Raw genomic sequence first — 243,793 nt, forward strand, 5'->3', positions numbered from 1 at the left:
TCTCCTTTGGGCGTGGTTTCCCATGAATGCTGCCAAATTCCTTGAAGGTGTGTGAAGATACGTTTTCTTTCTTGTTTCAGGTCATTGGTAAGTTGCCGTTGAAGATTTAACAACTGTGTCGGAATTCCCTTCTTTAATCGATGGTAAAGTCCCCTTTTAATCACCTCAAGATAGAGTGGCAAGCATCCAGTAATAGCCTGTAGGGCAGGGGTGCTGACAGTGCGACATGCCCTGCAGATAGATAACATCATGAATCTTTGTATTGAGTCAAGTTTACGCTTGTTCTTTTCCAGGATAGCCTTTGTACACCAAACTGAGGCTCCATAACACACAATTGGGAGAAACGCCGCTTTATAGATGAGTGACAAAGCTCTATGCTTCAAACCCCAGTCCGCTCTGCTGACTCTTCTTATCATAGCCGTATACTTTCGGATTTTTGTGGATAAGTACTTCAGATGAGAGTGAAAGGTAAGACCGGTGTCAATGTAGATTCCCAGGTATTTGACTTCTGTGTAGAGACGTATAGGGATGTTATTTAACTTCATTGTTGGAGGCCTGCGTATTTGTAGCTTTCCTTTGAGGAGAATCGATTTTGTTTTCTCACCAGAAATTGAGAGGTTGTGGAGTGCTGCCCAGTTTTGGAGCTTTTCCAGAGCTGTATTTGCTTTTGCTTCCAGTGCCGCTCTTGTGTCACCTTGCACCACCAGAACAAGATCATCAGCGAAGGCTAAGGGTCTGGCTCCACCCAGGTCAAACCCCAGGAACTCGTCCAGAACAATGGACCAGAGAAATGGCCCAAGGACAGAGCCCTGGGGGCAACCCCGGTGAACGCATCTTGTCATAGTCTGGTATTTGTTTACAACTTGTAATTTTCTATTGCTGAGATAGGATTTTAGACTATTGTATAGGTTTTTGGACGTGTTTGCCTGCCGAAGCCTCCGAAGGACACTGGGCCACCACAGTCGATCGAAGGCACCAGCAAAGTCCACCATGATGGCTAGAGTATACTTTGAAGTTGTATGTGTGGCCTGGGTAATCAAGTTGTGTATAGCGTCTTCAGTGCTGGAGCCTGTCTTGAATCCAAACTGACATGGTGAGGTGAGTTGCTTATCGGTATAGCAGATGGAAATGACTGTATGTGCAATGGAGCTCATAGATTCAAGGAACATGTTGTGGTGCCGAAATGTTTCAGATGTCTGAAGTTTGGCCACACCACCCACACGTGTGCGCAGAAAGCTCCGACCTGCAGACACTGCACGGAAAAGGGGCACGAGTTCAGAAACTGCCCATATAAGAGCAACAACCCTACATGCGCGAACTGCAAAACACAAAAAATGGACGCCGACCATTCAGTAAGAGATTCAAAGTGCCCGTGTTATATGAAAGTTAAAGGAATATACCAAAACAGAACCGATTATGGAGATACGCGCTAAAATATATATATATATAAATGCACAGAGGTTAAGATTTTCCAGCACAATTCGCAGAGCTAAAGCAGTTGCCGACCAGCTGAGACTGAAGGCCGACGAGGAGGGGGGCTGATATCCTTCTAATTCAGGAGCCATACATACAGTCAGGATAAAAAGATAAGAGGATACCCTTTAGCCTACAAGCACATCCAAAAGGATGGCGACACCCCATGGGCAGCACAATAATAGTGCGAAACACCAACATAACAGTGAAAAAGGTCGGACAGTTCTGTTCGTCGTGGACGGTCTGTGCCCACGGGATGAGCACAACACATGACCCACACACTTAAACTCTGGCCTTGGCAGCGTACTGTCCTCGATACAAAGAACGTACGCGGAGATGGGGTAAATACCTGGTGCCGTTAGACCCGAAAATACCCTGTACTCTGTGCCCACGAGATTGTCTGCGCGGTAGCACAGTGGTATCGTCACCGTCCTCCCCACACCGGATGGAAAAGGCCCAGGTTCGAATCCCGTCGATGACGCGAGGCACTTTAGTGGGATGTTATCACTCCGTGGCTGAGTTAGTCGGTCTCAGGCATTGATAGCAAGGTTTTAACCCAGGAATCTGGGGTTTTTCGTCCAGCAAACAGGCAAATCGACCATAGAACACACGCAATTTACAGACATATGATGAATTTAATTATTCGGGTGGCCTAAAAATAATAGTTTGGTTTAGTTTTAGTTGTGCCCACGTATTCTCGCTAATTGGGGACTTCTTTGTGCTGCCGACCGGGACAGGATATCACTCCAGCTACGAACTACCTGCAGAATCTCCTAGATATATTACCAGACAAAAAAAAAATCATTGGATCGGACGTCAACTGCCGATCGCCTACATGGCACAGCACCACGGGGGATAGAAAAGGGACCTACAACGGGAAGCTCCTGGAAGACTTCCTCTCTGGATCACGGCTGACTGTCCTAAACAAACCGAACCAGCTCCCGACTTTTTGCAACATACAGTGGGAGGCGACGATTGATATCTCCCTCGCCACAACCAATTTGGCCTCACATGTTGCAGACTGCAGGGTGGAGAACTCCTGGACGGACCATATCGGACCAAATCACCTTCCAGATCAAAAGAACCTTGCCAGAATTTCAGCAACTAGGCAGCAGCTCAATAGGTTCACCATCAACAAAGCTGATTGGAACCTCTTTGCAGAAACGCTCACTGAAGCAATCCACTCCAGATATCAAGAAATCCAAGCGGAAACTGAGCCGGATGCTCGGCAACAAAAGACTACTGATCTCATAACAAATGTCGCCCAAATTGCAATAAAAAGAAAAAACCCTATGCCCAGAGCAGTCCAATGGTGGTCCCGGGAGCTACAGGAACTGAGGAAGGAGGTAGTAAAAAGAAGAAAGGACTTCCAGCGAGCCCGCAGAACGTGGCCGAGGTGCTAAAAAAAACTATACAGGACAGCAAGAAACCAGTATACAGACAGGATTCAGAGAAGTAAAATAAATGCATGGCAACAACTAGTAAAAACAACGGGAAACAACGACCCATGGGAAGTAGTATACAAGGTCACAACAAAAAAACTCCCTAGAGGCGAGGTACTCACGACAACTAGAACTTCCCAAGGCCAGCTAACCACTACATGGGAACAATCGATAAATAACATCCCGGATACTATCTACAGGGATCAAGTGGCGCCGAGAACTGAACAACAGCGAGAACTCTGCCACCAGAATGATAACTATGATCCAGAAGCACAGGAAACCTCCCCCCCCCCCTTCACCTTAGAACAGCTGCAGAAGGTGGCAGCAAGGACTAGAAACAGAAAGTGCCCGGCACAGACCAGATGCAACCTGAAATCGTCAATCGAGTGGTTGAATTGGCACCCAACCTAGTTCTGCAAATATATAACTGCTGTCTGAAAGCGGGATACTTCCCAAAACAGTGGAGGATGAGGACAGCTAGTCTAAAATTAATCCACAAAAATTCCCAGCAAGAACCCTGAGCAACCAGAATCATACAGGCCAATAGCACTCCTAACTGTGGCAAGTAAACTCTATGAAAGACTCCTACACAAGCGACTACAGCAATACTATACAGCAGCGGACTTAAATGGACCAAACCAAAATGTCTTCAAGCCTGGATTCTCCACAAGAGACGCCATGAGGAATCTCCTCATTTTAGTGGAAGAATGCCAAAGCAAATACTTTCTGGCCATTTCGGTGGACTTTTCCGGGGTGTTCGACTCCCTCTGGTAACCGAGTGTCCTTGGCAAACTCCAACAAACTTCTTTCATGCTATCAGCTCCTACCTCACACACAGAGAGACAATTCATAACCCCTTACCAAAGTTTAGCCAGAGAAGTACACAGAGGATGCCCGCAAGGGTAAGTTTTGGGTCCACTGTTGTGGAATTTCGTTTTCGATTAGTTCCTGCTTATCGACCTGGGGGATGTCAAGTCACATTCGCCTACGACCTCAAATTGACAGTGGCGGCTAATTCCAGGGCTCAGTTGGAAATAGCAGCAAACAGAGCCCTCATCACTCTACAGGAATGGGCAGAAGCGAACTACCTGGTAATATCGCCCACCAAAACATCTATACTCCTCAGGGAAACCCTTGATCCAAGGAGACCCCGTAGATAAAAATAAACGGAGCCCCAATCAGGTTCGCCACCCAAATGAGATACCTTGGCATAATCCTCGACACAAAGCTCACGTTCAAGCCACACCTCATACAACTCAAAGAAAATTAGAAACTATGCTGCCATGGTAGCCCGAGTAGCGCGACGAGACTGGGGAGTAAACAAAAGAACACTGCTCTTTATTACAAATCCACTTTTATCCCCATAATCACATACACAGCTGCCACATTCTACCACAAAATGGCGACCTAACCAACAAAAGGATCCTTAACTCAATACAACGGTCAATATTGTTGAAAATAACGCGTGCTTGTAATACAGTCAGCACAAAGACGCTTCAGGTTCTGGTCGGAGTCTTGCCGCTGGACCTGGAAATCATTAGATGTGGCCTGACATTAATGATTTCCAGGTCCAGCGGCAATTGTGCGAGGTGGACCATCTGGTCTGCCACGTTTGTTTCATACAATACCTGAACACCTGAAACAAACGTGGCAGACCAGATGGTCCACCTCGCACAAGTGTGAGGTAACGAGTAAATTATCCCCCTTGTAGAAAAAACCTACCCGAAGTCGCCTGCGTAGCTCCACCCAGGCTTCTCTACACAATCTTCATGCTGATTGGCCTCGGCCCCTTTAATGACAAACTCGCCACGCTGGGTATACTCCACGAACCAAACTGTCCTTGTGGAGAAAGAAAAAGCTAGGAGCATCTGATGTACCAGTACTCCATATACGAGGACCTGCGGGGAATCTTCATAACCAGACTGAGATTCATACCCCAACGGCAAGAACAACTATTAGATTCAAGGAACGAATACCAAACCCTGTCCAGATTTGTGCGGGTTCTCTTCGTAAGAAGAAGTCGAAATGTGATCAGGAACTAACGAGAATATCCATTGAAGAGAATGTCATAAGCAACCACACAAGGACGAGACATCCCAAAAGACATCGAGTATGACTCTCAACTACAATGATCAATCCTCCTGAGCACTCAATGAACGAGATCAGACCCTGCTCCTATGTGCGACCCAAGCATATGAGGCACGGATGACCAGTCAACTCTACAACCCAGGACGGGAACACACTCCTTATGTGAACTACGACTGAAAACATTCCACAGTTCAATATTACAAAATAGGACCCATGGAAATCACGGCCGGGATACTGTCCCAGATATGGTCATTACTGAACTGATAAAAGGCGCCCTCCTCTGAGCAGACACCCGAGCACCGAGAACTAATGTGACGACTTGCGAAACAACTGATAGGACAACTGACTGAAGACAAATTGAGATAACCTGACCCAGTCCAACAACGATGGTGGACGCAGCGCTTGACTGACTGATTCGCCACCAGCTGAGACAAATAAGGCACCAACCTCCCCAAAGAAAACACCCGAAGCAGGAATAAGAAAATACAGGGACGGGGCTAGCCCCCATAAATGATCCAACTAGAAATGACGAAACAAAGTGCAGCTTAGCTGCCAAATGCCACATGGCGACCTGAAGAGGGCACCCTAGCCCCCTTTATCTTTGAATTACATTTCCCTGGGGAAACGGTTTTTCCCGTCTCCTCCCCTCCTCGTCAACCCCACTTTCCCCCTCTGGTGGGGCATGGACCTGCCCCACTGAATCCTGGGGCCACCTTCTCTACTGGCCCCATACTTCTGCCTTTCTCTTCCCAGTCTTCAGTCTCCCTCCCCTCTCCATCTATATGCTAGCGAAAGCCCCACAACCTAAATTTAACATCCAAATCACCTTTCGCCAATATTTCGGCCTTTTCAAATTCAAGCGACACCACCCTCATGACTTTCAACTACAATGATCAATCCTCCTGAGGACTGATCATTGTAGTTGAGAGTCATTGTAGTTGAAAAATTGATCATAGTTGAAAAATTGATCATTGTAGTTGAAAAAAAAAATTTGTTTTTCTTTCTTGTTTTTTTTTAAGGTCCTAGCCGCCGAAATCTCAGGAAATTACGCGGCAGGACCTGCCAGAGTAACTAAGTCTACTGGGTTCCTGGTGTGCCTCCACGGGACAAAAATAGGGCTACGTTGGGCCTCAGCAGTGGTCCAGCGGCTAAATGACTAGATGAATAATGGTACACGACATCACACAAATACAAAGCCCACACACTTTTAAATCTCTGGCATTCCCAGCGAACTGGTACACCCACAATGAAAGCAACGCGGCGATGGGGGAAACCTCTGGTGCCGCTAGACATCAATACACTTTCATTTTCATGACTTATGGAAGTGAAACTTGGACACTCACCAAAAGAATAGAAGAGAAGCTGAGAACTACACAGCGAAGAATGGAACGAATTATATTGGGAATCAGACTGTTAGATAAGAAGAGAAACACATGGATTAGGCAGTAATCTCAAAGGACATTCTTATCAAAACTAAAGAACTAAAATGGTCTTGGGCAGGACACAAAGCTCGAAGACATGATGACAGCTGGACTAAGAAAATAACAGAATGGTTCCCAAGAAGAGCTAGAAGAAAACCTGGAAGACAACGATGGAGATGGACAGATGAAATTCACGAGTTTGTAGGTAGGAAATGGATGGCCATTGCACAAAACAGAAGGGACTGGAAAGTTGCTGAAGAAGCCTTCATCCTGCAGTGGAGTGAAAATGGCTGCTGATGATGATGAAAGCATTTAAAGCAAAGGATCATGGGAGGAGATCTTGGATGTGCTCAGAGCTGGTATAAACCAGCTGGTTGCGGAAAAACGTTTATGATTCGGCCTTACCACTTAGGTGGCTTTGGGTTAACCATTGCCACCCGTAGCAAAAACCTTTTGGTAACCAGAGAATGGATATCTTAAGGGCAGTGATCTTGGATGCGCTCAGAGCTGGCATAAACCAGCTCTGAGCACATCCAAGATCATTATATTACATAGCTTCATCCTTACCAGTTAAAGCACATGTAATATAGGCGTTACAGTACCCGTCTGTATCACTGAAGCGGTTGTAAATTTCCATCAAGAGGCGAATCATAAACCTTTCTGTGCAACCAGCTGGGCCAGTCAAGAATATTTGAATCGGTTCGCGACTGGGAGATAACAGACTCCAAATTACACGTATGAGTAGAATCTTTTGCTTGTCATTAGTCAATCTCATTAAGTTGCAGAAGTCCTCGTTGGTCATCAAGTTTTCGCGTTTCTCTGCAATTGCGCAGAATCGGTTGAGCGTGGCGAGCTTTAGATCCTCATTCATTTCGCTGTTTGGATGGTTGTAAAAGTTTCGAATGGGATCTTCTTCTCGCAGTCGCGTTACAAGGCTATGCAGGTCATTATTGCATGCTTCGTCAGGGTCAACGTCCAATGTCCAAGTTCGATTCATACGATTTACGATCGAGTATGAGCTCTTCATTGTCGTCGTAGATCTTGATATATTTCATTTCTGACAGTATCTGTTTCCTTATTGCGAAATGGAATGTGCAGCGTTACCATCTCGCGCATGTACCTGTTGAGATCCTGAGCCAAGTCATAGTTTCGAGGGCGTATTATGCGTGGATACTGTCGTTTTGCAGATCTCGTAGGGCTGTATGTGTAATATGCGACAAAGCATGACAGAGTAACATGATCCGACATGATAGCAACAACACAAACACTTGTATTGTTGTAATCATACTATTCAACAAATGGCTACAATCAAATGGGTAATTAAGCTATTGGCCTAACCTCTTCCAAATGTTCATTCGGTAGAGTAAGCAGCGGGCGCGTGTATCCTATTTATCACTAACGTTGATTCGATAGAGTAAGTAGCGGGCGTGAGCATAAATTACATCGTTCATGATTTCCGTTCTAGCTGTTCGAAATTTAGTAGGTGTCGTCAAAGATGTTTATACATAAAACATCCTTCGTGCGTACACGGTACACACGCGATTTTTTTATAACTGTTCATGGTTCTTTAAATACTAAATTGTGACAATTAGGTTTACAAAGTAATAGTGGGTATACATATGGATTGGAGTATACCTGGTATCATGTCTTAATAAAATATCATAATTATAACAATATAAGAATGTAACTGAATAATGTTTTTCCTGTGAGTAACGAAATGCAGTATTATTATTCAGTAGTCCAAATTTCCACATATTACAACAGTTTTGCTTTCAGATATTCACAAAAAGAAAACAGGTTATTTTACAACATGCCGAGACAGCGTTAGGGGGATCGGAAAACTGCTAGCCTGGGGGGGGGGGGGGGGATCACTGACTTAAAAGGTTAATAGTAGCCGCAGGCAGAGTTGAAAGTGATTCTTGCACTGTTTCTATTAGAATGACCAGCGGCCGGGAGGGCGGGTGCTGGGTTTCAGGGACTGGTGGGAGTCATCATGAAACAAATAAATACATAGGCTGTGTTAGGGTAACTAAGAATAAGAATAGGTGCATGTACACCAATGCTACAAGTAGAGTAAATAAAACTGATGAATTTATAGTGCTGGTCAAGACATCAAAAGCAGATATTGTTGGGATATCAGAGACGTGGTGTCACACAGATATAAGCAGTGCAGAATTCGAATTTCGCGAGTATAATGTGTACAGAAAGGATAGACAGAGTAAGAAGGAGGGGTTATGCTGTTAATTAAGAAAAACAAAATCTAAGGAAGTGCATCAAGTTGACATAGATGAACAGTGCAATGTCGAGTCAGTTTGGTGTACTGCGAAAGCAAAAATGAGAGGAGTGTGTTATAGGCCTATTGACTGTAATGAGTACAATGAACAAATGTACAGAGCAAAGGCCGCCGTAGCTTAGTGGTCAGGCGCGCGAATGCATAAGTACACGTGTCTTAAGTGACCGGGGGTTCAAGCCCGTGACTGCTGAATATGGTGCTGTTTCTTGTATTTTGTCTATCTTGTGAGCTTCTCTGACCGTTTGGTCGTCCCGGAGTATAAACAGAATATTTATTAAATAGTGGGCCAGTAAATCAGATTGTGTTATAATGGGGGATTTTAACTTCCCAGATATTGACTGGAACTTGTGGATTGGTCACTCGCACACTAGCAAGACTTTTGTGGATTTATTGGATGATTGTTTTCTGCAGCATGTTCGAGAGGCAACCAGAGAGGGTAATACTCTTGTTCTGGTTATCACCAGTGATTATTCGTATATAAAGAATTTGCAGATAAAGGTACCACTAGGTGGCAGTGATCACAGTGTGCTGATGTGGGATTTACTAAAAGATAATTACTTTCAGGAGTAAAGGGAAGGGCTTTTGCTTCCGTAAAGGTGACTACAGTGGTCTCAGACAGTTTTTAAATTCTGTACAATGGGACCAACTGATGATGTCAACAACAGCAAATTCTAAGTGGGAAGCATTCAAGGAACTAATCATGGAAGTTGCTAGGCTTCCATGATTATTTCATACCGATTAAGAAATATTATACAAGGTTTAGGTCTAAATGGATGCCAGATGAACTAATGAGACTCTAGGCAGAGAAGAAAAATGCATGGAATGCACAAATTATCAGGCGACACAAAAGCCTATGGCAGATATCAGCAAGATACAAAGGAGGTTAAGCAAGCGACGGCAGATTACGAGAAATATTTGGCATAGGTTGCTAAGGAAAACAGCATTGACTTCTTTACTTATCTAAACTCTAGAAGGAAGGAGATGAATCAGATTGGTCCACTTGATATCGATGGTTCGATTGTTGATGATCCTTCTCAGACAGCTGATAATCTGAATGAGTATTTTGCATATACAGTCACACATGAGGAGTTAAGGGAGGAAAATGCCAGATGTTTATCAAACTGTAACAGGGTGCTTAATGATTTTGTAATAACTGAGAGCAAAATGGAGGAGAAATTATTGAAGTTAAACATAAGAAAGGCACCTGGGGTGAATGGGATCTATCCAGTTATACAGGGTGTTTCAAAAATACACGGCATAACTTCAGGAATGAGTTCCTCATTTTTTTTTTTTTTTTTATTGCAGCCATTATCAACCCACTGCAGGATGGAAGCCTCCTCAACAATTCATGCTGAGGGAAATGGACCATAATCTGCCACGCTGGTCCAGTGCGGGTTGATAGATCGACCGTATTCAGCAGTCAGGGGCTTGAACCCCAGTCTACTCAAAGAGCATGTGCTACTGCACTCCCGCTCCTGACCACTCAGTAGACAATAAAAATATTTTATATCAACATAGTTCCGGAAATGCTTGGTTCCCGAGTTATTCACCGCAATGTCTTATCTCCCGCAGGTGATTTCCTTCATCACAAGGTACTGACAGAATCTGGTGGTTTTCCATTCCGACCATGTACTCAAATCAGGCGCAAGCAGATATGCACTTTATGTTCGGCAATGCTCTGGAGGGTCGTAGTTTGTACCACGAAAGGTTCCCAGAACGAAGATGTCCAGACAGGGAAACGTTTAAAAGGTATCCATCGCCGCCTTTGTGAACATGAGACCTTTACACCACGTGCTGCCGACAGAGGACGACCAAGATCTACGACTCCTGAAGTAAAGGAGGAGATATTGGATGTTGTGCATGACACTCTTGGAATCAGCACACGCAGAATAGCAATGCAACTGGCTGTTTCCACATCAGCAACCGGAGTCGATGTGAAAACATCGACTCCGGTAGCTGATGTGGAAGGTTGTGAGACAATACGAAACATGCCAGGAATTTGGAATCGTCATCGCGAGTCCATGAGACGTCGATGTGAGGCCTGTATTCAGGCAGAAGGTGGACATTTTGAACAATTACTATAAGGTGATGTGAACAGTTAAGTGTCATAGACAGACCTTCAAAACTCGTAAACCAAGTATTTCCGGAACTATGTTGATATGAAATATTTTTATTGTCTACGTATGAGGAACTCATTCCTGAAGTTATGCCGTATATTTTTGAGACACCCTGTATTAAAGGAGGCAGCAAACCAAGTAAGCAAACCATTAGCCATAATTATGAAAGTCCCCATGGACTGGAGAAGTGCAAATGTGTCCCCAATTCACAAAGGGAGATCGAAGGGTGACACGACTAATTACAGACCTGTTAGTTTAACATCTGTTCCAGGGAAACTAATGAAGTCATTGGTTAAAGATACATTGCAGGATCAACTAAACAAGACTGCAGTAATAATCCAGACACAGCATGGGTGGAGAGTTGTCTGACAAATTTGACTGGATACTATGATGTGGTTACAAAGGAACTGGATGCAAAAAATAATTTTGATATCATATACTTGGATTTCAGGAAAGCATTTGACATTGTTTGCCATGGAAGACTACTGTACAAATTGGAGCAGTATGGTATTAAGGGTAAATTGCTACAATGGATAAAAGGATGGTTGAGTGAGAGAAGACAGAGTGGGATTCAATGGACGCTGCTCTTCGTGGACTAATGTTATTAGTGGAGTCACCCAGGGTTCGGTGTTGGACTCACTGTTGTTTTGTATATTTATCAGTGATGTTGATGGAAGATATATCAGGCTTAATGTCGAAGATTGCAGATTATACAAAAGTTGGCAGGGTTGCTAACGACAGTAAAGACAGTGTGCTACTGCAACAGCATCTAGAAAAGTAAGGAGATGGGCTGAGAAGTGGCAACTGAAGTTTACCTTTGACAAATGCAAAGTACTGCATATGGGTAGAATAACCTCAAAGAAACGTACTAACTGTGTGGTACTACACTCAGGGTAGAGGAGAATGAAAAAGACCTGGGGGTAATTGTGCAGTCAGATATGAAGTTTTCAGAGCAATGCAGACAGGCTGCCAGAGTAGATCATGGAGTACTGTCAATGATATACAGGAATTTTGCTAGCAGGGAAAAGGAGACGATTATCCCTTTGTATAAGGCAATGGTCAGGACATGCCAGGAGTACTGCGTACAGGTCTGGAGGCCTCATTTTAGGAAGGATGTTGAGTTGCTTGAGCGAGTACAGAGAAGGGCAACAAGATTGGTAAGGGGAACGAATGGGTCTTGTTTCCAAGAAGGGATTAATTTCTGAAAATTGCAACGGCTGGAGACTAGGCACTTGGAAGGTGATTTGATTGAGGTGTAGAAGGCCTTGAATGGGTTGAGCACGCTGAATTCTGATGGGATTCTTCCGCTTGCTCAGATTACGAACCTGAGGGGGCATAAATTCCAATTGAGGAAAGACAGTTGTAGAACAGATGTGCCGAAATTTGCCTTCAGCCAGTGGGTGGTTTAATTTCTGGAACAAACTTCCATTGGTCGTTGTAGAAGTTGATAGCTTAAATAAATGCACTGGACGAACTTTTAGAGGGAACGGATGTGTAAAATTGTTTTTTTTTTTTTGATCCTGCATAAGTTCATAACACTTGCTTTCTTGCATCATATGGCTCCATTACTACTACTACGACTAATCAGTTGTTATTAAGTATACAGTCATTATCGCAAAGGTTCGAAACTTTTATACCCTGGGCTCCCTAAAAAAGTTTCAGAAATTTCACGTCTCACCTCTCTAGAACAAGTGCAAATAAAGAAATCTGACATAAAATTTAACTAAGTATTTGTTCATATGTATAAATACTTAATATATACTACACCGATATTATATAGATAAATATAACTCTTAAAAATATTACGCCCAGCTTAAATTTAGTCTTACTTAAACATTATCCAATACAATCCATATTTTGTTAAAACAGTGCTTCATACAAAAAAAAAACGTGTCCACACAAAAAACCAAGTGCACCCTCATAGGGGGCATCCCGCGTTTTGCGAGCCTCTGCATTATCGTATTTAGAAGTCATGTGGGCTTGAAACACGATCGATTTAAACGACTGTATTACTGCACGCGGCGTTAACCACTCAGCTACATCAAACTTGATTAATCGGATATCCAACGAAAGTCGCAAATATCATTTCGAACGCATTCAAGAATCAGCACGCCTTAGTAAGGTGATTAACAGCCGTCCTCCCACCCCCGTGTAAACAAAAAAAAAAAAAAAGGGCTGGGTTTGAATCCTGTCTCAGTCACAGGTATGTACTTTTATCTTTTTTTTTTTTTTTTTTTTTTTTTTTTGTTCAAATCCTGGCTGAATTAGTTGGTCTCGAGTGATGACTGCATGATTTTATTCCCGGAAATACGGAATTTTCGGCAACAAACCGACTGAAAAACCGCACGCTTTTACAAATACAATATACTAGTGTCTCAAAGCCTTGGCTTTCAACACACACTACCAAGCAGGAACGCTACTCGCTAATTTAGCAAAATGAAATAGGTCATATAACAAAAGGGATCGACATCATCTCTATGATCCCCAGAGGCTCACATCTGGTGACTATGGGGTTGTCACACCCAGGGTCCTGAGCTGGATATCATCATTCTTCTCTTTCTTGGTGATTCCCTTCTACTTCTGACTCTGACTCTCTGACTCTGACTCACTCACTCTCTCTCTCTCTCTCTCTCTCTCTCTCTCTCTCTCTCTCTCTCTCTCTCTCTCTCTCTCTCTCTCTCTCTCTCTCTCTCTCTCTCTCTCTCTCTCTCTCTCTCTCTCTCTCTCTCAGGATAACTTGGAATTTTTTTTTAGCTGGTGCAGCATAAGCCTCAGGCTTCCTTGCACCATATGGCTAGTAATGATAATAATAATAATATTCAGGTTTTAAACACGAATCAAATGAATAGTCAATGTGGAACAGAAATGATGGCACTAGCCTATATGTGTTTATTATCTAATGTTATTTTTTATGTTATTTATTACTACAACAGCAGCAGCAGATACCCGAAGAAGCTCTATGTAGATTTTTTTGTGGATGTAACAAGATTTCAGATATCGCCCCACACACACTTCCTTCTTGTGCATAAAGTAATTAACGTGTAAAAACACGTTACAAGAGAGTGTGCCACTGTTCCAGTTCCTCATACATCAAAAGTGCTTAAAGAATTTTTATATTCTCATTTGTAGTTTAGTTAGTTATAGCTTAGTACTGTACTAGCCTCCGTAGCCGAGTGGGCAGGAGCGGGAGTGCAGTAGCACACGCTCCTTGAGTAGACCGGGGTTCAAGCCCCTGACTGCTGAATACGGTCGATCTGCCAACTCGCACTGAACCAGCGTGGTAGATTATGGTCCATTTCCCTCAGCATGAATTGTTGAGGAGGCTTCCATCGTGCAGTGGGTTGATAATGGCTGCACTTTACTTTTTTTACTGTACTAGCCCCTATAGTTCAGCTGTAAACCTAGTAGTTTAAAAGTCGCCGGTTCGAGGCTATGTAGTATTTTTATTTTAGGCCCGACGTAGCCGAGTAGTCAATATAATTGCAGTAATTACGATTTGACTGGAATTCAAGCCTACATGACTGCCACATACAGTTAACGACTCTATTCATTGTTAATATGATTAGTCATTAAAAGAGTTTCTCTTACCAATGTATTTTATTTGTTTATTTATTATCGCATTACATAAAATTAAGAAACAGTAAGTTACAAAAGGTACCTGGAGTTAAAGCCTTTGTTATGCAATATTGGGAGGAGGTTTAAAAGATATTTTTTAAAGCTATGCTAGATGTGGGAGAGATACACAAAGTTAAAAAAAAAAAAAAAACACACACACGTTAGATAATTTGGGAGAGTAAAGCAAGTTAATTTTTGAATCACCTTATGGTAACGCAATTGGCAAAGCCCATGTTAATACCCAGTGTTTCGTTTATGTTACGGTTCCACTGCCGTCTATGAAATTCTCCAAGTTAATTCCAGCTAGACAGACTGCTGAAATTTGCTCATTACTCACTAACTTGACATAAGGCTAAAATGACCAGATCCTTAGCATTCCAATGCGGGACATCTGTGGGGGGGAATTTCAACCCCCCCCCCTAGAAACAATATACACATATTTATTTTCTTTATATATAAACAATATCACATACAAAATACAAATTAAATACACTGATTTCTTTGAACTAAACTTATAAAACAAAATATCGAACTTCTTTAAAAAAAAAAAAAAAAAAATATATATATATATATATATATATATATATATATATATATATCTCTGATAATTAAAATAAATATGATATTTAAAATACAAACATCAGATAATTAAAATACAAACATTTAAAATACAAACATTAAAATACATAGCCATATTTATTTATTTTTATCACTTTTGCCTAACTTTTACCTCACATAATATATATATATATCTGATAATTAAAATAAATATGATATTTAAAATACAAACATCAGATAATTAAAATACAAACATCAGATAATTAAAATACAAACATTTAAAATACAAACATTAAAATACATAGCCATATTTATTTATTTTTATCACTTTTGCCTAACTTTTACCTCACATAATATATATATATATATATATTATTATTTTTATTTATTTATTTTTTTTTTTTTTTTCACAGAAAGGCTGAAATTCAGTATACGATACCCCTCGTATTACGCTACGTAACGAACAGAAGGTTGAGTGAAAGATATTAACGGAGAAAAATAATTGTAATTAAAAGGGGAAAAAACACTTATTAGAGAGGTCATGTTTTTAATCGATTTTCATTTTTTTTTAGTGAAAAAAGGTTAAGTTTTTTCTGTGAAATAATAATAAAAATACATACTTCTTTTAACAATAAAAACAAGAGAAATTAAATATTATTTTCCGCTGAGTGAATTTTTCTTAAAATTCTTCATTACTTGCTATTTATATGTAAAATTCTTCACAAGAATTAGCAAAATTGCACTTAACTTGTAGTACTGCTTTCTGCGTCAGTTGTGTTTTTGTTGACGTCCACAGCTTATTTACTACCGGAAAAAAAAAAAAATTTCCGTTGTGCCATTGGTTCCCAGCAAACGTAATGCAAATGATTTGCGTTATGTTTGCCATTAAGTATGGAGGCTACATATCCAAACCAGGACATTTTGCAATGCGAGCAAATGACTGAAATCCGGGACGTCTGTTCACTTCATATAAGGCTATTCAATAAATTTGATCTTGATGAAAGGCAATGGTCGCATAACGAAGAATACAGGCAGATTCATTTACGAAAAATGTGTTTATGTAAAACTGTGACCTGTATAAATTCTGTTATTAATTACAGAAACTATTAATTTTAACTTTGTTTTGTTACCTTTCCTGTGTCGAGGCCCTAATGGTTTGTTATGAAGTCTCCCGGTTGATCTAATGTACTGAACTTGGGATTATTATTATTAGCGACGAAGAAATAAATAAAATTCATTACAAAAAAACTGAGTGAATATTACATTGTGAGATATCGCCATGAAGAAAAAGCAATTTTAATATATGTTAATTAATTGGTTAAACGTTCATTAGTTCTTTCCCTTATGTCAATCACCGAAAATGTAAAAATTTAAATAAAAAATGGAATGGATATATGAATATTTATATACCAATATACAATAAATGAATACTGAATGCAATAAATATAAATAAATAAATACATATGTGAATACCGAATTTATTTAAGTACTTACCAAAGCAAATCGTACAGCAAAATCGTATACATAGCAAAGCAAATCGTACAGCAAAATCGTATACATAGCAAAGCAAATCCATTCATTTATAACAGATATTTTGAACCTCTGAGACAAGAAGTGAGAAAAATAAACCTTGTATGCATATAGCTACAGTGTTTCACCTTTTAATTCTGAGAATTTATTTTTAACGTTTGGTACATTTGTGTTACCCTTGTACAGTATATACACTAAATAATTCTCAAGGCATGCATTGCGCTTTGATTAAAAATGTTATTTATTTATTATATATCAATATATACACAAACGCACTCACCTGACGAAAATATACTCCAATAATTGTGAAAACCTTCGGGATCTCTCTAATTCCGAAATTAAATAAGTACAGTATTCTTATAATAACTTGCGACTGATTCACTGATAATCTCACCTTGCTACATTTGCTGACCAAGCGATCTGCGTTGGTATAATCATTACGTCATTTTACCCGACTGGCTTGATTCCCAAATCATAAAATATAAATTTCGTGAGTTAAATTATTTTTTAATGGAAATAAATCGACTTCCAGAGTATTGAATAGTATTAATAAAGGTATTAATTATATTTGTGCCATCTACGTAAAAAGAGTGACAAAACTACTCGAAAAAAAAAATCTAAAGCTACGTCTGCTATAAAAAAACAACTTTTTATTTAGCATTTATTTTTTTTTAATTATTTTTTTTTAATAATTCTCATAACTATAGGAATCATTTAATAATCGTCAAAGGGACATTAAAATCAAGCAAAGTCTAAGTTTGCACTTGTAGTTCTGCTAAAAGTGACCAATTAGGTAGGCAGACAATAGCGAAAATCATGAAACTAATGCTAATGAAATATAGATTAGTGGTAGTCAAGCTTTTATGATGAGAAGTCTTTGGCTAAGAATACACAAAAAAGTAGCAAGGAATTCTTTGTGTGTGTTAATATTAGAAGGAAAGGGCTGAATCATATTGGTCAATAGATACAAATGACATAGCTATTGATGATCCTGTACGGACTGCTGATAAATCAAAAATTTTGCATCATTCGTGAAATTTTTTTTAAGAGACAGGGTTAACAGAAGTCTATCTAATACGGATTGGGATTTAAATAACTTTATAACAACAAAAAGGAAGGTGAAAAAGAAACTTTTAACTTTGTGCAGTTAAAAGTGAACAAAGCACCTGGAGCTGATGGAATATATCAAATTATATTTTAAAAAATCTGCAAAAGGAACAGTTAAACCCTTGGCCAGAATAATGAGAACATCCTAAGGCTTAGAAGCCCTTAGAGACTGAAGGTGTGCAACTGTATCTGCTGTTCACAAGGTGGATCAATGGGTCAAATGGGTAACTATAGACCTTTATGTTTGAACTCTGTGCCAGGGTAAATAATGGAATCAATAGTTAAAGAAGTAATGCAGGGTCATCTTTAAAATTATTTTGATTTTTAAAAGGAAGAGAGCCATAAGGCAATCACGGCATGGATTTATTAAAGGTAGATTATGCCTGACCAATCTGATTAGCTACTAAGAAGCCGTCAAAAAAAAAAAAAAAAGAACTGAATGCAAAAAATAATTTGATATCATATACTTATATTTCAGTAAAGCCTTTGATACTGTACCCCATGTACGATTTTTGTGTAAACTGGAGCAATGTGGAATTATGGAGAAGTTACTACTATGGATAAAGAGATGATTCAGTTGAAGGAGGTAAAGAACGTCCACTGCTCTCCATAGACTAATGTGATGAGCGGGATGCCACAGCAGGTCCCTGTTGGGCCCATTACTGTTTTTAATATTTGTTAATGATATTAATGTAGGTATTTCAAGTTTGATCTCTAAGTTTTCTGATACAAAGGTGGGACCAGTAGTTAGTTAATGAAGTAATCAAGGCAACGGCTTCACGAATATCTAAATAAATTAAGCAAATAGGCTAAAAAAAGAGGCAACTGAGGTTTAACGTTAATAAATGAGTACGTACCATTATACACTGTTAGTCCCAGAATAACATACCATTTGGGGACCACCAAACTCAAGGTGATCAGAAAAAAGACCAGGATAATTGTACAATCTGACATGAAATTCTCTAAACAGTCCAGACAGGTTGTCAGGACAGCTCACAAGGTTCTGTTAATGATATACAGGAACTTTTCCAGCAGGGAAAATGAGGTGATTATCCCATATTATAAGGTAATGGCCAGGCCACAGCTGGGACTGCATATAAGTTTGGAAACCTCATTTTAGAGATCAGTCAGTAAGGATCTTGAGAAGAGTAGCAAGATTAGTTAGGGCACAAAAAATGTATATTACAAAGAAAGGGTAGGGTTCTGTAAATTAATATCTCTAGAAACTAAGAATTTCAGTGACGACCCAATTGAAGCGTATAAGGTTTTAAAAAGTTAAGTATATGTTGGTGGCATCTTTGCTTTTTTTTTTTTTTTATACTTACAAAATTGTCTGCGCGTTTGGTACAGTCGTATCGTCACCGTCCTGCCCACACCGGGTGGAAAAGGCCGGGCTTCAAATTCCGTCCCTGACGCGAGGAACTTTTATGGGCTTTTTTTTTTTTTTTTTTTTTTTTTTTTTACTCCGTGGCTGTTAGTCGGTCTCAGGCGTAGATAGCAAGGTCTTTTTCTCCGGCAACTCAGGTTTTTCGTCCAGCAAAACAGGCAAATCGACCATAGAACACACGCAATTTACGGACATAATACACAATGCACTACAGATGAATAAAAAATATTGGGGTGGCTTAATATATTTTTTTATTTACATAAATTTAAATTGAAAAGAGTACCTTTTCAGAATTGAATTACCGAAATTTGATTCTAGCCAAAGAGTAATTGATTGTTGTTATAAAATCCCCCCTAGTGTTATGGATGTATACACTATCCAGTCAAAACGTTATGCCACCTACCTAACAGTGAGTATTTCCTACTCTTGCCGCCAGTACTAGTGCACGACGTGAAATGGATAATGGACTCTTTAAACCTCTAAACGTGGCAGGATGTACGTTATTACCATGATTGCGCCATGTCTCTAGGATTGCGATAATTCGTAATGGAGGATCCAAAAGCCGCAATAAACCTAGAGATGCGGATGTCAATCCGCATAAACTTAGAGATATTGTATGGGATTCATATGAGAATTCGGCGGCCAAAGTAGCATCTGGAAGTCACTTTCGTGTTTGTAAACTACTTTCGAACGATACCGGCAATGTGACAGGGTGCATTATCGTGCTGGAATACACCTGTGCCATCCAGAAAATAGTCAACATGAAGGGATGTACCTGATCAGCTGCAATGGATAGATAATTTTTAGCATTCAGGGTGCGGTCTAAGGGTATGACAGCTCCAAGAGATTTTCAGAAAAAAAAAATCCCCTAAAAACACTCCGGCCATCTATTTCTCTTGGACCAGTACATCGGAGTAATTCCTTTCCGCAGTTTTTTGCCGTACCCTATACCATCCACATGGCATGGCAGGAAAAGTAATTCATCGGAAAAGGTAACTTTTTTCCAGTCGCCAATGCTTCAATGAAACCGTTCTGATGTAAGCCATAAGCGTCTTTGGCGATGGGTGGCAGTAAACATTGGTACCTTGATCAGGAACCTGCTCCGGAGAGCACATATGGAAAAGAGTTCGTTGGATCGTGTTCTTGGAAACACAGCTGGTCGAAGGGTTCGTTAAAGTCCACAGTCATAGTCATATTAGGACCACCCGAGAATGATTTTATCTACCGATGTGTATTATGTTCATAAATTGCGTGTTCTCTGTTGAATTTGCGTTTTGATGAACGAAAAACCTAATTCTCGGAAGAGGAGCCCTTGCTATGCACGCTTAAGACCTATTATATCAGTAGTTGTGTGAAAAAATAGCGCATAAAAGTTCCTCGCGTCTGAGCTTTTTCCATGGTGTCTTTTCCAGTTTTCTATCTATGGCTTGCACAAGGCAGGGCAGCTTACATTCACAAAGACCATCCATCAGGCATGGGTGCCCATCATTGACCCAATGACTGCTACTGTCCACTATCCATTCACTCTTGGAACGCCTTAACTACAGCATTCTACAAACAGCCCACAAGAGTCAGTTTCCATAATACTGCCACCCTTCAAGTAGTACCCAACAACTGGCTCTTTTTCGAAGTTCGTCAGATCATGTAACTTGCCCATGTCAATCAAGTACTTCATACACTGTGCTGCCACTTTATTAGGTACACCCCTGCTGTGCACACAAATGGTTTGTCCCACAACGTTGCAAGTCACATGACCATAGTTGTAGATATAAATGCAGCAGAACCTTTCTAGTATCAGTTAAGCGTACAAACTGTAGCAAGAATGGGAGAAAGGAGTGATCTAACGGACTTCGAACATGGCATGGTAGTAGGTGTAAGATATGCTGGACAAAGCATCTCTGAAACGGCAGTTCTCTGAATTTTCACGCACCAGTTTCAAGGGTGTATCGAGAATGGTGCAACGAACAGAAAACATCCTCTCAATGGCACTCCTGTGGAAGATCACTTGTTGATGAGAGAGGTCAGAGGATGGCTAGAACTGTGCAAGCAAACAGACGGGCCACAGTGTCGCACATCATGTCAGAATACAACCTTGGTGCACAGGACAAAATATCGCAATGGCCCCCCAGTCGCGAATGGGCTACAACAGCTGGGGGCCACATTGTGTACCTTTGTTATCAATGAAGAACAAGAGAGCACGCCTTCTGTGGCCACAGCAACACCAGCACTGGACTATTGAAGATTGGAAAACAGTTGCTTGGTCTGACGAGTCAAAGTTCCTGGTGCATCATGTTGATAGAAGGCTCAGAATTTGGCAAAAAAAACATGAATCCATGGACCCATCATGTCTGCCGACTACTGCACAAGGTGATGGGAACAGTGTTATGGTGTGGGGAATGTTTTCTTGGCACACATTGGGTCCATTGATACACATAGATTCATGTCTGAATGCCACATCGTACTTAATCATCGTTGCTGACCAAGTGCATCTGTTCATTTTGACAGTTTATCCTCAGTCAGATGGCTACTTCCAGTAGGATAATGCACCAGTGCACAAAGCCCGAATCACTATGGAATGGTTCCAGGAACATGACAATGACTTTTCTTTGTTGCAGTGGCCCACTCAGTGCACAGATCTCAATCCTATTGAACATCTTTGAGATGAGCTGGAAAGGGCTGTTCACTGCAGGCCTACACCTCTGTCGAATCGCAAGGAATTGCGTGACACGCTCATGTCTGCATGGTACTCAATTCCTGCACGTTTTCCATCCGTGCCTAGACAAATTCAGGCTGTTTTGAAGGCTAAAGGAGGCTCAACAAGCTACTAGGTAGGTGTACCTAATAAAGTGGCAGCACAGTGTATATACTGCATGCCATGAACCTGCAGTACAACATTTACCAGTTCTCACCACATGGTCAACTGGGCTAGCTGGGTGGGTAAAGTGCCTGCCTGGCAACCCAAAGGTCGCAGGTTCGAATCCCACCTCGGGCTTGGATTAGAGTACTGCAAAAACCTTGGGAGGTGCATTATGGCCACAGAAGCCGATGCGCCAACAACTAACTATTAAAAAAAAAAAAAAAAAAAAAAAGTTCTCACCACAACTTGTGCACCACCATGTGGGGAAGAACAGCCAACTGCTCATACACAAGGATAATCATAACTTGACTGGACAGTGTATTTGTGCCATCTACCATTTGTCTGTTGAGTGGACTCGTGAAGGGTGACCACAATTTTCTCTTACTCTCCACTTCAACTTGACATAATCTAGGAGTAATTAATCATAATATACTAGATTAGGATGAATGGATGATGATGGTTAGGATGATCACATTACCATCTGGAAGCCAGTGGCCCTACTGTGACTCATGTGTCCTCCTACCTATCCTCTTTTGATTGTTTGCTTATTAGCTGTCATTTAGGACAGGAATTGCTGGCCTCTTCACTATTGTGAAGAGACAGGATTTTCTTTATTTTTTATTGTCATTATTTTTATATATTTTTAACATTAATTTTTATATTTTTTAAAAATATAATTGATATTTTTTAATATTTATTTTTAATATTTTTATTTATTTTATTACTTTTTGATTATTTTTAATTGTATCAAGATTATTCAGTCAATACGTAATTATCCAGTTCATCATATCTATGATAAAAACAATCAAATGATGCAAGAAAGCAAGCTTGTACAGAATCAGCTAATAAAATAAAATAGGAATTCTTGTGATTTCTGAATGGCTTTAGGTAATACAGTATAAATAACTAAAAGAAATTTAACAATAGGGAAATGTTCAGTGAAATTTCATTAATCACTAGAATTTCAAAGGTGCTTACACTCTTCTTCAGAATGACTTATGCGATGTGACAGTTACTATTTTATCTAGTGCAAAACTGTGATTTTCTTGGTCATTCAATGATTCTGTGCTAAAAATGCAAGGAAACTGCATGGGTGAGATAGGCAGGGTAAATAATGAACTCCAAGAATGCAAAAAACGAACCACAGAAATTTGGGTATTTCTTAATCATATTATCCAGCCACATTGAAATGACTAAGTTATTTGGATTGGCTGAGTAATATGACCAAGACCACAGTGTTTTATTATTTTCAGTAATATTTCTCCCTCACTTTTCTCAGAATTTGTTATTCAATCCTGTCATGATCTATTACTCATCACATTGTCAGTGTCTCTGGAGAAGACAGCAAGTAAGCATCTTTGAAACATCAGAGATAATTAAATTTGTTTCTCTAAAGTAGTGTGCACTGTGAAATTGTTTTAATTAATGAGTCTTCATATTCATAGGATATAATCATTCTAAAGTTTGTTTTTGATTTTTTATGACTGTAAACAACAAACTGCCAGAAATAACAGCATAAGGAATTTTAATACCCCAAAATATTAGTTTGTCTTATTTAAAAAAAAATTTCAAAATATCACTATTCTAGTTTAACAAAACAAATTTTCATTTTGTGGCATAGTTTCATTATACAACATTATCATATATGCTGTGTTCATTTTTGGAACATTTTTTATAAATACTTCAAAACAAAAGTTTAAAAGTAGCTATAAAAAAATCTTCAAAAATTATCACAAATGCATATTAGAGTTTTATAAATGGGCAAATAAGAGTTGGAGAATTTTTTTTTTATTTACAATAACTTAGAAGGTTTCACAGAAAACAACAGTTTTAAGACAAGCCAGATACAAGTACAGGGATATGTTCATAATTTCAATTCAGGAGTAATACAGGTAACACTCAAAGTTTCCCCTGAGTTTCGGTATCAGGTACTTTACATTATTTGTGCTGGTTTTGCTCCACCTGTTATTTCAAGCAAAATACATTTATTTTCTATTCCAAAATTATTTAAAATATAATAAATAGCAACTACTGGGTTTTGTTTGCACAAAACGAACAGAGTTTACAAAGATATAACTGCCACACCAAAATCATTTTTTCAAAACTATAACACCTTCAAAGTGCAACATTAATTTTTTGAACACTGTGCATTGTTAAACTGATCCCACAAAAGAAAATTTGGTTCCCACAGTAAACAATTAAAACAAATGTGTTAGAGTAGTAGTAGTAGTATTAGTAGTATACTGTCAAGGCTGAAAATTTTAAACTAGACAGGCCACAGTTACTGTTCAGAACAAATGCAATAATACAAGTATATAATGTTTCACACTAAGATGTGCAAGATCTCATTGGTAACTGTAAATGATGTGACCAACTTATACTCATTCCTCAAAGAATCACAAGCAGAAACACTGAAATGAATACCATTTTTTCCATTTTTCTAAATGAAACTGTGATAACCTGATATAGTTCAATATCTCTGGAATTTGAAATTTCCATCCTTTCAAAGTTGTTATTATTATTATTTGATTATTAACAGTCAGTATATTAATATTCAAATTACTTAGGAACTGTGAGATAAGATCATTACTGAACTATCATAAATGTACATATTGTAAATTATATTCTTCCTAAAAATCAATTGTAATTATTAGCTATGGTGTATTTGCCAATGATACTTGGCATAGTTAGACTGATTAAGCCATTCTCTTGTGACCGCATTCAGACAGTAATCTAAGTCTATATTTTCAAACTCTGTTTCCATCACGTGTCACTTATCAGTTAATCACATAGGTGATTAACTGATAAGTAAGATGTAGTTGCAGTTTCTGTAAACATTTGCTTAATGTTCTTTTTATTATACTTGTGTCAATTTATTTTGATAAGTTAATATATTTATAAGATTATGCTTTCATTTGGTCTGAATGCAGGTATATACCAATGTAGCAAACAGTAATCATTAAGCTATTTGCCAACCATCATATTATTGATGATATGGTATTAATTTCAGCAATAATATTAGTTTGTGATGATAGAGAAAGAATTAGGTAGCCTGCTGCCTTTAATAAGATGGCTACTTTAAAGAAATATAATTAATGTAACTATAAATTTTATACTACTTCTCTAATGATTTCAAATATAAAAAAAATAATTTCAACAAAATATTCATATATCATATTCATCAAATAATTGAATGAAAAGGTAAACAGAGGTATGGAAAGAAGTGTTCAGTTTATGTTAAGTGACATTTCAATTCAAAAAATATGTTATGCCACAAAATGCAAAATGACTGATTTGTTGAAAAGGATAAAGGGTCACTAGAGCATGCCTTAACTCTTTTCTCCTGCTTTTTCTGTAGGATATATCAATAGACTAGACTTATCTAATATACATTAATGAATACATTTCTGTGAATTGTCTCTTACTGTCCAAAAAAATACATATTTTGGGACTGGCTATCATTATGTGGTAATGTGCTTGTTCAAATCTGCACAGAACCACAAAATAGCATAGCTCATTGTTAAGTGAGTGCTTATGTGCGAGGCTGTCAAAAACAGAACTTTTTTTTAAAAATATTTTCTTTAGACAACAGTTGCAAACAGAAAAAGATTTAACTTGAGAGATGCATTCCTTACAGCACATCACTATCATTATGATATAATGAATAAAGTTATTCATGCTATTTTGTTAATTTTATGCTTTAACCTTCTCTTCCTTCTTTATTGATTAGATTAATACTATTTTATGAAATACAAGTAGTTCATAACTATGTTTAATATATTATTAAACATATGTTTATTAACACAAACTGTATTATAAAGACAATTAGTAGTTTATATTTTTACAATTAAGTATAACAAAAATCCAGTAATCTCACAGATCCTAAGTAATTAAATTCTTTTTCTAACACCTATAAAAAGATAAAATAAAGCATTCAAAATATATTTACATTTTTCTCTTTCATTTTATTACTGTAAGACTACACCTTTTGAAGGTGGGTGATAAAATATTGAATGTTTCACCATTTCTCAGAGTTTAAAATATAAACATTTAACGTTGTGCAATTATCCAAAATGAACAAATCTTCACTGTATGTATGTATTTGATACACTGACAAAGAGCAAAGGTCTGCAAACAATGACAAATGTCCACTGCCAAGCATTCACACATGTCCTCACCTGTAGGAGGTACATTCAGTATTAGAATCTTATGTAGCATTACAACTAGTTTTATACTAATATGTATAAGACTAGACATTGTTCAATATCGTAAAACAAATATACTATATATCTATAAACATGAAATTTAAAAGCTAATGACTCTTTAAGAGGAAAGTTATGAGAGGAAGACTATTTCCTGCTGGCCTCTCTATGATATGGTACACTGTAAACATTAAAACAAATAATGGAAACCATGAGAGCTTCAGGTATGCAGATTCTGATAGCTGATGACAAGTATAAAAAAATCAGTCAACAATATACATATGTTAAAAAAACTAGCCATATATCAGACTTTCATTTGTTTAACATTTAACTATTGCAGTAATACAGAATGCCTCAGGAATTTATAAATCTTATAACAAGAATTTAATTTAAAAATTTAATTTTTAGTTTTAAAATAAAAGTGATTTATTTATTATAGATTATAAAAAATATATATAATAGCCTACTGACAAAATGACAATTAGGGATCTAATCCTAAAAAAAACTTGCATAATGTTTCTAATAGCTGGCTTTCTCCTTATGAAAAGAGACCATATGAGGAAGTAATTATTACTGTTCTTTAAAAAAAGCATACTCTTTTTAATAAAAGATAGGAAAGGAGTTAAGTTGAAAACATTTGTATTAATAAACTCATAATTCTGAATGGCTTCTCTCTAAATTATTTTTATGTAAGTGTGCACATGAGACAATTTATTTATAAATGCCATATCTCCTGACTGTCTTTCGTTACTGTAATAAAGATAGGTGCAATATGACAACAGCCTAATAAGGGATTTATTATGTATATATAATGTATATACTCAAACATATATATATATATATATATATTAATGTAATCAGAGTTTGAATATATATGCAGAGAACTTATTTACGAAGTTTCATTCATTTACATTCCCCCCTATCACATACACACAATGTTTATGCATACAGAGAAAAACAGGCCTTTGCCATAATACCAAACCACACACACACACACACACACACACATATATATATATATATATACACATATATAAACCACGCATCTGCAAGGCTAGAAGAGACAGAGTATGCAATTGCAACTTCAAATGCAACAGCTTTAGAAGAAATGTTACATAAATATCTCTCTCTCTCTCTATATATATATATAAAATACCTGTTTCCTATTCGTTCAATTTAGCATGGAAATTATTTAGCCTACCCTAAGCTATACCTAAAATTTAATTTTTCTTTAATTTTTGATCTACAGTATGTGCAAGATGAAAATCCAGCACACTATTTGAATATGTGGCTATAGTTCATTTTTTTGTATAGTAGGTTTGGCTTTCTGGTATGTAATTAAAGATAAATAAGAGAAGATGGAAGATGGATGTTCAATGTATAAGTTATGGGGGGAGATATTTAGACTGGACTGCAGGAAGTTTTATTTTAGCCAGTGAGGTATAAATTACTGGAATAAGTTACCAGAGGCTGACAGTTTGGGGAAATTCAAAGGTAAGCTGGATAATTACCTACAGGAGAAGGGAAATGCATAGGTTGTCTATCTCCTTTTCTCTTATTAATTATTATTATTTTTTATTTTCTTCTTATTATTTTTTTTTTATTTTCTTCTTCTTATTATTATTTTAATTCTTATTTTTTATTTTATTTAATTTATTTTTTTGGCTGGTGCAGCATAAGCCATAGGCTTCCTTGCACCATGTGGTCATTACTAATATATTTTATTCATGATGAAACAGTTTATTTTTATTTTGTCTTCCTAATCTGTCCAAATAACTACTTTTTTCAGTTTTAGCATATGATGAGAAAATTTTCCTAAGTTATTCACAGTTTACATGTGAATAATTTAGTTTTTTTTATTATTACTCTTAAACCAAAATTGCTATGCAAGTAGCAGGTTAGGTTTTTACTGAACAGATACGTTTTCTGATATATGCTTAATTAATCGTTTTGATGCATAATTGCCTTCATTTAAGTTATAATTTTGTGTCACAATTTCTTTCTCCTCTCCTCATATACACAGAAGGGTAGTGTGCATGAGTTGGGGGAGAATAAATAGTTTTTAGGCTATTGGGGAATATGTCAACAATTTTAGGCTACTGGCGAAATCAGTCAACAACATACATATGTTAAAAAACTAGCCATATATCAGACTTTCATTTGTTTAACATTTAACTATTGCAGTAATACAGAATGCCTCAGGAATTCATGTCTCCTAATGCTATATGCTTATCAGTGGCTATGGTTTATTTGTCTGTATAACAGGTTTGGCTTTCTGATATGTAATTTAAGATAAATAAGAGAAGATGGTAGATGGGTGTTCAATGTATAAGATGCCAAATCTTGAAGATGGATTATGAAAGAAAGTAATAAAAAAAAAAGAAGGGAAGTGAGGAAAATTTAAAGCAAGTTAAAATCTAAGTACATTATAATAACCTGCAAAAAAGCAAGATAATATAATAAACTGTAAATAACAGTACATTAAAAGTAAAATAGAGGTAGATTAGAAATGATGGTATTAATGTAGTCATTACAAGATTTTTGAATACAGAAGCCTAAAATGAGACATGGAGAAGTGGGTTGTTATTAGGAACATTAATACCATCCTACCAAAATTTGGATAGATTATCATGGCTAACTTCTTTAGGGGGGTAGAGTCATAATAATCGGTCCTGATCACATAATGCTTTGAAGCTCTATACTAATGTTGAAAAATACCAACATAACCGATAAAACTAAGGATATAAATTTTGTATCATCATTAGTGTGGAGAATAGTCCTAAAGCTATATATTAATGACTAATATGAATAAATAAATTATAGTGATGTACAAAAGGGCAAATCATGGCAAAAGAAGGTTCTTCTTTTTCAATAACTTGGCCTTCTGTAATCCTCCCTATATCCTTCAACGTTGCATATTAACACATTATATTACTTTATATCTTTTATAAATACCCGGCATACACTAATACTTTAATAAATTGATTTAGTTATTTTATTAATCATTCATACATAGTGCCAGGATTATTACTCTCTACACTAATGATGATAAAAAAAAAAAAAAACAATTATATCCCTTGTATTACAAACTATGTTGGTATATATGGTTTCTGCTATTTTGCACATTAATTTGGTTACAAAATGCTATGTTCAGGAAAGATAATTATGATTGTACTTACCCTGAAGAAGTCAGCCATGATACTCTATCCAAATAATTATTCTAGTAGGTTGGTATTAATATTCTTAATAACAACTCACTTCTCCCCATCTGATTTTGGTCTTTTGTGTTTAAAATCTTATAATACATTATAAGATTTTAAACTACATTAACACCATCACTTCTAATATATTTTTTGTATTTATTTTACTTTTAGTTTATTATTATTTACAGAGTATTATTATCTCACTTTCTTACAGGTTATTATAATATGCTTAGATTTTTACTTTCTTTAAACCTTTTTCACTTCTATTTCTTACTTTCCTTCCTCTGGGTCTGGCATCTTATACATTGAAGCCCACCTGCCTCTCTTCTCATATTTGTCTTTAATTACTTAGCATAAACTCAACCTGTTATGCAGACAAATGAGCCATAAAGTGTATGTCTGTGTGCACATACCATTGTATTTTTACCATTGTGACAACAAGAAACCTTCATTACTCTCCTTGAAACAGAATCAAAAATATATTTAAGAAAGTTTAATGTGAACTACTGTGTGTGTGTTTACTAATACACCTTTCTCCATCTTGTGTAAAAACATGTTTGTTTGTACCAAAATATCTTTGGTATTAAAGTCATCTAACATGGCACCATCTAACAGTATTTATATTGCAGATGTAGTAATGAGGGTTTCTTATTGTCAACATAAAGTGCTAAAGATACAATGAGGAGATCTGCTACCCAAATTCTTGGAGTTTATTATTTGAAAGGCTGTACTGGAAGGGTACATTAAAAGAGTAAATAACAGAGAGTTGAACATCGATGGTTGGATTATTAGTCAATTATTTCAACAAACTTTCAATTGTTCTTTCAGTTAAGGATTTTTTACATGGACAAATAAAGAGATGGCTCTAATGTGTTCACAATTTCTTTGTTTTCTATTCTTTGGGGGAAAGAAAAAGAAAGCTAATATATTTTGACATTCTTTAAGAATATAAAGGTCTAAAGTTACTGAATAATAAATTTCTGTTTTAATTTTTTTGTTTAATTTTTTAAAATTTATTTATTTAATTTTTATTGTTGAAATTTTTTTGTTTAAACTTTTGTTGCTAGAATGTCCACCATATTTTTTCAATTTGTATCATAAAAATTACTAGATATATTTTGGTGCTTCTGGGTGCAGTTTTGCTAAAAGCTAGCTTTATTTAGTTTGAATTTACTTAGGGAGAAAACTATTGAAGAAAGCAGTTTTAATTTGAACAAGAACACCATTATACAGATCTTCTGGTATACCAATTAAAATAAAGTAGATATCCTGGTATCATTTTATTTTGTTTTCCTTTGCATATAGCATGAATCAGTAATATAGCAGGAAAAGACAGTAACATGTAAGATGGGAATACACAGTAAGATGGTAAAATGGAGTTGTCTATAAGCAGGCTGGTAACATGTGGAAGGGGAGTTATGTGTACACATATGGACACATGTGCAACCAATCATCCATACGGAATGAATCGAAAAGGTAACAGTACTTTCAGAACATCCATTTATGCACATGACAGAACTTTTCATTTAAATCTTAGACAATTATATAGTTATTCTCTTTTTTCACAGTAATCCCAAATATGAAAAGCTGTATAAATGTGCAATGCACTAGTAGTATGGAAGGGTTGCAGGTAGAGAAGAATAAAAAGAACAGATCAACACTGGATTTGGGTATTTGTAAGCTTGTAATTTTCAAAAACATGTGAAGGAAGGTTGTTTCAAGGAATGGAAATGGATGAATGAAGTAAAAGAAAAGTTACAAGTTACTTTCACAAGTTTATAAGTTGAATCTGCAAATGGAAACCGGCTGGTTGCTGAACATGATCTAACATATTTAGAAAGAAAGTGAATAAATTACAGATCCTAGTTTGAATGAATAGTGTTCATGGAAATATCCACAGAAAAGGCATTTAGCAAAAAAATGTATACCTGTATGACAGGGAGAGGAGTGAGTTAGTAAGAGAGTTTATTAGAAAATCAAGAGTATATTATTTGAGAGATTTAGAGATTAGATGTGTGTGTGCATGCACGAGAGAGGAGGAGTGTATGCACACACACTCATGCACGAGAGAGTAGGAGTGTATGTGTGCGTACAGAGGAGTGTGTGTGTGTGTGTGAGTACTCCTAATGCTATGTGCAAAAATGAAAAGTCTGTCTTTTGAAATGCTGAGGAAGCAATACATGTGTTCATGCAAGAAAGCTTAATGTTATTCTAAGTTTAGTAATCCAGTCCGACGTAGAATACTGGGTACTACTGAAGTAAAGAATTGATTTTTTTAAAAGAAATAAGACAAGGCTATATTTCAGAAACATGAAATTAATTTGATTTTCTACTTGCTTTCCTTTTAAAGATGTGTCTGAAAGTTCGAATTTAAAGAGCTGAAGCATGGATATTCAAAACATTTTGGTTGCTTTCATTGTTTCTGCAGTGAAAAAACTGAAAATCTGGGAGGAATAGCACTCTATCATGAAAAAAAAACTGTTGATAATATTTGCTGTAATTGTGTTTGCTTCTTTCACCTACTCTTTAGTAAACACTGGGGTGCTTCTACATTAGTCAAGAAGTGTAAGAATAAAAAGAGTATATAATAAGGATAGACATTTCAAATAATTATTAATTAATAACAAATAATTAATAATTATACAGAGTATAAATTATATACAATTATCATCTTCATTGAATTCATTGTCATCACATATTAGTATGGCCTCTTTAACTAATCTTACATGAAGATTATGTTCATGTTTCTAGCATGTTGATACTACAAATAATGTAAACCACCACTTAGTAAGTCCATTACAAAAATTTCATTTCTATACAGCTTTGAAAATATTCCTATCTAAATTAAAATTAATCATTAATAGTAAATCGAACTGCTAACAGCAGAAAATTATGTTGATCAACATAACATGATTCATTAAGCATGAATAATTTATATTTGCATAGTTGCAATCTTATTGTTAAGTGTTCATAAAGATTACTGAGACTGGATCAAAAAATGTTTTCCTCATATTTTAAAATTTCTCTAATTTCTCCCAAAGAGAATGCATTGTGGTGGAAAATGAGTTTTCTAAAAATATAAAGTTGGTTTTGTTTTAGGAAAATTTATTGAGGTAATAATTATAAATATTAACTATTGTATTTCTGATTCCATTAAATATGGCTATATAACAGTTTAGTTTTAGCTTTATTGTAGTGTCTTTACTGACTGCTTGACTAAAACAATTCATTGGTCCTCTACAAATGTTTATATCACAGATTATTATAATTGCAGGAACTTTTTCATTTCTTCATCTCCTCTAATTTTATATCACTTTTTTTGGAGAGAATATAAAAATAAATAAGTGGACATATAAAGAAAAGAACTTTTTTTTTGTAAAAACTAAAGCTAATTTTGTAAAAATTAGAGCTAAGGTTATTCATTTACTGGCATGATGGCACCCATTAAAATGAAGTGCAGATAATTTAATGTGATTAAAATATACTAAGAATCAACATTCAACTATCTTTTTATAAAAGAGTTTTTTTTTTAAAGCAGTATTATTATTCTGTTAACTTCTCTGCCATTCAGCTTCTTTTCATGTTATCTGAAGTAGCCAGATGTAGGTGGGACAGCATGTATTAAATAGTATTTTTATAAAATTAATATGGTGGATAATTTTATTGCATTATCAAAAAAATATTCACATCAAAACAATTATCTTAAGTAAAAAAACTTATGCACAAAGAGTTCAACTAACATAAAACTTCCACCATCACTTCTACTCATTACTATAACACTTAAATAAGCAATTATATACAACAAATCACATAAAACAGTATTATTGGTACCAACAACTTTTGTATATGATATATAACAGACTACAACATTTATTGTGCAGAAATTAAAAACAAATATGTTATTTCACTAACATTATCACTTGTGTCATCAAATTGTACGGATACGTATTAAGATAAATTAAAAACAGGTGGAAATAGTGATAAAACTGCCCATTTCAATAGCATTTACAAATGTTCTGCAATGTAATATTTTGATATGTATCACTTTGAGTTCAAACAGTTTAATCACTAAAATGTTGAGGCTAGGTTCAAAAATGTTTCAAAACTTAAAAATCACCAGGTATTACAGAACAATAACAGATTTTGTTTAAACTATAAACATGGTAACGTGTATTACATCTCTCTCTCTCTCTCTCTCTCTCTCTCTCTCTCTAATTTTAACAGACATGCACGAATAGTGACAATAAGTAATCTCAAGGATGCAAAGAATTCTCTAATCCTTTTGTGTACACCCCACATCCCACATAGCAAAAAAAAATGTAAGACCACTTATTAGAGCATCACTCAGCCAGTAATTGAAATATATGTAATGAATTTATAGCTTTATAATTTTAAGATATGAATGTAATAATTAAAATGAGGTAAAAAAATACTCAAGAAGAAAACTTTATGTTTTAAGAAAATATAACTTATACTTTTAAACTTAAAAAAAAAAGCAGATGAAAAATGATTACTTTCAGAAAGGAAATACGTGGACAAAAATACAATTTCATGTAAAAACGGATCTCTCCTAAGATGTTGATAACAGTTAAAAAATTTTGTGAAAAAAGAATGTAACTAGAAAAGTGTAAAATTATCATACCAGAAGCAACTCAAATTCCTCTAGGTTTACACATAAACACAATTTATCAACAAGAGCAAATAGTGATGGTATGTATACTTTGTACTCAGAGTTCCAACAGTTATTCAATGGCCCACTATAACATAGGCACACATAATGGAAGAGACTGATTTATTGGCAGTGATGCAGTGGAACTGGAACTGCTCAATCATTTCACAGAAAAAGACTATTACTCCACTTCTGTACATACAAAGTGAATTTCTTATAACGGCAACAAGTCCTGTACAACATTATGTTAGGAAATCTTGCATATTCATACCAATATATATATATTTATATATATATTTATTATTTATTTATATATTTATTATATTCTTTCTTTATTGTTACTGTTCTAGACAGCTCACACTATATAAAACAGTAATGGTAGTATTCCTGTCTGACCACTCAAAACTAATGTCTTTGCAAAAGTTTGGAAGACAACAAACTATACCAGCCATTCCTTGTGAGGTGGAAGTGGCCGCCTCCTACCTGTTCTGCTACACGTACCAGTTCTCACTTTGCAGGATAGTAGATGCTTTCGTCGTGTACGTTGTATGTGATCCCGACGGTAGGGAGATATGTGTTTCCTGGGTATGGTGGGGGCTTCCCTTCCAACTGGTCTGGTGATGTGGTGAATCTGGGCTCGGCTGTGAGGGGTGGGGCATGAGGGAAGAGAATGAAGCCACCTATTGGCAGGCAGTTATGACTCAAATAACATTAATATTTATTTTCTAATATAAACACAGGGTATTTATTTATCTAAGAGAAATGCTCCTCTATGCCAATTTGATATTACTAAATAAAGAGAATAAAAAAAATCTGCAAATAAATAATTTAGAATTATCAATAAAGATAATTAATAATTATCTTCACATTTTATGAATTATACCTAAACTAAAGTATTTTTCTATGATATACACTAAGTGAAAATTTATCAATACTGCTCCTACAAGGAAATGAAACATATTAGCATTAGTTGAGGCATATGATGCAAGAAAGCAAGCTTATACAGCATCAGCCAAAAAAAAAAAAAAAAAACCCTTCCCATTTCACCCATCCAGTCACTCTAAATGTTTGTCTAGTTCAGCCTTAAATTTATTTAAGCTATCAACTTCCACAACAACAGATGGAAGTCTGTTCCAGCAATCAACTACCCACTGGCTAAAAGCAAACTTCTGCACATCTATTCTACAACTGTTCCCTCAGGTTCTTAATCTGAGGAAGCAGAAGTATCCCGTCAGCATTGAGCCTGCTCAAACCATTCAAGGCCTTATACACCTTGATCAGATCACCTCGCAGGTGCCTAGACTCCAGATGCTGCAACTTGCAGAACTTAAGCCTTTCTTCGTAAGCGAAGAAAAGCTTAAGTTCTGCAAGTTGCAGCATCTGGAGACTAGGCACCTCTTTGTTCCTCTAACCAATCTTGTTGCCCTTCTCTGTACTCGTTCTAGTAACTCTACATCCTTCCTAAAATGAGGCCTCCAGACTTGTATACAGTACTCAAGGTGTTGCCTAACCATTGCCTTATATATATATCTTGTCTTTGCTAGCAGAGACAAGGAGGATAATCACCTCCTTGCCTCTGCCAGCAAAACTCCTATATATCATTTACAAAACTCCACGACCTGCTCTGGTAGCCAGTCTGCACTGCTCAGAAAACTTCATATCTGACTACACAATTACCCCCAGGTCTTTTTCATTCTTCACCTCCCTGAGTGTAGTACCACACAATTGGTACATTTCTCTTGAGTTACTGCTATCCATAGGGGTGCACCGTCCACGTGTGCAATGTGTGCGACACACACAGTCACCAGGAAGCCAAAAGTAAAATTCGTTGAATTTTAGAATATTATTTTCTGATGTTTTTAATTAATGGGGCACCATATAAATTTTTGCACAGGGCAATGCACACTCCTGGCTACCCATATGGAGTACCTTGCATTTGTTAATGTTAAACTTCAGTTGCCACGTCTCAGCCCATCAGCCTAACTTTTCTAGATCTGTTGCAGTAGCATACTGTCTTTATTGTCATTAACAACCCTGCCAACCTTTGCATCATCTGCAAACTTGGACATTAAGCCTGATATACCTTCATCGATATCATTGATAAATACACAAAACAACAATGGGCCCATCCTGGGGGACTCTGCTAATAAAATTAGTCCACGTTGAGCAGTGTCCATATATTACCACTCTCTGCTGTCTCTCATTCAACCATTCCTTTATCCACTGCAGCAACTTGTATCAGGTATCAGTGGCAAAGGCTGGCAGCAATCTTAAGCAGCTGTTTACAGTACATTTTCATTGGCAAAATGGACTAGTGATATGGCTTATCCAATTTTGAAAATTAAATGACAGCAGAAGCAGACCCAACCAGTATCACTGCAACAACAGTTATGATGGCATTCATATATAATAGTATGAAGGGATATATCAGGAATGGCTTATATCCAGAAATGGAAGTTGAAAATGTACAAACACATGGATGTACCTTGCTGACTCAAATAACTTGTACAACTATGGACTTTGGTAAGCTCTTCCAATGCAAAATGTGTGAGACACATCATCCCACCTAGACTACAGCAGCAGAAAATTATATCATATGCACTACTACTGTTTGTGTACAGCTGAAAAGAAATGTCTGCAGTGTGCCAAAAGGCCATCAAAACTGGAAAAGGACCATCTAATCTAATTCAATGATTATCAACCTCAAGTCCATCACTGGCTGGCAGGATCAAAGAAATACACTGACTTTGTTGGAAGACACTGAGATACTTAAATGTGGATAAACACCTAGGTGGTATGGCCTACTTAAACATCACTGGAGAGCAAAGGAGTATCCCTTCTATGGTAATGACCCATTCTAACAGCAGAAAAATACTATATGATATTGGGTTCATGTTACAATAACAATAAAACAGGTCAAAAAGTATTGAACATATAAGTGGCACAATACAGCCTTAAATGCTGATGCACATAAAATCCCTAAATAACCAAAGATATAGGCTCAGTTTCCTCTACTTCCCAGTCTGCATGACTGAAATATAAAATTTCCTTTATCACCACAAACAAAGGTTACAGAGCATAGAATTAAGTAGAGTTTACACAGTGCATACTGAATGTTACCTTCATCCAGCAGCCAGATTTACATATGATGAGGCCCCAAGCCAAATCATGTGTATAGGCCCCAAAACATGCAATTATAGATCGTTTTATCCTCAACAAAATAAAAGACCGACCCCCCCACCTAAGACAGAGAGCAGAGCCGGATTTAAACTTGTTGTGACCCTAAACTATAACATGTATGAAGCCCTTCACCAGTTCACTGTGACAATATTAAAAAAGAATTTTTAAGGTGGAGTGAGGCACCTTATGATATGAGGACCTAAGCTGTAGCTTGTTTAGCTTATGTAAATCAAGCCCTGACAGACAGGCCACAAGCCATGGCTTATTTGGATTATGCCTAAATCCAGCACTGCTTCATTCTTCAATTTTTGCTGCCCTGGAGGAAAATGAAGGTCTGCACAAAATTATCTTTGTTATATTTTTTAATGGAAATATATTTTCATTATTCGACTTTTGTATATAATTTGTTTATAATAAAAGTTAACTTTCCTTTTTTAAAAAAAAATATTTTTTTAAACAAAACACCCTGTGTATATAAAAGAAATTAAGAAATTAAAAAAAATAAAATAAAATTTTTTTTTAATAAATATATATACGTGAATAAAATTCAACTATACATATTGAAAATTGATAAAGAAAATGTTTAAAATAATCATTTAACACCTATCCTTAATAAAAAGTAAACAATCATTTATTTGTACCAGATTTTTCTGCATGTACACCAATTACTATAAGTTATTTTTATATACTTATTAGTTGTAAAAGAATAAGAGGTTTACCTAAATATGATACGTTGAACGCTTCCATATGATACTCTCCAGAAACTAAAATTAATAAAATATTAATGCAAAATTATTAATGTTTTATTTGTTTTAATTTCTGGAGTGTGTCATACGAGTGTTTCTACATATCATAAATGAGGTAAACTTCTCTTATTCTTTTAAAAATATTGAAATCAACATGGAACGTATTCAGCATCATAGCTGTAATTTATACTACCAAATACAACAATAATGTTATGACTCAGCAAATTTTACCAAAATTTATTGGGCCATAACACATTTTATGAAAACATTCAAATCATAAAAATGGATGCTATCAATTAAATATATGAGGAGATAAAATATGAGAACTATATATGTAAACAGACCAAAGGTCATAACTAAATAACATGCCTAATAATTTTATCAATACACTAGCTCCTAATATATACTTTATTTTCTAAAGTATCGTATAATTTGACATATTCTGTCAAATAAAATTTGACATATGTGCTTACCATACAATTTCAAGTGAGTATAGTGTATATGGATGTAATATGTGCGTTCACTCTCCAGTTCTTTTCATAAAACAGAATGTAAATTAACATTTGTTACCTTAATATGATGATATGAAATTGAAATTGATTTGTTACCTTAATATGATGATATGAAATTCCCCCCCCCTGTCATGCACACAGCATTTTAATGGAAACTCTTTAGATTAAACATTAAATAAAAAAGTGTGGAGTTTTTTGCTACAATTTATTGAATTTTGAATAGTAAAGTATCACAGGAAATTGACTGTACCCTGTGATGGTCCTTCACCATAGCAGAGATCTTCAGAACATGTAAGAATGATAACATTATGCACTATCAAATCAATTAGACCACTGGTTCTCAACAAGTGGGCCATGACCTCCCCCAGAAGGTGGTGGGGGAAGTCAGTGAAATGGTTGAAAAATTTGTTCACTCAAAAACACTTTTCATGCCATTTGTCATTATTTGCCAAAACTAATATCAAGGATAAGATAATTAAAAAAAGTAGCACGGATGCAAAATCCACACGCTGTGACAATAATGTACAGCACTGTTGATTATATATAAGTTCATCACAGTGAAAGAGAGCATTTACAGGAAATCATTTTTCAGCAACACAACTGTGGTAGTAAATGGTGGATAACACCAAATAATCCTTTACCATATAATGTATTATAAATGGATTTAATATACCATTAGATTCATATGTAATACATTATCTGTTAAATTAGAACAATGACTATATATTTTCAATGTTGTTGAGTTTCAGGCATATTAGTGACTTGGACTATACTGTGCCACTGTGTGTTATGTCTATACAAGCGTGTGTTCATGGGCAAATTTGCGGGTTGTGTGCACTGAAAAATCCAAAAATCACTCATGGGAGGAACCTTATTCCCTCTGCCTTAAATCAGCTAATTACATTTCTAATGTATACATGTCATTGCAGAATGTTAATTATATTACTGCTCAAAGTTCCCTTTTGATATTTTTAAGGCTACAGTATACCAATGGGTCATTATGCAATACAAATTTTTAACCAAAACAAATTCCCTGTGTCATTGAATGTGAACTGTTAATAAACAGTTCACATTCAATATTCAAGAAATTGAAAAACCATCTTGCCACTTTTTTCCAGCTTGAAAAACTTTACAAAATGTCTTATTTAAAACACTGTGTATAGTATATGCCAGCAGTTCACAAACTTTCTTTGTCGCGGAACCCCTATACGCTGTTTCAAAAATTACGGAACCCTAACTATATATATAGTTATTATATCAAAAATATATATATTTGGATAAAAATGTTTTACAAAATTATGGTAGTGGCATTTATTGAAAACATGTTTGATACAACTTTTAATACAAAAAAAACTGAAATAAATGCAATACATTTTCACAAACTTTTATTTATATAAATGAGACTGAAAAGTAAGTTTTAAAAGTTAACATTCAATTTTATTTCATTTCTAAAAACTAGAAAACATTAAAATGAAAAAAAAAATTCCTGTAATAAGTAAGCTACCTTTTATGATTTGTCTTTGTTTCATACGTATATTTTTCACGTAGTGTGAGAATCTTTGATAAAACTTTAGCTGGGTTTAATGAGAAGTATTCTTTTGCTTTTTGGATTCTAATATCCTTTCAAAATTTGGTTCAATATTGGTTAATCGAATTCGCATATCGGTTAATCGAATCTGCAGCAAACTAAATGGTGCAGCATTTAGTTTGCTGCGGTATTTAGTTTTTGTATCAATGTATTTCGAAAAGGCAGATTCACACATGTATGTAGTTGTAAATGGTAACAAAAACTGAATAGCCCTTTTTGATAAATAAGGATATTCGTCATATATATATATATCAGACCAGAAAGTTGTTATTGGAACTGCTTCGAATTTAGCCTTTAATTTAGAATCTGAGCTAATTTCAATTAAACTTTCATATTCTTCTGGCAGAAATCCTTCTGGTTTTTCTTTTACGCTGAATGGGTTTTGTATCCAACAATTATTCATATCTTCATTCTTAATATCTGGAAAATATTTAATTAGGGATTCAAGTAAGCTGTGAAGATGACTTCTAATGTCATTACGGATTTCATTATCTATGCCTAGTTCAGATTGTTGGAGAAATTCACTTAAAGTTGGAAAACAGTCAAAAGTATTTTGTTCCACAGCAGATATCCAATATTGTAATTTACGTGACAACGATAACAACCTATCTTTGACTTGAAAAATATTAATTTCTTTTTCTTGTAAAGTCGCACATGACCCATTCAATTTTGCAAATATATCAGCTAAATAAGCAGATCTTAATAACCATGATGTGTTTGATAATCTGTCAGATAACTTAAATTTAAATTTATCGTCAGTGAAGTACATTAAGAGTTCTTTCCGCAATTCAAAAAATCTGGCAAGAATTCTACCTCGTGACAACCATCTTTCCGTATGTAGAAGTAAACTGGTGTGAACACTACCCATATCTTCACACAAAGCTTTAAAAATCCGTGATTGCAATGCCCAACTTTTTATAAAATTAATAATATGAACTGCTCCTTCTAAAACTGATTTCAATGTGGCTGGAATTTGTTTTGTAACTAATGCATATCTGTGAAGAATGCAGTGATTAGAGATATAATTTCTTGCAACATTCTTAATTCGTGTAACAACACCAGCTATTGTTCCTACCATTTATTTAGCTCCATCACTACGCACGGCAATACATTTTTCCCAGCTTATTTCATGTGTTTTCATTAAATTATCAATGTGGTTAAATATATTCTCCCCTGTGGTGTTTAGTTCCAGACTTTCACACAACAGCAAATGTTATTCAATTTTTTCCTTAAAGTTGTACCAAACAAACACAAGTAAAATTGCCAACCCCACAACGTCTGTGGACTCATCTAATTGCAAAGCATAAGCGTCACAAAACTTCAATCGTTATGCAAGTTCATTTTCAATATGATTAGCGATATCCTTAATAGGTCATTATGCAGTGATACAGTATTATTAGAAAGAGACACAACATCAACCTTTTTAGCAAACTCTTCGTCGAACATACACGAAACAATATCTTTTACACAACCTTTAATAAGTGACTCACCTATTACATGTGCCTCACCAGCAAGACCAATGAGATAACATACTTTATATGATGCTAATGTTGCATTCTCGTTGTCCATTTTAAATTTTTTTAGCATAAAACTTTTGGAGTTATCATGACTTTCCAACTTTCTTTTAAAAAAAGAAATGTCCTTGTCTTTATAGTTCAGATGATTTGTTTCAAAATGTCTCCTTAGTTTCGCTGGTACTAATGAACTGTTTGCTAATAATTTATTGCAAAATAAACACACGGCATCTGGAGCTTCTTGAGCTTCTTCGTCACCAGCACTAGTAAATCCTAATGACAAATAACTTTTATCGAATTTGTGTTTTTTCACTGATGTTTTCACAAAATTAGATGGTAAAATCTTTTCTTGTAGTTTAACGGAACTGGAAGTTGATGGTTGGGCGAGTTCTGAAATCTCTACATCTGCAGAATCCATGGTTTCTACTGTTTTATTGATAATGGTATCTCCTGTTTCTTTGAATGATCCATATTTTAACCATCGATCCATTGTTAAATTGGAATCCCTATATCCAAATTTTTTTTTAAAGAAAAGATTATAAAAAGTTAATGATAGAGTTTTACCTGATTTATAAAAGCACAAACTGCAATCTTAATGAGTAGAAAATGAATGTAAAATAGAATAAATCTGTTAAAAATACAATAATCATAAATAATAATAAACTGATTCAGCAATCCACAGTGCAACAGTAAATGATTTGTTCTAGTTCTAACGAAATCATAACAAGAAATGAGGTGATGTTTTGTTTTAGGTCTTTTAGGATATTCTGACGATAAGATAATACGTCTTGATTAGCTGGATCGTGTGAGGCCAAGGTCACACTATAATATACAGGCTGTGCTGCTGGTACAGTGACGTCACAGTCAGTAGACGATGGGCTGCCTACAATAATTTTTAATGTATTTACGCACATTTCCTCAGCTGTCTTGTCAATTTTTTCTCCATTACCTCTCAATTGATCTTACTTATTTTGCAGTACATATTTCAGATTCCATAACGAAATGTATTTCATGCATTTAAATAATGAATAACATAATTTTTTTGTATTTTTCTTGAGTAACTTTTTACATAACTTAAATTCTTTTATTTTTTTTAAAATACCTACCCATTTTTACGAAACAAGAAAGATATAAAGGGCACCTTGTCTCGCGGAAACTCTGAATTTTATCACTGAACCCTGGGGTTCCGCGGAACACACTTTGGGAACCGCTGGTATATGCATATAAATATATATAGATATCTTATGTTATCTTATGTATGAGTAGGCACATGTACTCGTATCATTTTATATGATGCTCATGGAAATTAGAATAATACATATATGTTGAAATTTAATACAGGAATGCTGGGTTATTGATTCATGCATTCCTAATATTCTCTCTCTCTCTCTCTCTCTCTCTCTCTCTCTCTCTCTCTCTCTCTCTCTCTCTCTCTCTCTCTCACACACACACACCATTTATAAAATGGTTTCAAGTGAATAAATACTTTGTTAACCCTTTCATGCACGAGTTCCCCCATAGTTAAAGTGACCAGACGTCCCGGATTTCAGTCTTTGTCCTGCATTGCAAACTGTCCAAATTGGACATGTAGCCTCCATACTTAATGGCAAACATAATGCAAATTATTTGCATTATGTTTGATGGGAACCAATAGTACAACGGAAAGAGTTTTTTCAGTAATAAATAAGATGTGGATGTCAACAAAAATACAACTGACTGCAGAAATGCTGAAAGCAATACTACAAGTTAAGTGCAATTTTGCTAATTCTTGTGAAGAATTTTACAAAGAAATAGCAAATAATGAAGAATTATTAAAAAAAATTCACTCAGTGGAAAAATATTTAATTATATTATTTATTTTCTCTTGTTTTTATTGTAAAATAAGTATTTTTATTATTATTTCACAGAAAAAAACCTAACCTTTTTTCACTAAAAAAAAATGAAAATCGATTAAAAACTTGATCCCTCTAATAAGTGTTTTTTTCCTTCTAATTACAATTATTTTTCTCAGTTCACATCCTTCACGCAACCTTCTGTTTGTTACGTAGCATAACACGAGGGGTACCATATACAGAATTTCAGCCTTTCTGTGAAAAAAAAAAAAAAAAACACACACTATATTTGGTTTTTTTAAAGAAGTTTGATATTTTATTTTATAAGTTTAGTTCAAAGAAGTTAATGTATTTAATTTGTATGTGAATATTTTTTTATATATAAAAAATATGTGTATATTGTTTCTGGGGGAGGTTTGAAATTCCTCCCCCTACATGTCCCCGCATTAGAATGCTAAGGATCTGGTCACTTTACCAATAGTGAATTTTTATAGGAGTGGACTCTAACTCCACAGAGGCAGTTTCTTCATGAATTTTGAAGTTTTGTAAAAAAAGCAATACTTCATCATACCAAAATGCTTTTAAATATTATATTTTTTTTATTTCAATCTAATAAGGTCAAAATTTTTACCTTATTTTGGTTGAATTATTTAAAGATTTTAAATCATTAACAGATACCTTATTTGAATCATATATGAAATGAACTTGAAAAAAGTAAATTTATGTAAACACACACAGAACATAAATTTATGTGCAAATTCTTGAAAGGGTTAATTTGTATGGTTTTATAAAACTCATTTCCATGAGTATAATATAAAAATAATACAAGCACACATGCCTACCACACTCCTTATAACATGAGATATCTACATATATTTATATGCATATACACTGCATTTGAAACAGGATGTTTTGCAAAGTTTTTCAAGCTGGAAAAATAAAGCAGCAAGATGATTTTTAAATTTCTTGAATTTGGGAAATGAATGAGAAATTGTCTTAAAAAATATATATATATCTAAATGACCTATCTTTGGTGTTCTGAAATATTACAGATTTGTTCCAACTTATAATTCTGTTATATTTGTGCACTGCTTTTACAGATTATTTTAAGAAAAATAATATACTGTGGTCTTGACCTTCTTGCCTTGATACCCTTTCAAGAAGATTACATATTTATTTATTTTGTATTTTATTACTATTGCTAATTGTAGTCAGTTAGCAAGTAATTAAATTCTTCATTACAGAAAGAAAAATTTTTTAAAAATTATGCATTTGCCACTTTTGTTGCTTCGCACTGTCCATATGGTAATAAAGGGAAATAAACAGAAAAGGTACAACATTGGCATAGTCCTAGTCGACTGTAAAAAATCAGGAGCAGTTTCAAATTTGAAAAAAGATAACAGGACTGTTTTTAGACCACCTATAAAAAAGAAGGGTGAGATGGTCTAGTATCATCCTGCCCTACTCAAGCACCAATATATAATATATTTTATATAAATAAAATATAAATATCAAGAAATAAACAAGTAAATATTTACTATCAGATCAATTTCAATAATTTTCATAAGCTGTATTGTTATTGTTTGTTATTTGGTTTTTAGGAGCATTAGCAACAAAGGCCATATTGCGCCGGGGATATGCGGTGGTCATTCCTTGACCTTTCCGCATCTTCCGTATTTGGTGGTCAAAGGCTCAAACCCCGGTCTAATCAAGAAGCGTGTGCTACACACTGCTGCTCCTGCCCATGGAGGCGCCATAAGCTGTACTAACATGAGCTACAATCTGTGAGTTCAAATGTAGTTTAGCTATATCACTAAACAAATTTTCTTGACATTTTAAAGACTGAAATATGAAATCATAATCAGTGATGTCATATTTATAGAATTTTTAAATTATAAGTCCATTTCAGTTTTTTTTTCACACTCAATTCTAAATGCTTGCATGCTGGTGAATTAGAGCCTTCACCATGCTACTTATAAAAATCTCATAATCATATTTAATACAGACATTATACACTGTGCTGCCACTTTATTAGGTACACCCCTGCTGTGCACACAAATGGTTTATCCCACAACGTTGCAAGTCACATGACCACAGTTGTAGATATAAATGCAGCAGAACAAATTTTCTAGTATCAGTTAAGCATGCAAACTGTAGCAAGAATGCGGAAAAGGAGTGATCTATTGACTTCAAATGTGGCATGGTAGTAGGTGCAAGACATGCTGGACAAAGCATTTCTGAAACGGCAGTTCTCCTGAACTTTTCATGCACCACAGTTTCAATGGGGTATAGAGAATGGTGCAACGAACAGAAAACATTCTCTCAATGGCACTCCTGTGGAAGAAAATCGCTTGTTGATGAGAGAGGTCAGAGGAGGATGGCTAGAATTGTGCAAGCAAACAGATGGGCCACAATGTTGCACATTATGTCAGAATACAACCTTGGTGCGCAGAACAAAATATCGCAACAGACCGCCAGTCGCACTTTGTCACGAACGGGCTACACCAGCCAACGGCCAGATCGTGTACCTTTGTTATCAATGAAGAACAAGAGAGCACACCTCCCATGGGCACAGCAACACCACCATTGGACTATCGAGGATTGGAAAACAGTTGCTTGGTCTGACGAGTCGAAGTTCCTGGTGCATCATGTTGATGGAAGGCTCAGAATTTGGTGAAAACAACATGAATCCGTGGACCCGTCATATCTGACAACTACTGTGCAAGGTGGTGGGGTAGTGTTATGGTGTGGGGAATGTTTTCTTGGCACACGTTGGGTCCATTGATACCCATAGATTCACGTCTGAATGCCACAACCTACCTAATCATTGTTGCTGACCAAGTGAATCCGTTCATGTTGACAGTTTATCCTCAGTTAGATGGTTACTTCCAGCAGAATAAATGTGCTGGTGCACAAAGCCCGAATCACTATGGAATGGTTCCAGGAACATGCCAATGACTTTTCTTTGCTGCAGTGGCCCTCTCAATCCTAATGAACATCCTTGGGATGAGCTGGAAAGGGCTGTTCGCTGCAAGCCTACACCTCCGTCGAACCTCAAGGAACTGCATGACACACTCATATCTGCATGGTACTCCATTCCTGCACAAAGTTTTCAGCATCTTTTTCAACCCATGCCTAGATGAATTCAGGCTGTTTTGAAGGCTAAAGGAGGCTCAACACACTACTAGGTAGGTGCATCTAATAAAGTGGCAGCACAGTGTATATATAAACACTGTATCCTATGAAGAATTTTAAGCATGCAGGTAATACAGATGAATCAAAAATGAAGCTTTTAGTAATGAAAAGTTTTTTACATTCTGAAAGATTTGTCTCAAAGTGAGCTATTAGGAAACTAGCTTAAAGACACGTAACTCAGCTTTATATGTTGGACAGAACCAAAAATTGGATAAAACTTGATGTTTACTTATTTAATATCAAAGCAGGTTCACACAAGAATTTCACGTCATTGAGTACTTCATAAATTCAAGGACAGTGAAAACAAATCACTAAAAAAATTAAAAAAAAAAAAAAAATAGTCACTGAACTTGAAAGAAATTTTGCAAAATATCTGCACACACAGAACCTGTATATTTCTTTAGGAAATAAGAAATAGATTCATAGAACTTGAAAGGAAGAACTGCTTTATTTATTTAGTTAGAAATAAGTAATATATTCTGTAAAAGAAGAAGATAGTCATCAGACATGAAACAATTAAAAACATAATGAATTGAAAAACATGAATATATTATATTAACAAATTCACCATGAAAATAAAAAATATCATGCCATTTAAAACCTGATAGAATGGTCACAACTGTTCCTAAGTGCCTAATTAACCAGTTTTATTACATTTAAAATTATTACAAAATTATTTAAAAACACACACTCTTCATGGTGCAAGAGAATTTTCCTAATTCCTCTTCAAACCTTAAGTAGCTCATTAAATTAATTTAGCCATAGAAGAGTGGTGTGTTATAAGTACCTTTGGCAACCATAGTGTGGTCTATTCATATAAAACTGAACATTTAGTGAAGATATTTTTTTTTTTAGAAATCACCATTGACAACTTCTCAAACAATCTGGTTCTAAGCTGTCTTACTCTAATTAACCTTAGCTGTTCATTACATGGCATCATATGCAGGTAAACTGGAATTATAATTTGAAGAGGTTGAAGCTCTTCTTACCTACATTTGTAGAAGTGCTTCAATTTCTTAAAATAAACAGATTTCTTAAAAAGAGTATTCTGTAATACATTTCTGTAGCACTTCATTGGTGACTGTTTGCTATTTCTGATTTCACTATCACAAAACATACTTTTGACAAATGAAAAAAAAAAAAAAAAAAATAGTATTTTTGAATATACCAACTTGTTATTTTTTTTAGAAATAGGCAGATTTTAACCTAAGATTGGAGAAGTGCTTTGATTTCTTCAATTATAATAGCAAGAGCCTTTTTTTTTTCAAATTCATGAACTGAGAAGCAAAATAATTGGTTGTAATTTTAGTTGTATCTGAGAAACAAACTTTATCCAAATGTATACAATAAAATGGAAGGGGAAAATCTATAATTAAATAGTCATTATAAACACAGATAAATAATAATAACATTTTCAAGCTCCTCCAACTAAAAAATGTAAAATAATAAAAACAAAATGGTTAAATAAACGTAAAATTTAAATTGTAGATCATGAAATGAATGCACAAAATATTCTATGGCAAAAGCAGTGTTATCACAATTACAGCAGGTGCTTGCATGACAGCAAAGTGCACATCATTACATATAGCTATTCATAATATAATGCTATTAGTGTAACCTTTGCAGTGGTCCAGAGAGATGTATGACTTCTTCAAAGTGTTTGCCTAATCTTGTGGAAAGAAAACAAGATGAGAGCTAACTAACAGATCCTACATAAAAATTACCTTATAATAGAGAGGCGAATTAGACCACCGAAATATGTTAAACTGTCCATTCAAGCAACAGTTGTCATGACAACAGTTATAATTACTTTAGGGGGGAAAAAATTGTTGCCTTATATCAAAACATATGTAATATAATAATTTATGATCTATTATGCAAATATAAATAATAATTATAATTTATTAAAAAATTATTAGTTTACTTTTATAATCAAACTTATTTAGGTACATGCACAAGAATATTACGACAAAAGACTGAAGACAGACAAACATATAGATATACAGTAAGTTGGCATTACACGCTTACTAGGGAAAGGTGGATAACCAACAACCAGTGGGTGTGTGGCTGCATGCTGAGGTTGTGTTTGTTGCTGTTCTTCTTGTCGACGCTCCTCTTTGCGGCACAGGCAGATTGCTATGCCCACAATACATATGCAACAAATCAGAAATATGCTCACCACAATGGCTACAAACACACCCACTCGAAGTCCAAGAATCTGGCCAACAGTAGTTTCATCTAATCAGAAAAAGGAAAATTAAGAATATTTAGCAGCAGTATGTATCACAAAAACAAAGTTGTATTGCAGAGATTTACTCATTTCAGAATATTACTAGGAGACGAAACCAAATCTGTAAGATCTGCCCTTTTCTGTAGAAAAAAATTGCTATTAGTTAGTTTGTCACCATTTAAAATGATTAAATCACTATTTAAGATTTCAAATAAAACATGGGGGACAACTTTCACACAGAAGTAAAGCTCCACATTCCTATGCTATATAACACGTATATGTGTGCATTATAAAAATCAGTTAGTCAGGAACCTCTGTATACCATTGGAAAGCACCTGAGATCTGGAGTAGAACTGAAACCCATGTTCTCTAGAAAAACCAAGCAAAAATTCACCCTAATGCTGGAGCAGACAAACTGTCTAGACAGATTTTCCCCTATTCCTACTATTATATTACATAATTTTATATTATATTATTACACTCCAATCCTGTCTTCATGTCTACCCACAACAGGCGAAGATTAACGGACTGATTTTGCCCATACGAATGTTGAAATTCATACAGTTGTTAAATGGAGACCTTCAAAAATTTGTAGTGGACAAAAGATACAGCAAAAACATGCTCCTGAGTCACATTATCAACACCATTTGAGTTTCACATGTGCAGCCTTCCTACGATGTTATGGCCACAATTTTCACCATTCATGACTGCAGGTGTGCTAACACTCAATCAAGGACAATTTGCCTGATAGAAACCTAATTCCATGCTCCTCAACAAAGATGTATCTGGTTTCCATCACTGAGGAAAAGTAACAATGAATCACTGGAAACTTTTTTCTGTGAACCTGATGCATGCTGAATCAATAGGCAGGAGTCCCTTATGAGGACTATTCACTGTGGACTCTGCATGATTTTAGAGTAATTTTAATCCACATTATTTTATCTCTATTAGTGCATTTTAGTTTATCATTGTTTATTTGGTATTTATTCATATTATTTTATTTTAACTTATGTTTATATTATCTTTATCCATATTTTATCTTTTTTTTCCCTAACACAACCCTGACTTGCAGCCGTAATGCGATTTGTATGTTGGCGTGTACTAAAAATTCATGTATACAATAAAGAGTTATTTATTTATAATTTCTTTGATCTTGATCTTTATTGGCTGTTGTGATAATCAGCAGAGGAATGAAAATAATCTGTAAACTTTTTTATTTTTTGTGTTGCATTTATTGTCTTCATATGTTAATTAGCATTTAATAACATCATTTTGTTCAGTTTCTCTCTTCATTTTTTAATGTTTTAATTAAATATGCTTTTAGCCTGATTAAAAATTTGATGTTCTTGGTAGGCTTCTAGCCTCAGCCATATAGGATAGCTTTACATGGAGAATTTGCAATAGTTCTTCAAATAAATGGATATTCATTTATTGACTATTATTATAATTTTTATATTTTATTATTCTAAGGTTTCCTTTCAACAGTTATGATCTTAAGCAAAAATTACATTATTATATATAATGGGAAAGCCAGTATAAGATGACCGTGACTGCTGAATATGGTGCTGTTTCATGTATTCTGTCTATCTTGTGAACTCCTCTGACCGTTTGGTAGCCCTGGAGTATAAACAGAAAATTTATTATTATTATTAGATCTTGCATTTGTTTGTATAATGAGTGCTAAGTTGTGATATATTACAACATATGGGCAATCTACCTAATCCAGGGGCGTATTCAGGGGTGGGCAGAGGGTATTCTCGCTGAATAACGTAAGTATAGTTGCCAACCCGCAAAAAAATTTAAGGTCGGAGTGAAAAAAAAAACACGTATACTGTGTATATATATATATATATATATATATATTAAACCAATTTAATTTTATCACAGTTGAATTTTAGTTATAAAAAACACTTCACGTGTGCACAGAGAAAACAGAACAGATAATTTGAAAAGAATAATATTAAAATCTAACTGACACAAAATATATATTTATTAACCCGGCCTACTTTCTAAAATTAAACTATCTTTCAATATGTATTCGAATATCTCCCCCCGTCCCCTCAGAAGTAATGGCCAATTCCAGAGATAACAAAGCAGTAGAAGGCAACACAGTTAAAAGTAAGATAATAAAGGCATGCACACCTTCAGTAACAAGTAGATGGTGCAGAATAGAAAATGGACAGGACGTGGACAGCGGCATAGCCAGGGTAGGGTCAGCAGGTACTATGTACCTTAAATTTTATCAAACATTTTTTAAACAAGGGACTCCAAAAAGTTAACATGGGGCTCGAACTAGCTCCCTCTAGTACATCCCTGCTTAGATCGCTTCATACTGGTATAATTTAATTTAATATTTAAATTATATTATAATTAAATATTTAATTATAATTTAATTGTATTTAGTATAATTTAAATGTATTATACTGATATAAACTGTATAATACAATTAAATTATTATTTTAACGGCACTGGCACTTCTCGCTCACATCCGTACGTTTGTCTGTAGACGAGTATAATCACGGGCTGAATAACATGTTGTGAGGGCTGAAAAACCTGAAATAAGTTAGGGGGAAAATCACAATTCCCTCTTAAAACGAGACTAACTATAGTATCTTAAGAGCAATTTAAAAATTGCTCCAGTCGAGTGTAATCGAATACATTATTGGTCCACTTGACATCGATGGTTCGACTGTTGATGATCCTGCTCAGATAGCAAACAAACTGAATGAGTATTTTGCATCTACATTCACACGTGAGGAATTATTACAATTTGAAAATGGAAGGTTATCAAATTGTAGCAGTGTGCTTAATGATTTTGTAATAACTGAGAGCAAAGTGGAGGAGAAATTGTTGAAGTTAAACATAAGAAGAGCACCTGGGGTGGATGGGATCTATCCAGTTATATTAAAGGAGGCGGCAAAGCAACTAAGCAATAATTATGAGAGCATCCTTGGACTCAGGGGAGGTTCCCGCGGACTGGAGATGTGCAAATGTATCCCCAATTCACAAAGGGGGATCGAAGGGTGACACGAGTAATTACAGACCAGTTAGTTTAACTTCTGTTCCGGGTAAAATAATGGAGTCACTGGTTAAAGATGCATTGCAGGATCATCTAGACAAGACTGCAGCAATAATTCAGACACAGCATGGGTTTGTTAAGGGAAAGTCTTGTCTGACAAATTTGATAGGTTATTATGATGTGGTTACAAAGGAACTGGATGCAAAAAATAATTTTGATATCATATATTTGGATTTTAGGAAAGCTTTTGACACTGTTGCGCATGGAAGACTATTGTACAAATTGGAGCAGAATGGTATTAAGGGTAAGCTGCTACAATGGATAAAAGGATGGTGGGAGAAGACAGAAGGTGGTAATCAATGGGTGCTGCTCTTTGTGGACTAATGTTATTAGTGGAATCCCACAGGGTTCGGTGTTGGGTCCACAGGCTTCCTTACACCATATGGCTAATAATAATAATAAACCATGCAAACTCACCTGAAATAGATTAACTCAACCACGTTGTGAAAAACGCTCACAGAAATTCCTGGCGTTATTGACTCGATTTTAACTTTTCCACCCGGTGTGGAGGGGATGGAGTGATATCCATTGTGCTACTGCGAGGGCTCAAAATTTATAATTGATTTGGGTAATAGGTGAAGCCAGGGTCAAACTTGCGTCTAAAGAAATAAGTTTTGAGGGTCGTTATTTGCAAATATTTTCACCAATATCTCTCAGTAGGACCCGTATACAGATATTTTTGTCTATAACTCGCAAAATTAGAAACTGCCTGGATTCTAACGCATTTTGTAGTGAATATAACACGCTTTTTAGGATATTACGTTCTGTAAATAGTCGTGCTGTTATGTGTTCGCTGATATATGCGAACACATGACAGGTAAATATAATTTATTATAAATATAACATAAACTGATGTAAAAGAAATAATAATACAGATTAAATAATCAACTTTGTATATTATATTTATAAATATAAAACTAATATACAAAGGTTTATATATATAAATCTAATGATAATGATGCAGATTAAATAATCAGTTTTGTATATTAGATGTGAAACTGAATTAACCTTAAAAACTTTTATTTTCAAAGATAGTTTGGGATGCACTTAAAAGCGAAGGTGGTTTGGTCCAAAGAAAGATTTTGAGTAAATCACAATTGATTTTTTTCATCTTCATTTCTTTTATTGATAATAATCGGATAATTTGCTCAATCCACTAATAAATCGAACAACTGTGCTGCATTTCCCATCTCTGTAAGTACTATAATGTCACTTCCGTTTTCAGCGATTAATTTCCAATAGTGAAATAATACTCCGCTCTCTAATCAAAAGACTGATCACATACTTTGCAATTTTGTTGTTTTAATCCTTGCTTACTGTTTAAGTTTTGTTACTTATCCTGATGATAAGGAAGGCATTACCTTCGAATTGGTAATCATAGTGTAGATCAGGATTTTTATTCTGACAGCGGAACCGTTTTTAAATCTAAATTTTCCGAGTGGCCCAAATATTTTTAAAACAGTCATTATTATCAACAAATTAAAAGCAATATATGTGTCCAAATTAAATTTAAAAATTAATGATAAAAATCAACGAAACGTTTTCAAAACAGCTAGGATCCATTTGCAAAAACCCATCGTTTCGTGGAACACTCTGAAAATTGGACAGTTCTGTATTTTGGATATTTCTTAATTCGTATTAAAATATTGTTAACATATATCTCAAAAACCTCATCCCCAACTTTTGTTTTCTACGTTATCTATTCCATTTTCATCAAAAACAAAAATAAACATAGCAAAGATTGTTATAACACCTTTCTCTTAACAAAAGTAAAACTTTTGGTTAATTCGTATTTGTTTTTTTAATAAGTATTAAAAAAACAAATGTCCCATTTTGCAATATGTAATCAAACTATACACTATAAAATAGATAAAATAGTTCAGTTGCAAATGAAAAAAACGTTTGCTCCTTACCAACACAAAAGGCATGGCTTGTTTCATCACTGTTATCCCCACAATGATTAACACCATCACAGATAAGGTCTTCAGATATGCAGAAATTATTGAGGCAGCGAAAATCACGGCATCCCATACCTAAATGAAACATATAAGTTATATTGAGGACCAGCTTTACCAAGAAATTAAGTCGTTTATACATTTAGTTAAAGAATAAGTGGTCCTAAAGCATTTTTATTCTCATATTATGTATGGGATGGACAAGGTGCATCTTTATTTTGAAAAAACCGGCAACTAATTCAAAAAAGGAAAGAAAGGCAGCTGGCCGTAATAACATGAGATACTGTCTATCTTTAACTGAATACTAAACAAAGGTATAAAAATGCAAAAATAAAGGCCAAATAAAAGGAATGATTCAAACATAAAAACTGTAGTCGAAATTCCACATTAAGGTAATTAATACAAAATAATCTGGAGAGTTTAATTTTATTTTGCGGTTCAAAATGTACCTTGCTAATAGCAAATTATACTATAGTTATAAGTTTACTAATACGACCAAGCACAGGAGCTGCCTGAATATGATGAGATACAGTTAGAAATTCGAGAACCTTTGCAGAGTTCTGTACCTGATTAATATTTAAATGAATGTTAAACATTGACAGTATTCTTAAAACTTTCATTATGATCACTTGCTGAAGAGGCGCCTCCGTAGCCAGGTGGGAAGGAGCAGCAGTGCATAGCACACGCTTCTTGATTAGACCGGGGTTCGAGCCCGTCACCACCAAATACGGAGGATGCGGAAAGGTCAGGGAATGACCACCGCATATCCCGGAGCAATATGGCCTTAGTTGCTAATGCTCCTAAAAACCAAATAACAACAATAACAACAACTTGCTGAAGAAAGAGAAAGAGCTGGGTTTAAGGTAGTTTATTACAACGTAGCGGTGATCAAATTTGAAAAAGAAAAAATGGATTACTCCTGAGATTGTAATTCATGAATTGTAAAATAATCATGGCGAACTTCATTAATATTTTCAGAAGTTTTGGCAATGCAACTGTAATGGGAAAACAATAACTTGAGGAAAGACCACAAGAACGCTTTGGACGATAAGCCTACACTTCTGAATGAAATGTTTGCAGGTCTGTTTATTTCAGTTTTATTACAGAAACTGATGTTTCTGCAATAAAACTGCACCATTTCTCATGATGGAAGAATGGTGATGTCTACATTAGTAAACAGTTCCTTTTTTTTTGTTTTTGAGCCAAAGCTACAAAAGTTATGGAACGTCAATTGCATAGATTCCATGTCTGTATGGTTTGTTTCGATGTATGGAAAAACCCGAGTTTCCGGCAAGAAATGGATTGCACTGCTCGCTCGAGACTGACTAACTCAGCCACGGCGTGAAAAAAAAAAAAAAAAAGAAGAAGCCACTCAAAATTCTTCCCGTTTTGATAGAAAAAATTCGAACACAGATCATTTTTTATATTGAGTGAAAGGAAAGCGATCATAACCATTGTACTGATGGCAAGGGTAAAAAATCTACAAATTATCTGATTCTAGCGACCTGGTAATATTAGATTAAAATTTTGACTTAAGCACGGTCAACACACTTTTGAATAAAATCTACCAGAAAAAAATTTAATATTTTGAAGTAAATACTGTAGAATTCCCATCAAAAATTATGACTACATATGAAACATGGGGTAGTCACTAAAACCCAGAAAAAAAAGAGGCAAGAAAAAACTTAGTGTATCATAAGGGCTTCACTATCTCCGGAAAAAAGAAAATGAGAGTTAAACAATCTTTTTGAATAAGCATGGCCACCGATTTTCGTCTCAAAGGAATTCTTCTTCCAAAATTTATCGCTCACGAAGTCTACCTCGAATGAGATTCACAATATTTGCACGAAGGCTATGTAGTAAAATTGATGAGCAAGATACCTCACGACAGTGTTCCTTTGGTTTTTACTGGGGGGGGGGAACGTGCTTATGTCGCTAAATCTTTATAAACTTTAATGTCTTAACGTTCCTTTCCCTAAAATAATACACACAGTTCAAGCTGAAAAATTACTTTAGAGAAAGTGTCGTTAATGAATAGCTCGAAGACCTAACTTCAGATTTTTATTTAGCAAGGTTGTCTACACTGACTGGACAGAAATCACGGGATACCTACCTAATAACAGGTAGGCCCACCTTTCGCCCGGATAAGGGCAGTCACACGGGAAGGCATTTATTCCACTAGTTCACGAAAGCGTTCCACAGGTATTTCCATTCATGCTTGCTGCACCGCTGTCCATAATTCTGTCCCATTCCTGGGTGGAGGATTCAAAACTCGAACGGAACTCTCCACAACATCCCAAAGATGCTCCACAGGGTTCATGTCGGGTGAACAGGGAGGCCATTCCATGGTGGTAACATCTGTGGAATGCTCCATGGCTCTGTGGGGAGGCGCATTGTCCTGCTGGAAGAGTCCATTGCCCTGTGGGTGCACGATAACTATGAAGGGATGCAGATGGTCTGCAAGGATGGACACGTAACCTGGACGGTTAGAGATGCGTTTAGCCGTACCAGAGGACCCAGCGTGTGCCAGTTGACATACTGGCACACCAACAGACCATTACCGACCGTCCACCTGCCTGAACAGTTCCTTGTTGATATAACGGGTGCATAGCTTCGTGCGGTTTTCGCCAGATACGCACCCGCCAGTCCGCTCGAAATAACTGGATCAGGAGATCTGTCTCCAATCATCCAAGGTCAAATGCCGACGTTCTTTCGCCCAGTTGAAGCGTAGAATCCTGTTCGTGGTGTTAGCAATGGGACTCTGGTGGGTCGACGGCTCCCATAACCTATTGCGGCTAATGATCGCCTGATGGTGTTGGTGGAGACATTTCTGGCACTTCCCTTGTTGAAGTCGGCGGTGATTTGTGCCACTGTCGCTCTCCGGTTGGCTGAAACAATGCGAGACAGACGTCGACGGCCACGTTCATCCACCACCTTTCTCAGCCCAGAGTGCTGTCCACGATGAGATGTTATTTCGGAAATGACGTATTCTCAATACACTCTTGATACTGTCGAACGGGGATAGCGCAATTGCTGTACCACCTCCGCGATACAGTGACCCATGCGTCGGGAAACCACTATCATCCCTCTTTTAAAGTCGTTTAACTCACGAAGTTTATCCATACTGACATCAAATTACCATCTACGTGAATGCAGTGTGCCTATTACCTGCCAAGAGGTGGGTTCGTCCACTAGCGAGAGGGATGACAGCGTCGCATTGCCCAGGAACCAGGTATCCCTTTAATTCTGTCCTTTCAGTGTACAGTTAAATCATTTTGGAATATAGGCATGGCGTTAAGAGAGTATTATACTGAAAAAAAATACTTTTAAAAAATATTCTGTTCAGTTCCGTCTCATTCACATTCAGATAGCCGTCTCATTCACATTCAGGTTCTACTGTACTAAGGCAGATTATGAGAATTCTTTGGTTAAGAATGCCAAGAACTCTTTGTTTATTTTAACACTAGATGGAAAGGGATGAATATTGTTTCACGAGATAAGAATGCCATAACTGTTGATGACTCTGTTCAGATTTCTGACAAACTGAACCAATTTAAAACTGGGAGCTAAATGATTTTGTGGAAACTAATAGGAAGGTGGAAGAGAAACTGTTGAAGCTAAAGGTAAATAATGCACTTGGAGCTGACGGAATTTACTGTATCTAGTTATATTGAAGAAACAGCAAAAGTGGTAAATCCTTTAGCCATAATTATGAAAACATTCTTTAATTTAGGTGAGGTCCTTACAGATTGGAGTTATGAAAATGTCTTCTCAATTCACAAAAAGGATCTGAAGGTGTAGTGGGTAATTACAGACCTCAGACCTGTAAGCTTGGCTTCTGTTCCAGGGAAAATAATAGGGCCAGTAGTTAAGGAAGTAATGTAGGACCATCTTGACAGGAATGCAATAATACGGCAATTATAGCACCGTTTTATTAAGGGGAGTCTGACCAGTCTGATTAGTTACTCAGACAAGCAAGGAACTTGATGCAGAAAACTAATTCTGACATCGTATAATTAGATTTCAGTAAATATTTTGACACTGTTTCACATGAAAGATTGTTTACGAACTGGAATATAGCAATGGGGGTAAGTTATCCCTATGAATAAAAGGATGTTTGAACGGCACTAATGTCTATGGTTTCTGATAACACCGAACAACAAATTTTGGGTCATATCTTGTTATGGGCATGAAAGTAAGTTTACTTTATAGATTTTGGGGTGCTAAAAATGGCAGATTGGCTTTGTTTTCGAAAAAGTAGTTTTTTTATATTTATACAAGGTATTTTTTATTTATATGGCAGTACGATGTAGCTACGAACATACCTGTATCAAACGCCTTTCGCTTGTATTCAGCTTCGACAGCATTCCTTTTCACCAACAAACAATAATCAGCTAACATGGCAGCACTCCATTTGCTTTTGTATCTTTGTTCCATCGCTGCGATGTCTTAATGGAAGCGTTCCCCATGTTCTTCGCTGACGGCACCACAGTTTGGCTGGCAGAAATCCAGGTATGAGTGCAAGAAATGCATCTTCAATGACATGTTGCACCCCAGTTTTTCGTAAGAAGTAATGAGATCTTCCACAAGCTGCCTGTAGTTGCTGGCTTTAACATTTCCTAGAAAACCATTTTGAAAGGCTTTCCACGCTGATTTCTCGCTATCAGTAAGGACACATTCGAATTGTTCGTCTTTGAAAAGTTGCCTTATTTGTGGACCAATGAAAACGCCTGCCTTAATCTTCTCTATACTAAGTCTTGGGAATTTCTTGCAAGTATGCAGGACCGTTTATTATTATTATTATTCAACAAACACCCCTGTACAGAAATTATCTAGGAGGGTGGCTCACCCTCCTAGATAATTTCTGACGTACATACATCCAACTAAACTTATTGGAGTGTAACAAAGGATAAAATATCAGCAAAAATAAGGTATATAAATATAGAGGAAAAATTACACAGATACAGAAATTATACATACATAGAAAAATTACAACGCCATTTACACTATGAATTGGTCCTCATTGTCATTCTCTGAACAAAAGGAATACCCTCAGTCCTATAAGAGTCTTTTGGAAACACAATATATAGTTCATTTAAGATTTTTATGAGTTCGAGGGCACTTGAAGTCTTTCTTGAATTACGTTCTTCATCATATTTGTAGTTTCGTATACAGATCCGCTGCAATGAGCTTCCTGTAAGTTTTCTCATAGCAGTACCTGTCCGGGTCTATTTTGAGGTCTCTAAACTGCTTCCAAAGCCTTCACGAAATTTTTAATGAGACCCAGTTTGATATGGATTGGTGGAAGCAAAACTTTATTTAAATCTACCAGAGGTTCAAATGCTGCGTTCTTCATTTCAGGTGTTAATGATTTTCGTTGAGGCCAACTCCTCTTCTCGTGATGCATATCCTTGGCATATCCACTCGCAGAGAAAGCAACAATACTTAGTGTAACCCTTTTGTAGTCCTAGTAAAATGGTGATTACTTTTAAATCACCACATATCTGCCACTCATACTTCTAATAGTGTATACTTAAGAGAATGTTCTCCATGTTTGCGTATGTTTCTTTTTTGTCGACGGCATACGCAAGAGGTATTGAAGGCAGCATATTTCCATTGTGTAATAAAACAGCCTTAAGACTAACCTTAGAAGCGTCTATAAATAATCGCCATTCTTCGGGAACGTGCCTCGTGTTCATTGCTGCCATTAAACCATCAATAGCCTTAAAAACAGTGAGTTCACCTTCTGTTTGATAGAATTTATCATACTCTTTATTTCGAGTACGAGATGTTGTCATTTTCACAAAATGATCTAGAAGATTCCACTGTTGTAGCCTCGAGGCCAAAAGCTCTGCCTTATTCTTCGGTAATTCGAGATCCCTGATGAGGTCATTAAGCTCACTTTCTGTGATCTTATGTTGTTCAGAAAGATAAAAGGTTTGGACTAAATGGCGGATCTCTTGACGTAGACGGCTGCTGTACTTCGTGAATATTAAGACGATGTTCATCAGTGTCTTCATCTTCATCAGAATGTACAGAAAAACGGTCGGGTGGTTCAGGTTACGTAGTACTTCACCGTGAGACACAGGAATTGTAGATGGTATATTTGGCCCAATTTTTCTTCATTGTCATCCGTTTTCTAATAGGAGATACCATACAGAAGTAACAATCTGTGACGTGATTTGTTGGCTCCCTCCATATCATGGGCACTGAAAAAGGCATAAAATGTCCCTTTCGATTCATCCACGCGTTGAGTTTTGATGAACAAGTAGTGCAGAATATGTGTGGAGCCCAGTTCTTGTCCTGATCTCCTAGTTTACGTCCAAAGTACAAGAAGTAGGCATTTTTATGGCTCGAGTTAGAGAACGTTTTCTTGAAGCTAACGTGACTTCTCCACATACGTCACAGAAGTCATCCGGACTGTTCACATAATCATGGGGCATATTAATCTTACACGACACAAATACTGCATAAAAAGTAGGAATCTCGCAAAGAACAACCGTTAAATGAGAACAAATCATCCAGTATTTATCTGTATTCGAGGATTACTGCAACAGAGTTGAAGGCGCATCTGAGGCGACAATAATTTATGACGTGATACAGAGGGAGGCGAAAGTTGCCGTTCACGTGATTAGAGCGTGTTGGTACTCAAACTGCGGTATTGCCATGCATTTTGCCTGGAGCCGTAGGTGATAATGTAGAGTAACTCGCTAATATGAGACCCCAACTGTACTCCGAAAACAAGAGACAATCGACAATTTTTTTATGTGATTTTCGTGTTCAGCAGCATAAAATTAGTCAAGATTGGGTATTTTCGTTTTCGTAACATTTTACGTGTTCACCAGGGTAATATAAAAGCTGGTAGGGTGGTTAATGACACGAACTAAGTATGTTACTGCAACAAGGCAGATGGGCTGAGAGCAGCAATTGAAGTTTAACATTGATAAGTGCAAGACATTGCACTTATCAATGTTAAACTAATTGGATGTTAGCATACTCTACGTATTGGAGATCGAAAAAGACCTAGATTCACGTTGGGTTGTACAATTATCTAGAGGTAATTGTATAGCTTTCTGAGCAGTGCAGACAGGCTATTAGAACAGCCCATGGGGCTCTATAGATAGATGATATTCAAGGAATTTTCTAGCAGCCACAAGGAAGTGATTAGGTTAGGTTAGGTATCATTTTGAGTATTGCGTACAGGTCTGGAAGTCTAATTTTATGAAGGATGTGAATCTGTTGAAATGGACGCATAGAAGAGCAACACGATTAGTCAGGGGCGCAAAGGTTTGGTCACGGGATAGATATGCGAAAAGATGCTTTCAGCCAGAAAGTAATTAATTGTTGGAACAAATTTTATCTGATCTTGTGGAAGTAGGAAGAATTAGACGAATCATTGGTGGGTATTTAAAACGAGGTGGATAAGTTTTTTTTTTTTTTTTATCGAATAATCTATAAGCTTGCTTCCTTACATCTTATACCATTACTAATACTTGGTATTTGAATGGCTAATATTTTTCTATAAGCATTTTCTAGCATTTACACAGTAATTTAGTACTAAAGTAACAGAAAACAAGGACTCTTACTACTAATGATATTTTTCTTAAAACATTAATTTTTTCTAAAATTGAAGCACTTTATTAATATAAAATTTCTATTAAACTAGGACTTACGTGAATCTTTAATGGCAGTGATTACTAATTTAAATCCATTCCCTGATTGGCTCCACTGATCTGTTTCATATTTAAGGGATACGTAGGTGCTCTGGGTAAAGATGGTCCCAACATCTGTTCTGGTACTGCGGCAGGAAAGATCAGCCTAAACAATACAAATGCCATAGCAAAAGTAGATGTTTATATTCTGTTTCACAATTTTAACAGTTCGCATTTTAAAGCTTTATCCTATCAAGCAAGGGAGTATCCATCATGTGTGCAGAGTGTTCAGTGAACTCGAGCCTATGCGTATAAGTACAGTCCATGAGGTATAAGGGGCAGAGGACGCTCTCTCATGTTCAACTCTTGCCCATGGGTTCACTGAATCCTGGATACACCACTGCTATCAAGAATGTTTGCTTTCTTTCGAAGTGATGAAAATTGATATTGTTTACTACGTTTTTTAATACTCGTATTAAATTCTGAGACGTTATTTTTAAACAAAATAAATGAACTGCAGCAACACTAAATGCGCCCAAGACGCTGAAAGGCTACAGAAGAACTAATTTGACTTCTAAAAACTGAAAATCCCAATACTCTGATGTAATGAAAGGCTGTTCGCATGATTTATTGTGCAATTCCAGATCTAAATATTATCATTGTTTTAAGATCTATTTATTGATTGTATACTCGAAACTGTACAGTCTCTCCTAACAATAGGGAACAGATAGGGAAGGCATAAGTAATTAGATATATTCGAAAATTCTACAAAACAATACAGTGAAATTAAAACTAGTATAAAAGAAACCCCGTTATTTTCAAAATTACGATCATCCTTCCCATCTAAGGCAAATATAATCACACATGCAAATTGCTGAACAATAATTGCTACTGACATCATAGATTTCGCTGTTTGTTCGCTAACATCGGGATCTACATTGGACAGAAACTCTATAGGCGGTTGAAGGTCTCGTCAACTACTGCCTTTCTCTCTCTCTCTCTCTCTCACATTCCATATACCTTTCACCCATAATTCGTGGTATGGACTGCTTACGTAAGCTGTGTGTTTTTCCAGACCAACAGTTTGTTGAAGAGAAGGGATGGAATTGTATCATGAATCATCCTGAGGATTTTGTTCTTGTGGGTCATATCCTCTGTAATTTTTCTTCCGGTCTATATGCAAGGTGTTTACAAGTTTAATTGCAATAAACATGTTTTCCAAAGATTTAATACCAGTGAGATTGTTTCGAAACATAATACACTTTCCTCCCTTTTCTTATTCTTCTTGAATCACTGGAAAAAAATTATGATTGATATCCAATTCCTCTGTAATTAACTTTGCCAATGTGATAATTATATTTCTCACGGTACTACAAAATGAAAGTCCATGCTTTGATATTCATGATTAACGAGGTTTCCCAAATATTCTTGGCACTGATATATACATTATATTCACATTAACATAGTTTAATACGAAAAAAAGTTTAAAACTCGTGCCTTTTAAGAATACAAAATGGTTTTCAAAATTATGTAAATTCCAGGCTGGTCAATATAAAAATGTAATAACTCCTGGTCACGCCCTAGTAGTGGCGATTTCTGTACAATAAATGATGAAGCATCTGATTGAGTAGGGTGTTCACTTTTTTTTTTCATTCATCGATAATTTGATGAAAAAGCAAAATGCCCTATTGCACAGTTTTAATAATCAATGGATTTAATACGAAACTAGATTTTTAAAAAATTTTAGAGTGAGCTCACATCTCTTAGTTATAAATGTTTCTAATACATTTATAACTAATAAGAGTTATAAATTTATAACTAATAATACATTGAAGCAAATAAGGTCATGAGACATAAGCAATCACATCGTTTGTTCATCACTGTATATTGTGTCTGTAAATTGTGTGTGGGCTATGTTCTAGAATAGCCATTCTGAGAGCTGAGTGTGGGTATCTACACACCCACACAGCTTTTCAGTGAACAATGAGGCGTGCATTTTTCATAGCAAAACAGGGATTCGAATGCACAAAATGCAATGGCGTTGCAAAAGGCCTCGAATTTTCTACATCGCGATAGGGGCCCCTTATCTTAAGGGGACTCCAAATATTTTCAATAAATATCGCTGAAAATATATTAAAATATCTTACAATTGTACTAACAAATAAAATAGGGTTAGAATGCGGTGGGCGTTTCGGATTAAACATTTGGAATGTAATTTCCTACAGTTATTAATTTTAAATTTATTCTCTAGATAATAATAATAATAAAATTATTTATTCAAAAAATTTTTCAATGATATGATTCCCGTTACAGGAATCCAGAGGAATCTAACAGTCTAATTGGAGACATTATATTTACTTCCATACAAACTGCAAAAACAGAGAAAAACTGGATAGAATGCATAGAACATCCATAGAATACATACAACATCCACATAATAGGAACAAGAATATAATACATGTTAACATCCATAGAATACATAAATAACAGCGAATATATCGCTTTCTGTAGCATAAGATTAACCTAAATAGCTTTGAGTTATCAATAATTGCATTTGAACTGGATCTTCTGAGATATTGATGATATAGGGCCGTACCGTAGAGTACGATCTGGGTATAACCTGATAGACCGATTGAGCCAGTCTGGACATCTTTCACTAGGAATCAGTTTTTGTTTTAATGACAGTTACAGGAATGGTGACGGCAAGTGAATATGGATTTTCTCTTTTTTTCCCTGTAGGCCGAAAAACTAGACCACAGATCATAATCAATGTCGGCGGAGCTCAGTGCGCCAATGATCCTGTTGGGAGAGTGTTGCTTGAAGGTCGAGCGCTTCTGCAGATTTGAGCAGAGCACTGGAGGGTTTCTGAGAACTGTACCCGGAATTTTCCAGCCCACGAATTCCCAGATGTTGATGAAATCGTAAACTACGGAGCATAGATTGAGTGCCATGTGAGCTTCCGCGCATATGCCAAGTGCTGGGCTGGGGTGTAGAATAGATTTTTACAGAACTGTGATCTTGATGTCATATAGGGAAGGTGAGCCCAATTGTTGGCCCACACGAGGACCTAGAATTCTAGACTCCAAAGCGTCTTCAGGCTGAAAAAAAAAAAAAAAAAAAAAAAAGTTGCGGGCTTCAATACCGTAACCGTTGCTTGAACTGAAGTAGTAAAAGAAAAATTTCCTGACTGTTTCCTGACCCCTAAGAACTTAACTGAATGAACGGCGACAAGATTCCCCACAATTGAGGGCTCCAGAGAGAACGCTGGATTGAGGTCTGCTTGTGCTCTCGGTGAGAAGATGATATACTTTGATTTTTCCGTCACTCCGTGGCTGAGTTAGTCGGTCTCAGGCGTAGATAGCAAGGTCCTCCCCCAAGAAACTGGGGTTTTTTCGTCCAGCAAACAGGCAAATCGACCAGAGAACACGCAATTTACAGACAAAATAAATATATGGGTAGATGTAATCATTTACGGGGGGGACCCTAATACCATCATTTGGCTTTTTTTTTTCTCCGGGTTTAGTTTTAGCCGAAAAAAAAAAGGCGGCGTATTTACAGGAGGACAGATATTTGTTGAGGGTAACAGACTTCGATAGATTCTTTGCCGGGTCTGAGGAGGTTTTAGCAGGGCTTGAAAAATAGCATACGATATTGTCGTCATAGGCCATAAATGCAGGTATCTCATTCATTAGCGGTAGAAATATCGTCGAAAATAGCACTCCCGACAAACATCCGCCTTGGGGTATGCGGACTTCCACCTACTTGGTGATGAAGCGATTCCCTTGCTGAAAGGTGAGCAATCTCTTGGTGAGTAGACTTCTGAGGAGCTTAGCGACATTACCTGTGAAACCGTAGTACTTCTCCAGGAGGCACATGAGAGGACTAATCTGTACTGAGTCAAAGGCAGCTTTCAGGTCCAGGAAGACAGCATGAAGAACAGAGCCTTGTTCCCAGGCCTGAAGGGTTTTCAAGGTTAGAGGCTGTAGACATGTTATTGGTGATCTTTGTGAGAGTAGATCTCTTTTCTCACACTCTGTATAGAATGAAACATGTTTATGACGAGTAGCACAGGTCAATATAACTTTTTCTAACATTTATTGTCAAGTGAGAGACTAATTTAACACGATATTTGACACGAATTAAAAATGATGTAGGACACCTTTTTAAATGTAAGACGACACATTTTAAAAGCAAGAATACACATTTTTAATGTAAAAAGGCAGGATACTTAACCACTTTTTTCCATGTATAATTATGGTTTTATTAGCTATTATCTTTGGATTATATACGTACGCCGTAGCCGAGCGGTCAAGTGCCAATGGACACGTGTTTGAGTAACTGCGGTTCAGGCTCGCGTGATTACTAAATATGGTGACGTTTTGTACTTTCTATGTTTTGTGAACTCCTTTAACCGTGTGGTCGTCCACGAGTATAAACCGAAAAGTTGGTTTGGTATGACTCTTAACGAGCACATCGGAGGGAACAGTCGGGAATCTCGCGATTAGGCCCGGATTTTGTATTTTTGCAACTGATTGGAACGAAGCAGCTCAGGCGACGAAGTGTTAATGTATCGTGTTTGTGAATGCTTATTCAATGGTGATTTTGCCTATTTTTGAGATGAAACTCCAGTTTCCTGGAGACTATATATCATGCAACCCTTCCCGGCAGCAGTAGCCCTCGTAGGTAGCACAGTGGTTATAATCACTGTCCTTCCCACACCTGGTGGAAAAGACCTAAGTTCGAATCCCGTCAATGACGCGAGGCATTTTATGGGTATTTTCATAACGTGGCTGAGTTAGTCGATCTCAGGAGAACGTAGCATGGTTTTATCTCCTGGAAACTCGGGAGATAAAACCTTTCGACAATAAACAGCAAATCGACCAATGAACACACACAATTTATAGACATATTACATACGGTGCAATATTACCTAAGTTGCTAATGTGCCTAAAACCTTATAAGCAACAACCGGCAGCAGTAGATATACAAAAATAACATGAAAAAATGTCCTACCAGACCTAGCATTTTTGCTGCAAGCTTCACGTTGGAGCAAAACACAAATGCTCCTTTACTTGTTATAGAGCCAGAGAAATGAAATAAAATTTTAAAATCATTTCCTGCGTTGTGTAAATGGGAAAGATGCTACAATGTGTGTAATTCCAATTCCATAAATAAGGAGGTAGCTGTTGTTGTAGGATTTTAGGTACATCGGCAATTTAGGCCATATTGCATCCTATATATTGTCTTTAAATTGTGTGTTCATTGATATTTATTACTTAAAGCGGTCCCAGCCAACCAACGGCAACCCCGCTGTCAGTTACACATAATTTAGCAGTACTCTTATATACTCCCTCTCCTGTTTGCCCAAGTACAGGGAGGGAAAAAACCTGCCATGACCAAAAAAATTTTTCAGTAGTTTGTTCGTTTCTGGAAGAAAAACCCGAGTTTCCAGGTGGGGAAACTATGCTACCCTCATCTGAGCCCAACTAATTCAGTCGTGTAGTGAAAAAAACATAAAAATTCCTCAGGTAATTGATGGGATTCGACTCGGGTTTTTTCCAGCTGGTGTTGGGAAGACAGTGATTATACCAACTGCGCTACCCCCAAGAGAGCCGAAGGAAATAGCAATAATCCCAACATTCTGATGGAGAATATAACTGTTTATTATCTGCCCAATTTTTATGTTTTAATTTTCAGCAAATTTAAACCCCGTTAAAGGTGAAATTTCATCAAGTACAGTAAATTTTGCAGCCAATATAATTTTTAGGTCTTAGTAAATACGAGTAAGTGCTCTTTGCCATATTACTGTTTTAATGCAAATATTTAGTTTAAATGCAATTAATTATTGACAACTGCCTCCATAACGTTCACCAACCTCGTGCAGGTGCTTTACTGCCTAACATTTGATGTTCCATTGTACCATTTTTTGTATATTAATGAATATTGTATATTTGTAAATAGTTTAGAATTTTGTAAATATTTCAGTTAAATATTTTAGTCCTGTTCTTTCGGATGCAACAATATTCCTCATGCATTATGGAACCCGAAGCAAAAGGCCTTTGGGTAAAATGTATTTCTTGGGTACCACCTGTCTCTGCGCAGTGGGCGTGGTCGTAGAATGGAATGATTGTACATTCGAGTTCTGTGATTGGATGATTATTGTGAATGCGTTTTGTTTCTTATTGTTTTGTGTCGTCGAGGAGGGAGGGTGCTTAGCTTAAGTAGGATGTTTATCCCTCTCTATCCCGCTGTTTTAAAATCGGAAAACGCGTTCCCGATTTTAAAACAGTGGCAAGTGGGGGGGGGGGATAACAGGCATATCAACTCTAGGCATATCAACCTAGGAGGAAAGGGGGCGGCGCTAATCAGTGAGTGGCACCTGCCAATCGCTGCCTTCTTCCTGACTTTTAATCGAACCCAAGATCTGAATTTTTACCAGGCCTTTTCCTAAGTGGCCTATGTAAACGCAGGTAAATAATTACATAGTGAAATTTATTCGACCTTGAGAATTCCGCGCACTACAAATGCATAGGTAAATAATTACATAGGTCATTTCCTGATTAGTTATCGATCAGTGCGTTTCGACAGTTGTGTCTTTTACGTAGAAAAGATTTGATTTACTCCGTCATACCTCTACATATTACGTAGAGGTATGACGTGCGCGGGGGTTGGCGAGCAAAGCGAGCAGAGGTCGGAGCCCCCTAGTTATTATTATTGTTGCTCTTATATTATTTCTCCCTGACTGGGGGTTCCGCCCCGTGACGAGTAGTGCTACCAAGTACACAGGTTGGTCGTTATGTGTGGTGTTACTGTTAGTCGAAGCTTTGTGACTGTCCTAAAGGTGTTCAGGATTGCGACTTTCTGGAGTTCCTTGTATGTGTTATTTGGGAGACCTATTGCTGCTAGGCTGTTATGTAGGGTCTTTGGTACCCTATCGGTGGTTGACACAATGATCGGGATGGTCGTTACTTGCATATGCCACATCTCTTTGATCTCCTGTCTTAGGTTCGTGTACTTCCTGATCTTTTCCTCGTGGGGTTTCTGGAGGTTGTCTGCATTGGGCACGTCCCGTGGCGCGGTCTCAGTGCAAATTGCGGGTAAGTGTCTCTATGTGAGCCATGCATTGAAAGCCATTTTATCTATGTGAGCCATGCATTGAAAGCCATTTTATCTATGTGAGCCATGCATTGGAAGCCATTTTATCTATGTGATCTTGATGGAAGTCATTGTAGTGTCTACCATGGGGTGTCTTCTTTGCCCATCTCTCTAGCTTCGTTTGTGCGGTCTGGGCGGGAGGGGACTCCTTGCTTAGGTTGAGTCGGGTATGCCGCTTGTCTACCTTCCTTATGGCCTGGTAGAGTGCTGCTGTGTTTTTCTAGACGTAATCCTCCAGGTTAGCTATCGCTGTTTCCTATTGCTTGATGAAGCTATCAGGCCCCTTCCTCCCACTTTCCGAGCTATTCTCAGTCTCTCCACGGCTGACCTCGGATGGTGTTGGCGGCTCTTGGTCATCATTGTCCTTGTCTTTCTCATGATATCCTCCAGCTTGGTGTTAGTCCAATCTGTGATCTCGAAGGAGTATGTTAGCTGGGACTGCATAGGTGTTTATGGTTTTAACTGTGCTCCCTCCGTTCAGCTTTGCTTTGAGCAGACTTCTGATTCGTTGATGGTATTTTTCGGTAAGGCAGGCCTTGATTTCCGTGTGGTCTAATTGCTGAGCTTGCATCATTTCCAAGTATTTGTAGGTCTCTCCTCCTGTCAGGGCTCCGATCTCTTTACCAGTCTGCAGCTGGTAGTTTCGGTCCACTAATTTTTCCTGAAGCAATCCGTGGTCTTGCATTTGCCTAGACCAAATTCCATCCTAATATCATTGCTGAATTCTTCTTATCTATCTTCCTTATGACCTGGTAGAGTGCTGCTGTGTTTTTCTGGAATCCACATTAAATCCATACTTGCTGTTGTTGAGCATGGTGGATAGCAGATTGAGCGTTAGACAGAACAACAGGGGGCTCAAGGCATCTCCCTGAAAGATTCCTCTCCTGATAGGGATCGGTCTTCTCGACTTTGATAGTGGTACTCCATTTCGCTTAGGAACTTTGCCAATGTCAGATTGACTTTGTAAATCTTCAGCTTCTCTGTTATCCAGCTATGAGGAACAAAGTCGAACGACTTACGGTAATCGAAGTAGCCCGTGTACAGGTTGCGGCGCTTCTTGTAGGCTTGCTCTATGGCTGCGGCATTTATGATTAATTGCCCCTTGCATCCTTTGTTCATCCGCTTGCATCCTTTCTGCTGTTCGGCCGTTATGTTCTGGCTCTCCAAGTGGTCTGATATCTTCTTGGTTATGTAACCGGTCAGAATCTTGTACATTGCTGGGAGACAGGTGACTGGCCTGTATTTCGTCGGTTTCTTGTATCTTGGTATTTCTCCTTCAAATATGCGATTCCTTGAATGAGAAACTTTGCGATTGTCTCTGGTTGCTTTATCATTCGGGTGAACTGCTCTGCTAGGTGCTTGTGTGTGTGTGTGTGTGTGCAAGTGAGCTTTTTGTACCAGTAGTTGTGGACGTTATCTATTCCTGGGGTTCGCCAGTTGTTGGAGTTCCTGATCGGCTGTTGTACTTCTTCCTCCCGAATCTTCCACTCTTGTACGTCCTTGGTTTTTTTTCCGTTTGGAAAAATTTGTCTTTCCAGTAACGTGTAGGGCATTGCGATGATTGATCTCTACCTGCGAAAATTTATTTTTATTTTGTTACACAGAGCATTAAAAACTACGATAAATGAATTAGCTTTCGGCTGGGTGGCAGCCTTCATCAGATTAAAATACTTTGAATCAAAGTATTCAAAGTATTTTAATCTGATGAAGGCTGCCACCCAGCCGAAAGCTAATTCATTTATCGTAGTTTTTAATGCTCTGTGTAACAAAATAAAAATAAAATTTTCGCATTATGAATCCAGAGCACGTAGGCCTGTTTTATTATGATCTCTACCTCTCTGAAAAACACCGCATTATTTATCCTAATACAATACAAGTAGCAAGGTATCGGTTTCGGTTATTTTAAAACACCATTCAATCTATAAACAAACTACACGAAGGAAAAATGCCCAAATAGATTGCTCAAAGAAAATAATCCAGAGTAATACAAGTTCATACGACAATGCAAAATAGTGATTCATCTAGTTGAAATGACGACTCAATTAATTATTATGGTTTGATAAAGGGTTATTATTACTCGAAGAATGGTCCAACGTGTGGCTAGGTAATATTCAGAAAGTGTCGGAAATGGTTCCATAAGTAGGACTGCAGCTTTACTAAATAAAAATGTGCAAAATACTCTAGATCTTATGATTGAGAAGGTTAACCTGTAACTTGAATCCTTAAATATTCAAATTAGGCCCATACAGAACCAAATAGAACTTTTTTAATTAATTAGAACTTTTTAAAAGGTTTTAAACAGAACTTTCAAATTAGGCCCATACAGAACTTTTTAATTTTTTAAAAAAATTTAACTTTTGTTTTTTAATTTTGTGATCGAACATTATTTCTTATATTTGATTTGATTAGATTATTTTTAATCAAAAATATTTTATTATTTCTTAATTCAACACAAAGTAAACGTTTTTACCCATTTGGAGCATGCGTTTTGTTGATTTTTTCAAATTACATAAATTTTTATCATATATTATATAATTAATAGGCATCGTATCCTTCTGTTGTAGCATCTTCCCCATATACCTGACGTTTAAAAAAAATTAATCTGACTCCGTATCAGATAAAACATTCACTATATTTATTCATGAAAAAACGGAAATTCATTTTATTATGGCATGAGAACTTCTTTACTTCCAAAGGCAAATGAGCCAAATCAGGCACTCCCTTAAGTGTTGCACCTTTCCCCAATCAATCTAATGCTAATAGAAACTAACTAACGTTATTCTATCCTTCGTATGCAGTTATGAGTTAGTATAAGGCCTATTATTTGCACTTCTTTGTATATAACCCTACTGAGAAATGGGGTAATGATAAAGAAGCACTCAAACGACAACATTGCAATAAGATGCTATAATTCGTTGAGTTTTGTAGGCCTTTCGGTTTGTTTGCTATACGATACATATATGTTCAATTATTTGATACAGTACAATGATGCCTGTTTTTGTATCATTATTTTTTATTAGCATTTATAGCTTGAGTGAGCCACTTCCTTCGTCCCCTTCTTCCTTATAACACGTTCCGCTTAAAGATAATGATGTAGATTTGATTTTTTTTAAATTATGATAATTTTTTTAAAAAATTTAATAGATTTTTTTAAATCGCTCTTTAAGAGTTACTTTTCAGCAGTTTTGAGAAGGGAGGGAATAGGAACCCACTTTTTTTTTCTTTAAGCTACTGGCAACATGCATATATAAATATGCAGACAATTTACCCTGCCGTAAGGACGCAACGAGAGTCGACCGTGGCTCTGTGGTAGCGTTCGTGTTCGTATACAATGATAACTACCCTTAATGTGGAAACAGAGCTGCAATCTCTCTACTTGGCGATGTCCCTAGATGCTCCAATGACAGTGATGAACAACATTTTCCCCATACGACTGCAGTGCCAATTTTATACGAATTTGTCGCAGCAGTGGAAAAAAAGACTGAATGTAATAAGGCTTCTCTAATTTAATTTGGGATATATAAATACAATATCAAATCATACAATACATGATTTATATGCAACGGCGTCTAGTTAGAGTAATATATATGAGTTTTATTTTATTTTATCTTCCCATATATATATATATATATATATATATATATTTTTTATATTTCACTTTTTACTTTCGAACCATAATTTTATACCTCAAGATCTATTAGAGTAATTCGAGTGAAATTGAGGTACTATTACTATACTTATCCTTACCTCCTTTCTCCTTATTAGCATAAGCTTTCTTTTGCACATGGATAAAATAAATAAAAACACCACAACTGAAGCGAAAATTATGGTTAGCACTCGTTTTTTGCATTATTTTCTGTATTATTTGTTTCAAAGCTATCTGTTGGGCTAGCTGTTATCTTGCCTGTTTACTGTTAAATTTAAAGTTTATAATAGATTGCCTTTATGTTCTCAAGCCTGTATCACGTTTACAACACTGGAAAAAGTACGACGACAAACACATCAGCAAGAGAGACGTGTGTGTCTCAACGGATTTATTTTCAATATGAAACTATTACCACCAGTAGTAGGGTCTAAAATAGCTTTAACAACATTCCTATTAATAGTTTGAGTTCCATTGTGAAATACTGTTGTTATTAAAAGTGTTCCTATAAAACTGATTTTTTTTCCTTAGTCACACTATTAATTATGTTCATTTTTTTTTTATTTGGTAGTTGTTGGCGCATCGGCTTCTGTGGCCATATTGCACCTCCCAAGGTTTTTGCAGTACTTTGATCCAAGCCCGAGGCGGGAATCGAACCCGCGACGTTTGGGTTGCCGGGCAGGTACTTTACCCACTCGGCTAGCCCGGTCGGCTTATGTTCATTAATAGTAATTATAACGATAGCAACAAAAATATTCAATTGTGTTTTTTTTTTATAATAATCACCGAGGGGACTAAGGCCATGAAGCACTAGTATATTGTGTGTATTCTGGTGTTTGCGGGATTAAAAAAAAAATAATTTCCTTGAGAAAACATCCCATCCTCACCCGACACTGCAACCTTGGCGACTGCTCAGAATATATATTAAAAACATTTTTCCATCGAAACGGGATATGAACCAAGCCCTTTTCCACAAGGTGTGGAAAAATATACTTAAGCTAGGACATACTTACAAGGTAGCATGGCATTATATCTTGCTGTCATACAATACACAACCAAAAAAAAAAAAAAAAAAAAAAAAAGAAAAAGAAAGAGAAAAGCAGCGGTTGGTTCATGTTTGGCCATCACGAGCGTCTACCGGGCCGAAGTAATCAAAATTGAAGGTCAGATGTTATATAAAATAAAAATTATATACATATCAGTGTAGATAAACTAATGGAAGCTAAAATTTAGTGCGCTTCTTTTCAATGAATAATTAATTTGTTAATACAATTTATGCTGTTCACTACTTGACGCTATTAATCCTTTAGGATTAAAAATTTGATTATAATGATGTAGTAGTAATTTAGCATTTTTTCCATAAACTCCAAGGAAATCTTGTTTATAATCCAATGAAATATTATAAAGAAACCTTGTTTATAATCCAAAAATCAGTTTAAAATTATTTCAGTTACTGAAAGACAAAATCAAATATTATTCACAGCAAAGTTTGTACCCTGTAAATGTAGCTTTCCATCACAACTCTTCTGTAATGTGGGTTATAAAAACGAATAGAACTTAGCCATTGTTTACAAGATATTTTCGATTTGCATAAATTTGTATTAGAGTTGCCCTTCAGTAACTATATATCTGTCACTTCTGTCTAAATTATAATTGTGCGTTTTCTGTATTAAGCACCTCATTCACTGTAAATATATTTATTCATTTAAATCAATTGACATATAATGCTCCAACCTTCAGTTCAATTATTCCTCTCTCAATTTCATAAGATTGTATATACCAGCGATTAAATAATAGATTTTATTAACCGATTATAAATTGTTTGATTATTTTTTTTTATTTTTGTGCAAACAAAGTATTTTACACTTAATTAAAATTCATTAAAATTTTAATTAAGTGTAATTAAAATTTTACACTTAATTAAAATTCATATAAAGAATGATAATTAGATTACACAAGTCCTCAGTTAAGAATTTATTTGTCCATAAAATTTGCTAAAAGGTAATTTATTATAGTAGTTAATAAAATTCCATTCCTTCTTTTACTTCTTTTCATTAACTATAATCACCTGTTTTATTTAGAAATATATTTCGATTATTTAAATTATTAAAAATGTACTTTAAATTAAATTTAATTATTAAATTTATTTATTACTTTAATTTATATTTAATTGTTACATTAAATTTTAATTATTAAATATATACTTCAAAAATAATACAGATCGTAAAGTTTACAGTGTCATCTTCTCGATATTTTTTTATTATTATAATTTTATAAAAACACCCTTGACAATAGAAATTGAATCAAAATCCATCATTATTTACCTTGTAGTTCCCAAAGGCATGTGCTCCATCAAAGATATACAAATGGTCATTACAATCGAGTGCCAAATGTTCAAAACGTAACATGAACCTCTGAAGGATGGAGTCGGTTTGAAAAGTAATGGCACATTCCATATTATCCTCTCCCTCTGAACTCAACACTGCCCCATCAATCTTCTTGTAAAGGGGATGGTATCGGTCGTACAAACAAAGAGTTGAAATGTGGTCTGGAAATACATATGCTTTCGATTATTTGCTTTATAATTAACTTACACAATGATTAATAATATATTGTCTTAATTTTTGTGTTATTCAATCAGTATCTGGTTCGCTTACTGAAAAAGAGTTGTCTGCTTTAATTGAAAGCGAATAAAAATATTTAAGCATTATAATGGAAATTTAAACCAGAAACGTATCGAAAGATCTAAGGATACTGAGTTTGTTGTAATGGAAATTAAGAATCATCGCAAGTCAAGATTTTATAACAGGCTGAGTAGTATTAGTGTGCATTAGCAAATGTTATTAAATCCAGATTCATAACTCAGAACGATCATACAGATAATTCAGGAAACCATAATTCAAATATTCAACAATAGTACCTTGAGCTATGCGAGCTCGATGATTATTCCTATTATTTTAATTCTTTTTAAAACAACACTTTTACCTATCCGAAAAGCCATTTGACTCTGTGAGTAGCATGGTGTTGTACTGTCTTTTAAAAGAGAATTAACTTCTTGTATTTTATTTAGTATTTTATACAGCTGCAAACGTAAATCCCACTTTTTATTTATTTTTTTAATTTTATGAGTTGATTAATTCGAATTATTTCAAAAATAAGAGGGAATTCTTTTAAATTAAGAAAATATTCTTATAAACGAAACAATTTCCATGCTTTTCAATTAGAAATCTCATATTTAAACACCGCTTTTATCTCTCAGATCGTTTCAAAATGCGAAAGTCAGTTATAAAATGAACTATCTGAATGCAAAACAATTTAAGTATCCTTCTAAATTGAACAGTTAAAGATAATAAACTTAACAGATAATCATTATGGCCCTCTCCCACATCCACTTTTGATGTGGAATCCAGACTTGCCTTGTTCATATAAACCTCCAGTGGGAATTGCTAACAGGGTGCTGAAAGCCCAGAATATTTTCTTTAAATCTAAGAATTTAATATTTATATTTAAAGCCGTGTATGCTTGATCATTTTGTACCAGTATTTATACGACCTGAAGGATAATAAATGATTGAATCCAAAAGTGTGAACTATTATACAAATACACCACGAGATTCACTAAACAGGATTATTTGTAAAGCTGCCAATAAGGTTAATTTGTTTAATATCAAAAAATAATGGTAAGGTAATGAATGGGCGTATGCAGTCCTTTCCAGACCTGCCTACTCAGAAGCTTTATCAATATTTACAATCAACATTAATAATTTACAGTTAACTACATTACTTTAGCAACCTAGAATTATGCGAGTGTTTGTTCAGTCTTTTTTCTTAGAGACCGCGTAACATAGTTACAGCGAAAGGAAACGAAAGTTTTTCAAGCAAAATAGGCACACAGTGAACGTAATTTAGCATTTAATTTTGCAATATAATATCCTATTACTTAGGTTTTCTTATTGGAAATGTAACTCTTACAGTTTACATTAAAAGATAATAAAAATTGCTAACGACTTAATTGTAATTGAAATGGATGCTTACAGTACTTATTTCTATCAGCAAACGTGCCATTTCTGCATAGAAGCAAGCTAAGTAGCAAACACTGAAGCCAAACGTATGACCAATGATCTCTTTGAAAGCTCGCCATCTTGCCTTCCCACGCCTAAATTGATCGCAGCGGTACAAGGGAGATGAGCTTAGCAGTGAAGCTTCTGCTACGACACTCCTTGCCTCACTGCCGAAGTCAAAATTTAAAGTAACCATTCGTCTTCAATGGGGTTCATCTTTTAACTAAAAGATTTTCCACAAGAAACTGTATATGCTTAGAAATTATTGAAATAATGGACTATTTGCATTTAGTACTAGCATCGTTAAAAATGAATTTCCAAATTCAAAGGCCTTTCCACTGGCTCACGATCACCACACCCCCTACTATAGCGGTCAATACGGGACGCCTTTCTATTTCCGAACGTTGCCACAGCATGGCGCTCTTTAGGATGAGCGCATAACGTAATTGAATTCGTGTCTCATAAAAATAGAAGAAGCAAAATTCATAATTTATAGATTTTACGGTTACATTTACGTATTTAAAAATATATATCGTAGATATATCTGATCTATGGTCTCTTTTTACATGTAAAAAAATATCAATGGAAACACTTGAAGAGTTCGAAAAATCTTTATTAATCACATTTTTTTCATAGGCGATTTCTACAATATAAGATCCAATTTTTCAAGACAAGAGCGGTGGCTGTTCATAAAACAGAAATGCTAATAGGTCTTCGCTCACCCCTGCACCACCTCACGTTGTAAGTTATAATCCTGTCCTCCACACCGGGTGAAAAGAGCCTAAGTTCAAATCAAGTCCATGACGCGAGGTATTTTTATGAGATTTTTGCGGCTGAGTGTTTTATGTGTCTGAGTTAGTCAATGTCAGGAGAGGGTTATGCGGTTTTTATTCCAGGAAACGGGCGCTTTTTTGTCCATAAACAGAAAACCTACCGAAGAATGCAAGCAATTACAGACAATACCGTTAACGCCTCATAGCCTTGGTTTCTTTGACATTTAACGCGCGCACACTAGACAATAGCTGATGACCATTCGTTCTCTAAAAGACAACATTTACGGCGAAACAGCTGGGCGATGACGCTTTTTAATTAAATAGAAAATACTTATCTTTGGGGAAACATTATTTATTTGAAAGCAGTGCAATTCCAGGAAAACTCATGGAAAACTCTAAGTTAGAGCTGATTATGGGAACTAAGACCATGTTAACACAGAGTTTTGTCTTTATCGCAGAACAGAAATGAAATAAAAGAGAAGTGGTATTTTCTTCTACATATTTATAACATTTTCGCTTGGTCTGCAGCCAAGCTTGCCAACCATTGTAAATTAACGAAACTGTATATGCTTAAAAATGATTGAAATAATGGACTATTTGCATTTAGTACTAGCATCGTTAAAAATGAATTTCCAAATTCAAAGGCCTTTCCACTGGCTCACGATCACCACACCCCCTACTATAGTTCCCAAACTTTCTCGGTTCACGGAGCCCTTACTGTTTCAGTAATTTTTTCACGGTGCCCCTACGCCAAAATAAATACCAAAACAGTTTTATTTATTAAGTAGTTAGGTCCAACCTTAATAAGTAATGATGAAACTGTGATAATGTTGAAACTGTGAACTACTTCGAGCTAGTAGTTCGGGCGGTGTCCGACAGATGTCGAGTATCGCTGTGTTTCCCTTGAAATTTTAAAATATCCCGTGCCGCCCCTGTGAGTTCGTTGCGGCGCACAGTTTGGGAACCGCTGGAATAGTCTATAATAATCAGTGGTTCCCAAACTACTGACATCTACGGACCCTTCCAAAAAATCAAAAAAAAGTTTGCGGGCCACATATATATATATATATACAGGGTGTTTCAAAAAGTGATGGTCAATAATTTTAAGATGAACTGTACAGACTACAATATGCAAAAAAAGCCTAGTAAACATGGGTTCTTAAGTGAATCGTTTTCGAGATATTGCACATTTCTAGTTGGGATCCACCACTGACTTGTTTGTTTAGGTTAGGTTATGCTCATTCTCTCCGTTTCCCCTCTCTCAATGCTCTGAGATGTAGCAGGCATACTAGTACTTGTCAAAGGATAATCAACATGGAAAGAGATTACAGCAACGAAGAGTATGCGGACATGCACTTCATGTACGGTAAAGCCAACGGCAGTGCACTCGAGGCTGCACATTTGTACCAAGAAGCATTTCCCTGCCGAAGGCAGCCCAAAAGGCGCACATTCATCAGGGTACATCAACGCCTTAAAGAACATGGGCGTTTCGCACATGGAGTACGAGCAGGTAGGCCCAGAAGCATAACACCCGATGTTGAGGAAAGGGTGTTAGAAAGAATAAAACCAAATTATGATATTCGGGTTCCCTGTAAATGATTACATCTAGCCATATATTTATTTTGTCTAAATTGCGTGTGTTCTCTGGTCGATTTGCCTGTTTGTGGTACGAAAACATCCCAGTTTCTGGGGGGCGGGAGAGCCTTGCTATCTACGCCCGACTAACTCAGCCACGGAGTGAAAAAAGCCCACTAAAGTTCCTCGCGTCATCGACGGGATTCGAACCCGGGCCTTTTCCACCCGGGTGTGGGGAGGACGGTGACGATACCACTGTGCTACTGCACCGACTGTTAGAAAGAATATTCCAACAGTCTGTTTTATGTTTACTATTACTATATTAGGGTTACCCGTAAATGATTACATTAACCTGTATTCGTGTCTGTAAATTGCGTGTGTTCTCTGGTCGATTTGTCTGTTTTGCTGGACGAAAAAACCTCAGTTTCTGAGGGGAAAAACCTTGCTATCTACGCCTGAGACCGACTAACTCAGCCACGGAGTGAAAAAAGCCCACTAAATTTCCTCGCGTCATCGACGGATTCGAACCCGGGCCTTTTCCACCCGGTGTGGGGAGCACGGTGACGATACCACTGTGATACCCACGCAGACTGTTAGAAAGAATATCAAATTACTATATTAGGGTTACCCGTAAATGATTACATTAACCCGTATTCGTGTCTGTAAATTGCGTGTGTTCTCTGGTCGATTTGCCTGTTTTGCTGGACGAAAAAACCTCAGTTGCTGAGGGAAAAAACCTTGCTATCTACGCCTGAGACCGACTAACTCAGCCACGGAGTGAAAAAAGCCCACTAAAGTTCTTCGCGTCTGTTAGAAAGAATAGAACAAAATCCAGGAATTTCGACAAGGAGGGTTGCTCTGCAAGAGTGTGTACCGAGTCATAGCAGTGTGTGGCAAATTTTACATCGCCAATTACTGTACTCCTACCATATACAGCGTGTACAAGGTCTCAGCAATACAGACTACCCTCCTAGAGTGAACTTCTGCCAGTGGATGCAACAACAGTGTGTTCTGAACCCCCAATTTTTAAACAACATTTTGTTCACTGACGAAGCTAGGTTTACTCGTGATGGTATTTTTTAAGTTTCATAACTGTCAGGTTTGGTCCGACGAAAATCCTAATGCAATTCACGAATCACGACATCAGTAACGTTTCTCGTTGAATGTCTGGGCAGGAGTACTAGGAGACCGTCTAATTGGACCACACTTTCTGCCAAACAGGCTAACAGGAGAGCTCTACCTTCAGTTCCTGCAGAATGTTCTTCCAGACCTCCTTGATGATGATAATGTTCCACTTCAGCAACGCCAAAACATGTGGTTTATGCATGATGATGCACCGGTACATTTTGCTCGAGTTGTCACTCGGTATCTAACTAGAAGGTATGGTCAACGGTGGATAGGTAGAGGTGGGCCTGTAATGTGGCCTCCCAGATCACCAGACTTAAATACTATGGATTTTTGTATCATGTAAAAAGCTTGGTGTACACTTTTGACATTAACACAGCTGAGGAATTGCAGCGTCGGGTTGAAGGAGCCTTTCAGTAAATCAGAAATGACCCAGGAATGCCCGAGAGGATTCGCAATTCAATGCAGAGAAGACTACAAAGCCGCGTGCGGATGCAAGGACAGCATTTTGAACACCTTTTTTAACATCCTGTAACATGTAGCATCTGTAAAATCCTGTGGTGTTGAAACCTCTGAAGTTATTTTATGTTTAATATAACCACCCTTAGCAAAGGATTCACAGCTTTTTGCTAAATTAGTGCTCCCATATTTATGTAAAATTATAATTATTTTTACATAAATATATAATAATAATATTTATTTATCATCAATTTACTATACATAGAACGAATAATTTGACGAGTTCCAGAGGGTCCCTTTCGCAGACCCCCTGGAACTGGTCTACGGACCCCAGTTTGGAAAATGCTGGACTCTATATGAAAAATCCAAAACTGGGCACGTAAATAAAACTCTTAAAACAGATGTCCAGAAAAACATTACGAAGTTTTCAGGAATTTAAAGAATATACCTTTATACATGATGTTTTTAAAGTCGCAGAACAACTGCATATATCTTCGGTTATACTTATGGGAACAATACACAGTTTGGTTTACCTGCTGTATAAGTTCACAATGCATATTAACAGATGTTGGAGATGCCCACTGTTCTGTGCTAAACACTCTCGAAAGAGGTGAATTGTGTTCTGGAAAATGTTGGCAGTTAACTCGGTGAATGTGTCTTTTATTTCTTTGAGTGTGGATTGTAAATGATCACTCTTTAAAACATCCTCACAGAAAAAAAACCACATGTACTGTCTGGATCTTGACGATCAAAGTCTCTTAGCGACTAAGTAATCTTTAAACAAATTTTATTGTTTGTAGTATCATCACAGATGAGTGTGCAAAATTCAGAATCGAATGATTTTAGCTGCGCCGAAGCTATCACTCATATTTGTATGGTGTAGTTACAGAGCCTCTTTCCGAATGGATCTATCCGGCACGTGCCCAGGTAGCATGTACCCCCTGATTATTGGGGGTACTCCAAAAGTAGATATTGAAGTTGACAGTTAAGCAGCTAGCTAGTCTTAATGATCGTCCGAAGGGCAAGTGTTTTGAGGAGATACTTAACTGGAAAATATGTATCTCATTTAATGTTTTCAGTTCTGTAGATGCAATGGCTGCTGGACTTCTGTGTTAATACTGCCCTAATTGCAAGTGTTTTAAGCATCTGCAGTTAGAAAATCAATCGATTCTTTTTTTGGACGAACAGTATTCTAATGAAGAATTAAAATAAAGCACTGCCGAGGTTTTATCACTCACTCACTCACTTTTCTTAGCATCTTAGCAGCACCAAGAATATTGGGAAGTGTCCTTTAAAAAATATACTTTAACCTGTACTTTAAAAATTTAAAAATTGTAAAAAACACCGAAGTAACTCTGAGGTCAATATATTTATAATGAGTTTATTCTTCGTCGGTTTGCTTTTTGCTGGACTTTAAAACCATGTTTCTAGGAGGTAAAAACCATGTTTTCTCCCGAAACTAAATAACTCGACCACGTTATGGGAGTTAAAAAAGCTAATAACACTCTTTATAGACAGAAGGAATCTTACTGACTTTTTCTAAGAGTAGAAACTGATTACGAACAAGTCAGTTAATGTACGCAGTGGGTTACATTTCAAGTGTTGGAAAATACAGTAATATTAATTCGTGATTTATATAAATAACGAACAAAAAGCAACGATTTTTATATACGAACTGAAAACATTTCGTTTCTGAGCATCCACCATATACCCAATATACCCATTAATTCAGTTACAATTTAAGGTATATAACCAACCTGATATTTATTAACAAAAAAATTAAATAGTGATTGTCGGATTTTTATTAATCCGAGCCGTCGTGGGTAGCACAGTTGGTAGGATCGCCATCCTCCCTACACCGGGCGGAAAAGGTTCGAGTCCCGTCGATGATGGGAAGAATTTTTATGGACCTTTTCCACAACATGGATGAGTTAGTCGGTATCAGGCGAGGGTAGCACGGTTTTTTCTCCAGGAAACTCGAGTTTTTCTTCCAGCAAATATCGACCTCATGATCACACACAATTCACAGACAGTATACACGGAGCAATATGGCCTTAGTTGCAGAGGCTACTAAAAAAATTATAACAATTATTAATCCGATTTTAATGAAATTTGGGATTGGCAACAAATCTTTCTGCAAGTTCCAAATGTAAAATTTCATGAAAATTCATCACCTGGGAGTAGAGTAATTACGTGTGGACTGTCTAAAACGAAGAACTACATTAAAACCATGTTTATTCAATGATTTTTTTTTCCCTATACAAATTGGATGAAAAAAAAAAGTAATAATTGCTGCATTTCTGTTTGCTTGATTTTAATGAAATTTAGGATGGCTCAACAAATCTTTCAAGAATTAAATATAAAATTTTATGAAAACCTGTTCACTGGAAGTCAAGTTATGTGTGGATGGATGGAGAGACATGAAGACAATAGGCACTTTTGCATGTAATGTATGTATGTATGTGTGTGTACGTGCATGTGAATACATCTAAAAACAAAACATAAAAATAAGAATTTGCACATGTGCAACTAAAAGACTGTACTGTAAAAAAAAAAAAAAAAATTCTAGACATATTCTAGGTTAGTAAAGTTTTCTTATTTGATGATCAGATATTTTTAACAAACAGTTTTGAGTATTCCATTAACTTCTTTAAATAAATATTGACCAGTCAAAAACTGATGTAAAGCCATGCAATACACTTTTTCTTTATGATAAGACTATTTCAGTGTGGGCACGGAGGGTTCTCCTCTGCTCAGATGGGTTTTGACATTGCCACAAGGGTTTAGTTCTGAAGGTTCTACCTCTTGATATACTTAGTCACTGAGGTTTGTTGTTGAAGTTTTTCTAAATAATGATAGCTAACACAACCACTCGAAAGTCTGATAGAGGAGATATTTGGATTTTAGAGTCAAGTGTGCCAAATTTCAGAAAAATTAGTGCTGTATAATTTAGCTTCATATTTGTTTCAAATACACTTTTCAGCATTAATTTTTACTAATAATTAATGAAATACTGTAATTTTGGATGTGAATGCATTTTACAGCTCTATTACTATTCACTTCATAGAGGTATTTATATATCTTGTCAATATTCTCAACATTTGTTTCTGCTCATTAGTCAACTGGTCTTAACTAGCAGGCTTTTAAATAATAATGTTTACACTCCAGAGCATAGAGAGGTATACAACTAAGAGTCTACAAATACACAAATGCTTGTAAATTGTAAGTATTTACATACTTCTTGGTAGAACTTTGCATGCAGTCTCTTTGGTTGCTTATGACAGGTGCTTTCAATGTATGGGAAGAAGCAGCCATTACTATGGGTCATCTCTGCTCCATCATTGAGAGCTAATGAATTATACACCATCACTGAAGTACCATCACTTTGCTTAATGGAATGGCAAAAACCACATTTGGCTTATAGAACAGAATACACCTCCAGCATCTCCCCATCTCTTTTATCATGCAGCATAAATCTTGTCTTTTGAGGTTATGACAGGCATCATGGAGAGCTGTAATATTCCTTACATCTTGAGGATACAGCTTTAAAACAATTTTAACAGGTCAGCCACGTAGACAGTGCAGAAAATCAAACCCTGGAGACATTCCCATCGAATATATAATTTTGTTGTTTTGACTCTGCCAGCTGCAAATGGAGGGAATTCAAGTAGTGTGTATGTTGGGGAACACTGCAAGGCCACATTATGCTAAAGAACTAATGCATTTCTTGCATTAGTTCTTTTCAGACATGCAAAAGCCTGGAAAGCAGGGGGGGGGGTGATTATAGAGCCTGCTGGGGATCCTTATGAGACAAATAATTATGTGCTATATTAGAGTTACTATGAGTAACTATAGGCATCGTATACTTTCATTATTACAAAAATGCTAGGGGCATAGTAAACAAATTTGATGTATTTGTGAAGTTACTGAATGTAGGCATTATAGAAATATCAAGAACATGGTGCCAACCTGACACAGGGATGCAGAATTTGAGTACAGTAAGTGTACAGACAAGAGAGGAGGGGGGGGGTGATTATATTCTTGGTTGAGAAGCACATGGGCTCTTAAACAGCATGCCAAATTGACATGGGTTGCCAGTGTAATGTTGAGTTAGTCTGGTGTGACATTAAACATTGGGAAAATAAAAAGAGTATGCTGTTTGAGAGTAATTTGAAAGCTAATTGAGAGTAGGTGTAAGAGTGGGCCAGTAAATCAAAATGTCATATCACTGGGGATTTGAACGTTTTGGGCATTAACGCAATGACAAAACATTTCTGGATGACCGTTTTCAATATCAGAAGCACTAGAGAGGTAACAAAAGAAAGCAATACTCTCGATCTGATTTATCAGCAAAGACTTCATGTATTAAGAATCTTCAGGTAAAGGAACCAAAGATTGTGACAGTGATCGTAGTCTACTGGTGTGGGATTTATTTAACCCTCCGGTGGGTGCACAAATTTTCTTCTGACAGATGCACCTAGGAATAAGGTATGCCATTTTATAATCTTAAAATCAGCTTGAAAAAATTTTAAATGATTCATTTTTAGATGCCACCCTTTATTTTAAGGTGGCATCAAAACATTAAGAATGCAGTTGTGAATATTGAAATATAAATACATTTTGTTTATATTAAAAGTATATTATAGGTGGTAGATGGCTTTCATCAACCGGTGAAATACCACCACTTTGCTTATTGGAGGCTTGAAGTGGTGAAACCCATGTTTAGTCTCTAGAGCAAAGTTTCCGGCATCCCCCTCCCCCCCATACTTCTCCTTCAACCCTAACCCAAGCACGGTACTAAGTACTATAGGTTCTAATACCTCTCGTGTTTGGGGTTCACATAAAAAAAGAAATAACAATTGCCGGATTTCTATCGGGTCCGATTTTAATAAAATTTTGGATGACCCAACAAATATTTCAACAACACCCGAATATAAAATTTTGAGTTTCGAAATTAGCAACACCATGGTTTCTTATTCTATGAAGTGTTTTTCTGTGATTATTGGTCCTATTTATCCCAGCTCTATCAACTGCCTTTCGACTAAGTTCACGAAGGATTACAGTACTTTGTAATCAATCCTCGCTGTCTGTTTCAACTGTCAGCATGACTGGAGGATACTAATGGTGGGATACCAGCTTGATATGAATGGCCATTTTAACTTCCATTTTCCATTGGCATATGATATTTCCAAAAGTTCATTCTGTGTGTTTCACTTATTTTGCTATCTGGAAAATAAACATTTCCGCTAATTGAATAAATATACTTTACGCTATGTTGTTGTAGCGTAAAGTATATTCATTTACTTTACGCTACAACATAGGTTTTAGGAGCATTAGCGACTAAGACCATATTGCTCCTTATATACTGTCAGTAAATTGCTTGTATTCTGTGGTCGAGTTTCTGTTTGCTAGACGAAAAAAACAAGTTTCTGGGAGAAAAACCATGCTATCCTCTACTGAGACCAACTAACTGAGCCACATTGTGAAAAAGGCCTACAAAAATTCCTGACGTCATCGACGGGATTCGAACTCAGGTCTTTTCCACCCGGTTTGGGGAGGATGGCAGTTGTACAAACTGTGCTACTCAAGAGGGCCCTTTATGCTATACCCTTTACTAAATATAACTTTATGCGCTTAATTAAATGAATATCCATTAAGGCTGACTGTGGGACCCCTCCAGTGGGCGCAATAAGTTCTCTCCAGTTGAGCGTTCCCTGTACCAACTGTAACTTGCAATGGAATTTTTTTAACATTTTTTTTTTGCTAAAATTTTAGTTTAAAAAAAGCGAGAACACAAGATTTTTGGAGTAGACTAGAGTCACGGCTGAATAAAAAATTTAATAATTGCAAAAAATTATTTATAAAGTAATAGTTTGACACTGCTTAATTGACGTTTCTAGTCATTAATTGATAAACAAATCTTGCGAGAAATATTTACATTTTCACAACAGTCCGATTCACTGGCAATGTAATTTTCAATAAAGAAAACAGCCAAAGTGTTAACTTGTTCTTGAAGCAGCACTGAGTGTATGTACACAGAGTGACCTCTTTCTTGGATACACTACCTAATAGCGAGTAAGTGCCCTTTGGGCCGCAGGCGAGGATTCGTTGGGCATGGACTCTCGAGGTGCAGGAAGCATACCACAGTGATGTTGGTCCATGCTGACTCAATTTCTTCCCACAGTTGTTCAAAATGCATGGTTGCAGATCCCTATTCTGAGAAGCTCGTTCCACTTCATCCCACAGTGCTCAATCGGATTGAAATTTGGTGAGTTGGTGAGCTACTGAAGTGGGCAATGAGAGTGATATCATGATCCTGAAACTAGTTCTGTACAGTATATTCTTGTGACATGGCACATTTTCTTGTTGGAAAGACCCATTCACAGATGGACATATAGCAGCGATGAAGGGATGCAACTGGTAGCAAACAATTTCCAGATGATCTCTTGCATTCAGATGTTGTTTCACTGGTATGACGGGTTTCAATATGCCCCACGAAAATACCCCATACACCACTGCACCGCCACAACCAGCCTGCATTTTTAACACATGGCAGGATAGTCCACGTGTTTATGCTGTTTTCACCACATTCTGGTCAACGTGAAAGAGCAGAAACTAAGATTAATCGGAATAGGCAACATTTTTCAACCCTCTATTATCCAGTGTTGGTGTTCCTGATCCCACTGTAACTGTACCCGTTTATATTGACAGGTCACGGCTCCCTAAAGGCGAAACTAACCTCCTTAGTATGAGGGAAAGAGAGTGAATGGGAATAAGTGGAAGAGCAAATGTAATCGGCCGAAAGAATACAAAGTTAAAAATAACTTATATTACTTATGTATACTAACAAACATTTACTAACACAAACACTATCACTGCATTCTCCCCTGGCCTGCAAAAAACTTGCTGCTTGGCTTGCACCACAACTGAAGAATAACAGTAAGTTGTTGAGGTGCCCAGAGAGGGCAGTGCAGAAAGCAAGAGTTGAATAAATGAAATGAAAGGCAGAAGAATGAATGAAAGTGTAAGAGAAAGAACACAAACCATAAATTTTACAGTTAAGTACACACTAACCCTAGTTTTAATTAGTATTTAAATTTACACTACAGATCATTGCATCCCCCCTGGTGTGTGAAAATGAATGAGTGTGAGTGAGAAAAAATATATATACTGTATATATATGAAACTTGGAAGAAGAAAAAAATATATATAAAATATAAGAAAAAAAGTATAAAAAAAATATAGAATGCAAGTAGAGTGACAATGCAGATTATGAATGAAGTAAATGTATGGTAGGTTCCCCACTGTCAGCTAACATAACCCACCCCTGGAGCGGGATGGGCAGCTTGACCTTCCTACCGGATTCCACACTACTTGGACATGACAACCATCACTGACGAAGACATTCTGCGGCTTTGCTTCCGACACACCATCAGACAGGTCTCTGTTTCCTCTCTTCCCTGCCTCCCCCCATACTTTGCCTGGTGGAGCTTGTCTCCACTGACCTCTTTGGGGATGCCTACTCTATCGTTCCTATCCTTCTATCTGTTTTCCCCCCCCAGTCTTCAGTTCCCCCTCTCACTAATCCGACCGAGTACACCCTTAGCAATGCCGCCAAATTCTAATCAATGTCTAAATTCTACCGCTTTCTTGTAAATCTCTTTCGGCCAAATTCTAGCGGACACCACCCATTTTTTTTTTTTTTTTTTAGGCCTTGCCACTGAAATCCTTGGAAATTAGGTGGTGGAGCCTGCCAGAGTACTTAAATAATCTATTGGGTGCCTGACCTGCCTCCTCGTGGCAAAGTGTGGGCAACGGTGGATCCCAATAGGGGCCCAACGGCTAAATGGTCAGAGAAACAACAGAACATAACGCTACACAACAGACCACTCCCCATATGCTTTTTAAATCTTTGGCCTCCACAGAGTTCTGTGTCACTCACAAAGAATACAATGCGGAGATGGGGGGAACCCCTGTTGCCGTCAGACAACTAACACACTTTGCACTTGTAACTGTATCCGTCTGCGCGTGTAGCACAGTGGTATCGTCACAGTCCTCCCCACACAGGGTGGAAAAGGCCCGGGTTCGAATCCTGTCGATGAAGGAACTTTAGTGGGCTTTTTTCACTCCGAGGCCGAGTTAGTCGGTCTTAGGCGTAGATAGCAAGGTTCCCCCCCCCCTTCCCGGAAATTGGGGTTTTTTCGTCCAGGAAAAAAGGCAAATCGACCAGAGAACACACGCAAGTTACAGATAAAAATAAAATATGTGGGTAGATGTAATCATTTACGGGTGACCCTAATATCATAATTTGGTGTAACTGTACCTAGTCTGTGTATCTAGCACAGTGGTATCGTCACTGTCCTTCCTACACCAGGTGGAAAAGGCCCGGGTTATAATCTCGTCGATGACGCGAGGAACTTTAATGGACTTTTTCACCCTGTGGCTGAGTTAGTCGCTCTCATGTGTAGGTAGCAAGGTTTCCAGAAACTGGGGGTTTTTCGTCCAGCAAAACAGGCAAATCGACCAGAGAACATACGCAATTTACAGACATAATATATATTATGTGGTATGTAAGAAATTACCGGGTGACCCTAATATAATAGTTTGGTGTGATTTGGTTTTGTAACCGTACCTTAAACTATGCATTACTCCTATCTGGACTTTAAAGGGTACCATATTCAACAGAAGAGAGCTGGTCGCGGAGTGCCGCTTGACCTGAAACACTATGTAACTATACCTTGTCATTTTTTACTGCGAGGAGTGGAACCCGGTTTGGTCGTCCGCTGCGATATTCCCATCTGTAGCAAGGTATTGTCATATTAGGGCCATCTAAGAACTATATTATAGGCTCTTGTGCATTATCTGGTCGATTCGCTTGCTTTGCTAAACGAAAACCAACCAGAGTTTCCTGGGGAATGAGACTTGCTGTCCACGCCTGAGACATCCATGGAGTGAAAGCCAAAAGTTGCTAGCACCATTGATGGGATTTGGACGCGAGCCTTTTCCACCCAGTTTTGGGGACAACGGTGATTATAACACCTATGCTACACGTGAATGGCAATGTAAGACGAGTTGCCTTGTCTGAAATGCCTTTTTAATTGTCACTGAATGTGCTGGGTTATTTGAATAACTGCAACCTTTCTGTTACACTGCACAATTTTGTCAGCCTCTGTTGGCCTCTCGCACCTGCGAGCTGTTTCTGACCATAGGAACGCTGTTAGTTTGAGGTTATTTGGGCAGCCGTAGCCGAGTGGTCATGCAAGAGGTTGCTTAAATACACATGACCTGAGTGATCAGGGTTCAAGCCCGTACTGCTAAATATGGTGCTGTTTCTTGTATTATCTCTATCTTGTGAACTCCTCTGACCGTTTGGTCGTCCCCGAGTTAAAGTTAACTGCAGCCATTATCAACCCACTGCAGGATGGAAGTCTCCTCAACAATTCATGCTGAGGGAAATGGACCATAATCTGCCACGCTGGTCCAGTGCAGGTTGGCAGATCGGTATTTAGCAGTCAGGGGCTTGAACCCCAGTCTACTCAAAGAGCGTGTGCTACTGCACTCCCGCCCCTGACCACTCGGCTACGGAAGCCGCTCGCCTGTTTGGTCGTCCCGGAGTATAAACAGAAAATTTATTTATTATTGGACCAATCCGGTACAACTGAGACACAATCCTATGTGAACACTCAAGGAGTATTGCAGTGTCCGAGATGCTCATACGGGCGCCGATTACGATGCTCCTTCAAAGTTATTTAAACCATGCCTCTTTCATTGAATTACTCATATACAGCTTCCCAGGTATTTCTCCATCTACTTTATATTGCATTGTAGAACATTTGATGGTATTACTGAAGGTGCGCTCCATTTCATGAAAAAATTAGGTGTATTTAATATAGTGATCAAGCCGTGTAAGTTTTTATAAATTTGTTTTTAAAAACTTATTTCCCCAGACGTTAGTGTCCACAATAGTCTGAGTAATTTTTAGAACAGTGTAAGTATTGGTAAACATTTCATGAACCACAGCACAGTGATAATGTGTTCCCTTTATGAAACGATACTCAGTGATCACTGAATAATGGCCGACCCGTCCTTAATGGATATGCCGCATAGCTGGCAATATAAAAAGCCGAACAGCTTCGTACGCTAGAACAGTGGGAATTTGCATCTGTTCGTGCAAATCAAAGTGATAAAGTAGCAGTTATGGGAAGTAGTAAAGATGTCGCGGAGTTTCCAAAGAGCATGTTTTGGGAGGTAGTGCATCCGGTGTTTCCATATCGGAAACGGCATGTCTTATCGGTTGCTCACGGCCCAGTGTAGTTAAGGAATATAAGAATGGTATCAAATGAGTCAAACCACCTCTCGCAGAGAGAACTGTAAAGGATTATGTAATGTGGACGTTGTGGTTAATAAGGTTGCAGCGCGTTGTACGAGCTCAACGGCAGGTCACTGTGAGACAGCTGACGTCGCAATACAACATTGGGAATGCAAAAACAATATTCCAAATGATGATGCACCGCACACTCTCAGAAGTATGGAGTTCCACATTAGACGACCCAAGAGACACCCTTTCTTCACCGCTGATCAACAACACGCTGGATGGACACTGGAGAACCGGAAACGAGTGTGCTGGCCAGAGGATTCCAAATACCTAGTGCAATATACCGTTCCGTCTCTAATAAACCCCCTTCTCTGTAGTCTGCTCTTATTTCTAACTACATTCTGACTTACCTTTCTTCGCTATTTTCTTACTCATTCCAATTTTTTTTTTTTTTTTTTTTTTGGTCTCTGACAGGAAGCTCAGGCGACCCGGCGGAAGCCAGCCAGAGTAATAATGGGCAGCTTGGCTCACTTCCCAGCGGTAGTGGCGGGCAACTTAGGGCCGTGCGGCCAGGTAGCCAGAAACACAACAACAGAACAGAAGAATACTCTGACACAAACCAGACATTACACTTTTCTAGCTTTTACAGAGGTTCTGTATTTCTCCACAAAGTATCATAGAGTAGATGTGGGAAACCACAGGTAGTGCCTTCCACAAAACACTATGTCACTATGAAATACGCCTACGGACGCCTTCGTGCGTGGCGCAAGCAACACGAGTCCATGGAACCATCGTGCATGGTGCCCACTTATCAAGGCAGGTGGCGATGGTTGCTTAATATGAGGCGTGTTTTGCGAGCAAGAACTAGGAACCTTGGTGCGTATGGATGAACATTTCACTGGTGAAGTCTACTGGCAGCTCTTAGAAACCATGTGCACTTTGCTATGCTGCATTTCTTCCTGAATAGAAATGGGATCTTTCCAGACGATGATGCGCTGTGTCATCGAGACCTCACTGTGCACGAGGTTCGAAGAACACTGAAGATATCACCCATTTTGGATAGTCTCCAAATTCGCCTGACCTCAGTCCATTTGAACACCTCTAGGACGTTTTGGAACGGTAAGTGAGGCGTATGGACACGCAACCGTCATCTATTCTGGCATTGGAAAGCCTTGCAGGCAGTATGGCTGCAGATGCTTGCGGACATTTTCAGACATCCAAATGGAGTCAATGGCTAGGCGAATAGTGGCTGTCATCCGTGCGAACGGTGGCCCGACACGGTATTAAGTAGGTGGTCATAATTCAGTGATCACTGAGTGTAAAAATATTGTCAATAAACTGGATGTTTTGTTTCGTGATCAATCTAATATTTTGCAAAATGAATAGCCTGGTTTTTTAGGAGGGGATATCGTGGAAATCTCGTTTGATACCGACCAACTCAGCCACAGTGTGAAAAATGTTCATAAAAGTTCTCCTCGCCCAATGGGAAGTATACGAGATGTGGCAATAAAGTTTCCGGTGCTGTTGCGGTCATGTTTGATGAGTTTGAAAATAAATGGAAGTGGTATGTTGTAGTTCAAACTTTCTCCAACAGATAGTACAGAGATTATCCAGTAGGCTGAAAGGTTGCAGGTAACAACCAGTTTCGTAAGTAGCGTTAGTGTTCCGTATTAAGATTTTTTAATGGAGCAACGACCGAATGTTAACTTTTTTTTTAAACTGGGAAAATATGCAACAGAAACGTATGAAATGTTAAAAACTGTTTATGGAAATGAAATGTTAGCCGTACCAGTGTGTTTGAACGGTATAAACAGTTCAAAGGCAGACGTGAGGATGTTCACAATAACCCAAGAAGTAAGCTCCGTCAACCTTTCGAAATGAGGAAAGAATCGGAAGTTCGGGAAATTGTGTGAAGCGATCGTCGTTCGACCTTCAGAATGATTACTAAGGAGCTAGTTATGAATAAGGAGACGATCTGTCAAATTCTGCAAAAGATTTCTGGAAAAGGCAGGTCTGTGCAAAATTTGTGCAGAACAGTCTCACGGATGAACAGAAGCAACGAAGAGTGTCATCATGAGAAGACTTCGTCCATATTTGTGTAGACGGTCCTAATTTTCTCGATTCTATTTTCAGTGGAGACAGTGTTTCAGTACCACCCAGTGGACTTCAAACCACAAAGGCTCAAAAATTTCGTTTGCAGAAGCCCAGGATCAAGATAATGTTGATCGTGCTTTTCGACATACAGGGTGTGATTCACAAGGAATTTGTACCTGATGAAGAGAGAACCAATGCTTCATTCTACGTACACGTGCTTCAAAGACTATTGAAGAGCATTTCTCGGGTGAGGCCACAATTTGGAGAGAAATGCAGCTGGTTGCCACGTGGGGAGTGTTAATAAGATCATTATTATGCTCAATAGTATAACAAGCAACCAGCATACATCAGCTAGTCTAGAGGAGTTTAGAAACAGCTCAGCTTCCATGGTCCACCGTTCATCAAGTGCTACAATAGTGCTCACGTATACCACATTTCTACTAGTACAGGCTCCACATGGTACAGCAAATAAGAGAACCCAAACAGAAACGGGATACCAGTGTGTCCACTGACGGTGGACACACTGCTAAATGCTAAAAGCAACAATTTACAATGCAGCTGTGTGCTTCCGTCTCGCTATAATTCAAGAGTATAGAGTATCACATTGAAAATGGCCACCAGCGTACAACTTAATTATAGCAATTTGTGGGCAACTGGTATACCATGGGATACAGGGTCACAGGTGAGAGTAAGCTATATATTTTTTGAGGAAGCATGTATTTTATGTGGATTTGATAGCCCATGTATACTAATGCAACAGTTTGAGAGAGACCATCTATATTTTAGCAATAACATACTCGTATACCACTCCAGGATCAAAAACCCTTCTAAGTGATGCATTTTAATTAGTCCTGCACACAGTATTGAGGGGTAGTATGTAGTCTTTATGCAGGAAGAATTCTCGGAGGCAGGGCGTTGATGATGCTAATATAAGCGTGATGGGAGCATAACATAAAGGTCCGTGAGCTGTTTTATTGGCTAGATTGCAGCATGCCCAGCATCTCTGTAACTAATAAAACAAGCCAGTTTAAGAATTAGAAAAATCTGAAGCCTGAAGTAGGTGCACTCTAGTACCCACTCACAATTCATCAGTTAATAGGCCATTTGCAGGAATTAATATTATCTGAGATGTGCATATTCAAAGATCCCACGTAGTGTGAACAATTGCCATCTCAGTTGTCAAGACGTTATGAAAGTATATAAAACTTTGGCGCCATATTTGTTAATTCGTAGCAAAATAGCAGTAAAATCCGCGTTTTTATAAAGGTTTTAATTAAAGCTCTATTTTTAATCAGCATTAAGCTTTTTTGATTGCCACATGTGAAGTTTAATCTGCAAAACAGTCTGGAGCAATCAATGATTATATTTAGTCACAAACAGCAAGTCAGATAAGGCCACAAGACATTGGGATGTCTGTAACTTTCATGTGTTCCAAGGCCACATGTAATTTCACTAAAACCAGAATTTAAGTAGGAAAACTATTCAGTTTTTGCCTGAGACTAACTTAGCCACTGTGCAGAAAAACTACTTTGCTACTAAAGCTACTAAAAATTACTATTTTGTTATTTTGGCAATGGAGCCCTTGCAGATAGCATAGCTGGTAAAATAACCATCTTCTCCACACCAGGTGGAAAAGACCAGAGTTCGAATCCCACCAATAACGCCAGGAAATTTTATGGGCTTTTTTCACAATGTGGCTGAGTTAGTTGGTCTAAGGCAAGGGCAGCATGATTCTTCTCCCCGAAACCAGTTTTTCGTCCAGCAAAAAGCAAATCGACCACAGAGCACATGTAATTTACAGACATGATGTGCCTACAACACTACGTTTCCTCCTACATTGACCAAACATTTAAAGAAATGTTGTAAGAAAGTTAGCATTTATCTGCATTTTAATTCGGTGCACTTTAAAATAAACTACAGGATTCCTCTATTAAAATCTTGGAGAAATTGGAATGCAAGGTGAATGAATGAACTTAGTTTATTCATGGCTTGTGAATAAATTAGGAATTGTGCTGGAAACTGCGGGGAGTGAGGTGCCATCTTCCAGCTTTCATGGTCCCCGAAAATGCATGACAGGCATTCCTCTGTACTCTGTTGTGGACTGGTGATACTCCAGTGCATCAGCTTTTCAAGTATGTTACCGGAATATTGTAACCAATCACTGGAAGAACGAATTATACACTGAAAGGACAGAATTTATGGGATACCTGGGCAACACAAAGCTGTCACATCTCTCGCTAGTGGACGAACCCACCTCTTGGCAGGTATATAGGCACATTGCATTCACGTAGATGGTAATTCAATGTATGGATAAACAACATGAGTTAACTGACTTTGAAATAGGGATGATAATGGGTGCCCGACGCATGGGTCACTCTATTGCAGAGGTAGTACAGAAATTGTACTGTCCCTATTCGATAGTATCAAGTGTGTTGGGAATACGCCATTTACGGAATAACATCTCATCATGGACAGCGCTGTGGGCGAAAGGTGATGGATGAACATGGCTGTCGACATATCTCGCATTGTTTCAGCCAACTGGAGAGTGACAGTGGCACAAATCACCACTGCCTTCAACGAGGTGCCAGAAACATCTCCATCAAGACCTGAGGGTTTTGATGGAGAAGCACCTGTCTTGTCAACAAGGAACTGTTCAGGCAAGTGGAGGGCCTGTAATGGTTTGGGGAATGTTCAACTGGCTCATGTTGGGACCTCTGGTATGTCTAGATGCATCTCTGAATGGTCCAAGTTACATGTCCACCCTTGCAGAACATTTGCATCCCGTCATGGTCATCGTGCAGGGCAATGGACTCTTCCAGGAGGACAATGCACCTCCCCACAGAGCCATGGTTTGAAGAGCATTCTGCAGATTTTACCACCATGGAATAGCCTCCCCGTTCACCCAACATGAACCCTGTGGAGTACTTTTGGGATGCTGTGGAATGGTCCACTAGAGCTTTGGATCCTCCACCCAGGAATTCAACGGAATTATGGTCGGCGGTGCAGCTAGAATGGATGGAAAACCTGTGGAATACTTTTGTGAACGATTGGACTTAATGCCTCTCCGTGTGACTGTCCTTATCCGGGCGAAAGGGCCTATCTGTTACTAGGTAGGTATTCCACGATTTCTGTCCACTCAGTGTATAATGAGCAGTAGTATTTTCTTTAGATTAAAGGCTTTAGCATTCTTGAGTAAGATTAGTTTCTTTTAATATCTTCCTGTTTACTTCTGTGCCAATACAGCTAGCAGTTGCTTTTGCTAGGTATACGTTGGACAAGAATTCTATACTGAGTAACAGGCGTTAATCGCAATGGGTATTTTAAAAATGTTGAATATTTATTTGACTAGATGTTTGGGGATTCTTTGTGCTAACAGCTTCAGAGTGCAACTATACACTGGTGTTCAAAGAAAGTGCATCACCCAGGAATTTCACATTTCTAACCGTTCACGATATGTTACATTAATGACTAGCATCACAAATAAAAATATAAACAAAAGATATTTATTAATAGTTAAGGCAAAGCTAAGTAATATTTGACAGGTGCTCTCAAAATATTCCAAAATGAGCATTTGCAGCCTTTATACAACAGTTTTGGTAAACATAACAATTATCGTTGAAATGTTATCAGAAGCCCTCAATTTGCTTCAGTTTATCATTTTAAATGGAAAACAAAATGAAAGGTTCACCAGGTGCAAACTAATATTTAGTTGAACTGCCTGTGGCCCTGATGACAGCAGCACACTGTTGAGGCATTGAAAAGATCAATTTCTGAAAATAATCAACTGATAGTTTGTGGTTCCAAACACGAATTTTGGCTTCCTGAAGTTCATGAAGGGTCTTTGGTTTCTTTATGACAATTGCAGATTCCACATGATACCAACAGTTCTCTATAGGTTCAGGTCTGGCTGTTTCCTGGCCAGCTAAGAGTTGTAATGGACTGTCCTTCCAACCATTTTTTCACCTGTAACAAATGTAAACACATTACTATCGAACCTCTAACGCAGAAATGAAGCTAAATTAACTACAGAAGCGCCTGCTTACACTTTTCGCCCGATGACAAGGAGCAGAGTTGTCCTGAAAAATGCAGTTATTTGGCAGGTTGAAATGGTCTCTAATGGTTGGCAGTAATTTGCCTTCCAATAGTCAGGTATCCATTGGCATTTATGGAACCTTTTATAAACTGCAGGTGCGGTGATACAAAATGCATCCCCCATATCATTTGGCTGATAGGAAATTTCGCTGTAGGCACCATGCAGTCTGGATGGTCTTTTTCACATCTACGGCGAATCATTTCTCTCCCATCAGAGCCAAGAGCCATGCAGGTTGAATTTCTTCTCATCTGAGAAAATAACTGACTTCCACTGCTTGGGGGTACATTTGACACTCCTTACACAAATTAATCAGGCCTTTTTCATTTTTTGAGACGGGCTACAAGTCCATTTTTGGAGAGGCATCTTCTGACTGTTACTGCAGTTGCTACCACTCCTGTATGTTCTTCCCATTCTCTTTTCAGCTCAGATAAAGCTTTATGGTTTTTAAGGTATAAGCACTTCAAAACGTGGTCCTGTTTTGGCATAGAGACTCGTTTTCATCCGGTTCCTTTTTTCCTATAAGCAAAACAAGTATTCTTGAGTTTGGAAAGAAACCTACTCACTGTCGACTGATTACAAGACACTCTATAAGCAATATGACAGGAAGAACATCCTTCCTTACGTAAAGCAACAATAGCACTCTTTCTTTGTGGCGTCAACTGCATGTAACTCACCATCCTGACACAAGCAAGGAATGACTGCAAATCTTGCAGAGCGTGCTTATATAACTGAAAGTAAATTGATGCAATCTGTAAGAAATACTGCCATATACTTATATTATTCAGATGACAATTACAAATATAAGGGGTGATGCACTTTCTTTGAACACCCGTGTAGGTTCCTTAGTTAGTACCCTTATAGCCAATATTGCTATTGGTGTTAGAAGATATATTTCTTAATCTACCAGTATCAGTGAGGCTCAGGAGCAGATATTTAATGACTGGAGTATTTTTTTTTGGTGGATCTCAATTGCTGTTCTTCGAATAACCCACTTCATTGAAACCCTGTATTGTTTGCATTGGAATGGAAGTGGACCACGGACTTTTTTTTTTTTTTTTGATGTCCTTGTTTGGCTTGAAGATACTCGTTTGTTGACATCAGGTACCTCTCAATTTATAGGTCCACCTGTAAAGTGCAGTTTACATAGCACCGTACATGCACTATTTAATAATGCATTGCTGCATTCATCCTGTAGCAGACAGAAATAACAAATTTTCAGGATAACAATGGATTCGCTGAAATGCAGATACTCTCCCAATGTGTTTGACAAAATTTCAATTAGTGATTTATCCTCCAATCAGATCCTATATAAAAAAAAGTCACTGCATTCATTCACTATTCAGGCATCTTACCAGTGCTGCAACACTGTCATATTGATTGCACGCAACTCCCTGCAAAGAGGTTAGCAATTATTTCCAAGGTAAAATTGATTATTCCCTTTTTAAAGGAAGGAGCATCTGTTTATCCGATTACACACAAGGATTGAGGAGCAGGTTTATGTAGGTGAAACTACCCAAAGATTATAAGTTTCAGACCACTAGGAGGATGCTGTTGCAGCCATTACTGGACTGAGAAGCATGCTAATCTTTCTTTTATCAGATTGAGATCGTACAGTACTGTCATCTTCATTCCTGGTATGAAACACCTATTTGCATGTTGCTAGTCCAAATGCAAATCGCAACGGGGAGATCCACAAACACAGTGAAGTTATCCTGCAGCACTACAAGCATTGGCCATCAGCCTATGTAGTTGTAATCCATTTGTTGTCATGTTATATATTTATTTAATATGCTGTTCTTCCAATTGATAATAAAAGAGCATATCTCTCTGAGTTACTGGGTATTATTTTTTATCACTTAATTTATTCTTTGTTTTATTCCTTTTATTCTTCTAACCTTTGTATTTTAACCGAATATATTAAATAATTAAATATTAAACTACCACTATCCATTCAGTTTTGTCAGTTATGGCATGATTTGTTTTGCGTATAATAGCAGTCGTTTGAATACCAAGAGCATCCCCTGGATGCTCTTGATTGTCTGCTAATTTTGGACACTGCAAAGCTTCCACTACTTATGGAGTTATAATGCTTGATCTTTCTCTTCAAGCAAAATATTTCTTAAAATATCATACAATGTTCAAGGGCAGTTTGCAAAAAATATTTCTAAATTTTTACAGCAGGCCCAGGACACCAGTTACCACTACCTCATCAAGCTACTTTGAGATGTTCTAGAAGAGCAATTTTGAGATCAATGACAGATCAGAGTTGCACAGCTCAAGCACCTCTGTATAGCACTGTTCCTGCCTTTGTCGGTAGTGGTGATTATAATCATTTGTTTACCCAAGTCAGATAGAAAAGGCCTGGGTTTGAATCAAGTCAGTGATGCAAAGAATTTATGTGCTTCTTTTTGAAATGTAGCTGAGTTAGTCTTATATAATTATTACCATAGATAAGGGTTGTATGGTTTCTCCTGCGAACTCTGGTTTTTCTTCCAGCAAACTGACCAAAGAACACACAGTTGGGGAAAGCAGTTGCAAACTTATAAGCTTGACTTCTGTTAAAGGAAAAATAACAGAATCACTAGTTACAGAGGCAATGCAGGACCACCTAAACAGAAATGCTGCTGTAAGGGTATGGATTTTAGAAACAGTCCTGCCTGACCAATCTGAATAGTGACACTATAATAAAAGAACCGGATGCAAAAAATAATTTTGACATCACATACTTAGATTTCAGAAAAGCTTTTGATACTGTTCCACATGAAAGTCTGCTATACAGATTGGAGCAGTGTGGCATTCAAGGCAAGGTACTGCTGTGGGTGAAGGGATGGTTGAGTGGGAGAAGACTCTCAAACTAACATTATTAGTAAATCCCCCAGGGCTGGACCCATGGTTATTTTCAATATTTATTAATGATATTGATGAAGCAATAAGCAACACTACTGCAACAAGATCTTGAAAAATTAGGCAGATGGGTTAAGTAGCAATTGAGGTTTAACACTGCATATGGATAAGCAGTAATCACTATGCTAATAAATAATAGTATACCAGCCGAGTGGTACTACACTGAGAGTAGTGGAAAACAAACACCTGGGGATAATTGTACAGTGACATAAAATTCTCTGAACAGCACAGAGAGGCTGCTAGTACAGCTCATGGGGTTTTATCAATGATATACAGAAGTTTTACTAAAAAGGATAAGGAAGTGGTTCCCATGTTATAAGGCAATGGTTGGGCCACATGTTGGGTATGATATACATGTCTGAAAGCCTCAGGATTAATGAGGTGGAAACAAAGCAGCTGCAAGATCTGATTGAGGTGTTTAAGACACTGAATAGATTAAGTCGAATGGTGAGAGCAACTTTCCTCTTCCTCAGACAACACACGTGAGAGGCGTGGTTGCAGGGCAGATGTGCAGAAATTCTTTCATCTAGTGGGTAGTTGATTGTTGGAACAAACTCCCACCTGGTGTTGTGGAAGTGGGTGCTTTGAAGGAAGAACTGGACAAATTAAAATTAGAGTGGTCGGACAGGTGATGTGAGTTTTTTTTTTTTTTTGTCTGCTGATGTTGTATAAGTTTACTTCCTTAGCCACTATTTATACTAATTATAGATAATATACTGATGCCTTAGTTGCTCTGACACTTAAACAACACACCTAACATTATTCCTGGAGAGAAATATCTGCTGCTACATGGCATATATATGGGTGAGCCGATGGATAAAGTTGTCATTAAATCCAAAACAGGAACACTCCATACATGAACCATTATAATTTCAGTAAAGGTACAATCATTCCATTATAAATGGATAGATGAATGCATAACTCAGCAACATAATTCAAGTTAATTTTGTGCCATGTTCTATATCAGATACTAGTAACAACAGCATATTAGTATGATTTTTCGAAGTAAAATTAATCATTAGATGGCTATTTCTGTTCCTTTTGAACTAGGCCATCTAACAATTAATGGCTACAACCCATGTTCAGATGATGCCTTAGTATTTCAATATGATTGGGTTGTGCTGCTTAGAAAAGAGCAGCTCAGGCTATGAGGTATCACTGTAGCATCTGTGAATTGCACATATTACATAGTTAACATGGCTGTTTTTTCAAGATTAAAAGCAGGATTTTCTGGGGGTAAAAATCACATGACACTAAAAGGCCTGAAATTTTGACTGCGTGTTTTGACTAAGTATTAAACTACCACTATTTTGGCATCCCTCATATTGTGGAATTATGTTCACAACTGGGTTGTCAGTCATTATACCACCAAGTATCTAACAATTGATGGCATCCATTGAGAATAATTAACAATAGTCTTCTGTATTGGGAATCATTAATTATTCAAAGTGCAACCAAAATAGGTAACTCATTGTGAAAGCATCCACAATGTTAGATTTGTGGATTTGTAGGGTGGATTAGATTTGTGTTCAGAAATGATGCACTGCTCTAACTTTTGCATCTCATGATGTTAAAGCTAGATCACAGTTTAAAGAAAAAATGATCTTGATAATTGTACAAAATAATCTGTATACCCACAAATTAAAAATGATTTCCTTAATTAAAAATAAAATAAAATAAATAAATAAATAAATAAATTAAAAATAAATAAATTTTTTTTTTTTTAATTCACAACCCCAATTTTTTGGAGCAACTACATTTTTGTAAGGTTTAAGGTTACAGAGTGATATTTAGATTTTTTTTTTTTTTTAAGTTAATTTCTTAAATTTTGTTAAACATGGATGAAAGGCATCAATAATTTTTAAAAAATGTAATGACTAAACCATAAATTCAACACCTAACAATACTGCAACATGCTGATTAATTGAGAGTGCTGCTTGGTATATGTAATAAATCTATCAATTAATATAAGATGGGCTAGTTGAAAGACTCATGTCAGTTGCTGGATCTAACAATATAACAGTTTAAAGACTTTTAAAATAGTTTTCTGGTTTAATCATATGTTTGACCTGGAGAAATGACAAACAACAATCTAAAAAATGCATATTTTAAAAAGCTCCCCACCAATCACCTTTCAGTCAGATATTTTGCAAAGGTGGCAGCTTTACTCTTAATTGGCAGATTTCTAAATGTCAAATGTTGCAATGTTGCTAAATAAATGCTAACTAGTGTTTTGTCTTTTTCAAAAACTTATTTTTTATAAATAATTTATTTATTGGACTAAAAAATTGGATGTCAAGGTGGTGGTTAATGTGAGGAAATATCTTTATTATAAAATATTCTAACTGTTTCAACCAGAAATCAAAGATAACTAGCCACACATACTAACATGCTGCTTATGCCACAGATAATAACATTCCATTCAGATTTTACACTGATTATAAAGGAGCGTTTTTTCTTCACAAAATTACAGTTTAGAACTGTAAATGTGACATCAAGAAATGCTTAACATTGCTATATTTGACAATTCACTTTTATTTTTATCTGATCTTGATAAAAATTTAGTACAAAAACAACATTTTTGGGGAGGGGCAATTTTTTAGTAGGTTGCTAATTCTTATATTTCTTATTAGGCAACTAAGCTGGATAAATAATTTAACTATCAAAGGGTTATTGCATAACCATGGCTAGATTTTCCATCCTAAATATCTGTAAGGGGATCACTGATAGTAATAACATAATGTTTAAATAATTATTATTTTTATATACAATTTTTTGGGAAACTTTTCATTATATCTTCCCCTCTCCCTCCCACAGCAAGGTGCAAGCAGAAATGCTAGCCATATAAGCAACAGCAACCATAAATGGGGTCACATAACCACAGAATATTTCTCACTCAAAGGATGTAATCTTTTTCTACTTATAGCTATAGATAACAACCACTGGCAATTAATTAAGGATGGAAAGAGCTGAACACTACAAACTGAACATAAAAAATCTCTTGCTACAAGAAATTTTCCAAACCATTACATTCAGAAGGATCACATAAGTAAATTATGATGCTGAGTGCTCTGTTAAAAAATGACTATTAGAAGTTGAAATTACCATGAAACTAGCAAGGCACTATGCTGAGAGCTGCTGGCAAAGGCTTCCTCTCATGTCACCAGAAACCAAAATGGAAGTTTCCATCTACTGTGGGTGTTCTTATTAATGAGGTTGCCTAATCAGATGTGATGGGGAATACCTAACAATTGTTGGTTTTCGTGGGACACATGAAATAAGGCATGATGAAGAATCTAGCTCACGCTCATGCTATTTAGCTCATGAATCTAGCTCATGCTACTTAACTCATGAATCTAGCTCATGCAACTGTAAAAACAAATTGACACTATTAATATGTTTTTAAAATTGCACAAATCAAATAAAATTGACACAGTTAAGGACAGCAAAATTATGAACCAGTTTTTATGTTTATTAATCTTGTATAATCCATCAGTTCTAAGAGAATTTGATTCTTTTTATCACAAAATACGAACACCTCAAAATATAAAATGCTGCAGAAATAATGCTTTTTGGAGTGGATAACTGTTGCAGTGGAGGTCAGCAACTTAAATAAGTTCTAGGCAGAACTAGACAAACATTTGGAGTGAATAGATGGGTGAAATGGGAAGGGTGTTTTTTTTTTTTTTGGCTGATGCTATATAAGCTTGCTTTCTTGCATCATATACTCTACTAATGCTATTAACAGCACACACACACGGTATGAAAATATCTATGCACTATGTTACCTAAATACAGTAAAAATAAAGGTATTAATCAACAAATCCAGTTAGTAGCCAAAAACATGGCATTTTTATAGCAAGAATTTATATAAATAATTACATGAGAGTTCCCGTTTAAATTAAAATATGTAAAAATAAATATTACTGCATTACACAGGTCAATACCTGTGTAATGTGATACATAATTAACATTTTTATATCAGTTTGGTTAATTCTGTATTTTAAATATATGTAAGAATAACATGAATAATTAATACAGAAAAAAAAATAAAGTTCCGCAACAGAATATCAAGGGCAGTGAACTTTGCTTTAAATTATGTTGTTTTTATAAAAATGAAAATGTATTTCGCTCTCTTTCATTTTTTCAATTTAAATATTCAATTAGGATGCCTCCAGTTTATTATCTTTTATGACTAAAATATTTTGAAAGCAATGTTAACATTTATAAAAAATACTACCTTAATTTTTTTCCCCTTTTTCTATTAGCAAATATCTACTAAAAATTTGGATATAAAAGACATGCATACTCAATGGCTGGTAGATGGAACAGAATGTGATGAGATAATGACTTAAATCCCTTCACAAAAGGCTGTCTAGCACAGGTTGTTGCAAAGTGCACAATATTGAACTAATGTGGTCATAAAAAAATCAACTATTTTAAAAGTTAATATCTTATTAACACATGATATTGTCTGCTGTAAAATGTTAAACTAATAAAGTCCTCTGAAAACACAAAATGACAAATTTTCTTAGAACTAAAACTTGTGATACATATCCCAATGTTAAAAAATATGTGAAGTTGCATGATCAACACATTAATGAGACAGCACTTGTATCTCATGACAATTTTGTAGCCATGAGAGACAAAATTTATACCACAGTTCACTTTATTGTGAACAGCATGAGTCTAGTGTAGTGGAACAGAAGCATATTCTTTACCATAAAATGAATCTAGATAGTCTGTCAGACCCATGATGATTTTCATTTAAATTTTTTTGGATAGGTCTTGGTATAATTATATTAAAAAAAAAAAAAAAAAAAAAAAAAAAGGAGGGCCCTAGAATTCTTTTTTATTAACATTATGGCAATGAATGTGGAAAGACTTGGAGGTAGAGATTAAAAGCTATGCATACTCAAGACTTGAAGAGTTGCTTCTACAGAATAAAAACCATCTTTCAGCTCTTCAGAAGTTTGCCACCAAGGTCTCTGCTCGCAGGAACAGAATCAACCCTGAAGTGACAAACCAAAATAGACCACCATAATGCATCTGTGTGAGTGGGACAACAGTTTGCCTCTCAGTTATCCTGGATGAAAAAAACATGTACTTTGAAAAGACACTCAAGAGATTTCTGCTCATGAATTAAGCATAATGGTACCAAAATCAGCTTTATTTTCCTCTATGGTTCTGTACACAAAATTATCATTGCACTGATCTTAAAGGACATCAGTACGACTTCTGAATTATCCTGAATGGAAAACAAGTACTTATTGAAAACTACTTTTTTAATTTTTTACCAGCACCAGTTTTTATTTTTTTAAACCAGCATTCCTAGCTTTTATTGTAAACCCCTGGCACCACCATACCATGATAGGACTAATTGTATGTAGCTTCTACTGCAATTAAAGATTCTATTCTATTATTGTAGCAGCCCTTCCAATCCATTGGTTTGGAAACAATATGTACAGCTCCAAGAAGGTGGTTACTGAATAAAATGGCAAGGAACTAAAACTCATAAATTTTCAACAATTCTCTCATGTGGAGAGTAAATGGGTGTTGGGTTTCAAGATTAGCTATTCAGAATTTTTCTGCTAGCACAACATGCAAATCCACCAGTGAACATATGCAAGCAATCTATACACATGTTACTCCATGCCCATGCTTTAGCATGTACTTGATTAGGGAGTTTCAGTATCAGTCAACCATCCCATTTGCAAATATGCTATCTTCCAACATGTATTGGGACAACTCACACTTGGAAAGTAATGATTAATTCCATAGTTCACAAGACAGGTAGATGGCAGTACTAGTTAAATTTTGGATATATAAAAAGCATGCACATTTAATGGCTGACAGATGGAACAGAAAGGATGAGAAAATGACTTAAATCCCTTCACAAGAGGCTGTACAGCACAGGTTTTTACGTGGGCATTTGTCAATAGCAGAAAGAGAGAAACACCAAAAATAAACTGCTGGAAACATCATATGCCAATGGAAGACAAAAGGTAATGTAACCATTCATTCCAAGACAGGCAGACCAACATTAGTGATGAATTACATTACATACTACAAACATCAGATTGATGTTTGTAATATGTAATATGGTGCACATCAAAAGAACAACTTCACACAGATTGCCTTGCACCAACATTGTGTAATACAATGTGGGTGAATCACAGACCTGTTTACATGGTTTGGACTTATCCATTGGTTGTCATCAATGGAATCATGATTGCAGTTGCCTATTGTGACATTCTGAATAATTCTACTTTACCTGGTTTGTAACAATTCTTTGGAGAAGAGGACCACATTTGTATCAGCATGATAATGCGCTGTGTCACAATGTAGAGTCAGTAGAACAGTGGGTTTTACAGATGTGGTGAATATGCAGCCCAAAGACAAATGTGCTAGTGAATCTATAAAAGGTGATGCACAAACTGAGAAACTGAACCACAGAAAAAAAAAAAAAAAAAAAAAACAATTGCAATACTTCTTAAACCGAAAGCAAAAGTATTTTCAAATGTTACATCATTTCCACAATTACAAAGTGTATTTGACAGAGCCAGCCTAATAGCCAAAAAAATGATGCAGCCAATATCAACAAAGACAGTTTTCTGAATGAACTTTTTTTTTCCCCCAGGGATTTATACTCTGAGACAGCTACCTAGGGTCAGAGGACTTGACAAGACAGAGAGCACAAGAAAAATATTTTGTGGTATTATAACTTTGCTGGAATCTATGCAAAATTGCAGGTCACCTAACACTGTACTAAATACCAATTAGGCAACCACTGAACAAAATTTCTTATTTCTCTGGTGTTGTCAGACGCACTTCCACAAAAACTGAAGCACAATACTGGTGTCCCCATAATGTTTCACAGGAATTTCAACCAAACAATACTCTGGTGCAGTAGAACATATATGAATACAATGGAACATCATTAACTATCAAGAAACTCAAGACACTAAAGCTGCCATCATGACTGGCCATACAGCAAGTCAGGACATATACATTCTAATCTCATCCTGTGATTTGCCATTTCCCTGCTCACCTAAGTTTTGCAATGCGTATCAATAAGGCACAGAGACAAACATTTGTTGTTAAGGAAACCAGCAAAGTCTGTGTTTTACTCGTGGCCAGCTCCTTGTTGGATGTTCTAGAGCTGGTAACAGAAAAAAATCTTTTCATCTTCATCCCCGAATGACAAAATATCAATACCTAAAGGGAAGCTCCATTTTGATCAAACATTAGAAACACTAATAAAATGTGGCATAATAAATATTTGTTTGCAGTTTATATTTTAAATACATTAAAATATTTATCTTTTATAACTTTTTAGCTTGATTAATAGCTTAGTATTTCAGATCAAGTTGGCTTATTTTATTTAAGGGTGATTCAGAGTGTTTCAAAACAGTGTCACAGGTTAAATAAGGTAATTAGCATACACCACACAAATTTGATTATTATAGCACATGCAAATTTGAGAACCCTTGCTAGTCATTAACATTATAAAAGAGCATTATGGAAGAGGAAAATTAAAAATAAAGCAGAAATATAAAACTTTTGCTAAATGTAAGGATCAGGGAAGGAGTACAAAACAGCAAATGCTCATTAAACTCACAAAAAAAAAAAAAAAAAAAAAAACAGGCACCTTAAACTGCATTTAGACTTAGTTGACTTTATAAATCATTTAGCTTTTTGGGGATAAAAGGTAAAAAACAATTTTAAGTGGTTCCCTTTTTAATTTTATTTTTATTCTGATATTATACTGGATAAATACAAAGAATAACCTTCAGTAACAACAGTACTGTTGAAAAAAAACCAACAAGCTCACTTCCAATGGTCAGTGATGCAAAATTAAGCTGAAACCAAAGCTCTATGGAAAAACTTATACTAGAGCTGGTGCACTTTATATACAAACAGAACTACAGAGAATTTTTTATGGCTGTACATTTCCAATTTAAAAATAATGATGCAGACTGAAAATACTATACTAAGCTTCTCACTGATGTAATTCTAATAAATATTTAAGATTTTTTTTTTTCTTTTGATATATTCAGGGAACCACTAGGGGTTAAATAATTAAGACGACTGGTATATTAACATTTAAATGGTTAAAATTAATTGAAAGACCACAATCAGTGCATTTTTGTGAAAGTTCTGAATTTCAGTTGTTATTAACTAAAATTTTCAACTTTAAAAATTATTATTGAGTTTAATGGCTCTACAAACAGTTCATAACAAAGTTACTGTATTAGAGGGTTTTGGCACAAATGCCTCCTGGGCCACATTGTGCTATAAAAAAGTTTCCAACGAATTACTGGCATAATATCTTATGTATATTGCATACTTTTCTGAATTGTTTTTTTTTTTTTTTTTTTTTTTTTTTTGCTAATGCTCTCACATTAAAACAAAAAACAGATATTTTATAAATTCACATATTTTCAAACATAGAACATATATATATCCTCCCATTAAACCAACACATTCTCATAAGAAATGTCAACTACAAGTGCCACTTATTGTCAGGAACAGCTAAGCAGTAGAAACGTTCACTGATATGAAATGAGAATGTCAGAAACATTAAGACAGATATGAAAATATATACTATCAAAAAGGAAAATCTATTGGAATTTTGTACCAAGCCATTGTACTCATCATAGCAATATCTTTACCTAAGATAATACATCATTCCCAAATATCAGCATCTTCTTAAATGTATTTCAATAATCTTTACAATGTTTCTTTTTATTCTATAATCACATCCAAGCTAATAAAATTATACGCAGTGCACACAAAATGCATTTATCTTTTTTTTTTTTTTTCTGGTAGATAAATTCATTATTAGTAAATAAACTATGACTGCTTTGTAATGCTTCATCATGTCTGCTTTTTACTAAAATCGTCTTTTTTTTTCTTCAGTAGCATTTTGAGTTGGTCTTTAGAAGGAACAGGTTTAATAAGTCCTCTCTTAGTTAAAAATTTAATAGCAAAGGTAGTACCTCCTAAAGTAACCATATATCGTAAAGGTGTGGCTAGTTTATACATAGCAGATGCCACTGCTACATATCCAAGTCCTGAGCTTCTTAGAGGTTTCAGTATGGTTTCGCCAATTCCTAATGCCTCCAGGTATGGTACTATATCAAACCCACTGCAAGTAATACAAAATATTAATGGTTAAAGATGTTTTAAGAATGACAAAGTCAAAACACATGTTTGGAGGCTATAAAATATTTCTGGAAATGAAAATTTCCTTTGAACATAGTTAGGAAAAGATGTTACATGGTGATTATCCACAGAATTTAGCTCTCTAAATAACCACTATTATACCACGAGTTTTTTTAAGTTAGTTTATTAAGCCTATTGACTAAATACACTATACAATTATTATTATTAGCTATATGGTGCAAGGAAGCCTGAGGCTTATGATGCACCAGCCAAAAAAAAAGTTACTGAGAGAGAGAGAGAGAAGTAGAAGGGAATCACCAAGAAGAGAAGAATGATGATATCCAGCTCAGGACTCTTGGGTGTACCAAGCCCATACTCACCAGATGTGAGGAGCTCCTGGGGTAAATAGGGTAACGTTTTGGGAACCTTGCCAGAATTCAACGATCAGACTTGCTGTACTATTAACAGCCTCCTGCTTGCCAAAGGAGTCTTAGGCATTCGGCTGGCAGGAGGCTCTTAAGAGTACAATTAAGTATGGTCTGATGATGAGTTCCAGCAAAATGTTACGTAATTGTGTAGTAACATAGCAGTTTTCCAACCCACCTAATACTGCCTCGACAGCATCAGCCAATATTCTTGCACCCTTTCTATTTAAGTATATCCCATTCCTGTAGAAGCAGTCTCTCCTGTTAACAAGCACAGACCAGGCTAAGAAAAATTCTACCCCTTGAGCCATGCACAATCTCTCCATGGCCGAACTGATTGACAAGGCTCTCATCATATACTCCCTCCTATTACGTCTGGACAGAATTGGATGCAGACACTTTCAAATCAACCCTAACTTGCAGCTTTTATTCAACATTGACCTGTACTTGTTAAGTAAGTCTGCAGATCTTAATGTCATTAGTGCCAACATATACAACAATATCACCTTTTGTGCCCATAAAAGATGATATCTGCTCTACAAGGAAGAGGATGAATCAGATTGGTCCACTTGATATTGATGGTTTGACTGTTGATGATCCTGCTCAGGTAGCTGACAGACTGAATGAGTATTTTGCATGTACATTCACACCCTCCCCAAGATATTTGGGGAGGGGAACGCCTGAAGTTTATCGAACTCTGGCACAGAGCTAAATGATTTTGTAATTACTGAGAGCAAAGTGGAGGAGAAATTGTTGAAGTGATGGAATCTATCCAGTTATATTAAAGGAAGCAGCAAAGGAAGTATGCAAACCCTTAGCCATAATTATGAGAGCTTCCTTGGACTCACGGGAGGTTCCCAGGCACTGGATGATGTGCAAATGTATCCCCAATTCACAAAGGGGGGGGGATCAAAGGGTGCCACGAGTAATTACAGACCTGTTAGTTTAACTTCTGTTCTGAGGAAATTAATGGAGGCACTGGTTAAAGAAGCTCTGCAGGATCATCTAGACAAGTCTCCAGTTAAAGTTAAAACACAGCATGGGTTTGTTAAGGGGAAGTCTTGCCTGACCAATCTGACTGGATACTAGGATGTGGTCACAAAGGAACTGGAAGCAAAAAATAATTTTGATATCATATACTTGGATTTTAGGAAAGCTTTTAATATTGGCACATGGAAGACTACTGTACAAATTAGAGCAGTGTGGCATTAAGGGCAAATTGCTGGATAAAGGACTGGTTGGAGAAGACAGAGTGGCAATCAATGGACACTACTCTTTGTGGACTAATGTTATTAGTGAAATCCCCAAGGGTTCAGTGTTGGGCCAATGTTGTTTTCTGTATTTATTAATGATATTGATGAAGGTATATCAAGCTTAATGTCCAAGTTGGCAGACAAGAAGAAGGTTGGCAGGGTTGTTAATGACAGTATGTTACTGCAACAGGATCTAGAGAAATTGAGCAGATGGGCTGAGAGGCAGCAATTGAAGTTTAAATTTGACAAATTGAAGGTACTGCATGTGGGTAGTAGTAACCCCAGAGTAACATATTAACTATGTGGAACTACACTCAGCATAGTGGAGAATGAAAAAGACCTGGGGGTAAATGTGCAGTCAGATATGAAGTTTTCTGACAACTACAGACACGCTACAAGATTAGCTCATGATGTCTTGTCAATGATATACATGAATTTTTCTAGAAAGAATGAGGTGATTATCCCTTGTATAAAGCAGTGGTCAGGCCACATTTTAGGAAGGATGTAGAGCTGCTGGAACGAGTACAGAGAAGGGCAATGAGATTGGTGAAGAGAACAAAGGGTTGCTCTTATGAAGAAAGGCTTAAATTCTGCAAATTGCAGCATCTCAAGACTAGGCACCTGCAAGGTGATCTGACTGAGGTGCATAAGGTCCTGAATGGTTTGAGCCAACTCAATGCTGATGGGATTCTTCCTCTTGCCCAGATTAATTGGCTGAGGGGGCATAAATTCAAATTGAGGAAAGACAGTTGTAGAATAGATGTGCGGAAATTTGCCTTTAGCCAGCGGGTGGTTGATTGCTGGAACATACTTCCATCTGTCGTGGAAGTTGAAGTATTGAAATATTGAGATTTTTCCTTTATGTATATTTAAAATTAGGAATTTATCCAGAAACTTAACATCTATTACACCACATGATTTTTTAAGTTAGTGTATTCACCTTTCTTGCATCAGCCATATGATGCAAGAAAGCAAGATTATACAGCATTAGCCAAAAAAAAAAAAAAAACTTCCTATTTATTCATCCAAATGTCTGTCTAGTTTCATATAAATTCTGCCTTGAATTTATTTAAGCTGTCAACTTCCACAACGACAGATGGAAGTGTGTTCCAGCAATCAACCACCCGCTGGCTACAGACAAATTTCTGTACATCTATTCTACAACTGTCTTTGCTCATTTTGAATTTATGTCCCCTCAGGTGATTAATCTGTGCAAGAAGAAGAAGAATCCCATCAGCATTGAGCTTGCTCAAACCATTCAGGACCTTATACACCTCAGTCAGATCAGGTGATCTGACTGAGGTGTATAAACCTTTCACAGAAGTCTTGAGATGCTGCAATTTGCAGAATTTAAGCCTTTCTTCGTAAGAGCAACCATTTGTTCCACTCACCAATCTCGTTGCCCTTCTTTGTACTCATTCCAGCAGCTCCACATCCTTCTTAAATTAAGTTTCCAGAAATCCCACACATATTGTAGTTTATTCCATTCCGATGGATGCTAACTTCTGTTCTTCAAACTATGATTAATTCAAAATTCATATCTAGTATTTTTTTTAAATTCTTTAAAATAAATAAAAGTAATTCCCTGCAACCCTAACAATAAGAACATCAGAGTAGCTGTTTTCTGCATTGAGATTGATGTGGCATTAGGTTCACAATTCATATTTCATAGCATGGTCTTAGTAATACTGCAAAGGACATTAAAAGCACTCTTGAGTTAGAGTTGCTGTGTTCTTTCATATTTTTGTTAGGATACTTACTCAATAATAAATCCAAAAGAGTAATGAGAGAGAGAGAGAGAGAGAGAGAGAGAGAGAGAGAGAGAGAGAGAGAGAGAGAGAGAGAGAGAGAGAGAGAGAGAGAGAGAGAGATTGCATGGGGACCAAGATATGGTAGTAATCTTTCTGATCCTCTCTCCGAATCCATCTGCATAAGAAAACCCTTTCACAGAATTCATAAACTGTTAATGCATAGTAATGAGACATACTATCCTGCTGAAATCATAACTTCTAGTGATTACATCAGTCTTAAAGTGGAATGAATCACTCACCCATTCAATACATTACGGCCCAGACCTGAAAAGAGAAACAGATCCTAATCAATTATTGCACATTAACCACTCTCCCCAAGGGAAATTATTAACTTCTTAATGGAAGTGAGGGTTTTCTTTCTTGCTGCTTTAATTTATATTCCTCACTGAATAAAATATTTATACTTGAAGGTGGTCTGTGGAAGGTTTAAAACAACTAATCACAATAATTCTCCTTAATTTCATGCCATTGTTAGAGAGCTTGTTAACACACATCTGATATTGACGAATATGCAGGTTTTTCTTCATGTCGTTGAAAAATAAAGCTTGATAACATCTTATTCTAAAGAACCATTTCTGTTCTGATTTAAATGGCAACTGCTTTGTGTTTATTATGGTCTCCCTTTGTGGAATATCTATTATTACTCCCTATCTGAAATACTGCCTTCCCCCAAGCAAAGAGCTGTTCTTATCTTGGATTGTGAAACTTTATGGAAACAAAGCAAAATCTGTAAACAGATCATTCAAGAATTTCCCAATACATCAAAAGTTTATATAACTAAACCTTTATTATTAAATGCTCCGCTATTATAAAAAATTCTGGTCACTCTGAAAAATTTTAAATTAGAGGAAAATAACCACATCTCAAATTCGGTTCATGCACTAAGTAGTAAAAAAACTTTACAGGCCACCCTGTATTAGTGATCCTGCTGAAGATTTCACCCGATTCATCTCAGTGGTACATTTCAGCCACTGTTTTGTGTGGAACAGTGTTGCTTTTGTCATATTCACACAATAAAGATCCAGCAATTTTGGGGATAGACTAGTGTAAGTTAACAGGAGCCATGACAGTGGATATTTAAACTATGGGGAAGAAAAATAGTGACTCATTCATACTGGCTAATGAATTAGCAATTTGGTGAATATTCCCACATCTTAAATAGAGAGTTGCCTTCTAGGTTGGTGAATCTTCTTAGACGTTAATGGTGGCACTTGGTCAAGTTGTGAATAGTTCTGTTAATTTTATCAGTAATCTCAGATGGCAGAACATACATTCTGCGACAATTTATGAGCAATGGAGTACGCAAAAGGAACTTTGAACTTTCGCTGGTAGGATGTGCTATTATCAATTTGCAATACAGTAATTTTTCCATTTTTTCCTACCTCCTGCTCTGTTATACCCAGTACGCCCCACTCAATGCCTCCTGTGGTCTCTTCTAAAAAGACAGAAGAATTATGAACTATTCCAATGGCAAGAAAGTTCCAGGTCCTGATGGAATTTCTCTGCTTGTCCTCAAAACATGTACTATTTAGCTCATCACTCCTGTTCTATTTCGCCCTTTATACACTTTCTTATTCCACTAGTGTTTTTCCTTCTGTTTCAAAATATATATATTTCCTTCTGTTCCATATCCACCTAGTCAGTCTCTAAAACGGATAGCAAATCTCTCCCATCCAATTATTGCTCTAATGCATTAACCTCTACTCTTTTCCCAAGTAAAGGAGAAATTCATCAAATGTTCACTCTTAAACTATCTTGAAACCTTTCATCCGATCCATGATTATCAATATGGATTCCATGAGTGATAAAAAGAGTGAAATACCAACCGATACCGCATCTGGTTGTTGTTGTTGTTATGGGGGTTTAATGGCGCATAAGCTACTATGGCTATAATGCGCCTATTCATTTTTTATATAGGGAAATCGGAAAAAATTTTTTTTTTTTTTTTTTTTTTTATAAAAATCATAAAAGATTAAAAAGCCCAATCTGCTTCAGAAAGTTGAAAAATTCGAAAATATTTGCATTGTCACCTATGAGATTCACTAACGTTATTGGTTTATTAAGATTTACCAGTGAAAGCAGGGTTGATGTTCTGTCTTGTCTATAGTAGGGGCAGTCAATAAGTATGTGTTTAACAGTCAGATTTATAGTACAATGTGGACACTGTGGTGGATCGTCTCCTCTAAGTAAATAAAGATGGGTTAGATGGGTATGCCCTATTCTTGCCCTTGACAGGACTACTTCTTCTCGTCTTGATGTACGGATACTGGAGCTCCAAATTTTTGGATCATGTTTAAATTGAAAGAGTTTATTATTTGTTTGAGAGTGCCAGATTGTTGTCCATTCTGACAAGCAGGCAGCTTGAATAGTTAAGGCAAAATCTGACGGCGGAACAGGGATGTTAGTTAAGTCTAAGCTAGATGGATTTTTTGCAGCTTTATCAGCCAGTTCATTGCCCAGAATACCAGAATGTGCTGGAATCCAACAGAAGATGACCTGTTGATGCCGTTCTTCAATTTTTAATAATATACTTTGAAGTTCGTCTATAAAAGGGTGAACTTTATCTGAGAAATTACATAAAGCCATGATTGAACTAAGCGAATCGGTGTAGATAACAGATTTTAAAGATCCATCAGCACAGAGATTTTGTAAGGCCAGTTTAATAGCATATAATTCAGCTGAGAAGATACTGAATTCAGGTGGAAGTGATACTGAAATAACAGTATTCGGAAACACCGCAGCTGCTCCAACGTTTGAATTAGATTTAGATCCATCTGTATAAATTGGGGTAAAATCACTATATCTTTGAGTGTGAGCTGCATGAAGCTGTATGATATTAGATGCTTGTAAAACTCCCTTTCCCCATTGGCAGAGATAAGTGTCACAAGTCACCAGAGGAAGAGAAGCCCATGGTGGTTGACAGCAGGTTGCTACCTGTTGTACGGAATGAACGGAAAGATTCCAAACTTCCATCAGTTCAAGGAGACGAAGACCAGCTGGCTTTACTATGCTAGGTTTATTTCTGAAGAGGTTTTCTAGTGGTGGATTGAACAAGTATGACTGAATCGGATGCGAGGCACAGCTTTGTATCTTAACGGCATACTTTAGTAACAGTGTTTTTCTACGTAACGATAATGGAGGCTCATGAGCATCAATATAGAGACTATGTTTGGGCGACGTTCTAAAAGCACCAAGTGCAATCCTCAAAGCACTGTGTTGAATGGGATCAAGCCAGCGTAATGCGCTCATTCGGGCAGAATCATAGATGGGAGCTCCATAATCAAGGCGGGATCTGATTAATGACCTGTATAGCCGAAGCAGAGAAGTACGATCTGCACCCCATGTTTGGGCGGATAAAGCTTTGAGAATGTTTAACTTTTTTAGACAGGAAGTACGTACATTTTTAATATGGTCTATAAAATTTAACTTGTTGTCAAGGATTAATCCTAGAAATCTGATATTATTAGTGACCGGGATGGAGACATTAGAAATTTGAAGTTCGGGATCTGGATGAAGTTTGCGCTGCCTACAAAAATGAATTGCAACTGTTTTCTGCTGCGAGAGCCGATAGCCATTGATGCTAGCCCACTGTTGTATTTTATTTAGTGATATCTGAAGCTGCCGTTCAATAGATCTCATATTTTGGGAATGGCAGGAGATGGAGAGGTCATCTGCATAAAGATAAGTCTCGATTGAATTTGGAAGCTGTCTTGTAATAGAATCTATTCTAAGAGAAAACAGAGTGGCACTCAGTACTGATCCTTGTGGAACACCCTCTTCCTGCATGAACGTTGTAGAGAGAGCATGTTGGTACTGAACTTGAAACGATCTGGTACATAGGAAGTTTTGAATAAATATAGGAAGGTTGCCCCGCAGACCAAGGGCGTGTAGATCACCAAGTATGCCATGCCGCCAGGTGGTGTCAAAAGCCTTCTCTATGTCTATTGAAACCATTACAAGATGTTCCCGTTTAACGAAGGCATTTCGAATGGCGAATTCAGCCTTGACCATAAGATCTAAGCACGACCTATTTTTACGAAAGCCATATTGACTATGGCTCATTAGATGTTCTGACTCAATGATCCAGACGAGTCTTCTGTGGACAATCTTTTCTAAGATTTTGCTGAGGCAGCTTGAGAGAGATATCGGTCTATAGCTATGGGGGTTGGTTGGATCTTTCCCAGGCTTTAGAAGTGCCAAAACAGTAGAGTGATGCCAGGAAGCTGGAAAAACATTTTCTGAAAATATACGATTGTAAAAAACCAGCAGCAAGCGCAAAGCTTTGTCATCAAGATGTTGTAGCATCACATAATAAATCCCATCTGGCCCTGCAGCACCATTGTGGGCTGTTCTAATAGCATGCAAAAGTTCAGAGTATTTCAGAGGTTTGTTATATGAAAGGAGGCGGGCAGTGTGAAAGTTTATAGAATGCTTTTCTTTGGTGTTTTTAATTCGTTTGAATGATGTAGAAAAGGCTGATGCTGCTGAGATTTCAGCAAACGTACTGCCCAAAGCATTAGCAATATCTAAGGGACTGGATAGATCTTGTCCTTTCCAGGAGAGAATTGGAGAAGGTATAGTAGGAAACTTACCAGATAACTGTCTAATTTTTTTCCATATAGTTTTCTGATCAGTGTTTCTGTTAAAGGTCGATGCGAAACGGGTCCAGGATTCTTTCTTGGCTTGCCTTTGTACAAATCGTGCTTTTGCTCTTAGTTTCTTATAGTTAATGAGATTGGTTGTGGTTGGACATCGCCGAAATAAATTCCAGGCTTTAATTTTTGCTTTCTTTGCTTTTGTACATTCCTCATTCCACCAGTAATTATAATGCTTGCGACCAGGGGGATTTGATAATGGTATTGTCTCCTTGGCCACTTTTAGAAGATGTGACGTGATGTAGTCTGTCACATTATCAATATTTTGGAGCTGGATTTTTTCCTCATCAAGAGAGATTGATGTTCGAAATTTTGCCCAGTCTGCCCGAACAAATTTCCATTTCCTGCGGGGTTTGTTTGAGGGAGTCTTTGATATTAAAAAATTGCATATGATTGGAAAGTGATCACTGCCCATAGGATCATTTGAAACATGCCACTCTATGCTTGGGACCAGGACTGGAGAACAAATTGAGAGATCTATTGCTGAGGTGTGTCCAGTTGGGAGTTGTATATGAGTGTGTGCACCAGTATTGAGTATGGTAAGATTTTGCGACTCTAGAAAGCTTTCAATTAGTCGACCCTGTCTATCTAGTTTAGGATCGCCCCATAAGGGGTGGTGCCCGTTAAAATCTCCTAATATACAGAGGGGTGAAGGTATCTGTATGAAGAGATCTTCAAGGTCTTTTAAGGAGTAAGTATGGTTTGGTGGTAGGTAAATTGAGACAATTGTCATTGAAATACAGTGAGTTATATGAACAGCGACAGCTTCTATTTCAGTTTGAAGTGGAATATGTTTAGTTGGGATATTGGAATTTATTAGGATTGCTACACCACCATGGGCAGCACTTGTTCTATTACGATCTCTTCGATAAAGGCAATAATTCTTTATCGAAGGAGAAATTTGTAAGGTTAGGTAAGTTTCCTGAAGACAAAGAGCAATTGGAGAATACCGGTTAATTAAAGCATGGATGTCATCTGTGTTGCAACGAAAGCCTCTGCAGTTCCATTGTAAAACACAGGCCATTATTTATGTTTAGTTGATGGAGCTGTATCTGACTGCTTTTTGGAGGTGACTGGCTTATTTCGTTCCAATTTTGATTTGTCTTTTTTGAAAACTGGTCGACCAGTATCCATTTCTTCTTCAGCGTAGATTTCTAAAATTGGTTCTTCATGTATAGTTGTCCCATCTGTATCCATGATTATGTCCTGGGTATTTTTCTTTGATTTTGGGTTTGTAATATCAGATGTATTAGCACATATCTGAGGAGGAGATGCGGCTGGTATTGTCAGTGGAGTGTTATTTGCCTGGTCTGAGAGTTTGGGTTGTTGTTTATGCACACTTGGTTGTTGCTCAGAGAGGACAGTTCTAGCCCAATCAGAAATTGACTTGGTAATGGGAACTGTGACATCTGTTTGAGTGGAGACTGTTTGGAATTTTTTTACTACATTAGCATAGGTACTATTTTTGTTTATAATAGGTGAAACTAGTTTTCTTGCTTCTTGGTAGCTGACTTTGTGTTCGATCTTGTATCGTACTATTTTTTTTTCAGTTTTCCATTTTTCACAAATTTTGGAATATGCCGGATGGTCACCTTTGCAGTTCGCGCACGTCATTTTTGCAGCAGAACACTCACTCTGGTTGTGATCTAAGGACCCGCAATTTGGACAGACAGAAACTCCCCTGCATACAGTTTGCGAATGGCCAAATTTTTGGCACTTAAAGCACCGGACTGGGTTCGGGATGTAAGGTCTTACCTGACACCTAAGGTAACCAGCTTTTATAGTGGTAGGCAGGTTCGGTGTTTTAAATGTGAGTATCACTGTCCGAGTAGGGACAGACTCTCCATCTTTTTTGATGACGATTCTTTTTGCGTGTGTCACATTTTGATCTTGTAGTTCCTGGACAAGTTCATCCTCCGATACGTTTAAAAGATCCCACTCTGATATTACCCCTTTTGAGGAGTTTAAGGTGGCATGTGGGGTAACCTTCGTGGGAATTCCACCAAAGGTAGATACTTTTAACAGTCTCTCAGCGTGTCTACGTTCGGTCATTTCAATTAATAAGTCTCCGGATCTCAGTCGCCTAACCATTTTTGGAGGGCCAGCCACATTTTCGAGACATTTTTGTATCAAAAATGGGGAAAGCTTACTCAATGGTTGGTCTGTGGAGGAGTGTAGAATTAAAAAGAGAGGTACGGTATTATCCGTTCCTTCTTTTTTTTGTCGTTTAGCATGGGATGTTGTGTCATCATGATCTCGATCATGTCTATCTAGGTCTGGATCAAAAGATCCATAAGTGGACTGTTTAATTTTGTCCATCTTTGCTCCTTTTTGCCCTGGGAGGGTGGCTTTCTTCTCCCAGGTTTCCAGCCCCGCCACGTGGAGGCAGGAGCGGTGCCACCAGTGACCAAGCGATAAAGGAAGGTTAGTAGTTAGTGCGTTAATAAATAATCCTATGTACAAGAAGAAAGGTGTCTTTCCTTTCTGTTAGGTACGCTAAATTCTTTACTTTAGAACAGCAAAATTAAATAACTGTGAGAAACGAAGGATACTACTATAATTATCAGCCGCTCTTTGAGAAAATCGCTTTAATATCACTTAGAAATCGCTATAGTCACTCGCTTGGCACTCGGGGCCACCGCATCTGGGTGTCATCCCAAAAACCTCTTAAGCTTCTATACTACAATCAAAAGAGTACAATTAGGTTAATTAATAACCATTATTTACAAAGTCTCTGCACTATGTCTCACAGACATTCAGTTTCTGTTGCATGCCTTTTCTATATGTACTTCCATAGGCACTGTTCTTCTTAAATGGCATCTGCAATTCCCCCACATTCTTCCAAACCAGTCCATGCCCATGACACAAGTTGGCATCCATTCGCTGTCCAACTCCAAACTCAGAGAACCAGTTTTCCTCTTCCTTGTTTAATCATTCCACTCTGTTTTTTTGGAACGATGTTCCTTCACATGTATTTCCTGAAAATTAAAATCTACAAAAATTCAGTCTAATGTCAACAAGTATTTATTTATTTTTTTTGTTAGTTGCTGGCGCATCGGCTTCTGTGGCCATAATGCACCTCCCAAGGGTTTTTGCATTTTACTCTGAACCAAGCCAGAGGCAGGATTCGAACCCGCGACTTTTGGGTTGTCAGAAGTATCTTTTGTCTTCTCAACCTACAACCCATACACAGTACTAAGTACTACAGGTTCTGATACCTTTTGTGTTTGCATTTTTGTAAAAAAAAAAAAAAAAAAGTCAGAATAATAATTGCTGTATAATAAAACTTACTAACTGTCATTAATGATTTAGCTTCTAATGTTTAGAAGCTTAGGTAGAAAATACTGGGTTTTCCTGCATATTCAACAATCAAGGAAAATTCAGTAGTATATATTTATATAAGCTGATTTGCCTCATTAGTATTTATCAGTCACTGTTTTGCACGGAATGACTGTTTCTTTCTTAATAAATCATGAACTAAAGAGCCAGCAATTATGGGGACAGATTAGTGCAAGAGTACAGGAGCCCTGACACTGGATATACAGTATAAACCAAAAAGTCTGGATTCTGGTTACAGTAGTAGTTCCAGTCAATATCTGGAAAGTTAAAATCCCCCATTATAACACAATCTGATTTACTGGCCTATTCTATTTCTCTGTACAATTGTTCATTGTACTCATTAGACCTATAACACACTCCTACTCTCAGTTTTGCTTTCCCAGTGCTTATGTAACGCTAAACTGACTCAACATTACACTGTCCATCTATGTCAACTGGATGCATTTCCTCAGATTGTTTTCAATTAACAGCATAACCCCTCTCCCTTCCTATCCTGTCTATCTTTTCTGTACACATTGTACTCCCCAAATTCCAATTCCACACTGCTTATATCTGTGTGACACCATGTCTCTGATATCCCAACAATATCTGCCTTTGATGTCTTGACCAGCACTTCAAATTTATTTACTATACTTGTAGCATTGGTGTACATGCAAGTATACATGCACCTATTCTTATTCGTAGTTACCCTAACACAGCCCATGTATTTATTCGTTTCATGACTTCCGCCAGTCAGTCCCCAAAACCCCCCCACCACCCCACTGCTCATTCTAATAGAAGCAGTGCAAGAATCACTTTACCTCTGCCTGTGGCTAGTATTAACCTTTAGTCTGTGAATCCCCCCCCAAGCTAGCAATTTTCTGACCCACCTAACACTGCCTTGATAGCATCAGTAAACACCGTTGCACCCCTTCTATTTAAGTGTATCCCATCCCTGTAGATGCAGTCTCTTCTGTGAACAAGCACAGACCACGCTGAGAAAAATTCCATATCATGAGCCTTGCACAATCCCTCCATGGCCGAACTGATTGACAAGGCTCTCATCATATACTCCCTCCTATCGTGTCTGGGCAGAATTGCAGACACTTTCAAATTTAACCCTAACTTAACTTTTTTTCAGCACTGACCTGTACTTGCTAACTAAATCTGCAGAGCTCCTACTCTTAATGTCATTGGTGCCAACATGTACAACAATATCACCCTTCGTGCCCTTAATGATAATATCTGTTCGACAACATCATCGACATTATCTGGTTTAGTGACTCAAAACAAGTTTTTGGGAGATAAAGACCTTGAAACCCTCATTCAAGCCTGACTAATTTGACAACAGTGCAAAAAAAGTCTGTAAAAGTTCCTTCTGTCATAGGACTAGACCTTCTATATGTGGTGGAAGAACAACCACCAACACTGGACATGCTCAATGTGTTTTTTTTTTTTTGTACAATAACTATTTAATGCAAGATCACAGCAACCATTTTTGATTTTGTTCTTTATATTTTTACACCACGTAAATTTAAAGAAACTTTTTTATGTTGTCCTGACTTTGTTTTTTTTTTTTTTATTAAAACCCCAAACATGAAAGTTATCAGAACCTATAGTACTTAGTACTGTGCATGGGCTGAAGGAGATAGGGAGGGAGGGAGGGAGGGAATGCCAGAAACTTTGCTCTGGAGACTAAACATGACATAAGTTTCACCACTACATGCCTCCAATAAGCAAAGTGGTGGTATTGCACCAGATGATGTGGTTTGGTACTGCATGTATAAAGAAATAATAAATAAAAATATCCCCATATTATGTTTTGATGTTGATACATGTGTAATTAATAAGCTTAAATTGGAATGCCTACTTATGCACTTTCAAAGCTAAGTAAATTACTATTTGTGATTTCCATAACTGTGTTAATTGGATGAGTTTGCTATGTGTGTTTATATAAACATAACATCTGAAGTTATGTTTATTGACAGTATAATCTCTCTCTCTCTCTCACACACACACAACTGTATTACATTTCAGTGTGTTTCAGCTTCCCAGCTAGTTTGCTATCAGGGTCTTGCAATATTTCACTTTAGCCATTCTCCTCTATTATGGCTTTATATAATATGAATCAGAGCTGTAATACTCAATATGTTATACATTGATATCAATATTTGTAAAATAATAAGAGAAGTTTACCTCAATATAGTACGTAGAACACTTCCGTATGATACTCTCCAGAAATCATCATTCTGGAGAGTATCATACGGAAGTGTTCTATGTGCTATATTGAGGTAAATTTCTCTTATTATTTTACAAATTATGGCTTTATATATTATAATAATAAACTTTTAGATTTTAGCCATTTTTAACTTCTTAAAACTATTTTTCTATGGTTTATATGATGCTCTGTTCTCATCCACCTTGCTTTTACTACTTAATAATTCTTCCTCTTGCTCTGATTACAAACCTGAGGGGGCACAGATTCAAACTGAGGAAAGACAGTCGTAGAATATATGTGCAGAAATTTGTCTTTAGCCAGTGGGTAGTGCTGCAATAAACTTTCATCTGTTTTTGTGGAAGTTGATAGCTTAAATAAATTCAAGGCAGAACTAGACAAATATTTGGAACAAATGGATCAGTGAAATGGGAAGGGGTTTTTTTTGACTGATGCTGTATAAGCTTGCTCATATGCCTCTTGCTCATATGCTTCTTGCATCATGTGTCTCTGCTAATGCTAACTGCCCCCTTTTTTAATTTTTAATTATATATTTCTAACAATGTTAATTTTTCATGTTCTCTTTTAACATTTGTTTATTATAGTGATACTTCACATTTTAGACCTCTGCTTTTTTCTGATGATTTTGTAATCTTGGCAAACTAGCTACTAACAGGGAAATCATATTTTATATCTGGCAAAATCTTTTATTTTATATTAACAAATATTATAACTTCAATGGGCTTCATCATGTTTATTTTGCTAAATTGTTTTTATCTACAGTAATTTATTGTTGTTACTTCACTTTACTGTATTTTTTCGTGTTTCTCAGCTGTGATTTCTCACTTTAGCCATTCTCCCCTATGACTATATTACACTCCTCTATATTATACTATTTAACTTTTAGATTTTAGCAGGAAAATGCAAATGGCCATAACTTAATATTTAATGAACAAATATTGTAAAATAATAAGAGAAGTGAAGTATCAAATTTGTGTATCAAATTTTTAATACACAATTTGCAAAATTATGCTATTTCTGGATCTTTATGGAAGGGCAGTTGTAACCACAGCTAGCTTCATCATTTTTATTTGGTAAATTATTTTTAGCCACAATAGTATACGGTTGTTTCTTCACTTCACTTACTGTGTTTTTTAATGTCTCAGCCACGATTTCTCATACATCTAGATTACTGTTGGATTCTTGTGATATTTCAATTTAGCCATTCTCTTCTATGACTATATTATACTCTGCTATATTTATTATACTATTTGACTTTTAGATTTTAGGCATTTTAAGCTCCTTAAATTTAATTAAACTTTTCTTTCCCATTGTTTACATGCTGTTCCATTCTCACCCACCCTGCTTTTACTGTTTAATATTAGCTACCATCTCTTTCATTTTTAGTTAATATATCAAAGAACATGACATTTGTAAATTTTATAATATATATACACATTTGCACATACATATACGTATATAAAACATGTCAGGAACAGGAGTGGAGAACTTGCTTTTCAGAAGCCAAAGTGGTCATGGATGAGTTCACACATCAATTTTGTTAATGTTTTAGAGATCTCATTCATTCTCTAAACAAATATTTTGTTAATGTTTTAGATATCATTCATTCTCCTCCACCTTAAGTGTGGTATTACCTAATTGGTATGTTATGTTATTCTAGGATTATTGCTGCCCATATTGTAGTACCTTGCATTTATCTATGTTAAACCTGAATAACCAGTTCTCAGCCCAACAGCCTAACTTTTGTTGCTGTAGTACCACTTGATTCCTGTCATTAACCACTCTGCCAACCTTAGTATCACCTTAGTATCAACCTTCATCAATACTCTTAATAAATATTAAAAACAAGTAAGCACCCCAGGACTGAACCATGAGGGACTACACTGATAACATTAGTCCAAGAAAAGGATTCCCATTTATAACTGTCTTCCGCCACTCAACCATCCCTTTACCACAGCAGTAACTTGTTCCAATGCCACATTAATCCAATTTGGACAGCAGTCTTTCATGTGGAACAGTACTGAAATTTAAGTTTATGATGTCAAATTATTTTTTGCATACAGTTTTTTTTATTATTGCATCATAGTAGCTAATCAGATTGGTCAGAAAAGATTTCCTCATAATTAATCTCTGATGTGATTTCTATATAATTCCATTGCTATCAAGATAATTCTGCAATACTTCTTTAACCACTGATTCCACTATTTTCTCCTAAAACAGAGATCAAGATTTAAAGTCTATAATTACTCACTTCACCTTTCATCCCCATTTGTGAATAGGAAAGATATTTGCACATCTGCAATCTATAGAGACCTTCCCAGAATACAAGGATGCCATCATAATTATGGTTAAAGGCTTGCTTACCTCTTTTAGTATAATTGGATATTAGTATTAGCAGAGGCATAAGCCTCTAATACTGCGAGAAAGCAAACTTATGCAGAATCAGCTAAAAAAAAACGCTCCCATTTCACCCTCTGTTTGTTCCAAAATACCTGTCCAGCTCAGCCTTAAATTTATTTAGGCTATCAACTTCCAACAACAAAGGATGGAAGTCTGTTCCACCAACCAACCAACCACCCGTTGGCTAAAGGCAAACTTCTGCACATCTATCCTACATCTGTGTTTCCTCAATTTGAATTTATGCCCTCTCAGGTGATTATTCTGAGCAAGAGGCAGTATCCCATCAGCATTGAGCATGCTCAAACCATTCAAGGCTTTGTACACCTCTATCAGATCACTTCGCCGGTGCCTAGTCTCCAGACACTGTGATTTGCAAAACTTAAGCATTTCTTCGTAACAGCAACCCTTTGTTCCGTTCACTAACCTTGTTGCCCTTCTCTGTACTTGTTCCAGCAGCTCTACATCCTTCTTGAAATAAGGCCTCCAGACCTGTATACAGTACTCAAGGTGCGGCCTGACCATTGCCTTATACAAGGGAATAATCACCTCCCTATCCCTGCTAGAAAAATTCCCGTATATCATTGACAAGACACCATGAGCTACTCTTGCAGACTGTCTGCACTGCTCAGAAAACTTCATATCTGCCTGAACAATTACTCCCAGATCCTTTTTGTTCTCTACCACTGTCAGTGTAGTACCACAGAGTTGATACGTTACTCTGGGGTTATTGCTTCCCATATCTAGTATGTTACATTTGTCAATGTTAAACTTCATTTGCCACCTCTCAGCCCATCTGATCAACTTTTCTAGATCCTGTTGCAGCAACGTACCGCCATTAGTGTCCTTAACAACCCTGCCAACCTTCGTATCGTCTGAAAACTTGGACATTCAGCTTGATATACCATCATCAATATCATTTATAAATACAGAAAACAATAATGGACCCAACACTGAACCCTGAGGGACTCCACTAATAACATTAGTCCACGATGAGCAGTGTCTGTCTTCTCCCACTCAACCATCCCTTTATCCATAGCAGCAATTTGCCTGCAGTACCACACTACTCCAATTTGTTCAGCAGTCTTCCATGTGCAACAGGTTTCAAAAGCCTTTCTAAGATCCAAATATATGATATCAAAGTTATTCCCTGCATCCAGTTCCTTTGTGACCACATCATAGTATCCAATCAAATTGGTCAGGCAAGACTTTCCCTTAAAAAACCATGCTGTGTCAGAGCTATAACTAAAGTCTTGTCTAGATGATCCTGCAGTGCTTCTTTAACCAATGCCTCCATTAATTTTCCTGGAACAGAAGTTAAACTCACAGGTCTATAATTACTTGTGTCAGCCTTTTATCCTCCTTTATGAATTGGGGTCACATTTGCACATCTCCAGTCCATGGGTACCTTCCCTGAGTCCAAGGAAGCTCTCATAATTATGGCTAAGGGTTTGCTTACTTCCTTTGCTGGCTCCTTTAATATAACTGGATAGATCCCATCCACCCCTGTGCTTTTTTTATGTTTATCTTCAACAATTTGTCTCCCACTTTTCTCTCAGTTATTACAAAATCATCTAGCTCACTGCTAGAGTTTAATTCACTTCTGGCATTCCACTCCCTGAATAACTCCTCATGTTGAGATGCAAAATACTCATTTAGTTTGTTAGCCACCTGAGCAGGATCATCAATAGTTGAACCATCAATATCCAGTGGACCAATTTGATTCATCCCTTTCCTTCTAGAGTTTAACTCTTTGCTGTTTTTGTTTGCATCTTTTGCCAAAGATTTCTCATAATCTGCCTCTGCCTGCCTAATCTCCTTTGTGACTGGGTTACAGACCAGCTGCCACATTTCTTCTCTGCCACATTTTATTAGTTCATCTGACATCAATTTAGGCCTAAACCTTGAACAATATTTCTTAATTGGTATGTAAAGCCTAGTAGCTTCCAAGATAAGTTCTTTGAATGGTTCCCGTTTTGAATTTGCTGATGGTAACATTATCAGTTGGTCCCACCGTATAGAATTTAAATACTGTCTCAGACCACCATAGTCGCCTTTATGAAAGCAAAAACCCTTAACTTTACCCCTGATGGTAGTTACCTCTTTGAGTAAATCCCACTTCAGCACACTGTGATCACTGCCACCTAGTGGTTCCTTTATCTGCAGACTCTTGTTGTTATTTGGTTTTTAGGAGCATTAGCAACTAAGGTCATATTGCTCCGGGGATATGCGGTGGTTATTCCCTGACCTTTCCGCATCCTCCATATTTAGTGGCTCACGGGCTCAAACCCCAGTCTAATCAAGAAGCGTGTGCTATGCACTGCTGCTCTTGCCCACCTGGCTACAGAGGCACCGCAGATTCTTAATGCATGAAGAATCACTACTGATAATCAGATCGAGTATTACTCTCTAGCTGCCTCCCGAACATGCTAATGTAGAAAACAATATTCCAATAAATCCACAAAAGCCTTGCTAGTGTGAAAGTCACCAACCCACAAATTCCAGTCAATATCTGGGAAATTAAAATACCCCATTATAAGACTCTGATTTACTGGCCCACTCTATTTATCTGTACAGTTTCTTATTAACTCATCAGAGTCATTAGGCCTATAACACATTCCTACTCTCAATTTTGATCTCCCAATACTTATGTCACACCAAACTAACTCGACACTGCACTGTCCAGCAATGTTGACTGGCTTCACTTCATAACTCCTCCTCCCTTCCTATCCATCCTTCCTGTACACACTACTCCACAAATTGCAGTTCTGCATTCCTTATATCTGTGTGACACCATGTCTCTGATATCTCAACAATATCTGCCTTTGATGTTTTGAGAAATACCTCAAATTCATCAAATTTATTTACCAAACTCCTAGCACTGGTGTATACGCAAGTATACATGCACCTGTTCCTATTCTTAGCTACCCTTACACAATTCATGTGTTTACTTGTACTGCAATGACTCCCAGCAGTCTCTGAAATACCCTGCATCTTGTTTTCCAGGCTGCTGCTCATTCCAATAGAAGCAGTGCAAGAATCACTTTCACCTATGCCACTGGCTACTGTTAATCTATTAGTCCTTGTATCCCCCCAAGCTAGCAGTTTTTCAACACACCTAACACTGCCTCGATAGCATCAGCAAATATTCTTGCACCCTTTCTATTTAAGTATATCCCATCCCTGTAGAAGCAGTCTTTCCTGTTAACAAGTACAGACCAGGCTGAAAAAAATTCTATCCCTTGAGCCTTGCAAAATCTTTCCAGGGCCGAATTGATCGACAAGGCTCATATACTCCCTCCTATCATGTTTGGGCAGAATTGCAGACACTTATAAATTGAACCCTAATTCATGGCTGTTTTTCAACAGTGACCTGTACTTGTTAAGTAATTCCACTGGTTTCCTAGTCTTAATATCATTAGTGCCAACGTGTACAAAATATCATCTTTTGTGCCCTTAAAAGATGATATCCGCCCTACAACGTCATCAACCTTTGCCCCTGGCAGACATACCCTGGTCCTGTTCCACCTATCCTTTTTTACATACCACGTTCCCGTTTCCCTGACAATGGAGTCAACTACTAGTCCCTGTGGGACCAGTGCATTCTGCCTTGGGGGTTGCCACTGTGTTGCGTGATGATCAAGTGCAAGCTCTGGCGTTGATGTGGGCAGCTGAGAGCTTGATGGGCCACTCAATTTAGATCCTTCAAGGGCATCCACCCTGTCCTTCAAGCCTCTCATATAGGCCCATAACAATGCTGAGTTGCCGCCTGATTTCCTTGATAGATCCTATCAGTCCCAGATGACTTGTTTACTTTTAGTTTAAACAATTTATCTTCCACTTTCTTCTCGGTTATCACAAAATCATTTAACTCCCAGTCGTAACTTGGTGTACTTCAGATATTCCTATCCCTAAAAACTTCTTCACAGGTGAATGTAAATGCAAAATATTTATTCAGCTTGTCAGAAATCTGAACAGGATAATCAACAGTTATGTCATTCATATCTAGTAGGCCAATATGGTTCATTCCTGCCCTTCTCGAGTTAACATAAGTAAAGAATTCTTTGACAGTTTTCTTTGCATTCTTAACCAGTGACTTCTCATAATCTGCCTTAGCTTGCCTAATCCCCTTAGTGATTTGACTGCAGACTAGTTTGTGCCTACTATAGCTTTCTGTGTCTCCTTCTAATTTTATAATCATTCCATGCATTTTTCTTCTCTGTCATTAGTCTCAGTGGTTCGCCTGACATCCATTTAGGTCTAAACTTTGAATAATGTTGTTTAGTTGGTATAAAAAGCTTAGGAACGTTTATGATTACTCCCTAAATGCTTCCCATTTAGAATTTGCTGTGGGTAACATCAATTGGTCCTACTTAAAGGAATTTAAAAACTGTCCAAGTCCACTGCAGTTGACTTTATGAAAGCAAAATCCTGTTAGTTACATCTTCAACATTTTTTCTTTTATTGGAAGATTCTTAATGCATAAAAAAAATCATTACTGCTGATAATCGGATGAAGACTATTACTTTCTCTTACCTCTCTAATGTGTTGCTGCAGTCACACAGACAGATCAAATGGGCTGGTGAGTCCCATATTATAGAAATTCTGATTTACTGGTCCACTCGATTTGTCTGTGTAATTTTTAATCATACTGATTACAGTCACTTGGTCTACAGCAGACTCCTACTCTCCTTTTAGTTTTCCCACTGCTTAAGTTACACCAAATTGATTCAATATTGCACTGGCCACCCATAATAATTGGGTACACTGACTCAGATTCTATGTGCTTTTTAACAAAGAGCATAACTCTCCCCCCCCAATCCTTTCAGTATACACAATGCATTCATTGTACTACCATATTAAAATTTCGTATATCTTATGTCTAAGTGGCACCATGCTTTCAACATTCCTACAATGCCTGCATTTGATGACTTAATCAGTACTTCAAATTTATTTATCAAATTTGTTTACTACACTCCTAGTATCAGTGTACAAGCAGGTATATATGCCTGTTTTTGCTCTTAGGGTTACTAAGAGCAAGAATTGCTTTCTCTTTTGTTTGCAGTTGCCTATTAGTCTGTGTACCTACCCAAGTTAGCAGCTTTCTAACCCACCTAACACTGCCTCAATAGCAGTTTGCAGTTGCTGTTAATCTATTAGTCTGTGTACCTACCCAAGTTAGCAGCTTTCTAACTCACCTAACACTGCCTCAATAGCACTGGAAAATATTCTTGCACCCTTTCTATTTAATTCTATCCCATCCCTGTAAAACAGTCTCTCCTGTTAATAAACACAGACCATGCTGAGAACAATTCTACCCCATGAGCTATATACATATATACAATGGGGCAGCCGTTGTATATATGTCCTTGCTCATCACAACAGATGCAGGTGGGCACAGGCATTTGATGTGTGCCCAAACTGGCAATCAAATTCACGTTACATTTGTCTCTATAAAAACATTTATAGAAACAAATGGAGTGAGCCAGTATATCAGAATGCCTTATAATGGATATTTTAACCTTCCAGGTATGGACTGAAACTTGGGAGTTGTTCACTCACACAGTAGCAAAACTTTTCTGGATTTACTAGATGACTGTTTTCTACATCAACACATTAGAAAGAGGCAATAAGAGAAAGCAATATTCTTGATCTGATTATCAGCAATGCACTCCTACAGTCATGGCACCTGTATTTTTTATAAACATGGTGAAGCTACATGCTGAGTTGCGTGCAGTACAAATCACTTTACAGCAACAAAGGGAACACCACAACTATCTACTTTATCATATTCAGAACTTGCTAACTGATCTAGCTAAGGAGATGAAAGAAGTAAAATTTTGTTGATGCCTCTTTTAAAATTCCTTTCAGTGACTACAAAAATCTTGTAATAAGTCAAAGTATAAACCACTGACAAACCATCTGCCAAATTCAGGAAGGCAACAAACATCTTCAAATTAAACTGAATCTCTGATCTTGGCCATCCAGTTTCCATTCAAATCGAAAAGATGTCACGCTTGCAAGGCTAAAGATAGGTCATACTTACCTTACTCACTTTTATCTTCTTTCTGTCTCAGATCTACCTTTCTGTGTGAATTATCATGCTCAACTGACAATCCAACACAGCATAGTTGACTGTTCTCTCTATAATAGAGTATGGCAAACCACAATATTAAGGCATGCAGTAAATCACTCCTACTTTGAAAAGAATTTTAGACAACAGGTATCAATGAAGTTTCACTTTCCTAAGAAAGATTCAATGTTCTGACAGAATTTTATGTTAAGTCCTATATAATGCACATTAGCATTAGTAGAGGCATAAGATGCAAGAAAGAAAGCTTATACAGCATCAGCCAAAAAAAAAAAAAAATCCTCCCATTTCACCCACTCATTCATTCCAAAAGTTTGTCTAGAATTCTGCCTTGAATTTATTAAACTTTCTGGACTTCTATTCTACAACTGTCTTTCCTCAATTTGAATTTATGCCAACTCAGGTGTGTGTAATCTGAGCAAGAGGAAGGATCTCATCAGAATTGAGCTTGTTCAGCCATCCAAGGCCTTATCAGATCGCCTTGCAGGTGCCTAGTCTCCGGACACTGGAATTTGTAGAACTTAAGCCTTTCTTGGTAAGAGAAACCCTTTTTTCCACTCAATCATCTCATTGGCCTCCTCCGTACTCATTCCAGCAGCTCTACATCCTTCCTAAGATGAGGCCTGCAGACCAATATGCAGTACTCAGGTGTGGCCTGACCATTGCCTTATACAAGGGAATAATCACCTCCTTATCCCTGCTAGCAAAATTCCTCTATATCATTGACTACTATGAGCTACTCTTGCAGCCTGTCTGCACTGTTCAGAAAACTTCATATCTGACTTAGTAACATGTCTTACTTTTAATGGCACCTATTATTTTCTACCACTGTTTGGTGCATAATGGTCTTTAGCTACTGCTGGTGTGTTTTTAGTTTTTAATAGAAAAATTAATATTTAAAAAATGCTATGTTTTTTAAGGAAATACTGATATTTATTCCACTTTTTTTTTTAAAAATCAAAAAATATATTAATTCTGTTGAAAATTAAAAAACATTATAGGCATAAAATATAAAGCTATTAGCCTCTTCAATGCACATGCATGTATATTTCTGCTAATTATATGTATAAATATAATAAACGTGTAAAATATATAATATAATAAACATAAGCAGAAAGATTATTTAGGTAGAAGGATATACTAAGCAGAAAAATAATGTCATGCACATTGTAATTCTATCCCAAGTGATTATTGCTTTCCGTGTTTATTATTCAAAAATAATAATAAATATTTCAAACGAATCTTTCAAGTAATTGTAAAAGCTACTATGTTTTTTATACCATCTGAGAAATGTTGTTCAAGATTTGCACCTAAATAGATGTCAAATAAACTGATGATAATAATGGCATAGAAGAAAAATTCATGGAATGATTATAAATTATCAGGACACAGAAATCTATTACGGGTATAAGCTAGTCTGCAATAAACTATTGGAATCTCCTTTGTGCGAAATGGTGAGAATTATTCAAATGGATTGTAACTTCATTTTATGTTAACAAAGCAATTAATGGTTAGCTCTTTACTTCTTTCTAGTCTGGTATAAAATATTATTTCCTGACTATGTCACTTCAAACACACAGTGGCATGAAAGGAGAAAATCAATCTTAAACCAGAACTCTAAAGAAAATCAACACAGGAGCAAGCATATGGTATATTTTGTACAACATGGTCATAAAATGTTTTTTTATAATAATCAAAACTGAAAAAATGAATGCACTAAAGGAACAAATGTTTAGAATTTAGGAATCCAGAACTTAATTTAAAATAATTAAAATGCTAAATTACTAAATGGTGAAATGATTAGTTAATAATTAAAAAAAAAAAAAAAAATTTTTTAAAACTTACCTTAATGCAATATAGTAAAAAGACCCAAACCAAACCAAAGAGGTAGAAATGTGTACTGGTATTAAAACATACCAGTATTCCTTCAGCATCTTTTTATATCGCTGTATTAATGAGAGTTTCTTTTCAGGTTCAGTCTGAGAAGATGAAGGGGCAACATTTTCACTTGGATTATCCTTTGGGATTTCATGCTGTGAAAGTACTTTTGAACTATGTGAAAAATAACTTAGAGAAACTTTTGGTTGTGAAAGAGCTTGCACTTCAAAAGCAGGATATTTACATTGCAATAATTTGTTTCTTCCAAACATTCCTAAGGGTCCTATGCTGAAAGTTCCTATATCAAATAAAAAAATATATAAACTTTGAATTTCATTATTACTATCAGCTGTAAGGTGCGTACAAAGCATTAAAAATATCATTCACTGAAATAAAGACTAAACTCTATCCAGACAAATTTAACTTAAAAACACATTCAGAAAATTCAATTATTTATTACTAAATAGCATTTGGTGGATCTTGCTGCATAATGTCACTAAATATGGCATAATGAATGTGATTTTTGTGGTTGAGATTTGCTGGAAAAGGTGAGAAATAAATCTCATCCTTTAATACTGCTCCACAAGATAATGCCATTAGAAGTAAGGTCATAAGCTCCGAACTCCACGGTTTTGAGAAATTCATAATTACACACTGGTGGCTATTAATAGTGAGCATATCTCAAAAAATTTTCAATACAGCTTAGCAATCGGTTGGAAGAAACTGAATGTGTAAAAGTTTCCCAAAATGTGCATTTTAATATCCTATAAGGTTGCATTACTTATATCAACAGAGAAATTTTTTAAAAATATGAAATATATATGACTTAATTTCTAGTACTTGCTGGCATTTTTACGGTTGATAAAATTAAATCCATGTCAGGAAACTGATTAATATCATTGCAGCTTATCCATACACTATTTGTGTGGATAAGCTTCAGTTGGAAGTGCTAGGGATTTTGCCATAAGGTCATAGAGATGTGAACTGCAGAGTCTAGATTAGCATTATATGTCTTTGCATTATATTTCTTGCATCAGCCAAAAGAAAAAAAAAAAAAAAAAAAAAAAACCCTTCCCACTTCACCCATCTGGTCACTCCAAATGTTTGTCTAGTTCAGCCTTAAACTTATTTAAGGCTATCAACTTCCACAACAACAGATGGAAGTCTGTTCCAGCAATCAATTACCCGCTGGCTAAACGAAAACTTCCGCACAGCTATTCTACAACCGTCTTTCCTCAATTCAAATCTATGCTCCCTCAGGTTCTTAATCTGAGCAAGTGGAAGTATCCCATCAGCATTGAGCCTACTCAAACCATTCAAAGCCTTGTACACCTCAATCAGATCCTTGTACACCAGCAAACTTGCAGAATTTAAGCCTCTCTTAGTAAAAGAACCCCTTTGTTCCTCTCACAAACCTTGTTGCCCTTCTCTGTACTTCTTCTAGCAACTCTACATCCTTCCTAAAATGAGGCCTTCAGATCTGTATCCAGTACACAAGGTGTGGCCTGACCATTGCCTTATACAAAGGTATAATCACTTCCTTGTCTCTGCTAGCAAAATTCCTATATATCATTGACAAAACTCCATGACTTGCTCTGGCAGCCCATCTGCACTGCTCAGAGAACTTCATATCTGACTGCACAATTACCCCCAGGTCTTTTTCATTCTCCACCTCCCTGAGTGTAGTACCACACAGTTGGTACATTTCTCTTGGGTTGTACTTTTCACCTAATTGCTGCTATTGAAGGTAGCAAGGCACAAACTGTTATAGAAATTTGGAAGAGATTTTACATCAAAGTTGCCGCTGATATGATTGTGGAAGCCTGGAATGATGTAACAAAAGACTGCTTGAATTGAATGTGGCAGAAACTTATCCCTCATTTAATTTGCGATTTTGAAGGCTCTGAACCTTCAGAGCAACTAAAACAAATCAAAGCAGGTTGTGTTACTCTTGCAAAAGAAGTTGGTTTTGAGGGAGTAGAAAATGAAGATGTAGAACTTCTAGAGTCTCACAGTGAGTATCTATCTACTTCAGACTTGCAACAACTTGTTGCAGCCAGTCAAGTGGAAAGTGAAGATGAGGATGGTGACGAGGTCCAGCAGGCTGCCCCACAGAACTTAAAACAGCAGTTATCAGCTGCCTGCTTTAAGTGGAATCAAAAAGCATCTGCAGTGGATTGAAAATAATGATTATAATGCTGAATATAGTAGGATAGTGCTTGGTGCATTTGGACCCATTTGGAACCATACAGGCAGCTCCCATATGAAAGAAGGAAGCAGGAAAAGCAACGAAAGCTAGATAGCTATTTTAAACCAGTGCAGAAGAAAGAAAAGCAGGACGGTGAATCACACTCTTCCACATCCTTCCTTGACAAATGCAAAGTACTGCATATGGGTAGAAGTAACCCCAGAGAAACGTACCAACTGTGTGGTACTACACTTAAGGTGGTAGAAAATGAAAAAGACCTGGGAGTAATTGTGCAGGCAGATATGAAGTTTTCTGAGCAATGCAGACAGGCTGCCAGGGCAGGTCATGGGATTTTGTCAATGATATATAGGAATTTTGCTAGCAGGGAAAAGGAGGTGATTGTCCCTCTGTATAAGGCAATGGTCAAGCCTCGCCTTGAGTACTGTGTACAGGTCTGGAGGCCTCATTTTAGGAAGGATGTAGAATTGCTTGTGCATGTACAGAGAAGGGCAACAAGATTGGTGAGGGGAATGAAGGGATCCTCTTACCAAGAGAGGCTTAAGTTCTGCAAATTGCAGTGGCTGAAGACTAGGCACCTGTGTGGTGATCTGATTGAGGTGTATAAGGCCTTGAATGGGTTGAGCACGCTGAATTCTGATGGGATCCTTCCACTTGTTCAGATTACGAACCTAAGGGGGCATAAATTCAAATTAAGAAAGGACAGATGTAGAATAGATGTGCGGAAATTTGCCTTTAGCCAGCGGGTGGTTAATTGCTGGAACAAACCTCCATCTGTCATTGTGGAAGTTGATAGGTTGAATAAATTTAAGGAGGAACTGGACAGGCATTTGGAGGGAATGGTGTGATTTTTTTTTTTTTTGGTTGATGCTGCATAAGCTCATACACATGCTTTCTTGCATCACATGCCACTACTACTACTACAATAAGGAAAGATTTTATGAAACACCTAATAAGTTTAAGAAGGCTATACACCAATACAGCTCTATTTTAAAAGAAAGGCTCTAATAAGACACTAAATCACGACACCATATAATGTAAAGTCCATACACTGCCTATATAACTGAGATTAAAACTGCAGACCAAGGGCGGAGAGTTTAAGGCTATATACCAGTATGGCTCTATTTTAAAAGAAAGGCTCTAATAGGACACCATATCACATGACACCATGTGATGTAAAGTCCGTACACTGCCTATATAACTCAGATGAAAACTGTAGACCTAGGATGGAGAGTTTTGCTTCATCCTGCATATAAAACTTAGCTCCTGATTTTTTTCTATTTGTACATATGAAAAAATTTTTTCATATGTAAAAATAGAAAATTTTATGCAAAGCACTTTTTGAATGATGGGGGAGCAGAAAACAAGAGTGATAGAGTGGCTACAACAACAGAGTCCATCCTTTCCTTGGTGCATATGTGAGTTGGAAAGAAAAATAGCAAAAATGCATTGATATATAAGGTGGATATAGAGAATAATACACGATTTCCAGTGTTTGTTTAATAAATAATATAAATTTCAACTTTGTATCTGCTGTCATCTTTATACGTTTATAGCCAAAGAAGCACTACTTAAGTTTCTGATTGGTTGGCAGAATTTTTTTTAATTAAACATGAGCAACTTTTCTTCATCTTTCATCACTAATCAGCCATTCTTTATCTTTTTTCTTAACTCTCTCATGAATTTATCTTTAAAGTTTGGCTTCCAGATCTAAATGCATTAAAAGTGCAATCTCACAATTGTTCTTTACCGTAGATTTACAATTATCCAATGTGGTTTGGCAATAAATTTTCCCAAATAATCAAGACCCAGGCAAATCAGCAAAATGGAAGAATAAGCCATAAATACGAAAAAGGAATGTTTCTTTATATATATATATATATTCACATCTATAAAAAGTATACTACATCACAGAAACATCTTACATAAAAATTTTTGTGTATATACATGTTTATATTTTTTTGAAAAAGGAAATTGGTAAAGTTCAGTCTTTCCCTTTCTCTGACCTTCCTGAGAATGGTACTACATAAATTTCAAACCATCATCCCTTCAGCAAGTATGTCTCCTTGTTCTTCAATACCAGTCAAGTAAGAACTCCACATAAGAAAAAGTGGGGTTAACCAGAGCCATAAATATCCAATTAACCCATCCTGGGATAATCAGGAGTCTACCATATAATGAAATAATAACTTCCTTTCTCTTAATTGCAAAGGTCTGATAAATCACCAATATGACACCACATGCCTTTATCATATGAAAAATTACAGTATTGTAACTTCTGAATATTTTTCATCCTGCACCCCTCCCCCCAAAAAATTAGGCCCAATTCAGTACAAAAGGGAGATAAAACTTTTTATATGTTTATGAGAGGCTGATACAACACAGATTTCTGCCCTGGAGCTAAGCTCTGTCTGACAATCCATTCTTGAAAAATGCAATGTCCATCTTTTGCTCATCCATTTCACTCACACATAAAATAGCAATATATCATGTAGCCTAGTTACATACAAAGCAGAGAAGGGCTTTGATTTTTAGGTCACCACACAAATTTTCCTCAAGTATTTTCATAGTCCATACTTTTTAAAAGTGCCTGCATATTTTCATTAGTGTTTGATCCTGAATTACAACCCTGCATATAAGAATGGTGTTTGAGCCTAATTTAATCTAATAAAATATAATGCATATGCCTTCTTAATGATTAGAGTACACCCTTGTTTTTGGGATTTCACAGATGTCTGGATTTCCAGTTCCCCAAATACACACATAAATTGAATTAGAATTATTAATGTACTTTAAAGACATTATAAACAACATTAAATAGCTGACTATTTCTGTAGCCCACTAGATAGCAACTGAAAGATCAAAACTACCTAAGTAAGAAAAGGCAGTAAAAAAGCTATAAGATGGCAGTCACATATGATGTAGTGGTTTTGAAAACTCAATCAGTGCCCAGTGTGGCAATTTCTTGGCCAATAGTCATGTTCAACCACATGCCTGAAACTCTTCAAGCTGAATCTTCGTGAGGTGTGACATTTTCATCCCCCCTCCCAAATAAATCAAAGAAATTGCAAACTTTTGGGGAAGGAGAAAGGTGGAAAATGTAAAGATGGAACATTTTCACAATTAGGCCATAAAAAAATACACTAAAATAACTCAACTTTACATTAAAAAGAAAATTAGAAAATTGTTAAATGCTTTTTATTTTGTACTGATCATAAATTGCTCCTATTTTCCCATAACTTTCAATTATGCATATATTGATTTTACTTCTAAACTATCTTTGCATGATCAATATTTTAAAGTGAAAATTTCCCTTTTCACAAAAGAAACAAATCACATCTCTTAATGTATACAAACTAAGTTTGCTTCCTCATGTCAATATACTGAAATACTTTCTGTATATTGACATGAAGAAGTTCATTAAAAGTTTGATAGCTAATTTTTGATATTGATACCCACTTTTTTGGGTATCAATATCAGAATTGCTGAAAATATTCAGAAATTATTAATATGTTAAAGAATAAACACTAATATTAGAGATAACTGACATTTCTCCTTTAAAAAAAAAAAAAAATATATATATATATATATATTGCAGCTGTCTTAATTTTAACTGCAAAAAAAGAGAAAAATCATGCACTAATAAGTAATAATAATAATTCTTGCCTACAGAAACAACATGAACTCTGATTTTCAAATAAGATTATAGTTATTCTATTCAATGAAATAATCACTTGTGGCTTACACTTTCTTATGACAACACAGTTTTCATAAAATTATCAAAAACTGCTGATAAGGAATATCCAGAGTCCATTTATTTACTGGCCAATAGTATTACATTGTAAATATTTTAGTCACGCTGTGATAACATTACACATTTTAACAAGGTTTGTGTATGAAAATAATTCAGTCAATTAACAACATCTTTTTTATCATACCCAAAAGCAGGGGGGAACTTCCCATTTGATATATTATCTCTAATGCTCAATTTATACCAGTACTCTTGTCAAGAAACAGGGCACACAGTGATACACATGATACTAGATCAACCATCCATCAAGATAGATACCATCAATGTCAGAAGATTAAATGGAAAAAAAAAAAAAAAAAAAAAAGGAATAAGTAATAGGTAGTGAAAGTAAGGAAAGGAAAGGAAAGTAAAGCTAAATAATAATTATAAATTAATTTATTCCAGGAGTAAAATATTGCCGACCGGGCTAGCTGGGTGGGTATGGTGCCTGCTTGGCAACCCAAAGGTTGCGGGTTCGAATCCCGCCTCGGGCTTGGGTCAGAGTAGTGCGAAAACCTTGGGAGGTGCATTATGGCCACAGAAGCCGATGCGCCAACAACTAACAAAAACAAAAAAAAAAAAAAAGTAAAATATTGTACAAGAAAGGTGTATAATAGCATTTAGAGAGTTTCAAAGAAGGTTTAATTGAATGGGAAGCATTATCCAGGTGGAAAGTTGGGTAATGAAATTTGTCAGCGCACATAATCCAATTGAAGTCATCTTTAATATATTGAAAAGAGGAGTAGAAGCTAATGACAAAATTAAAAATAGCATTGATTAGAGATTTAAACAGCAAGGGGAAAAAAATAACAGTTACCTCTGGAGAAATATTTTAGAAAACCTTTTAAAGGTAAAGCTAACAATAATGGTAAAAGGTTGCAAGAATTTCAGCACAAAGATAGTCACAGGTCTAAGGAAGGAACATAATCGAAACCACAAGGGCATAATTCACCATATCATTATAGAAAAAGATCTTCAACAACCACTTGAAGATATATGTGTATACAGAAGATTTGAGCTAGAAGTGACCTCATCTTAATATTGAGCAAATTAAAAATGGTAAGTAGTGCCAAAACAGTTACAAAAGGTGCTAAAATGAAATAAAATTGAAAAAACCCTCAGATTTTCCAGTGACCATTGTATACAGAACCTGCTTTATTGTAAGTTTAATGGCATTTTTGATGGTAATGTAACTAGATAAAGAAAGGTAAAAATTTAAGATAATTTTAAAGGAAGCTACAAAGCAGGTATGTTGCAGAGAAGGTACATAAAAGCAGGAAATTCAGAACACTACAATGGGGCTCAAGAAATTAAAAAGGCAGTTTCTTGATATTCCACTAAATCCCTTACTGGAATATCAAGAAAAGTGAAAAAATACTAAGCCATATGAAAGAGGTTAAACAAAACTTGCAAAGATTTTGGGAAGGATATGAAAAACAAGTATCAGGAAGGTGGAAAATGTTTTGTTATTTAGTTAAAAAATTTAAAAGGATACTTTAGAAATAGAGTAAATACTTTTGATGCACTGATAAAAAAGGAATGGAAGGCTTTACAGAAGAGGAGAAAAAGATTGAAATGGTGGAAGTTTGGGATACTACCTCTATTAGTGAGATAGAAAAAGAAGTCATGGAAAGTATAAAGAAGGGAAAGGAAGCAGGCATAGATGAAATCAGATGTTAAATGCTGAAAAATGGAGGAATAACAACATTACAGTGGTTACATCACATTATCTATTGGTTTTTTCCAATGAAAAATTACAGAAAATTCGAGCAAAACATTAATGCTACAATATATAAAAACAGGAAATAAAGCTAAATATGAAATTACATGATAATATCACTCCTTAGAGTACCAAATAAAATCTATGCAAGTATTTTAGAAGATGGATAGAATGTTATTGTTGTTGAATTTATTATTGAATGTTATTATCTTAGAAGAGAGTTAATATTGAATGTAATTCATAATTTCCACCAAGACAAATTATAGAAACTTCTAGGGAAAATAAGAAGAAACTCTATTTACTATTAAATAAGAATTTTTGCCGTGCTTTGTACCTAATGATTTAAATCTTGTAAAACTCTTTTTTTTTGCCGATTCATTACTTTTTTATTTCTATTATATACAAACTGTCTGAAGGTATTAGAGTAAATTCAATTCAATCTAACAATCATGTGTTATATGATTTCAATTCAATTGCATCCAATGCAGAGAAATGTTATAAAAAAAAAAAAAAAAATTTGCTTTTCAAACAGTAGTTAGAAATAAAATATAATAAAAAAAAAACTTTGGAAACAGTCCTTGGACATCAGGAAGCATAACACAGAAAGTGTCAGGTAACATAAAAGCTACAAGTTGTCAAAATTTATCCCACTTTGAAACTTATTTTATCAATGAATTGGTGAAACACATTAAGTTTGTGATGCTCGCTCTAGCAGTGTTCAGCAATAACAGAATGATCAAAATTAGCAATGTAAATAGCCCCCTCCATGTTTTGAAACATGATCCCTCACGCTGACAGTACTGCCAATCAGTGGTGGGATTCAAATAATTTAACAACTGGTTCGCTGCCCTAATGACCGTTCTAAGTATAAAAAAACTATATATCGAAAGGTAGTTTATTATTTGATGCAGTTAATACTTAAATAAGAACAATAAAAGAGGTCCACAAAACTAGATTATGTTATAAGAAAGAGTTTTAAAATATTAATGACAAAATATGAAATAATACCTGACAAAAACAATAAAACTGTTATTTAAGATATTTCCATATTGCTTCTTGATTGGCGTCCTTACTTGCAATTTTCTTCGCTTTTATCCGAGCATCATCGGCTGAATGATTTATCCTTAACCATCTTTTCACTGGAGGAACAGGATCCCATTCCTTTAGAGGTAGGCTGATTAGACTATTAGTCATTGTGTTTAATATATTAGAAACAGTTAGGCGACTTCTCTTCTCTGAACATTATGTTCATCTTTGAAAAAAACCCCTTTCCGCTTCTGCTGAACTTACAGCAATTGTTCTGACAATATTTTTAGCTCTTTGAACACTTTCAGGAATTGCATAATTCTGGGAATTTTTTAAAACATTTTCCACGAAATCTCGATAATCATTAATATCAATTTGTTAATTAAGAATGTCATTAAATACGAGCAATTGTTCTTCAGCTGCTTTCCATGGAACTAGTACTTCTTCAATATTCCAGTAACCTGGCTCCAAAAAATTGAGACATTGTAATTTATTCCTATCTTGAAATTGGCTACAACTTGCTTTTAAATGTTCACAATCCATTAGTCTTTTTTTCAAATTTGTTACGATGGATTCTAAAAATCTTTCCCGAGGAAGCCCGACAAATCGATGATTTTCTACAAATTTTATATTTTTGAAAGTTTCTGAAGTAATTAATTCATCAACTTTTTTTCGTATACACCCTTTTCTTTTCTAAGCATTTGAAATGCTTTAATAGATCTTATCAAGAGGTTTTCAGCCTTTATTATGTCTATATTTCTTGCTTGCAGTGCATCTGAAAGAAGAGAAATTTAGTTTAAAATATCAATCATCAATGCCAAATCAGTTATAAAATATATATTTTCAAGACGGGCAGCCATACTTAAGTACTTTTTATTTGAATAAAAATAGTGATGTGGCGCTGGATAAGCACGCCACACAAGTAGGGTTGACCTTAACTACAGGCAGCCCATCTTGGTCCCAAAACTCTTCCAATCTTTATAATTTCCATTCCAAGTTGTTCAGATATTTTGGAAAGTTCAATTTGCTTTTTATTGGATTGATGAAAAATAGTATATATCTTATCAATAAATATTTTAAAATGATTTACTTGCTTTATTTCCTTTATCGAATCATCTAAAACAAGATGGAGGCGATGATTTAAACAGTGCCATATTATTATGTTTGGAAACTTTTTTGCAATCCTAGTGCTCACTCCAGATTTTCTCCCAAGCATAACGCTGGCACCATCGGAGCAAAATCTTATTAAATTTTTTTCTAGGTAATTCTTAGTAAGCCCAACATTATTTAAACTTTCCATAACTGAAGAACATATTGTCTCTGCATCTTGTTTTTCCAATTCAACTAGTTCAATGAAAATTGGTGATGTAATTGAATCCTCAACTTTTAAGGAAAGTATAATAACTGGTTTGCAGGATATCGCTGAAGCTTCGTGAATAATCAAACATATTTTCAGATTATTTTCAATAATTTTATTAAATGTTTCTTTTTTAATTTCCTTTGCAATGAAATCAACTACTTTCACAGCAGTTTTACGAGAATGTAATCCTATTCCCATATCTAATCCATTTTTAATTTGCCCTTATGTCATCTTCTATGTCTGAAAACGGTTTACATCTTTTTGCCAGGCTGTAAACTGTATTAAAATTGTTATATTGTTGCACTGTCCAGCATTCAGGAAGATTATTTTCAATTTTGGAGTTGTTATCGTTTTTTATTTTAATAATTGACGTGCTGCTTTCTTCAAGTTGGAGTGGTTGTGCTTGTGACTGTTTTGTACCATCTAAGGCCAATTCTGATACAACAAAATCTGATTTGAAAAAAATCAGTCAAACTCTGTTGCCTTTTCATCCTTTTAAGGGCTACTGCAAAAAATTTTAAAAATGTTTTATTTTAATATACAGTATTATAAAGCAGGAGCGGATATGTGCCTATATATTTGAATATTTTTACTGGTTCTGTCCACGTGTGGTCATATCATAAACAAAGCATTGTGCTTATACCATTGATAAACACCAGTCAGAACATTCATTTTATCGATACTAAACAAAAATTTCTTGCTGAATTAATAACCTTTTTTAACAACCGGTTCGCCGAACTCAACAAAAAATTAGGTATCGTTCTGCCGAACTGGTGCGAACCGGCTGAATCCCACCACTGTTGCCAATGTAACATACTCCACAATCCAAATATTTGATAATAAACACCTTGCAAAAAGAAAGGAATGGGCAAACTCAAGAGGAAAGTCACATTTTTTTTTTCATGATCAACCCAGTCATTCCTGTCCATAATAATCATGTATCATATGAATTCTGTTTATTCCCCAGCATGCAGAGCATTCTTGGCACCTTGCCTCAAAACCAACTGTATTTTAGTTACTATAGTTTAATGAGTTTATCAGTTTTACTAAATTCGTATTTTAATTATTCATTCCATTTTAGTACTTATTTTGTTTATATAACTACACATTTATATTAACTCTGGTGTGCATCAGTTGTTAAAAGAAACTTTCTATGTTACAAAATAAAACTCAAATATTTATGGTTGTTTAATTCTTATGACAAGATGAAATTATATTCTCAGTAATACTAAAATGAAGAAAACAATGTGCAAACTTACTGAACTGTCCATCAGTAAATCCTTCAGGATGCTTGGTTTTCACATAAATTTCATCAGAATGAAAATATGCTGAATGGTTATTTCCTAGTCTTTGCCATATGCAACAGTGGCGATTAAAAACTTTTTTATGCCAATAAAATAACATTTCTTTTGAGATAAATACTTCTCTTGGAGGCAAATAATGAAGGGGTACTTTGAAAAATTTCCAGGTTCTATGCATCTTATTTGTGTTCAAGGAAAATTGATGTATAAGATTAAATAAAAACCAGGAAATAAATTACAAAATTTGCTGATCCTTTAAAAGCCTATAAAGAAAAATTAATAAAATAAAAACATTTTCAAAATAATTCCAGAGCAATTTTGAAACAGAATTTCTTAATGCTATAAAATTTTCCAACTACAGCTAATAGATGTTCCTAGAATATAGTTTGCTCTTTCTCAATTAGAATAATACACTCTTCACTACTCAGAGTTTAAATTTAAGATACACATAAAAAAATTCACCTACTAAGCTGATTTTTAAAATGTTTTAGATATAATTAAAAATTTTAGTTAAATTGTTACTGCAAAAAAAAATAATAAATAAAAATATTAAAATATTCCTGGGATTGCAGACTTAGAGCTTTACATGCTTACACAAGTTATTTAACTCTAAACTGCTGAAATATAATTCATTCCTGGATATAAATTTAAGCCACCTTTCATTACTTCATTATACTTCATTACATAAAGTATAATAAAGTTTATGCTCAAAATTACGAATTCTTGATGGGGTCACATTCTAGATCTGCAATTAACCTGAAAATTGTAGTAATGTGTTGACACTTCAGTATAGCTTTGGACTGTGTTGGAGTATAACTACAGTTATCAATGGGCTGTGCAGTTTTTTGTGAAGCATATCAGCTCAGCTCAATAACAGATACACAGTGTGCACATTTGCACCTCTGTAAATTTTCCAGGGGCTGCAGCCAGTTCCAAAGAAAAGAATATGGAAAAGTGAACAAAAACACTTTTACAATTTTACATCCATTCATTCTTTTGTGTGGTGCTTAACCTGCTGGGAAGGTCCATGAATTCTACTGATATTCTGATAAATGTAATAAAAACGAACACTCTGCAGCTGTAGCATTCACTCACACCCTTATTTGCAATAAGGGCCCAAGGCCACTAATGTGACATTTTATTTTAATTATAAAAATTAAATTTTTAACATTTTTACTGAATTCAAAATGGTGAATTATTAATTATGATTTGCTAAACCCAATTAAAAAATATCAACCAAAAATGAGAGAAGACAATAATAAAGTTTTCATTTTTCTTTTTTAGAATTCAAGGTCACTGATTCCCCAGATTGAAACTTGAATGCTGCATGGTATATATCACCTTTTTTGGTGGTGGTGAAAGAGAAAAAAAAAAGGGGGGGGGGGGCACAGGGACACAATCTGGAAACCCTAATTTTATAGCAAATTTATAGGTATTTTGAATAAATTTCAGTTCCACTTTATGCAAAGCTTAAAACATATATACAAGACCTCACTCTTAATAAATTAATGATTATGGCATCTGCAGCTATAGCAAACAAGTTTTGAGAAACTTTGCATGTTAACCCTTTCCTGCTCATCATCACAGGTAACTAATAAACAATTTTTTTACAGCACATGAAAAATTACAATGCCCCATAGAGGGAAAGAACTTTATGCAGTTACTGAATACCCATGTGGGAAAAAAAAAAGGAAAAATAAAACTGAAATTTTGTTTAATTACACACACATAAGGTCTCAAAGCACAGTTTTCTGTAATCTTATATGTAGAACAGTAGTACTAGCCGTAATTGCAAATAATGCAAGAAAGCAAGCTTATACAGCATCGGACAATAAAAAACCTACACAGTCCACCCATCTGTATCATCCAAGAATTTGTCTAGTTCTTCCTTGAATTTATTCAATCCATCCCACTTCCACAACAGATGGAAGCCTGTTCCAGAATCAACCGCCTGCTGGCTGAAGACAAACTTCCACACATCTATCCTGCAACCATCCTTCCTCAACTTGAATTGAGAAAGGATGTGCAATTTAGCCAGCTGGTAGTTGATTGATGGAACAGACTTCCATCTTTTGTTTGATGGAAGTTGTGGAAGCTGATAGCCTAAATAAATTTAAGGCTGAGCTGGACAGGCATTTGGAATGAATGGAGGGGTGAAATGGGAGGTTTTTTTTTTTTTTTTTTTTCTTTTGGCTGATGCTGCATAAGCTTGCTTTCTTGCATCGTATGCCAATGCTAATGCTAACATGATCTCCATCAGAAGGTGAAAGATCATAAAAGGAGCAAGAATGCCATTAACAATCAGCTTACTCAATCCATTCAAGGCTTTAAGCAACTCAATTAGATCTCCTTGCAGGTATCTAGTCTTGAAACACAGCAATTTACTGAAGCCTTTCTAGGTAACAACACCCTTTTGTTCCCTTCACCAGTCTGGTTGTCCTCTGTATCTGTTCCAGCACATCTACATCCTTCCTAAAGTGAGTCCTCCAGGCCTGTATACAGTATTCAAGACGCGGGGGCCTAACCATAGCCTTATACAATGGGATAATCACCTCCTTATTCTTGCTAGCAAAGTTTCTGTATATCATTGACAAAACCCCTTGAGCTGTCCTGGCAGCATATCTGCACTGCTCAGAGAATTCCATGTCCGACTGCACAATTATCCCCAGATCTTTTTCATTTTCTACTAGCCTGAGTGTAGTATCACACAGTTGAAAGTTACTGGTACCAATATGCAGTACCTTGCATTTGTCAATGTTAAACTTAAAATTCAATTTATTAGCCCACTGACCTAATTTTTCTACAACTTGCTACAGTAGCATACAGTCATTAGTGTCTTTAATCACCCTGCCAAACTTTGTATCATCTGCAAACTTCAACATTAAGCCTGATATACCTTCATCTATATCACTGATAAATAGTGAAAACAATTGGCCTAGCAATGAACCCTGGGGAACTCCACTAATAACATTAGTTCACAAAGAGCAGTGCCCATTAATAACCACTCTGTCTTCTTCCAATTAACCATCTCTTTATCCATAGCAATAACTTGCCCTTAATGCCATATTGCTCCAGTTTGTACAGCAGTCTTTAATGTGCATATCAAAAGCTTTTCTGAAATCTAAGTATGTGATGTCAAAATTATTTTTTGCATCCAGTTCCTTTGTCACTGTATCATACTAACCGATCAGATTGGTTAGACAAGACTGCTCCTCAACAAATCCATGCTGTGATTGCAGTATAATTGCATGCCTGTCCTGATGGTCCTGCATTACTTATTTAACCAGTGATTCCATTATTTTCCCTGCAACAGATATTAAACTAACAGGTGTGTAATTATTCATGTTGCCTTTTGATCCCCCCCCTCTGAATTATTATACATTTGCAAATCTCCAATCCACGGGAACTTCCCCTGAATCTAAGAATGTTCTCGTAATTGCAGCTAAGGGTTTGTTTAGCTCCTCTGCTGCTTCCCTTAATATAACTGGATAGATTCCATTCACCCCAGGTGCCACTTTTATGTCCATTTTCAACAAATTCCCCTCCACTTTTCTTTCAGTTATCACAGTCATTTATCTCCTCGTTAGACTTTGATAAACTTCTGGCATCCCCTTTCCTAAAAAAACTCTAGTGTAGATGCAAAATACTTATTCAATTTGACAGCAACCTGAGCATGGTTCATCAACAGTTAACCCATAGTCATCAAGTGGCCCAATATAATTCAACTCCTTCCTTCTACTGTTAATATAAGCATAGATGTCTTTGCTGTTTTACTCTGCATTCTTTGTCAGAGACTTTCCATAATTTGCCTTAGCTTGTCTAACCTACTTTGTGGCTTGATTACAGACCAATTCATATCTACCATAGGCTTCTGTATCACTTAATAATTTATATGCATCCCATGTACTTTTCTTCTCTGTCACATTTCTCAATAGTTCATCTGACATCCATTTAGGTCTAAGCCTTGAACAGTATTTCTTCGTTGGTATGAAAAGCTAGCAGCTGCTACAATTACTTCCCTGAATGCTCCTTAATTAGAATTTACTGTTGGTAACATCATCAGTTGGTCCCACTGAACAGAATTTGAAAACTGTCTGAGACCACTGTAGTCACCCTTATGAAAACAAAAGCCTTTCCCTTTACCCTCTACAGTAGTTCTTTTTAATTAAGTACTAACATTAGTACACTGTGATAGCTGCCACCCAGTGGGTTTTTTACCTGCAGATCCTTGTTGTGTATAACTACATTCCTCTTAAGATGATCTTGCATACATATGTGAAAAATCTGAAATTTTGGTTTGAACTGTTTTCCAAGTGCTACTTCTGAATAAAATTTCTGAACCTAAGTTCTATGTTTGCAGGAGCATTAGAGGGGAGAAAAAATATTTTTTCCGCAATACTTTTTTTTTTTTTTTTTTCATGTAAACCCCAAACACGGGAGGTATTGGAACCTGTAGTACTTAGTACCGTGCTTGGGCTGGAGGTTGAGAAGATGAAAGGAGATATTTGTTGACATTAGACTTGAACTTCTGTAGACTAATTTTCAGGAAATATGTACGAAGGAAGGTTTTCCAGAAAACGGCAATTGAATGAATAAACAAGGAAGATGAAAAGTTGGTTCTGTGAGTTTGAAGTTGGACAGTAAATGGATGTTGGCTGGTGGCGGCACGGGTTTGGACTTTTTTTGAAAGAGAGAGAGTGGGAATTATAGAAGCCAATTCAGAAAAACAGTACCCATGGAGGTATCTGTAGAAGATGCATGCAGCAGAAACAGTACATCTATGAGACAGCGAGTGAAGAGATTCTGTTAGAGATGGATCATTAATTAACCTAACTGCCCTCTTCTGAATGGAATCACAAGAAGCCTGAGAGAGGTTTTGGGGGCACCACTCCAGATGTGGGAACAATATTCCATGGTAGGGTGGATTTGCGATTTGTACAGAGTGAACAGCTGTTTGGAAGAAAAGTAACACTGAGAGCGAAAGATAAAACCAAGTTTTTTAGATGCAGAGGAAGCAATATTTGTAATGAGCTTGTGCCAAGAGAGATTAAAAGTCAGGGTGATCCCCAAAAGATTTGCCTAGAAATTGGAGTGTCACCAAAGGTAAGCATAGGAGAAGAATCCTGTTTGCCAAATATAAGACAAGACTGAGTTTTAGAAGGATTGAAATCAACTAAATTGTCTTTGCCCCACTGGAGAATTACTTGGAGATAAGCATTTAAGGAATTGGTAGCAGATTTTTGAGAATTTGAAGCTGATTGAGAAGAACAAGGTTTCTTAAAATGGAAAGTGAAATGCAATGTGCTATCATCGGCAAAACTATGGATAGGATTTCCAGTCAATGGAAGAAGGTCATTAATATACAAGAGGAAAAGAGTGGGGGGGAAAGAACTGAACCTTGGGAGACACCGGCTTTAGTGGAGAAGTTAGAAGACAGAGAGCCATCTACCATCACTCTCAGTGAGCGATCAGAGAGAAAACTGGATAACCAATTACAAAACACAGTTGACAAACCATAAGATGGAAGCTTTTTAGAAGACCTTTATGCCAAACACGATCGAAAGCCTTTGAGATGTCAAGAGCAACTGCTTGTGTTTCACCGAACTATTCCATTGAATTACTCCGTAAATGGGTAACATAAGCCAGAATATCACCAGTGGATCGACACTGACGGAATCCATATTGGCGATCATTGATCAGACGGAAGGTTTCTAGGTAGTTTAAGAGTTGGTGGTTATTTGATTTCTACATTACTTTAGAAAGAGTAGAAGTAATTGCAATGGGATTTTCACCCATTTTAGGAACTGGCTGGATATGCTTTTCCAGGCAGAAGGAAAAACACCTTTGGAATAAGAAAGTGAAAAAAGGTGGCAAAGAATAGGAGTAAATTCAGGAGAAGAGATTTTGAGAACAAGTGGAGAAATACCATCGGCACCTGGAGCTTTCTTAGCATCAAGATTCGTCAAAATCCTTCTGACATCCTTTTGACGAAAGACCACAGGAGGCATTGAATGGAGCGTGTTGAGAATGGTGGGAGGTGTTTTACCAAGATCATTAATACGTGAGTTGAAGAAAAATGGGATGCTAGCAGGTCAGCTTTATCCTTGGACGAAGTGACAACAGAACCATCTGGTTTGGACAGAGGTGGGAGCAGAGATAGGCAAAAGTTGTGGCCAATAGCTTTGGCAAGAGATCAGAATGCTCGGCTACCATTAGGGCAAGAAGCAAGTTTTCTACTCTTAGCCTGTTCAAACTCTAGTTTAGACTGATTAGTAACTGCTTTACAATTGTTGTGAGGTTTGGTGTAGGCAGAAAATGAAACTGAAGAATTAGAAACAAGCCAATTACGGTATGCAACATTCTTCTCTTGAACAGCCTTAGCACATTTATTGGAAAACCAAGGTTTAGATAAAGGATTCCATTCCTACAAGAATAATTTGTCTGACACGATCTGAGCAAACACTGACATCAGAAGTTTTGAAACAGTAATCTGACCAAGGAAAAGAAATCTCGCACGTCATCTCATTTTGCATTCTTGTATGCCAAACAATACGAGGTTGGGAATAGCCATGAGATAAAGGCTCCCTTGGAGAAGAGACAATCACCAAGTTGTGATATGAGGTGCCTAAAGGACCTCTTAATTCGACCGTGTACTTAGAAGGGTTGTTTGTGAGAAAAAGATCAAGTATGTTGGCTGTATGGTTAGGATTGTCTGGTATTCTTGTAGGTAAATGAACAATCTGTGCAAAGTCATTAGTAATTGCAAAAGCCTCGGCATCTCGACCAGCTGGGTCGGTGTGACTAGAAAACGGAAGCCAGCTGGAGTTGTGAACATTAAAATCACCACGGAAAATTACCTCACTGTTAGGAAAGTTGTACTGGAGAAAGTCAAGTTGCAAAGAGAGGAAGTCAAAGCGCTCCAAGTGATTACTGGAATTGGGAGAACGGTAGAGACATCAGATGAATTTGACACAATGAGGTAGAGAGATTTTAAGCCAGAGGAGATTCCAAATTACCAAGTCTATGACAGAGTATATCAGAACGGACATATGCACAAGTACCACCTTTAAGGCAAAAGGAATCATAGAGTGAATAATTTCGGCAACTGAGATGAGCAGTAGTTGAATCAACTGATAACTGAGATTCTGTCAGAAAAAGTACATGGGGTTTGGCAGACTGCAAGTGGAAATGGACATCGTTGAGATTAGAAATGAGACCACGTATATTTGTGAAATGAATTAGGAAGTGTTGACATGAGTCAAAACTTGAACTGATGACATGAGTATGCCTCATTGCAAAAGTATATTGTCATCGTATTTCTTTGCTCTCATGTTTTCCATTCATCTTCAGTATTACATAGCTTATCCTATTTATGCTCATAATTTTACATCTACTGAATAATCATCAGTTTGAAGAGTTTTATCTAATGCAGTGCTTCAACCAGGCTTACAAAAAAAAAAAAAAAAAAAGGATAAACCATGCAGAAAAATAAGGAGTAGGATGAACATTCCAATTTGTTTTGGAATGATCATCCTGCCCCAACAAGCCAGTACAGAAAGTCTGTTATATGGCTGCTCATGGTTGTGTAATCAAAAATATTACTACAGAGACTTGAGAGTTTCGGTAGGTTATCAATTATGATAAAATTTGGGATAATAAGTGACTATTTATTGTCTCTATCAAACTGGATTAGTTGCAGCATGGATTTGTTATGGTGCAATCTTGTCTGTTAACTTGATTGGATACTAAGTTGCAGTAATAAAGAATCTGGATGCAAAATATAATTACGACATCATACACTTAGGTTTCAGAAAAGCTTTTGATACTGTTTCCCATGAAAGACTTCAATACAAAATGGCAGTGTGGAATTAGGGAAAACTACTGCCAAGGTTAAACAGAGGTTGGTTATCTATGGACACTGCAATTCTTGGACTAATGTTATTAGTGAAGTAACCAGGGCTCAGTTGCTGGTGTTGTTGGGATTTAGGAGCATTAGTGACTAAAGCCATATTGCTCCATATCTACCGTCTGTAAATTGCTCGTGTTCTGTGGTTGATTTGCAGTTTGCCGGATGAAAAATCTGAGTTTCCTGGAGAAAAAACCATGCTACCCTCACTTGAGATAAACTAACTCCAGGGGCTCACATCTGGTGAGTATGGGCTTGGCACACCTAGGGTCCTGAGCTGGATATCATCATTCTTCTCTTTCTTGGTGATTCCTTTCTACTTCTGACTCTCTCTCTCTCAGGGTAATTCAGAAATTCTTTTTTGGCTGGTGCAGCATAAGCCTCAGGCTTCCTTGCACTGTGTGGCTAATAATAATAACTCAGCCACATTGTGAAAAAGGCCCACAAAAATTCCTCACATCATTGGCAGGACTTTAACTCAGGTCTTTCTCACACGGTGTGGGGAAGATGGCGATTCCATCAACTGTGCTACCCATGAGGGCCCACGGTTCAGTGCTGGACCCACTGTTCTTTCCTGCTCTCTCATAATCTCTCAATCAAGTGGACCAATCAGATTGATCCACTTGATTGAGAGATTGTGCAAGGCTAAAGGGGTAGAATTTTTCTCAGCCCGGTCTGTGCTTGTTAACAGGAGAGAATGCTTCTACGGGGATGGGATACACTGATGCTATCGAGGCAGTGTTAGGTGGGTCGGAAAACTTCTAGCTTGGGTACACAGACTAAAAGATTAACAGTACCCGCTGGCAGAGGTGAAAGTGATTCTTGCACTGCTTCTATTGGAACAAGCAGCAACCTGGAAAACAAGGTGCAGGGTGTTTCAGAGACAGCTCAGAGTCATTGCGGAACTAGTAAATACATGGGCAGTATTAGGGTAGCTAAGAATAGGAACAGATGCATGTATACTTGCGTGTACACCAATGCTAGGAGTTTGGTAAATAAATTTGATGAATTTGAGGTGTTGGTCAAAACATCAAAGGCAGATATTGTTGGGATATTAGAGACATGGTATCACACAGATATAAAGAATGCATAAATGGAATTTGGGAAGTACAATGTGTACAGAAAGAATAGGAAGGGAGGAGAGGTTATGCTATTAGTTAGGAAACATAAAATTAAAGGAAGTACAGCCAGTAGACATGGCTGCACAGAGCAGTGACGAATCAGTTTGGTGTGACATAAGCACTGGGAAAGCAAAATAGAGCAAGAGTGCAATAGGCCTAATGACTCTGATGAGTATAATACTGTACAGAGAAATAGTGGGCCAGTAAATCAGTCTTATAATGGGGATTTTAATTTCCCAGATACTGACTGGAATATGTGGGTTCAGAGGTGCATTTAACGGCGGGGGCACCAGGCACGCCCTCGGCCCCGACTTCTGAAGGGCCCACACAAAACCCCAACAAATTAGTTGAACTAATATGTTCAACTATTAGTTCAAAACTTTGTGATTATTATTATGCTATTATTAATTATATTATACATATATTATATTCAAATTTTATTGGAAATAAAACATTAATATTACATAATATTTTTTATTTATTTAAAAAAAATGGTTAACATGTATTTTTATTTTCCCTGTCTCTCTCTTTTTTTTAAGGGGCACAATATTTTCTTCTGCGCCCAGGCCTCAACCGACCTTAATCCGCTACTGTGTGGGTTGGTCACTCACACACTAGCAAGGCTTTTGTGGATTTACTGAATGATTGTTTTCTACATCAGCATGTTCGGGAGGCAACTAGAGGGAGTAATACTCGATTTGATTATAAGTAGTGATTCTTCATGCATCAAGGATCTGCAGATAAAGGAACCACTATGTGGCAGTAATCACAGTGTGCTGAAGTAAGATTTACTCAAAGAGGTAACTACCATCAGCGGTAAAGGGAAGGGTTATTGCTTTTGTAAAGATGACTACAGTGGTCCGAGACAGTATTTAAATTCTATACTGTGGGACCCAACTGATGATGTTACCAACAGCAAATTCAAAATGGGAAGCATTCAAAGAATTAATCTTGTAAGCTACTAGGCTTTTCATACCAACTAAGAAATATTGTTTAAGGTTTAGGCCTAAATGGATGTCAGATGAACTAATGAAACGTGACAGAGAAGAAAATGCATGGGATACATATAAATTAACAGGTGACACAAAAGCTTAACCAAGTCACAAAGGAGGTTAGGCAGGCAAAGGCAGATTATGAGAAATCTTTGGCAAAGGATTCAAAGAAAAACAGCAAAGAGCTCTTTACTTATGTAAACTCTAGAAGGAATCAGATTGGTCCACTTGATATCGATGGTTCAACTATTGATGATCCTGCTCAGGTAGCTAACAAACTAAATGAGTATTTTGCATCTACATTCACACATTAGGAGTTATTCAGGGAGGAGAATGCCAGAGGTGAATTAAACTCTGGCAGTGAGCTAGATGATTTTGTAATAACTGAGAGCAAAGTGGAGGTTGTTGTTATTTGGTTTTTAGGAGCATTAGCAACTAAGGCCATATTGCTCCGGGGATATGCGGTGGTCATTCCCTGACCTTTCTGCATCCTCCGTATTTGGTGCTCACGGGCTCGAACCCCGGTCTAATCAAGAAGCGTGTGCTATGCACTGCTGCTCCTGCCTACCTGGCTACGGAGGCACTGCAAAGTGGAGGAGAAATTGTTGAAGATAAACATAAGAAAGGCACCTGGGATGGAAGTTATATTAAAGGAAGCAACGAAGGAAGTAGGCAAGCCCTTAGCCATAATTATGAGAACTCCCTTGGACTCAGGGGACATACCGATAGACTGGAGATATGCATATATGACCCCAATTCACAGAGGAGGCTCAAAGGGCGACAAGTAATTACAGACATGTTAGTTTAACTTCTGTTCCAAGGAAATTAATGGAGGCAGCGGTTAAAGAAGCACTGCAGGATCATCTACACAAGACTTCAGTCATAGCTCGGACATAGCATGTGTTTGTTAAGGGGAAGTCCTGTCTGACCAATTTGATTGGATACTATGATGTGGTCACAAAGGAACTGGATGCAAAGAATAATTTTGATATCATATATCTGGATCTTAGAAAAGCTTTTGATACTGTTGCACATGGAAGACTGCTGCACAAATTGGAGCAGTGTGCCATTGGAGGCAAACTGCTGCTATAGATAAAGGGATGGTTGAGTGGGAGAAGACAGAGTGGTAATCAATGGACACTGCTCTTCGTGGACTAATATTATTAGTGGAGTCCCCCACAGTTCAGTGTTTGGTCCATTGTTGTTTTCTGTATTTATTAATGATATTGATGATGTTATATAAGGCTTAATGTCCCTAATGACAGTATGCTGCTGCAACAGGATCTAGAAAAGTTGAGCAGATGGGCTGAGAGGTCGAAACTGAAGTATAACATTGACAAACGTAAAGTACTGCATATGAGAAGTAGTAACCCCAGAGTAACGTATCAACTGTGTGGTACTACACTGACAGTGGTAGAGAATGAAAAGGACCCGGAGGTAATTGTGCAGGCAGATATGAAGTTTTCTGAGCAGTGCAGATGGTCTGGAAGAGTAGCTCATGGTGTATTGTCAATGATATACAGGAATTTTTCTAGTAGGGATAAGGACATGATTATCCCCTTGTATAAGGCAATGGTGAGGCCACACCTTGAGTACTGTATACAGGTCTGGAGATCTCATTTTAAGAAGGATGTAGAGCCATTGAAACGAGTACAGATAAAGGCAACAATATCAGTGAATGGAACAAACGGTTATTCTTACAAAGAAAGACTTAACTTTTGCAAATTACAGTGTCTGGAGACAAGGCATCTGCAAGGGGTTTTTTTTTTTTATTTTGGTAGTTGTTGGCGCATCGGCTTCTGTGGCCATAATGCGCCTCCCAAAGTTTTTGCAGTACTTTGATCCAAGTCCGATGCGGGATTCGAACCTGCACCCTTTGGGTTGCCAGGCAGGCACTTTACCCATCCGGCTAGCCCGGTCAGCATCTGCAAGGTGATTGAAGTGTATAAGGTCTTGAATGCTTTGAGCATGCTCAATGCTGATGGGATTCTTCTCTTGCTCAGAATAATCGCGTGAGAGGGCATAAATTCAAATTGAGGAAAGACAGTTGTAGGATAGATGTGCGGAAGTTTGCCTTTAGCCAGCGGGTGATTAATTGCTGGAACAAATTTCCATCTGTCATTGTGGAAGTCCATAGCTTAAATAGATTCAACTCAGAACTACACTAACATTTCAAGCAAGTGAATGGGTGAAATGAGGAGGATTTTTTTTTTTTTTTTTTTTTTGGCTGATACTATATAAGCTTGCTTTATTGCATCATGTTCCTTTACTAATGCTATTCATAAAAGAATATCAGGCTTAATGACTAAGTTAGTATGCCAATAATCAGGGTAAGCTACTGCAACAAGGTATAGAAAATATTAAATGGGATGAAACGTGGCAATTGAAATTTAACTTTAACAAATTCAAGGTACTGCATATGGTATCAGTAATCAGAATAACATACCAACTATGTGATACTAAACTCGGGGTAGTAGAAAATGAGAAAACACCAGGTAGTAATTGTGCAGTCAGATATGAAGTTCACTGTACAGTGCAAATGGGCTAGGATAGCTCATGGGAGCTCTGCTGTATAAAGTATTTGTTAAGACACATCTTGAGTATTGCACACAGGTCCCAAAGTCCCACTTTAGAATGGATGTACATCTATTGGAACAAGTACAGAGAAGAGCAACAAGGTTAGTTAGGGGAACGAAATGGTACTCTAATCTAGAAAGAATTCAATTCTAAAAAATTGCACACTTCCAAGTACTGGAAAGTACTTGTAAACTAAACAGCTGCAAAATCTGATTCAGGTATTGAAGGTAAGGCTCTGAATGAATTGAGTAAGCTAAATGTTGATGGCATCCTTATGTTTGCTCAGAAAGTATTCATAAGGGAGCACAAATTTAAACTGAAAAGGATGATCACAGGATAAATGTATAGAAATTATCTTTGCCCAAAGGGTAGTTGATTGTTGGAAAAAATTCCAACTGGTGCTGTTGAAGTTTGAATAAATTTAAGGAAGAATTGTTCAGATTATTAGAATGTATGGACAGGTGATGTAAAAGTGTTTTTTTTTTTTTTTTGTATTTACTTATTTTTTTTGGCTGATGCTTTATAAGCTTGTAGTTGATCTGGTTTTTGTATTTACCTGTATCATTCCCCTTTCCACCAGGATAAAACTTCATTAAAACAATGTATTACCTTGGCACAGCTAAGAACTGGTTCATCTAGAAAATTTATTTTCCCCCCCCACCTGCATACTGCAAAAATGCATGTGAAATTTATATTTCCTTCAGGTGTTTTACAAACACATACGAGGGAGTTTTCTTTAGTACACTATGCATAAACTTATGTAGAATTACTAATTGTCTTTATGTTTATTGAACCTTTGAGTTAATAATGCCTTTGTTTTAGAAACATTTTTCTGTACATATGCCTGACCATGTGACACTTAGAGTTGCCATCTTTCAAAAATTTCTAATCTACAGATGATTTTGAAGGGTGGGGGGCAAAAGCAATCCTGACAGTTTTTCATTTAAAAAGAAATATTTTTTAGATTACTTTCTAACTAAAAAATTACTAAAAGTCTTTTGTTATAACTGTTTACTTGTACAGCTTTCTAATTTCCAATATTGGAAAATATCAATGCCATAGTTTAAAATAGGAAGGAATTAATCATAGAAGTGAGTAGCTTCTATGATTAATTCTTTGAATGTTTTTTGGCCTAAGCCACAAAAAATGTTAGATTTCCCTCTGTTGAGTTATATATTATTATGAATTTGAAAGCATATAAACTTCCCTAAAATAATGGGGAAGATACAGATTGAAAATAAAAACAAATTCACACATAATATAAAGCAACTGCCCCCTCCCCCTCCTCATTATTATTCAAAGTAATTTTTTTATGCATCTTTTCTTTCATTTTTTACTTTCTGTACTAAAAATTGGCCAAATCCTTTTCGGTGGAAGACATTCAGAAAAAGCTGCAGACAAATCTTGTTACATCCAGGTCGTTTGAAACTCTAGGGGTTCACATCTGGTGAGTATGGGCTTGGAACACCCAGGGTCCTAAGATGGATATCATCATCATTCTCATTTTTGATGATTCCCTCCTAGACTCTCTCTCTCAGGGTACTCAATCTTTTTTTTTTTTTTTTTTTTTTTTGGCTGATGCAGCATAAGCCTCAGGCTTCCTTGCACCATATGGCTAATGATAATAACTCACCCTCCGGACTGGGGTTAGAATAACACACCAGTACGCCGTTCCGGGTCGTGATAAGTTTCGCCAATGCCACGTACATTAACCGTCTTCTTTTCATTACCTCTCGAGAGTTCCATTTTGCACAATTTGCCACTTGGAGCTCTGCTTGGGCATATCTAGGGCTCCGAATCAGTTCATAATACGCATCAGTAATATCATGCACATACTTGATTATTAAAAATAAGACATTAAGACCGTTTATTAAAATTTTCTATGTTGATCCTTGGGCAGGTCCTAGAAATCACTGAGAGGTCAAGATTCAACCATAACAAAATAATAATAATGATTACGGAGACCTAATTTTCATAAACATGCACACATACGCGCACGTGTAATCGTTGTTGGATAAAACTCGAGAGTGCATGTATGAGGAAGCTCTGCATCAATAGCATCACATCTTTCACTATAGTAGTACGTTACATATATTCATTAATGAGAACTCCTAAAAGGATAAAATATAACTAACCATGATGTAACCTCTTGTACGATACCTTATCTTTTATGCAATTACAAAGCCAAAAAATGTTCCGTCCTCTGGTCTCACTTCCAACCATACATTACAATACGAAATAAGAAATATATATTTAAAAATATTTTAAAATCTTATTTCTTCCTAGTTTCACTCACCACGAGAATAATAAAGTCACAAGGAACTTTAGCGCCCCCACTACTGCATATTAATTTTCTTTTCTCAGTACGCAAACTGTTTTTTTTTTTTTTTGGCAACACCCAGAAAAGTTAGTTCATTACAAGACTGACAACATTATTTTTACCTACATTAATACATCAGCTGTTTGCAGTAAATTTTTATGCGCAGAATTCAAAGTAATTCTTAAAATTTCACATCTTATCGCAATTTCTACATACACAGGTTTTTGTGTTTACCCATAAAGCATATCTTACAATTTAGTGATACAGTATATCTTTTGTATTACCTACAAATAATGCTTGTATGTGTTCATAGATGGCAGTAATGTTGGGGAAAATTAACACGTTCAACCTTCCCTATTCAACCCCCCCCCCCCCCTTCTCCACTTGTCTAGTATGAGGCAAAGAGACAAGCACCGAAGACGCTTACCTTGTTCCCCTCTCAATGCTGCTGGCTAGAAGTCCAGAAGGATGGTTGCATCTTAAATTGCATAAGTTTGTTGTTTTGTTCTTGCTGTAGTACACGAAGTACGTGATCGACACGGGCAAAGGACGTGATCTAATGAACGTCCAAAATTGTACGAATGTCGGAAGCCGGTTGAATTGTGGCAGAATTATGGAAACTACTAATATTATCGGCTGTTCGAGGAATGCTGTAGTTGAGATGTAGTAGTTGTTGTTGTTGTTATTGAAGGTTTTGGAACAAGGGCTGCAGTGACCATATTAAACCTTTCACTTTAATACACTGGTGTGCAAAACTTAAGGACCAGTCAGGTTTTCACCTGTAGCTTCTCATAGGAATGGCCTGGATATGAGAAAATCATACCAAAGGAACCTCGTGAGGTACAGAAATGATGAAGGAAACAACAACGGAAACAAAACGGTACAGAGGGACTTTATTGAAAAATGGCAACATAGCACTGGCTGCCATGATACAGATGCATCACTGCCAAAGCTGGAACAAAGGGTGGTCTTCAGTAGGAGATATGGCCACAGGCTGTTTAGTTTGATTTTGTGGTTTTAACCTTTAGAAATAGTGCTGGTACTTAAGTTTTGCACACCAGTGTATAATAGTTTCAAGTTTGTAAGTTTTTAGAAATGAGAGAACATTCTTATCTTCTTTAGAAAGGAGAAAAATATATTTTTACTTCACTCTCGAAGATCTGCTTCTTTGTTGTAGTTTCCCGTAACCTTTTGAGAGATAGGAATGATTCTAACCTTTCCTGCTGATAATAAGAGCAATCAAGAAAAATATGTTTTACTGAGACCAGACTATGGCAGTGAATACACCGTATAAGCCTTTGCTTCTGAGAAGGTAAAGATGCTTTATATGAGAGTGTCCAATGCTTGCTCTTCCAAGAATCACTTCTTCTTTTCTTACTTTTCTGGTGCCGGAGGTCTAGAAGGATGGCTGGGTCTTAATTTCTATAAGTTTGTTGTTGCTACGTTCTTTCCATATATTATTAGTAGTAGTACTAGCAGTGGCAAAGGATGCAAGAAAGCAAGCTTATATAGCATCAGCCAAAAAAAAAAAAAAAAAAAAAAAACACAAACACACATACAAAAACTTCATCCAACCTTACCCTCCTAGAATTTGTCTAGTTCTTCAATCAACCACTTGTTGGCTGAAGACAAACTTCTGCATATCCGTTCTGTAACTATCCTTCCTCAACTAAAATCAATGCAATCCCCATGGTTGTGTTCTCAGCAAAAGGAAGAATGCCATTCACATTCAGATTACTCAATCCATTCAAGGCCTTAAACACCTCAATCGGGTCACACCACAGGTTTCTAGTCTTCAGACACTACAATTTGCAGAACTGAATCCTTTCTAGGTAACAGCACCCTTTTCTTCCCTTCACCAATTTGGCTGCCCTGTCTCTACACCCGTTCCAGCAGCTGTATATGCTTCTTAAAGTGAGAGCTGCAGACCAGTATAGGATTCTCAAGATGCAGCGTAGCCATGGCCTTCCACTTAATCACCTCTTCATCCCTACTAGCGACGTTTCTGTATATCATTGACAAAACCCCATGAGCTGTCTTGGCAGCATGTCTTCACTGCTCAGAGAATTTCATATTTGACTGCACAATTACTCCCAGGTCTTTTTCATTTTCTACAACCCTCAGTGTAGACCCAACCCAGATATGCAATACCTTGCATTTGTTAGCGTTAAACTTCAACTGCCATTTATCTGTCCATCAACCTAATTTTTATAAACCTTCTTGCAGTACAATCATCAGCCATTTTCAATCCACTGCAGGACGAAAGCCTCTCCAGCAACTTTCCAGATCCTTCTGTTTTGTGAATGGCCATCCATTTACTACCAATGAACTCGTGAATTTCATCTGTCCATCTCTGTTGTCGTCCTCCAGGTTTTCTTATATCTCCCCTTGGGTTCCATTCTGTTATTATCTTAGACGATCTGTCAATATGTCTTCGAGCTATGTGTCCTGCCCAAGTCCATTTCAGTTCTTTAGTTTTGATAAAAATGTCCTTTAATTGTGTTTGCTGCCTAATCCATGTGTTTTTATTCTTATTCAACAGTCTGATTCCTAATATAATTGTTCTATTCTTCGCTGTGTAGTTCTCAGCTTCTCTTCCATTCTTTTGGTGAGGGCCCAAGTTTCACTTCCATAAGTCGTGGTGGGGAGTATACATTGGTTCATTATTTTACGTTTCAGAGAAATTGGGACATTGGCCCTCAGTATGTGACTACATTTCCTGAATGCCGTCTATCCGAAATTTATATTTCGCTTGACTTCCAGCCATTTATCATTATTACAGCTAATGACCTGTCTAAGATAATTATATGAATTCACCTTTTCAATTACAGCTCCTTCAATGATTATATCCCTTTCTATCGCATACTTGTTCATCATTACTATTGTTTTAACCATATTCATCTTTAGTCCGAAATCCTTACTAACTCTGCAAAACTGATTAAGATTTTCTTCTAATTCTTCAGTATTATGGCTTATGATCACAATATCATCTGCAAATCGTAAATGGTTTAAGCAACTTTCCCTTCACATTGACTCCTTTCTGCGACCAGTCCAATCTTCTGAAAGCTTCCTCAAGAGCAGCAGTAAACAACTTGGGAGATATTGTGTCTTCTTGTTGAACTCCTTTCTCAATTTTAAATTTGCTGTTTTCTTTGTCTAGTCTAATAAAGGAGCTTGCAGTAGCATACCGTCATTAATGTCGCTATTCACCCTGCCAACCTTTGTATTATATGCAAACTTTGACATTAAGCCTGATATACCTTCATCAATATCATTAATAAATATCGAAAACAACAACTGGCCCAGAACTGAACTCAGGGAAACTCCACTGATAACGTTAGTCCACGTAGATCAGTGCCCATAACCACACTCTGTCTTCTTCCACTTAACCATCTCTTTATTCATAGCATCACTTGCCCTTAATGCCACATTGCTGCAGGTTATACAGCAATCTTTTATGTGCAAAAGTATCAACGGTCGCAAGTGAAGTACCAAAGTTTAACTTCTTTCATCCCTCGAAACTTTGGTTTTCATTCAGCAAAACATGCAAAAGATGCAATTTACTGACGTAATACACGTGGATGGATTAGAATATGAATTAGTTTTTTGGGGGCTTAATGTGACAGTTTTTCGACCATGGACTTTGCTGGATGAATAGCATAATGGTTCATAATCACCGCTCTCCCCCACGGAAAATGCCCGGGTTCGAATCCCTCAAAGACGGGAGAAACGTTTATGGTATTTTTTCACTTCATGGCTGAGTTAGTGAGTCTCAGGCATAGACAGCAAGATTATTAGTCCAGTAAAACAGGCAAACCGACCAGAGAACGTATTCAATTTAGGATATAATATATTTGGACATATAATTTAGTTATCTTCATTGCAGGCAGTGATTGGTTTCATGATTGCCTGATGCAATAATACCCACAACAGCGACAATGCTAGGGGTTAGCATTGTCGCTGTTGTCGGTAGCAAGCTCTTGAGTGACCCTAATATTTTACTATGTACTTTGTGCCTTGGACATAATATTAAAATAAAAAGATTGACGTGACCGTTGTTTCCCGATTATGCACTAAACTTCCGACTTGTGCCCTGAAAACCATTTCATCACTGACATTCTACTTGTTCGCCTCGTACTGTCCACTTTCTGGGACTCTAAACGACCATTAAAACGAGCTAGATCATGCTATTCTTTTTCCCGGAACCTCTAACATCATTGCAACTGATGAAAACTCCAAGTCACACCTGCGGCACAGCAATAAAACAGATATTTGCTGTCACTTGCTGCAAGACTTCCTGTTGGCACACGAATTCTGTGTCAAAAACCTTCCCAGACTTAGAAGGCTTAACTGGGAAATCCAATATAGATGTAATAATAAAATCTTACAATCCCATCAATCAAATCAAGCTCTCGTGAGTAGCACAGTTGATAAGACCCGCCGTTCTCCGTACACCGTGTAGAAATGACCTGAGTTCGAATCCCATCAATCACGGGAGGAGTTTTTGGGGCCTGTTTCACAACGTGGCTAAGTTATTCGGGCTCAGGCGAGGGCACATTGTTTTTTTCCAGAAAACTCAGGTTTTTCATCCAGAAAACAGAAAATCGTCCTCAGAACACAGACAATATACATGGAGCAACATGACTTTAGTTGCCAATGTTCCTAAAACCTAACAACAACAACAATCAAATTTAATTTTTTCACATGTAGAATCATACTGAAACTCGAGTGATCACAGAACAATGTTTTTAACGTCGAAAAATCGACTGAAAACGTCAAAAGTTTATTCTTTCTACGCTGACTATATCCTTTTCTCAACCAGAAGTATAAAGTGAGAAAAGTTTGAACTCAATTCGTAGAGACTTCGTCAACGTTTCCAGTGCAAGGACTAGCATCTGCCATCAGTGGCGAGTTATCCTATAGGCAAAAAAAGACATCTGCCTAGGGCGCCAATCAGAGGGAGCCCAAAATCACTGTTTCAAAAACCCATTGCTGTTTTTTACTAATATTTTTAAGTGATTTTTATTGGAAACTGAACTTTCTATCTGCCAAGGTCAACGAACTTTACTTGAAGATTAATTTGAAAATTACATTTTTTGTAAAAAATTGTTTTACCGATTTTGATAAAATTTTATATTTTGTTCTTGAATCATATAATTGGTTTGATATGTTGTCGCAATAAAATGAAATTTAAAATGTTCTTTATTAGTTTTTTCTTTAGATAGGGCCCCCAAATTCCATTTTACCTTGGGCCTTATCAAGTTATAACTCACAGCTGTCCACATGCAGGATCCTCTCCTAAAAGCATGTTTTATCTCAATCAACAAGAAGAATATTTCTCGGAAAACCTGTAGATGGTGGAACAGTGAGTTGTCCCTCCTCAGTAGACAAGTTTATCAGGTAAGAAAACACTATCAGCGCAATAAACACCACAAAGGTCGAACAACTAAAAACCACCTAGAGAAGCAGCAAAAAGCGGACATATGACATATCGCCTTAGAAAAGAGAGAAATAAAATGTACAACCTAAATGTTTAATACCGTCCGTACGGACACAACGTAAACAAAAGTCTGGTCAGAAACTATGTGTGCCATATTGGATAGACTCTTCCCTACTGACAACATCACTGCTGATGAACCGGTGCACGCCTCTATCAGACAGGATAACCTACTACGCACCTGTTATAACATTGTCACCTTTTGCATGCGAGGAACTCAACTCGGTAATATCGAACGTCAACACCACCAAGTTTTCAAGATTCGATATGCTGGAGAATGTACTCTTTGTGAGGATACACAAAATCGTGCCACATATTCATCTCCTCCTGCTTAACAAATGTTTGTTAAACTGTCATTTGCACATTTTCTGGAAGACGGCCTTACTCAGAATCATATCAAAATCGGACAAATCGATATCTGAAGTCCCATAGACCCATTGCACTGCTTACAAATCTAGGCAAACTACTGGAATGCCTGATTGCCCTTCGGATGCAGGATCTCTTTGAAATTAACCAGCTCTTCTCTAACCGATAATTTGGCTACTCCTGAGGGAGGTCATGTGAAGATGCGGTAGTGGGTCTCCTTTTGTAAGTCGATTCCTCGGCTGCAAAATATGTGTTAATCGTTTTTGTCGATTTTGAGGGCATTTTCGGTTCCCTCTGATGGGAAAGCAGCCTGGAACGCCTCAGAACTGCCGGATTGTGCTTTCACTTCTACCACCTCGTCCGCAGTTATTTCAAAGATCGCACAGAAAAGGGAATAATACAGAAAGTGAACAGGGATAACCCCCTTTAGGATCTATCTTGGTACCCTTCAACTAGATTATCGTCATAGCGTACGCGGATGATCTGACCTTAGTCCTAAGTGGCAGATTTAGAGAAGGTCCTGAAATGTAGGCATCGCTTGTACTCCAAGACCTCCTTTCCTGGCCAAAAAGAAACAAGCTTAAGATAAACTCAAACAAAACAAAAACGGTACTACTAAAAGGAAAATTGAATTATGACAGATCTCTCTAAATTACGATTCAAAATTCGACTACCTCTGATTCCAGAAATAAAATATCTCAGTATCACGCTGGATGGCAAGTTAATTTCAGTGTCCATCAGACCCGATTTCAAAAAAGTTAAATGCTTTATCAGATTTCTCATGAAAATCTCTTTAAAGACTAGGGATTTCTCCAGAAACCAGGCACTATACAAACACAATGGTTTTCATTTCCGTGGTAACTTTTAATTCAGGCGAATTTTTCCACAGAATCAGTATCAAAAAGTGTCAAAGGAAATTCATGTCCTGCAGAGGGGCATACTCCTTACCATCTGCAGTACTTGCAATTCAATTCAATTTATTATATTAGGACCACCCGTAATCTCTTACATATACCCATATATGTATTATGACTGAAAATTGCGTGTGTTCTCTGGTCAATTTTTCTGTTTTGCTGGACGAAAAAACTCGTTTCTGGGGGAAAAACCTTGCTATCTACGCCTGAGACCGACTAACTCAGCCACGGACTAAAAAAAGCCCACTAAAGTTCCTCGCTTCATCGACGGGATTCGAACCCGGGCCTTTTCCACCCGATATGGGGAGGACGGTGACGATACCACTGTGCTACCGCGCAGTACTTGCTGATCCGCTTCTTCAGCAGCGCAAGCGGTTATAGTCGAGACCATGCTGCTGAATCTCCATTTGGTTAGAAAGAATTATACTATCCGTTGAAGAAAAATAAACCATTTGGGACACCACAACTATAAGCCAAGTAAGCAGAATCTTCATTCCACAAGTCACTTCTCTTCTAGAGAAAGAAAGAAAAAAAAATGGTTCTCAACACATCGTATATATTAATAGTCCATGGGCTTAAAATTGACAAATTGCATTCCTTAGGGATCCATTACTCTCACCTCTGCTTACGAATAGATGGTAGGAAAGAAGACTGAGGCTACATATTTTACAGATACAGTCTAAAGAAACCATCTGCTCTCTCCTGTACAAAGGAATGGAAGAACCCAAGACTACAAAATAGCACAAAAGTTATAGTACTCACAATCACAGATGATATCTCCTCCGTGATTAATTTCACTCTCTAACTTTACGTTCTTTTCTATAATTGCTACCTGCCCTTCTTATCTATCTCTTTTTTTTATTTTTCTATACTTTTTTTTGTGATGCCTAACATGCCTAACAGGATGGGATTCCGCAATTTAAGCTTAAGAGCCTGAGTTCTTACATCCTGCAACCTCTGTTACATATCTTTAACTCAGTGCTCTCAAAGCACTGTTTCCCACACCAATGGAAGGAATACCTTGTCAAACCAAGGCCAAAAATTCGAGTTCCATCACTTATGAAACACTGCAGACCGATCTCAAATTCATCCTGTCTGTTGAAACTGCTAGAAAAAATACTGCTCCCGATCCTCACTAAGCAAATCCTGCCAGACAGTCCTCCGCAAATCCACTATGCACTCCCACACAGATCAACTGTGACCAACCTTCTAGCAACAACTAACAGAATCCTCACAGCCTTTGAGAACAGAGGCAAGGTGGCAGCCACCTACGTAGACATTGAATCTGCATTTGATGCCGTGCACATCCCGTCTCTCCTAAAACTACTAGAAAAACACTATTAGATAGGAGGCGATATCTTAGCTTTCCTCACATCTCTGCTGAATAACCGAATAGTCAAATTATCTGTAGATAACTCACGGTACCGCAAAGTAATCTCAGTTGGAATTCCGCAAGGGGCAGTGCTATCTGGCCTCCTCTTCACCGCCCTTATTGCTCCACTGGTAATCCAAAAGTTAAATATCCTGGTATATGCTGACGATCTAAAGGTACTCACGCCAATAAAAGCAAGCCAAAACCCTCACCAAGTCTCAGAAGAGCTAACCTCCACTCTCTATCTCCTCAATATATATCTACCTCAAACAATTTGGTCTGCGTATCAACCCCGAGAAGTCAGAAATCATGGTCTTCTCGTTAAAGAACCAGCCAACAAAAATCTATCCAACCCTCAATGAAGCCTCCATTCCTCTTGTCCAACATCACATTGACCTAGGAATAAGTTTCGATCCGAAGCTTCTTTTCGGCCAGCAAGTAGACATACTCCTCACAAAAGCCGCCACTCTGAGATGGATATGTAAGCAACATTTGTACCATCTAACAGACAAATCCACCATGGTGAGATACTTCTCAACAATACTGTATCCGCCACTTCTCTATGCTGCAGAAATTTGGGCATCTGCATCTCCTTCTACCATCAAACCAGTTTTCTCATCAGAGTACTGGCTTCTCACGTGAGCGTGCCACAAACTTAGCCTGCCTCAACAGCTCGGACCACCGATATGGCCAATGCGCTTAACATCCCAAGGCTCAAGTTGCTCATTAATGAAAGAAGGTTCGTCACAACAGTCAAACTCTTGACGGGTCTCATTTTCTCCCCCTCCTTCTTGCGAAAACTGTGCATGGAGGATCCCACCGGAACGTCAACGAGCAATCCCCCAGTTATGTCCTCTGCAAAGGCGCCTTCATCTGTCGAACCGTTTTCTTCCTCAGCAGATGCTATCTCTAGTCCAGGACCTAGATGTTGACTTCAATAAGTTCTGTCGTGATAGACAATATAGGAAAGGAATACTCAGTAGGATAGCCAAGGCTACTACTATTATAATTTGATTCTTGAGCAATGTATATTCTTAAACCAAAGAACAATGTACATATTTACTGTATGTATTGTGAAGCAAATGATTGTACACTCACTTAATGTTCTATGTATGCAGTATATTAAAGTCATTTCTCCATTTTCCTGTACTTTTTTTTTGCACTTATTTATCATTTCTATTATATATTTATGTATTTTGGTTCCTGAGGCAATAATGTCTCCGTAGTACAATGTTAACCCCTGGCCACTGTGACGTGACTGGCTGTTGCAACTAATATTATGTAAATTATCATTCTAAGCTTTCCAATAAAGATTCTTCTTCTCTTCTTCTTCTTTTTCTTCTTCTTCTTCATAAAGTATTACATGACTGAACTTTGTCTGCGCGGTAGCACAGTGGTTATAATCTCAGTGCTTCTCGCACTGGGTGGAAACGGCACGGGTTCGAATCCTGTCAACGACGCCGGGAACTTTTATGAGCTTTTTCATTCCGCTGCTGTGCTAGTTGGTTTCAGGAATGGATAGCAAGATTTCCCTCCCCCTCCACGGAAACACGAGTTTCTCGCCAGCAAAACAGGCAGATCGACCAGAGAACACATGAAATTTATGAACATAATACACATCGGCAGACAAAAGCTTCCTCGGGTGCCTCTGATGCGACATTTTCCGACCATGGACTTTAACCAGGTCCACAGTCACCAGATATGAATCCCTGAGAATATATGTGGGATTACATGGATCGACAGATCTGGCGTTTATATCATGCACCACGGACTATCGCAATTTACGGGATGCAGTCCTGGCGATATGGTACACCATATCACCTGCAACTTTCAGAGCCCTAATAGTTTCCATTCCTGACTGTGGCGGCAGTACTGGCATCAGGGGGAGGAAATACCCACTATTAGGTAGGTGATGTTTAGACTACATGGTGTATACTTTATCACCGTGAACAGTTAATATTGAAACATTACTTGTTTATAGCGGCATACGCAATTGCCCTCCCAAAAAAGTCCAATATTACGGCCATCCAAAAACTAATTCATCTGCCCATGTGTATTATGTCTACAAATTACATCTATTCTTTGATATATTTGCCTGTTTTGCTGTACTAAAAATTTCTGCTAGCAGGGGGGGGGGCAGTGGTGGGATTCAAATAATTTAACAACCGGTTCGCTGCCCTAAAGCCCATCTTGGTCCCAAAACTCTACCAATCTTTATAATTTCAATTCCAAGTTGTTCAGATATTTTGGAAAGTTCAATTTGGTTCTTATTGGATTGATGAAAAATAGTATATATCTTATCAATAAATATTTTTTAATGATTTACTCGCTTTATTTCCTTTATCAAATAATCTAAAACAAGATGGAGGCGATGAACAGTGCCATATTATTATGTTTGGAAACTCTTTAGAGAGAACCCTGTTCCATTTTAACAACCGGTACGCCGAACTAAACAAAAAATTAGGTATCGGTTCTGCCGAACCGGTGCGAACCGGCTGAATCCCACCACTAGGTGGGGGGGGGCATGCTATCCAATCCTCATTCACTACGGCATCGACGCGATTCGAACTCTGACTTATTCCAATGGATGTTGGGAGGATGTAGATTATAACCACTGTAACACCCGCGCAGACTTGATTGATTTCAGAGAGCACATGTCAAGGATCGCATACTTTCCACCATGAACACAACTTCGAGTCCTAGGAGTCCATCTAAACTTATATTCAATCCTCTATGGTAGCAGTGACTATGATAACCATCCTTCATAAGCCTTTCGAAAAGGACCGGGATCGAATTCCATTTTTTTGTTTTTTTTTTAACTCCGTTGCTGAATTACACTGCTCGACAAAATTAATATAATACGCAAAAAACGTGATGTAAATCGTGCAACTTGCGATGAAAAAGGACAAAATTTGGTACGGTAGCGTACCATTGAATAACGATGAAATCAGGAGACAGCGAGAAGCTTCGGACAGGTATAAGGGACATTTATAAGAGTTACCAAAAAAGGTAACTCATATACAACTATAAAAGTTACCATTAGCAATGGCGAAGGTACACCCGAGGCACACTAATGAGCCAAAACATTATGACCAGCGAGTCGTTATGCAAATCGAAGCAACTACAGGTGAACTAGGGCGCGTGCGCGGGTCAGGACACGGTATAAAAAACACCTGATACTAAGCTCCGTCAATCAGTGTTACTTTTTTTCTTCAGATGGGAAAGGTAGCGGACTTAAGCGAGTTTGACCAAGGTCAATTTGTAATGGCCAGACAACTGGGTCAGAGCTTATCCAAAAAATAAAAACCAAACTATTATTTTTAGGCCACCCAAATAATTAAATTCATCTGTCGTGCTGTGTCTTATGTCTAATGGAATAGTTACGAGGCAATTTATAACCAAAGTGGACTTTACTGCTGCCAAGGAAATAAATCCTTGGTTTGCTCCTTCGATGAATACAACGTACTTATTAACGAACATGGACATGGCTCTCTCACAGCCAAGTTACATGAACGTGGACTTGAGCCAGACGCTTATTGCACTTGTGGGGGTGTGGGAACTTGGTCGCATGTTTTATTTGACTGCCCACAGTATCTTCAGGCACGTTTAGAGTTGTTTAGCAGTGTATCGGATCTGACAGAAGATAACGTAAGTCCCTTGGTCGAAAGCTGTAGGAATTTTAATGCTTTACAGACATTTTCACTGACTGTTTTTAAAAGAAGACTAGAAATAAGATCCCTTCACCCTCGAGGAAATTAGATGTAGGATGTACAGATGAGTTATTAAAGAAACATATACTAAGGTTATTTGTCTAGGTTCTCAGCTGGTTGGAAGTCGCAGATCGGATGCTTCGATAGAACTCTAATGGGAGGATATACAGGGACCCTCAGGTGTTAACGGCCGACCGGGCTAGCCGAGTGGGTAAAGTACCTGCCCGGCAACCCAAAGGTCGCGGGTTCGATTCCCGCCTCGGGCTTGGATCAAAGTACTGCAAAAACCTTGGGAGTGCAATATGGCCACAGACGCCGATGCGCCAACAACTACCAAATCAAATCAAATCAGGTGTTAACAGGATTCTCAAAAGAATGTTGATTGGTTCTGGGACGTGATACCTGAAATTAAGAACTTAGGAACTAGATGGAAACAAAATTTACAACCATAAATTCTTCTGAAACCTATGCAGTTATACATTGTGTGGTCCTTAGTGACATCTAGATCTGTGACCATATAGATATAAACTACCGCATATATACACTTGAAAACTACATAAACTTAATGAAACGTGTTTTTCACAACGAGAACTTTTGTAAGTGAAAATACTCCATTTTCTTACCTATGGACTGTCACTGGAATTCCAAATTATACACGTTAGGGTTCTCGGGAAAAAGAGAATAATTAAAAGTCTTCAGCAACTAGAAGAGAACCACCTGAAGAAGAGTTTTAAGACTTATGCTAGCACAGAACGGAGAAACTACTGGGACTGACTTCTTTCTTGAATGAAATCAAACTGGACAGTTCAACTTGTAACTTCATTTGAAAATAAGAAAATGTACTGAGAATAATTGAACTGTGGTGAAAAAGGCTAAGACTAGGAAATCATGTATATATGTTAATGTAATTGTTACAATTGTTTTACTAGAACATCCTCCTAGCCTTGAAGTGGTTGGTCCTGGTGACTCAGGACCAAAATTACATATCTCCTAAGAACAAGAGTGTTTTGATCCAGATACTCAGACCATAAATGTATATAACTACTAATTTTTTTTTTTTTTTTTTTTTTTTGCTGGCTCTCAAGTAAGGACAACCTGGGAGCGGGATTGCAGGTACTCGCCAGTATTGCACTACATCTGGCGGGTGCGAGATTTTGGGTGGTAATTACACCTGTACAGGATGACTGTTGACCCAGGCCCAATGCTAAGGATGGGCACCAGGCAGCAGCTGCTCATACGTTGGCTGCACCCTGGTGGCATAATAGCCTGACACAAACAAAACAACACACATTAATATTGCACACATACACTGACGCTTTTCAGGCCCATTATGCAGAGTTTCTGCACCATAACAGAGTATAAAGGTGGAGATGGGATAACGCCTAGGAGCCACCCCAATATAAGAACACAGTACCTTGATTACCATTATATAGAATGGATATATAAACCTGTATATAATCTTGTACATAAATTGTTTATATCATGAGAATGTACATAAAATTGTGTGTAAATAAATGGAAAAAAAATTGAAAATGTGTCTTATGTCTGTTAATTGCGTATGTTCTATGGTTGATTTGCCTGTGTTTGCTGGACGAAAACCCCCAGTTTTTGGGTGAGAACCTTGCTATCTACGCTTGAGACCGACTAACTCAGCCACGGAGTGAAAAAAGCCCATTAAAGTTCCTCGCGTCATCGACGGGATTCGAACCCGGGCCGTTTCCACCCGGTGTAGGGAGGACGGTGACGATACCACTGTGCTACCGCGCAGACTGGTCAGAGCATATCCGAAACGGCACGGCTCGTGGGATACTCACGGTCAGCCGTGGTTAGTACCTACCGAAAGTAGTCCGAGGAGTTGGAAGGTGTTGGAAGACCACGGCTCATCGATGCTCGAGGCAAGGAAAGGCTCTCCCGGATGGTATGTGGCAACAGAAGGGCGACTGTCGTGCAACTTGCCGGTAATTGGAATGCTGGAAACGAGAGTAATGTGTCACAACACACAGTACACCGAATCCTACTGAAAATGGGGCTGCGTAGCCGCAGGCCGCTCCGGATGCCCATGCTAACCATGGTTCACCGGCGACAGCGCCTACAATGAGCATTCATTCATTTATTTATTAATTACACACAATATACAGTCTCATGATTATGTACATCAAAGTATATACAATATATATTTACATATAATTAGATGCTCTGTACATATCATTAAACACTCGTGTGTGTGTAATGTTCTTTAATCAGGGTAGCTCCCAGGCATAAAACCAACTCTACCTTGAAAACTTGTGAATATGTAGTCTTTACAAAGCAGGGCTTTAAAAGCATGTTGAATTACCTGGATCTGATTTTACTGTAGCTCAATTCGCACATGAAATCCCGCACCCACTGGAGGTAGTGCAATACCAGTGAGTGCCAGCAATCCTGTTCCCCGGGTTGCCCATACCAGGGAGCCAGCAGGAAAAAAAAAAATCACTAATAATCAATAGTCTGGATGGTACAACTATAAACTTCAAAAATCACAGTTCGACTGAGTATGTCTTCATTTGCTGTTCCACATGCACTGGAACTTCCAAACCCAATAAAGGTACTGTACAGCAAATGTCTAACTATACGCCAAGGATAATAGAACCAATAGAGCACCAGACCCGACGCAGTATATCAGGTACAGCACCCCAGAATCCAGACGGAAGTATTCATTATCACTGCACAAAAGATAACTAACCAGAGCACCAGACCCAACACCATGAATTAGGTACAGCACTCCAGCTGCTAGCCAGAGGTAGAAACCAATAGTTGAACGCAACGTTCTCCAAAATCACAGAACCGACATAAGGAATCGGGTCCAACAAGAAATTCCATGAAGACAATCCAGTCACCAGGTTTGCCTTTCAAAGAAAGGCTCTAAGAACAGTTCTTGCAAAAACAGCAGCTGAAATCTCCTGAAATGAAATGCCTACAATGGGCACGCGAGCATCGAAACTGGACCTTGAGTGATTGGAAGAAGGTCATCTGGTCCAATGAATCATGTTTCCTGTTGCACAATGTGGAAAATGTTGAAAACTAGATTGCGCTGAGCTGGAATAATTTCGATGCTTGATCCACAATGAATGCTATCTTAAAAATAAATTTTCTGTTTATACTCCGGGACGAACAAACGGTCAAAGGAGTTCACAAGATAGACAGAATATAAGAAACAGTACCGTATTTAGCAGTCACAGGCTTGAACCCTGGTCATTCAAGGCATGTGTACTTATGCACTCGCGCACTTGACCACTGGGCTACGGCGGCTTCCGCTGCCACGCATCACAATTCATGCATGCAGGATATCATTACCTTCAGTAGAACAACGGTACACAACATTACACAATTTTAAATCGCTGACGTTTAGAGCGTACTGTATCACATGACAATGAAAACTACGCGGAGATGGGGGAAACCCCTGGTGCCCTTTGACCCTAAACACACTTTACACTTACCTTCAACATTATATCTCTGAACAAGTAGCATTCGTCTCCATATTTCCAACAGTGGCAGAGCGAAATTTATCCCTTCGAGTATTAAGAAATCTTTGTCATTGATTCGCTCTCGTAATTACGGCGAAGCGTGGTCAATAAAATTAAAACCAAAGACATCAATGTTATCTCTTTTGTTTTGAACTTTAAAACGTTTAGCGCGTTCCCTAAAATGTAAAAAAAAATTAAGATTTGCCATTTAAAATGCGGAAAGCATATACCATGAACGGCCGATAGCCATTTTTTGCTGGATCTGTAGAGTAATTATAATTTTTATTACTTCTGGAGAAGTAATAAAAATTCCAAAATGAAATAGTCTCGGATATATGAAGTATATTTTCCCTGAGAATTAACTTCTATTTTAGGACTCCTCTCCCCAACAAAAATTTTAAAATTCCAATTTTAAAAGGTTTGTTGGGGAGGAGGAGGAGTCCTAAAATTTTGTTCTGAAGGCCATATAAATCAGCAGGGGACCACTTTTGGTAGTGAATGGGTATTGCTTTAAAATGATTAATTTAAACACCTCAGGGCCATTCGATTGTATAGTAATGCTTCTCTTACGGACGCTGATATTTGCATACCCTTGCAGGTATAGCATACTTAAGGTTCCAAATTTGTTTTAAAGTTTTGGCAGAAAGCATATTACAGCTCTTATTATGTCCTGTCCTCTCACTCATAAGAAGAAATGGATTAATTTCTTCTTAAAGAAAATGAATCAAAGAGAGGTACCGATAATTTCATAAATATCATAAAAAATAAAAAACTTGAAATGTCATGTGATTATATTGAAATATAAAATGTAGTCGAGCCCACTTAAAGACAAAAATATATATTTTTTCAAAGGGGTTCCCAATAAATTTTGCTGAGGGCCCTCGGTTTTCTGTTAAGTTAATCAAAAGGGGTGGAATGGAACGTGCAGTATGCAAAGGAGCTAAGTTCTGACGAGAAACGGGGACTCCTGAAGTTTATGAATTCTTATAATAATATTATAAGAATGAATTCTTATAATATTATTATAAGAATTATAATAATTCTTATAATAATATTATAACAAATGGCAATGCACCAAAAGCAAACTATGCATCCCGGAACCAAGACGCCATTGCAGGGTCCTGTCAATATAGAATGTAAATGCACAGAAGAAAATTAGCAAATGACTAATGATTAACTAACAACCATGAATCGTTTGGGATGTTTATTTTACTTCCAAGGACACTTTTCCTAACATTTTCGTTACGTCAGCAATGATTTCCTACTAATAGTTACATCAAAGTAGATGATATATTTTCCCCATCAAATGATGAATGCAGTTACAATAGAGGGTTAAACTATAAATTTAAGAAGTTTCAAGAATGTTAATTTACTTAATTGCTTTTTTAAGATACCAGTTTTAAATTGTAATCGATCAACATACATGCTAGTTACCAGGATTTTCTAATGGTCGCAGCTAGACACAAATTTCAAGGGTCTAAAGGTCGAAAAAGGTTTTTTAGAAGAATTTTTTTCTTAAACATTATTTATTCAATCATAAAATCTTAGAGAAATGCAATAATGTTGACTGCTAATGTAATAGCACAATCTCAGATATTGAACAAAAGTATTGGCATAATAACAAATATATTCTTATTTGGGTTTTTTTTAGGAGTATTAGCAACTAAGGCCATATTGCTCCGGTAACATGCGGTGATCATTCCCTGACCTTTCCGCATCTGGTGGTGACGGGCTCGAATCCCGGTCTAATACTTCTGCTCGAACCACCAAGCAGCAGTACGTTGTGTGTGCTACGTACTGCTGCTCCTTCCCACCTGACTATGGAGGCGCCTGATAAATATATAAGCCTATGCAAATAACAAGACTAGAATCTGAATTCACATGTAGCATTCGATTGGAGCCAAATTTTATCGAAGTCGCCAGTAAATTATTATGTATCCACCCACTGAAAAGCCTATAAATATTTTTAAACAGAATTAAGAGCAGTGGGCGACTGGACTAATCTAGAACAATGTTTTCACCAGTTACCATAAATTACTAGACATGGAAGGACATTGATTAATAAGAAATCTAAACTGCTCTTTATTAGTTACACAATGAGCGATGATGTTTTTAAAACGAAGGCCGACGATACTTCTCACACCAAGCAACTTTGCTGTCCATTGATATAGCGCTGTTCTCTGCTTCAATTTTTATATTTTGGCTTTGGATAAGCTCAGATTTTTCTCAAGGGAGGCTCTTCCTTCAACAGAAGACTTCAATCTAAATTAAATATATGGAATTTTGTATTACTGTATCGTACAGTATTATAATTTGTTTAAGTTCTTAGCCGTGAGTAACTTGCATGCCTGTTTATTTTAGCAATATATTATTATTATTGAATCCTGGACAAAATCCGAGATATTTTTTATTTTTCCCTTTACCATTCTTATTTAGAATATTTTGTGGACCTTTGTAAAAAAATATTTTGACAAGTTGACCCTCATTATCATTATTATATTTACACTTAAATTGAATTTTTTTAAACATCGGTTATTACATTCAATACAAATATTTTATATAACGAAATATTTTGAAGTGTTTCTGCATTAATTTAATCTCGTAAAGCTTGTTGCTAAAGTAACATTCTCGTGACTTTTCATAAGGCAGGCGCAGTTCGAAACGACCTTCGAAAAAAGAAGGCAGGTTTGTTTGAGATCTTAGCCTTGCTTTATATCGGTAATACATCAGGAAATAATTTTAAAATTATTATTTATGAATTCTGGCTATACAAGTTGGCTTTTCTGGCTAATTTTTTCACCGTGAAATCAAATATCCTGTTATCAAACTGCGCTTCGTACTATTAGCTTTCCTGTTCGTCGCTTGGACATCAGTTATTTTTTCATGAAAGGTGAGTTTTCGCTCTGTGAGTGTACTAAATACCGAGATGCATTATTTATACTATTTACAGAATTGTTAACTCAAGACAACAGTATTTTCTTGTTTAATATAGGAAAAATATAGTCTGGTTATTATTATTATTTTTTTTTATATGTATGAATTCCAATGCTAAAATAGGAAAGCAATTTGCAATTGGTTAAAAAGGGTTTCATAGCAATTCATACTGCCATTCCTTACAAAGCTGAAATGAATTGCCTTTACTGCCATTAAATTTTCTTGGCCTACTTCATTTCGTTTAGTACTAAACGAAAAAGTTAGTAGAAAAAGAAGTCGAGAAAGAGCTTGGAATGGATGTGATGGCTTGAAGTTTATTACACTGTATTTTCAGATTACTAAAGCCGTTTTCGGAATTGTTTGTCCGTAATTTTATTCTTTCATTATTCATTAATAAATTAATTTTTAATTACGAAATTATATAATATAATAATCGCTTTTGTCGCGAGTTGTGTTATGGCAGTAAATGTAAGAGGTGAGGGTATTATAAACAACTAACGTTCAAATAGAAGAATTACGTTCGTTGACGTCATGTTGTATGTTGATGTCATTTTGTCCCAGGGTTTCAATTAAAAAAAAAAAAAAAAAAAATGGAAGCGATACAAATGAAAACGTTTGTGACCGGGAACAGAGCTTATGAATTTAATATCATTAACTACCGAAAGTTGTACATTTTGATCTGATGACCAACGTTTCTGGCAGATTTCGGCAAGGTTAAAATATTTTTGAAAAAGTTTATTGTAACCAAAGGTATTTTTGAATTAACGTTGCTGAGTGTTAAAAGTTAGCATTGCAAGTTTAGTATTCATTTAATACAATACTCTGCATATTCAAGGCAGCAATTTTATTTTTACCTGGATTTTGTGATCGGCTTATTTGAAATAAGTTTATTTTAGCATGTGATGCACTGTAAATACTATAATCGCATTTTAATTAAATAATTTATAATGTTATAACCAGTATCAGATGTCTCCCTTTCGTATACCAATAAGCAGCCCTTAAATTTAATTCATTAAATTTACGAACTGCTATGGACACTACGACAATTATGAAAGCGAAAAATTACCCTCCATAATCAGGATTGTGCTAAGCTAATTGAGCGCCCTGGGCGAACAGTTCATAATGCTTCCTACACAACTTAAATTTTATTTCATTTTTGTGCTCCTAGTAGGAATACTAGCCTTGTCCGTCCCTGCATTGGCATAGCCTGCTCATAATTGTCCTATACAAAATCAGAGAAAAGAAGCCAATTTACTTGGAAGAAGGGGTCCATGTGATTGTTTATTATTATTTTAATGAATTGATGGACACTACACTATTATATCACATGGTAGATGATTAAGTAATTTATTATCGAAATGATACAATTTAAAGAAATTGAACCACCTCAATGTCAAATACTTAAAACTATTTATGGCTACGTTTTCATAGTAGTACCACTACAAATTGAAAACTTGTAGTACCACCACAAGTTTTCAATTTGATAATGATATTTGATTATTAAAATACAACGTATTCTAATTATACTGTACTCTTTTGCATGTACAATTGTATAATTATTACACCTTTTACAAATTTAATTTATAAGAAATTAAATTATAATAGCTGATTAATTAATTAATAAAGATAGTTTATGAAAAATCCCCAGAGTTACTCTTTAAATTAGTTGGTAAGGGCTTACCTGTTAACGTGATCCAGAGAAGTGGGTGTCTTGGTCCTGTTGGGGATACTTGGGTGGAAATAGAGGACTGACCGTTTATATAGGTTGGAGTTGACGGTGTAGCCAATGGGAGGTTGTTGCGTGGCAAATCTGGAGATTTGAGATATATTGTGGAGGTAGATTAGGATGGTTCTGAGGTTAAGGGGGATAGGGGAGAGTGAGGACCAGTTTGAGCGTATATCTATAGATATTTCTAAACTTTATAATCTAAATTCTAAACTTTTTAATAATTCGTAACAGATTAAAAAGTTTAGAAATATCCATAGATATACTCTCAAGTCAGTCCTCCCCTAGCTGTGTAAACAGGAGGTCAAGAAGGCTCATGGTCTCCTGTAGATGATTTATGGAACAACAGGTTAAAATTTACTTACAGGTGCACCCTGACAAAATGGCGGCGAGGAGAAGAGGAAGAAGGCATTGATTGAAATGGTCCGAAACGGGCAACTGGGCGACCTTACGAGGAAAGACTTCGATTATGTGGGCTACAGAGCTTGGCAATCAGTCACCTTATTGAGGTATATAAGGCTCTGAGAGGGGTTAGTAAAATGAATGAAGGCGACATTTTCACTGTTTTAAAGAATTCCAGAACGAGAATCCATAAATTTAAATTACAGGGAAAGAGGTTATTGCAGGAGATTTTCTTTTAGACAGCCAGTTGTTGACTACTGGAACAAGTTGCCTCCGCAGGTAGTTGTGTCAGCCTCAACTACCTGCCTCCGCAGGTAGTTGAGGCTGACAGCTTGAAGAAATTTAAAGATTAATTGGATAGTCACCAACATGAAGAGGGAAGTGCATAATTTGTGTTTTCTTATCTATTTATTTTTTTTTTTATATATTAATATAGTGCAGCAAAAGCCTGTGGCTTCCTTGCACTATATAGCTATACTTACAATAATGCAAATAAAATTATTTTGCAGCGTCCTGTTTCGTTTCTTCTTTTTTTTTGCTTCACAGAGATTGCTTTCTTTAAATATACAGGGTGTGCACAAACCTTTGCAAAACCAAAACGTTATTCGGTGAATGCAATACATGATGTATGACAGTATGCTACTGCAACAGGATCTAGAAAAGTTAGGTAGATGGGCTAAGAAGTGGCAACTGAAGTTTAACATTGACAAATGAAAAGCACTGCATATGGATAGCAATAACCCAAGAGAAACGTACCGTGTGGTACTACACTCAGGGAAGTGGAAAGTGAAAAAGACCTGGAGGTAATTGTGCAGTCAGATGTGAAGTTCGCTAAGCAGTACAGACGGGTGCCAGGGGAGGTCATGGAGTCTTGTCAAGACTCGATATATAGGAATTTTGCTAGCAGGGACAGGGAGGTGATTATCCCATTGTACAAGGTCAAGCCACACCTAGAGTACTGTGTACAAGTCTAGTGGCCTCATTTTAGGAAGGATATAGATTTGCTTGAGTGTGTACAGAGAAGGGCAACAAGATTGGTGAGGGAAATGACGGGATCCTCTTACCAAGAGAGGCTTAAGTTCTGCAAATTGCAGCGGCTGGAGACTAGGCACCTGCGAGGTGATCTGATTGAATGGGTTGAGCACGCTGAGTTCTGATGGGATTCTTCTACTTGTTCAGATCACGAACCTAAGGGAGTATAAATTCAAATTGAGGAAAGATAGATGTAGAATAGATGTGCGGAAATTTGCTTTAGCCAGAGGGTGGTTAATTGCTGGAACAAACTTCCATCTGTCGTTGTGGAAGTTGATAGGTTGAATAAATTTAAGGAGGAACTGGACAAACATTTAGAGGGAATTGTTTTGTAAATTTATTTATTTATTTTTTGACTGATGCTGCATAAGCTCATACGCTTGCTTTCTTGCATCAAATGCCTTCATTACTACTACTACTACTACAAAGGTCCAGATACTTTTTGGAGCGCAGTGTATCATTTGAATTCTGTTAAGTTGCTGTTCCAGCACGTTTCCAGTGTATTTAGAAGAGTATATCATCATGTCAATATTTAAATAACATATATAAATATTTAAATAACAGCATAAATGATTTTTAGTTCTAAGTGCCAAAGCAACTAAGGCCACGAGGCGTCAGTACAGATGTAGTCGCGTTTAATTCTTTGGTCAGTTTGTTGTTTGCGCGACAAAAAAACGACTTTCCGAAAGAAAACCCATTCAAATCTCGTCTGAGGCCAACTAATTCAGCCACCTTGTGGAAAAAAAAGTCCATAAATGTTTCTCGCGATATTGATATGATTCAGGCGTTTTCCACCCGGTATGAGTGCACAGTGATGATAAACATGAATGATTACGTAAAACAACTTACATTAATAAAATGACTCCTCCCACAAGCTTTATGTTGAAACAGTGACCTAAGGCGCGCATTGACACACCAAAGTTATCAAAAGTCAGGTATATGTTTTTTTTTTAACGATATCTTGTAGATGGAGATAGTTGTGATACGCTTGGTAACGTTGTTCTTAGCATACCGATTCAGTTTTTCTCCAGCATAGGACCTTAAATTTTCGACATAAGAAGGCCCCTGTCATATTCGATAACTGACAGCTTGGATCGGGGAAAATAATAGATCGATTTGGGTTGGACTGTCAGTTCAGTTCCTAAATCCGAACACAGTAGAAAAATTACTGTGAATGAAATGGAAAGATGTATGAGGCTCGTCCATCGATACTAGGGAATGATTGATACCTTTTGAATCGCTTCATAAATTGAGGGGAATATACCACGAAGACAACAACATACATGCTGTTTTACAGGCTCTAAAGCTTGAAACCGTATTAAAAGCTGGTTGTATAAACCGTTATCTTTTCTCTCAGTACCCCAGTACTTTTGATAACATGACGCAATCAGATCTTTCCGTAGAAGTTGTATGATTCAAATAGCTCTGAATGGTTTGGGGTTAAGTAACTGAATGGTTTGGGGTTTCGTTTGGCTGATTAAATGCAGCGTTTCATTATTTAATAGATTTTAATAGATTTTTAAATTTAATCTATTAAAATCTATTAAAATATTTTAATCAAATATTTTAATAGATTCGTAATGTAATATTTTTAAATTGCTATTCAGGACAGTTCGAAAGTAAAATACATTCTCAATTTTATATCTGCGAATCTATCAGAATTGTCGGTATTTATAAGACATACTTAACACCCAAATTATTCGTGTGACCTATAAATTCTGTATACAAATAATAAACCTAACATGTCGTTCAGTTCATAAAAATAGTTTTTTTTTTTTAGATGGCGACTGCTGTTACTAGAGATAAGCCTACGTCACTACCGAAATTTGAAGAAATTTTTGAAAGTTTTTCGAAGTCTGACAGTCCAGATGATGTGGGCCAAGCTATTACGGAACAGGGCATTGAAAAATGGTTGAAACAAGCAAAGATACTTGATAACGAAAGTCTGACATCGGATGAATGCAGGAAGTATTTTAATCGTTGTTGTACAACGTTAGTATAAATATATATTTCTTCGTTTGTGTTCAATTATTTGTAGTTATTTAGCATCATTTATTTAATTCATTCTTCTTTACTGGCTTTACGTAGGTACATGATTAGCATAACACGTAGGTAGAAAACGTGATGGAGCTCGTGCAACTTGCTATTAAGCAGGACAAAATTTGGTATGGTGGCGTACCATAGAATAATGATGAAATTAGTAGATAGCTAGAAACTTGGAACAGATATAAGGGACATGTATAAGAGTTACCAAAAAGATCACATTACAGAAGTCGATACAAGATGCTCGAAAATATAGTCACATGACATCAGTACGGCGTATGATCCCCTCCAAAGGCTAAACAGGCCTAACAGATACGCTTATAAAGATCACGGTGAACCGTGCTCTCTGTAAGGGTGTCTATAAAATTCTGTGGCAACAAATCCCATTCTTCCACCAGCGCAGACCTTAGCTCATCAAGCGACCGAGGAGTTGGCTGTCGGTGTGCAATGCGACGTCCCACACATATTCGATCGGATTTAAGTCTGCTGATCGCGCTGGCCTCGGCAGTCGTTGAATATCTTCAGTTTCAAAATATTCCTCCACCACTTGAGCTCTATATGCAGTGGTGTTGTCGTGCATGAAAAGAAAATCTGAGCCTACCCTTCTTAAAAGTCGTACATACGGTTCGAGGAAATATTATTCGTATCTCTGCGCAGTTACGGTACTCTCATCAAAAACATGAAGTGGGATGCAGCCGTTGATCGTTATTCCCCCCAACACAAGAACACTGCCTCCACCGTAAATGGCCCTTTCTCTGATGTTGGAGGAATGGCACCGCGTTCGTCGTTGTCTCATGATGAAATAACATCTGGAATCTGTTTTTAGGCTAAAACGGTACTCACCAGACAACATAACTGTACCCTATTTGTCAGAGCTCCAAGGCACATGTTCATGGCACCAGTTTCGACGAGCTCTGCGGTGGTTTGGGGTTAATGGATTTACTACTGGCTTCTTTGCTTGAGTCCATTTGAATTGAGCCTTCTTAATACAGTCCGTTTAGAAATGTGGCAGCAGCAATCTCAAGAGGCAGTTGATGACATAACATCTTAGGGTTCCGTCTTGCTGCTAGAGCCAGATAGCGGTCTGTTCTGGTTGCCGTTTTGCGACCTTGGCCAGCTCTTTTTTGTGATGGTTCCTGTCATCTGAAACTGCTTTGTGCATAGTGCCGTGGCGGCATGGTGCGATACAATAAGTCAACGTTCCACCTCCGCCTGCAACTGCCCGGCATCTCCAATGATCATCTAAACGACGATGACTTGCCATCCTGAGTTGCCATCCATTAATTATTAATAGTAAACAGATACCTTTGGTGTCTCAGGTCAAATACTTAGGGATTTTGTTGGGTGATAATTTATTTTTTATACCCCACTTGGAATACTTAAGTGGTAAAGTAAAGAAATACAACAGCCTCTATAGTCCGGATTACCAGGAAAGACTGGGGGCTCAGTAAAAGGGTCCTCAGTCTTTACTATAAAGGCTATTTTTTTACCCCTTGTAACTTACGCTGCCTCTATCTGGTTTAAGCGTGTAAGCAATGTCAAGTTTGAAAATAAGCTGAATTCATTACAGCGTATTATGTTATTAACAACTTTGAGAGTGTGTAAGATAGTATCGACTAAAGCCTTTCAGGTTCTTGCTGGGACACTCCCCTTGGATTTGTATATTGTATATAGAGCTTTTAGTTACTTTTTAAGGAAGGGCAGACAAGTTACAACCATGTGAATTACGCATGATATTTTGATTGATCAGAAGAGAGAGTAAAAAAATATTTTATTGAAGTTAACAGGAATATGGAAAGAATGTTGGAGCACCAGCATGACTGGTGCTGTAACTAGGTTTTTTATTCCTGATGTATGTTTTAATATTGGAAATAAACATAATAAATGGTTCTTTCCCTGCATGGAAGCCTCTTAAATAATCACAGGGCATGGTTCGCTTAAATATAAGTTATGTGTCTTAGGTTTGGAGAGGATCCTTTCTGTATATGTAGATTACCTGAAACATGGGAACATGTTTTTTATGATTGTCCTCTTTATGAGGAATTTAGGCGTAATTTAAGATCAGTTATACCCGATTTTAATCGAGGAGCTGAAGCTCAATGGGTATACGATTCAGAGAATTTTTCATTATTCCAGGAATTTTGTAGAAATGTATTTAAAAAAAGGAAACAGCTATCTGTACTGGTTAATATAGATTAGAATTGTACACTTTTTTTTTTTTTTTTTCTGCAACTTTGCTGGAGGATTTTTTTTTATTAATTTATTTTTTCTTTCTTTATTTATTTATTATTTTTAATTAATTTATTTATTTATGTATTCATTTTATTATTTTTTATTTATTTATTTTATTATTTTTTTTATATTTATTTTTTTATAAATAAAAAAATAAACTATTTAATTATTTTTTTATTTATTTATTTATTTATTTTATTATTTTTTATTTTTTTTATTTATTTATTTATTTTATTTATTTATTTTTTCTCCAATATCAAACTCGTTTGAGTTTTTTTTTTTTTTTTTGTTTGCAGGCATCAGAAAGAAAACTGATGCGGGACTTGCCTTATGGGTTTGGGGCTAGTTTTTTTTTTTTTTTTTTTTGTTTTGGGCTTCCAGGTATGGGCAGCCTGGTAGTGGGATTGTTGGCACCCACCGGTATTGCACTACCTCCGGTGGGTGCGGGGTGTTAGTGCAAACAGCGCAGACAGTGAAGGAGACAGTGATGCCTGCTCCCTGGTGGCAGAGAGGCCTGTTTTGTTTTTTTCTGTCTTATAACATATTACACACATTTTACACTACAGGCCCATTAGTAGAATACTTGAACACAGAATATACTGGTGGAGATGGACGTTAGTCTGGGTGCCACCATAGACCCATAGACAAGTACATATATAATGAAAAAAATACCATCCCGAGTACTGGAGATGGGTCTCAGGCGTAGATAGCAAGGTTTTTTCCCCTTGAAATTAGTAGACATAAGACACACAGCACGGCAGATGAATTTAATTATTCGGGTGGCCTAAAAATAATAGCTTTTTTTCTTGATTACTGGAGATGTGGCTGTCCCATAGAGCAAGTCAAAAAAACAGGAATGAAGTGATGTGGCCGCAACCATGTTTTTATAGGCATGAATAATTTGTATAATATGCGGCTGTGTAAGAGGGTAGTTCGATTTCTATTGGATACGCGGAATTTGCACACCAGGCTGCCTATTATATCAAATATTCGCCTTCGGCGACACTGTTCACAATAAAATATTGATGAAAAACATTTTGTTCTAATTATGTCGAGCAGTGTATTAGTAATCAATCTCTTCATGTCATTGCAGCAAAATTGTCTGCGCGAGTAGCGCAGTGGTATCGTCACCGTCCTCCTCACACCAGGTGGAAAAGGCCCGGGTTCGAATCCCGTCGATGACGCAAGGAACTTTAATGGGCTTTTTTCACTCCGTGGCTGAGTTAGTCGGTCTCAGGCGTAGATAGCAAGGTTCTTCTCCCCATAAACTGGGTTTTTTCATCAAGCAAACAGGCAAATCGACCATAGAACACACGCAATTTACAGACACAATTACAAGTTAATGTATTGAATTACGGACAACCCTAAAATAATAATAATAATAATAATAATTGCAGAAAAACTGCAACACCTCAGATCAGGAATTTTCAAATTTGCGATTCTGCGACCTCCCTAAAATGATAAATGAATTTGTGCCACCTTCCGTAAAAAAATCTAATGACTTTATTTGGATTAGACTTGGCCGAGAAATATACTGAAAGGACAGAATTCATGGGATACCTGGTTCCTGGGCAACGCGACGTTGTCACCCCTCTCGCTAGTGGGCGAATCCACCTCTTGGCAGATGTGTATATAGGTACACTGCATTCACGTAGACGGTAATTCAATATCAGTATGAATAAACTTAGTGAGTTAATCGACTTTGAAAAGAGGGAGGATAGTGGGTGCGCGACGCATGGGTCAGTCTACCGCGGAGATGGTACAGAAATTGCACTATCGGGAATACGCCATTTCCGGAATAACATCTCATCATGGACAGCGCTGTGGGCTGAGAAAGGTGGTAAATGAACGTGGCCATCCACGTCTGTATTGCATTGTTTCAGCCAACCGGAGAGCAACAGTGTCACAAATCACCGTCAACTTCAACGAGGGAGATGCCAGAAACGTCTTCACCAAGACCATCAGGCGATCATTAGCCGCAATAGATAATGGGAGCCGCCGACCCACCAGAGTCCCATTGCTAACACCACGACACAGGACTCTATGCCTCAACTGGGCGAAAGAATGTCGGCATTGGACCTTGGATGATTGGAGACGGATCTCCTGATCCAGTTATTTCGAGCGGACGGGAGGGTGCGTGTTTGGCAAAAACCGCACGAAGCTATGCACCCGTCATGTCAATAAGGAACTGTTCAGGCAAGTGGACGATCGGTAATGGTCTGGGGCGTGTTCAACTGGCACATTTTGAGACCTTTGGTACATCTAGACGCATCACTGAACGGTCCAGGTTACATGTCCATCCGTAGAGACCATCTGCATCCCTTCATGGTCATCCTGCACCCACAGGGCATTGGACTCTTTCAGCAGGACAATGTGACTCATCACAGAGTCGTGGTGACTGGAACATGGTTTGAAGAGCATTCTGCAGATTATATCACCATGGAATTAGCCTCCCACATGAATCCTGTGGAGCATCTTTGGGGCACTGTAGAAAGGTCCATTCGAGCTTTGGATCCTCCACCCAGGAATGCGACGGAATTGTGGACAGCGGTGTAGCAAGCATGGATGGAAATACCTGTGGAACTCTTTCGTGAACTAGTGGACTCAATGCCTCGCCATATGACTGCACTTATCCGGGCGAAAGGTTGACTTATCCTTTATTAGGTAGGTATAACCAGATTTCTGTTCACTCAGTGTACACGGAGTCGCCGATGCTCTTAAAACCCAATAACAACAACAACCTTCTGAAAAGAACCTGGCACATTGACGTAAATATTACCCACTTTAATAGCTTGTCGACCCCCTTTGGTAGCAATGACACATTCCACCTTCCTGGATAGTCATTCAACTCCTGGTTGATGTTTTGCAGGGATGTCTGATGAGATTGGCCTAATAATGCTCGCTCCTTTTCAAGCACTCTCTGGTCACGTGGAGTGCGCCTCCGTGGTCTACCTATGCGTTGCTGGACGGCGGTGGTGCCGTTATGTTTCCATTTCACGATAACATTACCCAGTCGACTTTGGATGGTGTGGTTCGTTAGCATTTGCACAAATCGACAAGCCAGCAGTGTGACATGGAACGGTAACACCCCTCACGAAATCAGTCAGCCAGCTCGGTTCCACAAGGCATGAGCGCAACTAACTTCTGTGGACCATTGGTCTTATACAACAGTCGTCTGAGCCACTTGTTTATCCGGGAAGGTTCAGTGGACGATAAAAACGGGGGGGGGGGGTTATTTTTTGCAGGTTAGTGTATGTGACTGTATGCGTATCCAGAAGCCTTGAATTTTCTTACTTTTTTCGTGTTTTAGGTTTTTCAGGTATGTGACAAAGCTTGCATAGGCACTAAAGGCTTTCACATCACTGTCAGAGGGTCATTATAGCCGAATTAACTTGTCGCAGCCACCGCTCTAACAGAATTTGAATCCCATCTTATTGACACGAACTTATTGAAGTCTTTGCAAGCGGGACGTCAAAAAAAGTCCCGACTTTGCAAGCGGGAATTCAACAGGCAAAGTCATCCTACACTTACTCTTGAAATTCGCTGGGGTGTAGGTTAAAGAAGACAATTTACAGGCATGATACATTGGCATTCTGTGACTCACATCATTGTTGTTAACCAAAACGACATAACACAACTCTGATTTTATGTTATTTCTTGTATTCTAGCTGATCTACTTGAATTATTTTTTTTTCATTTTTATTACAAATGTTATTAAAATATGAAGTTTTGAACATTTTTTGTTATAACTTGAAATACCAGCTAGAAAATTATGGTATATTAAATAGAAAATTGTGGCTTTTAAGTTATGCATGTTTAAATGCTTTGTCTCATTAATTTTGACCGTAGAAAAAAATAATGTAGATAAACTTAGATGATAAACAGCACATTAATAGAATGAATTAACTTATCTGTTTAAAGAAGCAACAAGGGCCTGATGATGAACGAATTTGAAGACTTTATTAGAGTCGTATCTGATCATAAAAAAATGGACGTCGAAGCCGTTAAAAAAGAAATGTTAAAGTGTGGGAAAGCAGAAGCTGAATCAGTAAGTTTTCTTGTTCTTGCTTTATATACAGGGTGATCCAAAAGTCAGTAAACAATTAAAGAATCGGTATTTCAGTGAATTTTCTTTCAGGAATCAGTGGCTCTGGTTTTGAAACTGTCACTGTCACAGGTCAGCGTTATGCCGACCTTTTACGAAACTGCGTTATCCCTAGCCTGGGGGAAAGGCAAGATTTGGATGTTGTGACATTCATGCAGGATGGAGCACCAACCCATATTGTTTCTCCTGTGAAACAATTGTTACTCTCAGCATTTGGAGAGAATCGAGTGATAAGCCGTCACTTTCAGCATGAATGGCCACCAAAGTCTCCAGACCTTGCGATTTTTGGTTATGGGGCTACCTGAAGTCACGGGTTTACAGAGATCACCCAACGTCATTGGCAAATAAATTTTGAATTGACGGCAGGTAACAATGATACCTCCAGAAATGCTGTTTCATGCTGTCCCTAACGTCGTTGCTCGTCTTCAGGCAGTGCTCGACAACGAAAACCGCCACATTGAACATTTACTATAATGAGGTGCTTTGTGGTGTTACAGATCAAGCGCCACGTGGTGGACATATTTGGAAATAATTTTGACATTCTTTCGGAAAAAAACCCACGTAATTCTATGCATTTTTGCGCTAATCTCGTTACCATACGTCAAAAATTCGCTGAAATACGGATTCTTTAATTGTTTATTGACTTTTGGATCACCCTGTAGATAATATTCAATAATGTGCTTTTGAACAAAAAAAAAAAAAAAAAAATGAAATGAGTTTTTTTCTTTGTACAATTGTCCAGTGTGTAAACAAAATAGTAAATAATTTTTTTTTTCGTATTTGCAAAGTTGTTGAGGAAAGCTGCAGACCCGTAGAAATCTGCAAAGTTATAATTGGAAGATTAGAGATAACGTTCAGAGATACATTTCCTGGTTAAACTATTAGAAACTGGACCTCAGTACCTCGCAGATACTCTCCTTTTTAATTCCATTGCGGATCGAATTAAACGTGATATGGATTCAACTAGTGATACGTATCTTGTATAAGCCATCACTGTAGCAAAACATTCTCCATTTCATATAGTGATGAAGGTAGCTGGATTATGTACCAATATACTACACTAGTGTGCAGAATTTAAGGACCAGTCAGATTTTAACCTGTAGCTTCTCATAGGAGTGGCCAGGATATGGGAAAAGCATACCAAAGGAACCTCGTGAGGTATAGAAATGATGAAGGAAACAACAACGGAAACAAAACGGTACAGAGGGACTTTATTGAAAAATGGCAACATAGCACTGGCTGCCATGATACAGATGCATCACTGCCAAAGATGGAACAAAGGGAAGAGGTGGTCCTCAGTAGGAGATATGACCACCGATAATATCGATGCAGGCTTTGCACCGCCTGTCCATACTTAGAACAATGTTGTTGATAACTTCTTGCGGTAACATTGTCCATTCCTTGTCAGCGCCATCTTCAGCTGGTGAACATTTTCTGGTGGGTGTGGATGGACGTGCCACTAGGCATCTCCCCAGAGCGACCCATATATGTTCGATAGGATTTCGATCGGTGGTACGGGCAGGCCAACCCGTACGAAAAATGTCCTCAATTTCCAAAGGCATATCAACAGCGTTTACGTCACTTAATTGGGACGACATGCCGTTTAATCGGGGCAGGAGACCACTTGGTATTGTTGTTATTTTTGGTTTTTAGGAGCATTAGCAACTAAGGCCATATTGCTCCTTGATATGCGGTGGTCATTCCCTGACCTTTCCGCATCCTCGGTATTTGGTGGTGATGGGCTCGAACCCCGGTCTAATCAAGAAGCGTGTGCTACGCACTGCTGCTCCTTCCCACCTGGCTACGGAGGCGCCGCGGGTTGTGGATTGAGTAGAGAAAAAATAGAATTTCCATTCAGTTTTAAGGGGAATGTGATCTTAATGTATGTTATTATATGCATTTTTAAGAATCTATATAATTTACGAAGCTATTTATCGCATGTATCATGTGCAGGAGCCAGTAACCTTTCCGACTATATGAGTTACTTTAAAAATAAACAGGGTCATGAGTTTAGCCTATCACAATTATTTATAAGTGCATTTGCATTTTATTAAAATATGCTAGCTATAGGATTGTAATATTTTATTATAAAGAGCAGGTAGGTAGATAAATCTCTCTCTCTCGAAATTAATTGGTTATATGCACATTAGGATATGATATTTATCGTAACCGAATTTGCATTAGCATTTAGCATTAGCATTAGTAGAGGCATATGATGCAAGAAAGCAAGCTTATGCAGCATCAGCCAAAAAAAAAAAAAAAAAAAAACAACACACACCACTCCCATTTCACCCCTCCGTTCGTTCGAAATACCTGTCCAGTTGAGCTTTAAATTTGTTTAGGCTATCAACTTCAACAACAAGTGATGGAAGTCGGTTCCACCAACCAACCACCCGCTGGCCAAAGGCAAATTTCCGCACATCTATCCGACATCCGTCCTTCCTCAATTTGAATTTATGCCCTCTGAGGTGATTATTCTGAGCAAGATGAAGAATCCCATTGGCATTGAGCATACTCAAACCATTCAAAGCCTTATACACCTCTATCAGATCACCTCGCTGGTGCCTAGTCTCCAGACTGTAATTTTGCTCCGATTGCATATAATCGATTATCAAAATGTAATATACACGTATGTATGTATAATTACAGTATACGATTGATTATGAATATATCGCGATTATATATTCACAATCGATTATATATACTGTGAAATAGCGAATCAATTTAAATTATATTGAATTTAATTAAATTGAATTAATTTTAATTAGTTATAACTTTATTTTATTATTATATTAATTTTATTTAATTTTAGTTATTTTAATTAAATTTAATTTTATGGAATAAATTTAAACTTTAGTTTTTGTTAATTTCCCAAACTGCTTTTCGTTAAATATTTTTATGGAGTTATTTACGATGACCTGAATTGTTATGAGCGAGGCAAAAAATTCGACGAGCGTTGCTGATTTGTAATTGATTCGAACGAAAATTTTCGATCTAACGTTCTCACATTTACTGAATAACTTGTGATTTTAGTGAAACAGATCCATTTTGGAAGTTCTTGGAAAACAGGATTAAGTTGTAATTATTATTATTATTAGCCATATGGTGCGAATCCCGGTAAAAATATCCCCGGTGAATCGATTTTCATGAAGTATTGTATTTGGCTTCTTCTCTCCTCCCCTTTTTTTAAATAAACGTTTATCACGAACTCGTTTACCGATTTTAAAACAGCTGGATAGGGGGAAAACACCTTACCTCAGCTTAGACCCCCCCCCCTCGACGACACAAATTAATCAGAAAGAAAACGCTCTCGCCTTCACCGAATCACAAAATTCGACTGTACAATCAATCCATTTTTACCGGGGATATTTTTTCCGGGGGATATTTCTACCTGTTACCATATGGTGCAAGGAAGCCTGAGGCTTATGCTGCACCAGCCAAAAAAAAGTTTTCAGTTACCCTGAGAGAAAGAGAGAGAGAGAGAGAGAAGAAGAAGAAGAAGGGAATCACCAAGAAAGAGAAGAATGATGATATTCAGCTCAGGACCCTGGGTGTGCCAAGCCCATATTCACCAGATGTGAGCCAATGTTAACCTTTGCTTTCTATTAGCTATAATATTAGAAAGTATTTTAAAATTGTAAATTACGTAATGTTACTAACTTGCGCGCATTTTAAATGCAAGTTGAGCTTTGGCAAGATGCCTGTAGCGTGTGCCTGTACCATACGTTGAAGGAGAAATAGAATAACTAAAAATATAGTGTAGTTGCCCCTAATTAATTCGACTTAACGTGTAAAAATTTGAAAATATCCACGTAATATTTGTAACAATTCAAATTTATCGTTTTTAGTGACAAATTCATAGCCAACAAGTTTTAAAAAATAGTCGGTTTTGATTAATTCTTCTGCATAGTTCAGTTTGTTCAGTTGCTTATTCATAATTAAACATTTTTCTTTTCTTTGAAAATTTATTCTCTTTGTCTTAAATTCCGGACGTCTTCAAATTCTTGCATAGCTATTAGCAGGAGCGGATTAAGATCGGTTGAGGCCCCGGGCGCAGAAGAAAATATTGGGCCCCTTAAAAAAAAGAGAGAGAGAGAGGGAAAATGAAAATACATGTTAACCATTTTTTTAAATAAATAAAAAATATTATGTACTATTAATGTTTTATTTCCAATACTTGCACATACCTTAAGAGTTCTTATCTGTTACCCCAACTATTATCTAGATGTTCTGGGAGCAAAGACGTTTCACGTGAGCGGGTAGCTAATATCAGAGAAGAGAGCTTAAAAAACTTCAAGGGTTGTGTTAGGGTTGTTAAATATACAAGAACAGTAAATCTTAATTGTTTATACAGTAACGTTAGAAGTGTCGTCAATAAAATGAGCGAATTCGAACTGCTGGTTAAAACAAGTAACGCGGACATAATAGGGCTTACAGAGACGTGGTGCCACCGGGAAATTGGGGATGATGAGTTTCAGTACGGCTTGTATAATGTATTTAGGAAGGATAGGTTAGATAGAAGGGGTGGTGGGGTAATGCTTCTTATCAGAAGCAGCCTGAGTGCGACGATAGCTTTCCCGGATTCAGACATTTCACATGCTACTACAGAGTCTGTATGGTGTGAGATAGTTGGAAACAAAGGTATAATGCGAGTAGGAGTAATCTACAGACCAGGTGATTGTGAAGATTATGACAAAAGCCTCTACATGCAAATGGAATGGGCAAGTAAGCGTCAATGCCTTATTATGGGTGATTTCAATTTGCCTCTAATTGATTGGAGTAAATGGGAAGGAAACTCGACATGGGGAACAAAATCTTTAAATCAACTAGATGACTGTTATTTGTATCAACATGTCAGGGAAAGTACTAGAGAAAAGAATATCCTAGACCTCATCATCACACATGAATCAGATGACATAACAGGGCTGACAGTAGAGGAACTAGTAGCAGGAAGTGATCACGGAGTTCTACGGTGGATGATGACGAGAGAGGTAGCAGAAGTAAAAGGCAAAGGAATGGGTTTTAATTTCAGAAAAGGAAATTACGATGCCTTAAGGTACTACATGGCCTCTATTCACTGGGTAGATATCGCGCAGAGAATTAATACAATTGAACTGTGGTACGCTTTTAAAACATTAATCACAGATGCCTTGAATGGGTATATACCATTAAAAAAATACTCCACGAGGAGGGTTCCAAGTTGGATGAATAGTGAAGTTGCCACATTACTTGAGCAGAAAAAGGTGGCATGGAAAGGTTACAGAGCAATAAAAAGTACTGAAGCCTATAACAGCTACAAGGTGATGTGTAATAAAGCCACAGAAAAGGTTCGACAGGCAAAGGCAGTTTATGAGAAATCACTACCAAACAGAGCAAAGAGGGGGGATAAAGAATTCTTCACATATATAAATGCCAAGAAGAGCAGGACAAACCAGATCGGACCTTTACGTAAGGGAAAGGGGACAGTAATAAATACACCAGCTGCCGTTGCAGATGAACTCAACAGTTATTTTGCATCGATATTTACAAATGAAAAGCCTTTTGTGGCAATGGGAAATTGTGGGAGCGAAGTTAAAAAATATGTAATTAATGATATTGAAATTTCGCAAGATTATTTAATGAAAAAACTTTCGAGCCTACAGATCAGTAAGGCTCCTGGAGTTGATAGAATATACCCTATAATCTTAAGAGAGGCGGCAAGCGAGAGCTTGCCGCCTCTCAACCACTGAGGCTAATTATGCGAGCATCACTAGACTCTGGGGAGATTCCCTTGGATTGGAAAAGTGCAAATGTATCTCCCATACATAAGGGTGGCTCTAAAAGTGAAGTTGGAAATTATCGACCTGTCAGTCTGACTTCAGTAGTAGGGAAAATTAAATTAAAAATTAATTTAATTTTTAATTTAATTTAATTTACCAGATTTGTTAAACATGATTTTCCCTTTACGAAACCATGCTGAGTATCCTTGAGAATTTCAATTCGATCCAAATGATCCTGAATTCCACCCTTGATCATTGCCTCCATGAAAAAGGCCGCCGTAGCCTAGTGGTCAGGCGCGCGGGTGCATATGTACACGTGCCTTGAGTGACCGGGGTTCAAGCCCGTGACTGCTGAATACGGTGTTGTTTCTTGTATTCTGTCTATCTTGTGAACTCCTGGACGACCAAATGATCAGAGGAGTTCACAAGATAGACAGAATACAAGAAACAACACCGTATTCAGCAGTCACGGGCTTGAACCCCGGTCACTCAAGGCACGTGTACATATGCACCCGCGCGCCTGACCACTAGGCTACGGCGGCCTTTTTCATGGAGGCAATGATCAAGGGTGGAATTCAGGATCATTTGGATCGAATTGAAATTCTCAAGGATACTCAGCATGGTTTCGTAAAGGGAAAATCATGTTTAACAAATCTGGTTCGCTATTTCGAAAGGGTCACTCACGAGCTGGATTTAGGGAATAATTTCGACATTGTTTATTTAGATTTCAGCAAAGCTTTTGACTCAGTCCCACATGAGCGGTTGCTTTATAAGCTGGAACAGGTTGGAATCACTGGGAAAATCCTTAGATGGATAGAAGGATGGCTTCAGGGCAGGAGGCAGAGGGTTGTGATAAATGGCTATTCCTCAGATTGGGTTGATGTAAGAAGTGGGGTTCCCCAAGGATCAGTATTAGGACCACCGTTGTTTTTAATTTTCATAAACGACATTGATGAAGGGATAGAGGGCGTGATGTCTAAATTTGCAGATGATGTTAAAATTGGTAGAGTAGTTAATGATCACTGTCAAGCTGAGCTTCTTCAGAGAGACCTAGATAGACTTCAGGAATGGTCAGAAAAATGGCAGCTGTGCTTTAATCCAACAAAGTGTAAGGTATTACACCTGGGAAACAGTAATCCCAAAAAAACTTATTCACTTGGTGGAGTTCAACTAAACCCAGTACTGGAGGAAAGGGACTTGGGTGTTACGATACGGTCAGACATGAAATTCTCTGAGCATTGTAAACAGGTTGCAAGGAAGGCCCATGGTGTCCTATCGATGATCTATCGAACTTTTGCAAGTAGAGATAGGGACGTGATAATCCCATTATATAAGGCTTATGTTAGACCACACTTGGAATACTGTGTTCAAGTATGGAGACCGCACCTAAAGAAAGACATCGAGCTTCTTGAAAGGGTGCAAAGAAGGGTAACTCGCCTGGTGAGATCGGCAAAAGGGCGTCCTTATGAAGAAAGACTTCGAATATGTGGGTTGCAGAGTTTGGAAACTAGACACCTTAGAGGAGATTTGATTGAGGTGTTTAAGGCTCTGAGAGGCATCAGTAAAATGAAAGAGGACAAAATTTTCAAGATTATAAATGATGCTAGAACTAGGGGACATAAATTCAAGTTACGGGGGGGGGAAATGTTTAGATTGGACTGCAGGAAGTTTTATTTTAGCCAGCGAGTTATAAATTACTGGAATAAGTTGCCTTCATGGGTGGTAGAGGCCGACAGTTTGGGGAAATTCAAAGGTCATCTGGATAGTACTTTCGAAGGGAAGCGCATAGGATGATAGGTTTAATTTCCTTTTTTTTTTTTTTTTTATTAATTATTATTATTTAGTTATTTATTTTATTTTATTTTTTATTTTTTTTTTTGGTTTTTATCATTGTTTTGTTCGGATTTTTTTTTTTTTTGGCTGGTGCAGCATAAGCCATAGGCTTTCTTGCACCATGCGGCCGTTACTAATACTAATACTAATAAAATTTGAATATAATATATGTATAATATAATTAATAATAGCATAATAATAATCACAAAGTTTGAACTAATATGTTCAACTAATTTGTTGGGGTTTTGTGTGGGCCCTTCAGAAGTTGGGGCCCAGGGCGCGCGCCCGGTGCGCCCGCCGTTAAATCTGCATCTGGCTCTATGTAGAGAGTTTGAAATACATTTGAGCGATATTCGCTAGAAGATAAAAAAAAAGTCGAAATGCTTTAAAACCATGAATGTATGTATACAAGGTTTTTGTAACATTTTATTCATTATAATATTCATCTTATGCAATAATTTTTCATTAATATTACGTAATATCATACGTAATGAAAGTTGGAAAAGTGTTTGGATGTTCTTATACTGACATCGATTCTTATGTCAGTATAATAACATACTTAGATTCTTATTTAAATCTGCAATGGTATTCAGAACTGGTACTAATTTATTTACTCCGCCTATTTGAAACGTACCATTTTCATGCTGTCTATTTTTATGCTCCTGCCATATTCCCTTTATTATACACCAAAGCCCTATAGTGGCTTTGGTGTATAATAAAGGTGCACATTTTTAAATAACTTCTACCTACCAATTTGTTTACAGTTATTTATTTTTCTGAAGACTTCAGAAAATATTCTTCTCGTATACCGAATAAAATTATGAGGGTTCAGTAAAAACACATGCCACGCGTGGAATGTGTTTTTACTGAAGAGAGTGGGAGAAACGGACACAGTACATGATGTTTTCATATGGTCTTTAAAATGGATTAGCATGCATTGATTCAGTTTTTAACTTCTGAAGATCAAGAATCATCGGAAATTCGTTGCAGAAATTCAAAAACTGGAGTATACTCTTTCCAGTATGCAATGGATGCATTCTCTAGAAGACTGAGAATTGAATTGAAAAAAATATCAATCCTAGATTTTTAAAGAAAAAGTTGTCGTCGTAATCCTTTTTTTCGATTACTGTATGTGGGTTTTTTTTTTTTTTTTTCTGTTAGACACTAAACAACTTGCTGAAATTTTAAACCGCCTTCGCCTCAGCATCAAACGGAAGTGTAACTCATGCTTACAATGAAGTTACACTCGTGGCCATGTTTTTGGTTTGTTTAAGGAGTATTATTTCAATTCGACACTGAAATCAAAACAGCTTTGAAGGATGATTCTGTCGGCAGCCGAAAAAAATTTTGTTTTGAAGAGAGAATTGTAAACTAGTGAAGCAGTAGGACACATGTCTGGATGTTAAAAATTACTAAAAATATTTCGAATAGGAAGAATTAAATGCTTGAAACGTGTATTAATCTGAAGAACCCTCGTATATAATGACAAGAACTAACAATTGAATAAATGAACGAGGAAGGAAATATATTTCTATTAACACTTAAATTGGACAAAAATAACTTTATAATATTTATTACGTTGTAACGTGTATATATAAAGTGCTTAAGCATCATAATACACAGCCATTTCTGAATAAACAGAAAATTTTTAAGGCGGCATCGTTTTAGGTTATATCTCATATTGTGAATACCTTCACAACGAGTTGCCACGATATTGCACTACTTCGAATAAGTAACGCTTCACCTAAGGAGAAGACTAATGTTACTTATTCTCAGATAGGTACCACCACCCAGACGGCACCGTTTCAGGGCTATTTATGTATGTATGTGAATATCTACTCGAATATCCACTTGTCCCTATTAGACTTAGAAAACCAAAAAGTAGAGGGAAAGTTATAGTAGGAGTGGAAGAGGAAAAGAAACGGTGTAGAAGAATGAAAGGGACAATAACTCCTTCAACTCACACCACTCAAAAACTCATAAACTCCTCGAATAGGCAACGCTTCCCCAGTGGAGAAGGCTGTTGTTACCTATTCTTGGAAACTCCGGACATCATCAGGCTCCCCCTGGCGGCGCCGTTTCAGGGCTATTTGGCCCTTCTTCGGTGGGTGGGTAGGTACCCGAGTGATGCAATGATGGCAAAAACAGTTATGAAGTATAACTCCACAATATGAGAGATGCCTGATGGTGTATGATGTATTTAGACTAATGCGCATTTAGGGCTAGAGCCTCAAGCTGCGAACAAATTTGGACTATGTATATATAAAGTGCTTAAGCTAGTCTACGTTGTAACGTTTATGATTATTGCTTCCCATTCGTTAATTTTTTACACTGTATTTGTGTTAGAAAAGTAATTTTCTAGATTTACATGATTTCGGACCCAATAAAATCCAGCGGCCCTAATTGTTTTCTCCCACCATATTTGGGCCTCGGGTGGCAGGACTTTAGATTCCACTGGTTTATATTTGATCAGAACCTTTCTCCTTGAATCCGTTTCTTGGATATCTGAGGTATCCGTCCTCCGAAAAAATCCTCTGAAGTCAAGTGAATAAATGATCCATACTATAATATTGAGTGCTCTGAAATAAAATATTCTCTTAAAAGAAGTAAATTATAAATACATCTGGATGAAAACTAAAAAGAACACACATTACTTAAGTGGGTATATGCATTTGATAAATTTTTCATAGTTATTTTGGAGTCTGTTTTAGATACATAATTTATGTTTTCATTTCTGCCTAGTCAGTAGTCCAGAAAGTGTTTTGCCACTAGGGGCCGCTCACCGTACTACCTTTGTTGTCATTGACTTCTTTATACACCGTGTTGAAAATGGGGCGAACTTTCATTGATTTTTTTTTTTTTTTTTTTCATACCGAGGCGAGTTAGTCGGTCTCCGGAGAGGGTTACGTGGGTATCCCCCCCATCCTGGACACTCTGGTTCTTTTTCCTCAAAGTAAGCAGATCGATTACAGAACATGCACAGTTTACGGACAGTTCTCCTGATCTCACCAGAAGAATTATCTTCCTTCTTACTTTTATCCTCTCTTTGTAATTCTTCTCAATTACTTTACAGGGGAAAGAAAAGTGGAAATCCCCTCTCAAGTTCATCGAAGAAGGCGTTTCCTATCTGGTAAGACAATAGAATCATTTTTATAATAACACTTTTTTTAAACATGTGCTCAGAGCCAAAACATTTTGACCACTTACCTAATAGCGTGTTTTGGGCCGTCTATCGCCGTGATAACGACTTGCATCCGGCGTGGCATCGACTTTACGAGACCGCGGAAGGTGTACTCGGGTATCTTGAACTAGTTGGACAGAAGAATGTCTGGGACGTCTTGGAAATGGAGCGAGGCATTGGCGAATGCTGCACTCCACCGCATGCCACAGATGGGATTGATGTCAGGGGAATTTGACTGTCAGGAGAGCACACAATGCTTGAACACTTTCCTGCACAATGCGGGCCTTGTGACATTGGGCTTTGTATTGTTGAAAGAGTTCTATTTGGACACATGGTCACCATGGAGAGCAAAACTTGGTCCGAAACAATGCCGAGTTATGATCTGGCAATGAGGTTGTGTTCAATGAGGATGAAGGGACCCAGTTATGTTAATGAAAACATCCCCCAAACCATGATACCACTGCTTCCGGCCTGTTTTCGCCCAATCGTGCAGCCTGGTTGCAGCTGTTTACCTGCTCGACGTTGAATACGCGCCTTCCATCGGCATGATGGAGCTGAAACCCTGATTCATCAGGCTAGGCGACTCTTTTCCAGTCGTCCCGGAACAGTGCTTCCGTTCCTGGATGACTGGAAAAGAGTTGTGCCCACAGCAGGCGGAAGTGCCGGATAGGCCTGCGGAGTAAGCGACTTATTCATGTGCTCATGTCGACCGACGCACAAAAGCGTCTGCTGGATGGTGTGCTCAGAAACTTTTCTCTATGCACCCTGGTTGTCATGGATAGGCTTCGGCTTAGGGAATGGTTGAACATATGGTATCTTAAATGGAATATCTCCAATTTCTAGACAAGAACCAAAAATATTTAGGCCACAGAATTTCAGAGTTGCATCCGGTGATGTCTATGCTCGGTGTATTAAGCCCCAAGGGGAGTAGGAAGGGAAAATTGAAGCGGATAAGTTGCAAAATTAAATAAGTTAAACAAATCTTTTAAATACATGCTTGTAACTGTAGATATTTTAGCATTAAATCAGTTCACACACCAACCATAAGAATAAGTATTTACTGTAACTAAAATATTTACATATTAAAATAAAATAAATATTTACAAAAACTGCTATTATATTAAATTAAATTATATACATGTAAAAAACATTAAAACTGTGATAAAATCCTTGAGATAAAATACACTAAAATAAACCGGATTAAAAGCGATAAAAAACGATAAAATCTCTGGAGCTTTCGGAAGCATCAGCTTCCTTCCTCAGCAGTAACAAAACTTCCTGCAGCACGTCCATATATAATTTTTAAAAATTTTTTTAATGTTTTTTACATGTATATAATTTAATTTAATATAATAGCAGTTTTTGTAAATATTTATTTTATTTTAATATGTAAATATTTTAGTTACAGAAAATACTTATTCTTATGGTTGGTGTGTGAGCTGATTTAATGCTAAAATATGAATTTGCCCAACCTCAGAGGCCTTTTTCAGGATATTGTAACTGTAGAGCAAAATTGCTCAAGAGTCAAGTATATCAAAATGATCGCAACGTGAATTCCTCACTATCTTTGGAACGAAAGGCAAATGACTTGGAAAATTATTGCACAGCAACTGCTACACTGTTATGAATTTTAAGGGTGTGATATTTTAAAAAAGAATATTGTTATTTGTGAAATATGGAGTCGAGATTTCGAGCAGAACTCGCCCATTCGAAACAGTTGTCATATCCTTCTTCCCAAAAGTGTCGTCGACGACAATCAGAAATGTAAGATTATGATCATCATAAATGCTTATTATACTGATACGTGCCCTGGTTGTAGTCTGTCATTAATTGAGGGATCACGAACCGTCTATTGTCTCGGACAACACGTGCCAACCGCCGTTCATCTTGACTGTCAACCAGCCGTGGTCTCACCCTCCCGGCATGTTAGGTGGTTGTGTGTCCTCTACGGACCGTTCCTGCTTCACCTTAATTACTTCCGCTCTCGAACAGCCGACAGTGCCTGCGGTTGCTGAGATGCTAGCTCCGAAAATCATTCCCCGTTCAAACTCCGTTAGGTCCTTCCATTTTTCCCTTGCACAGGCTTGGTATTGACGAACTTACAGGCTCTACCCTTGCCGTGACTACATATGCTGCGCTGGTCTGACGTCACTGCTAGGTGCTGTGGGATTCATCCACTCGTGGAGACGGATGGTCTCCACGAGTGGGTGAATATGTATCTGTATGTACAATGTGTAACACATAAGGCAGTTTGATATGAGATATCCTAAAATTGTTCCGATACTCGAAAACGATCTTCATTATTGGTTTCAATTTGTCCAGAATTTTGTTAAGTGAGCTTACGTCTTAGTCGGCTATTCTAGTGGTAGCACGTTATTCTCTTCAAACCAGGTCAGCACACGCCTTGTCTTGATAACAGGGAGCACCACTGTGCTGAAACATGTATCACTGTTCGCTTTGAAATTCCACAGATTTAGAAGTGTAGGATTGTTTAGAATATCACGGTAGGACAATGCATTCATTGTACCGTATAAAAAGGGCAACAGTCCAAACGCCAGGTTATAAAAAGCATCTCTAAGTCACATTTTCACCATTGTACTTCACAGTTGGGACTGTGCAGTCCATAGGAAAGCATTGTTGTAGCTTTCTCCAGACTCAGTTTCTTCCATCAAATTGAGGCAGCGTGTACCGTGATTCTTTACTCCACAGAACGCATTTCCTCACCTGCATGTCCAGTTTATTCGAACACATCACTATTGTAACAATCGATGATCACTGATTTTTGTAATCCCAACGTTGTACTCTGCGTTTCGTCTATGAAAACAACCCTATGCACATTCTTCGTGCGTTAATCACGCTGACAATCTTTCCTGTAAATTCTGTAACTTAACGAGAGTATAGGCATAGTTAGTATTTTGCATACCCTATGATTTTCATATCCTATATATCTCTCAATACTTTTAGTAACTTAGTATTTGTAAAAGAATAAGAGAAGTTTACCTCAATATGATATGTAGAACACTTCCGTATGATACTCTCCAGAAAATAAAACGCAAACAATTAAAATTAAAAAAAATTAAAGCTTTATTTCTGTCCCATATGTTGAACAGTGGCACAAAAAACTTAACAGCTTCTTTAAAGATACCGAATTTAAAATTGTAGCCAGACCAATACGGAAATTACACACTATACTGAACAATCGCTCAGTCCTTTCCTCGTTCGCAACACAAATAAATGACCTGGTATACAACATTTCTTGCGGTGATTGCGACTCGTCTTATCAGGGTTCTACGCAGTTTCCTCTGAATTTTCGTGTTAATCAACACGCGGCCTCAGTTCGTGCTTCTCGTTAAGCAGCGTCAGAATTAGCCTTTCATGCCGTTAATGAAAAACGTACTTTTTTATTTAACGAGGCAAGAATACTTAGTGTCCAACGTAATTATACGAGACTATTAATTGCAGAAACCGTCGAAATTAAATTACATGAGAATTCTGTTAATGTTCGCCGGCCATATCTACTCTCTGACTTGTGGTCCTTTACGCGCATGCGCGAAGACAAATAATCCCTATTCGATCATTTTCATTCCTGTTATCACGACACACGGTCGAAAAGCATTGTCAGCTTCAGGAAGGAAAATTGTTTTGCAATTTTTTTCGTTAAATTAATTTTTTACTTAATTTTTAATTGTGTTCATTTAATTTTTAGTAATTGTTAATTATTTCTTACTGTAATGTAAGATTTTCGATTTTTTAATTGTTTGGGTTTTAATTTCTGGAGAGTATCATACGGAAGTGTTCTACGTATCATATTGAGGTAAACTTCTCTTAACATATTTACAGCGTAGAACGTATTTATTGATATCAACGTAGAACGTATATAAATCTCTATTTCTAACTCCAAGGTTTATATGAATACTACATTCATATAAACTGCTAAATTATAACATTTGTTATGTTTAACCATGATTTCTTCTAGACATTCCTATCTCTTAGCAATCAGTGTAAATATTTTATTCCTTCTGCTACATTCGTTTTTATAAATTTGGTTTATTGTGCATTTAGTTGGGCTCTAAATTATAGAATGCTAGTTTCTCTGTTTCTTCTCTCTGTTAATATGTATTATTCAATTTACTTTAATGTCTGGATGTTAATGGATAAAAAAATAACCTGAGAAGGGGACAAGGAGTATCTCTCAAGGAAATGTACTCTCCAGACGCCTACAGTGATTTTGCAACCCTTCCTTCGTAATAGCAAAGCTGTTTTATGTTATACAGATGGCTTAAAGACTGTATGTCCAAATTAACAAGATACTATTAACAACGAACTAAGTCACTGATTTGTTTCGTTCCCTATTACTGACTCATGACTGACTCTGCCAAATCGAATATGCGGGTTTATTCGTTTGTACGGTATCACGCTGTGTAGCTTGGTATCTACTTACTACGAGGTGGATCTAGTTGAGGTTTATAACACTACGAGAGGATAGTAAATTAAGTGAAGGGGAAATTTTCACTGTATTAAATGATGATAGAACCAGGGAAGATCAATTAAAACTAAGGAGGAACAATTATAGACTGAATTGTAGGAAAATTTCCTTTAGCCCAGTGAATTGCTAATCATTGGAACAAATTTCCCCCCTGGATAGTTTTCGAAACTAATCTTGGTATCACTACCATGTCTAACTTACCCACTTAAAGATGTGTTGTTTGTAAGGGCGAATGAATTCACATTCACATTCGTGCTCTTGTCGTCAAAAGAAAGCACATCTACGCGATTGTGTATGTTAGGAGTCCCTATGGGACTGAAATACTGGCCTGCTCAGCTTCCTCTATAAACTGGCCTGCTAGCTGGAAAATATTGAACTTTCTGGTGGGTTTCTTTCAAACTAATATCCGAACTGCCAAACAGGCTCCAAATTACCATAATACGCACTTTGAGAGAAGACTCATTACTACTGTAAAGATGTTGGAAGGAATCATTTTCTCCCTTAACATATGTGAATGGAGAGTACTGCAGAGGTCCTTCGGAGAGAGTCCCATCCAGTTCTTTACCTTCAGAGTTCCTCAACCAGATGCTAGAATTCTCCCAAGACAGGAAAACAAACTACTCCAGATTCACAAAGAATAGAATTTATCAGAGGCAATTCCTGATAGATCTGACCTTTCCTCTGTCACCTTCTTCATATTTGGGGTTTTATACGTCCAAACTGTAGTCATTCTTTCGTCTATGAGTGTGATCTTAGACGAAGGAATAGTACTGTATTATATACATTAATTTTTGTATGATATGTCGCTATCAGTGTTTGTGCAGCTATCTAATTATATGTCCATCATGCTATTAGTTTAACACATACAGTGTAAAGGCTATCATTTATCTTTATAAATTTAGTTTTTATAATAAAATCTCTTCTGTTTGGACGAGATTAGGAAGAACACGAAGTATTCTTCCCAGCAAGAAATTAAGTTACACTGAAGTCCCTAGCTATCAAGCCGAGATATCCCAGGGTAAATAAATAAAAATTATTTATTTATTTACTTCTTGCATTACTGATTGACTGCTTTGCCTTCATTTATATCCGCATAAGGTATTCTTGGTTTCTAGTGAATAAACTGATTTATCTTTCAGTGTATAACTTGATGGCAAGAATACAAAAACACTGCATGGTTAATGAAAGACATTTAACTCAACGGCAATTTAATATACAATTTCATAAGTAAATCACAAAACAGAAATCGATGTTCTTCGCTATGTCTCTCATTAACCGTGTATTGTTGGTGCATTCTTCTTGTTTATATTGTGTACCTACATAATGATTTTCATAAATCACGCGAGCTGATTTATCTTATCAGAAAAGCCAGGTTTCTTGAAAATACATACAGCGCTTAGTAATAAAGTGTTGCTAAAGATCAAGAAAAAAAATTCTTTATACCGTATTAACGAATTGTGGACGTGCTTGAAGTCGACGTGAGTGTCTTAAAAAAAATAAAAGATCACAAAGACTAGCAAAAATTTGAATTATGTTTTTAATTCTTCTAAGAAGCTTTTTCAAACACTCTATTGGCAAATTACTGTGTGAAGCTATTGAATTATAACTTTCTGAATTATTCAGGCAACATGATTGGCCAATATTTTTGGCCAAATTTTAAAAATGTTCGTATGTAAAATTTGGAGTACAGGAACTTGTGATACATTTATTTTTATGATAATTAGGCATTTAAAAAGTCTAATTTGATTTTTATATATGCCACCCTATGCATTGATAAAAAGGAGATATAATTGTCCGTAAAGTTTCATTTTGAAATCCAGCAATGATTTTAAATTTATTGCTTTTCTGAAATTTCCCGGCTCGAGTAATCATCATGTAGTGATATTACCCTATGGTAAAATCACAAAAAAAAAAAAAAAAATTTCAGTTAGATTAATAAGAAAATACGTACCAGTTGCAATGTTAATTTTACAAAAAAAAAAAATAATAATAAATAAATAAATAATAAATAAAATAGTAGTTTACTATACTGTAATGCAGGGGTGGGCAACTTTTTTCGTCAGCGGGCCGAATGAAATTTTCGCATCATGATGCGGGCCGAATGAAATTTTCGCATCATGATGCGGGCCGGAATAGATTGAACGATTTAATAAAAAAAATCAGAACCTAAAAAATGTTATATTACTTGAATTACCAAATTATTAATGTATTTTTAAAAAAAAATATCTGAATGTCCAATTATCATTGAAAATGCGGCATTCGGCATCAATTTTTCTTTTTTTTTTAATTGGCTCATTTGGGCTACAAATCATATGGGCTACAAATTATATTAAATTAAAAATTGTCATAATTAGAAAAGGCATAAAACATAAAATATCTCCCACCAATATTATTTTTTTCAATAAGAAGTCAAACCCAAAGGAACTTCGTTCGATCGATGCTACAATAATAATTAGGAAATAACTCTTTGACGCTGCGTAGAATCACTTGGTTACTGTTGTACTGGCCGCGATTCCCGATTGAACCGAATTAAGCCGAACGTTTACGGCGAGTGTAGTCAGGTATGGATTTTCTATATTTATGCATTTACCGAGGGGGCCGGATTCAACATCGTCGCGGGCCGGCTGTTGCCCACCCCTGCTGTAATGTGTACGTACACTACCGTACCATTAATATTGGCATTTGCGTATCTACAGATAATCTTTATTTACAGGAAATTAATAACGTGTGCTGAAACCTTTAGCGTTTATGATAGCCTCTAGTTCCCGTTGAATATTCTCCACCAATTTTTTGTCAATGTCCTCCGATATATTCCACCATTCGGCCTTCAAAGTTGTGACCAGTTCATCTGTTTTGTGGGCGGGCTCTCCGCATACTTACCGGACGATTCATTTTATCCCAGAGGTTTTTTGTAGGGTTGAAGTCAGGGCTCTGGGTCGACCAGTGCAACCTTTCGACCCTCATGTCCTCAGTCCTGTCCGTCACAACGCGAGCAGTGTGACATGGAGGTTTGTCGTACTGATACAGTTATGAGACTTCCCTGATATGCTGCCAAAACATGGGTAACGCGTTATCCAGTACGTCTAGACATACATCAGCATTCATGATTTTGGTCTACGATCTAAGATCAACGGGCCTTATACTAAGATAAATGGCTCCTGGCATTATTCGGGATGATTAGTGGCTCGTGGACGGCTGCACACGACTCTGGTAACCGATATCATGCAGCGTCCTGCGCATTGTACTGGTTCTCGTATCAAAATCGTCCCGTTTAGGGTCTGTGTGTGTTGCGACAACATCGACCTGCGTTCTAAGAGGACTATTCTTTGAAGTACTCTCCTGTCACATTCCTCAGCTTCGGGGGTTTTCTGAGTGGTTTCGTGACGGTTTCATACCATCTGCAGTTTCCATTTGCAGATCACCCGCCAATCATTGACCGAGGGACCTTCGATGCCATTGAAATGCTATGTTACCTGTCACAGCCACTGCTGGTGATGATGAAATACCATAATTCATACTGAAATGTCTCAGCCCATTCATCATAGACCATCTTCTCTGCATCTATAATAAGCAGCACTTCTTCCCCTCCCCACTATGGCACAGATGCAAGGTCTGCCCTATCCCTAAAAAGCAACTTTCATCTAAAATCGACCAATGCAATCCTATTTCCTGTGCTTCAAGCCCCTTAAAGATTTTGGGGAAAATCCTTACTGCCAATCATAACGAAATCATTCTCCCACAGAAGCCAGCCAATATTTTTTACGAAATCCCTGGAATAAATCAACACAAACTCAGCAGAAACCACTTCGTCCGTCCTACAAGCACTTGAACAAAAAGCAGACTCCATCACTTACCTCGATATCCATGCAACTTTTGATGGAAGTTCCATTCCAGCTTTACTTCACCTATTACAGCATTACTGAATTGTACAGGGAAAAATTCTTTGGTTCCAAGGTGTCTTGCTCCGTGAAAGAACATTGTTCCACAAACCTATAACCATGTCTTCTAAAATCACTGTAGGGGCTCCTCAGGGAGGAATTTTGTCAGGCGTCCTTTTAATAAGGCAGTAACAGCACGACAGCTTATCCAAAGGTAATACACTGATGAGCCAAAACATTATGACCACCTATCTAATATGATGTTGGTTCTCCACGTGCAGCCAAAACAGCTCGTACACGGCAAGGTATGGACGCTACCAGATTTCTAAATGTCTTGTGATATCTGGTACCAACACGTAACCAGCAGATCCTTTAACTCCTGTAAGGCCCATGGTTGAAACGCCGCAGATCGGAGTTGCTGTTCCAACACAAACCATAGATGCTCGATGGGATTGATGTCTGAGGAATTTGAAGGCCAGAGCAAAACCTAGAAGTCGTCCTCATGTTCCGCAAACCAGTCTCGAACAATCCAGGCGGTGTGGCATGGCACATTATCCTGCTGAAAGACTGCACCGCCAGAGGGGAAGACCCTCTGGCAAAGACCATCATTGCTGACTAGTTACACCCATGGAAGGGTGTAACTAGTCAGCAATGATGTTTAGGTGATTTGAATTATTGTATTTGGGCCACCCGTATTTTCTTACTTATACTCGTGTATGTATTATGTCTGTAAATTGCTTGTGTTCTTTGCTCGATTTGCCTGTTTTGCTGGACGCCTGAGACCAACTAACTCAGCGACAGAGTGAAAAAAGGCCATTAAAGTTCTTCGCGTCATCGACGGGATTCGAACCCGAGCCTTTTCCGCCTGGTGTGGGGAGGACGGTGATGATACCACTGTGTTACCCGCGCAGACTGATGTTTAGGTAGGTGGTAGACGTCAGAATGCCTGGCACATGGATGACTGGACCCAGGGTATCCCAGAAGAACATCGCACAAAGCATGACGCCGCCATCGGCTTGTTTTCGTCTCACGGTGCGTCCAGGCGCTATCACTTCCCCAGATAAACGACGCACATGTAACCGGCCGTTCACATGGCGCAACAGGAAACGTGATTCATCGGACCAGACGACCTTCCAATCACTCAAGGTCTAGTTTCGATTCTCGCGTGCCCATTGTAGGCGCTGTCGTCGATGAACCGTGGTTAGCATGGGCACTTGGAACGAGCATGCGGCTATGCAGCCCCATTTTCAGCAGTATTCAATGTACTGTGTTATGACACATTACTCCTGTCACCAGCATTCCGATTACCAGTGAGTTTCGCCACAGTCGCCCTTCTGTTGCCACGTACCATTCGTGTGAGCCTTTGCTCACCTCAAGCATCGATGAACCGTGGTCGTCCAACACCTCGCTGCATATTCATGGGTTTCCCCTTCTCGGACCACTTTTGGTATTTACTAACCACGGCTGACTGTGAGGATCCCACCAGCCGTGCCGTTTCGGATATGCTCTGACCCAGTCGTCTGCCCATTACAGTTTAGCCTTTGTCAAACTCGCTTAAGTCCGCTGCCTTTCCCATCTGAAGAACAAGAGTAACACTGATTAACGGAGCTCAGTATCAGGCAAGCGGAGTAGGCATGCACCGTAGTTCACCTGCAGTTGCTTCGATTTGCACAACGACTCGCTGGTCATAATGTTTTGGCTCATCGGTGTATAGTCCGTTATGCAGACGACCTCAAGGTTTTCATAAAGATCGCCCCTGAAAATAATTTCCTACAGGTTACGAATACCATAAATGCCATCCTCAGGAACATTGAAGCATACCTATCCTATTCTGTTTTAATCTAGAAATAAAGCCAGAAATTTGTGCAACGTCCTGAAGTCCGCACAAATGGTCTTCTCATTAAAACACAACCTTTCACAACTGAATCTCTTTTGTGGAGGATCTGAAATTCCGAATATGCAAGCCTACACCTACATCGGTATGGTCTTTGATGCCAAAATGACGTTCAAGAGCTATATTAACATGGCAACCACTAATCTCTCTCGGCTTAGTGGGAGCAGCAATTGCTCCATGTTCGGGACCGTTCCATCCTCACAAGGTTTCGGTTAACATCGATTTATCAAGCAATCTTGTATGGTTCCGAAATCTGGGCCTCAGCAACTCTCATTGACATGAAGAAAATTAACTCAGGAGAGTACTAGCCTCCGAAGTGGACCAGTGCGAAACTCCATCACAATCCCGGGATCACTATCACTGAACTGACAGCTGCCTTGCCAAGAAGAATTTCCTCCTTTATTAATAAAAGTATGATCCTACCATTTGGGACCTGATGTCTGGATTCAAAACAAGGTGTACAGAAAAAATATTTTAGATTCACTCATACCAAACTTTTTAACTATTGAAGACTTGTTATCTGCAGTTTCGTTGATCTATACATTTTTATTTTATTTTATTCAGCTATTTATATTTTGTTATCATCACTTAAAGTATATAAAACTCCCTCTCTCTTGGCTGTATCGGGATATTGCCCTTACTTTATTTGATGTCAATAAATGATTATATATACGCAATTGAACCAACTAAATGCAGTTGAACCAACTGAAGTTGTGTAGGTGACAACTTCATGACATACACCTCATGGTGTGAAAACCTTCATAATGAGTTTTTCGCTTATACTTCGAAGAAATAACTCTTCCCCAATAGAAATTACTATCATTACTTATTCTGGGCTGGTACGGTGGTACCACCACCCAGATAGCCGTTTCAGTGCTAGTTGGCCCATGATCGATGAATGGGTAGGTACCCGATTGTATAAAAGTTGGTTCAACTGCGTATAGACATGATGCAAATACACTAACTTATATATCAGGTGTCACAATGCTTATCAAAATAATCTACAGTATAAGTATAAACAAACTTAATAAGCTTTATTCATCTCAAAATCAAATTATAAAAACAATTTGCATATTTTTTTTGCTTTTGTTTTCAGGCTGGAGCAGTTACTAAAGCTAAGCCTACAGTACGTATTGCAGATGAGACACCAAAGGCTAATTTCGAGGAGCTGTTTATCGCTTTTGCCAAGTGTGATAACCCAGATAGTTTGGGCCAGTCAATTACTGAGGAGAGTTGTGAAAAGTGGCTGAGAGAAGCGAGAATAATTGATAAGGAAAAGTTTACGAGTGAAGATTGTTCCAAGCTCTTCAACCGTTATTCAAGGTTAGTAGGTTTTTGTCTGTTTTTTTCATTTTTTTTATTATCACTGCATATACACTGAGAGTGATCACTAATTTATGACCACCTACCTAATCACGTATTGGACCACCATCTGCACAAATAACAGCCGCTGCCCGTCGAAGTATTAACTCCTAGATGTCTGAAAACATTCGTAGGGATCTGCAGCCATGCTTACTGCATGGATTTCCACACTGTCGGAATAGATGACGGCTGCGTGTCATACGCCTCACTTCCCATTCCAAAACGTCCCAGTTGTTCAATTGGATTGAAGTCAGACAAATTTGGAGACCAATCAAAATGGGTGATATTTTCATTATGTTCTTCGAACCACTTGTGCACAATGCAGGCCTGATAACAGTGCATTATTGTCTTGGAAGATCCCGTTTGCTGTTTAGGGAAAAAAAATGCAACATGGCAGGGTGCACATGGTCTCCTAAGAGCTGCCGCAATGTCTCTATGTATGTATCTGTGTGTTATTTGTATTTGAGTGACCCCAAGACGGTCCAACTTCACCTCATCTCTCTGTGCTGAGTACAGAAACATTGTATATAAAGCCTGAGTGTGTTGTGTTATGTTTCTTCGTGTAGTGAATGCAGGTTTTTTGTGTTGTTTCAGGCAATTTTTCCACCAGGAGAGCCATCACCTGAGTAGCTGCTGCCTGGTGCCCATCCCTAACCAATGAGTAGGCAGCAGGACAGATTCTACTGTCTGCATTATCTATGTGTTAAAATTTCGCATCCATTGGAAGTAACACAAAACTAGTGAAAGCCACAAAAAAAAAAAAAAAAAAAAAAAAATCCGTACCTAGGCTCAAATCCTTTATAACAAAGACTCAGAGATCACGAGCTTAAAGCCAAAAATGAATAACTTTTGGACACAGTAATTATAGTAACGGTAATTACATATGTACATCCCTGTAAAATTTCAGGATTTCTATACCTTCTACAGCTTTAAGAGACGAAGGTTGACCATCCAAATATACCCTTGTATATTTGGATGGTCAACCTTTCAACCTCCAGAACAAGTCTTTAGGAAATAAGATTTCATCTCTTACCATCTTCATTTATCATTCAGTTTAGACACTATTTCGGCCATTAAATACTATGAAAATGTAGTACTTCAGCAGTGTCCGAGTTATTGAAGTTGTGATTCATTTGAAGGCAATATTCAAATTATCAAAATTTTACTTTTTAATATTTTTCAAGTGTCTACCACATGCTCTGGAAAAATATTTTCAAAAGTGACTAATTTTATTTAATTGCCATAGCAACATGAGTCATACAAAATGGTCCAAACAAAGGCCAGAATCGTTGGCCAAAGGTGAGCCCAAAAGCAGCCCAACAACAATAATTCCAATATGTACAAGTTAAATACATCCCAAAACATACAGTATGAGTCCTAACCAGAGATTGTTATAATAAATAACAGTATTTTATACACTACTCGACAAAAATTAACAGAACAAAATGTTTTTCATTAATATTTTAATATAATATTGGTGTGAATACACCACAAATTACTCTTAAAGGCAAAAAAACTACGTTTGTAGTGTAAAAGGGTATCATTTTATCTGATCTCATATTGACGTAAATCAATCAAACTTGACTTAATTAAAATATTGCATGTATTCGAATATTTGGTGAACAAAAAATTTATTCCCACATGCACTATCTTGTAAAATATCCTGCGGCGCCCATGTCTGGCATGAATAAGACTCAATGGCAATCTTCAGTTCGTGGTCAGCAGTCGCGATCGGTCGTCTCTCGCCGGATTTAAGTTTTTTGAACCATTGTTTGGTCTAGGCCAGTGATGGCGAACCTTTTTGAAGAGTGGGTCAATTATTTTTATTTATTTTTTTTTAAATACTAGCCCGAGTCATAAGTTAGTGGCCTCAATTAGAAAGGGTGGGGGGGGGTAAAAAGGGTGCCAATTATTTGAAAACATCAAACATTTTGTTAGGAGATAAAGTTGAATCTCTTTGGTTCTCACTTTTGAAATAATCCAAAAAAAGTTTTAGTTTCCTTTTTGATTTATAACTTTAACTTTTGCAAGTGAAGAGCTAAAAAAAAAGTAAATATGGAAGCTTGATTTGATACCTTGTGCCCCACCAGGTGACATCATGACCAGTATTACCTCTGCACAAAGTATTTGAATGAGTAAGGAATAAAAGAAAACGCTTTTATTTTGAAATATTCTTCATTAACAATTAACATAATTACAGATACAGTATGTGTAATAAAGTTTATAAAATTATATTTAATGCGAAAAATTGTTGTTGCTTACTTTCAGACAGTTTCTTAATATTAGGTACATACTTCGTGTTCATTACTTTAATACATTTTGCAGTCAATTCATTTCCAAATTTATTCCTGTTGGAAGATTTAACAAAATTCATTGAGGAAAACAATTTTTCACATGAATATGTGGACCCGAACATTGTGAGAAGAGCGTTAGCCAGTTTCCTCATACATGTACCCGGGGGCTCACATCTGGTGAGTATGGGCTTGGCAAACCCAGGGTCCTGAGCTGGATATCATCATTCTTCTCTTTCTTGGTGATTCCTTTATACTTCTCTCTCCCTTTCTCTCACTCTTTCTCTCTCTCTCTCTCTCTCTCTCTCACTCTCAGGGTAACTCGGGATTTTTTTTTGGCTGGTGCAGCATAAGCCTCAGGCTTCCTTGTACCATATGGCTAATAATAATAATAATAATAATAATGTAAAATTGTTCGGTAAAGAATAGCATGCGTTTAATATAATATTTTCAACTTTTAGTGTGGGATCTTCATGAGGCCTATCTGCATTACTTTCTGAAATTTTTCCTTCTACTTCGAAAATCAAGTTTTCAAATTTATTTTTCCACACTATGCTGCTTTGGAATTCAATTAATTCCATTTCTAAGTTAGTGATACCTAGCCACATAAAATCGTTTAGCTGCATTGTATCGTACTCTGCTTTATGTGGGCATAAAATAAAGTGAAATGTATTTTCCAACTTTTAAATTGATTATATCTCTCATGGAAAGCTTGTTTTATTTCTTGCAAAATGGTTAAATATTTTTTAATTGCATTTTCTTGAATGTCAAGAATATTTTCAAAAGCTTTAGTGTTTTGAAAATGTTTTTGTAATTGGGGAAAATATATCATGGTGCTCATTTCCAAATCTTTAGTAAAGATGTCAAGTTTTTTCATAAATATTTTGATATTTTCAAACATTATTAATGCAATTTGTCCATGTCCCTGAAGTTTTTTATTCAGTTCATTGAAACGCTGAGTGATATCACATAAGAACATTAAATCATTTAGCCAATCTATATTTGAAAATTCGTCATAACTGTTGTTTTTTTTCATTCAAAAAGAGCTTTATTTCGTCTAATAAAATGACAAAAAATCGAACATTGTTGTATGTCAAAATCCCAGAATATTGGCACTCAATTTCCTCTAATAATTGTGCAAATTCTCGCTTATTAAGACCTCTTGCATTTATAAAGTTAATAACTTTAATTACAACTGGCATTACATTAGAAAATGTTTTTAAACCTTGCTTCGCGCATAGAACTTGCTGGTGTATTATACAATGAAATTCTATCAGAGACTGTCTAATATTTTGCTTAAGCTGCTGAATAAAACCAATGTTTTTTCCCACCATATTGGGAGCACCGTCTGTTGTTACAGAAACAATTTTTTGTAGGTCAATTTCCATTTTTTTAAAATGCATTATCAAATTCTTTAAAAATATCAAGACCGGTACACCTTCCTTTCAATGTTATTAGTTTTATTAACTCTTCTTTCATTATATTGCCTGCATTATATCGAGCAAAAACTGCTAGTTGTGCATAATCATTTACACCAGTAGTCTCATCTAAAGCAATCGAATACATTTCTACAGACTATGTATATATAAAGTGCTTTAGCATCATAATACACAGCCATTTCTGAATAAACAGAAAATTTTTAAGGCGGCATCGTTTTAGGTGATATTTGTTCGCAGCTTGAGGCTCTAGCCCTAAATGCGCCTTATTTCTACAGACTTTAAGTCGTTATGTACTTGAGAAGAAATATTATTTCTTTCTAATTCTATTACTCGATCTTTAATAGTATTGCGACTTATTGGTAACTCATTTATACGCTTTATAATCAAGTCTTTTTCTTTAAAATCTGAAAACAGAGTAGCATTACATTCTAGAAATGCTTGTTTTACAACCTCTCCTTCTGAAAGAGGTTTCCCATGGCGAGCAATGCAATGGGCCACTTGAAAACTAGCAGCTGTAATGTTATTTTTCGGAGTCAAAAAAGTTTTTAAAACACTTGTTTGTGAATCATTCTGTTTTTTCTTTTGTAAAAAATATTCTCTCCTTTCTTCATCTGTTGAGAAGCCGAGATTTGAATGCAACTTTTCAAAATGTCTTTTTACATTGAATGTACGAGAGGTGACTTTTTCGTTACAAATAACACACACTGTTGTTTTATTCTTTTCAATCACACCATATTTATCAAACCATTCTGTTTGATATGGTCTGGAGCTTGTACCGTTAGTTTTCATTTTTTTAACCACTGACATAGTTCAGGGCTACGCCTGCAAAAATATATATATAATATATATATTTTTATAACCTACATATATATTATATATGTAGGATGCAATAACTTTAGATGAACTTTTATAAACGTAGGCCCACTTAATATACTTACATCGGTTATGTAGATGAGAAAATTTGACAATAGAAAAATAAGTTATAATCAATTTATTATTAACACTTCTAGACGCGTACGTCAATTCTGTCTCTTAGTCCAATACTGCGCGAGTGCGAGCTGGTAACTTTGTACTAGCCCGATACATCTCCGTTCTTCAATGCAACGACAAATCGCACCAAGTTTATGTCACATTGTAATGAGTCACCCACACGCGTAGTTTAATACAATAGAACACTGTTTGCCGACGCGCGACGTCCACATTCCACTTGGATTTTTGGTATTTTTTATTTATATATTTTATTTTTACTTATTATTTTTTTTATAGATCTGACATTACATATTTATATTTTATAATTGTTTAATATTTTCGATTATCTTTTCTCTCTGTTATAATTAAATAAAAGTAGGCCAATATTACAATAAACGTGTGCGCGTGGGTTACTGTACTTACAAAGCCTTCGTGGGTCAGTCTCTGACCCACGTGTCATAGGTTCGCCACCACAGGTCTAGGCGTTTACTTACTGACGTAGCCCAGTGGTCAGGAGCGAGAGTGCATAGCACGCGTTCTTTGAGTGGACCGGGGTTCAAGCCCGTGACTACTAAAATACGATAAATATTTGTATTGACGATTTATTGTAAACTCTACTGACTTGGTTGTCGTGCCGGAGTATAAACAGAAAATTTATTTATTTTATCCTCAATGAATGCTGTGGATATCTAACAAGCTCGTATTGGATAATACTACAATGGCAGCTACTTAATTTTTCGTAAATTATTAACCTCGCAAAAACCGAACTGTTACTCGACAAGAAATAATGATGCTAGTTTTATATTTTTACTTTTCTTTTTTCAAGACGGTTGGCATGTATATAATGACGCCTCAGTGGTTGTAATTCTTCATCTTTGGAGGATGAACTTGATTTTTGAAAACAGTCAAAATTCATTTGTAGCCAAGTCTGGTGAATTAAGCTTAGTAATATCCCTGTTTTTGGCCAAAAACGTAATTTATGATAGCAGAAAGCATACTTAACATTCTTTTTTATTCATCATACGATTTCTTTTCTTTGCAGTACGGAGGCTGCAAAATTTTCATACCAAAGACATCAGTACTCTGTAGAGAAAGATTTAAAGATTTGTTTGGAAACACTGAACAGTACCAGCTGAAGAGAAGTAAATGGTGGCTTACAGCAGTGAGCAAAAAGTGTTCAATAAGGGTGACTACAGAAGTGGGAATTCAATTTTTTCTGCTTAAAGAAGATATTGGGCGTTCTTGATGCCCAACAAACCAAATAGTGTGTTGACATTAACAGATCACTTTGAGAGAGAACAGGTAGTGTTTTAGACGAAAGAAAAGTCGTGCAGACCGTAGCTAGCGTGGTGTTAGCTTCGCTGTTCTCTCCCCCACCCCTAAATCAAGTGAAAAAGGCCGGCCTAGGTACGATTCCCATCACCAATAAAACTTTAAAAATACTTCCTGCCAGAACGAGAGGAACTTTATGAATATAATTCACAGTGTGAGCGAAAGTTGCATGGTTTTCCCTTTTGTAAATTCTGTCTTTTCACTCCACAAAACAGGGAAACATCATAAAATTAACGAAATTTACAAATTGCGCAGGAACACTTCGCGATCTTAGTTGCCTCGGTCCAAGTTTTGAACAATCGAACATAACAGTACTTATGGTTCACGAATATTATAATATAAATTCTTTAAACGCTTTTGTTATTTTGATAATGAGACATTGACTAATAAAATTATTTTTGTTTATGACTCGTATCTTTTTAGATATTCGAATTTTAAGTTTTTGTTCTTTTAATTTGGAAATTACTATATATACCTTCTAGATACCTAAAACGATAAATTAATAGAAGAAATTAACATTTTTTTTTTTATTTAAAGAAACACCAATCTCCTGAATATGGAAGAATATGATGACTTCATGAAAGCTGTCGCCAAACAAATAAAAACAAATGCTGAGGACGTAAAAAATAAACTGATGGCCTGTGAGAAACCAGAGACTAAGTCTCCTGTAAGTTTTTTTTAATTCGCATTATTAATATTATAATTTTTTTTTTTTTTTACAATTATTCAGCAATTATTTGGGCGTTGTTATTTGTATAACGAAAATGAATAAATTTCTGTGTGCTGAGATTATAATCACTAAAACCCTTGCACGAGCGAAATTATCCCTTCCCAAAAAATATTCCAATAGCATATTTTTGCACGTTCTACATAATTTGTAAGCAGAACAATTCCGCTATACTGAGTACCCTGGCGGTAAAATTCGAGGTTTTCAAGCAAAGTAAATCAGTTTGGTCTGCATCTAGGAGCTTTTATGTCTCTTTTAATTCAAGGTACGTAAAAAAGATCCGAATAAACGATAAACGGGTAGAGCTAAATATATTCTGGATTTATTGATGAACATGTACAGTACAAGTAACATTATTGAGATACCTAGTTCGAATCCCTTCGATGACTGAAGGAATTTTTATGGGTATTTTTCACAACATGGCTGAGTTAGTTGGTCTCAGCCGAGGTTAGCATGGTTTCCCTTCTGGAAAGTGGTTTTTCCTCCCGGAAACTACCAAACTATTGTATTTAGGCCACCCGATAATTTAATTCATCTGCCGTGCTGTGTCTTATGTCTGTTAATTGCGTGTGTTCTGTGGTGGATTTGTCTGTTTTACTGGACGAAAACCCAGTTTTCTTGGGGGATAAACTTTGCTATCTACGCCTGAGACCGACTAACTCAGCCACGGAGTGAAAAAGCCCATTAAAGTTCCTCGCTTCATCGACGGAATTCGAACCCCGTCCTTTTCCACCCGGTGTGGGGAGAACGGTGACGATACCACTGTGCTACTCGCGCAGACTCCTCCTGGAAACTGATTTTTCGTCCAGCAAACAGAAAATGGACCTCAGAACACACGTAGTTTACGGACAATATACACCGATCAACATGGCCTTAGTCGCCGATGCCCCTAAAACCAAACAACAATTTCAAACGGAGTGTACACTTTTTAATGAACCATTCCCTCAATAAATATACATCGATTTCAAGGACACGGTATATATTTCGGATAACAGCTGCACTTCATCTTTGTAGGATCCCTTGCCTTTGCGCCTCACTAATGAGTACTGGTTCATGTTTGTTAATTTTGGTTGTTATTATTGGTTTTTTTTTTTTTTTTTTTTTTCGTTTTGCAGTTTCATATATTTTCTTTCTAATTCGTTTATTTTAATTGATTGGTTGAAATTAGCAGTTAGCATTTCCCAAGTGTCACTTGTTTCATTTAACAGTAATCTTCATATATTGCATAAAAAGTGTTTTCATATATCATTAGTCGATTGTATCATGTTTAATTTGTACCTTGATTAAAAACAAGTTAGTTAATGTACGTAGTGAGTTAACACATGAACAGTAATAATTTATATTTAAAAAAAAAAAAGAGATATTTAAAAAAAATAATATTCAGTACTTCAGCTACAATATACGATAAATGTATAGCTTATGTGATATTTATTGGAGGGGAGAAAGAAAGAAAAAGAATTGACGGATTTTTATTGGTCCGATTTTAATGAAATTTTGGTTGGCTCGATAAATCTTTCCAAAAGAGCCATATATAAAATTTTGTGAAAATCCTAGAGTAGAGTTATTGCATGCGGACGGACGGACTTGGTAAAAATAATTGGCACTTGTATGTTAACACGCCTAATAACAGCATCAGTGACAATTCCCTAGTGACGTAAGTGCGGGTCAACATCAATCAACCTGTACTCTCTTTCAACTGGTATTTGTTGAAATGTGCGAAATGTTTGGATAAACAGAGACTCTAAGGTTCGATAATAAAGAGAAAAAGGAAAAGATCTAACAGTAGGAAGGCCTTGCGCGATAAAAGCGTAATATTATATTTTAAACACGGATTATAGCTTTCCGTGTGTAATTCGCCCGTGCAGTTAGCAGAGTTGTTACAATCACTGGCTTGCCCTCACAACCAGGAAAAGAATTTGGATTGAATACGATTGAGGTGGAAGGAATTTTATGGGCATAGTTTCATTGTGGTCGAGTTAGTTGGTTTCGATCGAGAGGTCGTGCAGTTTTCTCTCCCCGGAAAGGCTTATTTTCATCTAATCAAACCGATCATAGAATACATACAGTACTGTATACACAAACAATGATACTTCTACTGGTAGAGATACTTTTTTTCCTTGGGGTACAAGGCAACGGCACTTATGTTTAAAAAAAGCAAGTACTGTACTCTATTCATAGCATTTGAGGCCCCAAATAGAGTCTAAACGGGGCATAAGTTCCTCCATGATAAAAATAATGTGGATTTTTTTTACTGCTACATGATAATTGAAGCTCATTGATTCCCACTGAACCAGGTCCCCCTTCCTCGTTCAGGTTTGGCGCTAGCGTTTCTGGCGGTGTTTCTAGCGTTTCCGTACTGTAATTCATATCGTATCTTAACATGCATGTATATGCAGTAGCACATCTGGGAGCGTCTGGCAAGTGCCTCACTTGCGCCCCATAGCGCCGACCCCCATTTCAGAAAGGTTTGGGACCGCAACTGATTCAGATTAAATGTAAATACATTCCTGCAGCTGCCTTTGCGTTAAACATGGTCTCTGTGCTTAGCGCTAGAAGTCCAGTTGGTCTGGTCTGGTTTTTATATCTGGTCTTTTAAATAAATAAATAAATTTTCTGTTTATACTCCGGGACGACCAAACGGTCAGAGGAGTTTACAAGATACACAGAATACAAGAAACAGCGCCGTATTCAGCAGTCACGGGCTTGAACCCCGGTCACTCAAGGCACGTGTACTTATACACCCGCGCACCTGACCACTAGGCTACGGCGGCGGATTTTATTTAAAAATGGCAACATAACACTGGCTGATTCTTGACGATTCCCTTCTACTGCTTTCTCTCTCTCTCGGGGTAATTCAGAATTTTTTGTTTTTTTTTTTTGCCTGGTGCAGCATAAGCCTCAGACTTCCCTGCATCATACGGCTAATAATAATAACACCGACACAACAACGGAAACAAAACGGTACAGAGGGACTTTATTCAAAAATGGCAACATAGCACGCTGCCATGATACAGATGCATCACTGCCAAAGTTGGAACAAGGAAAAGAGGTGGTCCTCAGTAGGAGATATGGCCACCCCTAATATCGATGCAGGCTTTGCACCGCCTGCCCATACTTAGAACAATGTTGTTGATAAGTTCTTGCGGTAAAATCGCCTGTTCCTCTGTCAGCGCCATTTTCAGCTGGTAAACATTTTCTAGTGGGTGTGAACGTGCTGCTAGGCGTCTCTCTCGAGCGTCCCATATATGTTCGATGAGATTTAGATCGGTGGAGCGGGCAGGCCAAATCAATACAAACAATGTCCTCACTTTCCAAAGGCATATCAACAGCTACAGTGCGATGGGATGTCTCGTTATCATCCATAAACACGAACTCGGGGCCAATGGCACCTCGAAACAGACGCACATGGGGAAGGATTACCTCAGTACAGTAGCGTGCACCGGTTACAGTACTGTACTGCCTTCCAGTATCTGGAGTTGTATACGTCCATCCAAGATAACGCCTCCCCAGACGAGAACACCTCGACCGCCATATTGATCCCTTTCATTGATGTTTGCGGGGTGATACCGTGTGCCAGCCTCTCGCCAGATTAGCTGACGTCGCTGCTGATACTGCATCTACGCTCATCAGTAAAGAGTACCTTAAGTAAAGATTTTGTGGTTGTAACCTTTAGAAATAGTGTTGGGCCTTAAGTTTTGTACACCGGTGTATAATTGAGGAGTTACAATCGGATACTTCCACAGGTTACTAATACGCTACATTTTCTAACTGTTTAAATTCAAAAATTAGAAATGAGTGTATGAATGGGAGTTCTGTTACTTGCAACGACTGTCGTAGTGCGAGAATCGCCACCTCGAGGGGACCAGCTGGCTTGTTTTGTATTGCTATTAAAAAGCACGGAGGGTGGGGGCGACTGGACTTCTGGCATGGGAGAATTCCGGAATTCGCAGTTTCGTTGTTATACGCACTTGGACCCGTACGAAAGTAATGCCTCCTAATTTTTTGCTCGGAAAATGGCGCCGTAGATCTTTTCGCGTGTGATTGAGTGGTGAGTAGTGGTCTCTAGTTTCGCCATACTGAGTGGCGCTATGATCGGTCTCGTGAGTGCAGCACACTGATACTTCAAAATGGTGGATGTTACAGATATACGTATCAAGCAAAGAGTGGTGATTAAATTTCTTGACAAGGAAGAAGTGACACCAATCGAAGGCCATACGCATCTCAAAAATGTTTATGATGACAATATCGTAGATGTGACAGTTAGACGTTGGGTAAGACACTTTAAGAGTAGGGAAAGTGACATTGACAAGCCGAAGTGGCCGGCCCTAACGTCAGTGACAACAGACAAGAGCCGTATCGACGCACCACAATCAACTCAGTCTGATAAGAGGAAACGTTGATAAAGTTGAAAGCCCGCATCCGCAGAATTCGACAGGACAAAAACTTTAATGAGGTTCTTCTTCTCCATGACAATGCATGACCCCACACCGATCTGTGCACAATGGAAGCCATTGCAAAACTGGGGTGCACTGTTCTACCTCATCCCTCTCATAGCTCGTATCTCGCACCTTCCGACTATCACCTCTTCGGCCCGCCGAAGGATGTACTCCGTGGAACCCATTTTGCGGACGATGACCAAAATGGGTTCCACGCCCTCCGGAGAAAGAGTAAGGACATTTACAGATAGATGGCGGAAGTGCATAGAAAATGATGGTGACTTTGTATAAAAATAATAGTGTGTTTATTAATGATTGAAGATTAATTGATGTAAAAAGCATAGTTGTAGGAATTAAATTTTCTGAGGACGAAAATAGAAGGCTTTACTTTCGTACCGCTCCTCATATATGAAATAGTGGTTGTGTAACACTATATAAATTTTGAAATCAGACAAGTTTTGCTTGACAATTTCAAAATTCTGTTACACAAATAAGTAGACCAAATGCTTCGTGTTTTTGTGGTATCAACTAGGATTGATTTCAGCTGTGCTTAAACCGACGGTTTTAAATGAATTAAAATAAAGACTGCAGGTCGCCAAATATTTATATTATTTTAGTTTGTAATCATTTTAAACAGTTTATGAGTATTCTTTTTGTGAATATAAGTATCTATATGCAGTTTTGAGAGGAATAATGTTTTATTCCTTTCGAATATACTGAGTATTCGCATATTTATATTTGTTATTTTATATTTTTTATTTGCATACTTTGAACAAGTAATATAAAAGTAATACTTTTATATTTTGCGTGTATGCGTACAGAGGGAAAGAAGGAGAGAAGAATCTGCAGATAAAGAAACTGATGAAGCAACATTTCGTGAACAGTTTGCACTATATGCCAAGTTTGGTGAAAAAGGTAACGCGGGAGATACGATTAACCTTCGTAACAGCGATCGTTGGTTGAAGCAGGCTGATATACTCGAGGAAAAAAATTTCACAACTGTCGACAGCGCCATCTATTATGGAAAAATATCAAAGTTAGTTAATTTATTTATTTGTTTTACTTATTCGTAAAAGTTTCATATTTTCTGTTTTTTTCTATTTTTGCAGTTTATGTTTGTTATTGTAGAGCGAATATTACTACTGCAAGAAAAAGGTATTCGGATGTTTAAAACATTGCACTGACGTGAGATTGCAGTAATGTGGATCGAAGTTCAAACCGACTGATTGCTAAATACAATTAATGATTGTATTTATTCTCAAAATAATTAATTGCAAGCTCCTCTGACCTAGTGGTCGTGAAAGCTTTGCTTTCAGCTAGCAGGTAGTTGATTGTTAAAACAAACTTCTCTCTGGTGTTATGAAAGTGGCTTGTTTGAATAAATTTAAGAACTAGATAAATTATTACAGAGGTCAGACAGGTGATGTGGGATTTTTTTTCTTTTTTTGGTTAATAAGCTTGCTTTCTTGCATCATTTTCCATTAGAAGAAGAACTCTTTATTATACAGGGTGTTTCAGTTAAACGTTTCAGAACTTCTAAGAGGGGTAGGGTACATCCTGACAACTCGAAATCATATAGCAATGTGGGGTCGGAAATGCTTTCCTGAAGCGGTGTTGTACACAGAAGCACCATAAAGAAAAGAGACCGTAAGTGAGAAATCGTTTTAATAATACACGAAAAGAAGCAAAAGGTACATGGATTAAAGTAAGTGTTCGAAGTTTCTTCCACGGGCTACAATGCACGCCTCACATCTCCGACGCATGGACATCCAAACATTCTGGAATACTCCAGGCGAATTTCGAATTTCTTGAACAAGAACGCCAAGTTAGTAGGATGGATGGATGATTACACGAACGCAGAGTTAGCCGATATGCATTTGGCGTACGGGGCTGCAAATTGTAGTGGGCCAGCCGCACAGCGTTTGTACGCGGAACGATATCCGACGAGGCGTATTCCCAGTCATAATTTCTTTGCAAGACTGCACCAGAGGTTAGCTGAGAGAGGTTCATTTGAAAGAGCTGACAGGGACAGGGTAAGAACAGCACGGACTCCAGCCGTCGAACAGAATGTGCTGCAGCATGTACAGGGGAATCCAATAACGAGTACACGAAGTCTAGCAAACGCAGTCGGGGTTTCCCATTGCAGCGTCTGGAGGATTCTCCGAGAACAAGACATGCATCCGTTTCACGTGCAGCGTGTCCAGACACAGCAACCGGAGGATTATGCACCTCGTATTGCTTTCGCACAGTGGTACCTTGGAAAATGTGCTACAAATCCCCTTTTTCCTGCTGAAGTGTTGTTTTCCGATGAGGCATCCTTCACAAGGGAAGGAATTTTCAACACGCATAACGACCATATCTGGGCGGTCGAGAACCCGCATGCAATACGACGTCGTGCAGCACAGATTCGATTTTCGGTCAATGTATGGGCCGGTATTATGGGAGATCACCTCATCGGCCCTTACCTGTTACCGTGTCGTCTAACCGGACCTATCTACTTGATCTTTCTGCAGCAAGTATTGCCACAACTTTTGAGAGATGAACAGATTTCTGCATCGACGCAACAGACAATGTGGTTCCAACACGATGGAGCCCCTGCCCATTATAGCGGAGATGTTCGTAACTACCTGGATGTCACATTTGGTCAACAGTGGATCGGACGTGGTGGTCCCGTGCGTTGGCCTGCTCGGTCACCCGACCTATCATGTCTTGATTTTTATTTCTGGGGTCATATGAAATCGCTAGTTTATGACACCCCTGTTGACAATGCTGAGGAGCTTGTTGCAAGAATCGCAGTAGTTGCCGAAGAAATTCGAAATTCGCCTGGAGTATTCCAGAATGTTCGGATGTCCATGCGTCGGAGATGTGAGGTGTGCATTGTAGCCCGTGGAAGAAACTTCGAACACTTACTTTAATCCACGTACCTTTTGCTTCTTTCCATGTATTATTAAAACGATTTCTCACTTACGGTCTCTTTTCTTTATGGTGCTTCTGTGTACAACACCGCTTCAGGAAAGCATTTCCGACCCCACATTGCTATATGATTTCGAGTTGTCAGGATGTACCCTACCCCTCTTAGAAGTTCTGAAACGTTTAACTGAAACACCCTGTATACAGAAAGCACATTGCTGTATACAACTCCCTTCACGGCTACAAGCCAGGGGTTTACATAAAAGAAATCACAACACAAAAAAAAAAAAAAAAAAAAAGCATTATGAAAGCAACACTCGGAATTATGGATGGGGAGCTATCAGTTACACTAGTATTTCCCCTCGGGTCGTTATTGATGGTGTGCCGACCGGGCTAGCTGGGTCGGTAAAGTGCCTGCCTGGCAACCCAAAGGTCGCAGGCTTGGATCAAAGTACTGCAAAAACCTTGGGAGGTGCATTATGGCCACAGAAGACTATGCGCCAACAACTACCAAAAAAAAAAAAATAATAATAAAAATATTGATGGTGTTGATAAGACATTGTGTTGAAATAATTTTAAGACAAATGCAGCTGCCCTTTCTACATTCCATCCCAAACCCTGTTTTCCCTCCGGACCTGCCGACATACAGTTTTCATCTTCTAACAGTGGATATGCTTCCTTAGCCATGCACGTTCTTCCCCAGATCTGTTGCCCATCTAACATATTTGAGATATGATAGGATAGGATGCTCACTGACCTTCACTTCTTAGCACCCTATCACTGTTGTGCAACTTACAGCACAAGTGCAAGGAACATTGCCCAGTGTTCATCATGATGACATTCATCACCTTTTTTGAGTCTCTGCCACGAAGCATTTGACTGCTTGTATTGCTGTTCATGGAGACCATACTTCATACTAGTGTACACTGCATTTCGTAACTAAATGTTACAAAATGCGTTACACATTACTGAAATTATACACAATCTTAATTGTGTATTATGTACGTTGATATATCTGTTCCAGTTATGTTGAGATCAAAGCATGCACTCCGTTTCGGTGGAAGCAAAATGATGCAAGGAAGTTGACTTTTATTGCATCAGCCAAATAATAAGATAAAATAAATAAATAATAACATTAATTAAATTAAATATATAAATAAAATAATAATTAAATAAAACAGAATTTCATACTGTTCCCATTCCCACAAGGTAACCATATAACTCCACTTTAAATTTAGTCAGGCTCACTGCCTTCGGCTTTCCAACTTATTCCAGTGTTTGACAATCCACTGCCCTTAGGTGAACTTCATGAGATCCAGTGTTCTGTTATTCCCTGATATTTTATATTTGTACCCCTGGCTCTCCTCCAACCATCAAGGTACAATAGACTTTCCTCATTAATTTACTCAACCCCTTTAGGGCCTATAAATCTCAATCAGATCTCCTCTCAGATTGTTGTCAAACTTTGCAGTTCACATCTTCAAAGCCATTCTTCATATGTGCACCTATTTGTACTAATCATTAACCTTGTAACCCATCTTTGAACTCTTTATATTGTATATTATATTCATGTATGAATTTTATGAATATTGTATTCAGTCCTCCATACCTGAATACAAATTGCAAATGCAGTCTAACGATCGTCTTGCATAACAGAATAATGATGGTCCTCTCCTTAATTGAAAAGATCATCTGCCATAGTCTATTTGGTAACTCCCAGTTTATTTTATTTTTACTGACTAGTTCCCACTATATCTTTAGTTGTCCAACATCTTGATATATATTTATCCACTTGTAATAGTTTCTTCCCCATTATAATCAGATCTGGCTGGTCTGATTCTACAGCCTTTCCCTTTCTGGTATCTACTCCACATCATCATCATCAGCCATTTTCAATCCACTGCAGGATGAAGGCCTCTCCAGCAACTTTCCAGTTCGTTCTGTTTTGTGCAATGGCCATCCATTTATTACCCACAAACTCATGAATTTCATCTATCCATCTCTGCCGTTGTCTTCCAGGTTTTCTTTAGCTCCTCTTGGGGATCATTCTGTTATTTTCTTAGTCCAACTGTCATCATGTCTTCGAGCTATGTGTCCTGCCCAAGACCATTTTAATTCTTTCGTTTTGATAAGAATGTCCTTTCTTGAGTTTGCTGCCTAATCCATGTGTTCCTCTTCTTATCTAACAGTCTGATTCCCAATATAATTCGTTCCATTCTTCGCTATGTAGTTTTCAGCTTCTCTTCCATTCTTTTGGTGAGTGCCCAAGTTTCACTTCGGTAAGTCATGGTGGGGAGTATACATTGGTTCATTATTTTACGTTTCAGACAAACTGGGATATTGCTCTTCAGTATGTGACTATATTTCCTGAATGCTATCCATCCAAAATTTATTCTTCTCTTGACTTCCAGCCATTTATCATTATTACAGCTAAAAACTTTCCCAGATAAGTATATGACTCCACCTTTTCAATTACTGCTCCTTCAATCATTATGTCCCTTTCTGTGGTATACTTGTTCATCATTACTTTTGTTTTAGCCATATTCATTTTTAGTCCAAAATCCTTACTAACTGTGCATAACTGATTAAGATTTTCCACTAATTCTTAGGGGATCGTGGCTTATGACCACAATGTCACTGCAAATCGTAAATGGTTTAGGTACTCTCCATTCATGTTGACTCCTTTCTGCGACCAGTCTAATCTTCTGAAAGCTTCCTCGAGGGCAGCAGTAAACAACTTCGGAGATATTGTGTTTCCTTGTCGAACTTTCTCAATTTTAAATTTGCTACTGTCCTTGTCTAGTCTAATAAAGGAGGTAGCGTTCTCATTTATTTTCTTCAAAATCATAATATATGGGGTATTTATGCCTTGTCTTTCCTGTGCCCGAAACATTGCCTTATGCTGTATGGAGTCAAATGCCTTTTCATAATCCACAAATTCCAGGCATAGTGGTGTTTTATATTCATTTGCTTTCTGCCTTAGCTGTGATATTACGTGAAGGTGATCCATAATTGAGAATCCTGTCCTGATGCTAGCTTGCTCTTTCGGTTGATTCTCATCAAGTATTCTTTCTAATCGGTTAGTAATGACCTTTGTGAACAACTTGTAGATGTGGTATAACAAGTTGATTAGTCTATAATTTCCAATTTCTGATTTCTCTCCTTTCTTATGCAGCAAAACTATGATTGCATTATTTTAATTCTTAGGCGTCACACCTTTTCTAATACATTTTGTGAAGAGCCTTGCCAGTTTTTGTGTTATGTCTCATCCTCCCAATTTTAACAACTCTACAGTAACTTCATCTTCCCCTGGGGCTTTCCGATTCTTCAATGCATGTTCTACCTCATCAGGAAGAATATTGGGTATGTCGTATGTGTTGCTACTTTGCAATCCATCTTCCCCACTGCTGGTATCATTCCCTCGCTCCTTGTATAATTCTCTATAGTAGTCTTCTGCTATTTGAATTATGCCTTCTCTGCTGTTTATAAGTACACCATCGCTATTCTTCAGTTTCAGTATCATTTGGCTTTCTGTATTACTGCTCATGGCTGCTGATTTAAATCCTTTGTTTTCCCTTAATGCTTGTTCTACTTTTCTTGTGTTAAATCTTGTTATGTCCTCTCTGAGTCTCTTTCTAATGGCTTTGCATAACTCAGTATACTCAATTTTCTCCTTGTCAGTGTTTATCTTGCTCTTCATTTGTCCCCTTCGTTTCATCACAACAAGTGTTTCTTGACTAATTTTTTTTTCTTTGGATTTCTTTTTCCCTATAAGTTTCTTGGGCTTTATCACTTTCAGAAAGTTGTAATATTCCTCATCGATATCTTGGCCCTGATCAGTCTGCAGTAGCTCAAACCTGTTCTTAAGTTCCAGTACATACTGCTTTTTCTCCTCTTCTGTTATCTCAAAGACATTCGTATTATTTGCTCGAGTCAGTTTTTTCCTTTCCTTTCCTACATCTATATCAAGTGTACATCTTACCATTCTGTGATCACTTCCAGCATTTACCTTATTCAGGACGGTAACATCATTCATGATATATCTTCTGTTAGTGAGAATGAAGTCGATTTAATTAGTTGTTAATCCATTTGAACTCTTCCATATCCACTTTCTGTTCACTCTTTTCTTGAAAAAAGTGTTCATTACTGACATTCCTCGAGATTCTGCAAATTCCACAAGTGTTTCACCTCTTTTATTTCTTTCACCAATTCCAAAATTTCCTATAGTTCCTCTTTCTGCGATGTTTTGCCTTTTTCCAACCTTAGCATTGAAGTCCCCCATAATAATAGTGTAGTGGGTTTTCTGCTCATCTAGAAGACTCTCGATTTCGATGTACATTTCTTCAACCTCGTCATCATCATGGCTCGATGTTGGTGCATAAATCATTATAACCTTTAGCTTGTACCTCTTAGAAATCTTGAGTATTAGTCTTGACACCCTTGGTGATGTATTTTTGAATTCCAAAATGTTGTTTTTTATATCTTTGTGGACCAGACACCCAACTCCACCTTCGCGCCTTTCACTGTTTCCATTGGTGTACAGCAGATTTACACTTGATAAACTGATAAGTGATTAATTTCTTCTTGTTTCAGCCAAACCGATGATATTCACATTTTCTAGTTCCTTTTCCAGCTCTAATATCCTGTCTTCACCGATGAGCGATCTTACGTTGTAACAGGCCAACCAACTTCCAACCTACAAAATTTGCTAGAACCTGCAAAATCAACACATATTATCTCGAAATGAATGCTTGAAGCAGTTTATCTCTCATCCAAGGACAGGCAAGAATTGAGAAGTCTCAAACAGCGGCACTCTGAAGATTGCAGAAAGGCATGTGACATTAAAGGGGGCTCCATTTCTTATTCAGAATCCTTTTTATCCTTGAAGGACTTTCAGTGAAGCACATTTTATTAAAAATTTTATGGCCATAACTATTAACAAACAGTAAGGAATAAACTGTAATCTGGCCTTTAGTTTATTTCAAAAATATATATTTTTTTAACTTAAAAATAAACATCCTCCCGTTTCAGGAATTGTAACCAAGATAACAACCACAGCAGACAAACAGTAGCGTGAGTGCCACAGAATGATCGCCCCAATCGAAGTGAAATAAGCGAATCGAAACCTGAAAACAAAGCTTAAAGATTATAAGTTACTCAAAGCTGCACTCACATCCAAAAAAAAAAAAAAAAAAAAAACCTGTCCAGCGTCCTGCCTGCTAAGTTGAACCTTTAAGTTCCAGGAGAATGTTATATCAGTACCTGTTGTATAATTAGTTTATAAAGATGCATTTTTTTTAAAACACACAATTCCAGGAAATGTTTTACTTCACCTCATCTTAAGTTTTCCAGATAAATTGTTTTTGTTTTTCTTTAATTTCTATTTAACATTTCAATAATTTAATCTTAAATTTGATTAAGTTATTTTGAAATACAGAAGATTTCTGATTATCTGGTGTGACTTAAATAAATGTGCCTGGCTAATCTGGAAAACGAAAGAAAAACTCGTAAATGTGACAAACGTTAATTTCTTTATATACGTATTCATATTTATAAAAGTACATTACAGCGTCAGAACATTTGACGAGAGTTTAGTAAGAACGTGTTTTTTTTTTTTCTTTTCTTTTTTTTTTTGAAAATGAAAAACAGTCAACATTGCTTTTTTCCTTATTTTGCCTTCCTGAGAATGGTGCTACTTAAATTTCGAAGCATTATCTTGTTCGATGTAGTCGAGTTAAAGTTGACCTATAGTATCTTTTTGGCATTATTGATGAGTCGAACTTTTAAAAAATAACAAAATAATAATAATAATTCGGAGAAGAATGTTAAAATTATACCACACAGTAGTAAAACGGAAGGATTACTGATATATGATTAGAATGAGATTATTAGTTAGAAAGCAAAGATGATATTTCTGATATTTCTGAGAAATTCAAGGGAGTTTCATAGAAACATTACAAAATAAAAATAAACACCACCAATTAAAGGGTTACACGAATTTCTCTTTGTTACTTGTGGGCCTTGGAAACCCCGCTTAATCGGTCGCCCGATAATCCAGAACTTATTGTATATTATATTCCTGTAGACGTTTTTATTTTAAACCCCATTTCCATTGGTTGTTGAATATTAATCATTTTTAATCCAGGGATACGTATGGAACAGGCTTCCAAATACATAGAAATTATTAAACGTATTAAATAGTGAATAATTATTTAATTCGAAAAACGAGTTTACGAGTTCATTTAATTCGAATAAAGAGTATAAGCTTAAAACTTAAAACTATTAATATCCTTACCAAACTTAATCTGCCCTCTTATTATCGGAGAACTTTGTTGTCAATTATTTTTATTGCCTGTGTTTTAGGCTAATACCTACAAACACTGGTGTTCAAAGAAAGTGCATCACCCCTTAAAATTGTAATTATCGTCCGAATAACGTAAGTATATGCAATATTTCGTACAGATTGCATCAGATAAGATTGACACGCATAGGTGATGATGTAATATTGCATCAACTGTTACTTTCAGCTATATAAGCACGCACTGCAAGAGTTGCAGTCATTCTTTCCCTGTTTCAAGACGGCGAGTTACGTGCAGTTCACGCCACGAAGAAAAAGTGCTATTGTTGCCTTACCTGAGGAAGGATGTTCTTCCCGTCATATTGCTTATAGGTCCTGTGATCAGTCGACAATGAGTAGATTTCTTTCCAAACTCAATAATACTGGTTCTGCTGATAGGAAAAAAGGAACCGGACGCAAATGAGTCTCTACGCCAAAATAGGACCGCGCTTTGAAGCGCTTATGCCTTAAAAACCATAAAACTTCTTCGTTTGAGCAGAAAAGGGAATGGAAAGAACATACAGGAGTGGTAGCAAGTGCAGTAACAGTCAGAAGACGCCTCTTCAAAAATGGACTTGTAGCCCGTCTTCCTAAGAAGAAGCCCCTCCTCACACAAAAAATGAAAAAAAAAGCCCGATTAATTTGGTGTAAGGAGCATTTCAAATGGACCCCCGAGCAGTGGAAGTCTGTTATTTTCTCGGATGAGAAATTCAACCTGCATGGCTCTGATGGGAGACAAACGATTCGCCGTAGACGTGGTGAAGAATACCATCCAGACTGAATGGTGTCTACAGTGAAATTCCCTACCAGCCAAATGATATGTGGGTTGAATTTCGTATCACGTGCAGTTTATAAAAGGTTCCATAAATGCCAGTTTACAAAAGGTTCCGTAAATTCCGTAAATGCCTGGCTATACTGGAAGGCAAATTGCTGCCAACGATTAGAGACCATTTCAACTTGCCAAGTAACTGCATCTTTCAGTACGACTCTACTCCTTGTCATCGGGCGAAAACTTCTGTAGTTACTTTAGCTTCATTTCTGCATTAGAGGCTCGACAGTAATGTGTTTACATTTGTTATAGGTGAAAAAAATGGTTAGAAGAACGTTTCATTACAACTATTAGCTGGCCAGGAATCAGCAGTTGCCAGAAAGAAACCAAAGACCATTCGTGAACTTCAGGAAGCCATAATTCGTGTTAGAACCACGAACTATCAGTTGATTAGCTTCAGAAATTGATCTTGTCAATGCCTGGACGTTGTGCTGTTGTCATCAGGGCCAGAGGCGGTTCAACTAAATATTAGTTTGCACCTGGTGAACTTTTCATTTTGTTTTCCATTTAAAATGATAAACCGAAGCAAATTGAGGGCTTCTGATAACATTTCAGCCGTAATTGTCGTGTTTAAGAAAACTGTAGTATAAAGGTTGCAAATGCTCATTTTGGAATATTTTGAGAGCACCTATCAAATATTACTTAGCTTTGCTTTATCTATTACTAAATATCTTTTGTTTATATTTCTATGTGTGATGCTAGTCATTAACGTAACATAACATCACGAAAAAGGGTTAGAAATGTGAAATTCCTAGGTGATTCACTTTCTTTGAACACCAGTTATATGTTTAATACGAAAGTCGTTTTCTTTCGACAGTCAGTGTGAACAATAAGCTTGACCGATCGGGCTGGAAGTGATCTCACATTGAAGATATTTCTTCCTAGGTATGCAGAAAGTTGTTAAATTTTAAAAATTCCGAATAGTTTTATTTTACGGAACGGGCCAGCATTCACTTCATAGATGGAGCCACAGGAAGATGTTTACTATTAAACAAACAGTTGTCTAAGTTGATAAGGCATTTTTTTCTGATTAACAATTTGAACTTTTAAGTATTTAACTGATTAACAATTTGCACGTTAGCACAATCGCGTTTTTTGTTCGAAAAAAAAAAAAATAAATAAATAATAATAATAATGATAATAAAAAAACTCTGCTACCAATTGCGAAATATAATAATAATAATAATTCGGAGAAGTAACTGCGACGATAGGCCTAACGGATTTGGTCTCAAACTGAAGATATTTCTTCCTAGGTGTGCAGAAACCTGGGAAAATATTAAAATTCCGAAATAGTTTTATTGTACAGAATGGGCCAATTTTCTCTACTAGCGCTGCCTACTTTAAAACAAAGAATAGTTTATATTTTACAGAAATAAGAAATGCGAAAGGATTCGACGCGTACTGGCTTACCTGCTCACGACCAAACACGGACTACATTTCTTTAGGACAGCTAGAGAAAAACTCTGCTGCCAATTGCGAAATTTTCGCAAGGGGTACTGCTGGTTATCTTATAAATAGGACTGGAGGCCCCTTAGTTCATTAAATTAAATTTTCTGTTTATACTCCTGGACGACCAAATGATCAGAGGAGTTCACAAAATAGACAGAATACAAGAAACAGCACCGTATTCAGCAGTCACGGGCTTGAACCCCGGTCACTCAACGCACGTGTACTTATGCACCCGCGCGCCTGACCACTAGGCTACGGCATGTTTTTCCCTTGGCTCTTTATACTATTGTGTTTTCGTCTTCCAGGTAAACTTATTTCGTCAAGTGATGGTATATCGAATTTTTTTAGGTTGCCTCTAATTTGTTAAACTAATTTAATTATTTTCATGCATTTATTCATTTAATTAGTTCTATGTCTCTTGAAACAGCCAACTAATCTCATGACAGTTGCGTGACCGGTGTGCCTCTTCATGTGTAGTCGATTAAATTTTCATGCAACAATCTATGAGATGCCTAAACCTCTTCGACCATAAATATTGTTACAAATATTATCTCCAATGTTACTTTCCCTTTATAATTGTCGTTTTTCCTCCTTGGCCTGCAACAAGGAAAAACGGAAATTAGAAAGGCTTTATTATTTTCCTTATGCTGCGCGACCTGTAGGACGTTCTGTGTACACGGCATTAAATCTTTTAACTATATTTCAGCGCTTACAAAATCACTAGTATTTCAGATTTAACTGAACCTCTCTTCATAGGAACAAAAAGCATATATCATTCAGAGAATTTGAGGATTACCTCAAGGAAATATGCCGTGCCAAAAATCTTTACTTAGGAGATGTGAAATCCAAAATGATCAGTTGTGGACCGCCTGGAGGAAGCGCTAATGCCACAGTAAGTTATTTATCTTTTATATATACTACTTCTAAAGGGATAAGGCCACTGTACGTGATGTGTTAGTTGGATCATTTGTTTGATAGGCGTGAGCATGTCTGCATACAGTACCCTAAAAAATATCTGAATAACATTACTTTTAAAAACATGAATATGTTTTTTTGTTTTGTTTTTCCAAGGAATTAATTATATGTAAGAGTCACATGCATTTTCTGTCCATTTACATTTTTGGCGTGATTTGCTCCAAGCGTTAACAGATAAAATATTTATCCCTGTCTTTCCATCAGTTGTACTATTTTGCTTCTAATCCGAGAGTACTTATCACAATCCGATTAATGAGGAGACTTTACTCGTCTGGTCAGGGCCATGCAAATGGAGGGTGCATTGGATGCGTCGCACCAGGGCCCCCGATCTAAGGGTATTCAATCGGGGGAGCCATCAAAGTCTTAACATAAATAAGCGAGGCCCCTTAACTCAATTTTGCATTTGGGCTCCAAGTACCTTTGGACAGCCCTGCATCTAGTGCCTCTACACAAACTATTGATTCGTTTAAGCCTTTGTAATAGTCTTGTTTAGATCTTGGGTTAGTGTTTTCCGTTTGTGTTTTCGGTGTGTATTGATAATATGTGACACTGTTGAAATACTGTAAAGGATACGCCTCATCTGATGCATGGCTATTAACACTTTCGCTGCCGCTGGTTTCGACCCGGGATGGAAAACCACGAGATTGAGTCAATCTGTGTTGGAGAGGACAAAGACATTTTTGGGCTTTCTTTTCACTATGACTGAAGTAATCATCTCCCTATAAAGGGTGCTTAAAAAAAAATTATTTTTTCTCTCAAATTGAAAGAAAAAGTTCCAAAAGTAGTGTAGTTCCCCTTTCAACTGGATGAAAATTCGAAGATGCATATATGCGTTCAGGAAGCAACGAACGTGTTAATAATATCACATAAGACGGAAGAAACGAAGTTAAAACTAAAGGCCGCTACACACGTTCAGGTAAACCTGCGCGGGCACGACTGTACAGGTCTACCGGAGCGTGTGGATGATGAAACTGCACAGTTATTTTGACCTGCATAAGCGACCGGAGGAAATATGAAAAATCATTCGATTTGCCTGAACCGGAATGGCCTGTGCAGGCAAACCGGAGCGTGTGTAGCGATTGGAGGATTTCCCTATATGACTATCATTAATAATTACATAAATTCTATGAAAAAAAATTCACTATTCATTTTGTTGCCGATTAATAAAAAATTTGCCTGGATTAGAAGTAAATTTTAACTCTGAATATCAGTGTCAATAAATATCATTTATAATAACAGCAATAATAAAATTCATTACTCTATTATTTTATTAAATTTTAATAAATCTGTGGGATTTTTCTGAGAATTTCGCGAAAATTATTGTCGAAATTTTAAGATCTTCGTAACTTCTTCCAGTTGCAAGAAATCTCAGAATTGCAGTTAATCTCTCGTGCGATGAAATGGCCGTCCTCATAACAGTATCGTTTTTTTTTTTTTTAATTACTGGAGTAATTAATGAAAGAAGCTCTAAATAAGTTTCTTCATTCATCCGCAAATCATTATGTCAGTCTTTAGGGGCCAACTGCAATTCACTTAACAAGTTCACATGTGAATAAACTTTTCTTTTTTTCAACAATTTTTTGCACCATATATTACGTTTTATTTTACGTTTAAAACACTTCGTTGCAAATAATAAGCCAACTATTGCTTATTATTTGTCGATGCCATGGTCAGCCGATTGAATGAATGGTGGCAGGTGTGGATGCACTGTGGGCGTCCAGTAGACCTGTACAGGCGAGCCTGCGCAGGCATAACTGAGATGTTTACCTGAACGTGTGTAGCGGCCTTAAGTTGAGAACTTGTGAACAAAGTAGAACGCGAGCCCTTTGTTATTTACTAGCTGTATTTTAAAAGATGAAGTAAAAGATTTACACAATCAATTTAGACAGCGAAATTCTAAGATATTATTATAAAATCCTGATCTTGTGATCTCGATGGTCACTAAAATTCCAACAGATTCTTCCCATAGAAGAGGATTCGAAGTTTTAAAAATAGATGACGGAATTACCGGTTGCATATTGGCATTTGTTAAAAAGAAATGGAAAGAAATTTCAGCAATGAATGCAGAATTTTATAGTGACAATATTTTACAGCAGCTGTAATTAATTTCCACAAATGTATGTTTCCCATTTTGACTTAAGCAGTACCCAAGGGACTACAAAATACTATCTGTGATTTATGTTACTTTCCTCCTCCTTCCCCCCCCCCAAAAAAAAACGAGAAAAAGAATATTACTTAAAATTTTTCGGTCTTTTAAAAGATAATGTCATTATTTCAACCTACAACTGTAACAATGATTTTTGAAATTACAATTATCAAGATAATAAAATCAGTTAGCCTTTAGCATATTTCTTTTTAAAATTTAAACAATGCGTTTGGAGAGCCCATAGTTGATACGATGGTTGCAATTTCCATTTTCCTCTGCACTGCGTGGAAAGGCCTCAGTTAAATTTGAACGTTTATTCAAATGCATGTGTTTATATTAATTTGTTATTGTATGTTAATGTTTATCTCTGTACAGAAAAGCTTTTAAATTTTAAGATTTTAATTTAAATTTTGTCTAAACATTTCATTTGAAAATTAAAATATTCGTTTAATTTTGATTTGCTTTGCCAATCTTGAAACAAAACTATGTAAATAATTTAATTGGCTATGTCATTGTGCGTCACCCTCATGGGAAACAGTGGTTATATAACTTATATTTACTACCTCCCACACCGGATGAAAAGAGCCTCAGTGCAAATTTCATCAATGATGCGAGGAATTATTTTTGGCTTTTTTCACAACGTGACCGAGTTAGTCAGTCTCAAGCGAGGTTTGCGTGGTTTCGTCTTTGGAAACGCAGGTTTTGTGTCCAGCAAAACAGTAAACTGTTTTGCTGGACGAAACCGAAAAATATAATTATAGACACAATAAAGTGGCTCCTCTCCTCTTAGCCATAATTGCTTTGGCATTTAACAGACTCCTAACCTAAGATTTTCACTAACCTGCATCACATACATGGTTAATGCAGTATGGAACAATGGGTCACGAGGAAAGTAACATGAAAGGATACTTGATCAACGTTTAGGCTGGCTTGCGTTGTTTTAAATTAAGAATTAAGGCAGCTAAAGCTACAAAGTAACACTCAATTACGATTGATGCCTTACGGCCTAATCTAAAAAGGTATCAGTATTATGATGTAATTAAAACGGTAAAATCTACTAAATAATTTGCTTATGGCCCTCTGTCTGCACGCTCTTTGAATTTGAATAACTCATAAAGACTAAACATGTGTTGGTGATTCTATTGTGGTGGTGACGAAATGTGTGGTTGGCTAAATATGCGTTGGTGATTATTGTCGGGGAGACGGAGAATATCCTTTGCAAGAAGGATGGGTGGACAGGACCAGGGTTTGTCTGCCAGGGACAAAAGTTGATGACTTTGTAGAGCAGATATCATCTTTTAAGGGAACAAAAGGTGATATTGTTGTACACATTGGAACTAATGACATTAAGAGTAAGAGATCTGCAGATTTACTCAACAAGTACAGGTCAATGTTGGAAAAACAGTGGCGAGTTAAGGTTGAATGTGAAGGTGTCTGCAGTTCTGCCCAGACACAATAGGAGGAAGGATATGATGAGAACCTTGTCAGTCAGTTCGGCTCTGGAGAGATTGTGCAAGGCTCAAGGGGTAGAATTTTTTCCAGCCTGGTCTGCGCTTGTTGACAGGAGATTCTACAGGGATGGGGTACACTTAAATAGAAAGGGTGCAAGAATATTTGCTGATGCTATCAAGGCAGTGTTAGGTGAGTCGGAAAACTGCTAGATTGGGGGAATACACAGACTAAAGATTAACAATGGCAGCAGGCAAAGGCAAAAGTGATTCTTGCAGTGCTATTAGAATTAACAGCACCATGGAAAGCAAGGTAATGAAGGTTCCAGGACTGTTGGGAGTCATAGTGGAACAAATAAATACATGGACTGTGTTAGAAGTATACATATTGGAACAAATAAATACATGGACTGTGTTAGAAGTATACATATTGGAACAAATAAATACATGGACTGTGTTAGAAGTATACATAGTGGAACAAATAAATACATGGACTGTTTTAGAAGTATACATAGTGGAACAAATAAATACATGGAACAAATAAAAACAGATGATTATTCATGCATTAAGAATTTGCAGATAAAGGAAACCCTGTGTGACAGTGATAACAGTGTGATGTGGGATTTACTTAAAGATATACATAATTACTATCAGAGGAAAAGGGAAGGGCTTTTGTTTTCATAAAGGTTTCATAAAGGGGTCTCAGACAGTTTTTAAATTATGTACAGTGGGATCAACTGATAATATTACCAACTTTGAATTCTAAATGGGAAGCCTTCAGGGACTTAAGCTTGGAGGCCTACTAAGCTTTTCATTCCAACTAAGAAATACTGTTCAAGATTCAAGCTTAAATGGATGTCAGATGAATTAGAGGCTCATGTCAGAGAAGAAAAATGTATGGGATGCATATAAATTATCAGGTGACACAGAAGCCTATGGCAGATATAAGCTTGTCTGTAATCAAGTCACAAAGGAGTTTAGGCAGGCAAAGGCAGATTACGAGAAATCTTTGGCGAAGGATGCAAAGAAAAACAGCAAAGAGTTCTTTACTTATGTAAACTCTAGAAGGAAAGGGATGAATCAGATTGCACCACTTAACATTAACTACTGATGATCGTGCTCAGGAAGCTGATAAACTGAACGAGTATTTTGCATCTACCTTCACACATGGAGTTATTCAATGAGGCCAGAAGTTTATCAAACTCTAACCAGCAAAGTGATTTTGTAATAACTGAGAGCCAAGTGGAGGAGAAATTGTTGAAGTTAAACATAAGGAAGGCACCTGGGGTGGATGGGATCTATCCAGTTATATTAAGGGAGGCAGCAAAGGAAGTAAGCAAACCCTTAGCCATAATTATGAGAGCTTCCTTGGACTCAGGGGAGGTCCCCAAGGACTGGCATGCAAATGTATCACCAATTCACAATGGGGGCTCAAAAGGTGACACAGGTAGCTATAGACCTGTTAGTTTAACTAGTGTTCCCTGGAAAATAATGGGGTCACTGATGAAAGAAGCATTGCAGGATCATCTGGACAAGACTGTAGTAATAGTTAAGACAGAGCATGGATTTGTTAAAGGGAGGTCTTGTCTGACCAATTTGATTGGATACTACGATGTGGTCATAAAGGACCTGAATGTTAAAAAATAATTTTAATATCATATACTTGGATTTCAGGAAAGCTTTTCATACTGTTGCACATGGAAAACTGCTGTACAAATTGGAGAGGTATGGCATTAAGGGTAAGTTGCTACAATGGATAAAGGGATGGTTGAGTGGGAGACGACAGAGAGTGGTAATCAATGGACAAATGTTATTCCCTAGAGTTCGGTGCTGGGCCTATTGTTGTTTTGTGTATTCATCAATGATATTGATGATGATATATGAGGATTAATGTCGAAGTTTGCAGATGATACAATGGTTGGCAGGGTTGTTAACGACAGTAAAGACGGCATGCTACTCCAATGTATCTAGATAGGTTGGGCAAACGGGCTGAGAAGTGGCAACTGAAGTTTAACATTGACAAATGCAAAGTACTGCATATGGGTAGCAGTAACCCAAGGGAAACGTACCAACTGTGTGGTACTACACTCAGGGAAGTGGAAAGTGAAAAAGACCTGGAGGTAATTGTGCAGTCAGATATGAAGTTCGCTAAGCAGTACAGATGGGTGCCAGGGCAGGTCATGTAGTCTTGTCGATGATATATAGGAATTTTGCTAGCAGGGACAGGGAGGTGATTGTCACATTGTACAAGATCAGGCCACACCTAGAGTACTGTGTACAAGTCTGGAGGCCTCATTTTAAGAAGGATGTAGATTTGCTTGAGTGTGTACAGAGAAGGACAACAAGATTGGTGAGGGGAACAAAGGGGTGCTCTTATAAAGAAAGACTTAAGTTCTGCAAATTGCAGCGCCTGGAGAGTAGGCACCTGCGAGGTGATCTGATTGAAGTGTATAAGGCCTTGAATGGGTTGAGCGAGCTGAATGCTGATGGGATTCTTTCTCTTGCTTAGATTAAGAACCTGAGGGGGCATAGATTCACATTGAGGAAAGACAGTTGTAGCGTAGTGCGGAAAATTGCATTTAGCCAGTAAGTGCTTGATTGATGGAACAGACTTCCGTCTTTTGTTGCGGAAGTTAATAGCCTAAATAAATTTAAGGCTGAGCTGGACAGGCATTTGGAACGAATGGAGGGTTGAAATGGGAGGGGGGGGGGTTGGCTGATGCTGCATAAGCTTGCTTTCTTGCATCGTATGCCTATGCTAATGCTTTTGACCTGATTCCTTTTGCAATAAATTTTATTTAGCAGTAAATTTGAGAAAAAAAAATTCCAAAAAATTATCCGACCGATTTTCAAATCCCGAGAACTAATTTAACTCCCAGTGAAACTAACTTGCCGTTTACTTTGAAGAGAAGACAATTTTTTATTTTTTGTCTTCGCTATCAACAAATCTCAGGTCAGGCTTTCAACAAAGTTGACGTTTTTGCCCATAGACAACTTTACGTAGAAGTTTCCAGGACAGTTTCAAGCAATTTTTATGCAATAATTATAATTTTTTGAAGGACGATATAGTCATACATGTAAAAAAAATATCAAATTACAATTTTACCCGAATCCGTCTCATTGACACCTTAGCTAGCATCAAAGGGAACCGAGAGAAAGGTTTTTGTAATTACATCGATATTATTCTTTACTTCTTCTCTGAAACAGTTTGACGATATATTCGCCACCGGTATTCTAGTGTATAGTTATGGTAAACCTAATGCAGAATAGTGTTGTTTTATAGAATATTTCAGTTTTGTCAGTTGACTGATGCTTTGCAGCCGTGGCTGGAAGGCATCAGTATATTATGACTATAAATTGCATTTATTATGTGGTATATATTTGTCTCGTTATTGGATGAAAAACTGGGATATTTCGTGTTTTTCATTAGTAAACACCAGCAATCCAATGTATTACATTTATCAATATATGAAATGGATAAGTGTCAGCTTAAATCAATATTTAGTGCATTTATGTTTTTTTTTTTTTTTGTTTACTTCAGAGAACAGCAAGAATGGACGTTGTCGATCGACTGACTGACCCCAGCAAATACACTGGTAGCCACAAAGAGAGATTTGATGAAACTGGCAAAGGGAAAGGTTTAGAAGGAAGAGTAGACACAGCCGAAAACACTGGCTATGTTCAAGGATACAAAAACAAAGATACATATGATAAAACCCATTAAAATCATAGTACTGTTAGACCCAAGGAATAACCTTGTATCAGTTATATTTAAGTAGTTAAAATCGTAATGCTATTAATATGAGGGAATGTCAAACGGCCGTAATCTCCCATTGTCGCATATTTAAATAATGATATAACCATGACATTTTTTTACTTGAGGCAATATAAAACAGTAATAAAAGTTTATCAATATTCATATATATTGTTTTTTCATATTTCTTCGGGCACAGAAGAAAATATTGGGCCCCTTAAAACAAAAGAGAGACAGGGAAAATAAAAATACATGTTAACCATTTTTTTAAATAAATAAAAAATATTATGCACTATTAATATTTTATTTCCAATAAAATTTGAATATAATATATGTATAATATAATTAATAATAGCATAATAATCATCACAAAGTTTTGAACTAATATGTTCAACTAATTTGTTGGGGTTTTGCGTGGGCCCCACAGTAGTCGGGACCCAGGGTGCGCCCGCCGTTAAATCCGCCTCTGGGGCAATGGAAAGTGATGAGAAAAGTTTCCATAGCTAGTGTGCCATTTGCAACAGTCTGCAGCAACAGTTTAGCTTTCCAGATGGTATCAACGAAACCTTTAGCCTTCAAATTGTTGCCCCAAATAATTATATATGCTGATAAATGGTGAGTGTATCCTCTGTACAACTTGTCTCTCATAAGCAAATACACCCAACGCTATACTTCAAACAGAATTGAGACTCGTTATCTAAGACTAGAACAGTACAAGTCTTCATGATAATCCATTCTTTTATGACATTACAAATGCTAACAAGAATCGCACAGAATGATAGTGATAAATCGATTTCTCAGTTACCTGTTACCTTGCAAATAAAGGTTTGTAGTTACGATATTAGAAAACTAGCTGGTAGCCATGGATTTATGCGGTATAGCTAATCCCTAAAATCTTCAATCGTCCTGAGGCATAATCGCCTGGTACCCCAGTACTTGGGAAATGGGTGCAAGCATCTCTGTAATTACCCATCCCAACACCAACAGTGATAATTTTTCAATTAGTTTCAAGCGAAATAAAGTCATGATGCAAGCCAAAACATGGTACTTACATTCTGCATTTGGGTTGTTTACCAGATAGATGAATGACTCGAGTTTACTGGAGAAAAATCATGCGGCCAATGCAGCTATGTTGCGAATAAAACAAAAGTCCCGCCTGTTCTGCCTGAACCCTAATCTTTTCCATGGCTAGCATAAAGGTTATAATGATGTGGTAGGGCGATGATTATAACCACAAACCGCGAGGCATGATTACACTATAGCCAATATAAGGGCTATTTTCCATTTCGACCACCCAGCTACAGATAGGCCAATATATAACCGCGTCTTG

The 243,793-nt window shown here is 37.1% G+C and overlaps 3 protein-coding genes across 6 annotated transcripts; 1 reads left to right on the forward strand and 2 right to left on the reverse strand.

Moving 5' to 3' along the window:
• Window positions 1–25,866: 25,866 nt before the first annotated feature.
• LOC150082798 (uncharacterized) lies at window positions 25,867–76,650 on the reverse strand. Of its 4 annotated transcripts, none has more exons than XM_090376824.1 (6): window positions 76,278–76,650; window positions 74,568–74,791; window positions 61,467–61,611; window positions 53,752–53,871; window positions 48,558–48,767; window positions 25,867–26,066 (listed from the first exon to the last, which is right to left on the reverse strand). In XM_090376824.1, exons 1-6 carry the CDS (start codon window positions 76,381–76,383, stop codon window positions 25,939–25,941), a joined length of 933 nt encoding a protein of 310 aa, XP_090232950.1. In that variant the 5' UTR covers window positions 76,384–76,650; the 3' UTR covers window positions 25,867–25,938. The 4 variants fall into 4 exon arrangements, with proteins under 4 accessions (XP_090232950.1, XP_090232951.1, XP_090232949.1 ...); XM_090376825.1 differs by having other exon boundaries at window positions 48,550–48,767; XM_090376823.1 differs by lacking the exon at window positions 25,867–26,066 and adding an exon at window positions 34,354–34,603.
• A 31,871-nt stretch (window positions 76,651–108,521) lies between these two features.
• Window positions 108,522–159,108, reverse strand: LOC150082799 (mitochondrial inner membrane scaffold 1). Its single transcript, XM_090378285.1, has 4 exons — window positions 159,008–159,108; window positions 144,235–144,539; window positions 132,841–133,171; window positions 108,522–108,792 (listed from the first exon to the last, which is right to left on the reverse strand). Exons 2-4 carry the CDS (start codon window positions 144,452–144,454, stop codon window positions 108,522–108,524), a joined length of 822 nt encoding a protein of 273 aa, XP_090234411.1. The 5' UTR covers window positions 144,455–144,539; window positions 159,008–159,108.
• An 8,542-nt stretch (window positions 159,109–167,650) lies between these two features.
• LOC150082800 (uncharacterized) lies at window positions 167,651–242,524 on the forward strand. The gene is made up of 9 exons (XM_090378286.1): window positions 167,651–167,863; window positions 182,429–182,616; window positions 188,845–188,971; window positions 199,694–199,750; window positions 211,156–211,382; window positions 217,990–218,119; window positions 223,437–223,651; window positions 234,897–235,032; window positions 242,251–242,524. Exons 1-9 carry the CDS (start codon window positions 167,651–167,653, stop codon window positions 242,431–242,433), a joined length of 1,476 nt encoding a protein of 491 aa, XP_090234412.1. The 3' UTR covers window positions 242,434–242,524.
• The last annotated feature ends 1,269 nt before the right edge of the window (window positions 242,525–243,793 follow it).

Source organism: Mastigoproctus giganteus, chromosome 7 (assembly GCF_048544385.1).
Source record: "Mastigoproctus giganteus isolate SK-2022 chromosome 7, ASM4854438v1, whole genome shotgun sequence".
Lineage (NCBI taxonomy): Eukaryota > Metazoa > Arthropoda > Arachnida > Uropygi > Thelyphonidae > Mastigoproctus > Mastigoproctus giganteus.

Bases quoted from the DNA above. Each gene is read 5' to 3' on its own strand.
- LOC150082798 (XM_090376821.1), bottom strand. From the start codon at position 76,383: ATGGCGAGCTTTCAAAGAGATCATTGGTCATACGTTTGGCTTCAGTGT. The intron at 48,768-53,751 runs GTAAGGAGCAAA...TTTTCTGATTAG, and splicing joins AAGCCATGCCTTTTGTGTTG to ATGAAACTACTGTTGGCCAG. The intron at 34,604-48,549 runs GTAATGCCAACT...CACCCCTCACAG, and splicing joins CACCTTTCCCTAGTAAGCGT to CCGAGCCCAGATTCACCACA.
- LOC150082799 (XM_090378285.1), bottom strand. From the start codon at position 144,454: ATGCATAGAACCTGGAAATTTTTCAAAGTACCCCTTCATTATTTGCCT. The intron at 133,172-144,234 runs GTAAGTTTGCAC...TATTTGATATAG, and splicing joins ATTTACTGATGGACAGTTCA to GAACTTTCAGCATAGGACCC. The intron at 108,793-132,840 runs GTAAGTTTTAAA...TATTACTTGCAG, and splicing joins TTTTACTATATTGCATTAAG to TGGGTTTGATATAGTACCAT.
- LOC150082800 (XM_090378286.1), top strand. From the start codon at position 167,651: ATGGTCTTCTCGTTAAAGAACCAGCCAACAAAAATCTATCCAACCCTC. The intron at 223,652-234,896 runs GTTAGTTAATTT...CTCTCTTCATAG, and splicing joins TATTATGGAAAAATATCAAA to GAACAAAAAGCATATATCAT. The intron at 235,033-242,250 runs GTAAGTTATTTA...TGTTTACTTCAG, and splicing joins GAGGAAGCGCTAATGCCACA to AGAACAGCAAGAATGGACGT.